Source organism: Schistocerca cancellata, chromosome 5, assembly GCF_023864275.1.
Source record: "Schistocerca cancellata isolate TAMUIC-IGC-003103 chromosome 5, iqSchCanc2.1, whole genome shotgun sequence".
Classification (NCBI taxonomy): Eukaryota; Metazoa; Arthropoda; class Insecta; order Orthoptera; family Acrididae; genus Schistocerca; species Schistocerca cancellata.
The window spans coordinates 588,268,344-588,556,701 of NC_064630.1; the positions used below are offsets into that span (position 1 = coordinate 588,268,344).

Consider the following 288,358-nt stretch of genomic DNA (forward strand, 5'->3'; position numbering starts at 1 on the left):
TCATTTGCAGTTTTATCAGCTGTTTTAGGACCCATCTTCTGCACAGTTTCTGGCATCCCAGTGTTTCTGTGAGCATTTCATTTAAGAGTGTTATGGGGATTGCTGGAAACATCAAAGTACTATCATCCACTGTTAGTTGGCAGTCAAAATGGAAGATCTTCCACTCCTGCGTTTGTCATAAACATTTATTCTACCTCCACTAAACTCCCCATACCATTTAAACACTCATTCTGTTCATAACACCTTCATTGTAAACCATTCTGATCCATGAAAAAAATTCAGTAAGTGTTATTCCTTCTGCAAGTAGGAAGCAGGTCACACCAAATGGCTCATATTAGGCAGGATTTCTTATCAACATCTTTCATGCAACTGGACCATTGAAGTGAGTTTACATACTGCCACATTCGTGCAATGCTTTCTCTAGTTAGAGGATCCCCCTCTACCACACAGTGTCTACAATATTTCCAAACCGGGACAAAAACTTGATATTGTTGCCCCCTCCCCCTTGAGTGTTTGAGACAGGACGTCAAAAATTTAAAAAAAGAATGATTTTTCAAAAATATGTTCATTTTGTAGCACACATCTCTCTCAAGAGTTTAATGATATGTTATTTGGCATTAAGTGTGCCAGTGTCCAGTGCCACACCTCTTCACACGGCATTCTTCTATTGCATGTCACTGTAGTTCACTCTGGAATTCAAATGTGTACTTTTTGTAATGGTAGCCATCAAGCCTATATTCAGGACAGTGGAAATTAAAATGTCCTGTGGTGTCTCTCATGTTCCCACTCAACCAGTTTGACTCCCTTCCCCCCTATTACTTAAAAAACACATGTCTTCAACCCTTACGTCCCAGTATTTTATTCTCTCTAATCTTGCTACAGATTTACATGGTGTGCTATCGTTTCTGTGAATGACTCTGTTACGTCAACAAAGTTCGTCAAAGGTTTTGTTGTATGACAAATCAACATCTCTCTGTCTAATACTGAAAAAGTTTCTAACATGAATAGTACATCTACATCTACATCTACATCTACATTTATACTCTGCAAGCCATCCAGTGGTGTGTAGTGGAGGGCACTTTACGTGCCACTGTCATTACCTCCCTTTCCTGTTCCAGTTGCGTATGGTTCGCGGGAAGAACGACTGCTGGAAAGCCTCCGTGCGCGCTCGAAACTCTCTAATTTTACATTCATGTTCTCCTCGGGAGGTATAAGTAGGGGGAAGCAATATATTCGATACCTCATCCAGAAACGCAGCCTCTTGAAACCTGGACAGCAAGCTACACTGCGATGCAGAGTGCCTCTCTTGCAGAATCTGCCACTTGAGTTTGCTAAACATCTCCGTAACACTATCACACTTACCAGGTAACCCTGTGATGAAATGCGCCACTTTTCTTTGGATCTTCTCTATCTCCTCGTCAACCCGATCTGGTACGAATCCCACACTGATGGGCAATACTCAAGTATAGGTCGAACAAGTGTTTTGTAAGCCACCTCCTTTGTTGATGGACTACATTTTCTAAGGACTCTCGCAATGAATCTCAACCTGGTACCCACTTTACCAACAATTAGTTTTATGTAATCACTCCACTTCAAATCGTTCCGCACGCATATTCCCAGATATTTTACAGAAGTAACTGTTACCAGTGTTTGTTCCGCTATCATATAATCATACAATAAAGGATCCTTCTTTCTATGTATTCGCAATACATTACATTTGTCTATGTTAAGGGTCAGTTGCCACTCCCTGCACCAAGTGCCTATCTGCTGCAGATCTTCCTGCATTTTGCTACAATTTTCTAATGCTGCAACTTCGCTGTATACTGTAGCATCATCCGCGAACAGCCACATGGAACTCCTGACACTATCTACTAGGTCATTTATATATATTGTGAAAAGCAATGGTCCCATAACACTCCCCTGTGGCATGCCAGAGGTTACTTTAACGTCTGTAGACGTCTCTTCATTGATAACAACATGCTGTGTTCTGTTTGCTAAAAACTCTTCAATCCAGCCACACAGCTGGTCTGATATTCTGTAGGCTCTTACTTTGTTTATTAGGTGACAGTGCGGAACTGTATCGAACGCCTTCCAGAAGTCAAGGAAAATAGCATCTACCTGGGAGCCTGTATCTAATATTTTCTGGGTCTCGTGAACAAATAAAGCAAGTTGGGTCTCACATGAGTGCTGTTTCCGGAATCCATGTTGATTCCTACAGAGTAGATTCTGGGTTTCAAGAAACAACATGATATGTGAGCAAAAAACATGTTCTAAAATTCTGCAACAGATCAACGTCAGAGATATAGGTCTATAGTTTTGCACATCTGCTCGATGACCCTTCTTGAAGACTGGGACTAACTGTGCTCTTTTCCAATCATTTGGAACCTTCCATTCCTCTAGAGACTTGCAATACATGGCTATTAGAAGGGGGGCAAGTTCTTTCGCGTACTCTGTGTAGAATCGAATTGGTATCCCGTCAGGTCCAGTAGACTTTCCTCTGTTGAGTGATTCCAGTTGCTTTTCTATTCCTTGGACACTTCTTTCGATGTCAGCCGTATTTTCGTTTGTGCGAGGATTTAGAGAAGGAACTGCAGTGCAGTCTTCCTCTGTGAAACAGCTTTGGAAAAAGGTGTTTAGTATTTCAGCTTTACACACGTCATCCTCTGTTTCAGTGCCATCACCATCTTGGAGTGTCTGGATATGCTATTTCAAGCCACTTACTGATTTAACATAAGACCTGAACTTCCTAGGATTTTCTGTCAAGTCGGTACATAGAATTCACTGAACGCTGCATGCATATCCCTCCTTACGCTAACTTTGACATCGTTTAGCTTCTGTTTGTCTGAGAGGTTTCGGCTCCATTTAAACTTGAGGTAAAGCTCTCTTTGCTTTCGCAGTAGTTTCCTAACTTTGTTGTTGAACCACGGTGGGTTTTTCCTGTCCCTCACAGTTTTACTCGGCACGTAACTGTCTAAAACGCATTTTACGATTGCCTTGAAATTTTTCCATAAACACTCAACATTGTCAGTGTCAGAACAGAAATTTTCATTTTGATCTGTTAGGTAGTCTGAAATCTGCCTTCTATTACTCTTGTTAAACAGATAAACCTTCCTCCCCTTTTTTATATTCCTATTTACTTCCATATTCAGGGATGCTGCAATGGCCTTATGATCACTGATTCCCTGTTCTGCGCTTACAGAGTTGAAAAGTTCGGGTCTGTTTGTTACCAGTAGGTCCAAGATATTATCTCCATGAGTCAGTTCTCTGTTTAATTGCTTGAGGTAATTTTCGGATAGTGCACTCAGCATAATGTCACTCGATGCTCTGTCCCTACCACCCGTCCTAAACATTCGAGTGTCCCAGTATATATCTGGTAAATTGAAATCTCCACCTAAGACTATAACATGCTGAGAAAATTTATGTGAAATGTATTCCAGATTTTCTCTCAGTTGCTCTGCCACTAATGCTGCTGAGTCGGGAGGTCGGTAAAAGGAGCCAATTATTAGCCTAGCTCAGTTGTTGAGTGTAACCTCCACCCATAATAATTCACAGGAACTATCCATTTCTACTTCACTACAGGATAAACTACTACTAACAGCGACAAACACGCCACCACCGGTCGCATGCAATCTATCCTTTCTAAACACTGTCTGTGCCTTTGTAAAAATTTCCGCAGAATTTATCTCTGGCTTCAACCAGCTTTCTGTACCTATAACGATTCAGCTTTGGTGCTTTCTATCAACGCTTGAAGTTCCGGTACTTTATCAATGCAGCTTTGACTGTTAACAATTACAATACCGATTGCTGCTTGGTTCCCGCATGTCCTGACTTTGCGCTACACCCTTTGAGGCTGTTGCCCTTTCTGTACTTGCCCGAGGCCATCTAACCTAAAAAACCGCCCAGTCCATGCCACAAAACCCCTGCTACCCGTGTAGCCACCTGCTGCGTGTAGTGGGCTCCTGACCTATCCAGTGGAACCCAATGGGTATTGTTTCTCGATTTGATTACATCTGATCTGTCACTGTGTGCTAGATAAAATGAAGTAGCTCTTTCTAATATTCAGGCAATTGTAATGCACAAAAAAAAGAGACTGTTTTGGCACAAATGAACATTTCTTCTGTATCTCATTTACATAAATAACAGGACAGGATGTAATTCATGAAGTACCAATATCAAATGTCTGTCAGACCTACTACAAGGAAAAAGTTTTATGTTAGGAGATGGTTCGTACAATGCACTTTCTGCTCTATTCCGAGAATAGAACATAAGCAGCTGCTGACCAGGGACTATACAACTGGCCATTAGCAGTTTAGGATTCTGTCAAAATTTTTTTTGGGTACACTGACCAATAATTTTAACATAAGTTTGCTGCAGAATTCTAGAATACAGTCTTAGTGCAGACATAATAAAGTCACATGAGACCGAAAATCTTCTATCCACACATCAGTATGGTTTTAGAAAGCATCACTTGTGAGAAACTCAGATTCTCCTTCTCATGTGATATCCTGTGAACTATGCCTGAAGGGCAACAGGCAGATTTCATATTCCTAGATTTCTGAAAAGCATTTGACATGGTGCTCCATGGTAGACTGTCAACGAAGGTACAAGCACACAGAGTAGGTTCCCAGATATGCCAGTGGCTCTAAGACTTCTTCAATCATTTGACCCAGTATGTTGTCCTCAACAACAAGTGTTCATCAGAGACAAGAGTGTAATCAGGAATGTCACATAGAAGTGTGATAGGACCACTATTATTCTGTGTGTACATAAATGACCTGAGGGACAGGGTGAGCAGAAATCTGCAATTTTTCCTAATGTTTTTGTCATTTATGGGAAGGTGTTGTCATTTAATGACTGAGTGACTGCAGCAAGGTACAAGATGACTTACCAAAAATCACTAATTGGTGTGATGAATGACAGGTAGTTCTAATTGTATAAAAATGTAAGCTAATGCAGATGAGTAGGAAAAATTATCCTGTTTTGTTTGAAAAGAATATCAGTAGTATACTATTTGACACAGTTAGGTCAGTTAAATATTTAGATACAATGTTGCAAAGTGATATGAAATGGAATGAGCATGCAAGGCTTGCAGTGGGGAAGATGAATGTTGACTTCAGTTTATTGGCAGAGTTTTAGGAAAGTGTGGTGCACCTGTAAAGGAGACCACCTATAGAACAGTAGTGCAAATCATTCTTGAGTACTGCTCCAGTATTTGGGATCCCCACCAGGTTGGATTAAGGAAAGACATCAAAGTGATTCCGAGGTATGATAATAGACTTTTTACTTTACTAGTAGGTTTGAACAACATGCAGATATTATGGGTTGCTTTGGGAACATAAGTGGGAAGCCCTGGAAGGAAGATAATGTCTTTTTTGAGGGACACTATTGAGAAAATTTAGAGAAGTGGGACTTGTAGTTGACTGTAGAACTATCCAACTACCACTAACATATGTTTCACATCAGAAACAGATATTATGGCTTGTGAGGAGGCATACTGACAGTTGTTATTCCTTGCACTATTTGTGAGGGGAACAGGAAGGGAAATGACAAGTAGTGGTACAACATTCTCTCTGCCACGTACTGTAAGGTGGCTTGCAGATTATATATGTAGTAGTAGATGTAGATGTAGATGTACATGTACATATAGGGTTTCAGTACATTGCAAGATTGCTCACTTAGCACTGGTTCTTAAAATTTTGTAAGCAGATTTTCATGGAATAGTTCAAGGCTACCTTCAGGTGCCTACCAGCAGTGGTGATTGTGCAAAATTTTATCAGTCTCCTACAATGTCGTGGCTTATAGCCTTTTGACTTACAAGGATAGTAATCGCAACTAAACTGAAAACATTAATTTTGTGTATACAAATGGAAGTCTTTAACTTTATTTAAATTTTATAACTGATTATTTAATACTGTATGTAATAATTAAATGTGAAAGAAAAAATGTCATATCAACAAGATAGCATTTTTAACCCAAAACAAATAGAAAACAAAAATTTAAATACTCTGACTTTTCAATACATAAGGCCTAGTTTTTTACTGCAGTACCACTAAATCATTTGAGAATGTCCTAGTAGGCTGAAACAAATTATGTAAAAATTAAAATTAATACAACAAAAGTGGAAAATGCCACATTCTTTTAATGATGTGTGCCCAAAACGCTTACAGAGCACCATAAAGAACAGTGAATGGGGGCAATGTTGACATTTCTTGAGGCCTACCAGAAACATGGTGATTCAGTACTGGATCGATTCGTAACTGGTGACGAGACTTGGGTAAAAACATGTCAATTGCAAGACAAAACTACAGTCCATGGAGGTCCCCCCCCCTCCCCCCCGAGAACCAAGAAAATGTTTGCAAATCTTGTCAGCAAGGAAGCTGATGGTGACAGTGCTATGGGATAGGCAAGGTGTGCTTCTTGTTGATTTTCTCGAACATGGAGCAACCATTAATTCTGCCCGGCACTGTCAAACTTTGCACAGCCTTTGAAGAGCAGTTCAAAACAAACACCGAGGATAGCTGACTTGCGAAATTTTGTTTTTGCTTGACAATGCTCAGCCTCACATAGCAAACCACACTAAAGTACTCCTTAATTCATTCAAATGGGAAATTTTCTCTCATCCACCCTACAGCCCCAATCTTGCACCAGGTGATTTCCACTTGTTTCCCAAGATGAAGAACTGGCTTGCAACGCAGCACTTCAATGATGATGCGGAACTCCATGTGGGCATGACTCACTGGCTGAAGTCTCAGGTGGCAGAATTTTATGACAAAAGTCTTTCAAAGCTTGTCCACTGCTATGATAAGTGCCTCAGTGTATTTAGTGACCATGTGGAAAAGTAGTATGACAGTTGTTCTTTCAGATGTGAATAATAAAATGTATTTCTTGCACTTAGTTTTTTTTTAATGCCCCAACATTCCCTACTTTCTGAATAGCCCTTATATTTTAAAAGAAAATATGTTGGTAGCAAATGTAGGCCAACAAACTACTTGTCAGTGCAGCTAACCACAAGAGAAATGACATGATTTGTGTGTGATTTCTGGCTTGCACTTGAAGAAAAATGGCATAACTTTAAGCAATATCTACAGTGAGCTGTAGCACAATAGCACATGATAACTCGTTGTCCCTGCATGTTTCCTTGCATCTCTGTGACAGACTCTTATTCATACAGTATTTCACTACATTTTATTATTCATGTTGTAATTTAGTGTCTGCTGATGAGAAGTATATTTAGTTCATATGGAAACGTTTTATTTGCAGAAATATCCAAAATTTACAGTACCTGCAAACAATGTGCATGTCAGAATTCAGTACTGCTAAAAATTGTTTGTTTTAAGATTAACATAGCTTGTTTGAATGCACTCATGCTCATCTTTCAAGCAAACAGTTAGTTTCCTGGAAAACATGGTATTTCAAAGGGTTTTAGCATTCAAAATTTTTTTTGTTCCTGAATGTTCCAGTCTAAAAATGTAATTCTTTCCAAAATCCTGTCTTACCATCTGTAGCACTGATTTTTATGTTTCCAAAAATGTATATTGTCACTTAATTAATAATCTGTTAGTATGGTAGTTATTCAAATTAGAAAATTTCACTTTTTCAAAATCTATTATTTTTTGTGGTTTTGTTAACATCTGAAATGTAATAGTCCAGTATTTCATCATTTTGTAAGTTTTGTGAAATAAGTACACACCACGTGCACGTATTGGTCTCACTGCAGACTTCTAGTACTCAGCCACACACAACTGATTTCATCAGAGTGTATGGGCCTGAAGATGGTGTTGATGCAATGTTGAAACTAGTAGCCAAATAAATATAAAATCTTAAGTACACCTGAAGGAGTTTCATTTTTAATAAAAATTATACCAGCTGTGTCCCTCCATAATCCAGTCTAAATATGGATGTTCAAAGAAATTGTGTTTAGGTGTACTTTTGTGTACGAGCTGCCTAGAAGGAACTTTCTCATTTACTTTCAGATTTAACATATAAGCCATTCAGTGCCATGTGTAAGTGATCAAAGGTTTTGGCAGCAGTATTTTTTACCCCTGTCAGAGCTAAATACAATTTTTATGAAGAGGAAGGCAGGTATTTTTACCTGTAGTACTGTAGTTATGAATACCATTATTCCTGAATGTTAATGGATTATTTACTACAAATTTCATGAGATAAAATATGTAGTGTGTTGCTCCAATGAAATTACTTACTCATTAAACTGTTGTTTACTACATGGTTGATCAGAGGCAGCACTATACTTTATTCTTATTGCATACTTGTATCCAATGAAATTTTTTTTCCTTAAATATAAGATAGCCCATACCATATCTCAGTCTGACATTAATGAATGAATGTTGGAAAGTATCTCAACTAACTGATTTATTGTTCTTCATGCTTTGCAATAACACAAAGGGAAAAGCTGGTGAACTGAGTTGTTTACGAACATAAAATATGGATTTGCCACTCTCCCCACCCCATCCCAAAGGAAAATTGTGCTGGGTTACCAATAATGTTAACAGATCTGTATTGTAATATAAGAACATTTCTGTAAAGACTTTTAGTATCTCTTTATATTTATTTAGTGTGTACTGTTATGGATCACGAAGAGGCTGTTCAGTAGAACAAGTTTAATCGACAACTGTGTGAATGCATGAACAGTGTGAAGTCAAAGACGTAAATTTATGGACAGTTTCATGCTTGATAGGACAGACACTGGCATAATGTTAAAAATCCCAGTGTCCCTCTTATCAGGTGTGGAACTGTTCTGTCCATCAGCAGTGAAGCATTTTGAAGAAAAAGGGTAAAAAGATTATTGGGGAAAAATGTTATGTTAGCTGAGAATTCATTAAAAATGCAGATTTTTAGTAGTAATATGAAACAACTGTGAGTGGTAAACTGTGATGTGGTGATAGGTAAACTGGGGTGGTGCTGGCAGCTGGGCTGTGGGAATCTCACAGCCTAATCTCATGGTCTGGTTGCCAACACCTCAGTTTACCTGAGAGCCCGCAGCCCACCGAATGTTGGCTGGGGTGAGGAAGCACGCTTCTGATGTTTGAGCTAAGTACAGCTATTGACATGGTACACACATACTGTTTACTTTACATTTTATGCGAGTCTTTTGCCCTTTTGGGAATTCGGTATTAATGTCGTACCATGCCTCTTTACGCAGTTTGTAGTTTTAGTTCTCTCATCTCTCTGTCTGTTTCTTGCCACTGGCACCCATGTTTTATTTCTACTGGATGAAAGTAATATACTATATGGAACTTATCTAAGCATCTTTCATGTCAGCAGAATGTTGCTATTAGGCCCTACAGAGGACTCCCATGTCTTACTCAATGTCATTATCCTTTTAATACTATACAGCCACCACAGCAGCCTATCCATGTGATGGGGTTATTATGTACCCCTATGGCTGAGTCCTCTGACAACACAGGAATCACACTGCTGATACCTGAGTTGCTACCTCGTAGTGTACATTTATACAGTTTAATTTTTATTCTTGTGACAATTTCTAGTTGATTAGAGCAATTTGGCTCAGATGTTTTTCACTCATGGTGTGATTACATGTAATCCTATGTAATTTTTATTTTTATGAAGACTGCCTTAGTGCTGTTGAAACCATGGTCAATTCGACAACAATTTTATGCAACCAAGGTATCTACACATATATTCTGTAATTATATCTAGGACTGTTTACTTGTCATTCTGCAGTATCAGAACTGTTGGCAGTTGCTGCCATGCCATACGAACGCTGCTGTGGGTGCTTGACACCAACGGAGAGAGCCCCTAATGATAGTGGGTGATGTCAGGATGAACACTTTGTGTATGAAATGTATTAACCTTCAAAAAACTGGATTTTCTACTACAGCCATCTCATAAGATGGGAATGGATCCTTTAATACTGCTTCTTACAGGCTGTGCCTCCCTCCTCCCTCCCCATCCCTTTCCCTGACTACCCCATGGAAGGAAGGGAAGGCTTGCCGGAAACCCTTTCCCCGCTATCTGGTCTGCGCTGGGGTTGATGATGACTCCTTTACCACCATGAAGCTGTTATTATTCATAAAAATTATCAAAGATGATTTTGGTTAAGTAGACTTCCTGAGTAAGATGCAGTTGTTGTTGATCAAAACTTCTTCTGCAACCCAGTCTGTGGCCCTTCATGCTTGTGACTATCTTGGGAACAACTTTGAATATGATTCAGGATATAATATTTCATTGGGAACTCTTCCTTCAAACTGATGAGGAATTCTAGACCAGTCTGGAATGACGGGGCAGTCATTTTGTTTGGCATATTCAGAAGGCCATAAGGACTGGCATTTGAGGTGGGTACACACCCAGAGAAGATCAATGTTATGGTTTATCTGTATGATGTGAAGCTATATGTCCTGTCACCCATGAGGTGTTTTGGTGTTTACATTTTGGGCACATGTCTTCCCACTGTATTGTGGACACTCTGTGGGGTGATTGTATATACCCACTCCATGAGTAGAACACCTGTGTTCTGCTGCCCCTGTGCATTACTTGTCCCTCAATCATTTAAACTACACAGAGGCTCATCAGAAGTATGATTGTCTCCACACTGTGTCAATGATATCTAATTTTGCCTCTGTTATGTGCTTTCCTCCATCCCCCTCCTGCTTTCTACAGAAATCTAATTTTACTGATGCTCAGTCACTGACCCTTTGTGGATTTTGTGTTTTATGTCAAAGCCAGATCAGCCCTCTGAGGGCTTCTGATGGTGTTTGCACATTGGTCCATATGGATGTTGTTAGTACAAAGGAACCACATTGGAAATGGTTGCTGTCTGAGTCCAACTGGACTCCACGGTCACGATTTTCAATACCTGTCTCACTCCTGAGAGGTCACCTACACCCACTGCCCTTACTGTCCTCCTTCAGCAGCTTCCCTCTCCCTTCCTCTTCCTCCTTGGGGATTTTAGTACCCATCACCCCTAATGGGGCAGTGCTTTTTCATCCAGTAGGGGTCTCTGCATAGATCAGTTTCTTGTGAGTCACAGCCTGTGCCTTCTTTTTGATGGTTCCCCTACCAATTTTAATACTGCTTATGCCACTCTTTTTGTTGTTGATCTTTTGCACAATTTCCACAATTGCAGCATGGAGAGTAAAAATCATAGAGGGAGACCAAGAGATGAATACACTAAGCAGATCTAGAAGGATGTAGGCTGTAGTATGTAGTGGGAGATGAAGAAGCTTGCACAGTATAGAGTAGCATGGAGAGCTGCATCAAACCAGTCTCAGGACTGAAGACCACAACAACAACAATGGTTAACATGACTATAGTGCCATAGAGGGCTGCCATGCAGCATAAGGGAGCTGAAGGACAGAAAAAGCACTATGTGTCAATGTGTGTGCTGTTACAGTGTACTGTGGTGGAGTTCTTCATTTTGAAGTAGCCTGGGTTGTTCACATGGGGATTGGAAAACTGGAAGGATTACAAAGTGTGTTGAGTGTAGCCCAGGACTTTGGTATTACTCACAATATCATTTGACATATGTGAGGGTTGTTCCAAAGCAAAGGCAATGCTGCTCTAAGGATAGAAGACATTCGATTGCAGTCAACCAAAGAAACAGCTAACTACTACAATGTGCAGCAGCAAAGAAGAACCCCATCAATCATCAGGTACAACAGCAACCACATTTAATAGGACTACAACGCACATAGTGTCATACCCCACAGTGGTAGGGCAACTGCATCAATGTGTCCAGAATGATATTTTCACTCTGCAGTGACGTGTGTGCTGATGTGAAACTTCCTGGCAGATTGAAACTGTGTGCCAGCCCCGAGTTCGAGTCTCAGTCCAGCTCACAGTTTTAATCTGCCAGGAAGTTGCATAGATGTGGTTTATCTGTTTTTTTTCTTTCTTTCTTTTTTTTTCTTTTTAGCACAAAGGCCGGTATGTAGTGTTCTGTTGACACCCATACATTGGTGGCACTGTTTGTAAAGGTGCGAAGAGTGTGGGGACTGGGCCAACAAAGAGTGGGGTCATTTGCTCTTCTCTGATGAGACCAGATTCGACATCACTAGTGATTCTGGGAATACATTCATAAGGTAAGAGTTGTGAATGTAAAGTGCAATAATGCAACTAAGAAGACTGTTGGACATGATTGTTTTTGTGATCCATGTGCTTTGGTGTGGGAAGGCACAGTACTGCATGGACATAGGGGCTCCAAATGTTTGAACACAGTACACTCAATTGTCAACATTATTGTGTCCCTATGAGAATCATTTCAGGGATGCATTCAGTGTCTGACTTCATTTTTATGCATGACAATGCACAACCGCATCGAAAGTGCATGTGTGGGAGGAAATGTGACAAACAGGTGGCCTGCCAGTTCCCAAGATTTAAGACCCATTGAGCATGTATGGGACATGTTGGAGAAATGTACTGCAGCATGTTAACTTGTAGCAATGACCATCTAGCTGTTGTCAGCTCTGCTGGTGGAGGAATGGAACACCCTATCACAAGAACTCTTTACCAGCATTACGGACTGCAAGCAAACTGCCATCTGTTGTTATCACACACACTGTTAAGTACAATATCTCTCCTTTTGTAATCTCCAAGGGATGATCATAAAATGCAGTGTGTAATTATTGTCTTTGAATAAAAGTGTCATTTTTGTTCATCTCATTGTGTATTTGTTTCATTTATGTTCTGCACTTTACTGTAGCAGTTCTTTCTATGTGTGACACAAGTTTCATCAAGCTATGTTAATTGGTAGTTGCTCATAATGCAAAAATTACCTTTATCCTTAAGTTTTGCACTTCGGTGTATTATGCTATATCAAACCAGCAGTAAAGGCCTGTTATCCCCAGCAGTAGATGTTAAAAGTGTGGTGACTTCTTCTTAAAAAATGAATTGAAGATTGGATTTATTTAAAAATTGATCAATGTGTTCAGATCTCAAATGCTAAAATTCAGTAATAATTTTTCCTTACAGTTTATTTCATGTGAGCTACCTCTATATGGGTCCTAACCTAAAATGTCCTGAAAAATTTAAGTTACCAGTATGAGATTCACTACTGGGGTCCTAAAATTCATGTCTGACAGGCTTGAACCCTAAGGTTCCAATACTCCTCATGCTGATAACAACTTAAAATGCTAAATGAAAACTCAAATAGTAAATATCTGTCTCAGATTCATACAGTAATTGACAAATTGCACACAGCACCAAACTGAACACAAAATGAGGATATTTTCATTTCAGTATTCACTAAATTGAAGTATCTATTAATCCTTCAAATAAACTTACAGGCCATATACCTAGTGGTAATAATTTCCCAAGAGTCTGTGAGAAAAATGGTAGTAGTAAGTACAGGAGTCTTAGCCTTCCACAGCTATAAAGACATCAGTCTGGAATGAATACCATACAAAAGCTGACTATATAATTTCATTGTTTTCTTGTTTCTGTGATACCATGGTGGGTTGTGGATTCTATGCCACCCAGACAATTGTTCTTTGAATGTGCTGCAGTTTCTTAGCCACTACAACCCACAAAACATGAAACTGGGGTGTGGCTTGAACATTCGTAAATCTGATCATGAAACTTTTTTCCCAAAATCATTAATAAAACAATTTTTCCCCACATGTTGCCCTTCTTGTGCCCCTCAGCCACAATCTAAAATTAATATGTTCTTCTCTTTATATCTTAAATTATTATTTTAATGGGGAATATGAAAATGCAAGAAACTGAACTGTTACAATGGTCATCTATTAAATGAATAATACAGCATAAATTTGACGGTGTCATTGCGAGAAAGTGCTGACTCTCAACTTAATAAGCATTGATCTAATTATTCTGTCTGTTGTGGGTTAACATTTTCATTCACCTTTCACTCCTTAGGATCCAGCCAAATACTTTAAAATGTATATAAATTAATAACAAAAGTTAGGTCAGTGAGTTATTTCATGAAACACATCTGCCATTGTGTTGACTTAAAGACAAAAATGTAGGCTTCTTTTCCGTATTCTTGCTGTCTGTTGTCTTAAGAAATTATTCTCTGGGCAGTGCAGCTAAAGGAAATAAACAACTTTTCTAAAAAGTGAGCGGTGGGAATATTGTGCAAAGCAAATAATTGTACACCTTGAAGAAGTCATTTCAGTCATCTTGGAATTTCTACACTTACATCCTAAAACATTTACACCTCAATTTTGTTTTTCTGGTAATAAAAAATCAGTTTCAATTCTTAAAATTTCAGGCATGTGGCCACATAATTTCGACTCCTTCTAATAATATTTTGGCTGAGTTCCCTACAAGTCGAGCCATCTTCAGAGTGATCTGAGGTGACTGACGCTCCAGCACTTGCTCTGTCCTTTTGAAGCCACGGACTGCACCACTGAGCATGTGGCCACTGATACACATGGCGCCAGTGACATTGATCGACAGCAAAGAGGTATGACATATTTTTGGAATTAGATCTATGACTGCACATTCAATCCACATGGTGATAATAGTGCATCACTGCATGCTGCACCGTTGCAATGTATTTGTGATTTTATTACAGAAATTGCCAGATTCCGTGATTTGTCCCAACTGAAGCCGCTATCTCTATTAATTACATTGATCACCAACCAAATTTCAATTGCTTCCTTCACTACTTAGTCCCAGAAAGATGAAGTTGATGCTAAAATTCAAATGTTATCATACACCATAGAGTGCCCAGTGTAAATACAGTGCTCTGCCACCACACATTTATTAGGTTGTCAGAGCTGGGTGTAGCTGTGGTGCTATGTGCATCTCTCCTGGGTAGTACATATTTTATGTCTGATGTATGAACAGATGCATTCACAGGGGATCTTGTAAACTCCTGGCTTCTGAAGCACCAAATAATCTTCAGAAGCCTAGGGTGTACAAGATGACCTGTGAATGCTGCCATTCATACATCAGACAGACAACACTTACTGTCCAGGAGAGATGCACAGAGCACCACAAGCACTACTGGCTCTTACAACTTAATACATCTGATGTGGCAGAGCACTGTAGTGATGCTAGGCACTCTATGATGTACAATAATGTTGAAATTTTAGCCTCAACTTCATCTTTCTGGGACTCAGTAGTGAAGGAAGCAATTGAAATTTGGTTGGTGATGAATTTAATTAATAGAGATAGTGGCTTCAGCTTGGAGAATCATGGAATCTGGCAGTTTCTGTAATAAAATCACAAAGACATCACGACGGTGCAGCTCACAGTGATACATCAATATCACCGTGTGGATCGACTGTGCAGCCATATATCTAATTCCAAAAAATATGTCATACCTCTTTGCTGCTAATCAATGTCTCTGGCGTATTGTGTATCTGTGGCCACAAGCACAGTGGTGTGGTCCGTGGGCTTAAAAGGACAGAGTAAGTGCTGGAATGTCAGTCACCTTGGCTCACTCTGAAAATGGCTGGACAGTATTCAGCCAAAATATTAGAAGAAGAAATCAAATTTATGCAGCTGCACACCCGAAGTTTTATGTATCAGTCTTTGTGCCACGAAAATATGAAGATGCATATCAAAATCAGTTTCAGATGAACACTGACTTACACAGCCACAAAGCAAGGCACAAAAATCATTTCATGTTTTGTCTCATTGTCTAAGGTTCAGAGAGGACTTATGGGCTTTGGTGGGAAGATATTCAACATGCTCCGACAAAACATCAAGGAAGAAATTGGGAACCCCTTCCAATTCAAAAGAACATGCCTGATAAGGCACTCTTTCAACAAATTATTTTAACATCTACATTCAGGGATTTAAAAAGTTCTGTTGACTATATGGCGAGAAGCAGTGTTTGTTATAAATCTGCATGACAAATTGCAGTGTGCTGTAAAAATGAGTCAGTGTATGTAGGTACAGGGAGATATTTTCTTTGAAAAATACCATTACAATGAAGTAAGTATTAAGCAATTAATAGCAGATAAACAGCAGCTGTATGGTAAACTGATAAAGCAGCAGCGTTTTTCAGAGTAGAAGCTTCCGTACTAAATTACTCAGACTTAGATGGCATAGTATAATGGAAGTATATTGTTAATGCAATATAAAGCTTAAGTTTTTTGATCTCAAACTCCCTTACAGGCCAAAACTGGAACATTTGCCTTTTGCAGGCAAGAGCTCTACCAACTAAGCTATTCATGCATAACTCACAACTCATCCACATTGCTTTACTGCCATTAATATCTCATCTCCTACCTTCCAAATATAACAGTTCTACTGCACAACTGACTACAGAGTGAAAATTAATTTTTCTTCTATTTGTATGTCTATTTTAATGTACACTTTGATTTGTTCCACATCCATAAAGATTTTTCTCCCTGATCGGGTCTATGGAATGCAATGAAGGAACATATTTAAGTACAGTGCTCAGTGATATCATCTCTGAATAGGCTTTTGAGGGAAGGAGTTTGGTGAAGAACAGTAACAGTAGAGCATACCCTCAGTTATATAGTAGAGGAGGACATCAAGAACATTGCTGAGACTGCTCATAGCACTAGTATGAATTGTGGTGGGGGGAGTGGGAGTGGTGGTATTCTTGTTATTGCAGTACTATAAGCCTGGGATGAAGCATCCTACAGAACATCTTCATACAGAGCTAGAGCGATCAATAAAGATAGTGGGGCATTTATACGATGGTGTGCTTGTTACATCATCATCTCATACACAAAGTGGTTTGCCATTGGCTCTAAGAAGAAGCTATTTTCATGGTTAATTACAAGAAGCATCTAGTCTGATCAATGCATTATTGATCGCACCCCACTGAGTTCCAAGTTCCCTAGGCCTTTGTAGAGTAAATTTATGTTAAAGCCAAAGCTGCAGAGTGAATATAGTTCAAAATGCTGCAGCTTTGACAAAGCTGTTTATCTTATAGAACAGTCACTTAGAATCTATCATGAAAACATTAGAAACTTCATTAATAAAATGGGATGAACTTCTAAAATGCATACAACAAAATGACAGTACAGTTTTAATATCAGTAAATGTATTATGCTTATCAGAACATCACATGGAAATCACTGAAATCAGATGCCATTTGCAGGTTAATACCATACTATTGTAGAACCATTAAGAGGAAGGGGGAATGCCTAAATATACAACAAATTAATTCATGTCACAGGCCCTTCAGGTATACACAGGTTGTGTAGCCCATTGAATGCTCCTCCACAATAACATAAGCTAAGCACACTTTACATGCCACCAGCAGGAAATACCTTAAGTCCCATTCATCAGCAAGAAACAGTTTTAATAAGATTAACAACCTAAATTGGTATAAATTCCTACTCACCACACAGAGGAACTGTTGGGTGTCAGACAGGCACATTTATAAGTAGACTGTGGTGTAATGCATGCAGTGTGGTGTAGTGGTTAGTGTTGCTGGCTGTGGTGCTATGGGTTGCCAGTTCAAACACGACTATCAGCAGTTATTTGTTATTTACAATTTATGGTTTCTAGAAGTTCTTTGAAATATCTTATGTTCGTAATGTTTGTATATTCTGGAATATGCAATGTTTGTATAAATACCAGCATTCTGGAATATTTGGTGTTTGTATAAATAGCTGCACTCACCAACCGGGAGATCAGTTCGGTGCTGGCTGTAAATTGCTGATCGTAATAAATGTACTTTCAGTGCTAGGTATTTAATTGATAAACCTGCTTTTGGATTTGTATTTTAGTGTGGTCTCTACATGACACAGTTTGGTGGTGATGCAGGTATTTTGGAAAGTCTACATCACCATGCCTCCAATTGGGCAATGTGAAAACTGTTGCCTACATGGACAAGAACACTAATACAATCAGTACATTGTTCCCATGGTCTGTATATTCAGCAGACCAATATGTCCCAAGCCAGCCATACAACACATTAGCTGCATGTCAAGGGACTCTTGTTGAGACCCAATGAAATACCTAAGGGATGAAACTTGGTTGCCAAGTACAACAGATTTAATAACATGATGTACTTGTCAACTGTGCACTTGGACAGTAGAACCCAGCAGTGATTCAAGAATAATGTAAAGAAGCCCAAAAGCTGGGATAAGTTCCAGGCCAAACTGAAGTAAACGTTTGGAGGCAACGAGCAGCAAGTCCTCTCAGCAGAAGAACAATAAAAGAAAGATGTCCCAAGCTCCTGAGAAATGACACAGGTATAAATATAGAAAGTTTTGGCTCTGTGCTGTGGTGTTAATTAAATATGACAGAAGCTGAAAAATCTCATACTTGACAAAAGAGGTTGCAGAAATCGTACATCAAGCTCTTCTGGGAAAGGATGTCACAACAACAGATGTTTGTCAGCACATCGAGGAAATGCAACAGAAAACAATCACATGAAACAAGTGTGACTGACATAACCAGCTTCCAAATGTGGTTCCTGTGGCAGTTGTGGAAGACCACCACAACCTAGCCTCTCTTATGGGCCAGGTAGTGAGAGATGAGATATTTTATAATAGCCAGAACTGTTTGGTGAGTAATCAAGATATAGCAGCCATGAATGTTGACCCAGCACATCAGGAGGTAATAAACAAAGTTGAAGAGGAGATATAACAATGTTTAGTACTAGTTTCCACTACCAGCTGAAGACGTCAGGGAGAATGAACTCAGCCAACTCTGACTTATGATGCTGTCATCATATGAGAAACAAACACCTGATCAACATGGCTACAATGAGCTCCAATGCCTAGTATAGTACCACACAGAAGAGCAGATATTTGGAGGACAAAGGACAACATGCCACTGTTTTTTCCACTGTGGACATCCTCCTCCAACTGCAGAGAAAGAAGGTGTGTTTACAATGACTCCTAAACTAGCACAACACATCTGTTCATACCTGTCAGCTGCACAAGATTATAGTTGACCTGTGGGATGAAGCACATCACTGTATCCTAGATAAGGTCTCTCCACAACATGCCTTGGCCAATCCCCATAAGCTTACAGAGCCAGAAACAACTCACATAGCTCCCAACTTCAGGGAAATTGAGTGAGGTGACTGACTATATCCAAGAGGCCACCACACATGCAGTTGTCACTGTTGTCACAATTGTCATGCAACCTACTACTCAACTTATGGGCTTCCGTTTCTGTAATATTGGATGCTTATCATTTTCAGTTAACAAAGATTGTGTTCTGTGACAGGAAACTCAATTGCACTGGAAGTCACAAATGGGAAATACGTCCAGCTGACTGGAACATATATTGCAACAATGACTATTAGTGAGAGAACACAGCTCTTTGAATTTGTTGTTTTAACAGAATGTAGTCATGATGCTATTTTTGGTTGGGACTTACTGCTGGCATCACAGGTAGAAGGTCAGTGCTCCAGGCAGTTGAAGTAGTTCCAAGAAGCAAACTTAACAAAGGATGCCCTAGGTAGTTGTTTACTCTTGAAGGTGTTGTAATTATGCCACCATCAATGAGACAAGTTCCAGTCATCAATCAAAATGTTTCGTTAAACCTTGAAGCTTTTGTAATTGCAAAAAGCTATTAAGGTTAACAAAATAAATCTATGCACTAGTGATCACCATAAACATTATAGGTAGTCAAGGAGAACTTTGGACCACTAATTGTCATGAGTTGCCACAACTCATCCCTAAAGGTATGAGCTTGGGAGACAGCTGAGTCAGTCCAGGGATTCCAGCTTCATGCCATTGGCAAAGAATCATGCTCCACTACCACTACAGACAATGTGGGGGAGGAAGTCATGTCAGACTGACAGTAGGATTTGGTCTGATGTGGGAACTATGTCAGTGAGTGTTAGCCATTCTGTGCAAATGTTTAGATGCATGCAAATCCAGAGTGGAGAAAAGACAGACCAAGTAGCCCATGATAAAACACCACATCTACACTGCAGATCATCCACAAATTAGTGAGCACTCATACAAGGTGTCACTGGATTAACTACAAATAATCTAGGGGGAAGTGAAGAAGATGCTGCAACATGATATCATGGCAGCTACAGAGAGTAGTTGGTTGTCTCCTGTAGTCCTTGTGAAGAATAAGGCCAGTAGATCCTATTTCTGCATTGACTACTGACTACAGAAGAAAATCATGAAGAAAAATGTCAATCCATTACACTAGACTGTTTGAAAAGAGCAAAGTACTTCTCAGCCATGGACATATAGTGGGCTACTGGCAAATCAACATTGCTGATGCTGTCCAGGAATAGATTGCCTTCATAGCTCCTGAGGGACTCTATGAGATCTCTCCTTGTCCTTAAGGAGGCACTAACATTTTCTTCAGTCCTGGCAATGTATGACAAGAGTTCAGAAACAGACCTTCATATTGACACTAGCATTTATTGGATAGGTACAATTCAAGTGCAAATTCAGGAAAGTACCAGAGAAGGAGATAGCTTATGTTTCCTGAGTTCTCTCCAATCCTGAGATGGACTCCTCTACAGCTGTGAAAGAATTGCTGCAGGTGTTTGGACCAGTAAAAGGTTCCAGCTGTATTTATTTGGCAAGTCATTGTGACCGACTACTGTTCCCTGTGCCAGGTAACTAGCCTGAAGGATCCATCAGTCTCACTGTAGAGATGGGCACAAAGACTTCAGGAGTATGATGTCACAGTGGTATACAAAAGCAGATGAAAACACATGGATGCCAACTGCATTTTTATATGTCCTTTGGTGGAATACAGCAGGATGGATGAAATCTTGGTCATCACTGCATTAAACGGCACTGCTGCTGAAGAGAGGGAAAATCCAGCACCACTGAAAACAATAGCAGCCATGAAGATGGAGGAACTGACCAAAGGAAAATTCCAGTTAATTAATAGAGCATTGTACCTCTTGGGGAGGTTCCTGGTGTGAACACAATGAAAGTCGATGGATAACAGTCTGCGCTAACTACCTCACCCAGTATGCTGTCAACCAAGGTGTGCTGATTGCCAAAGCTCCATAAATTACAAGGATCCTTGTAGAACAGATACATTTCTAGCATGCAGCACCCTGTGAGATGATGTCTTATGGGAAAAGTTTTGCAGTTGAGGCTAGTATCATAGGTAACTTCATGTTACGACATCTACGTCCTGTCCACAGATGAATGGTTTCATAGAACACTTTAATAAAATATTGGCTTATATGCACCCATTGTACATTGACATCCAACAGAGAGATTGGCATATAATACTGGCCCTTGTGACATTGGCACACAATGAAGCAAGTTACTGTAGGCTTCAGACATTTCTATCTGTTCCATGGTAATGAGGCCAAAATGACAATGGATACATTGTTCCCATTTCAACTGGATGATACTCAAGATAACCATGTCAAACACCTCATCCCCAGTAATGAAGAAGTGCAGCAACTGGCCCACATATAGGCCTCAGATGCCCAGGAGAAAGACAACCAGTGACCAGTGAGATACAGTGTGAGTGACTTGGTGTGGATTTTTAGGCCTGTGCAGAAAATGGAACTGTTACTTTTTAGACTGTCTTTTGTTCTTTATCTTTTTTTCACTGATGAAGTTAGGATTCTTTTTACCCATTGGTGTTTGAAGAAATTAAATCTGTAACTAAAATCTTACTGAAATATGTATGTCAAAATTTTTGTGACTTCATTTTAATTTTTCGCAAAATGAAATGGACAAAATATACACATCAGAAAAGTAGTACATTAGATGTTAAGAAAACTGCACATCATTTTGTGCAGTATGCATTATTCTTCCCATTCTGTGAGTATTGAGGCAAATGAATGAAGTAATTTGTACTCCCTATTGCAAACTCATTTTTTAGTTTTTCTTATTACAGTTGTTTGTATTTGATTACCTGTCAAGAAAATGGCATAATTTATTGACAGCACTTACGTATACTTAAGACAAGCTTATAGTTCAGCAACTGAAATTATTTCAAGGATAACTTTGACTGTTTAGTTGTTCATGTAAGTTACAATGCATTTCTGATCATTAGTGTTATTGATGTGGTTAGTCAGCTTTGGAACATATTTTCTCAGACTCAATTCATGTGTTGTGAATAGCATGTATCTGAATGCAAAGTGTGTTTGTGTGTTTCTGTGGTTTGACAAATGATTGCTGTTACCATTATATATTTATTCTCTGTAAATGGAAAAATTTTTCACCCAGATGATTTGAACTGTGATTCAGCTGGATGTTTTTATTGTTTGCTAATATTTTTTGTGTTTATTGTTCATGTTTAGTCATATGATTCAGTACACATTCATAAACATATCACCATGAAATTTCTCTGCTAACTGTTGCTTCACTTGGAGAACTTCCTTCAAATTGTAATTTCAGTAATTTATAGTTACATCTCCATGTACATTTCAGCTATAACTACTCTGTTTACAGAAGTTCTTATCAGAAGATATTGTGTAGTTCTGTAATATTGTGTAAGTATGTCAATTATCAACTGAGAATTCCATGTACATGCTTAGCTTTATAGGAAGGTATGAGGCAGTTGTCTCTTTCAATAATAGGCTCACCGGCAGCTGTGCTGTAATGTACATGCAACTACAGTGTCAATGAAATATTGGCATAGTATCTATTAATAATTAAAATAATAACTAAATCAATAATAATATCAGTAGTGGCGATAATGCCCTGTTTTTAGGCGTCTTGTCTGGAGAAATTGCTGGGAATTTTATCTGAAAATTAAACAATTAGATGACCTTTCAAACAAGCTAAGCTTTACCTGCCTGAGAGAATCTTTCTATTGATATTGAAGCATCTGATACAATCCTCATATTTTGTCTAAGTTTCCACATTCAATTACACAATTTGTCGAAGTGATCTCACTTCAAGTGTCTAACGTATGGTTACCAATTGTCATTATTCAGAATGAATCTTTCACTCTTTGCCAGAATGTGTGCTGATTTGGAACTTTCCAGCAGATTAAAACTGAGTCATGCACTGGCTCCTATCGGTATCTGATGAGAGCTATCAGATGCCATGTTACTGCATCACAGTGTGATGGACTTAGCCACCACCCAATAAGAGGCACACAAAGTGGAAGACTGAGTATTTAACACCACACAGTAGAACAGAGAGGGGTCTTGGTCACTGGATCTTGCACTAGAGTTCTTGTTTGGAATACCACTTGGCATGGAAGAGTGCAGAAACACCATACATGCAGTGGATGGGTAGTAACTAAGTATTTAAAGTTGTAACTGAAGTGTGTTACTTTATTCTTTTATTGGTTTTAAAACTGATTTGATAATTTCAACTGCTTAAGCTGTAAATTTATTGGTCAAGATTTGTGTAAATAGCTTTTTATTTAATCCATCTGACAATTGGTTGAGATTGCTTTGCTTATGCTGTATTAAATAAACTTGTATATATTTTTAAAGTTACTGCATCAAATTTCCTTTGTGAAGACCACTGGAAAATAAAAACAATAGTTTACTCTGCTGGAGCACAGTAACTACTGTTCTGCAGCTCCAACCATGGTAAATGTCCTTCACCATGTCATTGGTAGCAAGAGCTTGGTTGCATGATAGGAAATTTAAAAAAAGGAAATTTACCAAACTTAGGAAGTTAGATCAGGTGAGTTTTATTGCTTGGTACTGTTCTTTGTATTGGTAATGTTGCATTATAGGTGATTCTACTGTCAAGCAATGCTACCCTAGAAGTGATTGGCGTTGCCCATTGAAATGAAGAATTTCTCCTCTATGAACTATGAGTAAATGGCCATGTTATGTGAGGGAAACATGATGGAACAATCAAATTGGTTGCAAGGAACTTTGAACTGGCCTGTGCAATTGAGTAAACAGGATGTAATTGAGGTAAGTGTGGCTGCTAACCTGTTCTCCGAATACACCTTCATGGTACTAGCTAATTTTGAGTTTTCACCAGACAACTGCTTTTCCTGTAAAAAAGCATTATCTATTCAATCTCAGTTAGGTCACTTGGCTAATCGTGAGCAAGATTTGTCACAGATGAATATGGGTAGGGAAGAAATTTTGATTCAAGAAAAAATGCAGAGGAGGCTGGTGGAGTTTCAGATCTTGTCCAAAAGCTTGCATTTTCAAGAAGTATTGAAAGATAGCATTAATGTAAATGCAGAGTGCAGGGCTGTGGTGCAAGGTGGTGAAGTGGAAGTGTGGGATAGCTTTAATAAGCCTCTCAACCCAATTGCCAGCATGCTACAGGGAGTAGAAGTTTTCCCAGTTGAGTTGAATATGGAGATGGTACTTTTTTCTGGTTAAATTTAGGTTACAGCATTCCACTGACCACTTTCAGTTTTCACACCTTGTGATACTTCAGGTGATTTATCCTTTGTCCAAGGGCAGATTGAGCATATTTGTTGAGCAAATTATCTGAAAGCAGGTGTAACTGGAGGGACTTTGTAGGTTAATTGTTTATCAAAACTTCTCCAGCAGAGGTAAGGATGAGTTAATGAGTAAGTATTATTTTATAGTTCAAGGGGGGGGAGGGGGTGAAAGTTTTGTTCATTACGTGGAGGACATCTTAGGAGCTAGGCTTGCACTATGTTTAGAAACTTCAGAAAGTGTCACTGTTAATAATATTTTGGAAGGTATGCACCATGAGGACCACTCATGGGTAGTTTTAGCGTTAAAGCCAAAGAATTTTGCAGAACTTGATTGGTTAGCAAACTCTCTGGAAAGTTTTTGCTTTAATATTGGAAAGAGGATGACAATGGAGTACAAATATTTAGTTCAAGTCTAGTGAATCTGGGGGCAGAATGAAACAGACAAGGTTCTTGTCCATGTTAATTGTTTTTTTTTTATGTTATCAGCTGGGGAATATGGCTTGCAATTGTTAATTTTGAAGAAGTAATCTTAAGAGCAGCTGACAGTATCAGAGAAGCAGTGGGCCACTAACAGGTGCTGAGCACTTGTCTTCCATTAATTTACCCAGTCTAACAATCCATTCCCTCAGGCCAGTCACCAATGAGATAAATAATTGAGCACAAAACTAATTTTTTGATATTTCTGTCAATCAACAGGTGTAGAAATGTATGGTACTACAATCCGGGGACCAGAGTTGTAGATAAGATGCACCTATGTTGTTTGTTACAATAAGCAGAAGTCAAAAAATATACTCATCTCCAATTCTCATTGTTGTTGCTGTTGGTCCAGAACCCCATTCTGTAAAAATTTGAGATATGAGCTCTTGGAGGACTAGGCGTTGATGTGTTGAAGAAGAAAAAACACTTTTCTGATAACAGTACTTTGTCATGATGTGTTAATGAAATTAATTCAGTAAAAAATGAGATTTTGTTCAATTATGTAAAAACGAGACTGGTAAACATGTAACTTTTTGAAATAAATACTTTGTAAGTTCAACTTTTCATATGTTTCACCAAGAGCATATACAAAACATTTCTTGAATAACAATGCCTTTAAATATTGCAGAATAAGCACATTTTGCTTAGCTATAATGGAGACAAGTCGCTAAATTGGCTCCCCATCTCTGATGCCCTCTGTAACTTTATACGGAGTCACGGACTCTTTCCAACACTCTTTAAAAATTATGAAGTAAACTAAGATGTTACATTTTGACACTGCAAAGAATTTATTAGATAGCGCTGCAATAAGATTGTGATGACCTTCGTATAGAAAATATTATTCAGAATACAAACATATTTTGTAAAGAATGAATGATTAGGTAATCTTAAATGCAGTTTCTATAACAGATTTTTAATAAATTGTATATGGTAAAGGCACTGGTAGTTGACAGAACACCAATAGTTGACACTTTCAAATAAACTTAAAATAAGAAAATCGCTTTATTCAGAGATAGAGTTTTGACTGTTGTTGTATGGTAGTGCCATCTACAGTGTAATTTGATAACTTTCGTATTTTTCTAGCAGCCATTTTGAAGTGGGTGCTTCTGTTTGTAACAGTGTGTTTGTGTTTCTCTGCTTTCATTGATTTTATTCTCGAAATCGATAAGGAGGTTAATTTTTTGATGTGGCAAAGCAAACATAAGATATTATTAGCTTTTGTGTATAGTTTTTTAGATGGTTCCAGTATTAAACAAAGTAAGAAAATTTGTGAAATATTTGTGAATTTAGGTTACGGTATGGTCAGGGATCAGATGTCAAGTACTGCTGCTAATATGTTCCTTATTTTTAGTAATTGACACATCTGTCAACTACTGAGTCCAATAATTTTTTTAATACCTTTTTCATTCCCTGTATCCTCATAAGCTTAGCTCTGTGGTGTTTGTGTCAAATTTATCGTTGCATGTATAGATCCAGTAGTTCACACCCTACGTCAATCACTAGCTCATACCCTGTCAACTACTGGCATTCAAGTAATGTGAATTTCTGACATTATGTTTTATGTTATTTAGTTCATTATAATGCCACCAGTAAAAGGGAAGATGCTCAGTTATCCAGAGGAACAAATTCAGCTTGCCATTGATGCAGTACTTAATGGAATGCCTGTTTCTACAGCAGCAAAAAGTTTCTCGGTTCCTCGAATTACTTTAATGTACAAAGCCAGAGGGAAGACTCCTAGAAATCGTCGCATGGGTCCTGATACAGTTCTTACCAAAGAAGAGAAGGATTTATTCGTATACTGGATTTGTACTATGGCTAAGGCCAGATTCCCCAAAACAAAACTCGAACTTCTGGACTGTGTGCAGCACCTGATTGAACAACTGAAACGTAAAAATCCCTTTGATTGTAACTGCCCAGGGAAAACTTGGTAAAATGCTTTTCTGAAGCGCCATCCCAATATTGAGATTAGAATGTCATAAAATCTGACATCAAGCAGGGCAGGAGTGAAGCCGGAAGCTATAAGAGACTGGTTTGATGAGATTCATAAATATTTAACAGAGAACAATTTTAGGTCAATTCTTCAAAGTCCTGAAAGAGTTTTTAATTTGAATGAAACTGCTTTCTTTCTGAACCCCAAAGGAAACAAAGTGTTGGCCCTGAAAGGAGAAAAAAGTGTGTACCAGCAAGTGAATAGTGATGAGAAATAATGTCTAACGGTTTTGTTGACTGGAAATGCAAATGGTGATTTAGCACCTCCATTGACAGTGTTTAAATACATCAGAATACCACAGGAACTAGCAGAGAGTGTACCAAAACATTAGGGAATAGGTAAATCTGAAACAGGTTGGATGACAGGTCCATTATTATTTGAATTTATAATGAATGTTTCTCATCCTTACCTTCTAGAAAAGAAAATACCGCTGCCAGTCATTGTGTTTATTGATGGCCATGCGTCACATCTCACCTTACACACTAGTAAGTTTTGTAATGAGCATGGGATAATACTCATAGCTTTGCTTCCAAATTCTACGCATCTTCTTCAACCTATGGATGTTGCCTTCTTTCATTTGTTAAAGGAAAGTGGGAAAAACAAGGTACATCAGTGGAGATCGGAACATTTGGATCAACCAGTGCTTAAGAAGATCCATTTTGCACCCTTACTGGAACAAACTTTGGATGAGTTCATTAAACCGTCTGTCCTGCAGAAGGGATTCAGCAGAGCTGGACTTGTTCAATGGAATCCAGAGGCTGAAGACTACTCAAAAATTCCATCACTGAGTGATGATGTTATACTTACTGCTCACAGAACTGCCACTTCTGAAAAATTAAACTTAAGAGTTGGATTAGAGGTTCTAGAAACATACATTGGGAAAGATAAACTTTCATGTTTTGAGTCTTCAAGTAATGTGTGGGAAGGAAATATAAATGACCAGTCTTTGTTTTTGCTTTGGAAGGAAATTAAAACTGATTGTTATAATTCTATCCTTTCCCAGTCTGTTGATGACACAAACAACTGTGTGGCAAATCAAAATGAAAAAGTGGAGGAAGGAAATGTCCATCGAGATGAAAAACAAAATAATGAAGTAATCACAAATAAAAAACAGGAAGACATGAAAAGCTTGGCAGGCAACAACCAAAATAAAGAAAGAGAGGAGACTAATGTAACAGACCAGTGTGTCACACCCAATAATTCAATGAAAAAATTCAGATTTTCCTCAGTGTGCTTCTGGTGGAAATATTAATAGGAAATCAGGGGTCCAACTAATCTCCTCCCCGTTCAAACATGCATTGTTTTGGCCACAGAATACAGAAAAACAAGGGAAAAGAAGATTAAGAGAAAAACTTCCAAGTGTTGTTACATCCAACCAGTGGCAGGAATATCATCATAAGAAGGAACAACTGGAGCTACAAAGAGAAAGACTAAAATCTGAGAGAGCAGAAGTGCGAAAGCTAAAGAAAGAACAGTCTGAGATTGCTAAGAAACTCAGGAAGCAAACTAAAGCAGAGAATCGTAGAAAGCCAAAAGTGTACAAGAAAAGAACAATTTCAGTGTCCTCAGATTCTGAAGATGAAGAATGGAGTGAGTCAGGCAGCAGTATGGATGACATTAGTATGCTCCCTGATAGTGAATTGCAGACATCTGATGGCAAGGAAGACGACAATTCTGATTAAACAATTATAACAGAAAAAACAGCAAACAAAGAAGAAAATCCGAATAAATTTTATAAAAATAGCGAATTTCTTCTTGGTTCTTTTCCTGGAAAGAAGAGATATTTCAAATATGTTTGTATTGTTCAGCGTGTGTTTGAGGATGGTGAAATAGAAGTAATGGCTCTAAAATCTTGCAACTACAAGAAAAAAGTTTTTTATGTTGATGAAAATGATGTTAGTGTTATTAGTGCATCACAGGTTATTGACAAGCTTCCTTTACCACTCTCAAATATCGCTAATGAACATTTGAAATATGAATTCCAAAACAATATTGATTGTGATGTGTAGCCTGAAGTTATTTATTTAGTGTCAACTACTGAATATTTTTCCTGTCAACTACTGAAACTTTCGGGTCTCACTAGTATCACCTACTGATCACTGCACTTATACTTTCGTTATAATTTTTATTTACCATTTAATGTACCGTAACATAGTGAATTATAATAAATATCGAATCACAAGAGATCAAAGAACCTGAAGATTAATTGTGTTTGTGTCCAACATCCACTTGCACTCATAAATATCAAATTAAAGTAGTTTCGTTTCCTAAGGTGTCAACTACTGGTGTCTTTACCTTATGCCAAATTTAAGTTTAACTACTGATAACCAGAAAAAAAACAACATTGACTTCATTGGATAATTAACATTTTTAGAGATAAAGTGAAAATGTAAAGAAATGGATTTTCAAAATATAGTGGGATTGTTTGCCATTACTATATCTTTGTCGTTTACCAGCCATGGCTGGACAGACTGCGTCACAATTACATGTTTATCAACTAACATTTATACAACACCATATACAAAATTTATATTACAAATAAAAGAAAATATATATGCGGTGCACAAAAACACATAGAACATAGAGAAAATGAAATATAACTAAACAGGAAAGTAAAACTTCATAGCAGCAAATGAAAATACCATAAATCAAAATGTTTACAAAATCATGTAGATCACACACATAAAGTTTCGTTTTGGCAAAATATGTACTTTAAGTAAAACACAAAATTAAATGTGCAGTTAACTGAGAACATAAAAAGAAGATTAAATTTAGGCATAATTATGTATAAAACATAAAAATATTTATTATTTTGTGCATTCACCAGAACCACTGTTGAAAAACTCTTCCAAAGAAAATAGTGGATGTTGCTTCAAGTCCTGAGCAATTTTTTTCCGAAATAATTCCCAGGTAATGTCTGGGTTCAAGTAAAAATTGATTTGAATTGGCCAGTAGAGTTCCTGGTAACCAAGGGCCTGGCTTCAAGAGTTATTTTGTGTTGTGATTTTATAATCAGGAAACAATGTGTTTTCAATTATGCTTGAATTTTGTTTTTCATTTCGGCCAAAGAAGAGTGTAATGCATGGAAGGCATCAGAAAAAATTCAAATTATGTCATCTTAATCCGCATTTTGCTCAGATAAATTTTAAAACAAACGGCTTTTTATCAGCAATGCCTTCAACGTTCTCGTTTGCTTGGTCACTGGGTTTTGTATTTCCTCCGACCCGTACAAACATTGTCATTGGGCCAGTACGCGGGTGTGGCTTACAGATATCGTTTGGTTGGGCCAGTCATCACCGTGCAGCATTTTGCTCATCGTGCGAGTGTCAACGTAAGTGTATATTTTGTTATTCATGTTCCTTAAAACGTCATTTTATGTGCATTACTGACAGTTTATTGTGTTTTTTTTATTATTTACGATAGCTAAGTATCTATGTAATGAGTGAACTAACATTATTTTGTATTTTTGTAGATGGATAGACTAGAAGAAAGAATTTTGGCGTGACTGGAAGAAGATGACCTAGAAGATGTTGCAGTAGAATGTGTTAGAGCTGATAATACCAAAAGTGACCTAGAGAAAGAACACAGCAACCACCATACCGAAACGGAACAATCTTCAGGTGAAGATGAGATGGCAATTTCTTCCATCCAAGAACAAGGCCAGTTATTTTACTTAGACAAAGACAAACAAATGAAGTGGAGTAACAATCCAGGACGTTCCAATGCGGGGACAAGAACACATAATATTGTAATTGGTAGACAAGAGATAAAAGCTGTGGCAAAAGACGTTAAAGATATTGTACACCGTTGTGTAAGTGAAGAAATGCAGACTGACATAGTAACGTATACGAATATTCGTATTAGAAAACTCAAGGCTCGTTTTTGAAGAGAGAGGTATTGTAAAGAGGCTGATATTATAGCAGTGAAAGCGTTTATTGGCATTTTATAGATGCCTGTTATAAAAAAATGCATTTGAAAGTGCAGGAAATATGGTAACAAAGATGGCACAGATCCTGATGTTTTTCGAGCCGTTATGAGCAGTACTAGATTTCTTTTTCTGATGACTACTGTAAGGTTTGATGATATACAAACCCGCTCAGAGAGGTCTAAGTATGACAATCTCGACCAAATTCAAGAAATATTTGATTAGTTTGTCGCAAATTGTCGATCGAATTACCAGGCAGGAGAAAATGTAACAACTGATGAAATGTTAGAATCATTTCGAGGCTGCTGCAAATTACATATGTACACCGCAAATAAACTGGCCAAGTGTGGAATCAAGGTGTATGCTTTATGTGACTCATATTCTTTTCACACATGTAATCTAGAAAATTTACCCAAGCAAGCAACCAACTGGCCCATACAAATTCGATAACACTGCATTTGCTGTCGTGAATCGTTTATCACAAGATATATTATACACTGGTAGAAATATAACGAATGATAATTATTCCACCTCGATTCCATTGGCTGACAAATTGATGAGCAAATGAACAATTTCAGGAAGAATAAAAAAGAAATCCCTCCTTTTTTCCTAGATACTAAAATAAGAACAACACCCCGCAGTCTATGGTTTTCATGAGAACAAGGTTCTGGTTTCCAATATAACAAAGAAAAAAAGAAAAAGTTGTGCCTATGATAAGTACACTCCATGAAAATGATCAGATTGATCCAACAACTGGGGAACATGCAAAACCTGAAATCATCACGTATTATAATCAGACAAAAGGAGGTGTCAACGTAATGGATCGACTGAAAGAAGAATATTCTGTGGCTTGAGTAGTATGTAGGTGGCCACTGAGATTATTTTTTCCGATTTTAAATATTACTCAATATGGTCAATGGTCAAATAATGTATAAAGAGAAAACAAATGTGATTATTACTAGGAGACAGTACTTGAAAACGCTAACATGACCACAAATGGTGCATAGGAGTATAATGAAAAACCTATCTCATCCTCTGCAGCAAGTTATAAAATGATTTACCAATGAAACTGAAGTTTCAGACGCTGAAAAACCCAGTGGTATATGTCAAGTCTGTCCAAGAACGCAAAAATCGAAAGACAGAAAAGTCTTGTATTCATTGTCAGAAATTTTTGTATAATGAACATGCTGTAATATTATGTGATACGTGCTAAACACAGATAGGGGAACCTGGAGTAGAATGAAGTACCAGGGTAGAATGAAGATGCACGTATTTTCGTGTCAAGGAGGTGCTGTCAATGATCGGCAATACGTAGTACTAGTTCAGACAATTACTGCTCAACCTTGGCAGCCATGTTTGTTTGGTTTTCGTAAGCGTTGGATCGCGAAGTTGTTGTGCTAATTTTTGCTCCTGCCTTGTAACTTCTGGCGAATTGGAAGCAAGAAAAGGTATACCTACTTATTTACAATACGACTATTGTCAGTAGATGCTCAAAATATGTCTAATAATTTTTAGTTTCATGCATTTAAATGTTTGTTTTTGTATCTTTGTTCAGTGGACTTACCTACATAACCTAAACCATGTCCCTGGGGTGGAATGGGGAAGTACCCCATTCTGCCCGGCTACATTTTTACAAAGAGATCGCTTTTATTAGGCTCCTAATCTATTTTGATTTCGATTTTAGATGGTTAGAGTAAATAAAAGAAAAACAAATAGGCAGTCTTGGTCTACTGAGGCCATGAAAAGTGCTGTGGAGGCAGTTAATTCTGGCCATTGTGGGTATTTGAAGGCTTCAAACCAATTTGTCGTTTCCCAGACTCCTCTGGAAAGATACGTTTAGGAAAGAACGGAAAACCCTGACTACAAACTGATAAAATGGCTGGAAAGTTTAAAAATGTATTTACAGAAGAACAGGAACTTGAGCTCATGAAGTACTTAAAAAGTATGGAGGCATTGTTCATAGATGTAAAAATGAAATTGCAGGCAAAGATCAGGCCAACGGATTCCTTGAAAGACATCCAACTTTATCTGTACGCAAACCCGAAGCAAGATCTGGTGCAAGAGCCATGGGTTTTAATAAAGTAGCTGTCGATAGTTTTGTTTTCGTTAGTAACAAATAAAATTGACATACACAAACCAATGACTTATCAGATACTTAATTGTGCTGAAACAGGCATTTCGGTTAACCCTAAAAACCAATCAAAGATCATAGCTTCCGAGGGGAAACGTCAAGTAGGATAGTTAACATCTGCAGAAAGGGGTGAAGCTGTAACCTGCCTCTTTTTTTATGTCAGCAAGCGGACTTTACATGCCTCCAAATGCTTATTTTTCCACGAAAGAAGAAGCAGAAAGAATTTGAGTTAGGACTGCCACCAGGAGGTTGGGCTGAAGTCCACAGCGCTGGGTGGATGACCACAGAGTCATTCTTTGTGTGTTTTCGAAAATTTGTGGACTTTTCTAAGCAATCAAAAGATCTCCCAGTCCTTCTTATATTAGATGGCCACTCAACACATACAAAGACCATTGACATTATGGACTATGCGAGAGAGAGTGGCGTTTCGTTACTATGTTTACCACCACATTGCTCTCACAGACTTCAGTTGTTTCTTTTATGAAGCCTTAAAGTCTTCATTATAGTGATGAGCTTCGAAAATGGCTATGAAGCAACAGAGAGAAAGTCGTAACTCTGTTTCAAATTTTAACGCTTTTTGGTTCAGCTTTCATCAAAAGCGCAACAATGAAAACCACTATTAAAGGTTTCGAAGCTACTGGAATATGGTCCACAGACCCATCCATATTCACCAATGCAGATTTCCTCCTGGCAGACATAACTGACTTCGGACTTGATAGGCCGTCAGATAAAGAGGTTATTATATCTGGAGCTGAACATTTGGAATTGCCTTCATCTAGCAAAAAAGACACCGCCAACGGGTTGGATGATCAAACTGGCGAAGTTTCAGCGAATTGTAACAATGAACTGCCACCTAAGAATGACGAAGTTATTAAGGCTAATAGTTCTAGTCCTGGGTACTCTTGGATGACAACTGACAACACAGCCTCCTCATTTCATATTTCACCTGAAATTCTGATGCCCTTGCCAAAAGTTAATGAAAGCACGAAAAGGGCGAAACAGAAGAGGGGGAAGACTGTTGGTTTAACTGATGCGCCCTACAAAAAAGAGTTAGAAGCCATTATTAAGGAAACAGAGGAAAAAGAAGAAAGAGCAAAGATAAAACTATTTGCGAAAGAGAAAAAAATTAAGAATTCAAAAAAGAAAGGAATGGGCCTGAAGATAAATGGAAAAAGGAAGGAGAGCGAATCCAATACTAACGAGAGTGATTATGAGGAAGGTTCTGACTATGAATGTTTATATTGTGGTGAGTTTTATTCAAAATTAGTTGAAGGTTGGGTTGCTTGTTCCATGTGCAAAAAATGGGCACACGATTCGTGTGGAAGATTAGATAGTGATGATGTTGAGTCTCTCCTCGTGTGTGAATTTTGTAAATAGCCTTAAGAAAAGGAGACATGAAAACTTTCGATTGATATTAACATTCAGTTTAAACTAAATAAATACCGAGCAAGTCAATATTTTATGCATTTCCAATAGTTTTATACGTTTCTATAATCACTTGTACTTACCACCTCAATCTTCAGCGTGCATGGGGCAGTATGGGGCAAGTGACATACCTTTATGTTTTTGAGTGAGAAAAATATTGTTCTTTTATTTTACGGCAATGTTCTTGTATTTTTGTGATTAATACATCATTATGTGTTCATATAAAAATTGGTAACTCTTTTAGTTAACACTTTTGTACTTTTAACCAATGTTTTCAACTTTGTACCCAGTTCTACCACAGGTTCCCTTATATGACGAAGATTAAGGCACAAAAGTTAAATTATAAGAAATAAATGACTCCTTTGTTTTTCAATTTTGTTTACAAGTGCCTCAGAAGACTGGCGATTGCAGGGTGTTACAAAAAGGTACGGCCAAACTTTCAGGAAACATTCCTCACACACAAATAAAGAAAAGAAGTTATGTGGACATGTATTCAGAAACGCTTAATTTTCATGTTAGAGCTCATTTTAGTTTCGTCAGTATGTACTGTACATCCTAGATTCACCGCCATGATTTCATACGGGATACTCTACCTGTGCTGCTAGAACATGTGCCTTTACTAGTACAACACAACATGTGGTTCATGTACGATGGAGCTCCTGCACATTTCAGTCAAAGTGTTGATACGCTTCTCAACAACAGATTCGGTGACCGATGGATCGGTAGAGGCGGACCAATTCCATGGCCTCCACGCTCTCCTGACCTCAACCCTTTTGACTTTCATTTATGGGCGCATTTGAAAGCTCTTGTCTACGCAACCCCGGTACCAAATGTAGAGACTCTTCGTGCTCGTATTGTGGACGGCTGTGATACAATACGCCATTCTCCAGGGCTGCATCAGCGCATCAGGGATTCCATGCGACGGAGGGTGGATGCATGTATCCTCGCTAACGGAGGACATTTTGAACATTTCCTGTAACAAAGTGCTTGAAGTCACGCTCGTACGTTCTGCTGCTGTGTGTTTCCATTCCATGATTAATGTAATTTGAAGAGAAGTAATAAAATGAGCTCTAACATGGAAAGCAAGCGTTTCCGGACACATGTCCACATAACATATTATCTTTCTTTTTGTGTGAGGAATGTTTCCTGAAAGTTTGGCCGTACCTTTTTGTAACACCCTGTATAATTGTCCCAAGGTTATTACGAACAATATAGATAAATGCGTTGTTGTTTACTGCAAATAAATGTATTAAATACTAAAATAAGAGTGTTTTATTATAAAAATAACAAAAAGTATACTGATTTACACATTTTAGGTGCATTTCAGACTGCTGGCATGTCGAGTGTGAACAAAATGCTCGACATGTGAGCAATCATTTCTTATGGGGTAAGTCACAAGGAGCTGAGTAAACATTAAATTTGTTGGATCAGTTCCCTGTGTTTTGACTGACTGGTTGGGCATCACTAACAGGGTTGAATATAACATTCAATTAATGGATCATTTGCCAGTACAGCAATTGCCTTACCAGCTGCGTCCACCCAAGATGAAGAACTGGAAGCAGATTATCAACCAGTAGTAGATTTGAATCAGGTTTATTACCAATACATATAAATGAAAGCTCAAAGCAAATAAAAGCCAGAGTACCATTTGGCCATGCAAAGGGCACTGCTGTGCTATCCTGCTTATTAGTTTCCATCTTAGGAGATTTAAAATTTCAATATGTTTTTAATTATTTGGATGATGTGGTCGTTAACAGTAAGACTTTTCAGAGCACCACAATAACTTAGGGCAGGTTTTGGTGTGTCTGTGAGAAGCTGATCCTACTGTAAAGTCTACTAACATTTATCTGGTACCTTCAGAAATTTCTTTCTTGGGTCATTTGGCTTCACCCCAAGGACCTACAATTGATGGAGAGTGAACTAAAGTTAAGCACTGAATTAGAAGTTCTCAGATTTCCAGCCATGTCAAATGATTAAAATTACACGAGCTTTTGGCCAAGCATTCCTTGACCATTATCAAGTGGTATGGGCTGCTGATATGCCCCTTATATACACTAGTTGCCAGCTGTGATGTCACTGGTGCTCGAGGCATCGCCATATATGGCCATATGTTGACTCAGTGTTCGATGTGCCCACTTCAACAGTATGGTGACTGGATTCCATGCCTTGCTGAGCTTCATGCTATCATCTCTATGGTATCACTGGTGATCTTTATTTCAGTGGTCTCTTTAATTATACTGTCCCAGAAGCTGTTAGTTCAAGCCACGATCGAGGATTCATCAAACTTTATTTGGTGACTATTTTGTAAAGCACACTTGGCTAAAGCAGATTTCTCAGGGTAGTATAGGTAACAAAACCTCTTGTGTTCCTTCCTGTATTGTTCCTCAGTGACCTAAGACTGGCCACACTTGCAAGGTGTCTTGTAGACCCCAGGTGTTCTGAAATTGGCTGCATCTTTAACTGATCTCTGTCAATTACTGAGAATGACGTTAGTGTTAAAACCAATCTAGCCAACACACAATATATTTGAGCATTGACTATTAACCTCTGTAGTCTGTCCATTTAGTCGAGGAAGTTAAATGAATGGGCATTCAAACAGTTAGTGATGATTCCTGCCCAAACATTCACTAAATTCCTTTCCTAAGTGACATGCTGTTTAACAGTCGCAGGCATCAAAACAGGATCAAGCTGAGAAATTTGACATTTCTGGGGTACTGGCACTGCTTTAATACTTTTAGGTATAACATTTTTCTTGCCTGTGATGCCTATTTTCATAGCATGTCATTTTGTATCTGGTAGAAATGGCAGGTGATTTCATTTACAACATTCCAAAATAACAAACTGTTGATCTAGTTTTGGTTGAAGGCATTGTTTTTAAATGACGCCAAACCTCCACAAATTTCTGGATTTCCCACAATTCTGTAACTAAGAGGTATAGTGTAGGACAACACACCAGCTTCATGAAAGGGATAGATTGCTACTCACCACACAGATGAGGCAACCAGACAGGCAAATTGAAAAATAACTGCTAGACACAGACATGTGCAACTCTCAAGCACATGTCCACTGTCACGTGTGGCAGTCACAATAGGGGTTTAGCACCTGGAGACAACAGTGGTATGTATGTGCTTTTGTTATGCATGTGTGTTTTCTCTATTTCTGATGAAGGAGTTAGTTTGATAGCTAATAATATCTAGCAATCTTTCATCAATGTGCTTGTGTGCCACTCAGCACCTCTTCCATATGATAAGAAGTGATCTATGCTTTTAATATTGTTATTCCATCCTGGATTTTCCATTTTTTGCCAGTATCAGTTTTGTTGCGTGAAACTGCATTACTGGACAAACTTTGTGCTGGACTGAGACTCAAACTCGGGCCTTTGTCTTTCACAGGCAAGTGCACACAGTTTTAATTCGACAGGAAGTTTCAAAATACTTAACTCGTTAAACAGTCACTTATTAGATGATAGATAAAATGAAGTGCTACTTATTGTTCTTATGGCACACTTTCGTGCAATGAAGATTTTCTTTTTTAAATGTAAGATACCACAGAATACATTTCCATATGACATTAATGAATGGACATAACAAAGTGTGTCAACTTGCTGATGTATCTCTCTTCAAAGCTTGCACTAAGATGAAGGTAAAAGTGGATGAACTGAGTTGTTTAAGAAGGCGTAAAACATGAATCTCTCCCTCCCTGCTATAAAAAATCATTACATGTACCAATAACGTTAATACACTTGTATTTTAAAAGAAGAATAATTCTGTATGTGACAAAGTGAACTTTTAGTATCTGCGTGTATTTACTTTGCATGTATTGTTTCAGTTTCATGAAGTGATCATTCAGTAGAACAAGAATAGTTGACAACTGTATGAAGGATGAACAATGTGAAGCGCAAGATATTGTAAATTTATGGACAGTGCTGTGCTTGATAGGACAGACACTGGTGTAATGTTAAAAATCCTGATGTCCCTCTTATCAGGTGCAGAACTGTACTGTCCATCAGCAGTGAAGCATTTTGAAGGAAAAAAGGTACAAAGATTGTTTGATAAAATGTTGTGTTAGCTGAGAATTCATTAAAATATGCAATTCTTAGTAGTAATGTACTAATATGAAACAATTGTATTGATAAGTTATATGTGAATGCCAGGAAAAGCACAGTTAACCAATTTATGGTGATTCCTTTAGCTGTAGAATATTTCTCCAATCTCTCTCTATTTTCTACCATCGGTACCCCTGTTTTATGCATTTGGAGTTCAGCAATACCACCAAACTACCAGGCCCATGCCAGGCAAGAGATGACAGGGTACTGTCATGAAGCAATATCCTATATGGCACGGCTAAATATCTTTCATGTCAGTGGAAAATTGCTACTATATTGCCCCACTCTATCTCTGGCTCAATTTTAAGGCTGATGTTTCCTTACCACAGCCACAGCCTTGATGCCAGCAGTGTTCTTTATTGTGGCGTGACGGCATTCTGCAGTGGCAGACACTCACACTTAGGCTGTTCAGCCTCGCAACATCCAGTGTGAAGGCAAAGGAAGATCGCTATTCATGAGATATGACCACTGCTCCTGACAGGAGTCAGACAACGATATGCATGAGCAGCAGACCAGTGGTGCTGTGGCACCTTGTCCAAGAAGGGGATTCGGTGCAGAAGACAGCTGGCCTGAGCCAATCTTGAACCCATGGCTGCAGCTGGTGACGCCCTGTCATCCCATGTCCTGGAGCAGATCTTGTGTCAAGGCAGTGTTGCTTGTCTCTGGATGCCTGTGCTTCAAAATCTGCTGGTATTTATATGGCTCTGGTATGCACTTGTTGCACTAGAACCCCACAGACAGTTGTAAGAAAACAGGTATATTCTTTCCATCTGTTATGTTTTTCTTCTCCCCCTATTACTTATTCCCAATATGATCATCATGTATGCAGTACTTAGAGATAATTTGTTATATATTTTTGCTATATACTTCATTCTTTTGGTTATTTAAAATTCATTGTTGTGCCTTGTTTACCAGAAAACTATGGCTAATTCAATTTACCACTAATATAAAACTTCACTATTATTGTTCACATGTAAACATATGCCTAGTTACTAACTTCTTACTATAGTGGATTAAAATGTCATATAAACAGCTATAGCCTTAGGAAGCAAATTATAAAAATGTGGTAGCAATATTTCACTCATTTAGTGTCAGAGTAATAAGCATTCATTGGTTAAAACATTGTTATGGAAAGAGAATCTCTTATTTATGGAAAATAGCCAGAGTAATTTAATAGAAATTATTATTGTATCTAAAAGCCATCATTCAGAAGAATTTTCTTCTACTGTTCATTACTCAGAAATGCAAATCATCAGTTGTATTTGGTAAAAAAAAACTAGTAAACAGCAATAGCTGAATGTAGTTCTAATTATTGAAAACTTATAGTAGAGGCAGGGTGGAAACCATCTTAAGTCAGTCTGCAGTGAGTTTGGACAGAGCAACATCTATTTCCAAAAATACAGGATAATGTACTGCAGGTGATTTAGTAGAGACTGCCAGTTGGAAAATGTGCCACTGTTTAAACAAATTCCATGTCTCACAGTTCGTTCCATGATTCAGTGACTGTGACTTTTGTCAGTGACTGACTGTGATCCAGTAATTAATTTTATGAACTATGTTAATCTTCAATAATGCCTTCAAAAATGCCTTCTGGTAACTGTGATAATAGGTCAGAATTTGAACAGTGCCACTTCCAATAGTTACTTGATATGCACATTGTTTTTATATTTATATGACTGTTGGATTCCAAGGACAGTGAATTAAGAACTTTATTCAGTGACTGTGTTAATTATTTGTATTTTTGTCATATGTGAACTTTTGTGTCACTTTTATGTTAGGTTGAACGTGAACAATCATATTGCACATGAACAATTATATTATTGGCCATCAACCAAGTGTAGTACACATCTAACTATTTACAGTCATAGGAGATCAACCAAGTGTAGTACATGGCTAACCATTTACATTATAATAAATGAGACTTGACCTGGTCACAAACCATAGGCTATTCAACATCAGAGTGCAATCAACCCTTTTGTTGCTACAGACTAGCTCTTTGCATTCCCTGCCACGCATACTTTTGTTATGGCTGTGCTGTTCACCAAATGCTGGTGCCTGTGCTGTGGGACAATGTTCTGGCTGATATGAAATACTTATCATCTGATTTTTGAAAGCTGTTAGGTGAAAAAATTTGGCTTTGCATTTCTTACAGTCTGATACCTGCACTCAATAACCAACTGAATTTATTTTCATTATCCGTTATACTTATTGTGCTGCATAAAATTAAGTAAAACATTCCATGAAATTTTAAGGAGTTCACCGAGGTAAAAACACTTTGCGTGAACTTTACATGTGGTTGATTTTAGCTCATACACTGCATCGAGTGAAATGTAGATAAAATATCAAAATGTTATTTAAAATTAAGAAAAATTGCTCTGAGCACTATGGGACTCAACTGCTGTGGTCATAAGTCCCCTAGAACTTAGAACTACCTAAACCTAACTAACCTAAGGACAGCACACAACACCCAGCCATCACGAGGCAGAGAAAATCCCTGACACCGCCGGGAATCGAACCCGGGAACCCGGGCGTGGGAAGCGAGAACGCTACCGCACGACCACGAGATGCGGGCTAAAATTAAGAGCAGGCTACTTCATTTTGTGCTTGGGTATTGGGTTTTACATCCAAGGGATGGTAGTGAACAATGCGGCCATTCACATTCTTGTGCATTGTCAATTCTGTGGTCATAACAACCATCATATCTCACAAACAATGCGAGATATCGAAACGAGGTTTTCTACAAATGATAGCAAGCAATGAGGCACATAAATTGTGTGATAAATACTCGAAACTTTTTTATTCACTGAGATATGAACGTAACTTGACCGCAGCAGTAAGTGATTGGTGGCTCAAGTTGCGTACAGACATCCATAGTAATGTAGGAAAATCCAAGTGGCCTGCATATACCCGTCCATATCACCTAGGGAATGGCATAGCACGGTTGTATACATGACCACAATAGCAAAAGGGTTAAAGTGTATGAACTGAAAACGTGGTGTAGGCCACATCACTTGAAATAACCTACTTTTGACAAACATTTTTCAACCAGATCTGATGGAGGTGCAGCCACCAGAGGCATATTAGCTTATTTAAATATGGTTATGTTACACAGTCATGAAGCTCATAACAAGAGTCTTGTCCTTGCTTGTGGACACTGTCCTGTCCCCTTCAGCAATTACTCCTGCATGACAAAATTTTCTGCTGAATACAGCTAGCCCATCTTGCAGTCCTTTTGCTTACTTGTTGCTGTGACTCATTTGATGCTACACAATACTTGCTGGCCAGGGGTAGCATGACACAATGCAACACCACATCTCCTTACAAATTATTTCAAGTTCTACTAAAATTAGATAGTGACACTACAGTATAAATCATTTCTTGTATACCTTTGGACTGTGATTCTTGATAACAACACAGTCCTTAGGGTAAATTAAACACGTCATGTTAGGGGGTAAGAAAATGCGCGAATACTGACACATTGTAATTTTTCCTCATCAGGGTGTGAACCAGCGTCGCTAAATGTTAAGATTGCTTTGGAAGGCAAGCAACGAAAAACCACTTCTTAACAATATTTTTGTCCATACAATCAGATTTTTGGTGGACATAATGTAACAGGCAGCGCAGATGCTGTGTTATTTTTTAAAGCTCTATGCCACAGACTTCCCTGTTACCAGCAGCTTCAATTTATAGTCTCCACATTGGGCCGTGGTAAAAATTGCTGTTTTGAAGAGCGTGCCACAGTGCGTAGTGTGAAGCAGTCGCCCTCAGTTTCTGGTGGTGGCGCCGCTGTGGCAGTCGCAGCTTTGGTGGGAAAGGGGAAAAGTTGCCTGTTTACGTGCCATGAGCTCGCCAGTCAGTCAGTCTGGGGTCAGGCTGGGGTCAGTCTGGGTGAGTCTGGAGTCAGTCTGGGGTCAGTCCCTCGTCCCCAGCTTGCTAGTCTGTCTCTCGTCCGAATTTGTGGCGAAGTGAGAGAACTCAACGAGTGGTCGGCCGGTCGGGGGCTTAGTTCCTGCATCCGAGTCTGTGCGTTAGGCCGCCAGTCTGCTCGAGTTGCTCATGCAAGGGTCATTGCCGGTTGGATCGATCGGTTGGTCGGTCGCGCACTGAGACACAAGATGACTTGTCCGCCTTGAGCGTCGGCGCATGTGAGGTCGCCACGTTGAGTCCAGTGGGCTGCGCCGTATTGCGAGGGGTAGTGGGTTCGCGGCCGACACGAGAGCAACAGGAGTCAACTCATGACATCGAGCTGTGATGCCGTGAGACGGGAGATCGGCGCGCCTTCCTGTGTCCGTCGAAGCGGCTGGCAGCATTTTGGGGGTGCTGCGCCAGGTCTTCGGCAGAAATCGCAGTTTATTAGAAGTTAAGTGACTGGTGATATGTTGTTTCATTTGCTTGTTAAATTCTACTTGTTTTCTTGGTGAGGTCACCAGCCACTTTGTTTTGGGGTCGTCCCACCATTCTTCTCCGTTTGCCCACCCATGGGAAGGTGGTTATTTATGAATTGGGTGGTAAATTTTTCCCTTGTGGAATAGGGGTGGGTTAGAGCAACCTGCGGTTCGGGTTGTTCGGTAATCTCCCCATCAATCTGCCGTACGTTAATAGATGGCTCTGTCATGTTTGTCGGATTCGGTGTGTTAACGAATTTATTGCTTGAAGTGTAACGGTCTAATTCCTGAAATATGTTTTTATCTTGCCTATCATCTTGAGAGGCGGTATATGTGTACCGTAGAGCATGTTTGGCCAACCTTGTATAATTTTATGTAAGATTGCATTTCATGGGCTTTTATTGAAATGGTAATTTTAGTATATAAAGTAAGACTGTAAGACTTTTCTTAGAATTTAAAATCAAGTTGCACCTTCGGCGGCAAGTACATCTTTTTAATTTTAGTGTTTTCTACCATTTCCATCTCTCCTACAGGGTGCATAGTTTGTGTGCTTGTGTGAATTGTTAAAACTTTTACTTTAAGGTAATATGGTGGGATTGACGGAGGACATCGAAAGGGTGCAAAAAGGGGCAGTTCGTTTTGTATTATCACGTAATAGGGGAGAGAGTGTGGCAGATACGATACGCGAGTTGGGATGGAAGTCATTAAAGCAAAGACGTTTTTCGTCGCGGCGAGAGCTATTTACGAAATTTCAGTCACCAACTTTCTCTTCCGAATGCGAAAATATTTTGTCGAGCCCAACCTACATAGATAGGAATCATCATCAAAATAAAATAAGAGAAATCAGAGCTCGAACAGAAAGGTTTAGGTGTTCGTTTTTCCCGCGCGCTGTTCGGGAGTGGAATGGTAGAGAGATAGTATGATTGGGGTTCGATGAACCCTCTGCCAAGCACTTAAATGTGAATTGCAGAGTAGTCATGTAGATGCAGATGTAGATGTAGATGGTGTGTTGCAGATTTGCATCTGTGTAGTCAATCAGATGTTGTTGTGAGCTGTCATGAGAACAGCCGTGTCAAAAGGTTCTCAGACCGAAAGCTCATACGCTCAAAAATTTGTTTCTTTCTGCCTCTGAATAAATTGTAACTTGATATGTAGAGCGTGCTTTCTGCTTATAATTTTAAAACTGTTTCTTAAAAAAATAGCTTTTAGGAATAAAATTCCCATTTGTTAAAAGCAATTTCATTTTGATTTCATCAGTTACTCCTTGGGAACTACTTCCACGCTCACATAGTGTGATTAAATGTGTTAATGTTCTTGATGAATCGCTAGTAAATAAAGTAAATTCTTAAGAAAAAGTTTTTAAAGTAAATTCATGGTTCACACATACGTTCGATGCAGCAAGAACTGTTAACTTCTCTTTAGGTTTTGTCGTTGCGCAGGGCATCTTCGAGGTAGAGTTTTAGATGGAAGCATTTTATAATTTAGCCCTATTTCATCACTGTTATACAATTAAATCAGGAGTAAGATTTTCTTCTTGTATAATTTTTGTTAATTTCCACAAAGTTGTGTAACAGAAACCACAGAAAGCTTTTCACCGCGAATTTCAAGCTGCCTTGCACCTGTCCAACCATCCTGATCTTGCAGTAAAATCATCCTCAGCTTCCTTTAAATTATTTCTAAAAAACACAGCTTTTTCTTGCAGAATTGTTCCTGACACAGGATTTACTTTTTAACTTTGTCTGGTAAATCAAACAAACAACACTTCATTCTTTTTTAATACTCAGATTTCTTCATTGAGTTCCGTTAAAATGACGAAATAGAACACCTGTTAGATGAAAACTTCTAAGTTTTGCCTCTGCTTCTACGACAATCTCCAACTGTCACTTCACCGACTCCACAGCAGCAAGGTTTTTTAGTGTTTCTCCTTTGTCTAATCCTTTCAAAGCTTCCAGTTTCACGTTCAATGCACAAGTTTTCTCGTACTCCAACCACACATTGTAATGTGTGAATTAAAACATTAAGAAACACACAGTTCACTGTACATATATTAGAGTGCAAGTGACACAGTGGGAATGTGGCTCAGATCATACCTGACTGACAGAAAGCAGAGGGTATTGCTGAATCATGAAGATGGCTCAAAAGTTTCATCTGGCTGGGGAACAGTTAGTGTAGGCGTGCTGCAATGTTCGGTACTTGGCCCTTTGCTCTTTCTTATTTTTATTAATGACCTTCCTCACTGTTCTAAGGTTACCATCAAATTTACTCTTTTCGCAGATGATATATCCATTGTAATTGAGAAAACACCTGAAAATGATATTGCATCATCTGCCAACTTGGTGTTCCATGACCTGCATAGGTGGTTCACGTGCAACGGCCTAACTTTAAATCTAAAAAAAAAAAAAAAAAACAAAAAAAAAACAGTTCATACATTTACATGGGTCTCACAAAGTTCAGGATGACATAAGTCTAAGCTGTGATGATCAAGATATACATCAAGTTTATTCAACAAAATTTTTAGGCCCCCACATGACAATAAATTAAGTTGGTCTTACCATATCTTGGACTTGAGGAAAAGACTTAGTTCAGCAACTTATGCTCTATGTTTTATAGCAACAACTTTTAATAGTGATGCTGTTAAGGCTGCTTATTTTGGCTATTTCCATTCATTGTTATTCTATGGCTTAATATTCTGGGGTAACCAGCCAATGGCAAATAAAGTATTTGTAACTCAGAAAAGAGCAATTCGAATTATAAGTGGAGTTAACAGGAATCATTCATGCAGAAATCTTTTTAAAACACACAAAATATTAACAATAACCTCACAATATATCTTATCCCTTATGTGCTTTTCAGCTAAGGACCTACACATGTACATAACCAATACTTCTTATCATGACTATGACACAAGAACAAAACATAAGGGAGTACACTACTCAAGCATAAAGGTGTTTAATGCACTCCCATCTGACATAAAAGATCTTACCAGTGAAATGTCAAAATTTAAGAGTAAATTGAAGGAATATCTTCTGGAAAAAGCGTTTTACTCTCTTAATGAAGTCTTTAATGTAACATTGTAACTTAGATGTAATACTTTACTTGAAATATTTGCAATTGCCACTTTGTAACTTAATACATCTTACACCAGTATGGGAATTCGTGTTCAGGCAATTGGCACTATCAAATTCCTGCTAATGTATAGTTTGCAATATGGAAAATTATAATTTATTATTTTATCGTTTTATACCTCTGTTTTATCATAGAAAATGCTTTAAGCCTGTAACTATTAACATACACTCCTGGAAATTGAAATAAGAACACCGTGAATTCATTGTCCCAGGAAGGGGAAACTTTATTGACACATTCCTGGGGTCAGATACATCACATGATCACACTGACAGAACCACAGGCACATAGACACAGGCAACAGAGCATGCACAATGTCGGCACTAGTACAGTGTAATTCCACCTTTCGCAGCAATGCAGGCTGCTATTCTCCCATGGAGACGATCGTAGAGATGCTGGATGTAGTCCTGTGGAACGGCTTGCCATGCCATTTCCACCTGGCGCCTCAGTTGGACCAGCGTTCGTGCTGGACGTGCAGACCGCGTGAGACGACGCTTCATCCAGTCCCAAACATGCTCAATGGGGGACAGATCCGGAGATCTTGCTGGCCAGGGTAGTTGACTTACACCTTCTAGAGCACGTTGGGTGGCACGGGATACATGCGGACGTGCATTATCCTGTTGGAACAGCAAGTTCCCTTGCCGGTCTAGGAATGGTAGAACGATGGGTTCGATGACGGTTTGGATGTACCGTGCACTATTCAGTGTCCCCTCGACGATCACCAGTGGTGTGCGGCCAGTGTAGGAGATCGCTCCCCACACCATGATGCCGGGTGTTGGCCGTGTGTGCCTCGGTCGTATGCAGTCCTGATTGTGGCGCTCACCTGCACGGCGCCAAACACGCATACGACCATCATTGGCACCAAGGCAGAAGCGACTCTCATCGCTGAAGACGACACGTCTCCATTCGTCCCTCCATTCACGCCTGTCGCGACACCACTGGAGGCGGGCTGCACGATGTTGGGGCGTGAGCGGAAGACGGCCTAACGGTGTGCGGGACCGTAGCCCAGCTTCATGGAGACGGTTGCGAATGGTCCTCGCCGATACCCCAGGAGCAACAGTGTCCCTAATTTGCTGGGAAGTGGCGGTGCGGTCCCCTACGGCACTGCGTAGGATCCTACGGTCTTGGCGTGCATCCGTGCGTCGCTGCGGTCCGGTCCCAGGTCGACGGGCACGTGCACCTTCCGCCGACCACTGGCGACAACATCGATGTACTGTGGAGACCTCACGCCCCACGTGTTGAGCAATTCGGCGGTACGTCCACCCGGCCTCCCGCATGCCCACTATACGCCCTCGCTCAAAGTCCGTCAACTGCACATACGGTTCACGTCCACGCTGTCACGGCATGCTACCAGTGTTAAAGACTGCGATGGAGCTCCGTATGCCACGGCAAACTGGCTGACACTGACGGCGGCGGTGCACAAATGCTGCGCAGCTAGCGCCATTCGACGGCCAACACCGCGGTTCCTGGTGTGTCCGCTGTGCCGTGCGTGTGATCATTGCTTGTACAGCCCTCTCGCAGTGTCCGGAGCAAGTACGGTGGGTCTGACACACCGGTGTCAATGTGTTCTTTTTTCCATTTCCAGGAGTGTACTTTGTTTCTTATACACCAATTGCAATTTACTTTTGTTAGCATATACAAGTAGACTACTGTATTAATTTATATTGTGAGTCGTTCCATATCCATGCAATTCTTTTGTATACCAGATCTACGGAACATGAATAAATAAATAAATAAATAAATAAATAAATGGAAGATTAGGGAAGGTAAATCTTCCCTAGTCGATGTACACCATCACTAAAATGATCAGTGAGAGCTTACCATAAACGGAAAAAAAACCCACATCCACTAGTGAAGGTGAACCATAACTGTATTTGGTTAGAGAAAGTGTATAGTAGCATATTATCCACTAGTGAAGGAGTCCCATCGCTGCTCCCGGCTTATTAATGGCACATCCAACAATGCTACCACGCATCAGCATGAATGTAATTGTGATCAGCTCGTTATTGTTATGTTATACAGCAGTGCAGTTATGACTGACAGTAGTGCAGTTATAGGTAACAGTAGAGCAGGTGTGGTTGACAGTAGTGCAGTCACGGTCCACGTCAGTGCAGCTATGGACGAATCAGTGAAGCTCTACGAACATCGTACAGCAGAATGAGGAAATCTCAGCTATAATTCTGTTCATGGAGAGAGAAAAAGTATGAGTCACTTATCAGAAAAAATAATCACTAAAATCTGGACGAAAGAGGGACAGAAACGACTACAAGTTTTTGAAAGTATGAGTCACTTATCAGAAAAAATAATCACTAAAATCTGGACGAAAGAGGGACAGGAACGACTACAAGTTTTTGAAGAGATATGAAGTGCTGGAAGTAATGTAACTAAATGAATACAACCGGTAACGGAAGGAGGTAAGATTAAATACCGTGTTTATGATGAAGAACCGTATGATATTCTGCATGATGCTCATGTAATGACTGGCCACGGTGGACGTGGCTGAATGATGAAATGCTTGAAGTCAAAGTTCTGTAATGTTACATACAGAGATGACCATATTTATCTTAGTTTGTGTGTGTCCTATTTACAAAAGCAAAAAGGTCAGAAAAAAGGAATAGTAGTGAAGCCAATGCTGTTCAAGAAGGTAATTCCAGATGTCACGTTGACCTCATCGACATCCAATTGCAACCAGATGGAGATTACAAATTCTTAATGATTTATCAGGATCACCTCACTAAATTCTTGTTCTCAGGCCACAGAAGCCCAAAACAGCTGAAGAGGTATGTGATAACATTATTGACATTTTTTCATTGTTAGGCGCTCCCTCACTATTACAGTCTGACAATGGCAGAGAGTTCGTTAACAAAATAATGAGCAGCTTAACTGAACTATGGCCCAATTTTATGATTGTCCACGGTAAACCTAGACACAGTCAGAGCCAAGGCAGCGTAGAGCGAGCAAATCAAGACATAGACAATATGCTAACTACATGTATGCAGGAGCACAACATGGTGGAGTGGAGCTGTGCATTAAGATTTGTGCAGCTAATGAAAAATAGCGCTGTACATTTTCGAATTAAAAGATCTCCGTACGATGCGATGTTTGGCTGCCCTCCTAAATATGGTTTGTCTTCAATAAGTTTATCTCCTGAAGCATTGATGAACGTTCACTCTGAGAATTATCTTGGAAATATTATTAATCAAGTGAGTGTTAGCAGTGACATGGACTGAAACGTTGCAGGATAATGGTCACAGTAAATATCTATTGCAAGAGGGTACCATATCAACAGGAATAGAGGTTGAGAACAGAGAGAAAGAAAGTATTCCTAACAATAATGACTACTGCCTGACTGATTTAGACGTGTCAACTCGTGCTACTAAAAAACACAGAACTACAAAAATGAAGCGTGCAAGTGCTTAGAAGAACAAGCCCAAAGCCCAAAGAATGCGGCAGTGTTCAGATCGCTGATTACCAACAGTGGAAAACGGTTGTACTGTGAGAGATCCAGTTCCCGACTTCGACAGAGGAAGAGGAGATGCTAGGTCGATCTTGGGTGTCGTCCTAGAGACAACGGCCGATGGCTTCTATCGAATCGGGAAGAGAGATGGTGTGCTCAGCGAACTATAATATTTTTTGTTTGTTTTTAAATAATTATGGAAGGGGCGGTACGATATGCCACTGCGTCTACAACTACAACATTTTGTTTCAGGTCCCATTTCAGTACTCGCCCTCTAAGAATAATCTCAGGGGAGGAAGTTCCAGCAGAGAAAACTGTTGCCCTGAGGACAGTTGCGACGTCTCAGTCGATGGGAAGCGGCCAGGGATTCTTCAAATGCAACTGTCACCAAAAATGTCAGACTCTGAGATTCTTTTGTAAAAACAAAAATGTGTTGTGCAAATGAAAGTGGGATCATGTACTTCCTTGGTGCAATAAATGAATTTTACATAATATGGCTATGTTTTCAAACTACAGGTGATAAATGCTACTTTCGAAGTACGATTGTTTTGTTATTATAGCCATGGTTCATATTCCTTACCTCTTGGCAGTGAATGAATATTAGTGATAGTGCACTTTCCCTAGACAATGTGTATAGTTTGACAGAACTGAAATCAGAATCCACTTTCACTAAATGGGCTAGTAAAGGTGCGCTGTCACCAGTGATGGTATACTTTCCCTGAAACTTCCACTTCCACTATAACACATACATACAACAATTTAAAATTAATGTGGCACAGTACAGAACAATACAGTGCTGTACAGATGTTACTACACAATCAACAACAGTACATACAATAATGGTCATACAATGTTGTAAAATGTGTACAGTATTGTTACTTAGACGTACTGTATTTTAATGACCACTATTGCTAACTGGGCACAACGATAGGCGTAACGAAATGAATGGTATGCACTGTACAACTGATTGTCAAGAGGTTCGAGTTACTGAATGGTCGACAAAGAAAAGAGCAAGTGCACTCCTCAAAATCTAACGCTACCTGTTCATCTATAATAGGAATGCGTTTTATAGTCTGAGGCCAAAGTTATTTCTGTGCATTATGAACGAAAACCCTAAGTAGGACAGTTTTATCTGTATAGTATATGGAAAACTGAAAGAAAGTTCAAAACGTAACGAATTCGAAAGTGCGTGAAACGTACATGTGGACAATGTACGAAAATGGGTTTTATGAAAAATTTTAATTTTCTTAAGACCAGCTCAAATTACACGGAAACTCGAAATACCAGGACTCTAATTACTGAGGCGCTATTTTAGTTCACTTTTAATTTAGGTGAACGTTCTTTTAGAATTAGAGTGAATGACATCGCATCTCGACCTCAAATGAGCCACTGTCTTGCATACTACTTGTTTTTATATAATTGGCAGCGGAAATATCAGGCAGAAATTTCCACAGAGAATGAAGTCTTGGTAGCGTCGAAAATTGTACACCTGGTTCCTGTCGGTGAAGCAGTGGCACAATTCTTCAGCTGTCTTAAATGAAAGCGAATGAGTCAAAATACTTATTTCAGTTTTTTCTTTACATACGCAGCCATGTGAGTTCCCTAATTCCACCACAACATCTAAATTGACAATTCCACTTTCTTTGGATTTCCGCATCACCTCTTGTAATGTATCCCACATAACCACACATACAATCTCGGGATTTTGAATTTTCTGAGAAGTTTATGCAGAACTATGTTATGAGCATTCTGTCCAGTACTAACGCCCTGGGCTTGCTTTTGTTTGTGTACAACCGAGACCCTTCCCTGCAGTCCTTTACCTTTAGTGATGACCTCCATGATCTTATTATGCTTTTTAATCTCATGTAGTTGTTTCTCAGCGTTTTTTGCATAATTTACTGGTTATGGTAGCAGCTCTCTCAGCTAATGGGCCAATGGCTGATAGCCCAGCAAATGCAGGGATGAGGAACGGAATTATTCTGCCAGATGTCTTTGGTATTGACAGGACCTTGGGCGTTTTAACACGTCATTTTCTTCCTCCTTTCTGCCTCAAGGCACCTTTAGCCAATGTTACTACTGATTAGATGCATTTTTTGAACATCCCGTAGGTTTTTTCTTCTTCTTTAGTGTGCGACGAGCTGCATTCATTATTTGCTTGAATATTCAAGCATCCAATTTAATTTGGCGCCCATTGCCTTACCGACCACAAATGTCACATCGTCCTTTCTTCATTGTATATGTCTGGCCTTATCAGCTAATATTTGATCTGTAATGTGATGATCTTTATTTCTAGCGTAAGCAACGCCGTACTCCTTGCGTATGTCATCTAGGATATTAATTCCCTTATGGGCACGAGCGACGCACGATTTCAGTTTCGTTCCAGATCCACACAAATTGTATCGAAGAATATGAAGTTCGAATGGTATATTCTCAAGAATACTACCTCCACACATGTTGATTGTTTCCTAACACTCAACTCGCTCTAATGCATGGTTTGATGTTTAAGCGTGTCCTATTATACTGTATAACAAGTTGCGAGTGTTCACCTAGCTGTTGTGTTTTGATGAGAAGCAGACGCATTTCACTTAAGCCTTGTTCCCTCGACTTGTGACCCACTCTACGAGGAAGAGACCTGATTCAGAGTTTTGTGTAATATTCCTGTGTAAAAACTCCCTGCAAGTTCTTCGCCATCACTATCCTTTAAGGTGTTTATTCTCGGGTTTGTGTGGTGCACCGTGGAAGCTGTAAATATCTCTGTCGACCTGTTCAGTATGTAGAACTCAAACACGGTTTTGTATTTCGAAAGGCGTAGCAAATCACCTGTGCTGAACTTCTGCTTGCATGGATCCACTATCTTAATGCAGTTGTATACCGTATTTAGAAGTGTGTTATCATGGACGCCAACAGGATTCTTCCTAATTGCTGATGAGTAGTGCGGTTATAGTCGCCAGTGATTTGGGGTAGGATGTTTAGCTGTCAATACTTCCCCTCAAGATTAAATTGCTCCTACATCCAGTGCTTCATCATTCTACTGAACCGGTCAACATTACTAGTTTTCAAATGGAGGATGTTGAGCAATGATTTATGTCATGTCATTCCATTACCGCTTTGAGATGCCTCTTGTAAAATTCGCCTCCATGGTCGATCTGAAGTTTGTTGGGACACTGTTTCATTCCAGGCTGCAGTAATGGTCAAAAACCTCTGAAACATTCTTTCACATCGTTATCTTCTCAGGTAGAGCACAAGTGAATTTGAAATATGTCTCTATGACCATTACAGTGTACTTGAAACCATTATTCGATGAAAAGTTGTCTTGTATAACTACGGAATCAGCCTGCCCTACATCATTCAATCCTTGTACTCTATCATGTCTGCGCGGAAATGTTCTGTGTGCCAGCCTGTTAAGCTAAAGATCAATGATCTCCATAATTACTCGATGATGTGTCTCTCTCACAGCACAGATATGATTGCTATTATTTCGTTCTAGTGACCTGTATTCCCTACAACAGCTGGTGCTGTGAGTAGTTGTAATCGATCTATGATTTCATTTGGTCATCGTAGTATACCAAGTGTCCTGGAAGTCTTTCCCTGATTACAAACATTCATAATGCATAAAATATAACACGCAGACAAATACTTTTTATACTGAATTGCATGTGACATATTGAAGTTATTGTGTACATGGATATTAGAATTATCTTGTTTATTACATGGCCCAGTGATGTAACAACAGTACTGTGCTGCACATGTTTGACCTGTACTTAGCCATATTTGTAATTTTTCCTTTAGGAATGATCAGTTTCCTCAACGATTAAAGTACACCGTAGTAAAGCCACTTTATAAAAAAGGAGAAAGGAATAATGTAGATAATTTTAGACCTATTTCTATGCCATCAGTGTTTGCTAAAGTTATTGAAAAGTCTGTGTATGTAAGGATAATTGATCATTTTATATCACACGATTTGCTATCAAATGAACAGTTCGGCTTTAGAAGTCGTTTAACAACTGAAAATGCTATATTCTCTTTTCTCTGTGGGGTACTGGATGGGTTAAGCAAAAGGTTTCGTACGCTAGGCATATTTTTTGATTTAACTAATGTGATTGTGTTGATCACGAAATATTGCTCCAGAAGTTGGACCATTACGATATAGGTGGATTAGGTCACAACAGACAGCAAAAGGTCATTATTCACAGTGTTAAGAATGGCTGTGATGTGGGGTCTGAGAGGGGTATGACCAAATGGAGGGTGCTCCAGGGGTCACTGTTGGGACCACTCCTGTTCCTTATTTATATACATGATTTGCCCTCTAGTATTACAGGTAACTCTAAAATATTTCTGCTTGCTAGCTTGGCGGTAAATGATGTTGTGTGCAACTTTGGTTCGGCTTCAAATATTGCAGTTTATGACATAAGTTCATGGCTTCTAGAGAATACACTAACGCTAAATCACAGTATGACTCAGTTTTTACAATTTATAACACACAATTCAATAAAACCTGACGTTTTAATTTCATAGAATGGGCATATGTTTAGTGAAACCGAACAATTCAAATTTGTGGGTGTTCAGACAGATAGTAAACTGTCGTGGAAATCCCACGTTCAGGATCTTGTTCAAAGACTTAATGCTGCCAATTTTACTATTCGAACGGTATCTGCAGTGATCGTTCGACACGAAAATTAGTCTACTTTGCTTATTTTCATTCGCTTATGTCGTATGGTATTATATTTTGGGGTAACTCTTCCCATTCTAAAAGGATATTTTATTTTTGGCTCAGAAAGGGGCAGTTCGGGCAATAAATGGTGTAAGTTCACGAACCTCTTGTGACCCCTGTTCACGAGTCTGGGTATTTGGACGTTTGCCTCTGAATATGTATATTTCTTGCTATAATTTCTTGTTAACAATATCAGCTTATTCCCAAGAATAAGCAGCTCTGAACCAGTTAATACTCGGTAGAAATGAAACCTACATTTGAATCGGACTTCTTTAACTCTTGTGCAGAAAGGTGTGCGGTATACTGTTGCATCCATTTTCAATAAGCTACCACAAGAATTAAACAATCTTAGCAGTAATCCAAGCGCTTTCAAATCGAAACTGGCTAGTTTCCTTAAGGGTTACTCCTTCTATTGTGTCGAGGAGTTCCTTGAAAAATTAAGCTGATTCTTGTTGTACTGTTGATTGCGTTTACTTAAACTTATGGCTTGACTTTTTTTGGACTCATAAACATTTTATTTTTATCTGTTATTAGTTTTACGTTGTAATTTCATGTACTGACACGTTCCATGACCTTGGAGATTTGCTTCTCAATTTGGTCCTACGGAACCTGACGTGTAAATAAATAAATAAATAAAGGTCCTACAATAATTCTCTGCTTTCTTGCAGGATAGAAATGTTATCGGCAAATATTATCATCGATATCATTTCACTCACAATTTTAATCCCACATCTGAAACTTTGTCTTATTTTATGCGTTGCTTCTTACAAGGGAACCTCCCCATCGCATCCCCCCTCAGATTTAGTTATACGTTGGCACAGTGGATAGGCCTTCAAAAACTGGACATAGATCAACCGAGAAAACAGGAAGAAGTTGTGTGGAACTATGAAAAAAATAAGCAAAATATACAAACTGAGTAGTCTATGTGCAAGATAGGCAACAACAAGTATAACGTTAGATCTTGTGTGTCGTGGCCCCGTGGTTAGCGTGAGCAGCTGCCGAACGAGAGGTCCTTGGTTCAAGCCTTCCTTTGAGTGAAAAATTTAAATTTTTATTTTCAGACAGTTATTATCTGTCCGTCCGATGCGAGGTAACTGACATCCACAGGAAAACCTAAATCGGGCAAGGTAGAAGAATCTTTTTACCCATTCGCCAAGTGTACAAGTTAGGTGGGCCGACAACATATTCCTGTCATGTGACGCACATGCCGTCACCAGTGTCGTATAGAATTTATCAAATGTGTTAACCTGTGGAGGAATCGGTTGACTTATTACCTTGCGATCAAATGTTTTCGGTTCTCATTGGAGAGGCACTTCCTTTCGTCTACTAATCGCACGGTTTTGCGGTGCGGTCGCAAAACACAGACACTAACCTTATTACAGTGAACAGAGACGTCAATGAACGAACGGACAGATCATAACTTTGCGAAAATAAAGAAAGTAACCAAGGACCTCTCGTTCCGCAGCTGCTCACGCTAACCACGGAACCACGGCGCTCCTCAGATCACACTACCCTTGGTGTTGCATTATCTTGCGCATGGCTACTCAGTTTGTATATTTTGCTTATTTTTTTCATAGTTCCACACAACTTCTTCCTGTTTTCTCGATTGATCTTTGTTCAGTTTTTCAACGCCTATCCACTGCGCCTACTTGTAACTAAATCTGAGGGGGGTGCGATGGGTAGGCTCCCTTGTTAGATGTACAGGTTGAGCAGTAGAGGAGAAATACTGCACCCAGACCTTGCGACGTTTTAATCCCAATCTCCTGGCACCCTCTTGGTTCTTGTACTTTTCACGTATTATGTCTTTCCCTTTCTGTGTATTATTTTTCCGATTTAAAACGTTTTGCATCATTTTACATTTCTATGAACGAGTCCTGATTTTTCTTAAGCCTTTCTCTCACAATAAAGCGCAACGGTGGAACTACCTCTCTTGTGCTTTTACGCAACTAAAGTCAAAATTATCACCAATGTAGAATCTCCGAAGTACGGGAGGGCAAATGACGTTTACGTAGCTAGTCGGTAGAGGCGACCAAATGAAATACTCCAAGCCATAAGAAAATAACACGTATTAGTCCGTGGCAAAGGGCTAATCACGAGTATAAGCCGGCTAATAAAAATATTTAAATGCAGCTTAAGGCGGAAAGTAGTTGCAATTCGTGAGACTCTTTTTAAATTTCAGATTTCACTTGGTTAAAGGCTAAGCATGCCTCATTCCAGAAGAAACAACTATAAAGAAAGGAATAAAGACCTTGGGATGTTTCACAGGAAATGGTAGATGTGTTTGTAGCTTACTCATGATGACTGCACTACAGACAGCGTTATTATTGATGAGGAAATGATGAATGTTGTTAAGACAACCCCAGTGAGGGAACCGTTCCACAAATGTGCAGGAGCAACTCCGGGAGGACAGAAGTATTGTTCCGACTGAGATTTTACGATGCAGATAGCAGGCTTTTTACAGTGCCGGTGGCAGCTGAAACCAAGTATTATTTCGTACTACGTACTTTTCATTAGTAATTACATTTTAGTTACGACTCTTATCGGCATTGTAAAATCTTAAGCTCCACTGTAGAGTGAGGGGCTCTGTGCCGTCAGATATTGCATTGCATATTATTGTACGCTCCATCTACAATTTCATCCGCACTCTGCAGACCACTGTGAAGTGCATGGCAGAGGGTACTTCTCTTTGCACCACGTATTAGCGTCATTCTATTTCAGTTCGCCTATGAAACCTGGGTGGAATGACTTCCTAAATGTCTCCGTGCGCTGTAGTTGGTCTAATCGCTTTCGCGATCCCTACAGGAGAGCTGTGTTCTGTGTGGTGTTGCGTATGACGCAACAGGTTAGCTCCATAGAGAAACGGCACTATACTGATGAGTTGTTATGGATGGGAGAGCAGGCAACCTGTTTGAGGACTATTTGGTTAGTAGAGGAACTGAGCTGTGGCTTACAAAGATGAGAGAAAGAGAAAAGGTGATGAAGTGAAGTCAAAGAAGGGAACTCTCTTAGTTCATAGTGAGAGGCTGTTAAGATAGGGCAGTGACACAGTATGAAGAGTACGTAAGTATCGGTCGAGGGAGATGTGTCGGTACATGCGTCGCAACGTACTAGGACTAAAAATTAAGGAACACCGAGAGAAGTTATAGCGTAGTGGTAGTGACAGCGTCAGTGCGTGGATTATCAGTATGGACGAAGAAGAAAGGGACTTTGATAATCCCGGTAAAAGATCCTGTCAGGAGACTGTAGTGCCAATACCTACGGTTTTATTCTAAAGTTTTAGAGATTGAAACGGAAATTGAATCTGAAGGAGAAAATCATTTCTACTTCTAGACTGCGGCTAGGGTTGTTTGTTCTCAACGCCCCCATACACCTCTTCCTTGACCTACCAACATTTCCCCTTCCTCTAGTCCCACAGCACACAGTTATTGTGTGTCCACTTGCTTTTGTTTTCTTGTATTCCTTCTGTTGCTTGCTATTCCTCAAAATTCCTGACACCGCGGTCTAGGGGTGGCGTCTTTGACAAATAATCAAACTTCGTGGGTCCCCGCTCCGATTCCTGCCAAGGCTTCACTTTGGATTAAAAGTAATCAGCAAACGGCATCTGAAGGCTTGCCACAACGGCCTCATCAAAGAGGGCAGACTAGCGGAAGGAGGCTAAGGGCAACCTGCTGCCCTTGGGGTGGGAATCTGCTCCTAAGAGGCGAAGGAATCAGCGATGATCAATGGTATGAGAGTGTAGAAGGCAATGGAATCCGCTGCATTTAAGATACGTAATGTGCATTCACAGAAAATGTGGTCTGTAAGTGGGAAGTGTCGCTGGCAAAATATTCCAGATTTGTCCCCCACTCGGATCCTCCATGACGAGGCTGAAAAAGGGAGGTCAACATGAGAAAATGATTGAATAACCAACAAAAGGATAACATTCTATGATTCGGAGCATGAAATGTCGCAACTCTACACGTGGAAGGGAAACTGGAGAATCTGAAAAGGTAAATTCTAATGCTCAATCTAGATAGAGTGGGGGGGGGGGGGGGGTAAATGAAGTGAAATGGAAAGAAGGCAAGGGATTTCTGGTCAAACGAGTATAGGGTGACCTAAACAGCGGCCAAAAATTATATAAGGAGAGTAGGTCTCGTCATATGGGAATATAAGTCAAGGAGTGAGTGACTTTCACAATATCGTGATAGCTTTAATCTCATCAGAATTGACAGCAAACCAAAGTCAATAGCCGGACGTTGTTGACGAGCCGTTCTAGGCGCGTCAGTCCGGAACCGCGTGACCGCTACGGTCGCAGTTTCGAAACCTGCCTCGGGCATGGATGTGTGTGATGTCCTTAGGTTAGTTAGGTTTAAGTAGTTCTAAGTCTAGGGAACTGATGACATCAGATGTTAAGTCTCATAGTGCTCAGAGCCATTTGAGCCAACGCCAATAACGATAGTTCGGCCGTGGGGGTACACTGGTACCATGTGTATAATAAAGTTACAGTCACATTATATTCCCTGGTCAGCGTTTCAGTCTAGTATCCGATTTCAGAACCGTGTGATTGAATGCACACTAGGGACCGCTATATGCAGTTTCCAGCATTTTGTACCGGTTTTGTTGCTGAGACATGTGGTTGGGTTTTGTGCAGCACTTCTAAATATTTTTAATTCCACACTTCTTCAAGTTCAGGCAACGGCCTTGCCGCAGTGGATACACCGGTTCCCGTGAGATTACCGAAGTTAAGCGCTGTTGGGCTTGGCCGGCACTTGGATGGGTGACCATCCAGCCGCCATGCCCTGTTGCCATTTTTCGGGCTGCACTCAGCCTCGTGATGCCAATTGAGGAGCTACTCGACCGAATAGTAGCGAATACCATCATAACGGCCAGGAGAGCGGTGTGTTGACCCTATCCGCATCCTGAGATGATTCCGGTAGGCCACTCGTGGCCTGACGACGGAGTGCTTTTACACTTTTAAGTTCTGTGTAATTTATTGAACGTGTTTTTGAGATATTTTTAATTCTTCAGAAATAGAATTTTATAGTAAGTAAAATTCTACACGTTTTTTTAAAATATTTTTATATAAAGTGTGGACGTCATACTTAGTTGGTTGCGCACCATGTTGTACCTTGAAATGGGAGAGGGGCCTCTACCTCGTAATTTGTGATATTTGAAAATAGCTGAGTCTCTTTAATGTCTTAAGAGTTTTAGTTGCCTTGAAAATAGAAATTGTGTTCTTTTTCAGTATATTTTATACGGTGAAGGGAAAACAAACCACAACACCAAAAATAATTGAGGTAGATTAATGAAATTTCAGGAATGTAATTGTCTAGGTAACATATGTAACTGATTAACATTGCAGGATCACATGTTAAAGACAGCGGCCGGCCGTTGTGGCCGCAATGTTCTAGGCGCTTCACCAGGAACCGCGCTGCTGCTACGGTTGCAGGTTCGAATCCTGCCTCGGGCATGGATGTGTGTATGTCCTTAGGTTAGTTAGGTTTAAGTAGTTCTGAAACTAGGGGACTGATGGCCTCAGATGTTAAGTCCTATAGTGCTTAACCATTTAAAGTTAGCGTGATACATGCTATTACAAATGTTAAATGTTGGATCGTTAATAACCGGTGTAGCTTCCAGAAAGTTAAATGCAAGCATGCAGACGTGCATTCATTGTGTTGTACAGGTGGCGGCGCCGGTTTGTGGGATGGAGTTCCATGCTTGTTGCTCTTGGTCGGTCAATACAGGGACGGTTAATGCTGGTTTTGGATGACGCTGGAGTGGTCGTCTCATGATATCCCATACGTGTTCGTTGGGAGACAAATCTGGTGATCGAGCAGGACAAGGCAACATGCCGTCGCTCCGTAAAGCTTGTTGAGTTACAACAGCGGCATGTGGGCGAGCGTTACCCTATTGGGAACAACCTCTCGAATCCTGTTCATGAATGCCAGCACAGCAGATCGAATCACAAGATTGACGTACACATTTGTAGTCAGGGTGCGTGGCATAACCATGCCTGTGCCCCTGCTGTCATACGAAATAGCAGCCCAGTCCGATCCAGGTCTAGATCCTGTCTCCATCACACAGCCAGGTCGGTTGCAGGCACTCAGTTGGCCTCCTTCTGGCCAACACACGGACATCACTGGCACCGAGGCAGAACCAGCGTTCACCAGAAAACACCACTCTGCCCTCCGATGAGCTCTTGCCTGATACCACTGAAGTCGCAAACGGTGGTGGTTTGGGATCGGTGGAATACACGCTACACCGCGTCTGGTACGGAGCTGTCGTTGAAGTAACCGATTTTTAACAGTTCGTTGTGTCACTGTGGTGCCAAATGTTGTTCAAATTGCTGCTGCAGATGCAGTACGATGGGCCAGAGCCATGCGCCGAACGTAATGGTCTTCCAATGCCACGGGACCGTCCGGAGCCTCGTCTTAATTCCGACTGTACACTCACTCGACCAACGCTACCAGAAATCATGTACATTGGCCACATTCCTGCCAAGTCTTTCCGCAATATCGCAGAAGGAACATCCAGCTTCTCGTAGCCATATTACACGACCCAAACTCAGTGAGGTGTTAATAATGGCGTCCTGTATTCTTAAAGGCATTCTTGACTAACATCAACTCACTAAGTGCAGGTAACTAACGATCACGACCGTTACAGCGTGTATTTGAAGCAAACCTGATTTGCAACCTCAAAGCGAAGCTACTAGCGCCACTCTGACGCGACTGTCGCGATATTTTAATAGACACCATCTGTGAAATGTAGAAACATACCTACTACCTTTTGTTTATGTCGCACAACTCCTTCCTAGTGTTGCGATTTTCTTTCCGTCACTGTACATTTGATAATATTGTACTTCTATTTAATTTGCTTTCACTTACGGTTTACTGATGTGTGGCAGAATAATAATATGATAGACAGACAGTTGAATACAGTAATGACAAGATTTTCTCGATTGCAACTCTTAACTTTCTGTAGGATATTTGTCCCTAAGATACATAATCATGCTGTATCTTGAAACATTTTTTCACATAAGGAGAAGCCTATCTTTTCCTTAGTATTTTTTGTATTTTTAGAAAAGACTGCAGGACACAAAAAGTGAATGCTGTAATTTAATAACGGAATACTATAATGTATGAGACTTCATTTACATATCTGGCTAGAAGTGCAAGTCTGAAAACTGTTCCAAGGTACAACATCCCCCCCCTCCCCCCAGCCAACATTACAAACAGAAAATGGATGATCGGGTAATTTAGTGTGTAAAGAGAGACGATAGTGTAGTAACCACGGAGTATTTAAATGTAGTGGTAGGGAAAGAAACTGAAAATGGTGTTATGGGAGAATATGGCTTCGGTAGTTTGCCATTAGAGAGGAAAAAGACCAATAGTATAAAATTGCTGGAATACGGTAATGTATGTCTCTTAGGAATGAAATAAACAAGAAGCGCAGGGAAACTAAAGAGAAATAACTTCAGGAAAAAGGTGAAGAAATCGAGGAGTAAATTATCGTCGGAAGTATTGATTCAGCAGACAGAAAAATCAAGTCAATCTTCTGTGAAACTGAAACCAAACTTGCTTTAAGAGTTTAGGAGGACTTCCTCTCTTAAACGAAGAAGAAATAGCAGTTAAGTGCGAAGAATACATTGAAGATGTCTAAAGGGGGAGGAATTGTCTACTCACGTGATAAAATAATAAATGGGAGAAGATATGGAAGAAGTAGGGGATCAATAATTGCAGTCAGAGTTTGACAGAACTTTGGAAGACTTACAGTCAAATAAGGCGGAAGGAGTAAATAAAATTCATTCCGAATTACTTCAATTGGGGGAAGTGGAAACCAAATGCATACGATACTGAAGATGGTATGTAAAATCTATAAGACTGGAGACATACCATCAGAAATTCGGAAGATTGTTATCCACACAATTTCGGAGATTGGAAGGACAGGTACGTGCGAGAACTATCGCACAATCAGCTTGACAACTCTTGCATCAGAGTTACTGGCAAGAATAATACACAGAAAAATGGAAAAGAAAGTAGAGGATCTGTTAGATCAGTTTGGGTTTCGGAAATGAACAGGCACCAGAGAGGTAGTTCCGGAATTGCGCTTGATGAAAGCAAGACTAAAGAAAAACAGGATCTGTCGACCTAGAAAAAGAGCTCGACGGTGTAAAGTGGTAGAGAACGTTCGAAATTCTGAGATAAAGAGGAGTATGGTATAGGGAAAGACGAGTAAGAATAGACAAGGAACAATAAGAATGGAAGGCCAAGAACGAAGTGATGGGATTAAAAATGGTGTAAGGCACGGATGCAGACTTTGTTCATAACATTACCATCTGTACACTGAATAAGCAGTGATCAAAATAAAAGATAGATTCAGAAGTTGGGGTAAGATTCAGAGTGAAAGAATATCATCGGTAAGGTTTACTGATGTCATTCATATCCTCAGTGAAAGTGAGGGAGTAGTATCACAAGTTCTGAACGGAATTAACGGTCTGCTGAGTGTATAATGTGAATTGAGAGTAAATCGAAGAAGCGCGGAAATTATGAAAAGTAGCATAAATAAGATGAGTGACAAAGTTAACACCAAAATTTGGAACTTCATGTTATACAGAGAGAAGGAATTCTGCAACATTGGAAGCAAAATAAAGCATGACTGACTAGCAAACGCAAAGAGGACTTTTCTGGTCAAAAGAAATCTACTAGTATTAAACATTGGCCTCAATTTGAGGAAGAAATGTTTAAGAATCTACGTTTTGAGCATAGCGTTGTATAGAAATGAATTATGGACTGCGGAAAAAACCGGAAAAGCAGATAATCGAAGCATTTGAGATGTAGTGCTACATAAGGATGCTGAAATGAGGTAGGCTGATAAAATAGGAAATCAGGAGGTCCTCCACAGAATCTTTGAGAAGAGGAACATTTGGAAAACATTAAGTAAAAAGAAGGAAAGGACGACAGGACATATGTTAGGACATCTGCGAGTTACTTTCATAGCACCAGAGGGAGCTGTAGAAGGAAAAAACTATAGGGCAAAACCGATTTTGGAATACATTCAACAAATATTTCAAGACGCTGGGTACAGAGGTTTATTCTGAGATGAAGACATTGGCTCAGGATGGAAGTCGTGGCCGGTTGCATGCAATGATGACTAAAAAAAAAAGTTTTCCCTTAAACCTGCCTTCCCATATAATCCTTCTTTTCCTCTCTGGAATAACATTTAACACTCCTGTTAGTCTCTGTTTCCTGTGTTGTGTTTACCTCTTACACTCTTTGCAACCTACAAATTGCAATGCCATTATTTGTGGCCACTCTTTTCAAGTGATGTGTATGGGTCTGTGGTCCACCTCCTCCACCATATGATTGGCGTCGCTGCGTTCAGAGTGGAAGGACTCAGATGTAATTCTTGGTACCTCCTCGGATTTTTCTGAAGTTGAGAGGTCTGGAAGTGGGTGCACACAGCCTCACGAGGCCAAATGGGGAGTTGTATGAATAAACAAGCGGTGGAGAGAGCGCTGATATGAAACATCCCAGCAGATTAAAAATGTTTGCCAGACTGGGACTCAAGCCTGGAACCTTCGACCTTTGCGGGCAATTCCTCTACTGAGCTACCCGAGCACGACACGACCCGACAGATCGTGAGTCGTGCCCGGATAGCTCAGTTGGTAGAGTACTTGCCCTATAGAGGCAGAAGTCGTGGGTTTGCATCCCAGTCGCACACACTTTTAATGTGTTCTGCCACATGGCAATCGTACATGCGCTATTCTCTACAAAAGGATTACTTGTAAGTTTTTGTTCTTACCATTTCATAGTTACATACCTTCTCCTGAATTAACGCAAACACAATGCAGAAACACTTACGAAAAACAAGCAGTTGCTTCCAACAATTATCGGATGAGTCACTGTTGAGACGAAAGTGACAACAAAGACATCACAGTTCTCCGTTTTCGAGTATGACTTACCAGCAGTGCTGCCAAAATGGGGTCGTGACGCCAGTGACCCCAAAGTTGGATTCACGTTTACACCAGACTTTTCGAAGAGCACATGCGGTCGTGAATGAAAGTGGACGTGTCGCGGCCCACTCCGGGCACTGATAAGGCAGCCTTTATATGCGAAGGTTACGCGCCACAGCGGCAAACGCTACGATGTGTTCCTCAGGACTGCGTCTCCTGCTGTTGGCAGCACTACTGGCTTCTGCTCTGGCAACCGCCACCTACCGGGGGTGAGTCAGTCTCGCAATTATTCCCTCAACTGACATGATGGCATCTCTCATATTATACGGATGTAGGTAGAAACGCCCTTACTATTGTAAACATTTGAGCCGTTTCAGAAAATAGAAATCACATACATCTAAATCTACATGACTTCTCTGCAATTCACACTTACGTGCCTGCCAGAGGGGTAATCAAACATCTGATTATTTATTTACCGTTCCACTCTCGAACACAATGCGGGAGAAACCAACACCTAAATACTTTCATGCGAGCTCCTATTTCTCTTATTTTATTATGATGAGCATTTTTCCGTGTGTAGATGGCTGTCAACAAAATGTTCACACATTCTAAGAAGAATGTCGGTGATTGAAATATCGTAAAATGATCTCGCCACAACGAAACAAGCCGTTGTTTTAATGTTTTCTACCCCAAAACGCGTATCATAACTGTGACATAGTTTCCCATATTTCAGGATAGTACAAACCGAGCTACCCTTCTTTCAACTTTTTCGATATCCTCTGTCAGTCCTATCTGGTAAAGATCCCATACCGTGCAGCAATACGTACTGAAGAAGAGGACCGACAAGTATAGTGTAGGCAGTCCTTTTAGTTGATCTCTTGCGTCTTCTAAGAATCCTGTCAATAAAATTCAGTCTTTGGTTGGCCTTTCCCCATAACATTATCCAAGTGGTAGTTGCAGTCTATGTTCTTTGTAATCAAAATTCCTACATGTCATTCCTTACATCATATATCGTGCAATCGAGGTTTTACTGATTCCTTTTAATACTCACGTGGCTGATCACACATCTTTCATTATTTAGAATCATTTGTTTCTTTTCACACCATACATATATCTTCTCTAAATCATTCTGCAGTTGTCTTTGATCTGATTGCGTTACTAAACTGTAAACGGGAACACCATCTACAAACAATATAAGAAGAATGCACAGATTGCTAAATCGTTTATACAGATTAGAAACAGATCTGTAACACTTCCTTGTGGAATTCCAGATTTTACTTCTGTTTTACTCGATGACTTTCCGTCAGTTACTATGAACTGTGTCCTATTTGACGGAAATCGCGGATCTAGTGGCGCAACTGAGACGATACTCCATAAACACACAGTTTAATTAGAGGCCACTCGTTTGTAACTGTGTCAAAAGCCTTCTGGAAATCTAGAAATATGGAATCAATTGAAAATCTCCTGTCAATAGCACTAATTGCTTCGTTTGAATAATGAGCTAGTACTGTATTGCAAGAATATTTTTTTGAATCTGTGCTGGCTGCGTACAAACAGACTATTTCCTTCGAGACAATTCATAACTTTTCAGGACAGTATTGTTCCCAAGCTCTAATGCAAATCAACGTCAATGATAATGGGTTGTAATTCAATGGATTACTCCTACTTCCATTCTTGTGTATCGTTATGGTGTGTCCAATTTTTCAGTCTTTGTGTAAGAATTTTTCATTGAGCAGTCGGTTCTATATGACTGCTAGGTAAGAAGCTATTGTATCAGCATACTCCCAAAGGAATCCAACTGGCTACATACACTGTGACGCTTTTAGTAATTATTTATCAAAATACTTGAAGAGGTGCTCTATAATATTACAAGGCACTCATGGGGATACTGCTGATATAATTTACAAGATAAAATTACACTTATCGGTGACTAACTTATTCTGTCATTACAATGGAAACCATAAGACACTACAATGAAACATTTCCATGCAGATTAAGATCCTACATTACCTGAAGGATAACATCATAGGTTAATACCTGTAGGATAAAGCATAGAAAACCCATTACCTTGTCATGTTTACTGTGGTTTACTGTGTTACATTCCAGGTGAGTGAAAACCGAGTTAGTACGCCTGATATACTGTAGGAGTGGTAGTCTGAAAGCTGTAAATAGGTAGTGGAATGTGCTTCTGGTTTAGACATACCCATGATGGTTGCTACCTGTAGGGTAGTGATATAGGAGAACAAAGACAAGAAAACAGCATGCTATGTCAAAGCAAAGTCTGGAAACAATTCTGTATGTCCTGCTCCAGCATACCATGAAGCTTATCTACAACCACTATGGCGCACTGTAAACTATAATTACCTTTCCCTATCTGGCAACTGAGATACAGTCACTTCATTTGTCATAATCATGGAAATCACACAGTTGTACTTACTGGCAAATATACACTTGCACATCAGCTTATGAAGTGAACATTTTGCTGACTCACAGAATTCCTCCAGTCTGTGTGCACATATTACGAAATCAATTTACATGACACCTCCACTGCACTACGTTCATGTTTCACTTTATTTTATGTGATAACTACATTCAACAGGTTCATTGGAAATTAGTTGAAGCTGTCACGCTCTTTACTTATTCATACGGAATTCCCTGATAAATTTCCACATATTATTATCTATCCTTAACTTACATCCTATTAAGTACTGCCTTTGAATCCCTAGAGCTCAGATTTTTCTGATTTCCTTATACATTTACCTATGAACACAGTATTAATATTTTAAGGACAGAACTCACACTATAACCTTAATCCCATCACTGTACAAGCTTAATTTATCTAGGAGGTATTTAAGGTTATAAGTGGACATGTTCATATTTTTCAAAACTGAATATCAAATTCAACTATGTCATGCATATTAAATCTTTTTGGAAAAAAAATCTGCTCATCAGTTCATCCCCTTTTAAATTAAAATCGTTAATGACCAGTGAATAAAATTCATTTTCATGTAAATTAAACAACAATCTCATTATAACCTAAGCACATTTGTTGTATAATTTAACATACAAAAATGGTTCACTTACTGTATTTAATTAATTACAGATTCTTCATACTAATTAAACAAATTATTTATAATTTATATATATATATATATATATATCTTAGTGCAACAATAGTCCTATTATTCTATTTGTCCATGCATAAACAAAAAGGTGTAAGCCTAGATCTGGTATCTGCAGAATCGCAAATGGTGTAGTATGCAACATTTGCCATTTTCCATTGACTTTGTTTAATACTGATGACCTTGGATGGTCCAGATTAAGACCTTCTCTCCAGCTCTGAAACTCTGAATCTGAATGCACTTCTTACATACTGTGTCTTCCTCTTAATTGCCCATTCAGTCATGTTCACCAAGGCCTGCCATACCATGTCCTCCCATAGGACATCTTTGCCCTTTGTCTTCAGCAATCTATCAACCCATTCATTTTCCCTTCCTTTCTGAACAATAACTCTGCAGGGGTGAATCAAGTAGTTGTAACTGGTATATTACTCATTATTCCCTCAAAATAGTATATATGTCCTCTCTACACTTTTTAGCTTATATGGCAGTAGGTATCCATCACTCTACAGAGTTCCCAAAACACTCTCAGCTAGACGTCTTTCAGGATATTAATATTTGGTTGATATTGTTTTCAGCTATCATATGTATCTATTTGTAACAAGTGAAATTCAAAGCATTGTATGATAAGATTGCTTGTAGTTTCCTGACACTCAGAACAGAATCAGTGACCAATTTCTTGACAATGGATAGATTAGTATCTATTTTGATGGGATAGATTTTAAGATACTTCGTAAAACAGTCCAAAAAATTCTGCAATATATCTACATTCACCTCAGAGCAGTGACCCACTAACATCTACTGACACTACAGCGAGTGGTCTGTTGGGTAGGATGGAATGCAGTAATCGTTTGTCATCTCTATTGTTTGAAATAGCCCTTTGATGCAACAAACAGGTTTTAGTCAAGTACTGAGTTGTACTCCTCAAGCTAGGGAACTAACAGTATATTGATAATTTATCTGGGCATTTTAGCACACCAATGCATCTCCATGTACAGTAGGTGTACCATATTAATTTTACTTTGAAGGATGATGAAGTACAAACACACCAACAGTAATGTTTCTCACTCAAGCTATGGAATGGGACACTCATCTATTTTTACAAACTGACGTTATTGCTATTAGATTGTTGCAATTTATGACATTTCTGGGCTCACTGAAGTAGTATATTTATGAGAATTCTGGACCAAAGACCATATTTTTTAAAAGTTTCACAATTTAAATATAAATTTTTAGTTCTCCACACAATTAAAAATTTATCTATTTCCAAAAACGAATTTTTAATTTAAAAATGTAAAAGAAGTATTATATTTTTTCTTTATAAATTTAACAAAAAATGATATGTGGGATGAATTTAAATCTTAAAGAAAATAAACATATTTTATTAAATATAATCATTTGAGAAATAAAGAATATATAGAAGTTATTGATTATTTAAAAGTACTTTATTCTGAAGAATGTTAGATATGGTCTTTTTATGATTATGAGGAAGCAGATGTAAATATTTGGGAAGAAATTAAAAAATGGAAATCTCTATTTTATAGAACTGAAAAAGAAATAGGTAATTATTATTATGAAAATACGGATATTTTGGAAGTAATTCAAAAATCAAATGTCCTTTCATATATATTACTGCAAGGAATACAGCACATTGTTTTTATTATGAAACAGATACAGATGACAGTTATGAATTTCATAAATTACCAAAAGAATTAAAATACTATATTTGTAATTATATATTATTTTTAAATAGTTTTCAAGCAATAATCAAAATATAAAATTATTCTTTAAAAACTAAAGTTGTCAGTTTTTATTTTCTCTTTCTGTCTGGAAATATTAAAAACGAAATGTAAACATGAAGTTTCTAGAACTTTTTCTATTTTTTATCCATTTTTGTAACTAAAAGTTTTCAGGTAACATTCTTTTTTATGAATCATAACTTAAAATATCTCTTCCATACATATTTATATATGTAATTGTATCATTGGGAAGGTTTTCATTATAATGCAAATAATTTCATTGTGGTTTTTTGTGTACTTAAAATATTCATTCTTCTAGATGTATCTATTACAAAGACAGAATAATTTTGAATGAAATTAAATGGATTTAGATTTATACCATTATTACATTATGATATTCTTTTAAAATTTCTAAAAGTATCATCAGCTCTTGACAAGTTATTTGATAAATCAAGATTCCATAATTCTTTAGAAAAAACTGCATTTCTCCAATTTTTTTACATAAATATTTTTCAATTTAAATTGTTCAAATAAACAAGAATAATTAAACTGTTTATTTCTTTCCATTAGTTTGGAAAACAATGAAAATACAGTACAGCATATCAAACACCACCAAATTATAATAGTTAGTAATATATAGTTCAAAGTATCTTTCTCCATTTAATCCAGCAATTCAATTGATTGTAGTTCAAACAAAGAATTTGGAATTTCCGGATTTTTCAGTCATCCTTGTTCTAGTGCAAGCGAATATTCAGGCTCATATTTAACAACAGGAATACTAATTTCCATAGTTCAATTTTATCTTTTTTTTTGAAGTGACTATTATCATTAGTAGTCCATTGAAGAATAGAATATTTTAAATGTTTTCTTGAACTCCATTTGAAAGTTACTGTTACATCACCTCTTCAAATTATGTATTTGAAATCCTTAAAAATCCCCAAATAATTCTAATGGATAAAGTACTTCATTATGTTCAATTTAAATTTTATTATTGTTACAAATATGTCCTTCCATAGTTAATTCATTTGATATATATGAAGTTAATCAATTAAGATTTGATGACGAAATACATGGATATTCTATTCTAGATAAAAAATTGTTTCCTATTTTCATTGTAATAACATCAAACAATTTTAACACATAATTATCAATTAGTTTAATATTCGATTTGACATTGTATGTTGCAAAATCAGTTCCACCTGTGTGAATAACAACAAATGTCATATAAAGTTACTAACAACTAGTATGAATCCACCCATCACCAATATCAATACTAATCTCCTTTTCTTTGTTAGGAGGATTTACATTAATTTATATTTTCATAGTAATAAGAGATTAGTAAAATTGATAACTCTCGACTTTTTTTCATAACATATTAAGGAAAATATTTATTAATTCATTTTTAAAACTACCATTAAACTAACTGCCATTGAAGTCTATTATATTATCATTTTTATCAGTGATAGTAATTATTAAATTTTGAATTGTATCAAAATTTCAGTATTTATAGGATAATTTGCTTCGTGAATTATTGGTCCTTCAGACTCAACATTTGGTTTAAGTGAAGAAATAATATTAGTTTCTCTATAGAAGTGATCATTATCTTTAACACACATTCCATCAGCTAGATTAAAATTTACATTTATTATCGAAAATGCAATACATATACGACCATTATTAGTTATTGCTTTTTCTTTAACTACAATAATTTGATTATTAAATACTAAGATGCACCAATAGAATCTTCTTTATCGATAAATAATTTAATATCACTTTCAATAACAACTTTATTTAAAATTTTAGCATCTTTAATCTCTGTACAAGGTGTTCTTGACTGAATAAATTTTTCTACATTTTTCGAACTATATTGACCAATAGGAATTTCTATCAGTTCTCCGTTAGTATATAATTTATTATCTTTTGGTGTAATACTTGTAGATTAAAAAGCTGAATAAAAACCAACTAGTGAAAGATTTTTATAATTTTCTTTTATTGGAACAGTTAATATTTTTTCAGAACATATGAATTATCCCTCAACTGCAATGATCTACTCATTTATGTTAATAAAAGTTGTTTACAACAATGACAGATTGGGAACCAAAAAAGATAACTGTAGAAAAAACTTAAATAATGAAAACAGTAAACTTTTACTAAACTCTATTTGATGTTCAGTAATAGGTACAGTGGTTGTGGAAAAAAACACTAATGATTGGATAATTATATTTTAGCATGTGTATGATGAAACTGGAATAAAATTAATCACTTGTATGTTTTTTTTTTTAAGTTTAGATCAACCAAAATATCAGAAATTTATAAAAGATAATAAAAAAATTGAAGATAAAATAAATGAAAAAATTCATCTTTTACAGAAAATAATGATGAAATTATTCTCTTACATGAACGACAAAATAATTCAGTTGTAGTTTTTGATGACTTCTTTCTTAAAAATCAAGATATAGTTTGAAAATATCTTACTAGACGTAGACATAAATGAACAGGCTGTTTTTGCTTAGCTCAAACTTACTCAGACATTCCAGAACAATTAGTTAGAGATAATCTAGATATTTTAAATGTTTTCAGATAAGATGACACACTTAAAATCATATTTATCATGAATTTGTTGGAATTAATTTAACACTTTAAAGAGATGTGTAGTAAATGTTAGCATAAATATGAACTGAGTTTTATTACAATAGATATGACAAGAAAAATTAATAATGGTGAATAGAGAGAAAGGGCTAAGAATTTTATAACATTAAACATAACTGTTAAACTTAAATGTTGACTATAAAAATGTTGAATATAGAAATGTTAAACTTAAAAATGTTGAACATAAGAATGGTGAACACAAAACTTTGAACATTAATCATAGAACAAAAACAATGACTGTAAAATAAAAATGGTTATTGTATTTTTATCCCTAATAAACGTCTTCAGAATATGATCCAGAGGTGGTTACAGAATCTAGAGGAAATAGAAAGATAAAAGAAGCATTACAAGAAGAGATTAAAAAATGAAAAAACAATGAAGACCAGAATATGAAGAATTGAAAAAAGATAGATCGAACAGTTATTGATGCAATTGAACAAATGATAACAGGAATCAAAGGATTAGCCAATAATATGTTAAAAACAATTGAAGAAAATACAGAAGTTGAAAAACAAATGGAGTCTTATAATCAACATTATTTAGAAGAATTTAATGGTTTTCCAACAATTAAACACTGTTGGTGATAAAAGAGATTTTATATGAAGTGAATCAGAAGTGAGTAATTTATTGAATAAATATGAAGAAGTTGAATATAGAAACAATTTAAAAAATTAAAATGTTAAAAAAGAAATATAATTGAAGGAATGTTGGAGTTTATGTCATAGTGAAGATACAATTTTCTGATTTAAGGTCTGTTGGTCAAGTTAAATATATTAATAATTTACCAGTTACATTCAATTATGATAAAATAACTATTGGTAATAAGGAATATGAAGCTACAGATTGGTTAATGAATGGTTTAAAGGTAAAGCATGTTGCTCTGGATGATTTAGGTAACCAATTTAATTATACTGATTTAAAAAGCTGTGCTATATTGTATTCAACTGACATGCTGTATATTCAGATAATAATCCAAATAAAGTTAAATCAAGGAAAGAAAATAAATATAAACACTTGATAAAAACAGTTCTTGAAGATTATTTCCACAGTTTTTCAGTTAGAAATCTCAATGATAAACTGTTGGTGAAGGTTCAGTAATAAAGTAGACAGAATAACCAGTTGAACTTATCTGGATGGGTGATTTTTGCCAATTAGTTAATACAATAGGAGTAATTGAATGTGAAGAATTAGCTGAAAATAAAAATTATCATAATGAAAACGTTTGTAAAACTCAAATGTTAACAAATAAATTGGTGATTTTATCATTAATGTCACAAAATAAATTCATTATTAAATTAGTTTTTTTGAATAATATACAAATAGATTTTGGAAAAGGGAAAATATGGAAAAGGATTAATTAATACATTAATTAATTAATTACTTCTGAATTTCATATTCCTGGCTATAATTATTGAGGTCCCGAGATAAAATTAGAAGAAAGATTACTAGAATTAATCCATTGGGTGGAGGTTGTACAGAACATGAGGTTTCTTATAGAGATAATAAAGTATTACAAAAAAGACATGGAGCTGATAAAAAACTGCAGTTATCTACAAAATAAAGAATTTATGTATCTGGTGCTTCATTTGGTGAAAAATTAGCTAAATATTTTGCTGCAGTTCTGAAGATGGTCATTATAGACCAAAACTGGTAATCTGTTGACGAAGCGTTTGTGACCATAGATAAAAAGTAAAGGAAATTTACTATATATATGGGTCACTATTTTATTCACGACAGTGTCAAGCTTGTGAACTTCAATATTCAATACACTATTAGATTAACATTCGTAAATTTATGTGCGTACTTTACCTGCTACTGCTATAGTGTATAGAGATATGTAAGACAATACTGGTTCCGGATTGCCCCTCCTCTGCTCACACAAATACTTCTTGTTTACTTCTGATCCTCTTGATCCATGTTTCTCGGCGTGGACGAAATGAAGAACAGAATATGAATGAACGAATAAACTTTGCTTTCTTGATAACTTTCTATAACATTTGTTTAATGTACAGTTGGAATATCCATTTTTTTAACAATATTAACTCAGCAGACTCATCATACATCCACCTGCTACCACTTATAGAGACAAACAGGTGGAGATAAGTCAATTGAAGAGCGCACCTCTACTTGTTTTCTTGTTTTGCTTGTATGTGAATATTATCTATGGTACAAAATTATTTTTATTATTATGATTATTTTATATATATATATATATATATATACATACATATACATATACATATACGTATGTATGTATGTATGTATGTATGTCTTATATCTTGTATGTATAAAAAGCAAATAGCAAGAGGAAAAAAATAATATGATTCCTTACAATTGCCCCCCACTGTGCACTGTAGTTATATGGAGGTGCACAGTGTCTAAGTTTATTTCTCTTTTTACCGGTTGATAACTCTGGCCAGTATGGGCATAGCCTTTATTTTTCAGTCATTGTAGTTATACTATATGGTTGTCAATTTATACAGGCATATCAGTTCCCTTAACACATACATACATAAGTTTCCTTCACGACAAAGTGCTTGCTGTAACTGCATAGGCCGATTATTGTCAGTCAGTATCTGCCCAGTGTTTAGCCTATGAAACATGAGCACGCAGCTTGAGGTCCGTTACCATCGAAACATGCTTTCACATGTTTAGTACAAAGTCAGAGTGCAGGTGTCATTCATTCACGAAGCCTTCACGGCACATATTTGTGAAGATCGTGTTCTGCAGCGTTATGCTTTGTGTAATCTTCGATGCGGTGACAAATGGTTTCCATATCTGCGGAACAAGGAATGTGTTTCACCTCGTCGCTCGCACTTATTCAGTGGGGACACCAGCCTTACATCTGACATCCGCTGACAAGGTAAGTTTCTTGCCACTTCTACAACGTTGTTGAGCATAGAAAATTCATGTTTTTATGACATTGTTGCGCATAAAAAATTCATGTTACACAATGTATTGTCATTTTTAGTTCATCACGTGCACACCCACACATCTCACACACACACTTGAAACTTTGCAGGCAGGTTTTGTATGTTTTTTCGCTTTGTTTATACATACCGTTGCATTACACAAAATTTCTGTAGTGTCCTTTCCACATAGTATACACATAACAAAAAATAAAAATAAAAATACAACTGCAGAAATAATCTTATTATATTAATTTGCTGACATGCCTTTATCGTTGCTTATATACATTATAGTCTGACTGTCGTTTTGTTTTAGTACATTTTATTAAATTATGTTTTCATTACGTTGTTCCATTATAATTGTATGAGTACACTCTTTACTCTCATTTGGTTTTACAGTCTTTACATAACAATTCATACAATAACTGTTTCTTTATTCTTTTCTTTATGGCATAAATTGACATACATTTCATTTTAATTTACAGTGACTTCTTGTCAGAGCTTATAGATCAATTTCAAAGAATTAAAGAAGTAAACAACGGTAGCTACAACAGATTCTACACACTGCTCAAATAACTCTGTATTCCTCACATCTCTACCATTGTCCAGGATGGATCTACACACTACAGGGCTTAGGAAATTTCACAGAGAGGCATTTATGTGCTCAGTTACTTGTTACTAGACTTAATTGTTATCCCAACAACAAAATAGTTTTTTGTTATAAACACAATGTAAACCAGATAATACCAATAGTATCGAATACTTATTCAGTGTTTAAAGTGCACTTCAATATTTACTTGTTTAAAGGATATGTATTTCATATGCTGAGGTATACAGAGTTGCATCATCAATACTATATGTTGTGTACAATGAGTGTAAAATAGTGTTTGTATAACTAACAAATGTGCAAAAAAATTTTCAATGTAAATCAGGTGTTTGACTCTTTCATGATAAGTCGACGCTCACAGTAGTTAGGTTTCGATCCCTTGATTATTTGCTACTGCTCCACCTTAGTTCAGCATCATGATATGTAACATACTGCAGTTGTATTCTTCTACATATATTTTGAAACTAACACGTTCATACATATCATAAACTTATAACTATATTTACTTCCAGTGCAGTCCTTTCTTATGTTTATATGGTACCTAACACTAGACAAGCATTTACCTTTCTTCACTTTAGGATGTATCGATGCATCGTTTCCTCGAAGAAAAAACTTAATACTAACTTAAAACTAAATCTTCATAGATAATTGTACAGTGGCTCGATGCTCACCAATACCTCATTCAAATATTCAACCATGCATTGATTTACTTTAGTATATAGTTGTGCTATTAAAACTCATTGAATGGCATGTGTACGTCTCTACTTACTTTATAGATCTGAAAGATAAAATGTATTATAGGCATGATATGATCTGTTATTCAGTTTGCCACTCATATTGTACTCGCTTGTTTACCTGTAGCAAAGCGTTTTCTGGACCCTCAATTATATTAGTGGGTGTACATGCAATACTTAAATTTGTAAATATATAATGTACATAGTAGTGTAACTTCAGTAAATACTTCATAGTTTAGGATCCCTTTCCGTGTATATAATCCCTTAGCTTATCTTTGTTTGTGTATATTGTGCAGATAGTCATAGTTGTAGTATAGACTCTCCCTTAATTTCCTGTGTCCTGTTTTATGCAATAGGCTTTAAAAATGCTAGTGGAGGCTGTGGCTCATAGGGTACTCCCAACACTTTCAGCTGTGTCTATCTGGCGCTTACTCGCTTGCTGTTTGTTGACTAGCTTTATCCACAATGTGCATGCAGTGCGTCGCTCTGTTACCACTAACGTTGCGGCGAGTTGTGTAGTGTATTGCACACTACTGTTCAATTCACAAGTTCGTTTATTCATTTACAACTGGGCTACGTGCAAGGCGAGGCGTTTTGTTTAAAGTATCATGGTGTCTAGAAACAAAAAGTAAAGTTCTTTCTTGTTACATCCACTCACCTTATCATTTACATATTTTATATATAAGAAAAAAACACAAAAAATTTCTTTATCAACTAACAACATAAATTCTGGAATGTGATTTTCCAGCATCCTATATCCAATATTGTTATATATATATATATATATATATATATATATATATATATATATACAACTTAGAGGGTATACCTACCTTGATTGTATCTGATAAAGCAAGTCTTGATCAAGCTTGTGCCCCCATTCCCTTCTAAGGTCACAGAACAGGGGCCTACCATGACCGGTTCAAGATTCGCGGCGTTGCAGTGGCATCGGTCTCTGGGTTAGGGGTAACTTCCACTATGTGGACTGTTGGTGTTTGATTATGCCAATTAGTACCCTGAGGGGCTCTTGACTGAAATTCTCTTTGACTCTGCACGTTATTCGGCATATGTATGTTACATTGCTGCCCGAATTGGACTGTCTGTGGGTTATTCGGTTGTCTGGTATTGTTTTGCCTTTGCCAAGGGATCGGTTGATTAATGCTGATAGCTTGCGTCTACACATGTTTTACAGGCTGGCCATACACTACTCGCCCATTGTTATTGTTTTTGCTAAATTTTTGCCAATTTCTTTTATATCGCCCTTTGAATTCATTGCTTTCTCCATTGCCGTTGCGACTACCGTTTCCATTACCACAGATCTGTGTGGGGTAAGGTTGCCATCCGTGTTGTACTACGAATCCGTTGTTTACTTGTTGGCCCGTAAATCACTGTGTCGATATCGGCATATTACCAGGGCTGGGCTGTACTCGTACTGGTCCCTCTTTGTACATCAAATCTATTGAGTCGAGTACAGATAGAAAGTATTCAGTGTCGTGTTCTGGGATGGTAATGAGTTTTTCCCTAATGTGGGCAGGAAGACGGATCTTTGAAATTGTCAGCATGCCTACGTCCAGTATCTGGTTTTATTCAATTATTTTTCGAAATAGCCCCTTAAGCTTCCAAAGTTGCTATTGAACGGTGCTGGGTTGAATACTTCAAGCCTGAGCCTCTCTTGTACGGCCTCAGACCAATACTTATCCAGAAATAATCTCTCAAACTGTTCATAATAGCGGCAACGTTCGGCCATGTCCGTAGCCCATAGCAAAACGTCACCCTGTGCGTATCTAACAACAAATATAATTTTCTGGGCTTCAGTCCAGGTGCGAGGTAAAACATTTTGAAATGCTCTGATAAAGACCACAGAGTTTGTTCTTTTTCCTACAGAAGTAAATATCGGGAATTGTCGATGCCTTTCTCTTTTAGTGCTTCTACAGAATCTACATCTGACACTACCTTTTCAGCAAGGGTGCTACACGTATCCAGCAACCTGGCTTCAGCTTCATCAGTTATTTCCTTTACATCTGCACATGTCTTTCCTGTTTTTGGCAAATTCTGCCTCTAAACTTAACTGATATAATTTCAGACTCAACTTGTGTATTTCTGAAAGTAGGTTTTTGCATTGTCTTGCAGCTTGCTGACTGCGTTCCTCACATTTTTTACCGACGCGTCCACTTCGGACTGAATTTGAGAATATGCTTCTAAAGTTTTGTAAGTCACCTGCAAGTTGTTCCTGTTTATAGCCTACGAATGTTACTTTTTCCGTTAATGTATTTACATTGCGGGACATGTCGGTAATTATTTCTTGTTTTAGTTGTTTACCGAGCTCTGTGAACTTACCGGATAATTCGTCAGATAATTCAGTGCGTATAGTTTTGTTCACCTCACTGAACTGTTGACTAATACTATTCTTGAAATCGTTAAATGCCTGAGTTTGCTGTGCAAATTGTTGTGTTATTAGTTGCATGAGCTGTGTCAAAGTGTGTGTCTGACTAGTATTTACATTGCTTCTGTGAACTGTGTCCTGTTCTTGCGTTCGCGACGTCGTGAGCAAGTAATCAAAGGAATTTTCGCTGTCGCGCGGTTTCACTACTTGAAGAAATGTTTTCCGGTGACACCTGAGAAATTGTCTCATCGAGCGTCATAAAAGTGACATCATGATTAGTTATATTACCAGTGTCATCATTTTTTAATAGTTGGTCGCTAACCTGATTGTTTTGGTAGCCATCGGCCAGCTCACGAGTTGACGCGTTATTTTCAACTGTTGCCAAGCTCTGATTTCCGACATCTTGGCATATTGCATTTTGTAATGAGTTTTCAACAATGGGCATTCCCTTTGATTCCATTGTGAACAATGTTTGACAAAATTATGAAAAAAAAGATTTTCAAAAACGAAATTTTGTTTGTATTGGCACTTTTTAATTAAAGCCGTTTTATATGCATGTTCATTAATGCATAGTCTTACAGAATTAAAATGAAGTATGTTGCTCTTTAATGTTGACTTAACACAAATTTTCGTCTTTCCTATAGAAATGCACTTTCCGTTAAGGATATTAATTGGAAGAGAAAGAGATTATTTACTGTGAGAGAGATGGTGCCAAGCGTGGCCATATAAGTATACAGCATAGCAGCTTTACTGCTGAAATGAGCATACCCGGAGCGTCTCTTTTGTAAGCATAATTTAATTTCAATTTGCTCCTTCAAGTTCTTATTAGTCCCAGTCTCATGGACATGTAACAAATGCAACAAAGGCCTCATTAGCTTCTTGTAACTATAAAGTGGACCATTTATCTCAAAAAAAATTTTATCTCATCAATTGAAAGGTCTGTTCATATTACACTCGGAGCCGTCCTTTGAACGGTCGCCATTGAATAGTGTCTAAGAGAATAGGGGGGAGGGAAACGTGTATAAAATATAATATACAATGGAAACTGATTAAAAATTGCTGCTTAAATAATTAAAAAGAAATTTTGAAAGAATAATTGAAAGAAATTGGAAAGTACTCATATCGTGAGTGAACTTTAGGTTTAGGCATTAATATCAACAGACCTGTAATATTCAGTACATTATTAGAGTAACATTCGTAAATTTACATGCATGTTTCTTCTGTTACCGCTATTGTGCATAGACAATACTGGTTCCGGATCGCCCCTCCTCTGCTCATGGAAATTTTTCTTGTTTGCTTCGATCCTCCTGATGCAGGATTCTCGGCACAAGCGAAAGGAAGAACAGAATATGAATGAACGAATAAACTTTGCTTTCCTAATAACTTTCTATAACACTTCTTTAATGTACGGTTGGAATTCATATTTTCTTAACAATATTAACTGGCGGAACGCGTCATACGTCCACCCGCTACCACTTATGGAGACAAACAGGCGAAGATAAGTCAATTGAAAAGCGCATCACTACTTGTTTTGTTTGTATGCCAATATTATCTATGGTACAAAATTATTATTATTTTACATGTATATCATTTATGTATAAAAACAAAAGAACGAGAGGGAAAAAATAATATGATTCTTTACACCATCTATTGCATTGTACCCTCTCTCCCCAAAACTGTGACCGAGTACAGTTTTTTACTCAACTGTACATATTGTGTATTGTGCTGTACCCCCCTCCCCCCCCCCCCCCCCAACAAATGCGTTCAAGCCCAGTGCTGCGCTATACATTCTTGCTAATGTGTTGGCTCTACCACATAAGTAAGTGGAATATAGCATCATATTTGTAAAATGGGACTTGCAATAGTGTACAAAACAAGAATGTCCCTTTGAATTACAGCCTGTTGTTGCCGAAAATAAATTGAATATGTTTTTTTCCGACATGTGAACAAATGACGTGAAAGGCTCTATTCTGTAATGTTGTTTCATGTGTCTGAAATGTTTGTAATACCCACGTGCATGACAATTTATTTACAGACACTGTTTTGAACGCCAGGGACTTCAGAATTAAAATTTCGCTTTCTCTTTACTCTGATGAAAGTTTAGAAATAATGAGGACTTTCTGCAGTAATCGATAGTTTTTGCAAAAAAATAGTGGAAGATTTTCCATTTTACACAGTGTAGGTTTGTATAGGAGATGTGAGATAAGTTGATACATCTGTCAGATGTACCGCTATTGAGTAATGGCATTTGCAATTTGGTCATCTGTAATTGGCTGCAGTGCTGTAGTTTTCTTTCACGTCGTTGGATGTCACAAATAATGGGAGGTGGGGGGATAGAGAGAGAGAGAGAGAGAGAGAGAGAGAGAGAGAGAGATGCGAACTGTACCCTGCAATTGAACGTGAAAAACTATACAGATTTTGCTCATAAAACTAAAGGAAAATAGTCTACACCTATTTTGATGGAAACAAGACATTTATTATCATCACGATTGTGTGGTTTTTTAAATAGATGCTCAATTCAATTATATGAGGTGTGTTGATGTTAAATACAATTGTTGCAATGAAGTGTTTTCCCTCAGAATGGCAGGCGCTTGCGAGTTGGTATGCTGGAGGTGTGGGTGCATGTTCCATAGGAAGTCGCAGAAAGTGAAGTTGTGGTCGGGGTAGCCATCATTTATCTCGCTTTGTTCCATGGCCCAAGGGTATCACAGCCCGTTGTGTATGTCGGCATCGTTAGCACTGACCGACCCCCTGGACCACCCAGCCAAATGCACTGCTGGGAATGCATTGGACTGAAGACTCTTCTCCCAGACATGGATGGAGGCTACATTCAGCATAGGTGGTAGCAGCTGCCTGTTCCCCAAGCTGTGGATGTTTGAAAAAGTGATCTGGAGAGTTCTCCGAAATTTTGTTGTTTTTCTGAGGGGGGGGGGGGGGGCAATCTTTCCAAGCAATACGTTTAATACAATGCAGGAAGCGTCCATCTGCGACTGATTTCCGAAAACCGGAGATAGTATATCACTACCAACAGACAGATCGGCTTTTAGACCATCAGCGACAAGATAGAACACGTCTGTATACCTATCTACGGTGAGGAGACGGAGGGATGAGGGCTTGAAGTGGAGAGGTAAGATTGGCTCTTAGTTGGTTAGTTTGTGACTGCACATTGAGGACAACGTATGTGCAACCACTGAACCTCTCTCCTGATGCCATCTTTTGGGACGCTGATTTTTCTCAATCCCAGTTCATGTGTTGCATTATACTCGTAATTTGTGAGTGCTGGTTTTTTCACAACAATTTCGATGTGTAATTGAACAGTCAAACAATTTACATGTGTTGTGGTAGCGTGTATTGGCAATCCTGAATTTCGATCACCTTGGCTGCAGGGAGATTGTCGCACAATGCAACAGGAGGCGTCTGTAGCGAACTCTGACATCAAACAGAGATAGATATTCCTCAGCTGTATGCTTACAAATAAAACACTTATTAATCTCCTCTCTGTCCAACACCAGAATCTGATCAGTTGAACACAATTCCTGCCAAATATAAAGATACTACCTTACACTCCAGACTTTTTTCCTGCCAGCTTGTAGGGGAAGCGATCATCCCATGTGGACTCTGAGCATGTCTGCCACTAGTTTCGAGTGGTATTGTGAATTTTTTTCCAACAAGATAACACCAGTTGTATAAGATTGTCAGTTTTTGAGCTGTATTGGGATTTAGGCACTCATTGTGTAGAGCTAAGGCATATATGTATTAGGACCGATATTCATGATTAATTACGAAGTTAGGACCGATCTTTACTTCAGATTCCACCCCAAAATAAGTAAAGTACACTAACGTAACCTTCCTCTCCTGCATCTGGACTGTTTCCCTGTGCTGGAGTGTGCACTGGAGCTTTCTGTCCAGAAGGTCTGGGGTTCGAGTCCCCGGATGGTCACTGCCATTTTGTATTTCCCGCCAATTCCAGTGGGTTCAAAAATGGTTCAAATGGCTCTGAGCACTATGGGACTCAACTGCTGTGGTCATAAGTCCCCTAGAACTTAGAACTACTTAAACCTAACTAACCTAAGGACAGCACACAACACCCAGCCATCACGAGGCAGAGAAAATCCCTGACCCCGCCAGGAATCGAACCCGGAAACCCGGGCGTGGGAAGCGAGAATGCTACCGCACGACCACGAGAGGCGGGCAATTCTAGTGGGGGCAGGTGGGGTGGGAAGTCAGCACGGTCTTGGGTCATAGAAATTCCCATTTTGAAATTGCACCATTTTTCTGAATTTCCCTCCAAAATTCGAAATTCTGTCCAAAATTCGAAATTTCCGCCAATTGGGTAGTTGGGGAGGGGGAGGGTAGGTGTGATGAGTGGGAAGGGGCAGGGAATCATTTGCTGGCTGGGGATACAGATGACATCATAGGGGGGTTGGGGTGGGAGGTGTGGGGTGATTAATTGATCAATTTAATTAAGTTGCTCAATTTGATGTCAAAAGTGTCCTCAGAGTCCTGTCATCATGTTATTGCTGCTCTGACTCTGTAGACCTCTGTTCTGTCTCTTTGACTACATCCAGTACATCCATTGTTTCAATTTGGTGTATCTAATCTTCTTCTGTCTGCATCTAATCTTCTTCTTTGCAATTAATTGTACCTTCGTCTTTCAGGAATTCGGCTCCTTTGATCTGGAACAACTATTTTCCCACATAGAAAGCGATACATCCCTCCATCTCCCAGATAGTCTCCTTGCCCAAAATAAATTCTGATATCTGTCCTTCAACAAATAAAAAGACATATCTTCAGCTGTATTTTCCAGCGTTAGATTTAACTGCCCCTGATTTCTAACATTCCTTCATTTCATGCCTACCGCCCCAACTATCTTGCACTTATGTAGGGGGAAAGTTGATACATGAGCTGTGTGCGATATTCGTTCGAGAAGATGACTTGATGTAACAACCACCTAAACTCCAATATCCAAAACATTAGTGACTTGAATACCTTCAATTGTTGTAGAAATTTCAGACAAAGGTACTAATGGGTGCTGCAGGTCACATTAATCAAAATCTTGCTAGACTCCTTTTTCCTTCAGTGTATTTTATTTTATTTACATATTCGTCAAAACCCCTACTCTCTTCTGCAGTCGGTCCTCCGAGGTGTGATGCGACCGGATTTAATTTGACGAATGTATATCACCATATCGGTTAATCTCATCTGTCATATCTATGATTACAGGTGGCAGCGACTGTAAATTATTATGTTTGCAGTCGGAGTTTCCGTCTGTGCCTGTACTTGTCACTGTGCATTATTGTTGTCAACCCATGTCTGGTTATCCTGGCATGTCGAATAACCAGGATGCAATCTATGGTCACTTACACTTGTTCTATTCCCGTTTTATCAGCAATTATTTTCAATGTCAAACCTGTATCTGCTAAACCCATTTCCATTTGATATGTTGTTGTTACAGCTATGTGGTAATGCTTGGTTCGGATGGTTGTCGTATCCTACCACATGATTTGCATGACCATTGTTTGCGTTGTTACCGTTGGTACATGCATGACTTGGTCCACGATTTGATCCCAGATCTGCTTGTAAAAGGTCTGTGGAATTGAGAACTGACATGAACTCTTCTAACGTCTCTTCTGACACACGCATTAATTTTTCTCATGATGTCCATAGGCAACTCTGCCTTTAAAATTCTCAAAATATTGTTCATTTCTGACAATTTACAACTGTTGTAAAGCAACAGTCTTTTATTAATTTCATGAGAAATATAAACTGTGGAAATCCTGTTAGAAGAGTCACTAACGAGATAAAACACCTAAGAACATAAATCTTCTGAGTAATGTCTTTCAGTTGCATCTTGGGCAGGCACACGTATGTATATCTTAATCTAAGATTATTAAACCTGTCTACACTCAACCCAATCAGAATACTTCCACTCCTGGCCTTCTTGGCGGCATCTGGTATCAGCTCAGTTACGATGATGCAGTGGCTTGTCTAGAAGTCTCTGAAATTATTTATTATGCCACATGGAATCATCCATTTGTGATGATAAATATTTCAATGGACTATGGATGATCGTCCAATAAAATAGTGCTTTATATAGAAATGAAATATGAAGAAAAAAATGATCTGCAAATTAGAACTGGACCGTGTTCTGGTACCGCACGCTGCAGAATTTGAATCCGCGCCAGACATCATGGATGTTAAAGACCCCTAGAGGTCTCTGCACCATCGCGCCGTAAGGTATGGCGACGCGCGCCTACTGGCCCGCTTTTAGCGTGAGGGCGCCACAGTGGAACACGTGGTTCCAGCGGCCAATAGCGGTGCCCCCGATAGAGTACTTAAGCGCCTGCCTCTCGCTCGGCCAGCCCCCCCCCCCCCTTTTCCGTTTTTTTCCTTCCTCCCTCCTTGTTCTTCCCCCTCCTCCAGGTCCCCCCCCCCCCCCCCATCTGCCTTTGGCTCGGGAGTGTCATCTTTGTGCCACCACTTTCGTGCAGTGTTCTACATTGAGTGTTCTACAGTGAGTGTTTTACAGTGAGTGTTTTACAGTGAGTGTTTTACAGTGAGTGTTCCTTGTTGTGTTTCTTGGGAAGTGTTGCGAACGGCCATCATACCGTCGCTGGGTGTGCCTTTTATCTCTTGCGAACAGAAACCAGACTGTCGCCGTTTTTTTTAATTGTGTATGTACTATGTTACTTGTCAGATTCCTGTGTCTTTTATTAACGTTGCCAACGCCTTTTGCTTTCTGTTTTAACTTTCCGCATTTTTCCGCCATTTTACACTTGACGTCACCGTTTTATCGCCCGTTTTTCTTGTTTCTTTTCTTCTTACGTTTTTTAAAATAAAAGTCTGTAGGCTGTAGAGCAGCGTACTAAGCTGCTGTCAGCCCGCCCCCTTCGGGGGGAATTGAAAATCAATAAAGAAAAAAAAAAAAAGAAGCTCAGCCAGCCAGTCTTATATTGCGTACGTCCGTGGTGGACACATCGCCTCGCGTTAGATAGCTTACTTACTTTCTTGTTCTGTGTACGAGTGGATGTGTCTTAGGTTTCCTTGTGACTCCGTTGTTTGATCTTGTTGTTCGATCTGTCCTTCGTTGGTCGTGTCCATCCTCTCCTCTTGTGTTGTTCGCCAGCCTCTCCGTGGGTCCCGCTGCACTTTCCGTCAATTCAACCCAGCGTTACCTAATAGCATCCAGAAACCATCAATTCACACTATTTGCTACCTATGCGCTCATAGAAAGCAAACCGCGAGTAGTACACGTCCAGCGCGACGCTCGGGGGCCACAGTAGAGTTGCGACACCTGAGGATGGGCTTGTGAGAGCCCGAAACCGGTCGTGATAGTAAAAGAAATTTACAACTGAAGAGGTATTTTCAACCTCTAGTATAATGATCAGTTGCGGATGTTCGTCCAACAGGATTGTTTGCAGCTTCTTACCATAGATTGAGTGGTATTTCTTATGACATCAGCGCCTATCGAAGCACATGCTCTGTCGCATATGTTCAGGTGTGGTTGGAACATATTTACAAAGAATGTCATTTACGAAATCCCCACAATAAAAAAAATCCAGAAGCGTCAAGTCTGGTGAACGAGCCGGCCACGGCACATCTCCTCTGCGTTCAATCCAACGATTTGAGAATTGTCTCTGCAACTCATTTATAGCCATCATCGAAAAATTTACTCTGTTTATACCACATTCTGTTCGTGGTTCTTAAAGGTATTTCTTCCACTAACAGACCTAGTGTTTCTTGCAGGAATAGAGTGTATTTCCTACCATTAAGATTTCCTTTGATGAAATAGGGGCCTATAAATCTGTCCTCCAGAATCCCATACTATACATTCACCGACCACGGGTTTTGGTGTGCAACTTGCCGCAGCCAACATGGGTTTCAACTTGCCCAATAATGTATGTTACGCAAATTAGCATGGTTCGTTAATATAGCCTCGTCAGTAAATAAAATAAAATTGGTAAATATGTCATCCCTCTGAAGTGGACGTGGAGGAGATGTGTCTTGGCTGGGTCGTTCGCCAGACTTGACGACACTGGATTTTTTCTTGTGGGGATTCGCAAAAGAAATTGTTCATAAAGACGTTTCAACTACGCTTCAATATATGCGAGAGAGAATTGTCAGAGCATGTGTTTCGATAAGTACCGATGTGATGTTATACCACTCAATCCATGATAAGAAGATTGCAGCACTGCATTGATACCAGGGGTCATCACTTCGAACAACTTCTGTAGGCTAAATGGACGTTCATGCCACCTTTGTGACCTTCGTTGACCTTCAAAGACCTTACTGTTACACATCATTGGATTCGTCCCGATAGCCGCTATCAGAAAATAAGTACCAAGCTATAGCGTCCCATTTATAAAAAACAAAGTGACCTTCATATCTCTGAAGCGACTCCGCCTAGCAACAAAAAACCAACGTTATATTATGGCCCCCGTTGTTCCATGCAACTTTTGTCCCATAAACTTTTCAGCTCCATCATACTTTCAGAGTTATTCTACGTGACAATAGTCAGTGACTCACCCTATAAATTGGGACAGTGCATATACACTTATGAATGAATTTTGGCAAGATCTAAAAAATATACTTTGAGATGCAGCGTAAAGATTAAAGATAAACGTTTTACGAGGGTTATTTGGAAAGTAAGTTCCGATCAGTAGCGAAATGGAAACTTCAGTAAAAATCAAAGATGTTTTATTCGGAGCCGTTTGCTACACCTTCCAGTTACTTAGTCGCTGCTCCTACTTAGACATTTGTCGTAGCGTTGTACCAACACCCTCATCACAGAAGGCAACCGTCTGTACTTTCCGCCACTTTTCTACACCGGTCTGCAGTTCGTTGTCTGGGCCAAAATATTGTCTTCATAGCCAGCGGCTCGTGTGAGCAGAGATGAACATCAGAGGGAATCACAGTCGGGCTGTATGTTGGGTAAAGAAACACTTCCCATCGAAAACGCTGCAGAGGCTTACTCATCCCCCCCTGCAGTGTGACTAGGGCCTCCCGTCGGGTAGACTGTTCGACGGGTGCAAGTCTTTCGATTTGACGCCGCTTGGGCGACTTGCTCGTCGATGGAGATGAAATGATGATGATCAGGACAACACCACACCCAGTTCCTGAGAGGAGAAAATCTCCGACCCAACCGGGAATCGAACCCGGGCCCTTAGGATTGACATTCCGTAGCGCTGACCACTCAGCTACCGGGGGCGGACCCCCATGCACTGTGCAGACGAGAATTGTCATGAAGAAGGAAGTACGTGACAGTTACGTTATGTGAGGTTGCATGAAATCAGGTGAAACCTTACAGCAGGCACCCATGCTTGGAGGGAGACATTATTGTTCTAGGCATCATTATGCGCTCACTGTGTGCTCAGAACTGAAAAGAGCAACGTGAGGCGATCGACAGGCTTATTAGAGACACTGCTCAACACATCTGTGCAAGCTTCAGTGGATTTTCATTGTCGTTTCCACTTTGCGACCTAGCACACCTTACTTTTCCGAATGGCCCCCGTACATGATAGGATTGTAGTTGAAATTTAAAAAGTAGTCACGTCTAAAGCAGGACCCACAATGAAAGGAATTTCTAGTCAAAGGCGATACCAGTGATCCACAGAAATCTAGTTGCTATGGTGAGTCAGTCTTCCCTCCTTGCAGTGGTCAGTCGTTATTTTGCACTTACTGGCCGCTGAAAGTTAATGGTCATATAACAAGCCCTTGTCTTTAATTCAATGATGAGATAGTCCAACACATTTGTACTCATCCTCATATATATTGCAGGGAATTGGTCTGGTGATCTTCGTAGTTTGATGATATAAATTAAGAAATTCTCCACGAAGATCCCTCCCTTTGTAAATTTTACGCAAAGCGCTCATTTATCGCCTTAATTTCCTAAGTAAAGCTATCTTTTTTGCCTTTCTCCCGAGCTACAACATTCCACGATTTCTGGACACCGTTTTATAGGAACAGCTGTTCGGCTCGATCTTGTAGCTAAAACGTGCAGCTCGCACACTGGACCGCAGATCATGCTGGCTGAGGCTGTTGCTCGTATCTGGAATGTAGCGATTCCAGATGTCACGCACTGTAGGTCGCTTCTGTCGCTCGCATACAGCCACATGCTACAACTACACGTGTCTAGCCATTTGCTTGACAGTTATTGTGTGTGAGTTTATGGTGGTATCATGTCCTGTTGTGTTCTTGTTCACGACATTAGTGCAGCATACTGTTTAAGTTTGGAGGACAAACGCTGCTGCCCAGAACATGTCTGTTTCCGTCAAGAGGTCTGCTTTCATTGCATCCGTTCTCTGACGGGAGGAATAACCACACTGATAAGTGAAAACATTATTATCGCTGCCCACGGTGGCGCTGGGTGCCGCCTGGTGTCACTGCGGGCATGTGATGCTGTAGTAAAAGTATGTAAGCGGAGCAGAGACGGACAAGGGATTGCCCTAACTAGAATATGGACTACAAATGTGAAAATCCATTGAGATAAGCTAGTTTGACAAAGGGCAAATTATTATTTCGCAGAGCCTGTGAAAGAGTACCTGGGAAATGGCGAAGCTGGTCGAATGTTCACGTGCTACTGTCGTGAACGTCTACGGAAAGAGGCAGAAGGATAGTGAAATTACCACTAGACGCTAAATGGTTGGACGCCCATGACTCTTCACAGAACGTGGAGTTTGGAGGTTAATCTACTCCGTAAACTAGTACATATTGATATCTGTGGCATCTCTGCTGAAAGAGCACAATGCTGGTACACGCACAAGTGTTTCGGAGCGCAACACTCATCATACGTTATGGAACATTGAGACTACCCCTACGTGTTTACATTTTGACCCAACGACGTCGCCAATTACGACTGCAGTTGGCATGGTACCATCGAGATTCGACCGTCGATCAATGAAACGTCGGCTCTTCGGGTGAATCACATATTTGCTTCACAAAACACCGTCATCGAGGTGAATGGCGGCTCGAAACGAGCAACGCGCCACTCACGGAGGCTAGTGCGAGCAGAGTTATGCTATGGAAGACATTCTGATGTTCCTGCATGAGCCTGTGGTAGTAATCGAAAATACGCTGACAGCTGCAAACCACGTGCATCCCTTCATATTTGATATCATCTTTCAGCAGTGTAACTGTCCGACTCCCCGAGACAGAACCGTGTGACAGTGGTTTGAGGAACGTTGCAGTGAATTCACGTTAATGCCTCGGCGACCAAACTCGCCTGAGGCAAATCCTGGAGCACCCATCTGGGTCGCTATCCGACGTCATCTCTGAGTGCACTAATCAACGGTCCGTTATTTACGCGAATTACACGACCTGTGCGTAGACACCTAATGCCGAATATCTCCACAAACCTACCAATAAACTGTCAGATCCAGTATTCGCAGAACCAATGATGCATTTCTTTCCAAAGATGGACAGTTAGCCATAATGTTTTGGCTCAAGGGTGTATGTCACATTAGTGTGCAATATAGTGGCTAATTTCAATCGTTCTTAGACTTTGTAAACTGTGGGAGAAATGGACGGAAGACTTAGATTTTTTGGAAAGCTTATCTGAAAATTACATGCACTGTTAAGGTAAAAAAGGCATAGAGGAGACTAGTACGATCAATTCTAGAGAGCATGGCAACGGATATGGAACGAAATTAGAGACCCTCTGATAGGAACATAACGATTACCTGCCCTACAACTTTCGCAGATCGACGGTCACGGCTTTCGAATGAGAATACGCTGAGTGTTTCGTTTGGTAAGTAGTACAGGAGCACGAGTGACTGCCCGGAGTGATGTTCGCAAGTGTTATGCGTTAATGGGGAGGACGTCCCTGTCAGAATCGCGGCGGCATCGCAGCTAAGCATTGTTGGATGTTACGTCTGCTAAGGTCACCTACAGCTGTTCAAATAAATAAAAAGAAACTTCCTACCCTACTATACACATGACTAAACAACTTCGGCTGTGATGCAGAGCTTTGTGGCGCTCGGCTTGTATGGTGAAGTGACCTTGCCACACGGCTCGGCATGCGGTGTTTCTGTAGCTAAGTAAACGTTCCTGTTCTGTTCTATCCTACAAAATAGTGACCGATGGTCTTAGTCCTTATGCCTCCCCCTAGTACAGTCAGTGTCTAACACCTTTGTGTCGTTCCACTTTGCGTAAAAACGTACCAAGTAACGATCTTTAGCGATAGTAAAACGAGTGTAACAACATGTACAACATAAACATTGATTGTTTGGAATTCAGCTTGCTCTTTTCGTCCACGAGACCAAAAAGGGGTTAGGTGCAGTGTCGCTAACTTCTGGTTAGTGCTCAGTACAGTTTAGAGATGTCACCATATGAGCAATATGGTCCATATGTCACGTGGAGTTTATGACTGAATTGAAATGTTCCTGGCTATTAATATGTTGTTCTTAAGGGGAGACGGAAGGCGATTTTTATTCCTATTCTGCCATTGCTATTTTACCCTTTGATTAGGTGCGCTTTTCAAAAGAACTATAAGTGATAAAACAATGAAACTTTTACTGCATATATACAGGGTGTTACAAAAAGGTACGGCCAAACTTTCAGGAAACATTCCTCACACACAAATAAAGAAAATATGTTATGTGGACATGTTTCCGGAAACGCTTAATTTCCATGTTAGAGCTCATTTTAATTTCGTCGTCCACCTACGCTCAATGGAGCACGTTATCATGATTTCATACGGGATACTCTACCTGTACTGCTTGAACATGTGCCTTTACAAGTACGACACAACATGTGGTTCATGTACGATGGTGCTCCTGCACATTTCAGTCGAAGTGTTCGTACGCTTCTCAACAACAGATTCGGTGACCGATGGATTGGTAGAGGCGGACCAATTCCATGGCCTCCACGCTCTCCTGACCTCAACCCTCTTGACTTTCATTTATGGGGGCATTTGAAAGCTCTTGTCTACGCAACCCCGGTACCAAATGTAGAGACTCTTCGTGCTCGTATTATGGACGTCTGTGATACAATACGCCATTCTCCGGGGCTGCATCAGCGCATCAGGGATTCCATGCGACGGAGGGTGGATGCATATATCCTAGCTAACGGAGGACATTTTGAACATTTCCTGTAACAAAGTGTTTGAAGTCCCGCTGGTACGTTCTGTTGCTGTGTGTTTCCATTCCATGATTAATGTGATTTGAAGAGAAGTAATAAAATGAGCTGTAACATGGAAAGTAAGCGTTTCCCGACACATGTCTACATAACATATTTTCTTTCTTTGTGTGTGAGGAATGTTTCCTGAAAGTTTGGCCGTACCTTTTTGTAACACCCTGTATATATAACATATATGCCTCAATTTACAAGTAAAATGAACATAATACCTCTTGTGGGTTTGAAGAAAAAAATTTTAGTCTTTTACTAGTAAAATTTATCTTTTTTGGCCATTTATCATTATAAAACTGTTTCTGATTGTTTGGTGGTTCTCAATTTACTTGTAATAACTTGTTACCATCTGCAGTACAAATTGACCAAATTTAATGTTTCTAACCCCATTAGTTTATCAAATAATGGTACCTGAAATTAAAAAAAAGTAGTTTTGAGAAATATCCATTTAAAGTTTAATATTGCGATCCTAAATTACTTACCACTAATATTTTCCTGCACCATACTGAGCGTCATCTCACTCATACTAATTTTCTTTTCTTCTCTTTGTCCCTCTTCTTTTCTGTCTTGCTTCTTTTGTGCGTTTTAAATAAGTGATATCTGCTTTCCGGATTCTCTCTTTATCTATTTGCACCAAGGATTTTGCAGTATTGCCACTAGATTTTATGCCCAATAATTCCAAAGCATCCAATTTTCTAAATACACCATCATTGAAGCATAAAATAGCATAATAAACACCAAATTTGAGGGTTGTAAGCAGAACAAATACAGTTTTCGGTAACCGGTTGCAAATGACAGAATTCACACATTCATTTAAATTTTGGGTTTTCCCATGAAGACATATCTTCAAGAAGGTACTTTTACAAAGGTCTCTAAATATGGGTTTAATTTCATTCATTACTGATGCAGGTGAAGAATGTTTGTGGTCATATCTGGCACTTCTCCTGTACTTGCACCAAGTGTCAGGATCATTCGGGCAAAGATCGTGCACTGGATTTTCATTTGTGGAAAGCTTATGGAAAAAGATAGCCCATACAGCTTTTTTCTTTTTTTCTACATTCCCTACATTTCTTCTTATGCCAAGCCATAATAATTCTGTAATCTATTTCAAAATTTGTCAGACGACCTTCACCATCTATCTTCTTGCCATCTTCCAATACTATTCTTGACTTTTCTTTCAATAATTTTCTCAGCCTCTACGCCATTCTCTCCTGGACATGCCCAATGCACTCTAATTTATAAATTGTGACATTAAGGCCATAGAGTTGTTCTGCGAATACCCAGTCATAAGCCTCGCTGTCACCGTCCCCAGATTGCACAGAGCGTCAGGTAAACCATCATATCTCACGAAAAAACTCTCGTATTTATATAAAACAAAAATTGTTTCACGCAGGAAAGATCAGGCATTTCAAATATTCTAAAATCTAAAAACCTCCAGCACGGTGTAGCAAGGCATCAGTGCTGTAGTGCTTAAATGAAGACCAAGTGTATACCTCGAGCACGGGGTCCCGGGTTCGATTCCCGGCGGGGTCAGGGATTTTCACCTGCCTCGAGATGACTGGGTGTTTGTGTTGTCCTCATCATTTCATCATCATCCAGGAAAGTGGCGAAATTGGACTGAGCAAAGATTGGATAATTGTACGGGCGCTGATAACCACGCAGTTGAGCGCCCCACAAACCAAACATCATCATCAAGTGTATACCGGTGCTATTCCTTTCTACACACGACAGCGACGTGTGTGTAGAAACCACACAGGCTGCGTCAATGAGTTACACAGTTTTGAAGTTAGGAAAACTGCTGTGTGGTACTGCTCTATAACAATCAGTGCTTCTCATCATTTTAAACTTAAAATGAATAGGTTTTGTCTCGTCATTTTTAAACTTAGAACTCGTAAATTTTGTAAATATTTCCATCATTTTAAACTTAGGAGACGTGAGGTCTTGGGTTTGACATTTAAGGTACCTGATACGTGAGTTAAATTGTTTAACTATGATGTGAGAGTGGTGGGGGAGGGAACTGTTTAAACTTTCATATCAGAGAGGTATGTGCACTTAGGATAGGTTAGTTAGGGACAACCATACAGTTTTAAAGTCAGCTCCAAGATAAATTGTTGAACTCTGACGTCAGAAGGGAAGTTGTTTAAACCTAGAGGAATAAGTAGGCTTACGGTGCTGTATGACATATCTGCCAGGCAAACTGAAATTCAGTGCTACAGTTGTTTAAATGAAACTTCCTGGCAGATTAAAACTGTGTACCCGACCGAGACTCGAACTCGGGACTTTTGCCTTTCGCAGGCAAGTGCTATACCATCTTTTTTTTTTTATCTCATTTTGTTCGCTTTGGTTCGTTGCTTCTGCTCGGGGCGGACGTCGTAAGACATCCGTTGAAGTTCGTTTGTTGATCGATTAACTCAGTATTTTTATTACAGAGGGCAGCTAACCCTCTGACCGAACACGCTGAGCTACCGTGCCGGCAATTTTTTTTTTGTCTCGAGGGAAGACTTGAACCAAGGACCTCTCGATCCGCAGTTGCTCACGCTAACCACGGGACCACGTCGCTCCTCATAAATTAAACTTTTCACTCGAGGGAAGACTTGAACCAAGGACCTGTCGTTCCGCACATGCTCACGCTGCCCACGGGACCACAGCGCTCCTTCTGAGCTACCGAAGTACGACTCACGCCTGGTCCTCACAGCTTTACTTCTGCCAGTATCTCGTCTCCTACCTTCCAAACTTTACAGAAGCTCTCCTGCGAAGCTAGAGCACTTGCCCGCGAAAGGCAAAGGTCCCGAGTTCGAGTCTCGGTAGGGCACACAGTTTTAATCTGCCAGGAGGTTTCATATCAGCGCACACTCCGCTGCAGAGTGAAAATCTCATTCTGGAAACTGTTTAAATGATGACACCAGAGGGAAATTGTTTACCTTATGATAGGCAATATGGCTCTTAGAACAAGTGACCTGACTGCTTTAAATAGCCCTACATGTCTCCACAGGGCTAAATGCTTTCCAGCACGCAACTTACTTCTCTTTGCCTTAACGTATTGGATTCTGACGTCATAGAACTGCACCAACATTCCATCTTAACCATTTTGGATTGTAACATCATAGTAAGAATGCAGCGGTATAGCAGGTCCATAATCTCTAATTCTGACGTCATAGAACTGCACTAGCCATACATGCTCGACACGCTGGCTCACCATCCTGCATTTTGATGTCATAACACTAATGAACCAGTGTTGTAGATCAGTCATCAAGTGATCTATTTCCACCTGCAAGACAGTATACCATCTTGGATTTCTGAATTTCCCACCAATTTATATGAGGGTTGGAACTTTAATAGTGGTAACTATTTATTTACAGCTCGTACAAAACAGATACTTGTTCCGGAGTTTTTGGAACACAACCTACGACCAGCTTAGAGACAGAAGTGATGACACTTCATGCAGGACCTGACCATCATTTTGCCGGACAATGCTCAAGCACGTACTGTGCAAGCTGTTACTGATTTGTTTGACTGATGAGACTGCTAAGTGCTATACCACCTACTGCACTCCCCTGACTTAAGCCCTCGTGAGTTCAACTCGATTTCTAAACTGAAGGAAACACTTCACGGCATTCGCTTCAGAACTGCTACAAATTCATCGGGCAATAGACCGCGCCGCTCGAACTGTCAACACAACTGGCACTGCTAAGAGTATCCTACAACTTCCACATCGCTGGCAACGGGTTATACACAATGCTGGTGACTACTTTGAAGGCCAATAAAACTTGGAAACACGTATCTATTTTGTACAAGCTGTAAATAAATAGTTACCACTGTTAAAGTTCTAACCCTCGTAGTTAGGCCAACAGCCATACTTCCACAGAGATGTCATAGGAATGGAGGAAAAGCCAGGCTATTTTTGACTTTGTCATCATTTTATATACACAGAGCAATTGTCAGAAGTGTGGAGGTGGTGGGAGAAATCCGGTGACTCGTCAGTGACATCGTCTATGACATCACTGTTAACCTACTTTGGCCCACGTTCACCTACTTGTCACCTGACTACCAAATCCAAAAGAGACATTTCAACCCAATCTTGCCTAAGGCGTCTTTTTGTCGCATGTAGCGTCAAGAGGAAAGTATGGAGGACGTGGTGTTATAGTACGGAATGTTTTACTTAAGAAAACGCTAAATTTGGCCAAATATGAAAACGTTTTACAGCAATGTGTTCTGCGTACAGTAGAGGAATGGTTCAGAGAAGATGGTCATCTGTATGAGCATGAAAATGCACCGTATCATAAAGCAGTGTCACTGAGGAAGTCGTTTATGGACAATAACATTCCTTAAATAGACTGCTTGCCCAGAGTCCCAACTGGAACCCAATGGCACAGCTTTGGGATGAGTTACAACGGAGACTTCGTTCCACTGACCCCAGCATACAACATCACTATCTTCCTTCTCTGGTTTCGACCCTTGACGAAAACTGAGCTACCTCTCCTCCACAGACATACAGACACCTTACTAAAAGGGTGCCCAGCAAAATCGTCATAAGAGCGAAAAAAAGAGAAGGATAGACACACTCTATTTTAAGATACACTAACAGATGTCCAGGTACAGACGAGCAGGTAAAGTATGATCTTACCTTGGCCATCTTAAAGCAGTGTATATACGCTACTACGAATTAAAATTGCTACACCACGAAGATGACGTGCTACAGACGCGAAATTTAACAGACAGGAAGAAGATGCTGTGATATGCAAATGATTAGGTTTCAGAGCATTCACACAAGGTTGGCACTGGTGGCGACACCTACAACATACTGACATGAGGATAGTTTCCAACCGATTTCTCATACACAAACAGCAGTTGACCGGCGTTGCCTGGTGAAACGTTGTTGTGATGCCTCGTGTAAGGAGGAGAAATGCGTACCATCACGTTTCTGACTTTGAAAAAGGTCGGATTGTAGCCTATCGCGATTGCGGTTTATCGTATCGCGACATTCCTGCTCGCGTTGGTCGAGATCCAATGACTGTTAGCAGAATATGGAATCGGTGGGTTCAGGAGGGTAATACGGAATGCCGTGCTGGATCCCAACGGCCTCATATCACTAGCAGTCGAGACGACAGGCATCTTATCCGCATGGCTGTAACGGATCGTGCAGCCACGTCTCGATCCCTGAGTCAACAGATGGGGACGTTTGCAAGACAACAACCATCTGCACGAACAATTCGACGACGTTTGCAGGAGCATGGACTATCAGCTCGGAGACCATGGCTGCGGTTACCCTTGACACTGCATCACAGACAGAAGCGCCTGCGATGGTGTACTCAACGACGAACCTGGGTGCACGAATGGCAAAACGTCATTTTTTCGACTGAATCCAGGTTCTGTTTATAGCAGCATGATGGTCGCATCTGTGTTTGGCGACATCGTGGTGAACGCGCATTGGAAGAGTGTATTCGTCATCTCCATACTAGCGTATCACCCGGCATGATGGTATCGGGTGCTATTGGTTATACGTCTCGTTCACCTCTTGTTTGCATTGACGGCAGTTTGAACAGTGGACGTTACATTTAAGATGTTTAAGACCCGTGCCTCTACCCTTCATTCGATCCCTGCGAAGCCCTACATTTCAGCAGGATAATGCACGACCGCATGTTGCAGGTCCTGTACGGGCCTTTCTGGATACAGAAAATGTTCGACTGCTGGCCTGGCCAGCACATTCTCCAGATCTCTCACCAATTGAAAACGTCTGGTCAATGGTGGCCGAGCAACTGACTCGTCACAATACGCCAGTCACTACTCTTGATGAACTGTGGTGTCGTGTTGAAGGTGCATGGGCAGCTGTACCTGTACACGCCATCCAAGCTCTGTTTGACTCAATGCCCAGGCGTATCAACACCGTTATTACTGCCAGAGCTGGTTGTTCTGGGTACTGATTTCTCAGGATCTATTATCCAAATTGCGTGAAAATGTAATCACATGTCAGTTCTAGTATAATATATTTGTCCAATGAATACTCGTTTATCATCTGCATTTCTTCTTGGTGCACCAATTTTAATGGCCAGTAGTGTATTTAAACAGAGATTTGGAAGAAGGTAATGAGGCAGTTGTTGTCTTTCTGTGACAGACACAAAGTTTACCGGCTGGTGCCCACAGAGCAGCAGCTGAAAATAATGTCGCAGCTGAGGAACAACCCGTCCCTCGACTTCTGGTCGGGAGCGCTCCGTGCTGGCCACCCTGTGGACGTCAGGGTGCCACCCAGAATGCACGGCAACATCCAAGCCTACCTCAACCGCCAAGGAGTGCTGCATCACGTGGTTATTAATGACCTCCAACAGTAAGTTTTTCAGTCACACTGAATGCTACAGTTACCTTTGATTTCAGAACTGGGAAATGATACACTGTGAGTAGTATACGAATTTTGCTATTGGGGCAACAGAGTAACTGTTGATAACTGAAGTAGAGCAGATTAAAAATGCAGGATAGCTACAGAAAGAAAAGCATTTGTGAGAAAGAGAAGTCTGTTAACATTGAATATAAATTTATTCGTTAGGAAGTATTTTCTGAAAATATTTGTCTGGAATTTAGCCTTGTACAGAAGTAAAACGTGGATGATAAAACATTGAAGTAAAAGTGAACAGAAGCTCTTGAAATGTGATGCTATAGAAGAATGCTTAATATGTGTAGGTCGACTTGAAATGGTTAAGATGTGGGGATCCGGGAGTGGTAAGGGACTGAGCCCACACTCAGCAGAAAATTTTTTTCACTTTATTTGGTTTCAACAATTTACGCAAGCCACACGTCGTTAACCAGAACACGCTGGATTGTCAAGCTAAGCACTCGTAAGGTAATTATTGAATTGTTTAAAAGCGACAGCAAATAAATTAGATACTATCAAATAAAGGCGCCAATAAGAAAGGTAGAAATATAAACATTAAAAAAGTTATGATTGAAAGAAGGGATCGGTTGATAGGACACTTTCCAAGGCGTGAAGGAGTCATCAGTTTGGTAATAGAGGGAAGTGTCAAGGGTAAAAATGCTACATAGGGATCAAGGGATGAATACAGTAATCAGGTTCAAGGGTCTGTTGGTTACAGTAATTATGCAGCGAGGATTGGTTAGTTGGTTGGTTTGGGGAAGGGGACCAAACAGCGAGGTCATCGGTCCCATAGGATTAGAGAAGGAAATCGGTTTTGCCCTTTCAAAGGAACCATCCCAGCATTTCTTGGAGTGATTTAGGGAAACCACGGAAAAACTAAATCAGGATGGCCGGACACGGGTTTGAACCGTCCTGCTCACGAATGCGAGTCCAGTGTGCTAACCACACTGCCACCTCGATCGATGTGCAGAGAGGAAGATAGACTAGTGAATACAGCTAAATCAAACCAGTCTTCGGACTGAGGGCCACAACAGCAACACAGAGCATACACATTCACGGAAATTGTTGTTTAAAATGCGTTGTTGTTGTGGTCTGAGTAAGACGACTGGTTTGATGCAGCTCTCCATCCTACTCTATTCTGTGCAAGCCTATTCATCTCCGAATAAATATGCAACTTAAATGTTTCTGAATCTGCTTACTGTATTCATCTCTTGGTCTCCCTCTACGAATTTTATCTATTTTACTCCCCAGACTTTCCTCCAGTAACAAATTGTGATCTACTGATGTCCCAGAAAGCGTCCTATCAATCGATCGCTTCTTCTTGTCAGGTTGTGCCTCAAATTTCTTTTCTCCAGTTATATTCAGAACCCAACTAATCTTCAGCATTCTTCTGTAACATCACATTTCAAAACCTTCTATTCTCTTCTGTCTAAACTGTTTAGTGTCCAATGATTCACACCCGTACATGGCTACGGTCCACAAAATACTTTCAGTAAAGACTTTCTGAGACTAAAATCAATATCCGATGTTAACAAATTTCTCTTCTTCAGGAACGCTTTCCTTGCCATCGCCAGTTATTTTTCTTCCAAAATAGCATAACTGTTTTACTACTTTGCGAGTCTCGTTTCCTAATCTAATCCCGTTAGCATCACCTGATTTAATTCAACTACGTTCCATTGTCCTTGCTTTGCTTTTCTTGATTTTCATGTTATATCCCCGTTTCAAGACACTGTCCATTCCATTCAACTGCTCTTACAAGTCCTTTGCTGTCTCTGACAGAATCACAGTGTCTAATTTACTTTAATTTGGAATTGAATCCTGGTTGGTTCCAGTTGGAGTTTATTATTTTTTCAGTGTGGAAGCTAGCATTCTAATTCATTCATATTCTATGAAGCAGCCATCTTTAATTTTACGTGTCACTTAATGGAAATGGTTTTCTTTAGGAAAAATTTAGCGTTGAGTAAAACTTTGAAGTTAAACAGCAAAGTAATTAGGTCAGAAAGAATTGAATCACAAAGCACCAATGTATTCAATTAAAACTTCCATTTTCTGTGTGTGAATTGTCACTTATGTCAGCAGTGTTGACATTATTGTTTTCAGTTCTTTTAGATCACGCAGCACAATGGTTTGAAAGAAATGTTTCAAGTAGTTACAAAAGTGACTTGGATTCAGGAGCATGAAACCGATTAGATTGAGTTTAACACCGTCTTTAACAATTATCAACATGTAATTTACCAACCATCACGTAAAAGAAACTGCACTAAGCTCCCTTGCAGTTCTGGTCAATAAGAAAATTAATTGGAGAGTCTTGCCTTATCATTTTGCGTGCGTCGCTAGATGTCCGACGGCCAAAGCAAAACTGGACGGCTACTTCAGGTCTCTGATGCATTAATTACTCGTCGACCAATATGATGCCACTTAGAGCCATTGCTGCTTCGGCAGCCATAGCTCCAAACTTTACTGCGTCACAAGTGTCGAAATTCTTGCATCCGCTGTTTACAGGTATTGAAGACGATTTGATGTCGAGTAAAGTAACACTACACTATTTTATAGTTGTTAAAACGATATTTTTCCCACAAAGTAAATTTTTACGTCACCAGCCACAGAAAAGCGACTGCTGAGTTCGGAACGTCGCTACCCCCTCGCCCCTTGCTACTGCACATGACATCACTTCTCGCCCCAGCTGCGCAGCCAATTACGACTCGCGACTCCCATTATTATGACTTTTAGATTGAAGTAGTTTTTTATTAACCCTTGGAGTAGTGCATTAAACTAAATTAACAAAATTAATTATTACAACTCTTTCTACCTATTAACTAACACATATTCAAAAACTTGTAACTTACCTGAGCTACAAAGGTATCTGCTCTCTATTTACTTACAGCTATGTATCGAAATTTATCAATCAACCACAAAATACCAACAACGTTTATGAAAACAATTTAATATTATTATTTTTTGTTGTGAACTGCAGCAGTTCTGTTACATCCTCGACTATTATAACCGCCGTTTGGTTTCTGTACAAGTCGTAAATAGCCTTTCACTCCCTCTATTTTACCCCTGCTACCTTAAAAATGTCAAAAAGTGAATTCCAGCCAACACTGTCAAAGGCTTTCTCTAAAACGTAGGTTTCCCTAAACGTAGGTTTGCCTTTCCTTAACCTAAGAGTGCCAAAAGATCAGTATTTCCCAGCGTGTTCCTTCTTTTCTCCGCAATACAATATATCTTCCCCAGTGTCGGCTTCTATAAGTTTTCCCATTCATCTGTAAAGAATTCGTGTTATTATTTTGCACCCATGATTAACTAACCAGATAGTCGGTAATTTTCACACCCACTTTCTTTGGAATTGGAATTATCATATTCTTCTTCAAGTCTGAGGGTATTTCGCCTGTATCATACATCTTGCTCCCCAGATGAAAGAGTTTTGTCATGGGTGGCTATACCAAGGCTATCAGTAGTTCTAACGGAATGTCATCTAGTTCCGGGGCCTTGTTTCGGTTAAGGCAAATCTGTGCTCTGTCAATGATTTTCTAAAAATGTCGTTGTTGTGCGTAATGTGCTGAACGATGTTGTATGCAATTCATTTTCGGGTGTCTAGAACATCAATGAATGTAGCCAGCGAGGTCATGCATCAAATGAAATAATCTGAATCCATGACAGTGTCTGTATAAAGAAAGTGTCTACAATAAAAAAAGTGTATACAAAAGAATGTAAATAATTTGCAATGTTAAAATGTAGCCACTCGTAGCGACAATAGTTCAATAGTTAATTTGCTAATACTACAAGTATTTATTGAAATAATTTATGAACAATTTTGGATTATGAAATTAAAGCAGCAAGCTACTCCAAGAAGTGGTATTAACTCTGAATATGATTTGTATCCATACCACGAAACATTAGTACAGATAAAATACTGTACTTTGCTTTTTATTTTTTTTAAATCCGACAAGAACTGCTATTGTCCATCAATGCAGGTCTCTCACAACTAATTCCTGAGTTAATATTGTGAAGGGAACTGCATGCAAGGAAACTTTGAAGCTCGTAAAAAACATCGTTGAAAGTGGTGCATAAAGCTGCACGCCTGCAGTTCATTCAGGCTTCCAAGAACGTGAACCAGGAAGTTTATTCACCAATCTATGTGACCAAATGTTGCCCTTTCTTCTACAAATCTTCTGTGTTAACTTCTGTCTTTCGAGACGATGACGGCCGTGTTCACACGACTGCACATATACGTTCGTTGTTTGATGAATTGTTAGGGATCCCATCACATCTCGATCAACCCGTTAAATTATTGGGTATTGAGCCCATGGAAATTGTCTTGGACTATTTTGAACAGTGGGTGACAACTGTAGAAACTTGTATTCTCTTCCTAGCCGGACTGAGGCCATTGTGGAGGTGGGAGTCGGTGGTAATCGTAAAGTGCGTATTCTGCGATGAGTGAATTCTTGCCCCGCGTTCTTATGAGAAGTGTGTTCAGTGTCTCCCAAGTCTCAACACACACACTCATTACGGACTAAATTACAGCAGCCGTGCAACCATGCGCAACGTATCTGCAGCGACGTACAGAGTGAAGTGACCCGATAGGAAAAAATATTTGGAACACGCTCGCCCTGTCATGTGACACTTCTGTCAGAGACAGTGCGCTCGGCCCCACTTGAACAGACTATTTCCAGAGAGTCAAAGAGATTTATGTACACTGACAACACCAATAGTCATAGAAAGTAGATCATTGGATGAGATCGAACTATAGTTTACTAAAGCACTTGAGTGCCTGCACCAATACTACTGCTGTCCAAAAAATCAAATTCCGGTCTGCACTAACATCTTCGAAACCGGCAGTCCTCAATAAGCTGATGACCTGATGTCGAGTTACGATACTGGACCACTATGCCAATCCCACTTACTTGAGATTTACCGTAGCTCCAGTCGAGATGTTCCATAAAGATTTTCACAGCACCATATCGAAGACCAATGTTAGAAAGCTTTGGATGTTAACTAGCACAACTTGTGAAGCCAAACCATTGGATTTGTAAACAACGGCATAAACAATGTCCAAGAATCGTAGCCCAGTGTGGTATAAAATAGCACATTCCAAGAAATTTGACTATGCTCTAAATAAAAGCCACAGATTTATTATAATGTTTAAATAAAAAAGTAGACGAAACAGAGAATAGAATATCTTCAATAAAAACAAATACTACAGAGATATTCACAAATGCAGCTAGTATTCAGAAAGAGGTCAGTGATTTTACTAACACAGGCACGATATCTTTACTGAAAGAGTTGAAAGAAATTAGATTCAAAATTGAAAAATATTGTTACTGTACAGTAAATCACAGTGAAAAAAAATACAAGTGAAGACCACTATTTAAAAGTTTGTACTTTACATAATTTTTCGGCAAAAGGGAAACTCAATCCTAAAGCTTTTGTGAAACAGTTTCAAGGGCTATTGCAAGAAAAATGGGACGACAGGAAGAAAATAGGATGTGTTACAGGAAGGAGATGCTCTGTCATGGGGAACAAGAGCTGGGGAATCATGTCAGACGTATGACGAATTTATTAAAAAATTCTTAGACTAGTACTGGGCTAACAGTGCTGAATGCAGTGTTAGAAATACCACCTTCCAGGGGGCAAATTTCTTAGACCTTGGGTGTGATAGCTATAAAGATTATTTTCAAAGTTTCTACGAGAAGAATTTGTATTTAGATAACCCACTTAGTCATGAAGACCTTATTGGTGTAGTATTGGTCAAACTACAAGTGAATATTCAGGAAAAATTTGTAGGGATATTTAAAAAGAAAACAGAAGATATTTTACAAGTTTTAGTCTAGCTGGATGCAATTTGAAAGTAGGAAATAACCAGTAATGGCTGGAGAGGAGTAATTTGGAGATTGAGAGAAAGTGGTGATTGGAGGGAACAAAATAGAAACCACAATGAGCAAAAGGAACATAACAGAAATCAGAATGGGAGAGGAGACGACAGGCATGGCAGTGGGATCAACAAACGTGGTAGAGGAGGCTGGGCTGGAACCAAAAGGTAATAATAATCACAATAACAGGCGATGTCAAGAACAAAATGAGAGACGTAATGATGACAGGACTGGAAGAAACTACAAAATGGGAGACCAAGAAAGGGAAGACTAGAAAGGAGTTTGTGTGAAGTTCAAACACAACCTCAGGTAAGTGATGTACCATCGACTATGAAGAGGTTGAAAGGGAAAGTCCTGGGGATATTACAGAAGTTCTTTTCGAAGATAATGAAAAGACATGAAATAGACAATAAAGAGGAATGCCAACCGGTTGTAGATGTGGAAATCGATGGAATTAAAGTAATTAATGTTGTTAATACAGGTAGCGAGTTATGTGCTGTAGCAGATCAAATAAGCTCTGACCAAATAGCTATGACAAAATTAGAGATAAAATGAGGTACCAGTATTGCCATTAAAGGTGTGCAGTAGGCGCAAAAAGTCAGAAAATAAAGAATCAACCGTTATAGTTGTAAATATTCAAGGAATTTTATTGGTGGTTGGTGCTATGGTGTTCCCAAATTTGGTATTGGACTGATAATTGAGACAGATTTGTTGCTGGACCACACAGCAGTTATGGATTTAGGAAAGGGTAGTACGACCTCAACGGTAAACGGTACTCAGAGAGAAATTGACTTTGGTAACATAGTTAGTCCCTGTGTAGGTTCTTTAAATGGCCTATACAAATAAATAAATAATCGCGCCATCTGTGCTGACAGAAAATTGAAAATTGAATATAAAAAATAGCATTTATATATGTACCTCTTTCTTTTTTTAACCGATCTCGGTGTCTGCCAGCCTTCTGAGTTGGTGTGAAAAAGACACATGTAAGTGAGTCTCATTATTTTGTTAAGTAATAGTTATAATATGCAGAAGTAACAAGTTTTCATTCTACTACTGAGTTACTTCTTGATTTCATTCTCCCGATGCGACAAGAGCTTGCATTTTTAAATGACCACATTCGGAGACAAAAGTTATTTACGATGAGAGAACAGGCGCCGCAGCCACGTAGGCATTGTTGTACATCACTGGCGAGAAAAGGTAAATTACCAGGCTGCTCACCAAAACTACGAGATTAACATTTATCTATACCTACACGCATTTCTGGGCAGACAAGTTGTGATGCGGCTTACTGGCAATTACTGAATATCTCTCTCTCCAAACCAATATATCCCAAAGGGAAAGTGCAGGATAAGTACTACCTAAAAATAATGCGTGGATGTGTTCAGTGGCAAGTAGATAGAGAGGAATGTTTTCTACAGGGAAAAGAAAATCAGAATCAGAGTGAAGTTGGTTCAGGGACAGTAAATGAAATAAAGGGAAAAGTAAAGAATATTGATGTTATTGATAGAGATGGGAAAAGAGACCTAGATAATGTGTTGTTAAAATGAAAAGAAGTATTTTCTGATAGACCAGTGTTAATGATGGGAGTATCTTATAAATTTAAGGTCAAGCCACATCAACCCTTTAAGGTGAGAGCACATGTAATATATGTGTAAAAAAACTAGGCCATTGATAGAGAAATACAGAGGACGTTGTCTTTACAGATTAGAGAGAGATTAACCAATCATTACTGTAGCCCCCTAGTTTCAGTTACCAAAAAAGATGGCTCAGTTTAAGTCGCATTGGACGCTAGGATAACCCAATAAGATAACGGAATCTAAGATCTAAGAATTTTAGAGGAAATGTTGCAGAATAGCTAGTAAGTTATCTAGTCTGAACTTGGTCATGGACAGAACAATGTCAGAAGGAACTTGATAATATTGAGCGGGCTCTCTGTAAAGATGGAATACTGTTTCACCAAGGCTAGACAAGGAGTTTTGTGTACCTGCTAACAGTTTCGGTTTTGGAATTGGAGCACATCAATTCCAAGTAATTCAGACTGAGAATGGTGCAGAACAGAGATCAATTAATGTTGCTAGGAGAATGTTAACAAAGTCTGAACATAACTATACAGTTACTGAAACAGGGGCATTAGCAGTTGTGTAGGGCTTGAAAAAGTTCCAATGCTATTTGATGGGGAAACATATACAAACCACAAGTCACTGTCTTTTATTAAGAATTGCAGGCTGACACATGGTAGACTCACCAGATGTGCCATTGCTCTTCAGGAATTCCAGTTTGATATACATTACGTCCTGGCAAGGAAAGTGTGGCGGCAGAAACATTGTCACAATTGGCATTAGGAATGGAACAAAGGGAGCAGAGTGAATCAGATCACAGAGAAATACGTTTCTTTTACATGACAGAGGTAAAGCACGAAAGAGAGTGATGCAAAATCTTGAGAAACATCAAAAAGGAACAAGAAAAAGATCTGATTTTGGCTATGATAGAGCAAACGTGAGAAGACAACCAGAAGCCCAAAATTAGGGAACACGTTTTGGTGGAAAAAGGGACTGCAGAACTAATTTGGTGTGGGATGACTGGAAGTTATATTCACCTGAACATATCATAGAGGAGTTCGTAATATATGCTTAAAATTACGGTATATTGATAATTTTTACTTGTGGACCGTCTGACAGCAACTAAATATAACACGATTTTAGTGCCGTACGCGTTTCGCCTTTATTTTCTGCAAGGCATCTTCAGTGGCCTGGAATATGTACATATTTTTGCTATTTAATTTACATTTTGGTCACTGCACCTATAGGTTATACACAGTTCTGGTGGTTGCTATTTCCTATTAAGTAGTAATGTTTTAAACTGTACTTACAGGTTTACTGGACGATTTCCTACATATTACGCTCCTGTTGCATATTTGGTGTTGTTCTTCTTCTTATGAATGCCAATTTGCGATTTTTTCCCCACATTCCACAGCACTATGAACTGAACACTTGTTTCGATGCATTTATGTTGCCGACTGTCAAATGTTTCTGACAAAGATCGAATTTATTGCCACATTTCGAGTGTAAGTATTGAAGCATCTGTGATCTGTTCGTGTATGCGTAAGTGTGTGTGTGTGTGTGTGTGTGTGTGTGTGTTTGTGTGATATAATTTTTTTGTGCTGTGTGTGTGTGTGTGTATGTTTTGGTGTGGTATATATATTATTTTTTATTTTGGGCTGCATTTGTATGTGTGTGTTTTGGTGTGATATAATTTTTTTGTGGGCTGTGTGTGTGTGTGTGTCCAGAAGGTGAAGGGGATAAGGGTTTGTTTGTTTTATCTTATCATTTCCTTTATTAAGTGTAGTAGGGAGCCAGTGCTGATGTGTGTTTGTTCATTTATCACATGTTTTGTTTTCAGCTATGGATTTCTGAATGTGGACGTTTTCTTGTGTTTGTATAAGATGTTTGTCATGATTGCTTATTCTCATTATTTTCATTACTTTTTCCTTGTTTGTAGGATGGTGGTTATGACGTTTTAAATGTTCTGCAAATGTGGAATGGTTTGTTTCGTACTTCCAACATATGATATGTTCTTTGTATCGTGTTTTAAAATTCCTGCATATCATGCCTGTGTGTACTGCATCACAACTTTGACATTCAAGTTTATATATTCCTTATTGTTGGAATTTGTCCCTCTTGGTAGCTGGTTGGCTTAGGCAAATCCTTCAATCACACACACACAAGCGCAGCCCACAAAACACACACACACACACACAGACCACAAAAAAATTATATCACACCAAGACATGCACACACACACAAATGTGGTGCTGTGGAATGTGAAAAAAAAACCGCAAATTGGCATTAATAAGAAGAAGAACAACACCAAATATGCAACAGGAGCGTAATGTGTAGGAAATCGTATACGAAACTGCAAGTACAAAAAAATGGTTCAAATGGCTCTGAGCACTATGGGACTTAACACCTGAGGTCACGAGTCCCCGAGAACTTAGCACTACTTAAACCTAACTAACCTAAGGACATCACACACATCCATGCCCGAGGAAGGATTCGAACCTGCGACCGTAGCGGTCGCGCCGTTCCAGACTGACGCGTCTAGAACCGCTCGGCCACACCGGCCAGCCCTGCAAGTACAGTTCGAAACATTACTACTTAATAGGAAATACCAACCAGCAAAACTGTTTATAACCTATGGGTACAGTGACCAAAATGTAAATTAAATAGCGAACATATGTACATATTCCAGGCCACTGATGATGCCTTGCAGAAAATAAAGGCGAAATGCATATGGCACTAAAATTATGTTTTATTCAGTTGCTGTCACACGGCCCATAAGTAAAAGTTATCAGTATACCGTAATATTACACGCAACTGAGGAAGACAGGACTACAAGAGTTGAAGTGTGCGTAAAAGTTGAAAGAAACTTGCATTTTAACAATATGGTAAAGAGGGCTAGGAAAATATTAGAAAGATGTGAAAAGTGCCAGAAAACGAAAAACCAACAACCAGCAGTAAAGGACAAATGTTTTGCATTATACCAAAAGAGGTGCAAAATTGTCGAATATCAGACCTGAAGCCAATGGGCTTGCTGCAGTGGTGTCACCAGTTCCCGTCAGATCACCGGAATTAAGCGCTGTCGGTCTTGGCCAGCACCTGACTGTGTCACTGTCCTGCTCTGTGGAGCGCTGTTGGCAAGCAGGGCACTCTCAGCCCTTGTGAGGCCGGTTGAGGAGCTTCTTGATCGAGAAGTAGCGGCTCCGGACACAAAAACTGACAACGGCCGGGAGAGCGATGTGCTGACCACATGCCACTCTGATCCATATCCAATGACGCCTGTCGGCAGTTGATGACACGGCGGTCGGTCGGTCCCGTTGGGTCTTCCGAGGCCTGTTCGTATGGAGTTTAGTTTTCCTTTTCAGGCTGTTCTTTTCAGAACGAATTTTAATTCTGAAACTAATTGTCAAGCATTAAAAAATTCATAATAAGATGACTTCTAAAAAGATCTTAGAACTGTGTTGGTTGTAAAATTCTTTACCATATTCTGAAAGACTCGATCTCAAGAACACTGCACATATTGATGACATACTAAACGGTACAGAATCTAAGGTAGAATTCGGGGAGAGATTTTGGAAGATTTGACAAGATGATGGACTCTCTCCATTACTTTCAAACTACGTCTCAGAAAAAGTGATCAAAAAGTTCCGAAAACTAAAATCGGATCTTAAATTTGACCAACCAAATCAGGAAGAACCAACATTACGGTAGACTACGTAGCTTTTGCAGACGACCTAGTGACTCTATGTTAGAACAATAAAACAGCTAAAAAAATCTTTAAAGAAACAGTAGAAACTGTAGGTCTCCAAATGTCATTTAAGAAAACAAAATTCTAAAAACTAAGTAAGGGAAAATCGTGAGACTTTTCTCAGTTCAAATATACAGGGTGTTACAAAAAGGTACGGCCAAACTTTCAGGAAACATTCCTCACACACAAAGAAAGAAAATACGTTATGTGGACATGTGCCCGGAAACGCTTACTTTCCATGTCAGAGCTAATTTGATTACTTCTCTTCAAATCACATTAATCATGGAATGGAAACACACAGCAACAGAACGTACCAGCGTGTCTTAAAACACTTTGTTACAGGAAATGTTCAATATGTCCTCCGTTAGCGAGGATACATGCATCCACCCTCCGTCGTATGGAATCCCTGATCCGCTGATGCAGCCCTGGAGAATGGCGTATTGTATCACAGCCGTCCACAATACGAGCACGAAAAGTCTCTACATTTGGTACCGGGGTTGCGTAGAAAAGAGAATACAAATGCCCCCATAAATGAAAGTCAAGAGGGTTGAGGTCAGGAGAGCGTGGAGGCCATGGAATTGGTTCGCCTCTACCAATCCATCGGTCACGGAAGCTGTTGTTGAGAAGTGTACGAGCACTTCGACTGAAATTTGCAGGAGCTCCATCGCGCATGAAGCACATGTTGTGTCGTACTTGTAAAGGCACATGTTCTATCAGCACAGGTAGAGTATCCCGTATGAAATCATGATAACGTACTCCATTGAGCGTAGGTGCAAGAACATGGGGCCCAATCAAGACATCACCAACAATGCCTGCCCAAACGTTCACAGAAATTCTGTGTTGATGACGTGATTGCACAATTGGGTGCGGATTCTCGTCAGCCCACACATGTTGATTGTGAAAATTTACAATTTGATCACGTTGGAGTACATACTGACGAAACTAAAATGAGCTCTAACATGGAAATTAAGCATTTCCGGACACATGTCCACATAACATCTTTTCTTTATTTGTGTGTGAGGAAGAGGAATGTTTCCTGAATGTTTGGCCGTACCTTTTTGTAAAACCCTGTATAGGTGAAAGCATACAGGAGATTGACCTGTAAAAGATTGATTACCAAATTCTTTGCCACATAATGGAAACAGCCTTCAGACTTACAAAATACATCTCTAACAAAGATGTATTTCAAAATTTACAAAATTCACCCACTACAACATAGTCATCAAATGAGAGTATGGGACCAAAAGACTCATTTTAAGCATAAAGAGAAACACTGAAGAAATCCAAAAGAGATAACGAAAAGTAAACTGGAAAATTTTAGCTCCGAAGTAGGAATATACAGTATAAGAGCAAATAGATAAAGTGAGAAGTGTAGTTACGTATATTAAGACACGGAAAAACGCATCTTAAAATTCTATTGACATATTAAAAGAATGTATCCAACCACATTACCTATAAAGGCTATGAAAGTCTACAAAAGAAGCAGTAATGCTTAATGGATACAATGAAATGGATGGATGCAGTAAAATAAGTTCTGAAGTAAGCAGGAAAAACATACAATACGAGACAGACAGATTTTTAGGCAAAAAATTCACGCCCGGTAAATTGGCCTGGCATAAAAGCCTAAGGAGGCCGGAATAGGTTTGTCTGACGAGCGGAAAAGAGCCCATTCTGAGAAAACGAGAGTAATATGAGCACAAAGGAAAGCTAAAACAAAAATATGATGTCTTTTGTTGTAATTTTCGTGTGTTAATAATATTTGTATTAAGATAAAGATGCATTATATTATAAACAGAATCGTTTATATGCTGTGCAAATAATATCCATGCCGATTTCCAGGGTCTTGGAGAAGGAGCAAAATCAGACGCAGGTGAAACCCATAAACAGCAAGGACGAGACTCACATTTCATTCACCAAGTACCAACGCTACGATGATGTGAGTATCGCCAAAGTTAAGAATACGTTGGATGGACCCCTACGACAGCCAAACGATGAAACTACAAAATGTATTATAGTAACGAACAAACTGGGAATAAGTACCTAAGCACAACTGGGGAAACCCTTTGATATTTCTTTTGTAATTGGTGGAATAGTTTTTTTGGAACTGCTATGGGATCGTAGGTGCCTTTTACCGAAACTACATTGTTTCTGGTTTTGTAAGGATGAATCACAAATAAATATTACGAGATTTCACAGAGCGAGGAGTTTGAGATGATTATTTTCAGCATCGTTGTAGTATGGCTAACACCTCAGCATAGTTACAATGGTTTCTAATCTTCAGTTCATCGTCACAGCAAGGCACCGATTCCTGTGTGGAGATATTTCCACGTAGTTTACGTTGCCACGTCATGTTAGAGAGTAAAACAGGTTTATGTGTACGTGACATTGATAATGACACTGAATATACTGAAACTGGTTGTCAGTCCAATAACTCCCATTAGAAGCGCCATAATAGCTGATGTGGGATCGTGGTTGAATGTGGTGGTTATTATCATACAGAAACATTATGTCTACTGTGGGAAGATAGGATAATTTTCAACAATTCCACTTCGAGACTATAATCAATAATCAGTAATTTCTGGTGCATTTTTTTGATACTAAGGATGATTGCTTCTTCTCAAGTGTCATAGAATACTCACCTCATAAAGATGGGTCTTCATTCCAGTATCATGTTGTTGCGTGAGGTGCGTCAGACATAACAGCAATGCCGCCGGCCGAAGTGGCCGTGCGGTTAAAGGCGCTGCAGTCTGGAACCGCAAGACCGCTACGGTCGCAGGTTCGAATCCTGCCTCGGGCATGGATGTTTGTGATGTCCTTAGGTTAGTTAGGTTTAACTAGTTCTAAGTTCTAGGGGACTAATGACCTCAGCAGTTGAGTCCCATAGTGCTCAGAGCCATTTGAACCATAACAGCAATGCCAGTCATTCTTTGCCTATTTGGAAGCTGGGATGAATTACTCGCTGAATTTCTTCTTGAACGGTAATGCGCGTGTTTCCCATGAGATGTCGAGATCGTTACGAACCAAGCGAAATTGCCAGGATCGTCCTCACACACACGTGGTGTATGCCATTCGTTGTCAGTTACGATGCACGTACCTGGTCGACCCAGTCGCCGCTCGCTATTCATACTGGTTCAGTCTCTATCCAAATCTACCAAGTGAGGTAGCACAGTGTTTAGCACACGGGGGTCACATTTTGGAGGACGACAGTTCAAATCCCCGTTCGGCCAGCCTGAATTAGGTTTTCCGTGATTTCTTTAAATCACTTAACCAAAATACTGGGATGGTTCCTTTGAAAGGACACTACCGAGTCCCTTCCTCACTCTCCCTTGATTGTAGCTTGTGCTGCGTCAGTAATCACCTCGATGTCGACGGGACGTTAAACTTAATCTTCCTTATTTCTACCCGAAATCTGTGCATTAGACCCGAGCCTCTCCCTCTATCCTGAATTTTAACTACACTCTCTAGCATTCTGACATCAATAGAGAGGTGCTCCTTAGACGCATCTAACTGAACACATTTCATATTCCTACTTCGGAGTGTATAACTGTGACTCAGCGACATTCCGACGTATAGAACGTTACTCCGATTCGATATGGAAGAGTGTAACACGCATGTAAAAGTCAGTTCCGTGTCTCTAAGTTTTTATCCGTCGATGTAACAATAGCTGGAAAAGAATAAAGTCAGATACAATGAAATCTGATCTTCATTTAGAGTATTAGTTTGATTTAAACTTTTATCGTGTCTACTGCAACTCCTTAACCCGAAGTACTTCACGTATGACCGCTCGCTAAATATACTGATTCAAATCCTGGCGAAGAATTGGACATAAATTATTTCTCTTTACTGTAATATAACAGATATGCAGAGTACTCGAATGAAAATATTATAATACTAACAGTAATAAAAAGGTTTTTATCATAGTTAGCGATTTGACGCGTATTGTCACAGTGCATTCCATACATACATATGCATCCATGTTGAGTCTGCAAGTTTTCTAATGTCACCTACCAATGATTTATTAGGTTGCTGCTTCGGACCTTTTGTATTCATACCAACAATGCTCCAAACTGCATCTCATCAGCTTTACTCCTAGGTGCAAAGAGTGGTACCCTTCCATCACTCTTGCAAAATCCCAGGCGATAATTGTAGGAAAAATCACGCTACAGACCTTTGAATGACAATACACAACTTTCTAATCCACTCAACTGAAACATTAAAACATCATGGACTAAAACCCCATTAAAAACTTCATCTACTAACCATCAAAAAGAAAGCCCACAGTAAAACAAAACTACTCGTAGAAACCAGCTGGGCGCGGAGATTAAATCACACAACCATCACCTTCACTTACAAGACCATCTGCTTCATCCTTACATGTTCCAATGTATTTAGTGAAGAAGAGTAGGGAAAAATGAAATGATCGTATGGCATTGCCGACCGGGAGGCCCATCCGGGGAAGTTGGGCCGCCGAGTGTGAGTTTTATTACAGTCAACCCCACATTGGGCAACTCGCGTGCCGGTGATGAGGATGAAATGATGATGAGAACAACACAACACGCAGTCCACGAGCGGAGAAAATCTCCAACCAGGCTGCGAATCGAACTCGGGCCCGCTGCAAGGTAGGCAAGCACGTAACCACTCAGCTAAGCAGACGGACAAGACTAGGGAATCTCCCCACAACCTGCTCTGTATCAATGTTCTAGGCTAAATATTGATCCTCTATTCGGCGAGTCATAGTGCGAGCACGTGACACTGTTGATGGTAATCCGCCCGTCCAGTGTGAGACGCTTATCGTGTCTGACCTCTTAGTACTACTTGAAAGGGATAGTCTAACAACCTTGTGGTGCTCTGTGTGATGGCAGCATGTTTCACCATCTTCCTATCATTGAGTAAATAGTCATCCATAATCTCACAACAATACACTATAGAAGCACTCATCACAGGTTGCTGTACGCTACAGATATGCACTTTATAAGTCGTATCAGGTCATAGGGAGGCAACGGCACAGCATCTGTACTTTGCCATCTGTACTCCACAGGAGACACCAGTATGAGATTCCCCGGATGTCCCTAAGGCGACTACGTATGAAATGCGTAACATTCTCACTTCGGTTTTACAGATTCGGAAGTACTTGTCGCAGTTGGAATCAAGCTATCCAAGTACAGTGACTGTGCAGAGCATCGGAAACACATCCGAGGGACGCCCTATGGATATCATCCAGATATCCTCTGGAGGCGGTGGCACCAGGCCGGTCATCCTGATCGACGCGGGCATCCACGCCAGGGAATGGATCGCACCAGCTGCCGCCCTGTACGTCATCAACCAGCTGGTCGAGAACGCAACGGCGAGTTCGCTCACAGACAGCGTCGACTGGCACATCATCCCCGTGCTCAACCCTGATGGTTATGAGTACTCTCTCACAAAGGTAATGAATACTTGGATATCTCAGAATCTACCGTAAGACTGTTACTAATCTAGATACTACATTCCTATTGGAGTGGCTCTATTTGATTATTTACTTGTTGAGCTACTCATCTTGTCAACGTCAAGGCCATTATAAGCTGTCTTCCATCTGAGCAGACACTTATCATAAAATGATCAGATAAATGTTTTTACTACCTTAATTTTTTTGTGTGAAACCTCTTTCTCGGTACCCTTTTGACCACAGGAATCATTGACGTACAGTTCCCTTTGTAATGGAGGAAAAGTAAACTAGCATCCACGTACAACACAGCTCCATCGCGGTAATGGAACACATAACACGCTCTACTACTGTACTATATGCAAAATTAGTGTTACTCCTTTTACAGGATTGATGGATAATAATGGTGTTTCTGAAGGATCAAAGGTATCGGACTTCGTCTCCTGACAAAACATTGTATTAAAAAGACAGACCGAACCAATAAACAGAAATGATTAATCGTGATGGTGTTTCTGAAGGATCATAGGTATCGGACTTCGTTTCCCGACAAAACATTGTATTAAAAAGAGAGAGCGAACCAATAAACAGAACTGATTAATCGTGATGGTGTTTCTCAAGGATCAAAGGTATCGGACTTCGTTTCCACTTCAGTGCCACATGGGAAACAGTGGACCTAGGGATGTTTAGGATTGTGGAAATCTCGCGTGCAGACGTATGACACAAGTGACACCCAATCACCTGACCACGTTCGAAGTCCGTGAGTTCCGCGGAGCTCCCCATCTGTTCTCTCACGATATCTAATGACTAATGAGGACGCTGATATGCAGTACCTGGCAGTAGGTGGCAGCACACTGCACCTAATATGAAAAACGTATGTTTTTGGGGGTGTCCGGATACTTTTGATCACATAGTGTATTTAGGATAAGGATCAGGAACCTATCACTGGTGACATGTCTTGGGATTACGATTTTTTCTAGATACACATGCGTTAAGATTCACACATATGCCAGGTGTAGAAGTATGAAACCGAAATTTTCCTATACGTGGTGCTATCCGTCAGTGTAGGGCCTTGAGACCGCGTCAGCAGCGCCATCTGCTTCCTGTAACGACTGACGAGGAATGCCAACATACAGTAACCCGTACATCGGTATCTGTCTCAAACCCTTAAACATGTCAAGTTTTGTGCCTACGAACTAAGATTTCCGGACAGCGTTGGTTTTCTGCTATCATTTGAAGAAAACTACTGCCGAATCGCATCGAATTCTTTCGGCGAACATAATTATGGGAAACATAGTGTTTTGAGTGGTTCCAAAAATTCAGAAGTGGAGATTTTGACGTGAGAAACGACTAGCGCCGGAGAGCACCGAAAAAGTTCGAAGACAACGAATTGCAGGCCTTATTGGATGAAGATGGTAATCAAACTCAATAGGAACTTTCGAAACAATTGAATGTGAAACAGAAAGCCGTTTCTCTTCGGTTGAAGGATATGGGAAAAGTGGAGAAAATGGGAAAATGCGTTCCGCATGAACTGAATGAAAGACAGAAAACAAATCGCAAGAAAACTTATGAAATTCTGTTCACCAGATACAAAATAAACTCGTTTTTCCATCGAATAGTGACAGCTGATGAAAAAAATACTATATTGTGAGAATGCTAAGCGTTGTAAATCATAGGTGAATCCAGGCAAACCATCAACACCCATTGCAAGACGAAATCGCTTTGGAAAGAAGACAATGCTCTGTGTTTAGTGGGATGAGAAGGGTGTCATTTACTATGAGCTGCTGAAACCTAGTGAAACAGTTAACACTGATCGCTACCAACAGCAAATGATCGATTTAAATCGAGCATTACTTGTAAAACGACCGGAATATGGATAAAGGCAACACGAAGTCATATTGCTCCATGATAATGCCCCATCACACACAGTAAAAGGGGTCAGCGAAACGATCGAGGCGTTCGAATCTCTCCGTCCGATTATCATCTATTTGCATCACTGGGACACGCTGTCGCTGAACAACACTTCAGTTCGTATGAAAATGTACGAAAATGGCTCGCTCACTGGTTCGCTTCAAAAGAAGAATAGTTGTTTTGGCGTGGCATCATAGCCTGCCGGAGAGATGGGGGAAATGTGTAAATAGCACTGGATATTATTTTGAGCCACGCGGAGTGACCGCGCGTTAAGAGGCACCATGTCACTAATCGTGCGGCCCCTGGTTCGAGCCCTCCCTCGGGCGTGGGTGTGAGTGTTGTCCTTAGCCTTAAGTTAGCTTAAGTAGTGTGTAAGTCTAGGGACCGATGACCTCAGCAGTTTGGTTCCTTAGGAATTCACACACATTTGAACATTTTTGATTATTTTGAATAAAATATTGTTTATCAGTTTCAAACAGCAGACATGTAATTATTGCAACCAAATTCCGGTTTCATACTTCTACACCTGCTATTGATCAGCAGAAAAGTGATGCTGTAAGAGCACAAAAAAAGCGAATATATTCATCTTGAGAAGATACTGACAGAAAAGTGGAGAGCCAGCTGCCTCAATCCTCATACCGACTTCCTCATCAAAAATTTTGACGTGCGAACGTATATGCGCTGTTTTAACGCAGAACATTCTAAATCCATTTAACCAGCCACTCTTTGCAGTTAAGTCTTCACACTTAGCATCTCACTCTCATTGCTGCTATCTATGTAAAATGGTTCAAATGGCTCTGAGCACTATGGGACTTACCTGCTGTGGTCATCAGTCCCCTAGCACTTAGAACTACTTAAACCTAGCTAACCTAAGGACGTCACACACATCCATGCCCGAGGCAGGATTCGAACCTGCGACCGTAGCGGTCACGCGGTTCCAGACTGTAGCGCCTAGAACCGCACGGCCACTTCGGCCGGCTGTCTCTGTAAGTCTCTCTCACATTGTCACATTTCTCTCCAATTGATTTATTGTATATGCCACTGTCACTTTCTTCTCTTTCACATACACTATCTCCTTTTGTCTTACTTTCCCACGGCTACTGTCTGCACTATACCAAGGCAGCTCAAAAGTGTTGGAGTCCAACTTATTGTTTCCCTATATCCACCTGTTTAAAATTTCGGCCCTAAATGGACCTTCCCCTATACATACGTGTTAACTTCACCGGTCTGGAGTCCAGCATCTCAAGCATACGTATGGTCGCCAGTCAGCTCTCTTTTTATTTCTACCGGCTCCTCTCTCTTTTGCTTCCACTACTTCTATCTCCATCCACCCGTCTTTCTCTTTTACTGCCGCTGTCTCTCACTGACCATCAATATCTCCTCTCTCTTTGGCTCTGCCTGTTATTGTCTTCATCAATCTCTCTTTCTCTTTCACTGGCAATTTCTCTCTCCCTCCATCACTGTCTCCTCCCTCTTTCTCTCTCACTGACATTGTCCCCACTCTCATCCACTGTCGCTGCTGGTCTGCTACTCTCTTTCAGCATAAAAAAAAACACGAATACGTCCAGATGACAAAATTTTTGATGAAGGAGGGAGAATGAGGGCTGAGGCAGCTGATTTCCCACTTCTCCGTCCGTGACTCTTAAAGAGGAAGATATTCGCCCTTTTTATGCTACGACAGGAGTATTTTTCCGCTGATTTACCTTCTCTTCCCTGCTACAGCAGGACGTGCTGCTTATATAAAAGGAATTCTATAGGTCGGTAATGTTTCGACAGTTTATTTATATACTTCGACAAATTATGTAATATGACACATACAAAAACAAGTATGTGCTAATAATATAAGCTTAACACAAAATCGATTGCTTTAAATTTTTCTCGATATTTCTCACATCAGCCGCAATCCATCACAATCGCCCAGCTTATGCTTTGTGTCTTAAAAGGGTCAAAATGATATTAGAAATATTTTACTGAATTTTCAGTATTTTCAGATTTACATAATTTTCTGCAGTCATTTTAAGTTCTTTTCTGGCACGTTAACGCCATTTTTAGCCCATTTCTTCCCTGCAGTAACAGTTTGGACGTATCTGTATAGACGTGAAGTACCCCATTGTACTATTGCTGTAAAAACATAGGAAGTCGCGCCACGAAGATCGATAGCTCGAGCCATGCTCTTGGATTCCCCAGATTTCTCTCCTGTGAACGCTGACCACTAGGGGCGCTCATGTCATGCACTCAGCTCTCCTGGTTTATCTGCAGACTGAGGAAGTGGTCAGTCTGCACTAAACTAAGTTCCTATGGGGCCAAACTGCTGGGGTCATCGGTTCAAATGGCTCTGAGCACTATGAGACTTAACATCTGAGATCATCAGTCCCCTAGAACTTAGAACTACTTAAACGTAACTAACCTAAGGACAACACACATATCCATGCCCGAGGCAGGATTCGAACCTGCGACCGTAGCGTGGGGTCATCGGTCTCTAGGCTTACAGCCTACTTAACCTAACAGCCTACTTAACCTAACTTAAACTAACTTACGCTAAGGACAACACATATACCCATGTCCGAGGGAGGACTCGAACCTCCGACAGGGGGGTGCGGGGAGAGGGAGAGGGTGGCAGGGGGGAGGGGGCGAGGTAGGGTCCGCGCGAACCGTGGCAAGGCGCCCAAGACCGGACAGTTACCTCGCGCGGCTTACACCAGGCAATGTGTCCCTGAAGAGTGCAATACGCCTTTAGCAGCCAAGGTAGAAGTATCCCGGCTGGGACAGGAGACGCGCGTCGCTGTTGGAGCACGGCCTGTAGCATCAACGCTCCCCGGTATACATCAAATCAACACCGCCCGTCAGCTGAAGAGCGGACAGGAGTTCGTATGTGGAGGAGCGAACCATCGGCCGTGAGAGGATGTTCTCAACACTCATTCGAGTCTGCTACCAGCGGAAAGGCCCCTGCGGAAAGGCCATTCCGGGTGAGCGCGTTTTTGTTCAGATTTAAAATCGCAGTCACCCAGCTGCATTGTGTGAACTGGAATGAGACCAACACTTCCAGGAATCTCGTTTGGCGGGCGTGTTGTATTGTGTTTAGCCGCAGCTCTAAGTGCTGTTCCGTTAGATCTATGGCAGTCTGAAATGTTCAGGAATTCAGTGGCTATATCGGCGCTGCAGCGCAATCTCTAGTGGTGTACATTTGCTAAAGAGTTTCATTCTTGTTCTCTGTATTTAAGAAGTTTTTAATGTTCAGAAATTCAAAGTCTTGATCTGCAGTACATCTGTCTCTCGTGGTGTACATTTACTACTGGCTTTCAGCCTAGCTCTCTCTAGTCATTATTGTGTGCTACATGTTTACTGCACTTTCTCATGTAGTTTTCTCATGCTAACCACACGTTGATTATTTCGGAGTAAGTTGCCTGCATTAAGAAACTTCTGAATTTTTAACCTCATCTCGAGTTTTTTTGCGTTACCTTACTAAATCGGTGCCAGCCTACCATTTGAATACGATTATATGATCTTGTTTTGGAAGCGGTTTATATCTTATTCTTTGTTGAAATATCTTTCGATTGGTGGGCGACTCATCTGTTTTTCTGAATTGCTTGGTCTCTGAACGGTAAGTTGTTTGCTGTATATGTACGTTTTGTATGTGTGTTAAGATATTTTGCACATGTGTTTTAGAAGTCCCATGCTTGCATTATTCAGCTGATACGTGTGGCGTTGCGTTCAAACTAGTGGGTGACGCCGGGGCTTGAGTCGTGTCCCCGTATGTGTTTCTGGGGAGTGAATCGGTTGTAACTCACTAAACCACTTGATTTGTTTATAGTAATGTTATGAGTCTTATATTGTTTATTAATATTTTTGCTGCACCTTGGGGCTTAATAAACTGATTCTCTCACGAGTGGTACTTATTTTCCCATTTCCCAGTCCTTCTCTCTCTAAGCAACTGCTAACAGCTTGTCACGTATGATGATGGTAGCAGAGCGCAGCTACCGTGTCTGTAGGGTTTGACATATTCCATTTGTTGACAAGTAAGGGACAAAACTTGTTGCGTATTTTTCTGGAATTTCCTGATGTTTTAACTGACAGTTTGGGAGACACGAATAAGACAGAATATCGGTTTCCCCTTTCTGATCAGATCTCTGTACAGCAGTCCCCTTGTAGATTATCTCTTCCCAAGATGAAGACTTGCATCAACTTGTCGAGAATATGTTGCACGATATTCTTGGTTGCCAAGGGGAATGGTTCAGGCTATAGGGGATGGTTGTTGACTACTAAGATTCAAACCATAGGGTCATTTTGGAGTCATTACCTCTGCCTAATTTACGTAGGTGTTTTACTAGTGCGCAGAGCCAAGGTATTTTACCATCCTGACTTAACTCGAGCATATTATCAGATCCTGCTTGCAGAAGACTCGAAGACATGACAGCTCTTTCGACTGACTGTAATTAGTACAACTTTAATAGTGTGCTATGCGGTTTATCAAAAGGAGCTACTGTTTTATCCAAATTGATGGGTTCTGTTTTCGGTTAGAGCAATCTAAATGACGTGGTCATCTATAGTAGGTCGTTGACTGAGCATCCTGAACACCTGCACCAAGTCTTGATGAGGAATGAGAGGCCATGCTTACCGTCGAGCTCTCTAAGGCCACTTTGGCTTGCCAGGAAATTTCTTCGTTAAGTCACTCAGTTTCAGCATGTGGCATTAATATTGATCACTCATGCACCTGCGTCATTCACAGGCTTCAACCAACCAAGACCAAGAAGGATATAACCCACTTTGCTCGTATGTGTTATTCTTTTAGGAAATTTGCCCCCAAGTGTGTAGAAATCGCTGCTGTCTTAAATCTGTTGTGCAAGAAGGATGAACCATTTAAATGGACCGACAGTCAACAAGGTGCTTTCGACGCCTTGAAGACAACATTGAGTAATACCCTTGTCTTAGCAGTCCTAGACTTCGCGCGCCCATTGATTGTCCAAACTTACACTTTCATCTCAGGTGTTGCACCTGTACTGCTGCAGCAGCAGGACGTGATCGTCGCTTGGTGACATTGAGGTTCCTGTCCGCATAAGAGGCAGGGTATTCAATCTGCGAATTCGAGATCCTCGTTGCGATTTTTGCGTCTAAGAAATTTAAATTCTATTTGGAACATCAGGAGTTTACGCTCGAAACAGATAGGTTCGTTGTTAGGTCTTAGTGCATCCCCATGAGACCAGTCAGATCGTCTGCTGAATGATACATATCTCATAATTCTGCTATTCCATCAGGCACATTAGAAGACGTGGTCGCCGATGCCACAGATGGATGTTTGAAGTGGAAAGAGAAAAACCCACTCACTCTGAAGATTTTGGGGAAACATGTGGTATATTTGCGTTGTTAACTAAATTACCTTCCCTCTTTGGCAACTTACGAGAGAAAGAGCAAGAGTTCGTCATAAGTCCAACTAAGCGGAGGGTGACAGCAGAAGAGTTGCAAAAGAAATTGTTTTGTTATCGTACACAGTGGGACGGGAGGTTAAAATGCGTCTTCCCCTAGAGATGTTTCTGGTAGTGTTCATGTACTACAGCATCCTACAGAAGGGGAAACCTGGGAGTCTATAAAACCATCCACAAGATCAAAGAGGCTATTACGAGGCCATCCTTACATAAGGATGTTTGGAGGTTGATGGACAAGTGCGAGGCTTGCAAAATCGCTAAACCTGGTCCTGACAGTCGTAGGGGAGTTCCCCGGTCGACCCATTCCCAACGTCCCACGCACCGGCTATTCATTGACTATGTTGGACTACTGCCTCGCACCCTCGCGTCCACACGTATATTTTTGTGGCTGTGGACGCCTTCTCGCGTTTTGTTTGGTTAATGCCTAGCACTAGATTACCTGCAAGATTCAGCACTCGGAATTCGACAAAACTTTTTTCTGTATGTGGACCTGCCAAGACACTAATTAGTGAGAACACCTGGGCGTTTCTGTCAACGGAGTTTCGAAAATTCTGTCTCCAAAGAGGCGTAATTCCTACCACCACTACACCATACTCACCTCAGCCGTCCTTCGCTGAAAGAGCTAACCGTAATTTAAAGGCCACGTTGAATATCTTCCATGCCAACGCTCAGACCAAACGGGATCGCTCCTTGCCAGGGTTGAACGTAGCATTCAACACTGCTAATCACGAAACGCATAGCACAACTCCAGCTACACTAATGTTTTCTAATTCTTTAAATTCACCACCTTCTAATCTCTGCTTGGTCAGTGATCTGTTGCCAAAAACGATTACTCTTAAAGCCATTCAGGACAAATGGAGGAGGGCCAAGTTAAATATAGAGCGCGTCCAACAGAGAGAAACGGCGTGGTATAACTGAGGCACGCGCCCTGGGAATTTTAAAGCTAGAGACGTCATGTTCATTAAGTATTTCAGGGATCATGCTCAGTCTGATAAAAAGGTGGCTGGGAAGCTATTGTCCCGCTTTGTAGGGCTGTGCCGAGTGCTAAAGGTGCTGACCCCTGTCTGTATGCTGGTTGAGAATACATCAAATACACGGAATCACAGAGTGCATCTGAGTCAAACCAAGGCTGGGGATTCTACGTAGAAAATGGTGCAAATGACTCTGAGCACTATGGGACTTAACATCTGAGGTCATCAGTCCTCTATAACTTGGAACTACTTAAACCTAACTAATCTAAGGACATCACACACACCCATGCCCGAGGCAGGATTCGAACCTGCGACCGTAGCAGACGCGCGTTTCCGGGCTGAAGCGCCGAGAACCGATCGGCCACCGCGGCCGGCGATTGTATGTAGAAGTAATCACAGTTGCTATTTGTAAAACGAACCCCGGCTGTTCGGATTACGGAGAGAAGGCAGAACTGTGCTGCGAAAATGGATAACGCGTACCATATACTTGAATTCCTCAGATTTTAATCCTATGAGTGTCGGCAGGTAAGGGGCGCGTATGCCTTGCGCCGAGCTCTCTTTGCGTATCTGAAAACTGAGGAAGCGGTCAGTCCGGACTCTGGCGTGTTTGCTTAAAGAGTGCAATATTCGTTTAGCAGCGGAGCTAGTAACTTTTCCAGCTAGGACAATGGACACCCAACCTGAGTTGGTGCGGGAGCACAGCTGATGACATCGGAGCCGCAGAGTACATTGGATCAACAGTGCCCATCATTCGAGAAGCAGACTGGAGGTCTTGTGGAGAGCAGCTCAGAGAGGAGGGAACCGCTGGTCATGTGAGGACGGTCATATCTATGTGAATCTCCTACCACCGGGAAGGCCCCTCCGAAAAGGCTATTGTTGTTGTTGTTGCTGTTGTGGTCTTCAGTCCTGAGACTGGTTTGATGCAGGTCTACATGCTACTCTATCCTGTGCAAGCTGCTTCATCTCCCAGTACCTACTGCAGCCTACATCCTTCTGAATCTGCTTAGTGTATTTATCTCTTGGTCTCCCTCTACGATTTTTACCCTCCACGCTGCCCACAATTGCTAAATTTGTGATCCTTTGATGCCTCAGAACATGTCCTACCAACCGATCCCTTGTTCTTGTCAAGTAGTGCCACAAATTCCTCTTCTCCTCAATTCTATTCAATACCTCCTCATTAGTTATGTGATATACCCATCTAATCTTCAGCATTATTCTGTAGCACCACATTTCAAAAGCTTCTATTCTCTTCTTGTCCAAACTATTAATCGCTCATGTTTCACTTTCCTACATGGCTACGCTCCATACAAATACTTTCAGAAACGAGTTCCTGACACTAATATGTGTACTCGATGTTAACTAATTTCTCTTCTTCTGAAATGCTTTCCTTGCCATTGCCAGTCTACATTTTATATCCTTACTACGTCGATCATTTTGCTCCCCAAATAGCAAAACTCCTTTACTACTTCAAGTGTCTCATATGCTAATCTAATTCCCTCCGCACCACGCAACTTAATTCAACTATATTCCTTATCCTAGTTTTTCTTCTGTTGATGTTCACCTTATACGCTCCTTTCAAGACACTTTCTATTCCGTTCAACTGCTCTTCCAAGTCCTTTTCTGTCTCTGACAGAATTACAATGTCATCGGCGAACCTTAAAGTTTTTATTTCTTCTCCATTGATTTTAATACCTACTCCGAATTTTTCTTTTGTTTCCTTTACTGCTTGCTCAATATACAGATTGAATAACATCGGGGAGAGGCTACAACCCTGTCTCACTCCCTTCCCAACCACTGCTTCCCTTTCATGTCCCTCGACTCTTATAACTGCCATCTGGTTTCTGTAAAAATTGGAAATAGCCTTTCGCTCCCTGTATTTTACCCCTGCCACCTTCAGAATTTGAAAAAGAGTATTCCAGTCAACATTGTCAAAAGCTTTCTCTGAGTCTACAAATGCTAGAAACGTAGGTTTGCCTTTTCTTAATCTGGCTTCTAAGATAAGTCGTAGGGTCAGTATTGCCTCACGGGTTCCAACATTTCTACGGAATCCAAACTGATCTTCCCCGAGGTCGGCTTCTACCAGTTTTTCCATTCGTCTGTAAGGAATTCGCGTTAGTATTTTGCAGCCGTGACTTATTAAACTGATAGTTCGGTAATTTTCACATCTGTCAACACCTGCTTTCTTTGGGATTGGAATTATTATTTTCTTCTTGAAGTCTGAGGGTATTTCGCCTGTCTCGTATATTTTGCTCACCAGATGGTAGAGTTTTGTCAGGACTGGCTCTCCCAAGGCTGTCAGTAGTTCTAATGGAATGTTGTCTACTCCCAGGGCCTTGTTTCGACTCAGGTCTTTCTGTGCTCTGTCAAACTCTTCACGCAGTATCGTATCTCCCATTTCCTCTTCATCTACATCCTCTTCCATTTCCATAATATTGCCCTCAAGTACATCACCCTTGTATAGACCCTCTATATACTCCTTCCACCTTTCTGCTTTCCCTTCTTCGCTTAGAACTGGGTTTCCATCTGAGCTCTTGATATTCATACAAGTGGTTCTCTTTTCTCCAAAGATCTTTTTAATTTTCCTGTAGGCAGTATCTATCTTACCCCTAGTGAGATAAGCCTCTACATCCTTACATTTGACCTCTAGCCATCCCTGCTTAGCCAGACGTTTGTATTCCCTACTTCATTTACTGCATTTTTATATTTCTTCCTTTCATCAATTAAATTCAATATTTCTTCTGTTACCCAAGGATTTCTACTAGCCCTCGTCTTTTTCCCTACTTGATCCTCTGTTGCCTTCACTACTTCATCCCTCAAACCTACCCATTCTTCTTCTACTGTATTAATTTCCTCCATTCTTGTCAATTTTTCCGTTATGGTCTCCTTGAAACTCAGTACAACCTCTGGTTTAGTGAGTTTATCCAGGTCCCACCTTTTTGCAGTTTCTTCAGTTTTAATCTACAGTTCATAACCAATAGATTGTGCTCAGAGTCCACATCCGCCCATGGAAATGTCTTACAATTTAAAACCTGATTCCTAAATGTGTCTGGGTGGCTGAGCGGTTCTAGGCGCTACAGTCTGGAACCGCACGACCGCTACGGTCGCAGGTTCGAATCCCACCTCGGCAATGGATGTTTGTGATGTCCTTAGGTTAGTTAGGTTGAAGTATTTCTAAGTTCTAGGGGACTGATGACCTCAGAAGTTAAGTCCCATAGTGCTCAGAGCCATTCGAACCTAAATCTCTGTCTTACAATTACATAATCTATCTGAAACCTGTCAGTATCTCCAGGCTTCTACCATGCATACAACCTTCATTTATGATTCTTGAACCAAGTGTTAGCTATGATTAAGTATGATTAACTTATGCTCTGTGCAAAATTCTAACAGGCGGCTTTCTCTTTCATTTCTTCCCCCCCAATCCATATTCACCTACTACGTTTCCTTCTCTTCCTTTTCCTACTACCGAATTCCAGTCACCGATGACTATTAAATGTTCGTCTCCCTTCACTATCTGAATAATCTCTTTTATCTCATTATACATTTCTTCAATTTCTTCGTCATCTGCAGAGCTATTTGGCATATAAACTTGTACTACTGTAGTAGGCGTGGGCCTCGTGTCTATCTTGACCACAATAAGGCGTTCACTATGCTGTTTGTAGTAGCTTACTGGCACTCCTATTTTTTTATTCATTATTAACGTACTCCTGCTTTACCCCTGTTTGATTTTGTATTTATAAACCTGTATTCACCTGACCAAAAGTCTTGTTCCTCCTGCCACCGAACTTCGCTAATTCCCACTATATCTAATTTATCCATTTCCCTTTTTAAATTTTCTAACCCACCTGCCCGATTAAGGGATCTGACATTCCACCCTCCGATCCGTAGAACGCCAGTTTTCTTTCTCCTGATAACGACGTCCTCTTGAGTGGCCCCCTCTCGTAGATCCGAATGGTGGACTATGTTACCTCCGGAATATTTTATTCAAGAGGACGCCATTGTCATTTAACCATACAGTAAAGCTGCACGCCTCGGGAAAAATTACGGCTGTAGTTTCCCCTTGCTTTCAGCCGTTCGCAGTACCAGCACAGCAAGGCCGTTTCGGTTAGTGTTACTAGGCCAGATCAGCCAATCATCCAGACTGTTGCCCCTGCAACTACTGAAAAGGCTGCTGCCCCTCTTCAGGAACCACACGTTTGTCTGGCCTCTCAACAGATACCCCTCCGTTGTGGTTGCACCTACGGTACGGCTATCTGTATCGCTGAGGCACGCAAGCCTCCCCACCAACGGCAAGGTCTATGGTTGATGGGGGGGGGGGGGGGGGCGAAAATGGTATACCGAACAGATTTAAAATCGCGGTTGTTCGGCTGCATTGTGTCACATGGAATGTAACGAGCACTCCAGGCATCTAGTTTGGCGGGGATGTTGTCTTCTGTTTAGCTGCGACTCTAGGTGCTGTTCGGTTACCCCTGTGGTAATTTGAAATGTTCAGAAATTCAATGTCTTTATCAGCGGTACGTCTGAGTCTCTTGTGGTGTACATTTACTGCGGTGTTTCAACCTTATTGTTTGTATTTAATAAGTTTTGGGTGGGTTATTTAAATCATTATTGTGTGCCAAATGTTAACTGGACTTTCTCATATAGTTTTTTCTGCGAAGTACATCTTGCTTATCGCTAAGTAAATTGATGCATAGAGAAATTTCTGTATGTTTTACTCCCACTCGCATTTTACTGAACTCCTCTGTTGCATTCATTGAACTGTGGCGGGGAGGGGCTTACGTTGCTAACTCGGCGGCAGACTACCATTTAAATACGATTATATGATCTTGTTTTGGAAGGAATTTTCATCTTACCTGATGTTGTTATTTTAAACCTTGAGGTACATTTTCACTGGTGGGCAACTCATCCATCTTTCTGAATTGTTTAATCTCTAAACAGCCAGAGTTGTCCGGTGTATTTGCATTTGTTGTATGTGTATGAAGATATTTTGCCTATGTGTTTTAGAAGGCTTAGTGCTTGCGTTACACAAACAGTGTGCGTGGTGTTGCGTCCAGGCTAGTGGGTCCACGCTGGGGTTTGGGTCCTGTGTTCTGACGCGTTGCTGGGGAGTGGGCTGACTGTAATTCACCGAGCCACCTGATTTGCCTATTGTATTGTTGTAATTCCTGAATTTTTTATTAATGTGTTGCAGCACCCTGTGGTTTAATAATTTTCTTTCAGGAATGGTGCCCAATTTCCCATTTCCTAGTTCTTCCACTCCCCAAGCAACTACTGTCAACTGGCCAGGTATCACATGGACTAGTGGCCACAAAACACTTGCGATGTCCAAGAACCTTTACCATGTGTTCACAAGGTTAGTTAAAGCTACATTTACTCCTCAGACTGCATGTTTTACATGCATAAGCACAGTAAGATTGTACCTTGAATCTCGGATAACGATATCGAAAGAAGTTTCGAAGTTTCCCAAGAAAATAGTCTTAAGAACAGAAGGTAAAACGATCTACCATAAGCAGAATTTATAGAAGAGACCTCCCAGCATTTGATACTTTTCGTACCCAAAAATTATGGTTTTTTGGGATTTTCTCAGGAACGCCGCTCCCCCCTCCCCGCCCTCCCATATACAAATGACGCTTATATAAACCGCCTAAGGTTCAACTTAGACCGCACCTAATACAAATGAACCAACTGATCTGCACAATTTGCCAGGGCTCGAGAAAGTGCGTGATGCTTAAATTTTGATCTTGTACAGTAGGATGGCCGTAGTAGGACACAGCGCTTATGAAATAACCTTCAAATAACCTTTGGGATCATGTTACTACTGAGGCAATTGCGCTTGTCATATTTCGCTGACACCAGCATCAGTACTTCTTTATCTCCAAGGGAATTCATGACATCTTGCAACACGCCAATGTCAAGGAGGGAATGGGAAGGGGGGGGGGGGCTCCTGTCCCACATCGCATGCATGTCATATTTCGCTGACATCAGCATCTGCATACAGCGACTAGCATCCCTACCCCACATGATATACACTCCTGGAAATTGAAATAAGAACACCGTGAATTCATTGTCCCAGGAAGGGGAAACATTATTGACACATTCCTGGGGTCAGATACATCACATGATCACACTGACAGAACCACAGGCACATAGACACAGGCAACAGAGCATGCACAATGTCGGCACTAGTACAGTGTATATCCACCTTTCACAGCAATGCAGGTTGCTATTCTCCCATGGAGACGATCGTAGAGATGCTGGATGTAGTCCTGTGGAACGGCTTGCCATGCCATTTCCACCTGGCGCCTCAGTTGGACCAGCGTTCGTGCTGGACGTGCAGACCGCGTGAGACGACGCTTCATCCAGTCCCAAACATGCTCAATGGGGGACAGATCAGGAGATCTTGCTGGCCAGGGTAGTTGACTTACACCTTCTAGAGCACGTTGGGTGGCACGGGATACATGCGGATGTGCATTGTCCTGTTGGAACAGCAAGTTCCCTTGCCGGTCTAGGAATGGTAGAACGATGGGTTCGATGACGGTTTGGATGTACCGTGCACTATTCAGTGTCCCCTCGACGATCACCAGTGGTGTACGGCCAGTGTAGGAGATCGCTCCCCACACCATGATGCCGGGTGTTGGCCCTGTGTGCCTCGGTCGTATGCAGTCCTGATTGTGGCGCTCACCTGCACGGCGCCAAACACGCATACGACCATCATTGGCACCAAGGCAGAAGCGACTCTCATCGCTGAAGATGACACGTCTCCATTCGTCCCTCCATTCACGCCTGTCGCGACACCACTGGAGGCGGGCTGCACGATGTTGGGGCGTGAGCGGAAGACTGCCTAACGGTGTGCGGGACCGTAGCCCAGCTTCATGGAGACGGTTGCGAATGGTCCTCGCCGATACCCCAGGAGCAACAGTGTCCCTAATTTGCTGGGAAGTGGCGGTGCGGTCCCCTACGGCACTGCGTAGGATCCTACGGTCTTGGCGTGCATCCGTGCGTCGCTGCGGTCCGGTCCCAGGTCGACGGGCACGTGCACCTTCCGCCGACCACTGGCGACAACATCGATGTACTGTGGAGACCTCCCGCCCCACGTGTTGAGCAATTCGGCGGTACGTCCACCCGGCCTCCCGCATGCCCACTATACGCCCTCGCTCAAAGTCCGTCAACTGCACATACGGTTCACGTCCACGCTGTCGCGGCATGCTACCAGTGTTATAGACTGCGATGGAGCTCCGTATGCCACGGCAAACTGGCTGACACTGACGGCGGCGGTGCACAAATGCTGCGCAGCTAGCGCCATTCGACGGCCAACACCGCGGTTCCTGGTGTGTCCGCTGTGCCGTGCGTGTGATCATTGCTTGTACAGCCCTCTCGCAGTGTCCGGAGCAAGTATGGTGGGTCTGACACACCGGTGTCAATGTGTTCTTTTTTCCATTTGCAGGAGTGTATGTTCCAGCAACTTGCATGAAGCATCCCTCGCTTCGCTCCTGGTGCGCTAGAGCTTCTGCATCCGTGACGTCACTATACTATAACTAATATATGCCCGCCCGTTTAGCCGGGCGTTCAAATGCATGGCTTCCCGGAGTGGGAAGGAGCGCCTGGTTGGTTCAAATGGCTCTGAGCCCTGTGGGACTTAACATCTGTGGTCATCAGTCCCCTAGAACTTAGAACTACTTAAACCTAACCTAAGGACATCACACACATCCATGCCCGAGGCAGGATTCGAACCTGCGACCGTAGCGGTCACGCGGTTCCAGACTGAGGCGCCTAGAACCGTACGGCCACACGGACTGGCGAGAGCCTGGTCCTCGGCACGAATCCGCCCGGCGGACTTGTGTCGAGGTCCGGTGAGCCGGCCAGTCTGTGGATGGTTTTTAGGCGGTTTTCCATCTGCCTTGGCAAATGCGGGCTGGTTCACCTTATTCCGCGTCAGCTACACTGTGTTGGCGATTGCTGCGCAAACAAGTTCTCCACGTACGCGTACACCACCATTACTCTACCACGCAAACATAGGGGTTACACTCGTCTGGTGTGAGTGAGACGTTGCCTTGTGCGGGGGGCGGAGGGGTGGGGGGGCGAACCCCACAATAACAAATGGGTTCGGTGTGGGGTGGCGGAGGGGTGATGTGGACTGCGGTAGTCGTCATAGGGTTGTGCACCATTGCGGCTAAGGCGGGGACGGAGCCTCTCCGTTGTTTCTAGGTCCCTGGTTAACATACAATACAATAACTAATATGTATGAACTGTTACGTATGCTGGAATTGTTTAAAATGCCTGTCCACGAAATAGGCGTGTAAGTGTTGTTCTACCTGTAACTTTCATTAGGTTTTATTAGTTGTTAAAGCGGTAGCAGATTGTACGTTTTTTTTAAATATCCAGGCACAGCATCCTCACACTGCATTTGATTCTTGAAAATGACAACGATTGATGAAGGCATCGACTGTAGGTGTCAAAAAACGTCCGCCATTCTTACATTACGCTGCTAAACATTCAATTTCCTACATTAAATTAATTAATTTTTTGGCTCTGGCACGACGCGATGGCAGTGCTGACGATGAAGATATTGAATTAGCTTGCTGTTGTTGCTGTGCGGTTCTAGAAATTGTAATGGGAATATTGTTGGCAATTATGTAAGCATTGCCAAATGAGCGCGTACCTGTGCACGCAGTAATTGACGTGTCCCCTCTGGTTCTGAGGCGCTTAGCAGTCTAGCCGCCTAAATGTTCCAACTATATTAGCAGTGGTACAATATATGGTACAACATATGAGCATTGGTACAATGGGATGTACCCTCTGTTATGCTCTTGGGAGGAGGGGGGGGGGGGTTGCAGAGTGTAGACACAGATGTAAATATGAACTTAGACATACATAAGGTAATAATAATGGTAGTAGAGGTCTCGAAAATGTATTTACAGCGATCGGTAAACAGTTCACTCACTTCTGAGAGAAATGTCAAAGGATGAGGAAGTCAAGACGTACATCAACTCTTCCTGTTGCGAGGTAGAGTAAGCATTAACGCCAATGGTGATGAATAGGGGAGGGGGGGGGGAAGCAAATAGGCTTAACTAATAAGGAGTGTCTTCCTTGCAGGTGAGGTGAAGTTGTTCCAGCAGTAGCAATCACTGACATGAACATAATGCTGTTCAGTGAAACCTATTGTTCGAACACTAGACGGTGTAAGCGTGTCATTGGTGGTACAGGCAGTTCTACCCGGTGGTAGTATTTGAAAACCCTCGATTTAGTGGCCGTAAAGCAATATTATCCATGGATAATTTTCATCGACTACACGATGTGTCAAAGCAGATTTCGGCCTTGTTTCATGGAAACGTTTACTCTGCCTCGATGATAATGGATGGACGTACAATCTCTGTAGGACACTTCCCTGGTACAATTAAGATATTTAACAACAGAGAATGCACACATCTACAGGAGTAGACTTTTGAGAGTTTAGTGAATGCCACCTATGCAATACACCATGAGGTAGACAGTCGACAAAGTGGCAGTCATATGTCTGTCGATTCTTTGAGACATTGTGGAGTAATCTACTAGAGCTACCTCGCCAAATTCTACGCCTATCATAAGAAACTATAACTCAACTCTACGATGCATGCTGGGCACCAATGGATGTGGAAGAGTGTGATTCAACAATACCAGGTGTAGTTTGTTTATATAACTAGCTGTATTTAAGAGTTTATAAAACCCTCTGCATTCCAATATCAATGAACCGTTACCATCATGACAGAAAGAAGAAAACAACCTCACCACAAGGATGTTTTAGTGAGCGACAAGCGACTGCTCCTCCAGTGATGAAGCTAGAAACCGGAAAAACCAGGCGAATCGATCATTAACTCCCAGTATTACACATGCATTGGTTACTGGACCCTCAGGCTGTGGGAAAACTAATATTGTCAACACTATTAACACATCCTGAGAGAGTCCGCTTAAAGCAACAACTCTGTTTCAGCCAAAATATCAACCATTGCAAGAGATTTTTCGTAGCATTAAGGGAGCAACATACCAGCAGTGATTTTTCACCACCTGAAAAAGTAAAGCCCAACAACTTTTTACCCTCTGCAACTCCCTCTAGTACAATGGAAGGTATTCCGTGATGTCTTAACAGATGTCCTATCATCCTAGCTCTTCTCCTTATCAGTGTTTTCCACATATTTCTTTCCTCTCCTATTCTGCAGAGAACATCTTCATTCATTTCCTTATCAGTCCACCTAATTTTCAACATTCTTCTGTAGCACCACATCTCGAATGCTTCGATTCTCTTCTGTTTCGGTTTTACAACCTTCATGTCTCACTACCATGCAATGCTGTGATCCAAATGTACATTCTCAGAAACTTCTTTCTCAAATTAAGACATATGTATGATGCTAGTAGGCTTCTCCTGGGCAGAAATGCCCTTTTTGCCAGTGCTAGTCGGCTTTTTATGTCCTCCTTGTTCCTTCCATCATCGGTTATTTTACTGCCTAGGTAGCAGAATTCCTTAATTTCATCTACTTCCTGACTATCGATTCTGATGTTAAGTTTCTCGCTGTTCTCATTTCTGCTAATTCTCATACTTTCGTCTTTCTTCGATTTACTTTCAATCCATATTCTGTACTCATTAGACTGTTCATTCCATTCAGTAGATCCTGTAATTAATCTTCTTTTTCACTGAGTACAGCAATGTCTTCAGCGAATAATATCACTGATACCCTTTCACCTTGAATTATAATTCCAGTCATGAATCTTTCTTTTATTTCCCTCATTGTTTCTTCTATGTGTAGATTGAACAGGGGGGCGAAAGGCTACATCCCTATCTTACACCCTTTTTAACCCGAGCACTTCGTTCTTCGTCGTCCATGCTTATTATTCCCTCTTGGTTCTTGTACATGTACTACTTGTATATTACCCGGCTCTCTCTATAGCTTACCTCTAATTTCTTCAGAATTTCGAACATCTTGCAACATTTGACATTGTAGAGCGCTTTTTCCATATCGACAGATCCTATGAATGTGCCTTCATTTTTCTGTCGTCTTGCTTCTATTATCAACCGCTACGTCAGAACTGCCTCTCTCGTGCCTTTACGTTTCCTAAAGCCAGACTGATGGTCATCTAACAGATCATCAGTTTTGTTTTCAATTCCTCTGTATATTCTTGACAGCAGCTTGGATGCATGAGCTGTTAAGCTGATTGTGCGATAATTCTCGGACTAGTCGGCTCTTGCAGTCTTGGGAATTGTGTGGATGATGTTTTTCCGAAAGTCTGGTGGTACATCATCAATCACATACATTTTACACACCTGCGTGAGTAATCATTTTGCTCCCACTTTCCCCAATGATTTTAGAAATTCCGATGGAATGTTATCTATCGCTTCTGCTTTATTCGAAGTCTTCCAAAGCTCTTTTAAATTCTAATTCTAATGCTGGATCACCTATCTCTTTCGACTCCTGTTACCTGGTCTGTCACGTAATGAGACACTTCATCCCCTCGTAGATGCCTTTAGTGTACTCTTGCAAACTATCCGCATTCTCCTCTGCATTGAACCGTGGAAATACCATTGCAGTCTTAATGCTGCTGCTCTTGCTTTTAATTTTACCGAATGTTTGTTTTGACTTTTCTATATGCTAACTCAGTCCTTCCGACAGCCATTTCTTATTCGATCTCTTCCCGTTTTTTGTGTAGCCATTTCGCCTTAGCGTTTCTGTACTTACTGTTTATTTCTTTTATTAGTGAGTTGTATTTCTCTATTCCTGGATTTTCCGGAATATTTTAGTACGTCCTTCTTTCGTCGACAGCTGTCATTCATGGTACCTTCGAAGTTACCTTCTTGTATTTAAGTTTTTCTTTCCAACTTCTGTGATTTCCTTTTTAGAGATTTCCATTGCTCTTCAACTGAACTGCGTACTGAGCTTCTCAGTATCACATTATCTATAGCCTCAGAGAACTTCAAGCGTAGCTCTTCATTTCTTAGTATTTCCGTACTCCACTTCTTTGCCCACTTTTTACTCCGGACTAATCTCTTAAACTTCATCCCACTCTTCTCAGATATTAAATTGTCATCTGAGTCTACATCTGCCCCTGGGTTGGCCATACAGTGCAATATCTGATTTAGGAACCTCCGCGTGAGCATGACGTAATCCTACTGAAATCTTCCTGTACCTCCCGGCCTTTTTCAAGAATACCTCCTTCTATTGTGAGCCTTGAACAGAGTATTCGCTATTGTCATGTGAAATTTATTGGAAAACTCAATTACTCTTTCTCATCTCTCATTCCTATTACTAAGTCCATATTCTCCCGTAACCCTTTCTTCAACTTCTTCCGCGATAACTGCATTCCAATCCACCATGGCTATTAGATTTTCATCTCCGTTTACGTACTGAATTACTCATTCCGTATCCTCAAACACTTTCCCCATCTCCTTACCTTTGGCCTGCTACGCCGGTATGTATACCTGAACTACCTTTGTCAGTGTTGTTTTGCTGTCGATTCTGATAAGCGCCACCCTATCACTGATCTGTTCACAGTAATTCATTCTCTGCCCTACCTCCCGATTCATAGCGAATCCTGTTCCCTTCATACCTTTCTCTGCTGCTATTGACATTACCATATACTCATCTGATCAGAAATCCTTGTCGTCTTTCCATTGCATTTCACTGATCCCCACTATGCCTAGACTGAGTCTTAGCATTTCGCTTTTCACATTTTCTAGCTTCTCTATCACATTCAGGCTTCTGACATTCCACGCCCAAATTCGTAGAACGTTATCCTTTCGTTGGTTATTCAGTCTTTTTCTGGTGGTCACCTCTCCCTTGGCAGTGCCCTCCCAGAGATCCGAATGGTGGCTAGTATGGAATCTTTTACAAATGGAGGGATTATCATAATACTTTTTCAGCTACAGACCACTTGTCCTGTGAATACACGTTATGTGACTTTAATGCAGTGGCTTCCATTGCCTTCTGCATCCTCATGCCGTTGATCAATGTTGATTCTTCCGATCTTTAGGGTCAGTTTCCCATCCCAAGGGCTAGAGACTGCTCTGAACCTCTATCTGCCCCTCCGTCCCCTTAGACATGGCCGTTAGCAGAATGAGGGTGACTTCTCATGCCGGAAGTCTTCGGCTACTAATTCTGATTATTATTCAGGATTTAAGCGCTGGCGGGGTTCGAAACCGCAAATGAGTATGTTTTATTGACCAAAGATGTTACCACAAGACCACGGATTCACAATCTTGAAAGCTGGTATTGTCCAGTGGTTGAAATGGCCGAACAAAAACTGGATGTGGAAGGAACTTAATTTTCAAGGGACATCCTACCACATATCATTGACGAGTGTAAACGCACGGCTCACCAAACAATTAAGAATGGACATATTGATGTCCGTGATAATGGACTTTAAATACAGTATACAACAGTATTAAGGTGGTGGATCCATGCAAGCAGAAGTTCAACGCAGGTGATTTAGTAGTACTTAGAACTACAAAACTGGCTTATCGAGATATCAAAGATGAAAAGAAAGCGATAGTAAAGAAATTTCAGACAGCTTTTACACAGAGGAATCACAGAAAAGCTGCGAACCGAACGCGTCCCACGTAGAACGGATCTTAAGACGTCGAGGGAACAAGGCAATGGTGAAATGACACAAAGTACAACAGTTGGGAGAACGCTCGCAACTTTGTGTATAATAGGACACAAAGACCACAGACCAGGCAGTAACGTGACATGAGTGCTAGGAAACGCATCAACAGAGATGAAGGCGGTATTCTCGAGAATCTACCACTCAACCTTTATTTCCCTGGATACAGTTTTTGTGGACATGGAACGTAATTGAAACAGTGCCTAGCCCTTGGTGGTAAGGGAATTAATATCCTAGACAACGCATGCAAGAAGCACGACATTGCTTATGCTACAAATCAAGATCGTGGCGTTGCAGATGAAACATCAGCTGCTAAGGCTAGGCAGATACATCGAAGGAAGGACACTGGCATAGGATAACGAATTGCTGCATCCTTGTTCGATACGGCAATATGTGCAAAACTGAAATTGGGTGCTGGGATAACCTTCAAGAAAATAATGACTGCAGCTGGACACACACTAAAGAAGAAGGAAAAACCTATGGGATGTTAAAAAAAAGCATCAAATAAGCGGTGACAGCGGCGAAAGGTTCCTTGAGGCAGAGCGGAGGAAGGAAAAGACATATTAAAACGCCCAAGATCCTGCCAATATCAAAGACACCTGGCGGAATAGTTCCGCTTCTAATCCCTGCCTTCGCTGAGCTATCAGCCTTTGGTCCGTTAGCAGGACACCTGTTGCAATAACTCAAACAGTAACGAATGCACGAAACGTTGCGAAGCAATTACAAGAAGCTAAAAGGCATATTTTTGTCATGGAGGCCTTCGATATCAGTAAAGGCGTATATCTAACCATATAGGAAAAGGCTTGGATTGCACATATACAGAAAGGAAGCCCATAGCGATACTACCAGCCAGATCGCTTACAAACATAGATCTGTTAAAACTCATCAGAAAACTGAAGTCCCAAAATTTCGCGGCGTGTTTATGCGGGTGTATTGCTTGAGGCAATGAGGAAATCCAAAGAATGTGGAATTGTCAATCTAGATGTTGTGTGAGGATATGGATCTCACGCAAAATACTATCTAATATTTTGACTCATTCGGCGATTTAAGACCGCACAAAGAACTGCTTTGTTACTTCACCAACAGGAACCAGGTGTTATATAATTTTCGTAACTACCAAGACCTCAATTCATACCTCTGTAGACATTTCTGCCTCAAGCTCCTCCTGAGAATTGCATAAAGACAGACAGTATGCACGCCACTGGGCCATTTGAGGTCTTGTTGCGCTATCATTCACTTTAACTGTAAAACAAGGTTCGTTTAAATTAAAAGCAAACTAGTTCCCTCCAGCAGATCTTAGCGGGGGCAAGTGTAGTATAGCATTGATCGGTCTGGAAACATACAACAGTATTGATAATGTCACTGAGCTAAACAATAAACTGCGTCTAGGGAACGGGGCTCCTACGACACTTACTATTTAAATGCGTATATAAAACGATTCGTAAAAGTATTTGAGGGAGATACAAACTTTAATACGTTCAAAACGGAAATACAAACAACAGAAGAGACAGGACAAGGTTTCTCAAGCGTACTAGTGCTAGTGCACAATACTGAAAAAATTTAAAGAGTCAAATCAGCCAGTGGACATACTGCCATTCAGAACGATTCATGCCTCAATGACAGATTACCGCATGCTATATACGCATTATTCCCTATAGTGGGTACTGTTTATAAATGTACAGAGGTTCCTAGTAATCCAATATATCTTGCTGTGACTATTCAGACATTAGACCACCTCGAACTGTATATCGTAGATCAGAACGAAAGTTAAATTATAGTATGTCTTCATCTAAAGCAAAATTGTGGATATTAAGTACATTCAGCATACATAGCCATCAAAAGACAACTTTTCACCGGAAACAAAACTGGAAAATACGCGAGGATTATGCGTATCTTAAGTCAATTGGAGTGAAATCTCACGATGACATCACAGGATGTAGTAACTCCAGTTCAAAATGACAAGAATATCATTAGCCACGATTATTACGCCCACAAAACGTTTGCCTCAGCAATGTTTAATAATAACGATAAGGTACCACTTATTATACAGTAAGATGAACTCACACTTTCAAGCAAGAGCTTTCTATATTTGGATGGGGTATTTACACCTAATATGGCCGCTGTATTATCAGTAATATGGTGTTTTACACCTATTACATTCACCTTTCTATTTAAAGAAATGATATAAGAACTTAATAGAGTTGAAATATACAGTACCAGAAACTTTGGGATCACATGTACAGTTAAGACATACATCTCTGCATCAATATCGGACCTGAATGCAGGATGCTCCATAGACGAATCGATAGGTAATTTCTTTAGTGTGTGAATTTCACTTAAAATGTTAGTGGGCTCCTTTGAAGACAGCAATCGTATGCAGGAGCGGATTCTAGTTCAAAGCACTACAGATAAGAACTCGAACATTCCATGACACGGGAAAGAACAGTATAAAACGGTGCTGGATAAATTGATATGGAAGCTACCATACCTATTGCTGTCAGACGGAGAGAATCTGAAACTCCTACGTATTCTGAATTCCGGAGTACAACTGCCCTTACCTTAACTTTCTGTTCGTGGGAGTTGCTTGTGTATCCGACGCTTCCACAGTCGTCTTGCCAGGCATGGACTGTTAAGAGCTCTGGCTAGCTAGAAACACCTGTTTCTTATTATGGCGCTGCAAACAGGCAGGAAGGGAATTTTGAAAATGATTCAAGCAGATTTTACAACTGTAAACTGAGCAGTGCTAGAGTTTACCTAGCTCCCAATTTTTCCATTCAATAATTTACAGCAACAGATAATTTACTGGAGCTGAAGCGCATAAAGACTATGTACAAAAGATTTTATATCCATATTTCAAGAGCGATGATGGTTTCAGGTGCACACTTAGCCTGCAGTAGTTTAAGGAATTATTACCCATAGTGGTGATAGGATGATCAAAGCAACACGAGCGGTGAAGACTGGAAGAGTGGACATACCTACTGAATTCGAATCATCCCTACAGGCACTGCAGCATATGTATTAATACTGCATAATCATTTCACAAACTACTCACCACTAACAGGAATTCTTTGACTTGTAGTATAAAATATGTAGAGGCGTTACACAAGATATAACACATTATGCAAAAATATCTCAAAGAGCAAAGAATGTTGCAGACACCAAAGGGTTCTACGATGAATGCGGACAATTTGTGTTCACGGATGTGGCGTTCCTTGCATTCTCCAACATCGTGCAAGTAGTAAAGTGGTATTCCATAATAAATTGTTGATTCACTCAAACGGTTTAACTTAGTGCAGCGTGTTAAAACTCGAAAAATAGCGGCGTTATTGACACGATTTTACAATGCAAATTGCTGGTACAATGAAGGGATGGTCTATGAAGATATGATGTCGTCACTCTGAGCGTATGATCATAGTAATACCGTAGTTTGCGTCAAAGGCTGTGACAATATTTCCTTGCCTCATGAAATTTGTAAATGTGCATCTATGCAAGATCTGGAAACAGAAGGATATCCTGCCCTCAAGCAGTTGAAGAAGAGATACGGACAACATGGATTTATGAACGCTTCGTAAAATATACAACTATCATTTATTTGGCTTATTAATAATCAAATTCCTTCTTTTTTAAGAAGTCTTTGTATTTATTTATTCACTCCCTACTTTCTTTTCTGCCTCTTCACTTACAGGTTTTAGGTGCTTAGTGAGTATTTAACTTACGCTTTCAGCTGAACTCCTACAAAATGGCTGTAGCTCGTAAGCATAGAAATGCTGTGAGTACACATGAGGATTTTTTAGGCTAGGCTGTAGTTTGAGGTGCGTTAATGAACACTTGCCAGTCGATTCACAGCAAGGGAAGCCAAACGGCGTTCAGAATAAAAATACTTCAACTGTCACAGTTTTGCCAGTAAACTGTCGAGGTATCTTAATAAAGTTTCCGAATTTACTGTCCTCCTGGAAAGTTTTCGCACTCAAATTATTACTGGGATCGAGAGCTGGCTGAAACTCGAAGTGTAAAACTGTGAGATATTTAGCGAGTCGTGGTACGTAAATCGAAAAGATAAATTATAGGCCATAGGAGGGGGACTGTTCACTGCAGAAGACAAAAATATTGTCTCAGAGGTCGAAGTTGAGTGTGACAGTGAAGTCGTCTGGTCTAGGTGAAACTAAGATAATTGTTGGATGTTTTTACCGGCCACCCGATTCCGGTGTGACAGTTCTAGAGTCATTCAAAGAAAGTCTACAGTCAATAACGTGTAAATACCCGGATCATGCAGTACTAGTTGGAGGCGACTTTAACCTGCCGAGTGTAGACTGGGATGTCTATGGTTGACGAACGTCAACGCTGCACTAGATTTACGTGAATGCAGACTTCTGGCACTCTCGGTACATGTGTATCTTTACCCAGGAGCACGTGCCACCTATATATAAATAATCAGCTCTGAATGACTCCTTCTCATTCTGATCAGCCATGAAGCGTTCTGCTCAAGCTGATGACCAAGTGCTGGTAAGAGCACTCGTTTGTTGGATGCTGACAACGTGTTTCCAATCTCAACGTCGCCACTTTTCGATGATGAGATAATGGTGTTTCTCAAGAATGATTTACGTGAAGGCGAACGTAAGATTTTTTGTTTTGTGTGTGTAATTTGTTCTTTTTGTTTTCTTGTTTGCATGTGATATCTATGTGTTCCTTTGTTTTTGCTACAGGTGAACAGAGCGATATTGATGTATCACAGCAAGCGCCTATTATACCCTCTTGCACTCAGAGCTCATGGAGTTTTGGTCCAATCATTGGTGACTGATTAAATGCCATTCACAGTAAACTAACGCTATTTTCCTCTCAGGGCACATGGGTTTCGAAGTTCTGCATGAGTTACCACAAGTAACAACACAATTTTACTGTAGTCAGAGCTCATAGTGGTCGGCGCCAGCCACTGAGAGGCACATGCGTGAGTCGTAGTATTACTATTTTTCTGTCAATAATAATAATTTTTATGGTTTCTGCGTATAATGCTTTTTTTCATTTTTTTGGTGAACTTGGCATTGATATTGCAAGGAAAACAGAAACAAAACATAGAATATACTACATCTAATATTACGATTAATAATGAGGGAGATGAGTGGCTCAAAGCACTTTTCATCTGTGAACCTCTACATATCAGAAATTATTATTATTGGATGTAAATGTCTATTGCTTCTGTCTATGTGTGATATTAATGAATTCTGCTATTTCCTCAATTGCAGAGGGCTTATTGGTGGCTTCCAGAAGTGCTGGACCATTCATTGACGAGTGTGTAGACACTTATGTCACCTCAGCGTAGCGGAGGCAGGGCAGTGCTGTCGATGTCTGCATCACCTCGTCTAGGACCATCAGGCTACTGCCCCCAGCCTAGCGGTAGCAAGGCGATGGCATTACCAGCTGCATCACATCAGCTGGGGCCATCAGGATACGCCCATAGTCTAGCAGTAGCAGGGCGGTGCCGTAGATGTCTGCGTCGAGGGTGGTACCATCAGTGTCTGCATCACGTTAACTGAGGTGACAGGCTAACACCCCCTGTCTGGTGGTAGCAGGGCGGTACTGTCAGTATCACCACTGTCAACCTGTCCACAGCCTAGCAGCCGCACCATTACAGCTCGTCTTGTTTATCAACACCATGTAAATCACGCAGTCACATTAGACAACTCTGTTGTTCCTTGTCCTCTCAGAGATAGGATCTTACAATCTCCCATTGATAACGTCGATGCTGGATTTCGAGATCCAGCTACCTTCCTTCACGCCTGCCAAGCAGTGTTGGGAAGGGAGCCTCCTGAAATCATCTATGCCCAGCTACCGCTGCCATCAGGTGCAAGGTAGTTTTGTATTGAGAGCTGTTGCATCGCCACAAATACGGCGGCAATGATACTGCAGAGACTAGTATGATCAAACTGGGGGAAGGATGGTGTTATGTTGCGGGGCGTGATAAGTGCAGAGTGGTACGGAACTTTCACCGAAAGCATCATATTGAAGCGTTTTCCCTATATGATGGGAAGAGGCTCTGATCAGGCGCTCAGCTGCATACTCCACCTTGTCGTGTAGTCACATATTTTTGATCCAGTTGCTGGTGTTTCCAGTTCCATCCGTCTTACGGAGAGTATTGTTCTAAATAGGGATTCATTAATGTCCAGAATACCAAGAAGAGGGATAAATATTGCTTCGCATGGTCACTTCTGTCTTGTAAAAGGAAGTACTCACTAAAATGCAGCAACTCTGAAACATACAAGACATCTAACATCTGCAGGCATTATAAGTTCGAAGGCATCTCATTCCCACCACATCTAAGACCTGCCAAAATTAGAGAAGCAGAATCCTAATTACTTGCTTTAGTTTCCGAGCGGGAAGGCGTGCGGGTCCCCAGCTCGAATCCGCCCGGCGGATTTGTGTCGAGATCCGTTGTGCCAGCCAGCATGAGGATGGTTTTTAAGACGGTTTTCCGTCTGCCTTGGCGAATGCGGGCTGATTCCGCCTCAGTTACACTATGTCGGCTATTGCTGCACAAATACTTTCTCATCGTACACGTGCACCACAATTACCCTACCATGCTAATATTGGGGTTACACTCGTCTGGTGTGAGAGGTTCCCTGTGGCGTCCACTGGGGGCCGAATCGCATAATAAACCTAGGTTCGGTGTGGGATTGCTGGTAGGATGGGTGGACTGATATGGCCTATTGTGGGGTTGTGAACCATTGAGGACTACGGCGGGACGAAGCGTCTCTGTCGTTTCTAGGCCCCCAGTTCAATACACAATACACAAGTCAGAAGAATAAAGTAGTTGGAACCTTCTACTTTTACCAAGTAGCAGGTCCGCATCCTAAACATATAGATTTTATGCTCTTCTCCAAAGGTGAGAAGCAACATTATGCCTGCATCAAAAACATGCCCCACCTACTTACCACCCAAATGTCGTTTACTGCAGAAATCTCAATTGTTTTAAGAAGTGTGGGCATTTATAAAGACTTCTGATTCATTGCAATAGCTAGGTACTGGTACATGTGGAAATGTCCACTGATGATAAAAAGTTCTTAAAGTTTAAGAATGCTCACCACCAGGAACGATGATCTTTTGTTGTATACACTGACTTTGAGCCTTTACTAGTTCCTTTGGCGCACTGTAAAGGTGAACCGAATCTCTCACACCACTTTCACAGAACGACACGTACCGTATGTGGCAGCACATAAGGTTTTATGCTCACCACATATTTGACTCCTATGTCGAGGACAATCCTGCACGATGGTTCCTCTTTGAGCTCGAAAAATGTGCATGGGATGTTAATGGCCTGTATAGCAGGCATCTTCCAAAGACTAACTCGCAGGAGAATGATACCTTATACAAACAGGTAGTTAAAGGTCATATTCGTGAAACTTCCTGGCAGATTAAAGCTATATACCGGACCGAGACTCGAACTCGGGACCTTTGCCTTTCGCGGGCAAGTGCTCTACCAACTGAGCTACCCAAGCACGACTCACGCCCCGTCCTCACAGCTTTAATTCCGCCAGTACCTCGTCTCCTTCCCTTCCAAACTTCGCAGAAGCTCTCCTGCGAACCTTGCAGAACTAGCACTCCTGGAAGAAAGGATATTGCGGAGACACATTCTGCAAAGTTTGGAAGGTAGGAGACGAGGTACTGGCGGAATTAAAGCTGTGAAGACGGGGCGTGAGTCGTGCTTGGGTAGCTCAGTTGGTAGAGCACTTGCCGCGAAAGGCAAAGGTCCCGGGTTCGAGTCTCGGTCCGGCACATAGTTTTAATCTGCCAGGAAATTTCATATCAGCACACTCCGCTGTAGAGCGAAAATTTCATTCTAGTCATATTTGTGATCTGCCTTTCGGCAGAAAAGCAGAAATCCCATGTAGAGACACTGTCATCTAATGGAGAAGTTTCATGGTGCAGCTCACAACACTCGCAACTTGAAGTGCAAACTGCCACTACATATACCTGTCTTATTTCATAATCTGAGTTGGCATGATGCTCACTTTCTTGTTGAGCACTTGGATGCTTTCAGATTGTAGAATGAAAAGGTCAGTATCATACTCGAAAATGTTGAAAAATACATTTCATTTTTCAAACGAATAACACCTAGAATATCGTGCCACTTTCTGGACGCGCTATAATTTATGCAGGCGCCTTTCCAGAATCTTGCTGAGATGATGCATCGATAGTACACGCGCTTTCATGGGACGCAATGTTATAAAAGATACATTCGAACCTCAAAATATTGAACACTGTTGATATGTTGTTTTTTTCGTATGCAGGATTCATGGGGGACTTTGCCAGTGAGTCCACAGATATGTCAAGGAGAAAAAACGGCGACTGAGTGGGAAGGAGTTCAAGCTGTCTGGCGATTTTTGTTAAATACTTTAATTTGATGTAAACAATCTCTATGAACAGGCCACGCAACAAACTCTGCCACTTGGAAGGTCCGATGGCTGTCCAATGATGAAATCTTCAAATTGAAGGTTAAGATCCAGAATGCGGCTGCTGATGCTGGTAAGGAATAAGTTCTGGAGGCAGACCTAGAATATCCCACCAATCTGCGTGACTAGCACATTGACCTGCCATTGTGTCCAGAGTGCCTAGTCCTGCGATATGGTTCCATCCCCTAGTTGTTGATAACGCTGGTGAAGAAGCTGAGATACATTCTACAGTACAGGAACCTCGAGCAATGTTTCAGGTTTGGGTTGCGACTTCTTAGAATCACTCAGAGCACCTCCTTTGCCAACATCCCTAATTGAAGGAGTATATTGGTTTGAACACCGCAGGGGGCTCTTGTGCCATGTGATTTTAAAAACATTTTTATAAATTAATGAATAAATTAATGAAACCATGGGGAATGTTTGAAACCTTTACGATATTTATATATTACAATTGGGATGAGCTAGAGATTACATCACTAGGCCAAATTTTAAGTGGTCCACAATCTTCAGCGAAGGATTAGTCACTGTGGAAATGGTTAAGGTTTCAGTGGAGTTCACGAGACCTGTTATGTCAGTATATGTGTTCTTGATCTCTCCAAATGCCACATGCACTGATTCCATTAAATCTGCAAACCCAAGCTTTGCTGATGTCAAGTTACTTAATTTGGATACGACAGTTTCATATAGTGTTTTAATGGCTGTGGTTCATATGAAGTAATTAGGGGCAGTCCAAGTGAATTTGACATGTCTGGATTTGAAGCCGATTATCCTTATGGCATATCACCTCAGAACAAGAATGTTATCGGTCTGATGAAAGACGAGGCAAATGTCTCACAGGCTGTGGAGTTTACAGGGCTGAGGTCGAATATGTATGCATACCGTGTAGATGCAAATACCACCCAGAAACAGGTTAAGCATGTGGATCGTGTGACATCATAGGCACTCATGATCGAAGTCTATGAGAAGCGCCTGTTTTCTGATGATCAATCTCCTCACATGTCGCAGCAAGTAGCCTTTAGGCCATGGGGCTCTTCAACTGAATGATGGCCTGTCATGCCATGGAAACAAATGATTCATCTGTGCAAATGGGATTGGAATCCTCCCTTTCAAATGCTATTCATTTGAGTGATATTGTGTGTGTGTGTGTGTGTGTGTGTGTGCATGTGTGTATATTATTATGAGTATTATGTGCATCATGTACACAACTGCACATTGTGTGTGTTTGTAAAAAGAACAAAAATTGTATACATTTTGTGTTTTTGTATGTGTGTGGTTCTTCACCTGCTGCCGCTAATCCCTGTACTCTGTAAATATTGTAAATAAAAAAAAATCATTGTCCTTTTCCCTTAGTATAATGTGTCTCTGCTGCTGTAAATAGTGTTTAGTAGATCAGTTGTTGTTGTCATGTAAACAAAAATTGTAAACAAAAGTACTCTGCAATTATACAATTTATTTTTTGAAAAAGGAAATGCATTGTATGTGATAATAAACAAATAGTTATTTTCCATATCGGTGTTATTATTTTCGTCTGATCCTTTCACCATTAAAGTTATTGTAGGGCAGAAGTAAATAATAACAACTTTATAAATAGAACATGTTTTTTTTTGTTTTATACACAATCATCCAGCTTTACAGAAGGATTCAAATAATATTTTTTCATATGCTTTGAATTCAGCCTGTATGAAACTCAAACCTAAGGTGCAATTACATACACAAGCATTCCTTCAATAAATTCTTTCTCCACTGATTCTATTGTTACAGCCTCAACACTTACACTCTTTGCTACAGTGGGAATGCAAACATTGATACATTGTTCACTTGATCAATATTTACACTATTAATGCTCAAATACTCAACAAATTCATAGAAAGCTCCTCTCACACACTGATGCCAGTGTCAGAATCTGTCTGTGACAATTGATAATGCACAATACAGGTCTTTCATTTTAACAACGCTTGGATGTTTTAGATATATTTTCATGCCCTGTGAGGTTAATTGCAGCATTGCTTCGCTATACGTATCTGCTATAAACACTTTATAACTAAACATGTGAATGCCCCAAAGTACTTGCGGCTTACTACCTTGAAAACTCAATATTATGAATGAGTTCATGGACATAATAAAATGCAGTTAATCTGCTGACTAGAGACCACAAGAAATTTACAGGTACCTTAAATATATAATTTGCAGTAAAATGTTAAGTAGGTTACAAATTCACATCACTGAGACCTGCAATTCTGCACAGTGTGTTACATGTAAAATCCCAGAACTAAAACAAGGAAAATGAAGCGTCAATATCTTAAGTAATTTTACCACAGTACCATCAGTGAGCCCAGGAGTAAATAACAGATCAGGTGCACCCAGGAGAACAACCGCCAAGTTTCTTATTGGCAATACAAGAACACACCAAGCTTTTCATCAATTTCATCACAAATAAATACGTAAATCTGAAAGAAATCACTCACATACAAGCTTAACTATGTTATATTATGCGTAGTCGCAGCCAACATAGGTGACCTCAGTCTTTCAAAATACAATCAAAAGCCAGTCCTCAGCCACCATGGCAATACAGAAGTAGCAGGAGGTAATTACAATGCTCTGATCCAGATTTTGGTACTGTAATAACATCGTTTCCAGAAGATGGGTTTCATTCTCCGCAAATATGGCATTAATGGACAAACAGAAGGCCCCCAAATCAGTTCTTTCCGTCGGCCAACGTGCAACCAAACTACGGCACGACCACCAGGATTATCACCACTTTTAGTGCTGCCAGGGCCCACAGCCCACAGGGGACTTACCTTCAGCTTCTGTATTACTCTTCTAAGATTCTCTGCGCATGAACCATTCAAGTTACAGAATTGTTTATTACATGTGACAGAGAAAAGCAATATGTTTGGTAACATTATTCAATAAAATAAATACAGGATGTTTATAAATGAATATTGGGGTTTTAATGCTTTTAATATGTATTATATTAAACTTACAGTTATAAATGATATGTCAAATGAAGAAGTAACTCAAACAGTTTTACCAAGAACCTTGTAAATGTTCATTGTGAGCACCATTTGTCACATGGCACACATCAAGTCTATAGCCGAGTTATTCCCAAACGTTGATAAGTGTGTCTTTAGTGATTGTAGCAACAGCTGCTTCTATCCGGTTTCTTAATTCAAGGAGGTCTGCTGGTAGCGGAGGCATGTACACACGATCCTTGATGAAGGCCCAAAGGAAAAAAAATCGCATGGCGTTATGTTGGGTGAACGTGGTGGCCATGCAAAGCAAGCCCTGTCATTGGGCCCCTTGCGGCCTACCCAGCGCTTGGGTACAGTGAAGTTCAACCAATCGCATACTTCGCTATGCCAGTGAGGTGCCGCACCATCTTGCTGGAAAATGAAGTTCTCTGGCTCATCTTCGTCCAACTGAGGGAAGAGCCATTGCTCTAGTGTATCAACGTAAGAAGTGCCAGTTACAGTAGGTTCACCAAAAAAGAAAGGCCCATAAACTTTCCGCCGGGATACATCACAAAAAACAGTCACTTTAAGGGAATCTCGTTGCATTTGTACCACCTCGTGAGGATCTCTTTGCATTTGTATCGCCTCATGAGGATTTTCTGAGCCGCAGATGCGCACATTGTGAGTGATGATGATGTTTGGTTTGTGGGGCGCTCAACTGCGTGGTTATCAGCGCCCGTACAATTACTCAGTCTTTGCTCAGTCCAATTTCGCCACTTTCCAGGATGATGATGAAATGATGAGGACAACACAAACACCCAGTCATCTCGAGGCAACACACACGCACACGCACATTGTGAGTGTTAACCACTAAGGTGAAAGGTCGATTCACCACTGAAGACAACATGATCCAAAAAATCTTCATCGTCTTGAAACATTTCGTTTGAGAAGCTGGCACGTAATCCATGGTCTGCCGGCCGTAGAGGCTGTAATAACTGTAAACGGCAACGACGTAATTGTATGCATTTGCTTAAAACTTTCCAAACAGTCGACACGGGAACTTGTAATTCAGGACTAGCCTTCCCGACTGATTTCTTTGGACTACGAGTGAACGACTCTTTCACTCGCTCAACAGTCTCTTCACTGACTCTTGGTCGTCCTGTGCGCTTCCCTTTACAAAGGCAGCCAGTATCTTCAAATTGATGATACCATCTACGAGTGTTATTATCTCTTGGAGAATCGCAACCGAACTTCAGCCGGAACGCACGTTACACAGTAACTACAGATTTGGTCTTTGCAGACTGCAAAATACAAAACGCTTTCTGTTCACTAGACACCATCTCCGCTACTACCGCTGTCTAGCGGATTGCGGCGGAAACACTGCGTGCTGTTCATGCGCATTGGTACCAAACACAACTGTTTAAGTTGCTCTTTCATTTGACATGTCATTTATAACTGTAAGTTTAACGTAACAAATATTATAAAGCCTTAAAACCACGATATTCATTTACAAACACTCTGTATATTGCTATCAAAAACATAAATCACCAAGAGACATAAATATTTACACACGGAGCTCAAACGTCTTAGTGTAGTAGTGTCAGAGATATAAAATAATGATGTTACAATAAAGCACGCTGCGCTATGTGTCCCACTGCGAACAGGACAATGAGTTTTGTTGAATCTATCAATAAGCCTCGAAGGTTCATTTCAAGCATTAGGACAAGAAGGTTTGCCAGCACACGAAGTTGCCCACCGAATTAGCAAACATCTCAGCGACGTCATTTGAACTTTCAGTCTCTAACGCAAGACACAGAGCAATGAAAACTTCCTTGTCGTCCTCGCCAGCGGTCAACAGTACCAACTGATGAACTTTACGTACAACTTATGGCTCCTAGGTACCCTGAAATAGGAAACAACACAGCAGCGCTCTGTGTTTCTTTAATTCATCTGAAATGGTGAAACGGCTGTGGCGAACCAGTTATCTTTCCACATATCCGACCGTCCCATAAGCGATGGAGGTAAGCAAGGGAACACTGGCTAATGATGGTGGTTTTTCTTCTACGAAAAGTGGAGGATTTCGCTAACGCCTAATGATGCGCGAGCACAAAGTGTCTCCATCACGAACATTTTTCTAACTTAAGGGAGTGGTATTAGGAATCGGCTGATGTGAACCGAACTGAACATGCTGAGGACCAATGAATCTTGTAGTGCAACGTTGGGAACCCTCAACGTACATCGTATTACGCCAGTAGAGCAACCATTGAGCAGAAAATGTCTCTACCTCCTTATGGACCGTAGGCCAAGTAGGATCCGAGAGTGTTATAAACTATGGGTCGCGGTAGCAGTGTACTGATTATTACACAGCAGCATATCTCGATTTCGCTGACATGCCAGTATGGGTAGTTCCGAACACACTGATGTTGTTGAGATTATTTCACAGTAAACTTACTTTCTATTGTAATAAGGCTTATTCTTTTATTACCGACTTACGATGAATGTACGCCCATACATATATGGAATTATGCAGCTTGTGCAAAACTCACTTTGAGTAGTTTATATTACATCACCACCATTATGACACACGTGTCATAATACGTAAGTTATTTCAACAAGATGTGAAACTGCACTATCACCTTATACACTAAACCTCTATAGATCTCTGTTTAGTATAGCCACTATAGGCCGATTAAAATTGCTTGATAGTTGACACTCCACACGTTGGAGATGGTTTCTTCCAATGAGACAGCTCAACGTCACGGTCGATCCGTTCGCCGTTGCCAAACCGCCACAACAGTTGGTCAGTTGACTTCCAATTCCTTGCCTGTCATTCTTTTTTGACGTGCATGGGTCCAGAATCATGGGTCTGATGGGTTTGGCACCTTTATTTCGTATTTCATCACACATGATAACCACACCAAAAACAAAAACATACACACACAAACACAATGACATTGATGAAATACACACATTTCATGCACAGCACTAATCAACACTACTTGCAACTTTCGCACAAGACGCGATTCAGCGTCTCATATACATTTATCATAATCACAGAGATGGGCGTACATTAGATAAGCTCCTCACGATATTCCGTGAACTGAATTTTTGAAGTCTGCAATTCATAGTTGCGACTGGAGCACCACAGTCATAAATATAAGTACTAAACACAATTTTACAGTGTACTGCAGTGGATAGTACATAAAACTTCCACATAGGAGGTCGTAGGTTCGAATCCCGTCAGATTCTGCGAAGTTATTTTTTATTTCTAAATATAATCAAAAGAGTTTAATTATTATTTTTATTCTATTAACTGATTCAAGTCTAATTTTCTATTTCTAATTCTTTACGTGTCATTGTCATCATCGTATTGTCTTTATTTACTCGTGTAGCCAGTATGACAGTTTCAGGTAACCAATGATAGCGAGAAATTGCAATTTGTTTTTAGCACTGAAACTGACTTTTTTCTATCTTGAGTTTGCTCGTAGAGGTTAATTTTAATCGCCGTGAACAAAGCGATGGAGATTTTAGTTCTGCTGCAGACTCTTGACCGTCGGTTTCTCGGATACATCGCACATCACGTGGTTGTGGTTAGCTTAGGAGCTAATTGTGAGTTTAATTTCTGGGCTACAAAACATGTCGCCAGCCGCAGTTCAGTCATTGGCCACTTAAAATCAGCTGTCGACAGAGCATTCGCATTTCGTACATACGTCATGGCGGCCGCCTTCAACATTGCTCTGCGTTGCACATTAACAGCGTTTGTTAAGTTACCCGCCGTGTGTGTGTCGCCTATAACCGAGCGGTAGCTGGCAGTCAATAAGACAATACTGTAGCGGTAAGTGACAGATGTGAGCTACCAAGTAATTTTAATTGGATTATACACTGAAGCGCGAAAGAAACAAGTATAGGCATGCGTATTCAAATACAAAGATATATAAACAGGCAGAATAAGGCGCTATGGTCAGCAACGCCTATATAAAACAACAAGAGTCTGGCACATGTCGATTACTGCTACTACATGGCAGGTTATCAAGATTTAATTGAGTTTGAACATGGTGATATACTCGGCGCACGAGCGATGGCACGCAGCATCTCCGAGGTAGCAATGAAGTGGGGATTTTCGCGTACGACCATTTCACGAATGTACCGTGAACATCAGGAACGCCGTAAAACATCAAATCTCCGACATCGCAGCGGCTAGAAAAAGACTGTTGATAACTGGAAACGTGTTGCCTGGTAGCACGAGTCTCATTTCAAATTGTATCGAGCGGATGGACGCGTACGGGTGTGGAGAGAACCTCATGAATCCTTGGACTCTTCATGTCAACAGGGGACTGTTCAAGTTGGCGTAGGCTCTGTAATGATGTGGAGCATGTGCAGCTGGAGCGATATGGGAACACTGATATGTCTAGATACGACTCTGACAGGTGACACGTAAGTAAGCATCCTGTCTGCATCGATTCACGTCCATTCCAGCGGACTTGGGCAATTCCAGCAGGACAATGCGTCACCCCACAAGTCCAGAATTGCTACAGAGTGGCTCCAGGAACAGTGTCTGAGTTTAAACACTTCCGTTCGCCACCAGATTCCCTAGACATGAACATTCTTGAGAATGTCTGGGATGCCTTGCAACGTGCTTTTCAGAAGAGATCTCCACCGCTCGTACTCTTACGGATTTATGGACAGCCATGCATGATTCATGGCGTCAATTCCCTCCAGCACTTCTTCAGACATTAGTCGAGTCCATGTCACGTCGTGCACCGCCACTTATGCGTGCTCGTGAAGGCCCCACACAATATGAGGCAGGTGTACCAGCTTCTTTGGCTCTTCAGTGAAATTCGTGAAAGGTGGCAGGCGATGTACACAACTACTGACTAATCTGCTCACCCAAGCGTGCAAAAGTAAAGGTAACCTTTCTTGAATGTGGAATTTTCTTCCATCCTTTCTGCGTAATCTTCTCGCTGATAAAGTCCCTAGTAGCATTTACTGTAGCGAATTGGAAATGTTTTGAGCTGCAAAGAGTCCGTACGGCTACGACTGGATGAGTGGGTTAAAAATATACTTTAAATAATGTTATCTGGGATGCCGTCATGGAGTGTTTATTTATTAACACTGCAAAATAATTCACAATCACTCAGTTCGGTACACTTAATTTTATAGAACACTGAAAATCATGAATACCATATAGAGATCGGTCCTGGAGTACATCCGAATGCCGACTGATCTGCTTGGCACACAACAAGAATCACTAGCAGACTTCGTACTACATCGGAAAGATTCGTTCTTTGTCGGTGCCATATTAGCCATCGTTTGCTTCTTATTAGTTTTAGCTTAATGTTAGTGTAACAACGGTAAGGAAGCTATAATGCCCCTGGCATTTATTATGTCAAAAGTGGGTTCTACTAATTAATATTTTATATGAAAAAACCAGTAGTTTTGCGCCTAATAGTCTGTAGGTCTCCGGTGTTCGTGACTGCGAGGTTAGATTCGCCCTGACGCCCAGCTGTATTCTGCCCATAGAGATACTTTGAGCAGCATCTGGAGTTACCAGCCGCTCTGCCCGCTTTTTATGTGCTTCATTGCTCTTCGCTGTAGCGTTTGCATCACTGCTCAGCACTGCAATGTATTCATCTTGACTGCAGTGTTGAAATACAATATTAAAACTAGTAAGTAAATTGTGACTGGAGCAAGTGGATTCTCACAAAACGGAACTTGAGGAGTCTCCTTTCTTACTGCGATTCTCTATGCCATGAATGGAAAAAAAACACTAGACGGATAAAACTAACCATAAATGCCTGTGTGGGTTACGTCTGCGACTGACACTTATTAGATCGTGTCAGTACCTCGTGTGTTCAGTTGGGGTAGTGGTTGCAAGCGGACAAATTGCCTGACTACCACAGCCTATAGCGTCTTCACCTGCTTACCAAAGTGAACCCTCCTAAGTGCTTTCCATGACAGATCAGGTACCTATAATCTCATTCATAGAGGCATTGTAAGATCTCACTTACTGCTACTCCCGCTGTACCCGCCCATAAAACAAAAAACCTGATCATTGCACCACCACTGTTCCCTATATCCCTGAAAGAAAATAACCTGCACTCTACGCACAATTCATACCAGATTACATTTAAGGAAAGGATGAAGCCTTTTCTTATGCCATCCATGTTATTTTTCCCTATCAAGCATTGAAGAAAATGCCCACTGCTTCCTCCAGCTTCTTTCTTTTGCCATTTTTCAATCACAGCAAATGACGTTTTATTTTTTTCTCTCTCTCACTCTCCCATGTTTTCTTTCACGTCCATTACTACCACAGCTCACACCTTAATCCAACTCTTCACAAATAAATACTGGGTGTTCCTGTACAGATGATCAGTATTCAGGGTCATGACACGAAGGATCATTAGAGGCAAAAAGTTGTAGCAAACATTAACTATAAAATGCGTACCTTAAGAACTGTGAGCACTTCTTCCTCTTCCACACTGTGAAACAAAAGCACTTCTATCGCAAGCTCTTTGCTTTCCATATTTTGAGAGGAGGCAGTATGGAACAAAATAAGAAAAAATTGTCAAGTAAACGTGTGCTCTACAATGCATACCTTAAGAGCTACGAGCATTTGATCAGTAGAAGAGATCTGTTTCACAATATCGAAGACGAACAAGTGCTATTTTGTTACCGTTGATTTTTTGACTATTTCTGTCATAACGAATTCTAAGTAGTTGAGTCAATACAAAATGCTTATAACAAATTCTAAATAGTGCAGTCCATAAATAATGCCACGTGGAGTCCATACAAAATGCAATGTGGACTCCATACAAAATGCAACAATCTCTATAGAGGAATCCCTGCTTGGTTCCTTGAGTTGACTACACAACAAAGACGATTAACAGTCTCGCTTGAATTGCATGTTCTGATTATAGCGTAAATTTCTTATACAGTGTTAGTCTCAAGTACATAACGATTTCAAAAGTTACACTTTCGCACTTAGAACTTTTCATGTCTTTCACGTGTAGTTGATAGGTTTGTGCTCAGTTGCAGCTAACGTCATGTACAAAACGTGCATATGCATATGCCATATCTGAAATTTGTCGAATTTGCTGTAGCTTTCATGTACCTTTCACGCATCCTTTATGGTTTTAAATTTTGAAAACAACAGTGTTTTTTGATACTGATACTGTTGTATATGATGCTGCGAATATTATGAGTTTCTGATCAAACGTTATGGACAACACGTACAAAATTTTTTTCTAAATTTATTTTCGCTTCATTTGTAAACTGTTACATAAGAGAATCATGTAGTTTATAGTTTGCTTCATCGATCAACGCTATTATTGTGAAGAGGAAAGGTAAATCACGAAGTGCTTTTTCATCAAATACGAAACTTCTGTCTCAGAATATGCAGTTTGCTTTTTCCCTCGCCAAACAGACCTACATACCATTACTGACATGTACTTAATGTATTTCACAGGACCTCATGTGGAGGAAGACAAAATCAAGAAAATCCAGTTCGTGCATGGGAGTGGATGCCAACAGGAACTTCGGTTTCCACTGGAACGGTGAGGAAGCAGTTACATTGTGGATACGGAATGTTGGCTGTGTTGTCTTAGATTCATACATGTAGAATATTGAGTCCACGGAGAACAGCTACAAAGTTTGATACCCTTGATAATGACATCCTGCTTAGTTTTGCTGTTTGTTCCTAGGTTCCAGTAGAGATGTGGGCAAGTAACTTTACGTGTGTCGTGTGTTGTTGCTCTCTACAAATGAGTCAATAACATACTACGTGGTGTTTTTGATGGTTATGGAACTGACGCACTAGCCTAAAGTGCTAATTGGCGCTACGATTTTCTCAGACCATTTCCTAAGACCGGTCACAGCTCATTAAGTTTTTTCAATTTTTTTACGTTTCCTCAGATGCGACCCGTGGGAGAGGCTGCAACATTTACCGAGTGTAGGTATGGTGCCAGGGCTCGCTAAAATCTTTAAAGACTGCATTTGTTTGTCTTTTCTCAATTAGCTACCAAGTAACACCAAACGACAAATCTAAGATCATAGACAGGATGATTCAGCTGCCCCTAACGGTGTCGTTTTATGCAACCTGCAATGTTATATCTGGCCTTCAAAAACCACACGCGAAATTTTCGTATTCTCTAGCTCGCTACGCGAAAACTATGAGCCCTCATAAAAAATGAACAGCTCCTTTTTGCAGGAAATTAATGTAGTTAAATTTTGTAGCAGGAAACGTTTTCGCTGGAGACCATTGTTTTCGAAGTACTCAAGAAAAACGTACAAAAATGACCTTTAAGCTCACCTCCACCCCCACACTCATCCCTCACTAATCACGATTTCTGATATGTAGTTTATTGCAGTCACTCATACCACTGTACAAAAATCTCCGATTACACGAACTCATACCTTATTTCGGCTCTATTGACCGGGCTATTACGCTACAAGCTATTCGTTAACATTATTGATTTTCACGTGTCCGTGAGGACAATGAAAGAAAAACGACCTCACGATTTTGTGAATTTTGACAGTATGAAATAAATAACTACATCATTATATTCATCAGGCCTTCTGATTAGAAAACCCACTGTGTTTGCAAGGCATAAGTTTCGATCGAATGGGAAATGTAAACTTAACCCTTACAAGTACAGCCGTTTCCTAGACAGAAAGCGTGGCGAATACAACGATGTAACTGTTTATTTTATGCTGTCAAAGTTCACGAAATTGTTGGGTAAAATATACAAAAAAGTAAATTTTTAAATTTGTAATTGCTCGACTAGGGAGGTGGCCTGTAGACCAAAAAACGAATGTCAAATGTGGGAATTAATTCGTCCAATTGGAAATTTTTGTACAGTGGTATGAACAAAATACTAGAAATCCTGATCGTAGGGGGTTGAATGTGGGATTTCATTTCGAGGTGACTTTTGTACGTTTTTCTTGAATAACTTGAAAACTATGCTCTCTAGCGAAAACATACCCCAGTAAAAAGTTTAACTTCTTTAAATTTGCACTAAAAAGTTCCTGTTCACTTTTTTGTTGATCTGTTCGCACGTAGCGAGCAAGAAAACATGAAAATATTGCCCGTGGTTTTTGGAAGGCCAGATATAACATTGCGTGTTAGAGAAAACGAAATTGTTAGGGGCACCTGCATCACACAGCATATAGATAATCTGTTTAGCTGTCGATGTCAGGTTCCCTGAAAAACAGTGCAACAAACTGGACTAAAAGTGCATATTTTATTGACAAGCAAGCATAAGTTCGAAAAACAGAAAATACTGCATATTAGATTCTTACAATGCTTAATATTTTTCGTATATTCAACTCTCACCCTGAACAAGGCGAGGTGATGCACTGGTTAGCACATTGGACTCGCATTCGGGAGAAAGACGGTTCAAACACGCGTATGGCCATCTTGATTTTGGTACACCGGGATTTCCCTAAATCTCTTCCGGCAAATACCGATAGTTTATGGAAAAAAGGAAAGCCGCCAAACAAATGTTTGGTTGTGAAAATAAGATAAAATAACTTCTCAAATCGCACGGCAGTTCGGCGATTTTTTTGTTAAATATTTCAGAAGTCGCTGTTCCGCGTGTGCAACGGAGATTAAATGCTTAGATTTACGACCGATTTCCTTACCCATTCTTCCCTAATCTGAGCTTGTGCTCGGCTTCTAACCACCTCGTTGACGACTGGACGTAAAACACTAACCTCCTCCTCCTCTTCCTCTGACCACGAGTCGTTCAACATTTTCGTGCACGTTCTATTCGAGTCAGCGTGTCGAAACACGGATATCCCAGCGAAGCCACAGCTACTGTCATGTAATTCACTCACAGAAGCTAACCGGAAGCAGCCATGTTGTTTCAAGCTGCCGGCCACGGTGGTCTAGTGGTTCTAGGCGCGCAGTCCGGAACCGCGGGACTGCTACGGTAGCAGGTTCGAATCCTGCCTCGGGCGTGGATGTGTGTGATGTCCTTACGTTAGTTAGGTTTAATTAGTTCTAAGTTCTAGGCGACTGATGACCTCAGAAGTTAAGTCGCATAGTGCTCAGAGCCATTTGAACCATTTTTTTTGTTTCAAGCGTTTATGAAGCGCAAATACAGTATTTATATGAAATGTATTCACAGCTGCGAATGTCAATAACCATCAGCCGCATAATGAACTGGCGACAATGAAAATTTGTGCCGGCTGGGACTCGAACCCAGATATCGCACTAATCGCCAGTGGTCGCCTTACCAGACCTAAACTCTGTGTCGTCAACCCTCTGTCTACAATCTAATGATAAGGTGACCTCTCGTTTCCCGGCACAAATTTTCATTTCCGTCTTTTAGTTATGCAGCTGATGCTTGTCCATAATCGCAACTGCGAATACATTTTATGTGTTACATAATCGCTTTAATCGCCGCTGTGCCTTCTCTTTCGGACTACACGAACTATTCCGAGCATTGAATCGTAATTCGGAATAACACGGGCTCTGCGGTATCGTATCGCACATGTTGTATTCGGCGATTTTTGTATTTATACTCCCGTATTATAAAAACATGCAATTTTAAGCGAGACCCAGCGTTAAAAGTATTTCTAAAAGCTTTGTCGTGCTAAAGTGTCGATAAATATGATACCATTCGCTAAACGTGTTACCCATTCATACTGTGCTGTTCTCAGACTCATTGCATGATGCACTTAATCACAAGGAAATAAAACTCTCAACATCTCAGGCAAAATAGACTCAAAAAATGAAACTTGCTATTACGCATTTCATCTCGCAAAAGCCGTCAGCAAGAAAGGGAAAATGAAATGAAATAATCGTATGGCTTTACTGGCCAGGATATCGCATCAGGGACTGATGGTAGTTCGACTGCCGGGTGTAGGTCTTTCTGTTTGACGCCACTTCTGTGACTTGTGTGTCGATGAAGACGAAATGGAACGAAAAAGATAACACTAACACCAAATCCAGACTGAAGAAAATCTGCGACCCCTGCCGCGAATCGAACCTTGGACACTAGGCTCTAGAGACAGCGATGCTAATCAGTTTTGTAATATGGCCTCCATCCTTTCATACTGCTACAATAGACCACCAGCTACGAAGAGAAAGTAGTGACATTCTTATCAGCTGAAGGTAACGACACATGTTTCGCTCCCTTGTTTCCTCTGATCATTAGTGAAACTCTAAGTAGACAATGCCAGAAACGAAGAGGTATCTTTAACACTATAAAAAATTCATATTAAACTTCGATTAATGGCGTATCTGAGATTAAGAGAGATATGCAAAGACAGTCATTAGAAGGTAAGGGTTCAACCACTCTGCTGGGTCTGTAATATACACTCCTGGAAATGGAAAAAAGAACACATTGACACCGGTGTGTCAGACCCACCATACTTGCTCCGGACACTGCGAGAGGGCTGTACAAGCAATGATCACACGCACGGCACAGCGGACACACCAGGAACCGCGGTGTTGGCCGTCGAATGGCGCTAGCTGCGCAGCATTTGTGCACCGCCGCTGTCAGTGTCAGCCAGTTTGCCGTGGCATACGGAGCTCCATCGCAGTCTTTAACACTGGTAGCATGCCGCGACAGCGTGGACGTGAACCGTATGTGCAGTTGACGGACTTTGAGCGAGGGCGTATAGTGGGCATGCGGGAGACCGGGTGGACGTACCGCCGAATTGCTCAACACGTGGGGCGTGAGGTCTCCACAGTACATCGATGTTGTCGCCAGTGGTCGGCGGAAGGTGCACGTGCCCGTCGACCTGGGACCGGACCGCAGCGACGCACGGATGCACGCCAAGACCGTAGGATCCTACGCAGTGCCGTAGGGGACCGCACCGCCACTTCCCAGCAAATTAGGGACACTGTTGCTCCTGGGGTATCGGCGAGGACTATTCGCAACCGTCTCCATGAAGCTGGGCTACGGTCCCGCACACCGTTAGGCCGTCTTCCGCTCACGCCCCAACATCGTGCAGCCCGCCTCCAGTGGTGTCGCGACAGGCGTGAATGGAGGGACGAATGGAGACGTGACGTCTTCAGCGATGAGAGTCGCTTCTGCCTTGGTGCCAATGATGGTCGTATGCGTGTTTGGCGCCGTGCAGGTGAGCGCCACAATCAGGACTGCATACGACCGAGGCACACAGGGCCAACACCCGGCATCATGGTGTGGGGAGCGATCTCCTACACTGGCCGTACACCACTGGTGATCGTCGAGGGGACACTGAATAGTGCACGGTACATCCAAACCGTCATCGAACCCATCGTTCTACCATTCCTAGACCGGCAAGGGAACTTGCTGTTCCAACAGGACAATGCACGTCCGCATGTATCCCGTGCCACCCAACGTGCTCTAGAAGGTGTAAGTCAACTACCCTGGCCAGCAAGATCTCCGGATCTGTCCCCCATTGAGCATGTTTGGGACTGGATGAAGCGTCGTCTCACGCGGTCTGCACGTCCAGCACGAACGCTGGTCCAACTGAGGCGCCAGGTGGAAATGGCATCGCAAGCCGTTCCACAGGACTACATCCAGCATCTCTACGATCGTCTCCATGGGAGAACAGCAGCCCGCATTGTTGCGAAAGGTGGATATACACTGTACTAGTGCCGACATTGTGCATGCTCTGTTGCCTGTGTCTATGTGCCTGTGGTTCTGTCAGTGTGATCATGTGATGTATCTGACCCCAGGAATGTGTCAATAAAGTTTCCCCTTCCTGGGACAATGAATTCACGGTGTTCTTATTTCAATTTCCAGGAGTGTATTACTGAAAAATTATATCAGAATGCAACTGGGGACAGTTTAGCCTCGGGGCCTTTAACTACGAGCCACGCCTTCCCGCAACTCTCCAAACTATGGGCTGGAACGTCTTGTAGCGATCGAGGCCTGCCTTCATAGGTACTGGTTCACGCGCAACAGAGGAGGCAGCGCTCGTAACAGCCTGCAGTACACTGAGGAGACAAGTCATGGGATAGCGACATGCACATATACGGATGGCGGTAGTATACTGAGCACAGCGTTTAAAAAGGCACTCCATTGGCGGAGCTGTTGTTGTACTCAGGTAATTCACATGAAAAGTTGTCCGATGTGATGACGGCCGCACGACGGGAATTAACAGACTTGGAATGCGAGTAATATATGGGCACACTGAGCACACTAGGTGGGAATTTCGTGAACAAATTTTTGACGAATTATTTTACTACGAGACTGAATGTAGTCGAAATAATGAAAAAAATATAGTCAGTTTGAGAATTCTAAACGAAGGTAACTATGGTTAAATTTGAAATGGAGATAATTCATTCGAAGTACACAACGAGTTCGTACAATGGATCTCAAATCATGTAATATAATCTAAGTCTTGCATTTGACATGGCGCAAGTGACAATAAAAATATTTGTAGAAGTATTATTTTCAATATGAAATTCCTTGAAACTGTACTCAATTTGAACTACTTGTTCAGTAATAAAATTTCATACCAATATTATCTAATCAGTCATCCAAAAGTATTTCATAAAATTTTTGTAATGTTTAACTCATATTCTGACGTTGTCAAAATTTTCCATGTAATGAATTCCGATATATCTTTGCAAACAGGTCGTTTACCAGGATTTACTTTCATTTTGTCAAGATCTATTTCTACTTTTTCTTGAAATATTTTTTATATGTAACATCATTATCAAAACAATGAGGACTGGTTTTCAATTTTATTCTGATAATATCTTTCACAAAACTTCTAAGCAACATCTTACTTCCTTCCTCAAAGTTCCACACTTTGTAGATATCTAAAATTTTATATCCTTTTTCTGTAGCTTTTCTTGACTTCATCAGCTGTCTGAGTTCCAATGAGACTTGTTTTTCCAACATTATGATTTCACTGTTCTATTTATTCTTCAACACATTTCACACACAATGGAAAAAAGTTTTTCATTTTTATTAATCTTTATTAGTGTTGGTAAAACTGGATGGTACAAACAGGTGCAAATACTTTACATTTTATAAAACTGTACCATTCACTGTTATAGTAATCTGGTTTACATATTTTTATTGGATGACACATAGGATAAATGCAACATATCTTCATCTACATGGATACCCCGCTGAAGTGCCTGGCAGAAGGTTCATTTCTTCACCTTCACAATAATTCTCTATTATTCCAATCTTGTACAGTACGTGGAAAAAACGAACACCTATAGTTTTCGGTGCAAGCTCTTATTTTCATTTTATTATGATAATCGTTTCTCCCTGTGTAGGTTGGCATCAACAAAATATTTTCGCGTTTGGAGGAGGAAGTTGGTGATTGAAATTTCGTGAGAAGAATCCACCATAACGAAAAATGCCATTGTTTTAATGATGTTCATCCCAAATTCAGTATCATTTCAGTGGCACTCTCTCCCCTGTTTGTCGATAATACAAATGGTGCTGCCGTTCTTTGAACTTTCTCGATGTACTCTGTCAATTCTATCTGGTAGTGATCTCACATCATGCAACAGCATTCTAAAAGAGGATGGACAAGTGTAGTGTAGGTAGTCTCTTCTGTAGATCTGTTACATATTCTAAGTATCCTGCCAATAAAACGTAGTCTATCGTTAGCCATCCACACAATATTTTCTGTTTGTTACCCCTCCCCTCCCATTTAAGTTGTTCATAATTGTAATTCCTAGGTATTTAGCTGAATTTCAGGTCTTTAGATTTGACTGATTTGTTGTGCAGCCGAAGTTTAACAGACTAATTTTAGCGCTCTTGTGAACGATCTCGCACGTTTGTTATTTTGGGTCAATTGCCAATTTTTGCATCATACAGCCATCTTTTCATAATCATTACGCAATTTGTTTTGATATTCTGATGACTTTATTAGTCGATAAACGACAGCATCATCTGCAAACAACGTAAGACGGCTGCTCAAATTGTCTAATAACTGAGACAATATTCCATAAGCTCTCAAATTCACTACAAGCTGCTTGTGTGTCACAGCGTCAAAAGCCTTCTGGAAATCTAGAAATACGGAATAAATTTGAAATCCCTTTTCGTTAGCACTCAGAACTTCAAAAAAAAAAAAAAAAAAAAAAACATGTGAGTAAAGAGCTAGGTGTGTTTAACAAGAACCATGTTCTCTAAATCCGTGTTGACTGTGTGTCAGTAGACCGTTTTTTTTTTCGAGGTAATTGATCACGTTCAAACACAATATACGTTCCAAAATCCTGCTGGATATCGACGTTAACGATATGGGCCTGTGATTTAGTGGATTACTCCTACTACATTCCCTGAATATTGGTGTGACCTGTGCAACTTTCCAGTCTTTGGGTACGAATATTTCAGCGAGTGAATGCTTGTACATGATTGTTACGTATGGAGCTATTGCGTTAGCATACTCTGAAAGGAACCTAACTGGTATGTAGTCTGCACTGGAAGACTAGTTTATATTAAATGGTTTACGTTGCTTCACTCCTCTGAGAATATCTGCTTATATGTTACTCGTGTTGCTGGCTGTTCCTGATACGAATTCTAGAATATTTATTTCATCTTCTTTGGAGAAGTAATTTCAGAAAGCTGTGTTTAGTAACTTTGACAGCAGTGTCGTCGATAGTATTTTCACTGACATTGTGCAGAGAAGCCATCGATTGTGTCTCGTCACCTGCATAATTCATGTATGACCAGAACCTCTTTGGGTTTTCTGCCGGGTTTCGAGACTAAGTTTCGTTGTGGAAACTAATACAAGCATGTCCATTTGAAGTACGCACTAAATTTCTAGCTTCTGTAAAAGATCGCCCATGTTGGAGATTTTGCGTCCATTTAAATTTGGCACATTTTTCCCTTGTTTCTGTAACAGTGTTCTGACACATTTTATATACCAAGGAAGATCAGCTCCTTCATATGTTAATTTATTTGTTATACATGTCGATATATTTTATTTTTGTGTTTACTTCATATGCTTTGGCCCTTAACTTAATGTATTTGTATGACCACCAAAAAAAGCATGTGTTGGATTTAATTGTTCAACAATTTCTGGTAACCATTTAAGTTTCTTACGTTTTTTTATACACAGGTGATGTAATCCTATCACATTCCTACATCTCAACTAAATTATATCCGGCATTTCGTATTTCTTCACTTCATGTTAATGTCTTTTGATATAAATCATCCATTGTTTCTTTATTTTTGCTATTAATCATTCCACTTTTAAAGCATTTTTATGACCATACCAGGAACAACCATGGTATTATGAACAGTATTTGTTTCTTTCTCAAATACATGTACTTTTGTTCCAACTATTTCTACTTTTCCTTCATTAAGAGTGTTTAATTTTTTTATTGCGGAAACTGTTTAACCAATCTATAGTTTTTTTCACTGTTTCTTCTTTTTGATCTTTATCCAGTACCGCAACTGTATTTTCTCACAAATATGTTGATCTGTAAATGGATATACAAACACCAGCGGTTGTTGAATAACAGAATGGCTCAATATTAGCTATCTCCAAAAATTGTTTTCTTAGATCTTTACAACTTCTTTTTAACACATCTACAACAGAATAACTGTATTCAACAATTTCCTTCTTCATACTGAATACATAATTTTCTTTAACTCTTTCACTATGCCACTTGAGAAATTCGTCTCTCACAATAATATTTGATATCAGGAACTGGATGTACGTAATTTTCATTTTCATGTAGGTTGAACAAACATGGAAAATATATTTTTCTTAATTCTTTCAAATCAAACGTTTTTCGAAAATAGCTAAGTGTAACATGTAAGAAATATATAGTACCTTTCATTCTTAGACCAAACTCTTCAACCTGTAATAACATGAATTTAGTTCCAGAGTAGATAGTATATAGCTTTACTGTATTTTTAACACAGTACTTCAGAATGAATTGAGAATCATAACCTTGAGCATAATGTGCAATGAATACATAATATTTTTATATCAGGCAATGACACAATTTTTTGATTTTCTTAAATTTGTTAACCGTAGTGCAAAAGATGTGAACAATTATAAGATTTGGAATATGTGTTCCTGTTTCTTGTTGAACTTTATAATGAAAATATATGTATTTTTCAGTAAATGTACAATTAATTTTCCTTGGTTTTTCATTGCAACATGTAATTTTTAACTTTAATTATATTATAATATTTGGAAAACTCAAAAACATAAAATATTTAAATTTGTAAATAAAATAACAATTTTTACTACTACCTGGACAACCTTTGCCATGATATTCTTTAATTTTTCTTTCACAAATTCCACCTTTTTGTAATCTGTATTGCATGTAACATTAATGATTTTCAATTGCCACTTCTTTTTTACAGGTTTTGTATACTTCAAAGTTTTTCCAGTCTTCCAGTCTCAAACAAATCCCCTAAGCTCTTCACATTTACAAACTGTATCACAAACCTCTTGAAGATTGTTGAAAAATCTTCGTTATAACATATCTATTATGTTTTCACAATAAATTTTATTTTCTGCAGCTTTGTGTTCAGATTCTATATATAATATACATATATTTTCTTCTATTTTAGATTTATGATTATCCTTGTTGTTAAATGGTTGGTTACATTTAATACAGAAATATTACATTTCTAGAAATGCTTTCATACTGTTAATTACTTGAAAATGGTTGTGATTTTTTATATAGATAAAACTTCATTGCTTTATCAGGGCCAAGATAAATAACAAAGTTGAAATTTCCAGGACGTATAACATTTATTAGAATATCCAATAACTTTTCAACTTTTTAAACATCATCCTCTAATACCACAATATTTAACTATAGTTTTGAGTTCTGATACTCTCAAATCACCATGATTTCTTGTAGGAATAGGTAAATTATGGGAAGTAATTAAAGCAATTAATCCATCTTTCCTTAATTGCCTGTAATTAGTAGATCATTTCTTCTGGAAATATTATACAATTGAGTAACATTAAACAGCTCCATATTCTGTTCTATTTTTAAGGGGAAAACATTAGATTATGAGAAATGAGTACCTGTTGAGAAATTAGAAACATTTGACTTTTAAATCCATGTTTGTTTACAATATTTCTTAAGACAAGCCTTACATCTACTAGAAAGAAGAAACAATCGCAATCTTTAACTTCTTGACAATTTATACATTTCTTGGCAGAGTTATCACACTCATCATCACCATTTTTCAATAGTTCAGAATGCTCATCATTGGAAACACTTATTGAATGTTTCTTCTAAATCTTGGATAAAATGTATTTTTCACATACAGAAAGAACATATTTGTAAGTATAATTTTATTATTTTATAACTTTCCTTAGTAACATGCTTATGCTTATACTCTGTATATTTGTTTGAGTAAAAGTTACAATTGATTTCTCTACTTCACATTTCCTACACTTCTTGACTTCCATTTATAAAAACAATTTTCCATTAACTTAATAAAATTTGTTTCCTATAAATAGACATGGCGTCAATCACAGATCTTGTTAACAATAAGCAGATGTATAATGATAAACAAGTTTCTATAATTGTTGACAAACATATTAATCCTTGATTTGATGGAAATCAGAAAGCTAATATTTTAGGATATGAATGTCCTATGAAAGCATTTAAGGGTATTGTCAAATGAAAAAATTGTAAAAAAATATGTAATGTTCAGTCGTCCTGAAATTGAGCAATTTAAAAATATTGACCCACATATAACACTTTTTAATGAACCTGCTTTATATTCTTTAATTATGAAATCTAAAAAGCCTTTTAGAGAAAGTTTCCAGGACTGGATTTATGAATATATATATATATATATATATATATATATATATATATATATATATATATATATATATATATATATGTATATGTATTTATAATGAATCTTATATAAATTTAATCATAAAGAGTACTTGGAAATTCGGTTTTCTTTTTCTAAAGCCACAGACAAAGTTGCCTATCTTAAGACTGGGCACAGTCTGGAGACGCCTTCAGCTGTTAACAGATACAAAATTAATTATATCACCAATTGAAACCTCCTGGCAGATTAAAACTGTGTGCCCGACCGAGACTCGAACTCGGGACCTTTGCCTTTCGCGGGCAAGTGCTCTACCATCTGAGCCACCGAAGCACTACTCACGCCTGGTACTCACAGCTTTACTTCTGCCAGTATCTCGTCTCCTACCTTCCAAAGGATTTATTTGTCAACATCTTTCATTTTCCAATTTTTAAATTATGATAATTTTTTCCAGGTACTTCTTCTTTATGGACTGTAGTACATCCGTTGATTAAATCTATAACATCATTCATTGAAACATATTCAGCTGGTTTTTCCGAATATTTTTAAATTAATCCTTCAACAAATTATTACTATTTCTTCCTTCTGAAGAACTAGGAAAATATTCTTCAACAACTAGTTTCATTAAATAATTATGTTTATTTCCTTTACTTGATTTAACCCTAGATGGATTATTTTCATCATATACTACTTTTGAATCGAATAAAATTCTGGCATAACTCGTAAATGAATAGAATAAAATATTTATCCAAAATCAGCTATAGTAATTTACTTTTTAGTTGAAAGATTCATTAATCCATTTTTTCCTTCACATTCATTTTTACCAGTTATTAATATATCAGCAGTATGGTTCATAAATTCTAACATTTGATCACTTATACTTATTTGTTTTAAATCTTTTTCTTTTAAATTTTTCTATCCATTATTTCTTCTTCATATTATTTCAATAAATGTTGTATTTCTGATTGAAACAATATATCATCACATTGTGAAGTTTCATATTGCTTAGTTGATGGGATATTGTTAAAATCTTCGAAATAATATTGATGATAAGGAACCATCTGTATTTAGGCTTCTCTGTTGTTTGTGTCATTTACCAGATTTTCATCCAATGCTTCGATTTCTTGTTTAACATATGTGACTGCTTCGATAACCGATTGATATTCTTTCTTTAAATTTTTCATATAGTTTTCATAAGTTTTTTGCCATTTTCAATTATTATTTTAATTGATCTGATAGTTTTCTATTTGATCTAACTTTTTTTAACAACCTATAGATCACATTTTATAGACATTTATTAGAAGTAAAAACCACATGTTAAATTTAATGTTTATCTTCATCATTTATATTCAATGTTTTCAGTCATCATTTGTGTTTATTGTTTACATTCATCATTTTATTTGAAATTCACATTCGCTGTTTACATTCAATGATCATTTTCAAGATTTAAGAAATTCTTAATCTTTAATGTGTATTTGACATTACTAATTTTTCTTGTTTTGTCTATTAAAATAAAATAAAATTCATCCTTATTCAATGTTAACTTCACATTTCTTCAAAATCATCGAATTTTAAATCACCTCCAACACATTTGTGATAAACACAATCTAAGTTTGTGTCATCTAGTCTGAAAATATTTGAAATATTATGATCATCTCTAACTGTTCCCACATTTTTGAATATGTTTGAGTTATATAACAACAATCCATCTGTAGTAAAATTGTCTGTAACTCCATCCTGATTTTGCAGAGTGGCTGTTCGATTCTAGGCACTACAGACTGGAACCGCATGAGCACTTAAGTCGCAGGTTCGAATCCTGCCCTGGTCGTTTATGTGTGTGATGTCCTTAGGGTAGTTCTCAGTTCTAGGGGACTGATGACCTCAGAAGTTAAGTCCCATAGTGCTCAGAGCCATTTGCATCATTTTTGAACATCCTGATTTTCAAGAATGAAATCATCAAATATGATAAATGAGTTATCTTCACAATCGTCTAATGGAATAATTTTTTCACTATTTTCAATAATGAAGCAGAAAGGTGGAAGGAGTATGTAGAGGGGCTGTACAAGGTTGATGTTCTTGATCACAATATTATGGAAATGGAAGAGGATGAAGATGAAATGGGAGGTATGATACTGCATGAAGAGTTTGACAGAGCACTGAAAGACCTAAGTCGAAACAAGGCCCCAGGGGTCGTCAGCATTCCATTAGAACTACTGATAGCTTTCAGAGAGCCAGCCATGACAAAACTCTTCCATCTGGTGAGCAAGATGTATGAGACAGGAGAAATGCACTCAGACTTCAAGAAGAAGATAATAATTACAATCCACAAGAAAGCAGGTGTTGAAGATGTGAAAATTACCGAATTATCAGTTTAATAAGTCACGGCTGCAAAATACTAACACAAATTCTTTAACAGACGAATGGAAAAACTGGTAGAAGCGGACCTCAGGGAAGATCAGTTTGGATTCCGTGGAAATGTTGGAACACGTGAGGCCATAATGACCATATGACTTATCTTAGAAAATAGATTAAGGAAAGGCAAACCTACGTTTCTAGACGTAGAGAAAGTTTTTGACAATCTTGACTGGAATACTCTCTTTCAAATTCTGGTGGTGACAGTGGTAAAATACAGGGAGCAAAAGGCTATTTACATTTTGTACAGAAACCAGATGGCAGTTATAAGAGTCGAAGGCCATGAAAGGGAACCATTGGTTGGGAAGGGAGTCAGACACGGCTGGAGCCTTCCCCTGATGTTATTCAATCTGTATATTAAGCAAGTAGTAAAGGAAACAAAAGAAAAATGTGGAGTAGGAATTAAAATCCATGGAGAAGAAATAAAAACTTTGAGGTTCGCTGATAACATTGTAATTCTGTCAGAGAAAGCAAAGGACCTGAAAGAGCAGCAGAACGGAATGGACAGTGTGTTGAAAGGAGGATATAAGATGAACATCAACAAAAGCAACACGAGGATAATGGAATGTAGTCGAATTAAAACGGGTGATGCAGAGGGAATTAGATTAGGAAATGAGACACTTAAAGTAGTAAATGAGTATTGCTATTTGGGGAGTAAAATAACTGATGATGGTCGAAGTAAAGGTGATATAAAATGTGTACTGCCAATGGCAAGGAAAGCGTTTCTGAATAAGAGAAATTAGTTAACATCGAGTATAGATTTAAGTGTCAGGAAGACTTCTCTGAAAATATTTGTCCGGAGTGTAGTGGAAGTGAAACATGGATGATAAATAGTTTGGACAGAGAATAGAAGCTTTCAGAATGTGGTGCTACAGAATTATGCTGAAGATTATATGGGTTGATCACATAACTAATGAGGAAGTACTGAATATAATTGGGGAGAAGAGGATTTTGTGGCCCAACTTGACTAGAAGAAGGGAAGGGTTATTAGGACACATTGTGAGGCATCGAGGGATCATCAGTTTAGTACTGGAGCGAAGCAAAGAGGGTAAAAAGGTAAAGGGAGACCAAGCCATGAATACACTAAACAGATGGAGAAGGATTTAGGTTGCAGTAGAGATGAAGAAGCTTGTGCAGGATACAGTAGCTTGGAGAACTGTATTAAACCAGTCTCTGGACTAAAGACCGGAACAAAACATAGAAGATAGTACTGCATTAATTTTAGGTTTTAATCATCAATTTATTGAACCCAATCAACAAACAGATGGTAATGATTTATCGAAAATAATACTATTCGAATTAATTAATATGAATTTTTATATGGCTGTTGGAATGTTTGTTAAAAAGCTAGTAGTTTTCATCAAGAAACTATTATTATTTCTTCGTTCGAACCAAATGCTGAATTCTAAGGACCAATAATGTAAGAACCAAATTTTCCTGTAAAATTCCAATTTTTGATAATATTCAGAATTTAGAAATACCTATAACTGATAGAAATGATGATCTGATTGATGTTAATGGATCAGTTATAACAGTTACTTTAAATATGTCTTAATAAATTTTTTCCTTTACGGACAAATAAGATTCAACGTTACCATTTTTACTCTTCCCCATAAATTAAAAAACAAAAAATATAAATATTCCAAACAAGGCTCGAAAATTAATATTAATATTTGAGATGGATGGATTCGTCCTAATCATTCACAACTTAATATGAATTTCAGTATTATTGGAACTGATGGAACGATTATCCAACTTACATAATAAAATCCGATATAAAAATTAATTATTTTGTATAACTGTTTGACATTATCACCATTAAATAAAGGAAGCAATATTCTGTGTAGAATACAACATCCATTTATTTCTTCATTGGTTCTTATTCAATGTACTTCAATTCTATCAAACGAATTAACAATGGAAGGCGTAATTTTAATAATGGAACAATAGAAAAAAGTAAAGAAAATGAAGTACTTTATCCATTAGAAACAGTCAGCAGATTTTATAAAAGATTTTAAAGAAGTAATATGTAAAGAAACAGTAATTTTCACTTGTATTTCTGGTTCTGGACATTCTATTCATAGATGGAGTGATTATAATCAGGCTGGAGTTGAAAATGTGACCACAGTTTCAAAGGAAGAAAAAAATTGTGTAGAATGAATGGAAATCTGTGTTCCAGCCATTAAATATGAACCAGAATATTCATTTGAACTAGAACAAGGAAGACAGAAAAATCCAAAAATTACAATTTCTTTCTTTGATCCACAAACCATACAGATTTCCAGATTAAGTATAAAAAGAAATTTTGAACTAGAAATCACTAATTATTATGATTTTAAGAATTTGATATGGCTTACTATATTTTCGTTGTTTTCCAAATTAACCGAAAAAATTATCAGTGTACTGATTCTACTATATTCCATCACGATAAATTACAAAATATCTATCGAAAGAATGGAAGCAATGAAGTTTTTCCTCAAGAATTATGGAATCTTGATCCACCTAATAAATTATTAAAACCTTACAAAGCACTATGTGAATTTAAAAGAGTAAGACAATAAAATAATGACATTAATGTAAGTCTCTTGAATTTTTAAAATATTATCCTATCCATAAAATAAATATGACTAGAGCAGGGAATGTTTTCACTACTCAAAAAGCAATGATGAAACCATGTCCCACTTTTAATGAAAACATACTGAATAATACACTTACATATGTAATAATGTATGATAAAAAGTATTTAACTTACGATTCACTACACAGAATATTAAATGAAAATTTTTAAGCTGGAAAATTTAATTTTTAAAAAAATTTGAATATTTATAAAACATTTTAGTGTCTGAAAATCTAATTTTTTTGTATATGAATACAGCAAAGAAATGGATACAAACGACAGCATTTGAAATCTATTAAGTGAACTTAATAGTTATAGTAATAGTTACAAGGAAGTGTTTACTAAATTAACAGAATTAAGAAAAGTAAATCTTAGAATGTTTCAAAAGCCGAAATTTTGGCACCTGTATATGGGCAAAAGGCTTTATTACTTTCACATGATAAATTTTAAATAACTCTTAAATCTTTTTACAATAAAATCTTTACAAAAAAAACGAATTGAAATTAGAGAAAGCTGTTGGATTAAATTTTATAAACGATGCATGCAGTCATGTTTCGATTCATGAGAGTCAGCAACTGACGAAAAAAAAATGGGGCCCCCGGGGTCCCAAGGTCGCAATGGCGGGGTCACTGTCCCGCCGAGATAATTTGTCCTTTTAGGACAATTATCTGAGCAAGCACCCACGCCAGCAAAAGGTTGCCCGACACGTGCTGTTTGATAACGTAATGTATATAAAAGGTGGTAATAATTTATTTAGTGTAGTCAGCACAATGTCTTGGGTAAATCAGTATTTAAGCACGGGCAACCATGGCTCTATACTATACAACAGAGGTGTTTTATATCCGGGACCTGAGGAAGACATTGAAATGGCAGAAAGAATTCCATTAACAAATGTTAATCGTTCTCGTAGCAGTAATGATATTCGAACAGTGCCAAGAGAGGATGCTGCTACTCGTATACGGTATGGAGATAATCCAGCATTCGACGATTTAGATACGAGTGGCGAAACAGTTGAATTTCAACGGGTGCCAGAATCAAGGCCAGAAGAAAGTAATATTGGAGTGAATCGGTTCAGATTATTGAATTTGAATGAATTTTGAAATTTTTGATATTTTTAAATTTTAACTGAATGTATTTATTTTATTAGTTATTAAATTTTAACTGAGAAATTCTATTAGATTTTTAATTTGTTTGTTATATGATGTTTTTATTTGTTAGTATAGATAAATAGTGGTTCATGGTGTAGGTTCCTGTTGTTATGTCCTAGTTCATGAACCACAGGCAACGTATGAGTGGCCAAGTAAGTGGTCCTGACAGTCAGGATACCAGTTACTTTGGAATGAGGCTGGGCATCTCGGACATATTCTGAGTCATGGTCACCTTTGGGCTCAGACGGCAAAGATTACCAAATCCACCAGTTAGTCCCTCAACCGTTAGGGTAAAACCCAATGGGACCCAGGGCAAGTAAGGCTAGCAACCTGCTTCCCTGGTACTTTAAATATGATACTGGTAACAATCAGAGCAAAATACCTTGGACCTTTGGAGGTGACGGAGCCCCACCTCCAATTCACAAACTAGGGACTCCTAAGGTACGACTCGGCAAACGAATGGTAATGAGATGGAGAGCTATTAATATCAATGGGGGCTACTCTGGGAAGAAGGTAGAGTTGGCAGAGGATGCAAGTAAAATGGGGTTGGACGTTTAAGCTGTTAGTGACATGCGGGTAAGGGGTGACAAAGAAGAGGAAGTGGGAGAATACAAGGTTTACCTGTCAGGAGTCAAAGCAGGAATAGCACAATGGGGTGTAGGGCTTTACATCAGGAAAGAAATGGAATCCAGCGTAGTTGCAGTAAGATACGTAAACGAACGACTGATGTGGATAGATTTGACAGTGTCTAACAAGCAAATTAGGATTGTGTCAATATATGCGCATTGTGAAGGGACAGATCAAGATAAGATGGATAGCTTTTATGACGCACTCAGTGACATAGTTGTTAGAGTAAAGGACAAGGACAGTGTTCTGCTCATAGGTGATTTTAATGCCAGGATTGGAAATCGAACAGAAGGGTATGAAAAGGTTATGGGTAAATTTGGAGAGGATATGGAGGCCAACAGGAACGGGAAGCAACTCTTGGATTTCTGTGCCAGTATGGGCTTAGTAATCACAAACTCATTTTTTAAACATAAGAACATTTACCGGTATACTTGGGAAGGCAGGGGAACCAGATCTGTCATTGACTATATAATAACAGATCAGGAATTCAGGAAGGCTGTGAGGGACACACGTGTATTCAGGGGATTCTTTGATGACACTGATCACAATTTAATCTGCAGTGAAATTGGTATTGTGAGACCGGAAGTGTAGCAGGTCAGGTCCATATGTAGGAGGATAAGAGTGGAGAAACTTCAGGATAAGGAAATCAGGCACAAGTATATAACAGTGATCTCAGAAAGGTACCAGTTAGTTGAATGTAGTCAATTACAGTCATTGGAAAAGGAATGGACAAGGTACAGGGATACAGTACTAGAAGTGGCTAAAGAATGTCGTGGAACAGTAGTGTGTAAAGGTAGGATGAAGCAAACAGCTTGGTGGAATGACACAGTCAAGGCAGCCTGTAAAAGGAAAAAGATGGCGTATCAAAAATGGTTACATACTAGAACTCAGGTAGACAGAGAAAGGTATGTTGAAGAAAGAAACAAAGCCAAACAGATAATTGCAGCATCCAAGAAGAAATCTTGGGAAGACTTTGGAAACAGGTTGGAGACTGGGTCAAGCTGCTGGAAAACCATTCTGGAGTGTAATTAGCAGTCTTCGAAAGAGAGGTAAGAAGGAAATGACAAGTATTATGGACAGGTCAGGAATACTGCTGGTGAATCCTATTGATGCCTTGGGATGGAGGGAATATTTTGAAGAGTTGCTCAATGTAGGTGAAAATACGATGAGTAATGTTTCAGATTTCGATGTGCAATGGGATAGGAATGATGATGGAAATAAGATCACATTTCAGGAAGTGGAGAAAATGGTCAATATATTGCAGTGCAATAAAGCGGCTGGGGTGGATGAAATTAAGTCGGAACTCATCAAATACAGTGGAATGTCAGGTCTTAAATGGCTACACAGGATAATTGAAATGGCGTGGGAGTCAGGACAGGTTCCATCAGATTGGACGAAAGCAGTAATCACACCAATCATTAAACATGGAAACAGAAAAGGTTGTAACAACTACAGAGGTATCTCTTTAATCAGCGTTGTGGGTAAAATCTTCGCAGGTATTGTTGAAAGGAAAGTGCGAGTATTAGTTGAGGACAAATTGGAAGTAAATCAGTGTGGGTTTAGGCCTCTTAGAGGTTGTCAGGACCAGATCTTTAGCTTACGGCAAATAATGGAGAAGTGTTATGAGTGGAACAGGGAATGGTATCTATGCTTTATAGATCTAGAAAAGGCATATGACCGGGTTCCTAGAAGGAAGTTATGGTCTGTTCTACGAGATTATGGAATAGGAGGCAAACTTTTGCAAGCAATTAAAGGTCTTTACATAAATAGTCAGGCAGCAGTTAGATTTGACGGTAAATTGAGTTCATGGTTCAGAGTAGTTTCAGGGGTAAGACAAGGCTGCAACCTGTCTCCACTGTTGTTCATATTATTTATGGATCATATGTTGAAAACAATAAACTGGCTGGGTGAGATTAAGATATGTGAACACAAAATAAGCAGTATCGCATATGCAGATGACTTAGTTGTGATGGCAGATTCGATTGGAAGTTTGCAAAGTAATATTTCAGAGCTAGATCAGAAATGTAAGGACTATGGTATGAAGATTAACATCTCCAAAACGAAAGTAATGGCAGTGGGAAAGAGATATAAACGGATTGAGTGCCAAATAGGAGGAACAAAGTTAGAACAGGTGGACGGTTTCAAGTACTTAGGATACATATTCTCACAGGATGGCAACATAGTGAAAGAACTGGAAGCGAGGTGTAGCAAAGCTAATGCAGTGAGCGCTCAGCTACGATCTACTCTCTTCTGCAAGAAGGAAGTCAGTACCAAGACTAAGTTATCTCTGCACCGTTCAATCTTTCGACCAACGTTGTTGTAAGGGAGCGAAAGCTGGGTGGATTCTGGTTACCTTATCAATAAGGTTGAGGTTACGGATATGAAAGTAGCTAGGATGATTGCAGGTACTAGTAGATGGGAACAATGGCAGGAGGGTGTCCACAATGAGGAAATCAAAGAAAAACTGGGAATGAACTCTATAGATGTAGCAGTCAGGGCGAACAGGCTTATATGGTGGGGTCATGTTACACGCATGGGAGAAGCAAGGTTACCCAAGAGACTCATGGGTTCAGCAGTAGAGGGTAGGAGGAGTAGGGGCAGACCAAGGAGAAGGTACCTGGATTCGGTTAAGAATGATTTTGAAGTAATAGGCTTAACATCGGAAGAGGCATCAATGTTAGCACTGAATAGGGGATCATGGAGGAATTTTATAGGGGGACTATGCTCCAGACTGAACGCTGAAAGGCATAATCAGTCTTAAATGATGATGATGATAAATTTTTTAAATGGGGGTTGCAGTAAAACTAAAATCTTGGTTTTATATCAGGAAACCTTAAAAATTAATTCAACTGCATTCAGTGTACTAGTAAAATAATCATACAAAAGTTCACGAAATTACCACCTACTATGCTTAACATGCCCATATACTGCTAATGCGGAATGGTAGTTGGAGCTAGGCGCATAGTATATTCTATTTCGGAAATCGCTAGTTATTTCAACGTTCCGAGATCCACAGTGTGAAATGTGTGCCGAGCATACCAAATTTCAGGCATCACCTCTCCCAACCCAAAACACAGCGGCTGATGGGCACCACTTAACGGCCGGGTGGAGCGGCGTCTCCGTGGAGTTGTCAGTGCTAACAGAGAATCAGCACAGCGTGAACTTAATGCAGAAATCGGTGTGGGACGTACGACAATTGTATCCGTTAGGACAGTGTAGCGAAATTTGCCATTAATGGGCTATGGCAGCAAACGTCCGACACGAGTGTCTTTTCTGACAGCATGACATCGCCTGCAGCACCTCTCCTGGGATCGTGAATATATCGGTTGGACCCTGGACGACTGGAAAACTGTGGCCTCGTCAGATGAGTTCCGATTTCAGTTGGTAAGAGCTGATGATAGGGTGTGAATGTTGCCCAGACCCCACGAAGCCAGGGATCCCAGTTTTTAACAAGGCACTGTGGAAGCTGGCGGTAGCTTCATAATAGTGTGGGCTGTGTTTACATGGAGTGGACAGGGTCCTCTGGTCCGACTGAAGTGATCATTCACTGGACTTCACGTTCCCAAGGAGTGGTGGAATTTGTATGGATGACAATGTGCCGTGACACCGGGTCACAATTGTTCTTGACTTTTCAAGTAACAGTTTGGACAATTCGAGCGATTAATTTAGCCACCCAGATCGCCCGACATGATTCCCACCGACCATTATGGGATATAATGCAATTTCGTGCACACTTTAGCAATTATGGACGGCTTTGAAGGTACCATAGCTGAGTATTTCTGCAGTAGTCTTTGAACGACTTGTTGAGTCTATGCCACATTGAGTTGCTGCACAAAGCCGTGCAACGTGAGGTCTGACACGTTATTAAGAGGTGACTTTTGTCACCTCAGTATGTATCAAGCAACGTTATACAGGCTCTATCATAATCGGTAGTGAGAACTGACTGTCCTGGGATTTTAGCATGGGTCTGCAAAGTGAGCCGTTTGCGAGATAATAATTACAGACGTATGGTTACTGGCTGACACTGACTCAAGGAAACATTGTCCTACCTGGTACACATGAAACTGACATTTACGAACTTCGATCAAGTCGTAGTCTAATTTGGTTCATATTTAATTCATAGCTTACTTAAATGTCACGTTAGATGTTACAATTTACTTTGCACTCTCATCTCTAAAAGGTGCTCTATGTGTCGTCCTCGCATTCGAATGCAATTCGCCCTCGTCTCTGCAAGCTCAGATCATCTACAAATCCTTGACAAGACTGTTTAGTTCGCTGCTCCAGTTCACAACCTCATCAATCGTGGTGCTGTAGACTTCATTTTAGAGTCAGAAACTTCCAGAGGATTCACATGTTGCGACATGGTTAGCGGATTAAAGCAGTGATCCACGAAGCGTAGAATGAATTTCCTTTATTTCCGCCGATGATTACAAAACATTTGGTCCTTAGACTACCGTTTTCAGTCATCGATAATCAGATCTGCAGCGAAACATGGGAAATGGAATGCAACCAGTGAACAGATTACGTCTTAGAACAATTAAATATGCCCCGAAAAATTATTACATTTACACATAAATGGAGAAGTTCACACGAGAAATTTGACTGCGACGGTGTATACAGTATCGCGTGTAATAATTGTGATAAGTATTATATAGGCCAAACCAGCCGCTCTTTTAATGCTACGGTTTAAAGAGCAATTACAACCAAGTAACAAAATTGCCTTTGGGTTACACTTAGCAGAGACTGGCCATATTATAGGAGTACTTTAAAAAAAGTACACGTCTTCTTCACAGAGCAAAATAAGGCTATGCTGTCGATTTATTGGAAGAGCTTAAAATTTATAAAGCCAAAAGGCAGTAGCCAACAGAATGACTTTGCTTCATTTAACAATGTTTCACATTAATGATTGAGCGCCCTCTTATGAACACCGAAGAGCCAAAGAAACTGGTACGCATGCCTAATCTCGCTTAGGGCTCCCGCGAGCACGCAGAAGTACCCCAACACCAAGTGGCAAGTACTTGACTAAACTCTGAAGTAGTGCTGGAGAGAATTGACACCATGACTTCTGCAGGGATGTTCATAAATCCGTAAGAGTTCGAGGGGGTATAGATCTCTTCTAAACAGCACGTTGCAAGGCATCCCAGACATGCTCAATAATGTTCATGTCCGGGGAGTTTGGTGGCCAGCGGAAGTATTTAAACTCAGAAGAGTGTTCCTGGAGCCACTCTGTAGCAACTCTACAAGTGTTGGTCGTCGCAATGTCCTGCTGGTATTGCCCAAGTCCTTCGGAATGCATAGTGGACATGAATGCATGCAGGTGATCAGACAGGATGCTTACGTACGTACCACCTGTTAGAGCCTTCACTGCACACGCCCCACACCATTACAGAGCCTCCAGCAGCTTGAACAGTCCCCTACTAGCACGCATGGTCCATGGATTCATGAGGTTGTCTCCATAGACGTCCATCCGCTAGATACTATTTGAGACGACACTAGTCCGGCCAGGCGACATGTTTCTAGTCATCAACAGTCCGACGTCGGTGTTGACGGGCACAGGCGAGACGTAAAGTTTTGTGTCGTGGAAAGCGGTACACGAGTGGGCCTTCGGTTCCGAAAGCTCATAGTGATGATGTTTCGTTGAATGGTTTGCGCGCTGATACTTGATGGCCCAGCATTGAAATCTGCAACAGTTTGTGGAATGATTGCACTTCTATCACGTTGAACGATTCTCTTCAGTCGTCATTGGTCCTGTTCTTGCAGGACCTTTTTCCGGCCGTAGCGATGGCGGACGTTTGATATTTTACCGGATTCCTGATTTCACGCTACACTCGTGAGATGGTCGTACGGGAAAATCCCACTTCATCGCTATCTCGGAGAGGCAGTGTCCAATCGCTCGTGCGCCGACTATAACACGATGTTCAAACTCACTTAAATCCTGATAACCTGCCATTGTAGCAGCAGTAACCTATATAACAACTGCGCCAAACACTTGTCTTAAACAGGGGTTGGCGACCGCAGCGCCGTATTCTGCCTGTTTAAATATCTCTGAATTTGAACACGCATGCTATACCAGCTTCTTTGCGCTTCAGTGTATATCTTGCCTGTCGTTACAAGGTATAGAGTGCATCACATATTTCTTCCATTTTCGTACGTTTTTCGTTTTACTCTCGCGTTTTATTCTGCCTTCTCCGTTCATGTAAAAAACATTCCAATAACGAGATAATCGTATTAAGTGACTGTTCAAAATGGCTCTGAGCACTATGGGACTTAACTTCTAAGGTCATCAGTCCCCTATAACTTAGAACTACTTAAACCTAACTAACCTAATGACATCACACACATCCATGCCCGAGGCAGGATTCGAACCTGCGACCGTAGCGGCCGCGCGGTTCCAGACTGTAGCGCCTTTAACCGCTTCGCCACCACAGCCGGCATTAAGTGACTGTTACAATTTTTATTATACTTTTCTTGGAACGGGGTGTCGCATGGTATGTTGTACGTGAGCCATGTCGCCTATTTTGCTTTCTGGCGGCTATGCCAACAGATGTCACTGATTACTTACTTTAGTCTTTTATTTTCGTTCTTGTTTTACTTCTTTGCTTAGTTATTCTATCAACTTTATGTTATTTAATTAGCACCATAATCTTGTTCTTGTGTATGTTCTTATTTTTATCTAACATGACCACAAGAGCGTGGCAAAATAATACGTTATCACTTAACCATTTCCTTTTAACAATTTTAAAATTCCTGTAACTTTATACATGTTTTCAGTTATTATACTTTATCATTGTAATAATTTATACGTCTGGCAAGCCCACTATAGATTTCTAATACTCCACTCCTTAATTATTGCAAACTGTACAATTTTTATAACTGACGAATTTGTGTAGATTTACAGTGGCGACATCTAACAAGCTTATGGCAAAAACATGTCGTGGCTACTGTACTGGAATTTGTTATGACCGGTAGCGACAGAGAGTAAAACTCTGCCGGGACTGTGGCCTAATCAATTTACATCAAATTTTAAATATATGCGACGATGCTATGCTGATTTCGTGACGATGCTACTATGGCTCTATTATTTTAGGGCAAGTTATAAAACATGCCTCCTCATATTTTAAGGGACACAGCACCTCCAGCTTCTCGCAGCACAATAAATAACTTTCCAGCCACTTTACCATCCAGATTAACAGTCATCTTAAAAGTAGTATACGAATGCGTGAAGTCAATGATGTTAGTTGATCTTGTTAGAATGCCGTTGGTAACTCTAATTTCCAGGGTTCCTTTCATATACATTTTCTCTTCATATCCCGACTTGTCGGAATTGAAAACAAATTCCTTACTGAACGACAGGATAAGTGTTCCTCTCATATACATTTTCTCTTCATATCACGACTTGTCGGAATTGAAAACAAATTCCTTACTGAACGACGGGATAAGTGTATTTTTCTCATCTACAAATTTTAGGGGCGATTCCGTAGTTTGCTTAGCATTGTCAAGTTAACACTTCGTTTGAAATATCTTTATCTTACATCTTCCAGTTCTGTAGAACTGTTTGACGTTATGCAACCAACCCCTGCCTCCCTTGAAATCACTGCAAACTATGTCGCGCTCAGTTTGATATACATAACGTAGCAGGTCTCTATCATGCACATCGTGTAAATTGTATCGAGCTCCCTTGAAACGCACATACATCAGTTTTTGTAACAAGTGCGCCTTGTCCTACCCTGAACATCCGTAGCTTTCCTCAGGTAGTACTCGGTCATGTTGCTGCGGACTTCTTCTAAATCTCCATCAGTAAACACTTCCGGGCTAAGTTGCCGTGGTTGATCTGTAGAACTTCTTCTCCCTGACGTTTCGTTCTCGACTACGGAGTACATCTTCCGAGGTGAGCCAACGACTGGCTGCTAACAGTTTTTTTTTCCTTTATTGTAATTTTAATCACCTATACAGGCGGGCTGGCAGCAGCACATTACGCTGCTCTTCAGCCTTAAGTGGAACAATAACATGACAGAGAGGTGATACAGACAATACAAAAAACGGCGGGCAAAAAATGGAGATACAAAAAAAAAACAATAAACATGAAGCCGTTCACGTTGGACGATAAAAACACTAACACTTGTGGACACGGCGCACAAAACACGGAGAACGGCGATGGCACATGTGAACAGTGGAGTCGTAACTGCACGAAACACAAAACGAAGCACACACACGAGATACTGATGTCGATGATCTCCGGGCTGCTAGGAGCTGGGGCCGCCGCTTATATGGATATCGTAGGGGGCATCACCGCACGTCACGTGGCGTCGATGTGCAGCTATCTCTGGCTATCGTCTGTTCTCTCGATGGCAGGCAATCGATTGTCACGTGATTGATGCAACGTCGACCGCCGTATCTTATCCAATTTTAATCCTTCTTCTTTACGATTAAAATTGTATTGATGTTTGTGGATTTCAATTGCCTCTCTATACATACGTTTATAATAATGCGACGTCCTCGCTAGCACGCTTCTTTCACCAAATTTTATTTCGTGATCTCCATCCTTAAAAACATGTTCCGCTACTGCCGATTTGTCGATATGTCCCAATCGACAGTTTCTTTTGTGCTCCGTCAACCATGTTGTGATGCTTCTTTTTGTAGTTCCTATGTAAACCCTGCCACAACTACACGGAATTTTATATACCCCTGGGGTGGCTAGGGGGTGACGAGCATCTTTTGTTGATCTTAGGCATTCACTAATTTTCTTAGTAGGTCTAAAAATGGTCTCTACCTGAAACTTGGCTACTACTTTCCCAATGCGATCCGTGATATTACGGATGAACGGAAGAAATACATTTCCAGCTGATGGTTGTTGCTGTCTCCTATTTTTAGGCATTTTTCTATTTGGGTGAAGTGCTCGGTTAATGTCGTTTTTCGTATAACCATTTTTTTCGCAAAGGCCATTCGTAAAAGATTTAGTTCTTCTTGTAAGTAGCCTGGTTCACAAATATTATTGGCCCTATCCACTAGTGTTTTTATGACCCCCCTCTTTTGCCTAGGGTGGTGGTTTGAGTTCTTATGGAGGTAGCGATGAGTATGTGTACCTTTCCTGCAGACCTTATGGCCTAAGGTCCCATCCGCCCTTTTGATAACTGATACATCCAAGAAGTTAAGTTGTCCATTCTTCTCCTTCTCCATAGTAAATTTAATCTTTGGGTTGATGCTATTTAAGTGTACCAGGAAATCATTCAAGTCTTCTTCCTCATGATTCCATATTACAAAGGTATCATCCACATACCGACACCACTTCGAGGGGCTTTTTTGGCCGACTGCAGTGCTTGATGTTCAAAATATTACATGAATAAATTCGCAATTGCGGGACTTAGGGGGCTTCCCATGGCTACCCCATCGATCTGTTCATAAAATTCACCATTGTACTGAAAATAGGTCGAGGATAGACAGTGTTGGAACAAGGCTACTATATCAGTAGGGAACATATCGGCTATATTGGAGAGAGCTTCATCAACTGGAACCATCGTGAACAAAGACACTATATCAAAACTGACAAGGATGTCATTAGGACCGACAGTAATTTCCCTCAATTTGTCAATGAAATGTAGAGAGTTTTTAATATGACTCTCAGTTTTGTCTATGTAAGGTTGTAACAAAAAGGCAAGGTGTCTGGCCATAAGGTCTACAGGAAAGGAACACATACTCATCGCTACATCCATAAGAACTCAAACCACCACCCTAGGCAAAAGAGGGGGGTCATAAAAACACTAGTGGATAGGGCCAATAATATTTGTGAACCAGGCTACTTACAAGAAGAACTAAATCATTTACGAATGGCCTTTGCGAAAAAAATGGTTATACGAAAAACGATATTAACCGAGCACTTCACCCAAATAGAAAAATGCCTAAAAATAGGAGACAGCAACAACCATCAGCTGGAAATGTATTTCTTCCGTTCATCCGTAATATCACGGATCGAATTGAGAAAGTAGTAGCCAAGTTTCAGGTAGAGACCATTTTTAGACCTACTAAGAAAATTAGTGAATGCCTAAGATCAACAAAAGATGCTCGTCACCCCCTAGCCACCCCAGGGGTATATAAAATTCCGTGTAGTTGTGGCAGGGTTTACATAGGAACTACAAAAAGAAGCATCACAACATGGTTGACGGAGCACAAAAGAAACTGTCGATTGGGACATATCGACAAATCGGTAGTAGTGGAACATGTTTTTAAGGATGGAGATCACGAAATAAAATTTGGTGAAAGAAGCGTGCTAGCGAGGACGTCGCATTATTATACACGTATGTATAGAGAGGCAATTGAAATCCACAAACATCAATACAATTTTAATCGTAAAGAAGAAGGATTAAAATTGGATAAGATATGGCGGTCGACGTTGCATCAATCACGTGAAAATCGATTGCCTGCAATCGAGAGAACAGACGACAGCCAGAGATAGCTGCACGTCGACGCCACGTGACGTGCGGTGACGCCCCCTACGATATCCATATAAGCGGCGGCCCCAGCTCCTAGCAGCCAGTCGTTGGCTCACCTCGGAAGATGTTCTCCGTAGTTGAGAACGAAACGTCAGGGAGAAGAAGTTCTACAGATCGACCACGGCAACTTAGCCCGGAAGTGTTTACTGATGAAGACGCCGGCCGTGAAAGCCTACATGGAATGATTCTTCTAAATCTGTTCAAAACTGTTTTTTTCTATGCTGCGGACGAACTTCTATGTACATGTGGAAGCATGCAGCAGAATGCGAAACAGTCATTCGTGGAGCTTATCACGAAAATGTCCAGAACCCTCTCCTTGGACATCGATTGTCCTTTACTACGTTTCACGGGAGACGGGATTTGTGGCTTGCTATCCGACAAGGATGATGAACTACATCGCTCGAACCTGTTTCATTATCATTTTCACGTATTGTCATCATTGTACTCCTCGTGTACATTGTCCGCACAGTCGAGCCTATACGAGACCACGCATTCCAGTGACTCATCTCTCAGAAACGCTAATGTTTCATCTGTCATTTCCTTATCACTCTGCAAAATTCCTTCGGTTGTTTTATGACGAAATGTCAACTATGGCAACTGTCGTTGCAGTTATAATGCAATGTTTGTTTTGCATATTGTTACCGTTACTCTGCCTTGTATCAGCACTACTCGCACTGTAGCACTGTTGGGAGTTACTCGTCGAATAAGCAGTTCAACTACGCTCCGTAGCCTCATGCTGTGCTCACCATTGGGTACCTCCAGTCCCGCCCCCTGTTGCCATTAGCAACCAATATTTTGGTTGCATGTGCGACGTCGATAGCCGTAAACATCATTGGCCTTTTGCGACTTCGCACTCAAAGGGTTCCCTGTCAGAACCTTGTCCATGAGGTACTCTCTACAACCCAGAGAAGTCTGTAATAGGAATTATGAAACAGCGTATAGCTGACTTTTCTAGAACAGTATCTAGGAAACTTTAATGAGCGAAAAACCTTTCCAACGAATAGAAAATTACAAAGCTCAAAATAATGTTTTGCACCACACCCATCACCAGTTATACTTCTTTCTTTTTAACATCGAAAGCCTGTTCTTCAATACCCTTTTTACTGCGCGAAATGACTGCGTAATGAAGGTGAAAAATCAGCTTGCACTCTTACTCCAGTTCAGTTGAGTGCATTGTCCCCAGTCGTGAACAGCGCAATGTGATTTGTGTATACTTTTCAGTAAATCAGCATCCATCGAAAGGTTTCGAGTTCAGACCGCGATCACTGTCACCTCTGGAAAGAAGACGCGCAATCAGCCGAATTGGTGTACATTGCAATGACGGTGTACGAACGTTCAGCCACTATCGTGAAACACAAGACACAAACGATCTCTTCGTGGATCCCAATGGGCAGCAACCCCAGATGATGACCATAACTACAAATTATGGCTCTTAGGTGCCCCGAGTAGAATGAAGGCTGCAAGCTGCCTTTTTGGAGGCAACTGGGAGTGATGTGTCGACCAGAATGGTAGCCAACCTTCTCCACACGATCACTCTGAACCTCTAGCCGACTATCATGAACAACAGTACTGTTCATGCCCCCTCTTCCCCAGCACCGCTGACAAGGGAACCTGGAACTGAGCCTGCATCAGTGGCTTTGGGTTTCCTTCACCAGTCAATGTAGGACTTGTCTGGCGCCTGATAATCGTCTTAGAAGCGTGTGAAGGACTCATGGTGCAGACTCATGTGTTCTGCAATGACGGTGGTCATGTTTTGGGCGGACACCTCACATCATTGTCGAGGATAATTTGAGTGTTTTGAGCTTTCGACACCGGATACTCCAACCCCGTGAACACTTCCTTTCAGGCAGCGTGAGTCAACCAAATGGAATGGCCTGTGCCGGCCGCGGTGGTCTAGCGGTTCTCGGAGCTCAGTCTGAAACCGCGCGACTGCTACTGTCGCAGGTTCGAATCCTGCCTCGGGCATGGATGTGTGTGATGTCCTTAGATTGGTTAGGTTTAAGTAGTTCTAAGTTCTAGGGGACTGATGACCACAGATGTTAAGTCCTATAGTGCTCAGAGCCATTTGAACCATTTTTTTTGAATGGCCTGCTTTACCTGTTGACATGAATCCGATGAACATTGCATATTACCAGTTTCTGCTTCTCTTAAACCTAAAACTAGAGACTTCCGCTGTTGCAAAAATTTTTAAGCAGTTTATGTTGTTGGACCCCAATTCTTGAGACGTTGAGGAGACGCATGGTGCTCTGTCTGAATCGAAAGTATACAGACCACTAGACAAGGGGTCCGCCAGTATGAAAGGAGGTGAGAGGAACTATTGTTGGAACAGTAGCAGTAGCAGTAGAATGGGTTGGCCAGGACAGGCCAGAGACTTCGAACGTGGGCTGCTCATTGGACGTCATCTTCATAACAAGTCAATCATGGATATGTCAACTCTTCTAATGCTCTCCATCTCGTCGCTTAGTGATGTAACTGTGAGGTGAAAACACGAAAGAGCTACCACAACAAACAAATGTCAGGCAGACCTCAAGAACAGACGGGCAGTAATCGTCGAGTATTGTGAAGGGTGGCTATAATACGTCGCATGACATAAGCGTTCCATAGTGCTAAAAGGGGGCCAGCTAGTACAAAGTGCGTACAGAATAGGGTAGAATGGTCGACCAGCTCTTCAGATCACACATTTCTTTAGTCGGTGCTAAGCGACGCCTAAGGTGACATAAAAAGCGACTACACTGAGCAGTGGATGACTGTTGGGAACTACTGACCTGGCCCCTTATTGCACTTAAGAAGGGCTGAATTCGGATGGAAGTGAACCCACTGTACAGCGTTGTGCACTGCGTACGGCGGAGAAACAGTTCGGAAACGATGACTGTATCCGCATGATGCAGCATCCTGTCATAAAGCATCATCTGTGTACCAATGGTTTGTGGAGATTAACATTCCCGAAATAGACTGAACTCCCCAGAGAAACCTAAACCAGATCGACCACCTTTGGGATGAGCTACAACGTGGAGTTAGCACTGGCGTCCAACATCAATAGCTTCTCTGGTTTCGGCTCTTCAGGATCAATAGGCTGCCATTCTCAAGAGACTTTGAGGTAAGTAATTGAAAGTGCCTCCAGCAGAGATCATGACAAGGCGAAAGATGGACACGTCCCTTATTAATGTCCACTATTAGATGTCCGGTTAGGTTTGATCTGAGAGTGTATTTGATCGACGCCCAACTTGGGGAGCAGAAATAGTATGTTATGAAATGTGAATGCTTTTCCGGCTACATAAAAAACTTAACTCCTTCTGAACAGGCCATGAAGACCCAACGGTACCGACCGGCTGCCATGTCATCCTCAGCCCACAGGCGTCACTGGATGCGGATATGGAGGGGCATGTGGTCAGCGCATCGCTCTCCAGTCCGTATGCCAGTTTACGACACTGGAGCCGCTACTTCTCAATCAAGTAGTTCCTCAGTTTGCATCACAAGGGCTGAGTGCACCCTGCTTGTAACAGCGGGAATCGGTGTTAACACTGCGGCAAGGCAGTTGGCAGCTTCGGCAACACAGCTGTTACGAACTATCTTTCACCACCGGGACGTTTAATAATTTGCCACTGTAGTACTAGTACACTGATTGACGTCAGCAGTTACAAACGTAGCTTGCAGCTATCCCTCACCGGGTGTTGCATTCCTTTCTTTCAGAGATTGGCGCCAGCAGTTCCCCCTGCTCTGAGCTCTATGCTGGCCCTCATGCCTTCTCAGAGCCTGAGACGCAAGCTCTCCGAGACTACGTCCTGAAGAACTCCAAACGCATCAAGCTCTACCTAACGTTCCATAGCTTCGGACCCGTAAGTAACTAACATAGTTTTATTCATCATTAGTCTATGAAGCTCTTTTATTGGTCGTGTTAGGACATAAAAAATTACTGGATGTAAGATGTGTCTCCTATGCGAAACACTGTTCCTTCATACTGACCGAAATGTGTTTCAGCACTTTTGTATCATCCTCAGTGTTTATTTTTTGTTTTTTTTTTTCATTTAAATGTCTAAAATTTCAGAATATTTCAAATGATAGTTAATCTACGAGAATGAAACGCAATACAGATTTGTTTGTTGTTATCATTCCCCTAATTTTACATGATAGTGTTACGCAGGGTCCTCTGTACCTTCTATTATATTGGTGGCTTGTCATGTTAATGTGAATTTCACTGGTGACTTAACTCATCACTTTATATCCAAACGTAACTGAATTGTGTTAAGATATTTCGTAAGGGTATTTGCGATTGCTTACATTTAGTTCTCGCAAATCTTTTTTCATCCACATTCTGTTGAAATGTTGTGGAGCATACAAAAGCACTGAAGATATTTTCCATATTTTCGTTTGGAAATAACACTAATCAACCTTCACCAAAGTACAGTATAAAAGTTGTTGTTGTGTGTCTAGTCTCAGTTGGCGTTCACAGTTCGTCAAGAAAGCCTGGCGCCAAAATTTGAATTTTGTTTGCCTTGCCCCCCTCCCCCCTTTCTTTCTTAGCGTGTTTGTATGTGTGTGTGTGTATGTATGTGTGTGTGTGTGTGTGTGTGTGTGTGTGTGTGTGTGTGTGTGTGTGTGAATATGTTGGTTTTTGTTTTTGTGTTTAGCTGTTTGTGTCGTCTTTACCTTTAATGTGTTAAATTATGTGCGTTTGCATGTTGTAATGTACTCATTTATAATGTGTTTTGCTTCTGCTAATGCCTTCTGTATGTGGATATTTTCTTGTATTGTAAGTTTATGTTATAGGCTGCGGCCGGATTTTAGTATTTTTAAATGTTTCCATTTTACCTGGGAGACAGATTTAGGCTATCAGGTGGACAGCAAATGTGCTATGGGAACTGTTACTTTTTACAACTCTGTAATGTCCTGAAAATCTTGTTCTACAATCCCTGCATGTTTGTCCTATACATATAGACTCATAAGTTCATATAGTATCCTTGCTCTGTTGAATTTATATGTGTGCTTTTTTTGTGTTTTGGACATTTTCTGTGTTGTTTTGTATGTCATGTGCCGTATTTAGGGTCTCTGTTTTCTCCTTGATGTTGCCTTTTCTGTGAACCATTTTATTATTGTAGGTGAGTAAGGGTGTGATTTAATTCTCCGTTACGTCGTGGATGTTGTTATTGTCTGTAAGTTGTGTTCGCTGTGTTGTTGTGCAAGGTCTTGTGTGTCTGTGGCCTGTTCATTAATTTTCCATTTATATATTCGTTGGTTTAGTTTGTCAATCATATGGGTATCATAACCACTTTTTGTTGGTATTTGTTTCACTGTATTTACGTCTTGAGTGTAGTTCAGTTTGGTTATGGGTGTTCTGTTCAATCTGTGGGTGAGAATTTGAAACCTGCTTCTCACTTGTTTGATTGTGAATGGTGGAGCTCATGGTTGTCGTATACCTAAATATTGGGAAATCGTGAATGTTGTTTATTCTTTGTATGGTGAGAGCTAGAAAATATAGTGTGTTTTTTGTTTTTGTTTCTAATATACATTGAATTTCTCGGTGTAAATTGTTTACATTTTGTGTTTTTACAGTCCTGAGAATGGCTGCTATTTCATCAGTGTGCGCGTATAGTTGGTTGCCTAGTTATTTTTCTGATGTAGATTGTTTAATTTACTAAAATGCAAGAATATTTTGTTTGTGCAGGTTCGACAGGGGATTTAGGAGGAGTGTTTTGGATTTTCGACGTCATTCTTTTTATCTAGACTTTTTTGACTGTATTTTTAATATTTTTCAATGTTTGTTGAATTGCTCTGTGGTACCTTGCTGCTGGGTCAGTGAACAGTTTGGTAACGTTGTCCTTCAGAAAATCTAGTGTTTTATCTATGTATTTCCTTTAATTCATGATCAGCATTATATTGCTTTTGTCTGACATTGTTGGAATGGACTTTGTTAGAATGGCATTATATAGTTTTAGTTTTTGTTTTTGCATCTTGAATGTGATATCTTCAGATGCTCTGTGTTGTAGATGATGTGGATTTGTGTATTCTGATAATCCGTATTTCTCTGCAGCTACTAATTCTCTTGTTAAGAAACAGACCAAATTTTGTAAATCTCACAGCAAAAAGTTTGACAACAGTAATTGTAAACCGGTAATCATGAGCACCACCACTCACAATCAATAAAACCTCCCCAAGGCACATAAATGAGTAAGATTCAAATTCATACTTCACATATTAAACACAACATCGATAATCAGACTGAACTAACCACAAGAGCTGAGCACAATGAAACAAATAACAACAGAAAGTGGTTCTGATACCCACTTGATTAACGAACTAAACCAAGAAATATGTAAAAGGAAAAGGAATGAACAGGCTATATGCACACAGGACCTTGCACAACAATACAGAAGAATATAACTCCAAAGACAACGACAACATGCACAACATAACAGAGCAACAAGACGCACATGAAGTGGCACATACTCACCTACAATACCAAAATTGTTCACAGCATAGCCAACATAAAACAAAAAAACAATAGGGAAATATGATACAGGACAGACAACATGACATGGAAAAAGCTCAGAATACCGAAAACACTCACATAAATTCAACAAATACATGCAACACTTGCCAGTCAGTATACAGTATAAACGTGCAGGAACTTTAAAACAAGGCATTCAGGACACTAAAGAGCCCTAAAAAGTAACAGCTTCCGTAGAAAATTAGCTCGACGCGTAATAGCTCACAACCGTCACTCAACGAAACTGGGAACATTTAAAAATACTAAAATTCATCCTCGGTCCATACCATAAACTTACAATACAGGATAACTTCTACCTATAGAAGGCATTAGCAAAAGAAACAGATTATGAACGTCTACACTACAATATGTAAAGGCACACTGCTTAACATATTAAAGGAACTCTACAGAAAAGACCACACAAACACACACAGCCACAGACGTACACAAACACACACACACACACACACACACACACACACACAGTGAAAGAAAAAAAGAGAGAGAATAGGAGGAACAGTGACCTAGACACACAACAACAACATTGGTACTGTATTTTGGCGAAGTTTGATGGGTGTTATTTACAAACGAAGATCTGCAAAACATGTGTTACCTTTACGTGTGCTTTACAACAACATGAAAGAATGCAGATGAAAGATATGCGAGAGCTAAATGTAAGTAATCGCAAATACAGTCGCGAAATAAATTAGCACGTCTAACTTACCTCTAGATATAAAGTGATGAGTTAACTTGCCGTCGAAATTCACATATCATAATTTACTTGCAGGTCACAAGCTACCAGCACCCGATAATGTACTGAGGGCCTTCACAACGCTATCATGTAAAATTAAGGGAATGCCAACAACAAACAAAAATTGTTTTAGGTTTCATTTTCGTACATTAATTATCACTTGAAACACGTTACAATTTTACAGGTTTAAATAAAAAGAAACACCAAAGATTATACGAAGTTGATGAGACCCTACATATCTCAGCAACTTCGTGTAAACCTTGGTGTTTCTTTTTATTTAAATCTGCAAAATTTTAACATGTTTCAAGTGATAAAAAAATTAGTGTTTTGCGTAAAAGATGCATGTAATACCGGCCGGCCGGTGTGGCCGAGCGGTTCTAGGCGCTTCAGTCTGGAACCGTGTGACCGCTACGGTCGCAGATTCGAATCCTGCCTCGGGCATGGATGTGTGTGATGTCTTTAGGTTAGTTAGGTATAAGTAGTTCTAAGTTCTAGGGGACCGATGACCTCAGATGTTAAGTCCCAGAGTGCTCAGAGCCATTTGAACCATTTTGTAACTTCCCAACCCTTAACTGTGTGCTGCCCCCATGCCCCTCCTATTCACATCCTCCAGACACTCCAGACAGTCAGGCTTATGATTTTTCGTATACACGAAAAATTTGTCACATATACTATTGGGTCATTTGAGGATAGGTTTTCGAGCCTTGAAGTTATTTGCCTTCTCTTCTTCTTTGAAGAGATGTTACGGCGTCCAGTTTGCTCTATTTAAACTTCATACATCTCCGAGGTATTACAGATACCGGTAACACAGACAGATAACCGGCCGGAGTGGTCGAGCGGTTCTAGGCGCTACAGTCGCAGGTTCGAATCCTGCCTCGGGCATGGATGTGTGTGGTGTCCTTAGGTTAGTTAGGTTTAAGTAGTTCTAAGTTGTAGGGGACTGATGACCTCAAAAGTTAAGTCCCATAGTGCTCAGAGCCATTTGAACCATTTGAACAGACAGATAGATCAGGTGAAATAAGGAACTAGTAAACGAAGTTGACTTCTTACTACAAGAATTTCACATTATGAGTGAGCCAGACGTCCTCTGTCTATTATAGAGAGGAAAATACAGACGGTACAAGTTCGATGAAACATCCTATAGGAGCTTTTACAAACATAAGAAAATTAATGTTCTTCTTTTCTCGCTAGTTCCACAATCTTGATTGCTGCGGGCATACCACGTTTTAATCTTTGCCTTAAATTACTTCGGCGAATGAATGGATAAAAATAGACAGAAAAAAACATATACCCATATTGGTAAACCAGCACAAGTTTCAATAGGACTGCCCCTCCCCCCCTTGCCCCTACTCTATACTGGCGGTGTCCACAATTACTGGACGACAGTACACAGTAGCAGTACCATTTCTGGATGTAGCATAACGTACTAAAATTTATTTTCTGTTAAGCTGATGTTGTATATTTGGCCTGGCCGTGATTTAAAATACATTTATTGATGGCCAATCTTATTTTAATGTATAACCTAGACGTGACATCTCTCTCTTATTTTACAGTTTTATTTACGTATTCTCAACATTTAATTTTCCAAGTCCATGCCGTGACGTAGGGTATGTTGAAAATGAGAGTAAACAGTTTGTTTCCACAGTTTTTAGACAACGACGAATTTCATGTCGCCAAAATTCCCAAGAGATGCTCTATAGTATAGTGTGTATAGGCGAGAGCGTGACTGAGAGTTTCCGATGATGCAACGGAAACGCCCGAAATCTCCACCTTTGATACTGGAACCACTCGTGCGTCACGTGCTTCAGTCTTCAAGGCCAGCCCGAACATTCGGCAGCACATCGAGATCTCATCAAATTTCGGTTAAGTAAGTCCATAAACGTTTTCATCTGATGTGTGCCTTGTAGCAAAGCCCAGTGTCCCTCGCCGCTAAAAACGAATCGAAAGAATTTGACTAATTGTAAGCAACCGCGCCTCCACTCACTATAACGCACGTAAATGTAACCTTTTTACAGTTCCTCTTGGTGTCTGTTTTGTCAGTACGTATGTGGTTTCACATAACATATACAAAATAAGCAATGCAGTTCAACATAATTTGATTTACCCCAAGCATACATAAACCTATAGCTACTTTTTGTTGACACGTCGGGTACACATGTGGTACAATTTATAGATATTCATACTTAGATCCATTATAATATTTGTAACTCGTGCAGAAAATAACATTTATATATCACAGTACGTCCTTTAAGATTTAATTTTCGCCCTTAGGACGCATATAACATCTTATGACACTTTAGATACACAATGTTTGACATTTTCTCTGGCCACTCAAAGGCAGCTTGTCTCTTACAGATTTGTCATGAGGAGGTAACTCTTTTAATATTTGAGTTCATGAAAAAGTATCAACTTACATAAAATAACAATTAAAACTGTTTTTTTTCAAATTCAGGATTGAAAGGACTATATACATTATACAGTTTGATGATATGCATAAACCAATGTCCTCGCATTTCGTCTGACTCATACGTCTGTGAATCCAAATTGCTAACGAAACAGAAGAAATCTTCATTACGCGTTAACCAACACAATAAAACATAGCTACTCTTAGCACCGCCTCTCTCAAGTCTACTAGGAATGAGTCTACTGATATAGAAGGAATGGTGACACGGAATGAAAATCAGCATTTTTCCTAACTGTTGCTGAAATCTATCGTCTACCCATCACACAATGAGTGTTCTTTGTATCTTTGTGAAACGACTTAGTGTTTGCTGAGCTAATTGCCGAATTCTGACAGTACAGTTTCTTATAAGATACCAGTATTACTTGCCTGAAAGTCACTGTACTGAGAGTAATTCAGTGTACCTGACATATATCCACATCTTCAGGATCCCACTCTTGTGTACATAATATGCTGAAATACGTCACTACGTAGTTTGTGCCGAGAAAACATTGGAGAAGAACGTTCCGATAAGTCGTGATCCCGTGTAAATGCATCACGACTGCTCATATTTGGCGCTCACATCAGTAGCTTGCACTTTTTAATATGCAGTCTGACTAGTGTGGTCCCTTTTTGCGTTAATAGTACCAGACCTAAGCTCCATTTAATAACATTCCACGTACTGTAATCTCTTCATATAAACACGTGCATTCGCACTGTCATTCGTACACATATTTCTATACGTATAATTACTCAACTGCGATATTGCGGGTGTGGCCCATTTTCTTTGGTACCAGCTACCTAAATTCTCCTTCTTGCCTTTACCAGGGCGTGTCCTTGCCTCGTTACCTGAAAAAGAAACTTAACAATAAGTTATAAACTAAGAATGTAGTCGCTCCATGGCTAACTAACGTATCATTTTTCTCTGCACACATATGTTTTCTTTTTACGTTAAGCACCTGTATGTGTAAATTAATCAACTCATCTTTAATTATAAAAACCAATCCCTTTTTTATAAGGGCAGAAATATTCTGAGCATGTCCGCCGTTTCGACTTACCTTTCTTACTCCTTCCATATTTATACTACGATTACACCTGCAGCAATTAAGTGTTGTTGTAGACGGGCTCAACCTCACTATCTCTCATAGTTTGTTCAGAATGTGACCATAGCTCTGCAATTACCCTTTCTTTCATCGGATACAGATACTTTCGTTATAGTGTTTTATTCGTTGTACAACTACAGTTTAAATTTGTATATACTGTAAATACTATTTTAGTGTGTAGATAGGTTTCTGTAGTTATTCTTTCTTCCTCCGTAAATTTTGTCTTATTTTAAACCTCCTTACTATATTAGTTTTATTCTTATAGTGTAGACTCATTGATTGTAATAGCAATTAACTTATATAAAACCTCCAGCACATAGCTTATTAGTGGCTAGATGTCCAGTTTGCTTTGCATCCGGTATGCTAAACAGTGTGCTGGACTGAACGGTTTCTGTGCGTGCGCTGAGGTTGCTGACCTATGTGTTAGTTCCTACTACGCCTGCGTGTCCTCTCCCTCTTGTAATGCTACTTAACGTGTTTACATGTCAAATGCGTTATCGCACTGTATTTGGGGATTTCGGAAATGTACGTATGAATCGGCGCCATTGCGATCGTGTTTGATTTTCAGGCTTCATATAGCGTTTCGACATTAAACAGAATTTTAAATTATTGTCACTTACGTTGCTTCCATTTAAAAACATATAACTAAATAAAATGAACATTTTCTCTTAAAACTAAGCAAACAGTTATTACATCCATATTTTACTGAAGTATTTCATTTGTTCATCTACAGTACTTCAAGTGAGGTTTGGGCTTTGTCCAATCCTTTTAGTGTACAAATTCTCTTAGATCCTTGAGTAGATTAAGTCCTTTGTCCTTTCCACTATTAGGGTAGGCTAATTTGTACGCACCCAGATTTGGGATTTTAGTAATTACAAATGGCCCAGTGTACAAAAGCTGCCATTTACTATTGAACTTCCTGTATTTCGTATATTTAGGGTGCGTTCATAGTAATACATGTTGTCCTACTTGAAATTGTACAGTGCGTCCTAATCTTTTGTCATATGACTTTTTCCTGTATTCAGCCTTTTCCTCCAAATTAATCAAAGCCTGGTGTACTGTTTCTTCAAGTGACATCTCTCCCCTGGGTACCTATTCGTCGACTTCTCCCCTTTTAAACATCAGTCAGTAGATATAAAACCAGTTGAAGTGTGTGGTAAGTTCTCAGTGATTTGTTGAAATGGGGAGACAAAGTCAACCCATTTTGTGTGCTTCTGGGGTGTATGGCTACGTATAGTCCTGATAAATTATTTGAATACCTTTTCTGTTGGGCTTGCCTGGGTTGGCAATCTGGTTACTAATATTTGTTTTATCTTATTTGTGTTAGTAAATCCCTACCGTCTATTGCCTATCAAGTACCATGCATTGTCTGTTAACAATATCTGTGGCTTCCCTACTCTCAGGAATAATCTTCTGGAATCATCTTAATAATAGAACCTGCAGTCACAAACCACACTGCATACATCTTAACACATTTTGTGAAAACATCATACAAGGCAATAAAATATTTGACACCTACCTTCCCTTGTGGATAGGGTCAGGCAGTATGCAAGGACACCACTTCCGATTTACCTGGAGAACTCTTCTCCACAAGTTAGGAAAATAGCAGTATATATTTATCTTTCTGGTGAATTAGGTAGCCTCATAGAGACCCCATAAGTTGTGAGTGTACAAAATGAAATCATCAACGTAACTTTTCAATAAACAGTCACACCACTCTTCTTGATCTGATGTATGCCGATGAAACAGGACTCCGTTGTACAGAGTGTAGAATTTCTTCAAATTCTCTTCGTTATTTTCAGGCACTTTAAAAATTATCTTTCTCCATTTCAGGTCTCCCTCTAGCAACTGCTCCAAACTCTTACACATCTGTACATAATATTCTTGTTGCGTCTTATCCTGCATAAGCAGAACCCGGGTTTCAAAAATCTGTTCTGTGAATTCTAGGAATTCATCGGGACCTTGAAGTAACTTTGAGAAGGCGTCTGCGGTTATGTTTAGTGTACCTTCATGTATACGATTTCAAAACTGAAAACCTGCGCCACCTGGTTAGACTCTGATGTAATAATTTGCACGTTAACGGAAGTGCTCGATGGTCACTGTTGACTTTGGTGTGCTTGCCCCACAAGTAGTACTCAGATTTCTTAAATGCCAGAATAACCCCAAGAGCTTCGAGCTCTGTCATTGAATTTGACCGCTCAGATTCAGAAAGTGTTCGACTAACAAAACTGATTGTCTTAGGTGTCAGTTCTCCATCACCTTCAGCAATCTAAGATAAACATACTCCTGGTCCCCGTGAAGATGCATCGGTATTCAAGCAAAAATCCTGTGGCATATCAGTTGGTGAAGTATGTCTGTACGTAGTAAGGCTTGACATTGATTGGACCATATCCACAGACTGTTTTTCCTCAAAATATTCAGCAGTGCATCGCTATTCAAAAACTGATGTGGAATGAATTTTCTAAAAAATTTAACAAAACCCAAATATGTCTGTATTTTATTCTGTGGTGGTGGCAAATATTTGATCACATCAAGTTTTTCCCGGATCAGGTAGTACACCCTTTGGCGATATAATAAGACCGAGGAATTTTTTTTCCAAACTCCGACTTCGTTAAATTAGCTGTGACCCCATATTCTGCAGATCGCTATGATACCTGTTCCAAAAGCCTCACACGTTCTTCCCATGTGGGTGTAGCTACTAACAGGTCATCAACATAGAAAGTGATGCTACTGAGACTTTATGATCCCAAAACATTGTCCAGTGTGAAAATGAAAACACCCGCGCTCATGTTCAAGTTGAACAGCAAAATAAAAAATTCTTAGCTCCCGCCCCCAACACAAAGACTGTGTACTTCCTGCTATCTTCATGTAATGATATTCGCGAATACGACGCTTTTAAATCAGTTATAGTGATGTATTTAACATTGCGAAATTTCGGTAACTGTTCTCCAAGGTTTTTAGGGTGTGTCCTCACAGGTACAATGATTTTGTTTATACTTTGGGTGTCAAGCACAAGCCTGACACTTCCATTAGGTTTAGCAATAGCTAAAATAAGGCTACAATATGGGGAATAGGAGGTTTCTATGATATTCCAATTTTTCATACTTTCAATTTCTTTCTTCATAGCTTCTCTTTTTGCCCAAGGAGTTGGATATGAAGAAAAGCAGAATGTCTCATGTGGGTAAACGTCCATTTTATGCTCGTAACTCTATATTACCCTGGGGCACCTTCTAAGTACTAGTGCATATCAAAGCATTACTTCTTGTAACTCTTCTTTCTGATTATCTGACAAACAAGCACATTCCCTCGCCTTGGTTTGGACAGTCTCTGGATTAATATCTTCTTCAGACAGCTGCTCACAGTTTCGTGCGTCAAGAAACGGTACGTTTGGGCATGACAATTGTACTCTGATATCAGTATTCAGTTTGAGTGTATTTTCAATTGTCATGGTTTTAAGTAAACTTACTGATAACCTCTGTTCATTGATTGTAAAGATACATTTTCCTCGCCCTATATCAGTCTGTACTTGTCAGAAATTAGTCATACCAATAGGGCAGTTTTCCACTACCGGAAAAATGCACTTTAGGTAAAAATTGCTGATGGTAATGGGTATTTATGCCTAAAGTTTAATTACTTTTGACTTGCTCCCCACTGCGATCAGAATAAAACAATTCTGCACAGGAAAAGTTGTCGTATAACATCGTCTTCCCAGCTCATTAAACAGACCTTTTGATATCACATTTGTCGATGCACCCACGTCAGCTACCACAGGTAGGTATATCCGGACATTAATTACAGCTTGCACTGCCCCCTCATTGTCCTTGTTTAATTTGTTTACTTCTTCCCGACACAGTTGTCCTTTCGTATCTACCCCTTAATCATATCTGGAAATTAATTTAAAATAAATTGCACTCCTCCACCCTTTTTATTGGTCTGCGAATGGGGGCTTATCGCGAACTGTTCGAGTTTTCCTGGTTGAATGGAGGTTACGCTCTTCATTGTGAGTAACTTCAACTATGTTGTCGGTTTGACCTCGCCAGTTCGTATCCTGTATTGCCCTGGAATTAAATTATAATTAACCTTGACCCCCACTGGATACATAATTGTTATTCCGTTGATTGTAACTACCGGGTGGAGGACTGACGGATGGTATATTTGCGGTCGGTTTCTGTCAATTGCTGTGTTAGTCATTACCACTTGGTGGGGGTGTGTTGTGAACTTGTTGGCCATAGCCACTCTGTTCGGCGTAAGCCGGTCTACTGTATTTCTGTCTATGATTTTCTTTGAAACCTCGTTCCGCTTTTGGTTTTCCACGCTACCATAATTATGTCGTGTATTATTGTTGTTGCACGGGGCATAAGGGTGTCAAGTGTGTTCGTTATTGACACCGTTTCCATTCTGCTGTTGACTATTTTGCGGAGGATCACACTTTGTATTAATGTTCTGTGGTTGCGACGCCCCTCTTCATATGTCAGGACAGTCGAGTCGAATACGGATAAGAAATACTCTAATAATTTTCGGGTGTCGTGATCAGCTTTTCCTTGATATGGGCGGGCAGGCGACTTTTCAGTAGTTTCAATACGTACACGTAGGAAACTGGGTTTGCCCAATACCTGATTTTGTTTAAGTATTTTTCAAATTACTTCCTCAGTCCCCCATGTTTACTACTGGGTGGTGGTGGGTTGAAAACCTCTCGACATAGCCTCTCTTGGCCGTCTGTGGACCAATATTTGTCCAAGAAAGCTCGTTCAAATAACTCATAGGTATGACATCTCTCAGCCATAACTATTGCCCACAACGAACCGGATATTCTGTGCTTCTGTCCAGTTGTGCGGTAACACGCTTTGAAAAGCTCTGATAAACGCTATGAATTTCGTTTTCTTATCCTCTGTTGAAATATTCGGCAATTGCCTATGACGTAGCAGACCCTCGCCCTTCACTAACAAAACAGACATGCAGTGTTGTCTGCTTCCACCGTGGCATTTTTCGTATGCACATGATTGTACTCTGGATATGTTTGCGCAACTGTTATTATCATTGGCAACATCTGTTCCGTTGCCCTTAAGCCTAGCACAGTCGGTAGCAATCAATTCGTTTTCTCTTTCCCTTACTATCTCTTTAACTGTTTCGACTTCGGCTTTGTGCTCTTGTATGACTTTCTGTGCGAGGTCCGTTCCCTTATCAGGCATTTCAAGCTTCTTCTCTGTCCTTTAAATTCTTTACCTCCTTTCCGACTTTTTTATTTATGAACTTAGCACCTAAATATAAAATACTCAATTTTCATAGTTTATAATTTTTTGCAAATTCTCGAGAGAGCCTTTCGCATGTAAATGTGCACGTCATTCACGATCTTTAGCTTACCTGCCATTTCTTCTTATATCTCGTCTATAGATGACACTTTCTGATTTAGGTTGTTTATCTCCTGAGACAAATCAGTGAATAAGTTCACCTGTAATTTCTCTCCCTAAATCTGCAAGTTTACATGTTAAATCGTTAGAAAGGTCATTAAGTAGCTTTTGTCTTAAATTACCTGACCTCTGTGATACGTCATTCATAAAACCATGAAATGTTTGCTTTCGTTCATTTTTAAAATCACGAAATTTTACATCAAGTTCTTCGGTTCGTTGTGTAGAAAAATTATCAAATAAATGTTTCATTAGGTCAATGAGGCACGCCGGCCGGAGTGGCCGTGCGGTTCTAGGCGCTACAGTCTGTAGTCGAGCTACCGCTGCGGTCGCAGGTTCGAATCCTGCCTCGGGCATGGATGCGTGTGATGTCCTTAGGTTGGTTAGGTTTAATTAGTTCTAAGTTCTAGGCGACTGATGACCTCAGAAGTTAAGTCGCATAGTGCTCAGAGCCATTTGAACCATCAATGAGGCATTTATACACGTCCTGCGTTGAATAGATTGATGACGCATTACCGTCTTGTGTACTTACCGTGTCTTATTCCGCCACATTTGAAAGTGACGTGGAGAAATCGAAATTTACTGATTCCGCAAGAGCTCGTCTTCCACTGGCTTCACGCGAGAAAATGCTCGTCGGTGAGATTTGTGAAGTAGCCTCGTCTACAGCGAGCACGGTAGCGTCATGAGGTAAGACGTTCTTGTCATCAGCATAAACTAAATTTGTGTAATATCGTCAATATGATCGACGTTTTCTGTGTCATATTATTTGTCGTAGCACCACTTACGGCGAAATTTTGCATCTCTTCACTGCTTTCATTAGTCGATACAGCATTTTTAGCTGGTTCCATTCTATAAATCTTTTTTTGAAGATAAAATTATAAAATAAAATTGAATTAAAATTCAAATTAATGCTAACGCAAATCTCTATTTCTTTTAAAAAATGTTTCGGGTTTATGACTGGATAAGGTAAGGTGCTGATACAACTTTTGATCGTGGCGTTACCAAGCGCAGTCGAGTGAACAATAAGTTGGAGTTCTTTCCTACCTTATAGACGATCTCCTTAAATGTTGTCGGTACAATTCCTCCGATTAACCATTTGTAATTTATGCATGCCATGTAATGTTTGTCCTTGCTTTTCTCTTGACAATGTTATTCCAGTCATAATAAAAACGAATTAAAGCAACAGAATGTTACACAACATGTTTTACCCAATCATGAAACAAAGTAAATAAAAAAACCAATTAGTGCAATAGAATGTTACACAACATGTTTTATATCATTTAATTATTGCACCTGTCTAATCTTTCTCGCACCGTCCAGGGAACGGTGGTCAGTTCTACTGATTAATTAACAAGTTTAAGAATAATAATTACGATGGAAATTTGTTGGCACCGAACCAGAGGTGCAACATTAGTGAGTTTGCTCCGGAGCGTGTGTCTCAGCTAATTAACGCACAGTGACGCACACTCCGGTCAGGCTTATGGTTTTGTTTCACATACACGAAAAATCTGATTATTAGACGATAGTTTTTCGAGCGTTGAAGTTATTTACCTCCTCAATTTCTTTGAAGATTATGTCCGGCGGCCAGCTTGCTCCGATTAAATTACTTACTTCTTCGAAGTATTGCAGATACCGGTAACGAAGACAGATAGATCTGTTGAAATAAGGAACTAGTAAATGAAGTTTACTTTTTACTAGAGGAATTAATGTATTTCACGTTGTTAGTGAACCAAACAGAAATCTACGTCCTCTCTCTATCATGGACAGGAATAGACTGACAGTACAAGATGGATGAAAAATCTCATAGGAGCTTTTACAAACATAAGAAAATTTATGTTCTTCATCTTTTCTTGCTAGCTCCACAGGCTTCATTGCAGCGGGCATGCCGAGGTTTAATCTATGCCGTAAAGTACTTCGGTGAATTAACGGATAAAAAGAGACAGTAAAAACAAAATATATAATCGTATAGGTAAACCAGCATAATTTTCAATAGAACTGCCTCCCTACTGTAAATTGGCGTAGTCCATGATTGTGGGGTGACAGTACATAGCAGCGGTGTCCTTTCTACTTACAATCAGAACATATTACAATTTGTTTTCAGCTATAACTTATATTGTACCTTTGGCCTGACCGGGGTTTATAATACATTTATTGATTGACAAACTTATTTTAACGTATACCCTAGACGTGCCAGCTCCCTATAGTTTCATTTACATATGAAAGTTTAAATAGTGACCTCTTTGCTGACCCATCTGACTGACTATACAAAGCCTGTTGAAACTGGAAATAATTTTGCTTTAAGCATGTTTCAGATGCCATTCCTATACCTTCTGCCTCCCCTGGATTTGTTCTGGTTTTGTGTAATCATCTAGTCAAAATTTACATTGCCTCAGCAACAGCAATGTTAGAAAACAGGTTATTAACATCAAATGAGTCTAGCTTTGCAGTAGGTGGCACAGGAACATCTTCTGGTTTTTTCAGTAACGCAAGTGAATTAGATATTCCAAATTTGTTAGAAAGCTAAAATCGAATAGTTACCTCAACTGAAACAAGCCCCAACAACCACTAAAAGTCAACAGTTTGCAGAACGTGTCATTAACGTATCAAATCTAAAATTGTCTTCTAAAGATTCCAGGTGTTAAATAAGTGAATTAAATAGGCACCGAAACCCAGTATTTCCGAAAAATAGCTAGACATACTGAAAATGGACCTTTGTCACGCGATGTGTTTACGAAACATCTGGTAGCTCACGAACTAAAAATTGTAGATACAGATATGTTCAGTCGTCGTAGGAAATTTTGTAAATGTCTGGATTACAAAAAAAAAATCCTTCATTTTCCAATATCTGATTTTTGTTTCACATTATTTTTTGTGCGAAATGCTGGTTTTATTTTCGTATTCTTTAATAAGTTGTTCGATTTGGTTCAAATGGCTCTGAGCACTATGGGACTTAACTACTGAGGTCATCAGTCCCCTAGAACTTAGAACTACTTAAACCTAACTAACCTAAGGACATCACACACAGCCATGCCCGAGGCAGGATTCGAACCTGCGACCATAGCGGTCACGCGGTTCCAAACTGACGCGCTTAGAACCGCACGGCCACACCGGCCGGCGTTGTTCGATTTGTTCGATATGTGCCCTACATACGTTGTTGGTATGTAGGTTGGTCTAAATTTACTTTTGTCCTCTCTTTTCAGTGTTACCTATTTACATTATCTGTTACAGGCTCTATGTATCTCTATATACGTATAAAAGGCGGTGTCCCGACTGAATGACTCAGTCACTCTCCGACTCATCATTGCCCAGCGCAAACCACTAAGGATAGATACTTGAAATTTGCAGACAGTGTTGATCTTATAACGTAGGCGACGTTTACGAAGGGATTTTTCGGTATTTCATCCCTAAGGGGATGAAATGGGGGATGAAAGGTTGCTTGAAAAATATCGCTATTAAGGCAATTTTGAAGCTAGACCTACGAAAATTGGTATTTGGTTACTTGGTCGAAAATAAAGAAGCAAGTGTACCAGTATTTTTGAAAATTTAACCACTATGGGGGTGAAACAGTGGGAAAAAGGCTTTTTTGGAAATAAATCGTTATTGAAGAACTATTAAAATACATCTGTCAAAATTGGTATTTGACTTCTCGGTTAGAAGTGAAGAAATGTGTGTTTCGCTGTTTTTGGAAATTCATTCCTTAAGGGGGTCAAATAAGGAATGAGATTTTTTATGACACTATTTCATTACGCAAGGATTTTTGAAGCTAAATCCATAAACATCTGAATTTGGCGTCTCAGTTATAAATAAAAAAGAAGTGTTTCACTGTTTTTGGAAATTCAACTCCTGTGCGACGGAAATAGAAGATTAAAGTTCTTACGGAAATATTTCATTATGCAAGCATTTTTGAAGCTGCATGTATCAACATTGGTATTTGGCTGTTCTTTTAGAAATAAAAATACACTTTTCAGTGTTTTTGGAAGTTGAAGCACTAAGGGGAAGAAATACTGGGTGAAATGTTGTATAGAAATATGTCATTGTGAAAGCATTTTTAAAGCTAAATCTTTGAAAATTGGTATTTTGCCTGTTGGCTGGAAATGAAAAAATACTTATTTTACTGTTATTGAAAATTCAACCCTATGGTGGTGAAATATGGCAAGACTGATTCACTAACTCATCATAGCCCTGCCCAAACAGCTAAAATTTTTTTGAAGCTAAGCTTGGTGTTTCACTTCTCGGTTAGATATAGAGAAATATGTGTTAGAGGATTACAGTTTCTAAGGAAATATTACCACAGTAACGAAAAAGACATGATTTTTTAAAAAATCTTAACTCCAGACGTAGACCAAAATCGCTTTTTGGCCAGAAGTATATTCGTAAAAGACTATGTTTCTGTCACCTTCATTTGAGTGAAAAGTTTAAGTGTTGCAATTTGCGAACAATATAAAAATTCAATTAAAGGAGAAAAAAAACAAAAAAAAAAAAAAAGTGCGGACCATACAGTCTACACGAGCGGAGCAGCGAGCGATGAGCTAGTCGTTCATATAATTTGAGCACATTTCCTTGCGTTGTACATTGTACCAATTGAAAGAAAAAGTAACTGAAAGAAGCTACGGGCTGATAGTACATATGCTGAAGCATCAGGGAGTCGCCATTTTGGTAATGAAATGAAGTGTGGGGGTAAAAATTGTAGACGGAGATAAATGTCTGGCTACACTAAGCAGGTTCAAATGAGTGTAGATTGCAGCAGTTACACAATGATGAAGCTCCTTGCACATGATAGGCTACCGTGGAAAGCTGCATCAAACCGGTCTTCAGACTATGGAAGACCATAAAATGAACGTGTGCAGTATAACTAATATTATAGGTATGTCAACTGAATGAGTGCACTGCGATCATCGTGAAGAACTGTACATGATTAAGGTGGGTGTCTGTTAGGTATCGCTATACATCTACATCTACATCTATACTCCGCGAGCCACCTTACGGTGTGTGGCGGAGGGTACTTATTGTACCACTATCTGATCCCCCCTTCCCTGTTCCATTCACGAATTGTGCGTGGGAAGAACGACTGCTTGTAAGTCTCCGTATTTGCTCTAATTTCTCGGATCTTTTCGTTGTGATCATTACGCGAGATATATGTGGGCGGTAGTAATATGTTGCCCATCTCTTCCCGGAATGTGCTCTCTCGTAATTTCGATAATAAACCTCTCCGTATTGCGTAACGCCTTTCTTGAAGTGTCCGCCACTGGAGCTTGTTCAGCATCTCCGTAACGCTCTCGCGCTGACTAAATGTCCCCATGACGAATCGCGCTGCTTTTCGCTGGATCATGTCTATCTCTTCTATTAATCCAACCTGGTAAGGGTCCCATACTGATGAGCAATACTCAAGAATCGGACGAACAAGCGTTTTGTAAGCTACTTCTTTCGTCGATGAGTCACATTTTCTTAGAATTCTTCCTATGAATCTCAACCTGGCGCCTGCTTTTCCCACTATTTGTTTTATGTGATCATTCCACTTCAGATCGCTCCGGATAGTAACTCCTAAGTATTTTACGGTCGTTACCGCTTCCAATGATTTACCACCTATGGCATAATCGTACTGGAATGGATTTCTGCCCCTATGTATGCGCATTATATTACATTTATCTACGTTTAGGGAAAGCTGCCAGCTGTCGCACCATGCATTAATCCTCTGCAGGTCTTCCTGGAGTACGTACGAGTCTTCTGATGTTGCTACTTTCTTGTAGACAACCGTGTCATCTGCAAATAGCCTCACGGAGCTACCGATGTTGTCAACTAAGTCATTTATGTATATTGTAAACAATAAAGGTCCTATCACGCTTCCTTGCGGTACTCCCGAAATTACCTCTACATCTGCAGATTTTGAACCGTTAAGAATGACATGTTGAGTTCTTTCTTCTAGGAAATTCTGAATCCAATCACAAACCTGGTCCGATATTCCGTAAGCTCGTATTTTTTTCATTAAACGTAAGTGCGGAACCGTATCAAATGCCTTCCTGAAGTCCAGGAATACGGCATCAATCTGCTCGCCAGTGTCTACGGCACTGTGAATTTCTTGGGCAAATAGGGCGAGCTGAGTTTCACATGATCTCTGTTTGCGGAATCCATGTTGGTTATGATGAAGGAGATTTGTATTATCTAAGAACGTCATAATACGAGAACACAAAACATGTTCCATTATTCTACAACAGATTGACGTAAGCGAAATAGGCCTATAATTATTCGCATCTGATTTATGACCCTTCTTGAAAATGGGAACGACCTGCGCTTTCTTCCAGTACCATAACGATAGCTATTACAGGATACCAATCAAAATTTACTGTTTCCGAATCTTCTCGAAAAACTAAGGGGATATGTACTTTTACTCTTGAAGTTTGGTTTTTATTACTGCCAATATCTTTTCGGAGAAACAGATTTTAGATTGCAACTGATTAGTCTTGACTTTACGTTTTTAGATGTGATTCTTGGCAACGTATGGTGAATACAAATATGTTGCTGAAGAATTTTTCCTTTCTGAACTGTATCATGTTATGTTACCTCTTTGAAATCAGTCTAGATGAATAATACGCCTTTCTCTCTTTCCAGCACATACTCTATCCGTGGGGATACACTAGCGAATTGCCTGGCGACTGGAAAACCCTGGTAAAGTCTCTTTTTGTACTCAACGCTCTCATTGAATCCTGTTTGTAATAGTATAGCTCAATGGCACAAATCTCCTCAACTTCTAACTGAAAGCCGCTATCTGCCATCACAGGACGCCTTGGCAAGCAAAGCAAATGAAGCCCAGATTGCTGCTGGAGGTCCTAAGTACGGGGTCGGCAGCTCTACAAACGTCTTGTGTAAGTAATGATCTAGTTTTTAGTAGATCTCATTAAACAGAAGTTACGAGTGAGGGAATGTTCTATTTCACTTTTCATTTAGCTGTTTGTAGTACCAAAATTTAGCCATCGGGTTCGTGTTAATCATTTTCCTCCCTGTCCCACTTATTTTTAGCTTTCGACTCTGAATCTTCGGAAGTACACTCATATGATTGAGAGACTCATTTTCTTGACTGTAAAATATAAAAACGGCATAAGTCTCTATTTTGCATGGCTATATAATTATACTCATTTCATGACTACTTTCAGTTTTTCTTCCTGCGTGTATCGAGCGTTGGTAAGGAATTCGCGGAAACATTATGACCAAACTTCATAGAAGAAATAAGCAGTGTATTTAAGTTTTCGTGGTTTACTACACATACTGTACTACTATTAACACTACTAGATAATTGCCGATGAGCATAACGTCCACATTCTGAACAATTACATCGAATGGTTTGGTCGCTCAAATCACCAGACATGAATCGCATCGAACATTTATGCGACATAATCGAGAAGTCAGTTCATGCACAAAATCCTGCACTGGCAATGCTTCCGTAGTTATCGACAGATATAGAGGAAGCCTGGCTCAGTATTTCAGTAAGGGACTTCCAACGACTTTTTGAGTCTACGCCACGTCGACACGCTGCATTGCGCCGGGCAACAAGAGGTCCGATACGATATTACGAAGCATCCCATGACTTCTGGGCTGCAGAACGCACGATGTTGCACAATGATGCAACAAAATTTCATCAGGTATGTTAGTATACACACTAAGGTGACAAAAGTCATGGGATGTCTTCTAATATCGTTTCGGACCTCCTCCTAACGGGAGTAGTGCAGCAACTCGACGTGGAATGGACTCAACAACTGGCTGGAAGTCCCATACAGGAATACTGAGCCACGCTGCCTCTATATCCGTATATAACTGCGAACGTGTAGGACTTTGTGACGCAGAATGAACTCTCAGTTACACCCCGTAAATATTCGATGTGATTCATATCGAGCGGTCTAGGTGGCCAAACCAGTCACTCGAATTGTCCAGAATGTTCTTCAAACCAGTTGTGAACAGTTGTGGCCCAGTGACATCCACAGTCATCCATAAAAATTCCATCTTTGTTTGGCAATATGAAGTCCACTAATGGCTGTGAGTGTCTCCAGCTGTTGCTGCTTCTGGATCAAAGGGTCCCGGGTTCGATTCCCGGCCGGGTTGGGGATTTTCTCTGCCGGTGGACTGAGTGTTTGTGTTGTCGTTTCCTGTGAGACCAGTATTAGATTCCGATGCACCACTGCAGGTTTACTGTATCCCTTGGACCTTCAAATTGACGATGAAACACAGAAATTGCATCGGGATTGAATACAAAAGGCACAATGCCGACTTAAGTACAAGGGGGGTGACTCTTCTTAGAGTCTGTGCTTTGAGCCTTTCCTGTGAGACCAGTATTAGATCATGATCATCATCATCATCATTCGAGAGAGCGACTAGATCGGACTGTGTAAAAAAATGGACTGAAAAAATTGAGAGTTTGTATGGGCGCTGATGACCGCGCAGTTGAGCGCCCCACAAACGAAACATAATCATCATCGTCGTCTCCAAATGGCCGAACATAACCATTTCTAGTCGATGATCAGTTTAATTGGACCAGCGGACCCAGTCCATTCCGTGTGAAAACAGAATTATGGACCCACCACTAGTTTGCAGAGTGCCTTGTTGGCAACTTGGGTCCATGGCTTCGTGGGATCTGCGCCTCACCAGAAATCTACCATCAGCTCTTACCAACTGAAATCGGGACTCATCAGACCAATCTATGGTTTACCACTCGTCTAGGATTCAACCAATACGGTCGCTGACCCAGCAAAGACGCTGTGGGCGATGTTGTGCTGTTAGCAGAGGGACTCGCGTTGGTCGTCTGCCGCCGCAGTCCATTAACGTCAAATTTCGCCGCACGTCTCTCATTGATTTACGCGGTTATTTAACGCAGTGTTGCTTGTCTGTGAGCAGTGAAAACTCTACACAAACACCGCTGCTCTCGGTCGTTTAGCTAAGGCCGACGGCCACTGCGTTGTCAGTGTGAGAGGTAATGCTAGAAATTTAGCATTCTCGGGGCTCTCGCGAAACTGTGGATCTTCAAATATTGAACTGTCTAAGGATTTCAGGAATGGAATGTTCCTTGCGTCTAGCTCCAACTACTGTTCTGCCTTCAGTATATTAATTCCCGGTGTACAGCCGTAATCACGGCAAAACCTTTTCACATGAATCGCCTGAATAACAAATGACAGCGCCAATGTACTGCTCTTTTATACCTTATCTTCGCTATACTACTGCAAACTGTATATGCGCATATCTCTATCCTATGACTTTGTCACCTCAGTGTAGTGCTACTGGAGCAAAGCAACTTTAACTAAACACGTCAAAAAAAGTTTTGCATCAGCTAGGTTCCGAGAGTTCCAGAACCTTTACAGAAAATTGGAATAGACATCAACAGAAACATCATTTCAGCCCTTTTTATTGCTCATGAAAACTGCACATTGTCTCTTGTGCCACAGCGAGACCTTCAGAGACCTCTAAGCAAACAGTCTATAAAACCATCGAGAACATTGAATTCTCAACGTCTGCTGCAGACAAGAAGAAGAACGCTGTGAAGAACATTGCTTCAACTGCACTTCTCGACGGACCTGCTGTTTTCTGTGGCTGTAGACTTAACTTCAGCATTGATTTGAACGATTCTTTTTCCGGATTGACGGCCTGTGTGGCCGAGAGGTTCTAGGCGCTACAGTCTGGAACCGCGCGACCGCTACGGTCGCAGTTCGAATCCTGCCTCGGGCATGGATGTGTGTGATGTCCTTAGGTTAGCTAGGTTTAAGTAGTTCTAAATTCTAGGGGACTGATGACCTCAGAAGTTAAGTCCCATAGTGCTCAGAGCCATTTGAACCATTTTTTGAAGGTCCGGATTGCTGTACAACCAGGTAGCTCTAATACCCAGTAATACGTCCTCTTGCCTTGATGCATGCCTGTATTCGTCGTGGCATACTATCCACAAGTTCATCAAGGCACTCTTGGTCCAGATTGTCCCATTCCTCAATGGTGAATCGGCGTAGATCCCTCAGAGTGGTTGTTGGGTCACGTCATACATAAACAGCCCTTTTCAATCTATCCCAGGCATGTTCGACAGGTTCATGTCTGGAGAACATGCCGGTCACTCTAGTCTAGTGATGTCGTCATCCTGAAGGATGTCATTCACAAGATGTGCACGATGGGGGAGCGAATTGTCATCTATGAAGAATGCCTCGCCAATATGCTGCCGATGTGGTTGCACCATTGGTCACAGAATGGCATTCACGTATCGTACAATCGTTACGGCGCCTTCCATGACCACCAGCGGCGTATGTCGGCCCCACATAGTGCCACCCCAAAACATCAGGGAACCTCCACCTTGCTTCACTCGCTGGACAATGTGTCTAAGGCGTTCAGCCTGATCGGGTTACCTCCAAACACATCTCCGACAATTGTCTGGTTGAAAGGATATGCGACACTCATCGGTGAAGAAAACATGATGCCAATCCTGAACGGCCCATTCGGCATGTAGTTGGGTCCATCTGTACCGCGCTGCATGGTGTCGTTGTTGCAAAGATGGACCTCGCCATGGACGTTGAGAGCGGTGTTGCGCATCATGCACCCCATTTCGCACAGGTCGAGTCGTAACACGACATCCTGTGGCTGCACGAAAAGCGTTATTCGACATGGTGGCGTTTCTGTCAGGGGTCCTCCGAGCCATAATCCATAGGTAGCGGTCATCCACTGCAGTTGTAGTCCTTGGGCGGCCTGAGCGAGGCATGTCATCGACAGTTCCAGTCTCTCTTTATCTCTTCTATATCCGAACAACATCGCTTTGGTTCACTCTGAGACGCCTGGACACTTCGCTTGTTGAGAACCCTTCCTGGCACAAAGTAACAATGCGGACGCGATCGAAACGCGGTATTGACCGTCAAGGTATGGTTGAACTACAGACGACACAAGCCGTGTACCTCCTTCCTAGTGGAATGACTGGAGCGGATTGGCTGTCGGACCCCATGCGTTTTATAACCGCTGCCCATGCATGGTTGTTTACATGTTTGGGTGGGTTTAATGACATCTCTGAACAGTCAAAGGGACTGTGTCTGGGGTACAATATTCACAGTCGACGTCTCTCTTCAGGAGTTTTGGGAACCGTGTGATGCAAAACTTTTTTTAATGTGTGTAGCATTGTATCTTCGTTCCTGACCCCATAGTTCCTCAACACAGCGTAAATAAAATTCGTTTTATGGCTATGTGTCAGGAACAGAGAAGAAAGGAGCTGATGTTCTTTTTTTTCTTCTTCCAGTCCTTATTCCGGGACCGGAATAGTAACAGGTGGCCGTATGCCCTACCTCCAGGTAGGCCACTGGCCGTCCTAACCATATCAGCTTTACCGCCAGCAGAAAATAATGTGTACCCCGATTGCCTGCTTCTAGCGTTATCCACGTGAAAGTGTCAGACGTTTTCGAAATATTTGCAAATCATGTAATTGAGGTGAGACGGGGGTACCAGCCCGATATTCACCTAGTCCTAAAAACCACATCCAGGGTGGCAGGCATACCATCTATCGTCTTAAATGCGCCGAGAGGGAGTCAGAACAACACTGACGGTGATTAATGTGCTGTCATGAGATGGAGAGATGAGTCTGAGCAGCTGCAGCGAGTACATCGCTGATGTTTCAAGCTCGAGTGTTGAGACTGAAAGAGAGTTGAGAAGGCGTGCTCGTGTCGCTAGCGATGTCGTAATTGCACAGTTATCGTAAGTGTCACTCTTACAACACTAGCTAAATTTGTCGTTTTTCCGCGCTTGCAACTCGGGCGATGGAAGACGAGCTGGACGAGAGAAAATCGGCTCACTGAAAAGGCCGTCAGTAGTGGTTCACAGCGAGCTTGCTGATTGATCCCATAAGAGAGAAGATGATTGTATGCTTCTGTCTCCTCTGTACATCCAGTGCAGAGACACAGAGTGGACAGAATTCTGTGACGAGATGGTCGAGCGCTGCGGGCTCGAATTAGGTGTCGAGTCCATTGACTCGAACGCCAAAATCCAGTTACAGGCAACGGGTGTGTCTGACTCCATGTCAAGGACTCTCTCCCCCGAGACCTGGACTGTGAACCCCAGTGCTTCAACTGGCGAGGGGAGGACCAAGTGGTTAAGTAATGCTGCAACACCGCGAGGCACGTGAAGTTCGCAGGTGAACATGACGGCTGCACCTGCAGAAGAGACAAAGAAGAAACTCCGATGTGTACCTGCTGTGTTTGGTCCCATGTTGCCAACTGGTCAGGTTGCCAGGTTGCCAGGCCACAGCTAGATGTCAGGATGATGGCCAAAGCCGCAAAGTGGCAATGGCGAAGGGGAGATGAAGCCAGCTAGCTGATTCAAACCTGGAGAGGAAAACCAGCTGCAGTTCCACTGCCCACGAAGGGCTAAACCAAGTGGAAGCAGGGACTGGCCGCAAGTGGAAAGTCGGAAAACACAGCCTGCGCCAGAAAAGACGCAAATGAGGAACGATGACACGTACACCACAGAATGTGTTGCCACTGATTAGGCAACTGTGGCCTTATAAGCCTTCCAGGCGGCAGAGAGGGGGGCTGAATTCAGAGCCATGCCCCTCCACCTCTGCCTCCTTCACAGAGCATAAGGAGGGGCAGGTCATCACTGACCATGAGACACCCGCCATCATCTTCACCACTGAACAAACTGGACCAAAGAAGAAGACTCCGGACGCCACAGTCGCCCTACCTTGGGTTGCTAAGACAACGTCCAAAACCCAGCCGAGGCAGTGTGGTGAGATGGACGAGATTTGAGACAGCATACTTTCGCATATGGGATAGTCATTTGATGTGTCGTGTCACAGGGTGTCTAAGCTACGCCATCAGGTCTCCCCCAACACTCGGCCACCTGCTTAGAAGATAGGTGGGCACACATTGTGAAACAGCACATGTAGGCGACATGGAAGGAGAAGCTTCAACCAACCTCAGTTTCCTGTTGTGTCCAGTCACTGTTGTGGCAGGGAGGTCATCACAGAAGTGTATGACACATCTGCATCGATTGAGACTGACATCTTCATGAAAACATGAGAAATGACACTGGCATCTAGCGGCTGCATGGTACCCGTTACTAACATTATCCTACCCTTGCATAATCTATCACAAATGGTGAATAGGTACGCGAACATCCCTTACTACCTGTGCTGATTGTCGCAGAGGCTTCTTTTCCCACGACACTCATGCTGGAACCTTTCGCCCCTCTGCCCTTAACCCGTCATTTACTCAAATGTTTCTGTCTACTATCTCCCAAAGTCCCCGAATTATTGGGTAAATTTACTCAGACACATACCTTGGTACTCCTTGATTGAAATATTAACTCTTTGCAGAGATGGCAGCAGAACGTTTTGTGATAGTCAACATGCTAGTGCTGGCATGGAGGGGTGCACTCTTGAAAAAAACAAACGTGCTTTAAGTACAGAATCAGTAACAGCAGAATGACTCGGTCAGGAGACCTCACTGACTTCGAATGTGGGCTCAGCATTAGATGTCACTTGAGTAAAAAACTCATCGGAGACCTTCCAACCCTTCCAAAGCTTCCTGACCGTTGGCGATGTGATTGTGAAGTGGAAACGCGTAAGAACGTACACAGATAAACCAAGACCAGATAACTCTCATATATTAATTGATAGGACCATCAAGCACAGCGAAGGGTGGTTGTAAAAAAAAACGTACGAAATCAGCCTAAGGTATCACTCGCCAGTTCCAAAGTACTACCAAGAGTCCTGTTAGCAGAGTTTAAAAGCCACACATCTCTGCAGTCAGCACTAAGCGACGCTTCAGGAGGCCTAGTGAGGGATGGCACTGGATCAGTGGATGATTGGAAACGAGCGCTTTGGAGTGATGTATTACGCTATTCCATCTAGCAATCCGATGGAAGAGCTTGGGTTTGGCGAATGTCTGGAGAACGGTACCTTCCATCATTTGTGTTACCAACAGTTACGTAAAGACGAGACGGTGTTACAGTGTGAGGGTTATTACTGGTGGTAAGGATGCGATCCCCTCGTTGAGTTTAAGAAAGGACATGAATATATTTTACAGCATTGTGAACAGTAGAGGAACACTTCGGAGACGATCATAGTTTGCAGCAGTATGACGTTACACCCTGTCATAAAGCATCATCTGTGAGGCAATGGTTTGCGCACAGCAACATTCCTGAAATAGTCTGCCCTGCGCATAGTCCCAACCTGCACGTAATGAATCACCTGTGGGATGATTTAGAATGTCGACTTCGCTCTAGACCTCAGCGTCTAACATCAATACCTTTTCTCGTTTCGGCTCTTGAAAAACAATAAGCTACCATTCCTCCACAGACATTCAGAAACCTCATTGAAAGTGTCCCCAGCAGAGTAAAAGTCGTGATAAAGACGAAGTCTGAAGTCACCCCACATTGAAGTTCAATAATACTATCTGGATACTTTTTGCCGGATAGTGTATTTGGAGAACATCAACCGGCCAATTACACGTCTATTGGCAAACCAAATGTAAATTAATCTTCTAGTGAACATTCTTCATCATGTTCGACGTGCTGTGTTCTATTACTTCAAAATTCATCCAGCAGTCGCATGTCTGAGAAGAGATTTAACTAGATCGTATTTTGATTGTTACTAGATGATGTGGTACAGTATCGAACGCATGACGCCTTTCGGAATTATATGAACACGAAATCTCCATTCTCAACTGAATCTACCGTTTGTAAGATACCATGTTTGAATAAAGCAAACTGTGTTTCATACGATTACTTTCTCCTGAATCCATGCTGACTTTTGACAAAATCTGCTTTTACTTGACTGGTGGTATTTGACCTCAGAATATACTCTAGGACCCTTCGACACATTCAGCGTGTGTGGTATGTAATTTCGTGGTTCCGGTCCTTTAGCGTTTTGTGAACAGAGTACCCTACTCTCTTTTCAAGTCAAGTGGGGCTACCCGATAAATATGAACTCGACAAATATGAGCTCTTAAAGGGAATAATCCCTAGCGTATTCATCGCAAAATCTATTATGAACTCCGTTAAGGCGTACAGCCTTGATTGCTTTAAGTAGTTGTAATTGTTTCCGATATCTTCAATGCTTGTTTCGAAATCTCTCATTTGCGAATAGGTGCTGCGGTCAATCACTGGTGTGGTAGCATCCCAACTCGCCAATAAATTTTTAAATTCAAAATTTAATCTTTGTGTTTCTGCTTTTTGTCTGTTGCCTTCAATTTGAACGCCAAACAAAAAGAAGGATAAGATCCATTCACTGACTTTACATAAGATCAGAAGTTTCTAGAATTTCCCAATTAATCTTTCGCCTTATATGACTGTGGAAATTATTGTAGGTTTCGTACAAACACGAACTGTCAAAGTCTCTTGGATCAGTTTTCCTGCATTCTCCTTTTGTACAAAGTGTGCAGTAGTTTGTAGGCTCTGAACTAAACGTTCTCAATTGGTCGTTGAAGTACGTTATTACTGACTTTCACTTCTTACAAACAGAAATACATTTACAGCTTTCTATACGACGTTTCTGGCTTCATAGTTCTTGAAATAACACCATATTCACAACTGCTCCCTCCTTTGTGACCCTCTTGAAAAGACTGTACCTGTTTTGCAGTCAGGAGGTCTAAAATATTTCTTTCTCTTTCGAACTGTCGAACAAGTCACTCGAGGCAGTTGTCTGAAGTTTCTAGTATGTAAGCCTAAAAAGTTCTAGAAAATTCACATGTCTTCCATCCTTTCTGTTCGTCGAAATTTCGACTTGACTGTCGCGGAGACTGTTACTAATCAGCCTAGCGATCCCAGAATTTAGGTATTACTCATATCTGCTCAAACGGAATCTCGTTGCCCTTTGGCTATTGACACCTCATAATGTCAGATCTGACTGAAAATTCTCGAGGAGCTGTGGAAATCTCACCTTAGGTAACACCCTTAAAATATAGTGGGTGTCTCATCCTCATAATTTCTTTTTCCACGTAATAAATTACATACTTACCAAGTGCATGTGAGGTTCCTCTAGCTTTTACATAGTTACACTTAGTTTTATATGTCATCCCCTATCGTACGCTTCTCCCAACACTGGCGGTGTTGTGATGATTTTACCTCTGCAATTTATTGTTGTATAACACAGTCGTCCCATCTTCGCCGCGAACACTTCTCATTGACGCACTTCTCTGTACAAGTTTCGTGCTCTGACCGTCTTCGAAGGACTGCATATGCTCAAAATACAACACTTCTTTTATATATGTGAAGCCATGAGCACTGCATCTCCTCGTATGCAGTATATTTCCTCCATTGTTTAGTTCAGAGGGTAATATGACTGGAAAAAAATTCTTAAGCCTTTCCAGAGTTATGTTTAGTTTTATGTGTCACCCCCTTCGAACCCACATCACAATCTCGAGGTCCATTAGGGGTGTGGCTGCGTCACACAAATTCTTTGGTTGAAATATCTCTAGGAGTTTCTTATCACTCGTTCACTTCACCCCTTCACTCTCACGTTCCGACCCCTAAGTGTGCTACAGCTGTTTCGGCCGGCTAATATTTTAATCCTGGTAGTAGCTAATACTATAATAAAATCACGTGTACCCAGTTTGGCAAAATATTTCCAAGGGTTCCAGAGTACTGTTGGAACTGACATACATATGTTACCAACATTATACTGCACCTTCTGCAGAAGCAGAAATCAGATATTTGTATCCAAGAGGAGCTCCAAAACTATACAGGATTATTCTTAAGTACCTCCAGGCTTTCAGAAAACGACTGTGCGAAAGTTACAAGACATATAGGAAACAGAGAGACATCAGTGGATAGAGCACCTCTCCAAGTTTCTAACTCACATGAAAGGTGCTCAGTATTTGCACAGTTTGTGACGTGACAAACGTCGATACGAGCGTGTTATTCATTCAATTCACTGATATGAACTGCCTGGGAAAGCGCATCAGCAGTCCGCTTTGCAAATCTGTTCATTGGTTTGTCTGTCTGCAGGTGTGAACTAATTCAATGCGACGATACGGAGAAGATGATACGCTGGTGTGCACAACGTAAGAGAGAAAGTAACTTTCGCTTGTTGTGTCACTGACAAGTGACACAGCTCGATGAAACTTGGACAATATTTAGAAAGAACTTCTACAGTTTAGAACTGAGTGTGACTGAAATATGCAAAGAGGAACAGCAATGACACTTTTGTTCGAAGACAATGAGTATACTAAAGTCACTGTGATTCTGGTTATTACAAAAGGCAGGACATGGTTCTTAATTGGGTGTGTAACTACCATGGTCGGCAGTGCATGCTTTGCAACGTGCTCCCAACCTGTCCACAAGGATGGTAACGAGTTCTTGTGGTAGGGCATTCAACTCCTCCACCAGCCCGATTGAGAACTGCTGTGCGGTCAATACGTCTCCCAACAACATCCCACACGTGTCCTATGGGATTTAGGAACGGCGAATGGGCAGGCCGGTCCATACATCGAATGTCCCCTCGTTCCAAGATCTGGTCCACCTGCGCTGTTAAATGCCATCGCGCATTGCCATCCATAAAAGTGAAGTCAGGGTCGAATGCAACCCTCGAAAGATGTACATATGGAAGGTGTAAGGCGTCGCAATAACGCTGACCGGTGAGTACACCTTGTTCAAATATTGGAAGATCAGTATGTGCTGCAACATTATGCCTTCCCACGCTGTAACACCTGTAACACTAAAACCACTATGTTCGACAATATTCCTGGGTGCATTGCGTTTTCCCATCTCCCACATCCCAATTCACTGCTGTCAGTGAATCTGTCCTCATGCGACAAAAGCGCGCGACCCACATTCCTTTGGTCTAGTCCCTATGTTCTTGGCACCATCACAAAATTTACCTCCGACGTGCGGGTGTCAACGCAAGACAACGTACTGGTCGATGGGCAGTCGCCGTGCCACTGTGGACGTGATTTCCTGCATTTCAGTTAAATATGGTTGCAACTGTACCAGCTGTTTGACGTGTCTCCCTTCTCGTGTGCTGCACATTGTAGCAGTCATCTGCTGCTGTAGTTGACCTCCTCTCCAACGGGCAGCAGTGTTGGTTGTTCAGAATGCTCCCCATGCATACATGACAATGCTGTGGCTAATACAAAACTCCTGGCCTACGTTCGATATTCTTCGTCCTTCTTCCAGTTTCCCGATGGTTCTTCCTTTTGGGAAGTCATCCAAATATCGTCTCCAGGCCATGTTTTAATGAAGAACACCACCACAGTTGACCATAGCTTTTCGCTGTCTTTTCCCATTTCTTCAGCTGCCTCTTGTTATGGCGCCAGCACCATTTGGCATTACAGTCACGCTGATCTCACGTCACGTGACGTCCAGATTTGGTTAAAATGGTTAAAATGACTCTAAGCACTATGGGTCTTATCATCTGAGGTCATCAGTCCCCTAGACTTAGAACTACTTAAACCTAACTAACCTAAGGACATCACACACATCCATGCCCGAGGCAGGATTCGGACCTGCGACCGTAGCAGAAACGCGGTTCCGGACTGAAGCGTCTAGAACCGCTCGGCCACAGCAGCCGGCTCCAGCTTTCTGTACACGACTGGGAGACCTCTGCCAGATTGTTCCCGCACTTTTATTCATTTCCCTAATGTTATTAACTATGTCATATTAAGTCGTCTATCTCGTCCGTAAGGTTTGTAGAGTGGCTATGTCTACCTATCAAATACGTCTGCTCCTCGTGCAACTAATCGCCAGTGTTTATTACGGATAGAATCTTGAAGCTATGCTATGTCCATTTTTCTGTATGTCTTGTAATTTTCGTGCTGACTCTACACAGGTACTTGTGAAAAACCTTGTGTATTATAGAATTCTGAAAAGAAAACAGAATAAAAATACATGAAGAATCAATTTTCAACTGACACTTACTTTGACTTTAATCATTCATATTTTCCTAAAAATTATAAAAAAAATTTGTACGCGCAACAAATTTCTTCCAGACAGTTGCAAGAAAACGTTCGACAAAATTAAATTTATTATATCTATTATTCGCTTATCAGATGCATGAGTCACCAGGTCGCGATACTCTGTTATATGCAGTAAGAAAAATTTCTTCATTGGGTTTGTAAATGCAGATTGTTCCATATTTCATAACTCCGAACCTCGTGCTCTTTCTACAGACGCTGCGGCCGGCGGCAGTGATGACTGGATCAAGAGCGTTGGCGGAGTAGCCCTCTCCTACACCATCGAATTTCCCGGTGGAGGTAGCATGGGTTTCTTCCCTCCAGCATCAGACATCCTGAAAATAGTGACGCCATTCTTCGAAGCCGTGCGCGTCTATGGGAAATATGTTGCTGATAACTATGGATAAAACTAAATACCAGTAACTGATCATTTGCACATGATACACGTATTGCTGGAATAAACAGAGAATACTTTATAAGTTTTCTGCTTATTAGTGCACAGATGAATAATAAACCTATTTTAAACTTCATTCACACTCTTGAAATGTAATATACTTTTCCAGCAATGCTTCATAAGTAACAGGATTAGAAATACTCGTTTCTAAGAAAAAATGCGACGTTCGAGTATTAACGTAAACTGTGTTTACTTTAATGTTTTCATTGAGTGAACAGGTTATGTTTACATACATTATGAAATAGAATCGATTATTAAGATCCAGTTCTCATGGAGTGTAGTATTGTACAAATTATGAGAGTACTTTCCTCATTTTCTTAAAATAAAAATTAAAAAAAAAGATATTAGATCCTCCAACGGCATCAGCCTCGGTAACTGTGCGGTCAGAATGGCGGATTGCTGACTGAAGAGGCCCGCCATCGATTGCTGGCCAGGTCGGTGATTTTCACCACTCAGGGAGTTGGGTGTTACGTCGTCCTGAAGTTCGTATAATCATAAATGACATTCCTCTACTGAGATGGCTGTATGGGCACATCCCGAAAGCCAGTAATTTTTTTAAAAAAATACTACTATGGCCATGCTGAACAGTGTAGTAGGATACATTTTCGTGTCTGACCTGTTCCTAGAGATAATCACAAATGGACTAAGATTAATAGAACTTCATTGAATTATTCCATTCTTCATGATTTTCTCGACTATTTTCGAAGGAGAACTTTATTTCCTTGCCCAAAGTTGGTCCGTATTTCATTTGTTATTAAATATCTCTATACCTCATGCTGTTTCTACAGGCGCTGCGGCCGCTTTCTTGTTTTATTTTGTTTATTTATTTCAAATAGAAATTCAATACCTGAAGTTCACTAAAAATGTAGATGCGGAACTTGTGTTTCCAGAACAATACTTTATAAACTACAGACTCAACAACACAATTTTCCTAAAGCAACAAACGAAAATTTTGCAAAGTTGCGTTTATTTTGCCACAAAACAGTATAAACAAGTGAAAATAAAGTTCAAAAAATGTAAAGAACAACTGCAGCTACAACATGCATAACGGCAGACAATGTTCTTCTTTTTTTCCAACTTAACGGATTTGTGTACACATTCTGACAGTTGGTTAATCTGGTTAGTATGGCGTGTGGACACCTCTCGCAGCAATAGAGACCTGACAACGATGGCGTATGCTGTGAATGTAGTCGTCAGTCTCATGTTGAGGCAATAACGCCTACTCCTCTTGCAGAGCTGCTCGCAAGTCTTGGAGACTGGTTGGTAGATGCTGACACGATGCAGTCCATCTCTCTAGTGCAGCCCAGAAATGCTCCACGGGATTCAAATCGGGACAGCGAGCAAATTACACCATGTGTGCAATAAATATGTGTGAATTCCTAAGGGACCAAACTACTGAGGTCATCGGTCCCTAGACTTACCCACTACTTACACTAACTTATGATGAGAACAACACACACACACCCATGCCCGAGGGAGGATTCGAACCTCCGGCGGGAGTGGTCGTGCAGTCCGTAACATGGCATTTCAAACCACGCGGCCAGCGTGCAGTATCTTCTGTTTACAAGAAAAGATCAATCACTCATACTCTTTGAAGTGGAACATTATCGTCCATCAGTTCGAAGTCTGGGCCCACAGCACCTCGCAAAAACCGCACACGTGTTCCCAAGAATTCGTCACGATATCTAGCAGCAGTTAAACCTTGCCGATTCACCCATTCAATTTGATGAAGAGGTGTCAGAGTAATCAACATGATTCCTGCTCACACAATTAGTCATGCTCCTGGATATCGCTCTCCTTCCACAATGTTTGGGTCCAGAGATCAAGTTCCCTCCAGCCGTGAATCCGCTGAAAATCACTCTCCAAACCAAATCGGGACTCCTCGTGAAAACGACATTGGCCTACTCTTCGAAAGTCCAGGTGGCACATTGACGACTCCATTCTAGACGTTGGACCCTGTGGAGACGTCTCAGAGTTACACATACAGCAGGTCTCTGACAATAAAGGCTACTCTACCGAAGCCTTCTGTACATCGTTTGCTTCTATGCAACACGTCCAGTGAATTCTGCGAGGTCATATGCCAGTTTCTGTGCAGAATTAAGGTGGTACCATAGTTTCCTTAGTGCCAAACAACGGTCCTCTCTTTCTGATGTCACACGAGGTCGGCCCTGCCCTGGTCTTCGGGACACAGTCTTTATAAACTGTCGCCACATCCGAGAAACAACAGAATGATTCACATTAAGCCATCGGGCCACTTCAGTATACGACAGTTCGGCTTCCATTCTTCGTACGGTCCTCCGCCGCAGGAAATCTGGTAGGCGTCTTCTCTGCGCCATACTGCACCGTCGTTGACTGTGTACACATCGACTATTTGTGTGGGACTACCCGGCAAACACTATCGCGTTTGATAACTGTCCTGACGTCATCGTTGGAGTGGTTGTCCGTTTACCGGAATGCCATCTTCCGTGCAGAACACGGTTTTACGGACATCTGTTGATAGCTTGTGTAATTATATCGTGAGTTAGTCACACGACAGGGAAATAACGGATTGTTGCTTTAATTTTGGACACCAGTGTATATATAAAAAAATAAAACCGAGGTATAGCTGTAAAACTTCTGTTTTTAAAAAATCCATTTTGGCAGAGGTATCATGTTTACAGAAAGATTATTTCAGTGATAAATATTCTCTTTGAAGAAAGTAGCTGACCTGAAGCTCCCTATCAGTTATTGTCATAAATTAAAGTGTTCTGACAAGTCAAGTGTCCAATTATACCTCGTATCTTTGTTGTAATTTCGTTCTTCAACTTAAAAAAATAGTTAATGGATATATAGCCACTTCCCTATCACCCTTCTTCTTCCTTCTGCCTTCATGTAAGGACACATTTCTTTATTACTGATAATTTTACAAATAATAATTATAGCATTTAAATTCATGTTCAGTTCCATTTCATAGTAATCCAATGAAAGTCCTATCACTGATGATGTGTTTAGCGTTTGTGTCTGTTTGAATTGTTTAATAATATTGGAAAGCGATTGGTTGGTGACCCGCCGATTGTCCACCATCAGTGCATCGTTCTACATATACACATTTGTATTTTTCATAAGTCGAACCTTGAAATCTAAATTTCTTGTCATGAAGCCCGCTTACTACTTTTTCTTCGGGTAATGCACCTTATTTTGTTGCATAACGCCACATATTATCACGGTTTTCATCACCAAACTTTTCTGCTTTCCAACAACGAAACTATAGCTGCATATAAAGAAAACACGTAAGGCAGGAGTTTTATTTTGGCCATGAGGGAGGCTTGAGTTGAATCAAAAATGGACTCCTGACGATATATTTTTCTCTATAATGCTCCTGCTGTGGTCAGTGCGATGCTTTCCACTTCCAAACAACTAGCTTTCAGACGAACTAAGTACAAGCATTAGCAACACATTTCCTATCTCTCTATATCTCTTAAATGATGCATTACATTGGCAACATGGTGAAATGACTTTATATTAATTTCATGTACGCGATATGTAAAGCATTTTTCTTGTGTCGTTGCTGTAACCTTCTCTTATTTGTTTCATGAATAATACATCTGGTAAAGGCCAAGAAAGAACAAAGTGAAAAATAAAAAAACATTATCGCAAATAAACAAAAAGAAAATTTCATCAGATGAAAAGTTATAAAACCTTTAAAATTACTGAAAATTGGCTGTCTACACTACGCTGTAAATAAAAGATAAGGATTGCATTGGATGTTTTCGTTTCCCTGAGTGCAGAGTGATTTTATACTTGATTTGTACTCATTCAAAAACGAGAACTGCTTGGTAAATTAAATTTTAGGAGATATTACAATAGTAGTTAACTTTGACAACAGTGAGTACCATATTTGTACAAAATAACTCACTTCATGTCGCAAACATGCATAATAGTGCAGAAATGTTATTTTTCTTTAACCCAGTAATTTCATATTCTAAAAAATTCTTTGCATGCTGAAATTAATTTGGATCGAGTGATTTCAGTCATTTTACATATTCTTCTAAGGATAGGGAAATTGTTTAACATGAAACGCAGAGCCCTTCATGAAACAGGATTTAGTGCCAATGAGAACGAAATCGCTGATGTGGCAAGAGATGGCATAAATGCTTCGGCCTGGGAAACTGAATCGCGTGCTGAAAGTGAAGTGATTAACTCTATGGTTAGTCCCGCCACTAACGAAATACGGGATCACAATACCGTAATGCTACGCAACTTAGTAGCTACGACGCGGGAAATTTGAAATAAATTGTCATCTCAAAGTGAACAATTCTGTACTCAGACGTCAGCTACGTTCAATGAAATGTCAGCTAAAAGTGATGAATTTCATAATGAAATATCTACCATGTTTCATGGTACTACTTATACTACCTCTTAGATAACAGGCTTAGCTATCATTACATCAAATTTAACATTAAAACAAAATGAGACGTTAACCGGTCAAATTGCCATAACTAGCAAAATCACTGCATTGAAAGATGCGTAGAAGAGCCTACCAAATACAATGAAACAATTGTCTGATGATCAATTACCTGTCAAAGAGTCTGTACGCAGGCTAGATTCAAAGCTAGAAAATTTCCATGCAGAGTATGAGGCTACAGTTAAACTTCAGCTTGACACAAAAGAGAGAGTTTGAGAAAGATTACACCAAGTGGATTTCAAATGGTGAAAGCCATATTTATGGAGGACTGAATTAAGAATTGCCGCATTTTATTCAAAGGCAGTTCGTGAGGTATTTTCTCAAGGAGAAGCTTCAACAGTAACCAAATGGCAACAATGCTAGACAAGGACTCGCTGAAATGATGAGAAAACATTGTGTCACAAATCAGTATCATCCATCAGGAACTAATATCGGTTTCATGGAGAGGAACTAATTAGACTATCTCTGTTGTCAGAGTAGAAGACGAGCACATAAGTCCTGCAGTAAATGAGAGAAGATATGACAATGATTCAAATAATGCATGCATTTCACCCAGCACTGCATTCTATGGGATGAAGGCAGCAGCCCTATTTTCATCTGTCCTAATCAATGCAAGTCTATTGAAACACAGACAATTTCAAGTGTTCATACCAGATCAAAATAGCAATCATCCAGTTGTTTTCGTCCAGTCATCTGAAGGTGTACTACTGAGGTCCTGAATCGATCAACAAAGAATTCACTTCATCGCAAGTTTCATGTAGGTAGAAGCCACCCTTTGGGCCACTGAGACTGCAGAGAATTCCAAGATTATGCGCAGTTTGCGCGAGTGTTTTCAGCTAAGGACTAGTGTCAGTGTGTTTAGGAAAGACTCCAAAAGGAGATCTTTAACAAAGACTCCTTTAATAGTAGACAGGGTAAACAAGATACTTGGACGAGCCAAAGCTAATCGAGACATTCTTAGGACATTAAAGTATAAACTGCCACTTTCTCTTAGGGACAAATTGGTCGAAGGATGTGAGAATGACACTGTACACTTTACATCTGTGCTGGACTCACCTGACCTCACACAAGAGATGCTAAATTGATTAATCATTATAATAACTAATCATAACAATAACAATGACAGTACAGTACAATCCTCTTCACTTTGTGCCCATTGGTACAACCCCATCAGAACAAGAGAGAATCGCTTAAATTACGTCATGTAATGCACAACATTTAGACTGTGGTCCAGTGAACTCAATAAACTGAATGACAATTGCTGTCACCCAGGGTATTATGGCAGTAGTAACAGGCGGTGGCTGAACTATAATGACAACTACAACAACAACGATACGTGGAATTCCCAGAGGGAAGATCACAAGCAGCCACCTATGCAAAGTAACGATATCGGGCATGGTGTTCCAATATGAAATCGAGTTGTTGAAGATGATCAGTGCACACAGAATCCGACATCACTGAAGTTTTGGAAGAGCCACGACCTGCTAAAATGGGGTCAACAAAGTCCACCCACATTGGACCCTCAAATGTTGGCTCTGTGGGCAACGAAGATAATACAGTAAACTTATTGCTTTAAAATGATAATGAGGGCATCTGACGAGAAATAAATTCTGATCGTTTCAAATGCTGTAGTGGGAAAGATATCAATCATGATCGTAACAGACACAGGCGCTATGGTGAGCATTATATCATCCAGTTTTTGTTCAATAATATTCATGAGGTCACAAAAGTACTCATCTACCGTGTATAAAACTGGAAAATCACCAGAGCTATTGGTGTTCAATCATGTAACGTCAAGATGCAAACTCAGGTGGAAGTTAAAATAGGAAATGGAGTAACGAAATGCCCATTCCCGATTGCTAATAGATTGGTAGTAGAATGCATACTAGGCATTGATTTCCTACAACAAAATGATGCAATTGTTGACGTCACTTTATAGAAATGTTTTTAAACATCGATAGCCTGAATGTTGTAGGGTATTTAATAAAAACAAAATCAGAGCACGGTAAATACTTCCAGGGCTAAGTGTAAGATTACTTAAGACAAGGACAGCATAGGCCAGAAACAAACTAACACCGTAATCACGTGTGAAATATTGAAACAGTAAGATCATGGAGTCTAATGACTAACTACAACAAAAAGAATGAAAATAATTACTATTAAAGTACGTGCATGTGTCTGGAAGCAAGCCCAGTATTATCAACACATACCAGTATCAATGCAACCACAATGGAGGGGTATCTGTTGAGATGTATGACAAACGTTTGGTTCCTGAAGAGGGGCAATAGCCTTTTCAGTAGTTGCAGGGGCAACAGTCTGGATGATTGACTGATCTGGCCCTGTAACACTAACCAAAACGGCCTTGCTGTTGTGGTACTGCGAACGGCTGAAAGCAAGGGGAAACTACAGCCGTAATTTTTCCCGAGGGATGCAGCTTTACTGTATGATTAAATCATGACGGCGTCCTCTTGGGTAAAATATTCCGGAGGTAAAATAGTCCCCCATTCGGATCTCCGGGCGGGGACTACTCAAGAGGATGTCGTTATCAGGAGAAACAAAACTGGCATTCTACGGATCGGAGCGTGGAATGTCAGATCCCTTAATCGGGCAGGTAGGTTAGAAAATTTAAAAAGGGAAATGGATAGATTAAAGTTAGATGTAGTGGGAATTAGTGAAGTTCAGTGGCAGGAGGAACAAGACTTCTGGTCAGGTGAATACAGGGTTATAAATACAAAATCAAATAGGGGTAATGCAGGAGTAGGTTTAATAATGAATAAAAAATAGGAGTGCGGGTAAGCTACTACAAACAGCATAGTGAACGCATTATTGTGGCCAAGATAGACACGAAGCCCACGCCTACTACAGTAGTAGAAGTTTATATGCCAACTAGCTCTGCAGATGTTGAAGAAATTGATGAGATGTATGATGAGATAAAAGAAATTATTCAGATAGTGAAGGGAGACGAAAATTTAATAGTCATGGGTGACTGGAATAGACAGTAGGAATAGGAAGAGAAGGAAACTTAGTAGGTGAATATGGATTGAGGCTAAGAAATGAAAGAGAAAGCCGCCTGGTAGAATTTTGCACAGAATATAACTTAACCATAGCTAAAACTTGGTTCAATAATCATGAAAGAAGGTTGTGTACATGGAAGAACCCTGGAGATACTAAAAGATTTCAGATAGATTGTATAATGGTAAGACAGAGACTTAGGAATCAGATTTTAAATTATAAGACATCTCCAGGGGCAGATGTGGACTCTGACCACAATCTATTGGTTATGAACTGTAGATTAAAACTGAAGAAACTGCAAAAAGGTGGAAATTTAAGGAGATGGGACCTGGATAAACTGAAAGAACCACAGTTTGTACAGAGTTTCAGGGAGAGCATAAGGGAACAATTGGGAGGAATGGGGGAAAGAAATACAGTAGAAGAAGAATGGGTAGCTTTGAGGAATGAAATAGTAAAGGCAGCAGAGGATCAAGTCGGTAAAAAGACGAGGGCTAGTAGAAATCCTTGGGTAACAGAAGAGATATTGAATTTAATTGATGAAAGGAGAAAATACAAAAATGCAGTAAGTGAAGCAGGTAAAAAGGAATACAAACGTCTCAAAAATGAGATCGATGGGAAGTGCAAAATGGCTAAGCAGGGATGGCTAGAGGACAAATGTAAGGATGTAGAGGCATATCTTACTAGGGGTAAGATAGATACTGCCTACAGGAAAATTAAAGAGACCTTTGGACAAAAGCGAACCACTTGCATGTATATCAAGAGCTCAGATGGAAACCCAGTGCTAAACAAAGAAGGGAAAGCAGAAAGGTGGAAGGAGTATATAGAGGGTCTATACAAGGGCGAAGTACTTGAGGACAATATTATGGAAATGGAAGAGGATGTAGATGAAGATGAAATGAGGCAATACTGACCCTACGACTTATCTTAGAAGAAAGATTAAGGAAAGACAAACCTACGTTTCTAGCATTTGTAGACTTGGAGAAAGCTTTTGACAATGTTGACTGGAATACTCTCTTTCAAATTCTGAAGGTGGCAGGGGTAAAATACAGGGAGCGAAAGGCTATTTACAATTTGTACAGAAATCAGATGGCAGTTATAAGAGTCGAGGGGCATGAAAGGGAAGCAGTGGTTGGGAAGGGAGTGAGACAGAGTTGTAGCCTATCCCCGATGCTATTCAATCTGTATATTGAGCATGCAGTAAAGGAAACAAAATAAAAGTTCGGAGTAGGTATTAAAATCCATGGAGAAGAAATAAAACTTTGAGGTTCGCCGATGACACTGTAATTCTGTCAGAGACAGCAAAGGACTTGGAAGAGCAGTTGAAAGGAATGGACAGTGTCTTGAAAGGAGGGTATAAGATGAAAAACAACAAAAGCAAAACGAGGATAATGGAATGTAGTCGAATTAAGTCGGGTGATGCTGAGGGATTTAGATTAGGAAATGAGACAAAGTAGTAAAGGAGTTTTGCTAGTTGGGGAGCAAAATAACTGATGATGGTCGAAGTAGAGAGGATATAAAATGTAGACTGGCAATGCCAAGGAAAGCGTTTCTGAAGAAGAGAAATTTGTTAACATCAAGTATAGATTTAAGTGTCAGGAAGTCATTTCTGAAAGTATTTGTATGGAGTGTAGCCATGTACGGAAGTGAAACATGGACGATAAATAATTCAGACAAGAAGAGAATAGAAGCTTTCGAAATGTGGTGCTACAGAAGAATGCTGAAGATTAGATGGGTAGATCACATAATTAATGATGAGGTATTGGATAGAATTGAGGAGAAGAGGAATTTGTGGCACAACTTGACTAGAAGAAGGGATCGGTTGGTATGGCATGTTCCGAGGCATCAAGGGATCACCCATTTAGTACTGGAGAGCAGCGTGGAGGGTAAAAATCGTAGAGGCAGACCAAGAGATGAATACACTAAGCAGATTCAGAAGGATGTAGGGTGCAGTAGGTACTGGGAGATAACGAAGCTTTGCACAGGGTAGAGTAGCATGGAGAGCTGCATCAAACGAGTCTCTGGACTGAAGACCACAACAACAACAACCAGTATCAAACGAAAGTTTGCCCCACGAAATCTGTCATCACACGTACACCACCCCATGGATCAAGCAGGTAGCGGTAAGTAGTCAAGTAAGCCAAAAAAGTAGATTGCACTGTATGCTGCAAAGTCTACTGCAGCAGGTCCAATTCTCAAAATAATAGTAACAAGCAATATACGAAAAGTTGGCAAGCCTTCCACCTTGCCATTGGGTAAGGCTGCAAACTTCACCTATCCAATATGGAAAACATTTCTACATGAATATGACATTAAAGATACTATTATAACACTATCATCCTGAAGGAAATCACATTGAACTTTTCTTTCGACAAGTTAACGGATTCATTAGGACCTATGCACACAGCAATCAGGCCAAGTGGATAAAATAACTGGAGTTTTTTGAACAGGAAGTGATCAATCTGCCACTGTAAAACACACGTTCACTCCAGCTGAACTCATAAGTAGTAAGAAAGAGAAGAATGATTGGATAAATGCTTTTCCATGGCTACACAGAAAAGATAATGCTTTTCCATGGCTACACAGAAAAGATACTTCCTGGTAAGTGAAGGTAAGAGAAGTTTTACTCTCACTCATCGAGTGGGCATGCCTGAGAAAATTGTTCTACCGAGAAATCGAATCCACAGTCATAGGATAAAGTGGTCCTGGTGTACTTTTGATAACAAATTGATATGCTAATTAATTAAATTGATCAATTAGACGACAGCACCCTTCCCCCTCCCCTTAACCTATTGTTCTGCTAAGTGGTTTATGACTCCGTGGGAATAGCTGTTTTTATGACCCTATAAGGATAATCCATCCTTCTGAGAAACCCCACACACCATTCCCTGCCCCTTCTCCTCCCCCACACCACCGGGAAAAGGGACACTTGTTCAGTTCTGAGCCACTTTTCCCCCTCCTGGGAAATCCTCCAGCCCTCTGGTTCCCTCCCCCAATTCACCCCTCCATTCCCCAATATGGAAATTGGCGGGAAAAAGACTCAGTCCATACTGGAGAGGAAGGATCTCATGACATGAAATTCATATCATTGTCAATAATATATTGCTGCATATTCTTTATTTAAACAGTTTGTGGGAGACAGGATTCCCCACTCCAGTAGAGCTCACATATGCACCCACATCCCATGACATAATATTTGTAAGCACTGAGGAATCGAATGAAGAGTTATGTATTGGCCACTGTTCTGAGTTGGCCACATGTATGTCTGTCGTTCAGGTACCAGGTGCTACACCTGCCATCATGGAGGTCGGACCTCCACTGAAGCTCTAGTTACTCATGCCACCGCCAGGTGGCAACAGCTTTCCAATTGGCTTTCACCAGTAAATTAAACAGTCTGTGTTTAACTGTCGGACAGGAAGAATCTCACTATGGAGCACACATGTGATGATGATAAAAAGAGAGAGACACTGTGGTATAGTGTGCACTTTGGTGGATATTTTTGCTCAGTTCACAACTATGCCACTGCTGCGTCTCAGTACCTCGCCTCCTCCTGAGCAGCTACTGTCATAATGTGTTCAGTTGCTGAGTTGTTGGTGTTGGACATACAGGTGTTAAATATGTGTATTACCTGTAAACATGCAGCTAGGACAGCATCTATTACCTCCTACATAAGAAATGAATAAGTGTGTGGTGAATACTTTTCAGAAAATAGTGGCGATACAGTGGGATGGGCTGCAGATGCAATTCACAGCTTATAGAGACTAGTGGCTATGGCGGAGTGGTCCATGTTTTTGGAATGGCCTGTCAGTCCACAGTGCACGTGACAACTTCGCCCTGTTCGAGTACCCCAAACAGAACGAAACAGAGCTGTCCAATTTGTAGTATGGGTGTCGACTGAGCTAGTTCACAATATCAGCACCGTGGGTTTTATTCCCCACCCACCCACCACTTCTCTTGGGACCCAATATCAATGCAGCATACCTGAAATTTCGTGGGAACCAATAGGAATGTGGAAACGCTACACCTGGTCATGTGATTGTCACGTCAGGCGATATACGATGGCTATTGTCTCAGTCAGTCAGTTAGTGGAAGAATTATGAAATGTCAACAGCAGCAGTAGCCAAGAAGAACTGTGGATAGCAGCAGAATAGGAGAAAGTGGAAGAGTAAGCACTTATTACATATCTTTGCTTCTATAATCGCACGTACTGGTCCTTCCTCTTCTTTGTCAAGTTCCATTTCTTTGTTCAGGTCATTGTGTTTATCTATGGATGGTTATTACTTCTTCTTGTTTGTTCAGAGGCCTCTGATGCGTTCAGGCTGGCAGCACTCTACAACGTGATCAGACCTGCAGCGACCTCTGGCGTGTCTAGGCCAGCAGCAGCTACTGTTGGCTCGTCGGGATCTGCAGTGGCCTCTGACACGTCAGGAATAGCAGCTGCGTGGGATCCACTAGCGCACATGACCAGCATGATGGAGAAGGACAAAGAGTTGCTATTATCCATACCGCCCATTGATTTGTGTGCTAGGGGCCATACACCACACAGTGCAGGCCAGTACTGGTATCCAACGTATGATTGGTCCCAGAACATTCTGGTGTTACTGCAAGGGCAGAGTGTTGATGCGGTGTATAGGAAGTGGCCGATTCCTCCCATTGCTCTACTGCTTTCACCTCGACTTATGATTTAACAGGTAATGGTTCAAAACGCTTAAATGTTGGTATAGAAGCACCAGTGGACAGTGGAATATTGTAGTAGAGATTTAAAATGCATTGAGGAGTGTTATAGTGCCATTTACATAGTTGGAATGGGATGAACTGTGTTGTGCAGACCCTACGTCCTTCAACAAGTGTCAGCATGCAAACCATTCAACGAAACATCATCGATAGGGGGTTTCGGAGCCGAAGAACCACTCGTCTACCCTCGATGACTGGACGACACAAAGCTTTATGCCTCACCTGCGCCCATCAACACTGGCATTGGACTGTTCATGACTGGAAACACGTTGCCTGGTCGGACAAATATTGTTTCAAATTGTATGGAGAGGACGGACATGTACAGGTATGGAGACAACCTAATGAATCCATCGACCCTGCTTGTCAGCGGGGGACTGTTCAAGCTGGTGGAGGCTCTGTAATAGTGTGAAGCGTGTGCAGCTGGAGTGATATGGGACTCCCGGTATGTCTAGATACAACTCTGACAGGTGAGACATATGTAAGCATCGCATTCCGACGGACTTGGGCAGTTCTAGCAGGATAATGCGACACCACTCACTTCCAGAATTTCTACAGAGGGCTCTAGGAACACTCCTCTGAGTTTAAACATTTCCGCTGGCCACCAAACATTGTTGACCATATCTGGGATGCCTTGCAACGTGCTGTTCATAAGAGATCTCAACCGCCCCTCTTACGGATTTATGGAGAGCCTTGGAGGATTCATGGAATCAGTTCCCTCCAGCAGTGTTTCAGACATTAGTCGAGTCCATGCCATGTCATGCTGTGGCAATTCTGCGTGCTCGTGGGGCCCTACACCATATTAGGCAGGTGTACCATTTTCTTTGGTTCTTCAGCGTAACGACATTTTCATGGCACATGTAGGAATCGACATGCTATTCAATGATTTAGTAAAGATATGTGTAGATTGCTGGGAATATCATACAGCACAGGTTTTTCGTTATTGATAAATCAAGAAACCTAAATGACGTTACATATGGACGAAACATCCAGAAGTTTCTTTATCTACAGTTATGAAAAAATGAATAAGTTAGAGTACATCGCACCATGTGCGAGGTGCACGTTTGTCAGGCATTCAGGCCAAGAGGATAGGTGTGCATGGAGAGAGAAAGTGTCTGTACATAAATGGAAAATTTCAGTCCTTCGAACTGAAAGTTAAGGAGCCAGAGACATATACCCAGACCCTACTGAGACTCATCAAAAAATTGGATGCTAGCCATAACGTCATCGCTGCACGGAAGGCCTTTCTCACAAAGTTGCGGCTGTTAAGGTTAGGACATTTGGACCGAGATCAGACACTGAAAGAAACCTGTAAACCAGTTCTTGAATCTCTCAATGAACTCTCAGTGAAATTACACAACGACGATGATGATGCTATTGCCAGTTTCATTAACCATCATAGCGATGCTAGGATAGACAAAAAATTCGGTCAGTGATGAGAAACCATATATTATGGACACGGAAAAAACAATATAGACAGGCGATAGGGAATTTCAAAGACACCAGGTCTACTGAATCTCATTTTCCTAAAACAGTAAAGTTTTCACCCAAAGATCGAGAGTTACATGGCATAACACTACAATTGCCCAGTGTACACAGGAAAGCAGCAATCCAACGCAATGCGAAATACAAAGACATTAGAAAAACATTATTATTAGGTTGTCGGTATGGCAGTGACTATGGTATTTATATTCAGCTTACAAGAATCAACAAACGGCAACCTTTGTATATATACTGAGACGACTCCCATGAGCTAATGGCTCGACTACCACTGCTCATAGCATCAGCTGCTGTGAGTAATACCACTCATTCGAATTAGGTTGTTTTAATAATTTCAGGCCTTAGAGAGAGGTATAATTGAATAAGTATGGAGACTGTAGTTTGAGATCTGCAGAAATCAAGACGCAAAAGTGAACTTTGCAGACGCATTATGATTAAAGGTTTGGATGACTTATGACAGGCTAATCTTATAGATATGAGCGAGTATTCACAAGTGAATAATGGTATGAATTATATTTTAATGATCATTGATAGATACTCTAAATTTGCGTGGACATTACCTGTTAAAACAAAAACAGGCAGAAACGTCGCAGAGATATTTGAGTGTTTGTCGCAGACAGAAACAAATCGATGCCCAGACAATCTGCAAACCGATCACTGTGGAGAGTTTTATAATGGGTGTTTCAAGACTGTGGTACAGTGGTATGGAATACATCACTATTCAACATTCACCTATCTAAAGGGGAGTCTCGTGGAACGTCTGAACAGAACAATAAAAGGTCAAGTGTGGATGCGTTTTAAGCATCGTGGCTGTTACAAAAGGGCAAATACCCTCTTAACAATAATTTCACAGTGTAATCGAACCAAGTATAGCAGAATAAGAATGAAATCAATCGCTGTTCATGATAACGGACTCACGAAAACGGTATACTATCACACTAAAATGCAGGATCCACGTAAATAGAAATTTAATATGAGTGATTTGGTACATATCTCGAAACACAAGACAGTATTCGAGAGGTCATACTACCCAAACTGGTCGAGTGAGGTATTCACAGTTTCCAACGTGCAGAGAACAAACCCCTGAGCTTATATCTTAAAGAATAGCAGTTGTACTGAAATTTCAGGTTGCTTTTACAAGGAGGAAATGCAGAAGAGCTCAGACCCACATGTGTTACTCATAGAGCACGTCATAAGACGTCGAAGGAACAGAGCATTAGTTAAATAGATTGGTCTTCCTGCAACACAAAACAGTTGGAATGACGCTGATGATTTGCTATGTAGTGTGATGCACAGAGTACAACCAACACAGCAGCATAACATGCACGATAGGAGACGCATTATAGTAGGTGGTGGAGTCTTGTATATTCTGGGATATAATTACTGCGGATCTTGTACAAAGCTTAAATACGTTTATCTCATAGTGATAAGGGGATTAACCTGCTCGACACTGCGTGTATGGAACACAGCATTACATACACACAGCATAAAGATCTTCCAGGTAGTCACGCTGCAGATTGAATTTTAGCTGATAAAACCAAGGCAATACGTCTGAGAAAGGATATTGATACAGGGCCGCGCAATGCAACGTTTTTAGCTGATAAAACCATGCATGGCAAAATTAAGTTGGTCTTGGGTGTGAATTTCAAGTGAGTTATGAACATCGTACGTCGCGCTCTGAAGAAGAAGAGAACGATGAATAAGAAACAAAAAAAGGCAGAGGAGGGTTGTTTTTAAAAACTGTATCTTGACAACGATGAATGGAGCTAAAAGCGCTCTGAAGCATAAAGGACCGGTTAAAGCACTCCGGTTTCCGCTGATGTCCAAGACACAGGTGGAATTATCCTCTTTTTCATTCCTGCCCTTGCAGGTATCTCAGCGACGAGTTCACTAGTAGTTGGCACTGCGGTTATTGCCAGAACAATCAAGAACGCACAGAGCTCTCAGGAGCAGCTAGAGGAGGCAAGGAGCAGCTAGAGGAGGCAAAGAGACATAACCACATGATGGAAGCAGTGGCCATACAAGAAAGGACTAGGTCTCTTCATAAAAAAAAGGCCCCTTTGCTATCCTAGGTCACAGACTGCTTACAAATATAGATCTGATCAAGTTTGTTAGGAAAGTATTCAGTATTCTAAGATTTGGTGATCCGTTTATGCTGGATACATTGCCAAAGACTACGTGGAAATCCAGAGAAGGTGGCATATGTTAAGAAAAATACAAATAACGTCTACTATTGTGACTCATTTGGAGACCAGCAGCCACCAAAAGAATACGCATACCTATCTCAGTAACTGGTATAGGCGTGCGTATTCAAATACAGAGATATGTAAACAGTCAGATATGACGCTGCCGTCGGCACTGCCTATATACGAGTAAGTTAACAAGTGTCTGGCGCAATTGTTAGATTGGTTCTGGTGCTACAATGGCAGGGTGTGAAGAGTTAAGTGAGTTTGAACCTGGTGTTATTGTCGGCGCACGAACGATGGGACGCAGCATCTCCGAGGTAGCGATGAAGTGGGGATTTTCCCGTACTATCATTTCAGGAATGTACCGTGAATATTAGAAATCCGGTCTTTAACTTCCTTATACAGTGTGGAGAACACTAAATAGGCTGAGGGCTGGTGTACCCAGATGCGAAAATAATCTGTGCAAGTGGGGACTGCAGACTAACGATGACGACGTTCTTTGCGGATGCGGAGAGGTACAAGACGAGGCACATCTGCTCATGTGCCGATTACTGCCAGAGACCTGCAGTTTTAGTGACCTGCTACAAGCCAACGACAAAGCCGTAGCGGTGGCTAACTATTGGAAAAATAAAATTTGATCTGGACACGGAAAAGTAAAGTAATTAGAAAACCGGTAAACCATCAAATCTCCAACATCGCTGTGGCCGGAAAAAGATCCTGTAAGAACGGAACCAACGGCGACTCAAGAGAATCTTTCAGAAAGAATCGTCACAGAAGTGCAACCCTTCCGCAAATTGCTGGAGATTTCGATTCTGGGCCATCAAGAAGTGTCAGCGCGAGAACCATTCAACGAAACATCATCGATATGGGCTTTCGGAGGCAAAGGCTGGTCGGACGAGTCTCGTTTCAAATTGTATCGAGCGGACGTACGTGTAAGGGTATGGAGACAACCTCATGAATCCATGGACTCTGCATGTCAGCAGGGGACAGTTCAAGCTAGTGGAGGCTCTGTAATGGTGTGGGGCGTGTGCAGTTGGAATGATATGGGACCTCTGATACGTCTAGATGCGACTCTGACAGGTGACACGTACGCAGGCATCCTATCTGATCACCTGTATTCATGTCCACTGTGCATTCTGATAGACATTCCAGCAGGTTTCCACCAGGTTTCGCGAGGGTGCGTTTCTGGATGAGGTATCAATTATATTGCTTCCCCCTACTTATACCTTCCGAGGAGATCACGAATGTAAAATTAGAGAGATTCGAGCGCGCACGGAGGCTTTCAGACAGTCGTTCTTCCCGCGAAACATACGCGACTGGAACAGGAAAGGGAGGTAATGACAGTGGCACGTAAAGTGCCCTCCGCCACACACCGTTGGGTGGTTTGCGGAGTATAAATGTAGATGTAGATGTAGGACAATGCGATACCCCACACGTCCAGACGTGCTACAGAGTGGCTCCAAGAACATTCTTTTTCTTCTTCTGAGTTAAACCACTTCCGCTCGCCACCAAACTACCGAGACATGAACATTATTAAGTATATCTTGCAACGTGCTGTTCAGAAGAGATCTCCACCTCTCATACTCTTACGGATTTATGGGCAGCCCTGGGAGATTCATGGTACCAATTCCCTCCAGCACTACTTAACATTAGTCAGGTCGATGCCACGTCGTGTTGCCGCTCTTCAGCAAGCTCGCGGGGGCCCTACACGAAATTAGGCAGGTGTACCAGTTTCTTTGGCTCTTCAGTGTACGAGGGTTGGAGCTTAAATAGTGGCAATCATTTATTCACAACCTATACAAAATAGTTTCATGTTTGCACCTGCTACTGTCCTTTACAGTAGTCACCATCGTTGTGTAGAACTCGTTACCAGCGATGTGGAAGGCGTAGTATACCGTTAGCAGAGCCTGTTCTGTTGATGGTGCGAATGGAGCGGTCTACTGCCTGTCGAATATCTGTAAAAGTTCTGAAGCGAATGCCACGAAGTGGTTCCTTCATCTTCGGAATCAAGTCAAAGTCACAGGGACTTAAGTCCCGGGAGTAAGGTGGATGGTGCAGTACTTCCCAGTCCCATCGACCGAACAGAGCAGCCACACCTTGCGCTGTATGCACCCGCGCATTGTCGTGCAAAATGGTGGGTGGGTTGCGCAGAAAGTGTCGTCACTTCTTTCGCAAAGATGGTCGCAGGTGATGTTCCAAAAACGAACACTAATACTGTGCACTGACGGTCTGCCATGGAGAAACGTAATGCGTTAGGAAAACATCGTCACAGTCATACACGAGAATCACCATAACATTCACCACAATGGGGCTCTGGAGCATCACCGGCTTTCATTGTTCGACTGCTGCCGCTTCAAAATATTGTGGCTTAACGTGTAAAAGTCTCTAAAAAATTCACTTAACCTATGACAAGTCTTTCTGCTTTGACCAACCAAAATAACAATGAATTTGTGAATTTCTGGTAAGATCTTATGGGGCCATACTGCTGAGGTCGTTGGTCCTTAAGCTTACACACTACTTAATCTAACTTAACCTAACTTACGCTAATGACAACACACATACCTATGCTCGAGGGGGGACTCAATCCTCCGACGGGGTGGAGCCGACCGAACCGTGACAGAACAGCGAGACACAAAATAACACAAAATTATTATACGTAAATATTATACACCCTGCACCATATAAAGTAGTTTAATATTAGTGAAATGAGTTTTGGGAAATTGACAATGGAATCGGTGCATGTGGAGTGCAGATAGGTCTAACGTGCACTTCCCCACATAGACTGGATTCGTGAACTTTACTGCAATCATCGCCATCTACACAGCAACAAAGTATTCATTGAATATTGTGACCCGCTTAAAATTTGGTCTGTCGGTGCATTTTCTTACGCCTCAATAACCACCCCACCAAAACAACATCTCCATTCTTTTACCTAAAATTATTCATTAATTTAAAAAATCTTTCTCAAAATCACAAGTCGCTGAAGCCCCAATATTCTCCTTCAGCCAGGGGACTGCTTGAAGGAGATAGCCCAGGTGATTCCAACCAGCCTCATGCCAAATCTGAGACACTGCTGGAAATTACGGCAGTGAATAACGTATCTGTGCTTATCCCCAGCGGTGTCATCAATAATCCTCCTTCCTTCCTTTTAATCTCTGTACGACAACTTAAGGCAAGTGTCATACGAAGGTTAATTTGTCGTCACACTTGCCAGTTATCGGATACTCTGACATTGACCATAGTAGTAAATCGAAGGAACGTCATTCATCAACGCCTCTCTGTCTTCCTGAACGTGGTCATCAATTTATCCTAAAATGACCGCACTTGAAACGATACAGCTTGACGTAGTCCATAGCACTCACGCAATACAGGACACAGGTGTTTGGAACTGTCTCCACTACATTCCCCCTTTTAATAAACACAAACAGAAAACAATATCACAAATTGTAGGCTTTGCTCGGTTTAAGACTCAATTTTCGAAAGCATAAACGACACTCCTAATGGCGTCAAAAGTGAGAAATATAAAAGTTCTCATGGTACGAGCTATAATACAAACTTGAACAAACTAAGACTATACTTAAACATGCTGATAGCGAGATGCCATACAAAATCCCACTCAGATTGCTGAAATATAGCATTATATCATACGCAACGTTACATAACATTATATTTGTTAATTCGAGCACAGAAAAGTCGTCCGCTAGAGATCATAGGCTCTATGTCCGATGTGTCGCGATGACTTGGGTGGACACTGGTCCCTATCAAGCAGTCGCTCGCTGATGGTACTGAAATTGGTGTTACCATGACAGACACCCCCCCCCCCTTCCAGAAACATGTCTCTACAAGATTTTTCTATTACGGCTGGTTAAAAAATGAGGGAAAATGTCTCTGACCTTGTGGCAGACTGGTGCTATTAGCATACAGACGAAACAAAGCTTAAAAAAGAGAGGAAAAGGATGGGTTTGACATTACGGCTTTGCGTTCGCACTGCATGACACATAGGTTATTCACAACATCAGCTCAAGTGGAAGTCAACACTTCTCGTACCGTGTGCTGCATACCCCATTATGACAAAAAAAGTGATGCTAACACATGTGTAATTTGGTGGTTGGTTGGACTGAGGCCAACTTGTAATGGGTAAAGTGTGGGTTCCATTCCAGCTGAGGGTACCGATTTTTAACGGCTATAAACATGCCATCTCCACCTTGAGTAATGCCGAGTAAAGAACAAAGGACTGTAACGTGGTTCCAAATCAATATTAAATGTGTGCATTCGCTACTGACTGGAAAAAGATTTGGTTGAGATTTAGTTGTCAGAAGCCGAAGTCGCTGCTTGCAGAAAGTCTGTCTCTAGTAACCTTTCTTACACATATTATTTTGGTTCACGAACTATCGTCATGTAAGGTCATATGACCTTCATTTCTTATTTCAGGCGACCTTGAGATTTTGTAAACATTGACATTGGTCTGGGATTCGAGCTCCGATTCCAATTTTTCTTTACATTTCAACCTTTGGAGAATAAACTGTCCCATCACTTCGTTGTTTCGTCACGGTGCCAAACTCCTCCAGGTCTTTGTGAACGGCACGATCCTACCAACTAGTGAAAGAGAATTTTATTGTTGACACATCTTCGTTCAAAGATGGTTCAAATGGCTCTGAGCACTATGGGACTTAACATCTGAGGTCATCAGTCCCCTAGAACTTAGAACTACTTAAACCCAGCTAACCTAAGGACATCACACACATCCATGCCCGAGGCAGGATTCAAACCTGCGACCGTAGTGGTCGCGCGGTTCCAGACTGTAGCGCCTAGAACCGCTCGGCCACCACGGCCGGCACACATCTTCGTCTGGAGTCAAAAACAACGATATGTGTGGGTTTGGAGTTCCAGGCAGTACAGAATTATTCGTTGTGTTACGTCTAGCCGAACATATGCTCATCTCACTACCGATCAAGATAAAATTTTCTACCATTTGTAGCTATAAAACAATAGCGAAAATTGCCGGGTTCGAATCCCTGACTCACAAAAGCATTTGTATCGTCGTTTCAAGTTCCAACATCATGCTATTCTTGAACATATTTAATATTGAAGTCTGACTGCACTTAGTTAACAATTCATATGGATACTGGATTCTACTCCCCGTACATGACCACAAATATACTTCATCCCGTTTCACATCTGTGCATTGCACTTAATTACACACTTTTCGTGGTGATTTTTCAGGGGTAAAATAAGCTTCATGGGGTTCCCGGTGCAGTGCTAAACGTATCTCATTTATTTCCATGTTCGGACATTCAGTCTTGTAAACTGATACTGGTAAACACTTTGATATTTTACGTCTGTTTATGCCTAGACGAGTCTCAATCAGACTTGCAAGATTTGTTTGTTAACAGTGAGTTCAAATTCGGATCATGAGCAACAACTCGTCATGTCATTTAATGAGACTTCTGAAGTATCACTTATTCTGATGAAGTTAAATTTACAAGCGTTAAGGAATGTTTTTTCTAATATTTGTTGAATGACGGTATTGGTTTACATCTGGACTGACTGCTACATACAGCAGTGTTCTCTAATAGTCTCTTGTGGTACCCACTGTGTGTAGTCAAACTACTGTACGGAAGAGGAGTTAGAGAACCTGCGAGGCAGCTGTGCTATGTTGGTTGCATACAGTCAGATGCGGGCTACACATTGGAATTCAGTGGTGGCCGACTTCTTGTGCTGACGAATGTACCAAGCGCTGGTATAAACGAATACTGATAGTTCTTTATTATGAGATTTTATTTCTTTTCCTATCCACAGAGAAAGCTAATTATTTGTAGTATCATAAAATTAAAAGTGACAGTAAATATCATTCAAAAACTGCACCTCCTCTGAACTGAGACGATGATGATAAATAACCGTTTGAATGACACAATAAAACATAATAAACCGGTCAACCCCCTTCCCGAGAGCTGAACCCAGTCAATGAGCAATTCTGAAGCGTTTACATGGAGTTAGCTATTGACAGGTAACACTGGTCATCAAATTTTTGTTGCAAAGAGTGTGAATGGCTTTCTTTGCTAAGTCATGGGTACTGAGTGCGAGAATAATTTTTTGCTTGTCCTTTGATACTATACAATCTTCGAATTCCTCGATACACTGCAATATTTTTTATTTTTTGTGAAGTAACACGAATATTCTGCGGATTTTATCGTTGAAAAATAACAGAAATATCTATAAGTAATTATCATACCTGACCCTCAGATTAGAAATATGTCTACAGAAAATGAAATTGGTTTGGCAGCACTGCTGGAGGGTTATACCTGACCACGTACAACCATGTTGGGTTTTTTGGCACTTACATCACGGCAATGTCAGTTCTGATAGTTGCTGTTTCGTGTTCGTGAGAGGTTATGGTTTGTCGTTTGTTCTAATCCAGAAAAAAGAATTGTCTCTTACCTGTCAAAAACAGCGTAAATTGTTTTCGTTACTTATTTTGAGAGTTAATTAGGAAACAGCAAAAAACAGGAACTTACAAGTAATCTTCTTGTAAAGAGGCGTGGGTGTAAGATTGGCGAGCAGGACAAGAATTGGGCCCCACATTCGATGTTGGTCATTTACTGCATCATTGTTAGGCTAGATAAAAGGTCACATCACATGCCCTTTGCAGTTCCCAATATTTAGAGGGAACCGATAGACCACACAAAGGACTGTTATTTTTGTCTGACAGTAAGAGATAGAATCGCCTAGACAACAAGGAAAACTGTGCAATATTGTAAATTACCATCTGCTTTAAGGGCTGTACGTAACAGTGAAGAACTGCCGATATCAAAGGTTCCTGGGAATGTGACAGTGAGTGAATATGAATACAATGACGAATACGCGGACTGCAGCGAAGGCGATGTACTGTCGACACATCATTTCAAGTCTATTGTGAATCACATGTGCCATACTTCTTGTCTCAGAGCGTCTCAACGATCTTATCCGCGATTTAAATTGCTGAAAGCAACAGCTTCGCGATTAAAATGATAAAATCTACGATACGAAATAGAGTTTATCGTGACTTCCAAGCTGTTTTTCACAAAGTTTTCAGTGTTCATTCCGAAGATGCCTTGATGTATTTTGTAATGATATCGAGTCCGTTATATCTATATGGCCATGATTTCAGTGTAAATGAGTGGTGCTTGTTCGTAGGTTCCAGCAAAGCAGATCTAAAGAAGTGCTTCTGCACAATGGGAACATCTTTCCTTCTGTTCAAATTACTCATTCAGGAAACTTTAAAGTGCTACTCACACTTATTTGGATAGAGAAATGTAAATGGTGTATATATGGAGACATTACGGTAATTGTAACTATTCTCTTCATGCAGTTCTCGTACATAAAGCACTGTTGTTCTCTACAGAAGCGCGACAGCAGATATAGAACCACTGTTATAGGAAAAATGGCATCTTCGGAATGAACACTGAAAACTTTGTGAAAACCAAGGAAAAAACTTCACGTGAGTTAATATACTAGCGAGAGAAGTTTTGAAGGATCAGCGAAGCAAATTAAAAAGAAGGAATATTTGTAAGACCGCATATTAGGGAATTATAGTGATGAAAATTTTCTTGATTTGTTGTGTGGTGTTCAAAGAATGACATAGGTGTCTTTCACTACAGTCTGCAGGTCCTTTATAATCTACTGTAGGGCAGTGCACTGACAACTGAGGTCGCATCACCTTATGGGATGTAATGTGTTATTTAAACAACATATTTTGAATGAGAATTCCGGTTTCTTCCTGGGCAACCTGGGCGCCATTGGTGACGAACATTCTAAACAGTTCCACCAGGACATTTCTCAAATGCAAATACATATCAACGCTAATAGGGTACCCCAATGTAGGCCGACTATCGCTGTTGTCAGACAAAGTGTTGTAGAAAATGGGAAACGAAATATTTTTAGGTATGGTTATTTAATTTCTTACATTTTACGTTCATCATTTTTTGATTGTTTTGTGTACTAACAGCATTTTTGCAGTTTGTATTTGGACGACTTGTGAGAAAGTGTCATTTAATACATAGGCTGCCACAAACATTTACAGAAACCATTATTATGTAAAAACTTAGGCCTGTACAGAATTCAGAAATTAGACCTGGATCTGGGGGTGAATTATGTTCTCGAGACAATGTATATTTTTCTAGCAACAAAAACAGACTTTTTTCTTGACCGTGTAATCCACATAAGAAAGAAAAGAACTCAAATCTTTCACAGTAAAAGGAAAGAGAAAATGGCTGACTTCGGAAGCACATGCCAGATAAGAAAAAAGTGTTCTGGTATGTAAAGTACTTAAAAATTGATACATGGAACCTGAGACTATTAAATGTTGATGAAACTGAAGTAGAAGATATGATGTATAAGAAATACATTAATCTTCTATTAGCATCAGAAACAAAGAAGAAATTGAAAAGAAAAATGCACACCAACCACACAACGTTGTGCCATAGAATACTAGAACTAAATCCAGGGTACTCATATCTATAGATAAAAATTGCAAGACTAGAATAAAAAATTGTGTCTTTTCCAGTGGGAGAATCATACACTTAATATTAAAAGTTTGCAATTGCTATCTAACAGTGTTAGTGATTTCTGGAGAGGAGTGAAAATAGTAAATAATTCTACATGCAGTTACAAAAAGTAAATCTGTTATTATATGCAGTGTATAATGCAGAGCGTATGTGTGAATGTGTGTATGTCTGGGATCTCCTTCTTGATTTGCTTCAAGCAAATTTGGCACTGAAATAGCAGGCCTCACGAGAGTCAGTCCTGTGAGGTTTCTAGCCCACTAACATCAATAGGCGCAGAAATGAAACGAAATGATCATGTGGTATTGCTGGCCAGGAGGCCCCATCTGATGAAGTTTGGCCACTGACTGCAAGTCTTATTTTAGGTGATGCCACACTGGGCGACTTGAGTATCAGTGACGATGAGATGATGATGAGGACAACACCAGTACGCAGACGGAGAAAATCTTCAACCCGACTGGGAATAAAACTCAGGCCCACTGCATGGTAGGTAGCACATTACCAGTCAGCTAATCAGGTGGACTATAGGAGCAGAGATATGTCTTTTATCCAGCCCCTGGTATATAGGTTGCTCCTGCACAACAGGCATCTTGTGTGGGACAAATCAACCTACTTTTCAGAGCAGCTTACATGTCAGCAGAAAGCACTGGGCCCTGAGATGTAGGCTGCCCTGCATGAGAGATGTGTAGTGTTGGAGTAGTATCATCCTAATTTATAGACCTTCTTTGCTTCGTAGCCTGTATGTCAAGGGCAAGTATATAATTCTCATGCCTATTGTATAGCTTACCCTGTATGACAGGCATGTTGTGAGAGTATGGTACTATCAGCTTGCTTTAATGAACTATATTGAAGGGACTACATGTGCTCATAAGCGAGGCTGGGAATAGGTTGAGATAGATAGAGAAGGGGATGGACAGAGCAGGAAGACGACCAATGGACAGAGAGATGGAAGGAGAGGGAGATACATGAGGCAGGTGGAAGGTGTAGAGGGATAGTAGATAGAAGGGAAAGGAAGGGGGGGAGGTAGAGATGGAAAGACAGAGGAGGATGTGGCCAGAGGGAAGGGTGGAAGAAGATATAGGCAGGGAGGGTAGATGAAAAAACCCACAAAGAGAGAGGGGGAGGAAATGCAGAGAGTGGGGAGGAGGAGTTCGGAGCTCGACAGAGGTGGAAGAATGACGTCGACAGACAGAGGGGGAAAAGGAGTGGACACTTAGAGAGGGAGGAGGAAGAAGTGTATTCAATATATGTGTCGACCGAATACATGGGCGAAGCCATGGGGCAAAGGCTCATATAATATATAAAGACGTCTGAGGAGACTGAAATGCTATTGTGATGAATTTTCTGACAACAGAGATAGTTACTAATTGCGTAGACAGTAACGCTCATTCAAATGTTATACAACTATGAAAATTTACTTGGTTTAAAAAACCTGAAGGACGCTGATATCTTCTTTCAGAAACGACGTATTCACATTCTGCGTGGTCTATCCACGAAGATGAGTCGTTTATTGACTACTAAATAAAAAAAAGTGCTGAGGATCCCTTCCAAAAGGAGGCTGAACCTATGCTGTAGGATATAGCAGGCAACAATGTCATACAAAACTTTCCTTTTTTCAGTCCATAAACGATAAACTGAGGCCGTTAAAGAGGAAAATGTAAGTAAATAGAGGGTGTGATGTACCCCTAATCGTTATCTCTCAGCAGCCAAAATTAGATTGTGAACAAAAAGAAGGAAAATAAAACAATCCAGGACGAAGTCTTTAAAATACATCTAATGTAGAATGAGAACTTCAAACAGTTCTGACAGGAAATATTGGCGGAATATCTGCTAGGTGAACGAGAGAATGATACTTTGTGGACGAAAAGCGGAAAGTCTGTAAATGTATTATTTAAAGTCGCTGCAGAACAATGATGATGAAAAGAGGCAAACGTATATTTAGAATAAAAATGCAGCCAAAGCAACAATGACAAAGGTGCTTCAGCTATCATCTTATATTGTAACTAAATAACAGGTAGACTATTAGGAAAACGAAAAACTGCACAGATAACTTTCAGAACCTTTTCTTAAAGAATTTGCTTTATTTACTAGCGATTCATCAAGGACATTAACACATTTAATCACACTATGTGAGCGTGGAAGTAATTGCCAGTGGGTAACTCATGGAAAACAAATTTTTTTAACAAATGAAATTTTATTGCCAAAAGCCATTTCTTTAAAAAAAAACAGATTTGAAAATTATAACCAGAAAGCACCCTGTAAATATCAATTTATTCAGACGCAAAAATACCTATATATATATGTATTACTTTTGATAGTATGAGCCTTCGGGCTGACAACCTAGCCGCTCCCTTTTAACACGGCCATAGTCACGACCGCTCACAACAACCTCTGAAAGACTGCACTGGTGCAAATCTGCAACACACCAGATTACTTTAAAAAAATTTTAACAGCACACAAACACACAAACTATGAAACCCGTAGGAGGGATGGAAATTGTACCAAACACTCACATTAAAATTATTTGCCACCGAAAGTGCACTTGTTTTTAAAAGAGCTCTTACGGTGTAAGGGTGGCAACTTTATATACTAAAATGGCCATTTAAATAAAAACCGATGAAATGCAGTCTTACATAAAATGTACAAACATGCTCTACATTACACATATACTCTACATTACACACATACTCTACATTACACATATGCTCTCAAGATGATAGGCAAGATAAAAACATATTTCACGAATTCGGCCTTTACACCTTAAGCAATAAATTCGTTAACACTGAATCCGACAAACATGACAGAGCCAGCTATTAACGTGTGGCAGACTGACAGACAGACAGACACTAACTGCCTAACAAATGCGGACGAGAGACAGACGAGCAAGCTCGGGACGAGAGACTGACCAAGATAACAAGAAGAATTTAACAAGTAAATGAAACAACACATCACGAATCACTTAACTTCTAATAAACTGTGATGTCTGGCGAAGACCTGGCGCAGCACCCCAAAACGCTCTCCCGAACCGTCTGCTGCCAGCCGCTTCAACGGACGCAGGAAGGCGCGCCGATCTCCCGTCTCACGGCGTCGCAGTTCGCCCAGGCCACACCGATGTCGTGGGTTGACTCCTGTTGCTTTCGTGTCGGCCGCGAAGTCACTGCCCCTCGCAATAGGGCGCGGGTCACTGGACTGTCGTGGCGACCCCACACGCGACCTCACACGCGCCGACGCTCAAGACGGACAAGTCATCCTGTGTCCCAGTGCGCGACCAACCAACCGATAGATCCAACCGCCAATTTTTTTTTTGTGGCTTTTGGGCGCACAACTTCAATGGTCATTAGCGCCCAGACTACGTTAGGAATGCACCGCGACGCACAAGTTTAAAACAGCAACTAAAAGGGAAAACACGATAAAAGACACACTGACAGGCATAGGATTAAAAAAAAAAACAGCATAATCAAATGTCCTTAGAGAGGTTGGTCAAGTTGATAAAACGAAGAACGCGAGCAGCTGCTCGTGGGTCATCCGCTAAAATGGCATCTAGACTACATGGCAGGCCAAGATCAAGACGCAGTGTGTTAAAATCCGGACAGGACGTTAAAATGTGGCGGACCGTCACCAATTGCCCACATGGGCAGAACGGCGCCGGCGCAGCCGTCAGCATATGGCGATGGCTGAACCGGCAGTGTCCAATTCGTAACCAAGCCAAAACGATCTCCTCCCGCGGAGAAGGGCGGGAGGAGGACGTCCAAGCCGCGGGAAGAGGTTTCAAGGCCCGAAGCTTGTTGTCAGTAAGTGCAGCCCAATCGGCATGCCACAGCGATAAAATGCGCCGACAAATGACCCTACTACAATCTGACGAAGGGACACAACAAGAAGCTGTCCGAGGCTGGAGGACCGCAGCCTTGGCTGCGGCATCTGCAGCTTCGTTCCCAGGAATACCGACATGGCCAGGAACCCACATAAAGCTAACCGGAGAACCGACGTCCACCAGCTGCTGAAGAGAGCGTTGGATCCGGTGCACGAAAGGGTGAACCGGATACGGATCACTGAGGCTCTGGATGTCGCTCAGAGAATCGGAGCAGATGACATAAGCAGAATGTCGGTGGCGGCAGATGTAAAGAACAGCCTGGTAGAGGGCAAAGAACTCAGCTGTGAAGACCGAACAATGGCCATGGAGCCGGTATTTGAAACTTTGTGCCCCGACAATAAAAGAACACCCGACCCCGTCATTGGTCTTAGAGCCATCTGTATAAATGAAGGTCATATTAATGAACTTCGAACGACGTTCGTCAAAACGGGAGTGGTAGACCGAACCTTGGGAGCGAGGTGAGGTCAAGGTGAACGCGAACCTGAGCCTGGAGCCTAGGTGGCGTGTGGCTCTCGCCCACTCGAAAGGTTGCAGGGAGTGAAAAATTAAGGTGTTGAAGGAGGCGACGAAAGCGAACTCCAGGGGGTAGCAGGGCAGAGACATACAACCCGTATTGACGGTCGAGAGAGTCGTCAAAAAAGGCGATAAGACGGGTGGTCGGGCATTGACGGTAGCCGACAGGCATACCGACAAAGCAGTATATCGCGCCGGTAGGTGAGTGGCAATTCACCAGCGTCAGCATGAAGACTCTCGACGGGACTAGTATAAAACGCTCCGATCGCAAGACGTAAACCCCGATGTTGTATGGAGTTGAGGCGGCGTAAGACTGATGGCCGTGCAGAGGAGTATACGAAGCTCCAATAATCCAGCTTGGAGCGGACGATCGACCGATATAGACGAAGTAGGACGGTTCGATCCGCTCCCCACGACAGACCACTGAACACACGGAGGACATTTAGAGAACGGGTACAACGGGCAGCCAAATATGACACATGTGGAGACCAGCTAAGTTTCCTGTCAAATGTAAGACCTAAAAATTTTGTTGTCTCCACGAATAGGAGAGCAACGGGACCGAGTCGTAAGGACGGTGGGAGAAACTCTTTGTAGCGCCAGAAGATAATACAGACCGTCTTCTCGGCAGAAAAACGGAAGCCATTGGCGACACTCCAGGAGTAAAGACGGTCAAGAGAACGCTGAAGACAGCGCTCCAGGAAACATGTACGCTGCGCGCTGCAATAGATGGTAAAATCGTCCACGAAAAGGGAGCCTGATACATCAGCTGGGAGGCAATCCGTTATTGGATTGATCGCTATGGCGAAGAGAGCGACGCTCAAAACTGAGCCCTGTGGCACCCCATTCTCCTGGCGAAAGCTGTCTGACAGGATAGAACCCACACGTACCCTGAACTGTCGATCCATTAAAAAGAAACGAATAAAAAGAGGGAGGCGACCGCGAAGGCCCCATGTATGCATGGTGCGGAGAATGCCCGCCCTCCAACAGGTGTCGTAAGCCTTCTCCAAATCAAAGAACGCAGCTACGGTCGGGCGCTTCCGCAAGAAGTTATTCATAATGAAGGTCGACAAGGTAACCAGATGGTCAACAGCAGAGCGGCGCCTACGAAATCCACATTGTACATTGGTAAGTAGGCGTCGAGACTCGAGCAGCCAAACCAAACGAGAGTTAACCATTCGCTCCATCACTTTACAGACACAGTTGGTAAGCGAGATGGGTCGATAACTGGAAGGCAAGTGCTTGTCCTTCCCCGGCTTAGGAATCGGGACAACAATAGACTCGCGCCAGCATGCGGGAACATGTCCCTCAATCCAGATGCGATTGTAAGTACGAAGAAGGAAACCTTTACCCGCAGGAGAAAGGTTCTTCAGCATCTGAATATGAATAGAATCAGGCCCTGGAGCGGAGGACCGTGACCGGGCAAGTGCGTTTTCGAGTTCCCGCATGGTGAATGGGGCATTATAACTTTCACGATTCGAGGAGCGGAAGTTAGGTGGCCTAGCCTCCTCTGCCTGTTTACGGGGGAGGAAGGCAGGGTGGTAATGAGCGGAGCTCGAAACCTCTGCGAAAATGCAGCCGAAGGCATTGGAGACATCCTCAGGGGCCACAAGGACGTCATTCGCGACCGTCAAGCCAGAAACTGGTGAGTGGGCCTTAGTGCCAGATAGCCGGCGCAGGCTACCCCAGACAACAGAAGGAGTAAAACTGTTGAAGGTGCTTTTGAAAGCAGCCCAGCTGGCTTTCTTGCTTTCTTTAATAATACGACGACACTGTGCACGTAATCGTGTATAATTGATACAATTCGCCACTGTAGGGTGGCGTTTAAAGGTGCATAAAGCACGTCGACGAGCACGTAAAGCGTCTCTACATGCTGCGGTCCACCAGGGGACCGGTACGCGACGTGGAGAAGAAGTAGGGTGAGGGATGGAATATTCAGCAGCAGTGAGAATGACTTCCGTGAGATGTGCGACCTGACGATCGCAGCTTGTGAAGGTTTGATCCTGAAAGGTCGCCCTGGAAGAGAAGAGCCCCCAGTCTGCTTTGGAGATGTTGCAACTAGATGAGCACGGAGAGGGGGTATGCTGCAGGAGATGGATAACACACGGGAAGTGGTCGCTCGAATATGTATCAGAAAGTGCATACCACTCAAACCGTCGTGCAAGTTGGGTAGTACATATAGAGAGGTCTAAATGGGAATAGGTGAGATATGTGTCTGAAAGAAAAGTAGGGGCGCCAGTATTGAGGCAAACAAGATTGAGCTGGTTGAAAAGGTCTGCTAACAGGGAGCGCCTCGGGCAGGATGCTGGAGAGCCCCAAAGGGGATGGTGGGCATTGAAGTCTCCAGTGAACAAAAATGGTGCAGGTAGCTGAGCAATAATTTGCATCATGTCTGCCCTGGTAACGGCAGACGACGGTGGAGTGTAAACGGTACAAATGTAAAATGTAAAATTGGGGAGAGTAATTTGGATGGCAACTGCCTGCAGGCCGGTGTGCAATGTGATGGGATCGTAGTAAATATCATCCCGGACCAGCAACATAACCCCTCCATGAGCCGGAATACCTACCACAGGGGGTAGGTCAAAACGCACAGAGGCGTAGTGTGCCAAGGCAATTTGATCGCATGGGCGTAGCTTCGTTTCCTGGAGGGCTACGACGAGCGGATGGTGCAAGCGGAGCAGCAACTTCAAGTCCTCTCGATTGGAGCGAATGCTGCGAATATTCCAGTGAATAAGTGCCATCGTAAGAAGAAAAGGAAGATGAAAGAAGGGATCACCTCGAAGGCCGCTGAGGGCCTGGCTTCGAGCGGGCACTGCCGCCGCTATCAGTAGGCGGACAGTCATCGTCGATTGGTTCTATAGGTTCATCGGCCATCTTGGTAAGATGGCCGGGGGAGGGAGCTTCCTCCGCTGGTGAACGGCCAGATGTTCGGCTACCAGCGGTGCAGCCAGGCGAAACGGATGACGGCCTGGGGCGGCAACTGCTGGGTGGCGCAGGAGAAGAAATGCGCCGTGGCGAAGAAGAACTGTGCTTCCTATGAGCCTTCTTGGAAGGTCGTTTGGTGGAAGTACTGGTCGATGGCTGGGAGGTCGAGGTACGCAGGAAGTCTGCACGGGACGGTTCCTTCTTGAAGGCTCGTGCATCTGACTTCTGGGTCTTCGTCTTAGCAGAAGTTGATGGAGGGGCTTGTGTCAGTGGGGTGATGGGAGGAAGAGGAGACGTCGACCGCGCGATCTTAGCACTGGCTGAACGGACGACCGTGGTGCTGAAGGTCAGATCGCATATCTGGGTTGCCACCTCCCCAGTAGTCCGAGGAGAGGCAAGGACAGTACTGTATTTACCCGCTGGGAGCAGCGTGGGCTTCCTACTAGCAAATAGCTTGCGAGCAGCCGAGGTGGACACTTTCTCTTTGACCCGAATTTCTTGGATACATCGTTCTTCCTTATAGATGGGACAGTCGCGGGAGGACGCTGCATGGTCACCCTGACAGTTCACACAACGAGTAGACGGAGGTGGACAGTCACCCTCATGGGCATCCCTACCACAAGTGACACATTTAGCCACATTGGAACAAGACTGGCGAGTGTGATTAAAACGCTGACACTGGTAGCAGCGCGTAGGTGTCGGGACATAGGGGCGAACAGAAATAACCTCGTAGCCCGCTTTGATGCGCGATGGCAGCTGAACACTATCAAAGGTCAAGAAAAGTGTCCGGGTCGGTACAAGGTCATTGTTGACCTTTTTCATGACCCTATGGACAGCCGTCACGCCTTGCTCAGCGAGGAAAGACTGAATCTCCTCGTCAGTCAATCCGTCGAGAGATCTAGTATAGACCACACCACGAGACGAATTCAAAGTTCGGTGAGCCTCCACCCGGACAGGGAACGTGTACAGGAGTGTGGCTCGAAGCAGTTTCTGTGCCTGAAAGGCGCTCTCAGTTTCTAGTAGCAAGGTACCATTACGCAACCTTGTACAAGACTTAACAGTACCGGCTATGGCATCTACGCCCTTCTGGATAACGAAAGGGTTGACAGAGGAAAAATCCTTTCCGTCCTCAGATCGAGAAACGACGAGGAACTGTGGGGCAGGCGGTAGTACTTTTGTCACTGGTGGCTGGTCATGTTTCCGTTTGTGGGCAGATGTCGAGAGAGAAGAAGAGAAATCCATTGCGGAGGAACCCCCATGATTGCCAGCGTCTCCGGTGGCGCGCTCCTTCCTTATGGGGACCCTCTCAGAGGGCACTCTCGCCTTAGGTGAATGTTTACACCTCGGGTCACACCTCCCGAGAAACAGACGGAGGGACCAATCGGCATGGTCAGAAGGTATCAGCTCAGGCAATCACTGCTCCCTGGGCCTGGCCTTTACCAGGGGGTACGTGCGTGCTTTACTTGTCTACCCAGGGCGGGGAATTACGCTTTACCCCGTCACCGGCGACGCGTGCGAACGCGTGGGTCGGCCTTCAGGCGCGCACAGGGAGGAAGGAAGAAGAGGAAAAGGAAGAGAGGACAGACGGTCTCAAACGCCGAGGCGGAGACCAGAGAAGGCAAGGAGAAGAAGGCAAGGAGAAGAAGGCAATTAGAAGAAGGCAAGGAGAAGAAGGCAAGGGAAAGAGTAAGGAAGACAGTGAGATGGAGAAGAACAAAGAAAGGAACCAACCAAAGGAAGGAAGAAACGAGAAGTGAAAAACCAAAAAGACCACAATTACAGGTCGTGGAACCGTCCGTCTCCGGACGCAGGCGCTAACTACCCCCTCGAGGGGGATGGACTCCTTTTAGTCGCCTCTTACGACAGGCAGGAATACCGCGGGCCTATTCTAACCCCCGAAGCCGCAGGGGGGCCAACCGCCAATGACCGTTGCCCTCAACAACTCTAGCAGACTGGCACTCCGGACAACAGAGAGACACTGACTGTCCCAGACTGACAGACTGACCAACTGACCAGACTCGCCAAGACTGCACCGACTCAGACTGACCAACTGCCGAGCTCATAGCGTCCCTAAAATGCACCTGAACAGGCAACCTTTCCCCCTTCCCACCAGAGGGAGACACCAAAGCTGCGATTTCCATAGCGGCGCCACCGCCAGAAACGGAAGGCGACTGCTTTACATTACGCTCTGCGCTCTTCAAAACAGAAAATTTTACCATGGCTCACTTTCGTGTTTAGTAAATGCAGCAGGGAAGAACGAAGAATTACAGAGGGATTAGTTTCCTCGATACATGCACAAACTTTGTGCTAGAATAGCAAATAAAAGATTGTAGCTGAAGTACTCATGCGAGGGGACCGAAATGGACTCAGGACAGAGAGCTCCATTATTAATATTAGTTTCATTCTACAACAAATTCTAGAGACATGCAGTTATACACCTTATTGCAGACTGTGTTAGGAAACGATCTTCCCTAACCAACTGACAAACGTGTTGAAAAGTCCCTATGACAATGAAGGAAATAGTAACAAATCCAGGAAAACAGAATACAACAGAAATAATCGCAAATAAAGGAGTTAGACAATGCTAATCTACGGCGTCAACACATTTCTTCATGTTCACAAGTGACACAATCAACGGCTGGAAACAAAATTGTGGTTTTCCTACGTATAAAATTAATCTAAGATAAAAAAAAGTAAATGAAGACTGTGTTGTAACAGTTCAATAAACTGAAGCTAAACTATAATATTCAGCTCATCACCTCAATCACGTCTGTGAAAGACCTACCATTAACGTACTCACTGGTAAAACTAAGGTAATGGCACAGTGACAAAGGCCGGCCGATGTGGCCGAGCGGTTCTAGGCGCTTCTGCCCGGAACCGTGCGACCGCTACGGTCGCAGTTTCGAATCCTGCCTCGGGCATGGGTGTGTGTGATGTCCTTAGGTTAGTTAGGTTTAAGTAGTTCTAAGTTCTAGGGGACTGATGACCACAGATGTTAAGTCCCATAGTGCTCAGAGCCATTTGAACCATTTTTTGGACTGGGACACTGTTTGGTAAAGAGGAAATGCGAGGAATGGGACATTCTGCAGCAGTAGGGATAACGTTTGAAGATATTCCACCTGGCCATCACAACTGAGGAAATCTTGTTCTTCCAAGGTCGCCAGGGAGGAATAAAGTCGCCAGTCAGACTTCATAAGCTGCCATTTGGGAGAGCACACAGGTGGGTAGTAGTCAGAAAACGGATAGCACATGGGAAATGGTCGCTCGAGTTGGTGTTCAGAAAGTGTGGACCACTTGAGACGATGGGCAAGCCGCGCAGTGCGGAAGGATAGGTCCAAATGGGAATAGGTGTGCGAGGAGTCAGAAAGAAATGTGGGTGCTCCAGTGTTAAGGCAACAGAGGTTGAGTTTATTAAGAAGATCAGCCAAGATCGCATCTCTCTGACAGGTTCTGGGAGAACACCAAGGGGGAACTGTTGACCAGCAGTGGTTCTGATCAGCACACACAGCGGCGGACTCTTACGTGAAACCACTTCTGGAAGGTTTTTTTCTATTAAGGTCAGCTTAGAAAAGGAAGCAAATTGTCTTTTTGTTTCCATATTAAAGTCACCGAGTAGTAGACATGGGGGAGGTAGCTGCCCAAGAAGCTGAAGGTAGACTGCCCTGGTGACATCGAATGATGGAGGGACAAAAATGGAACAGAGGAAAAAAGTCAGGTGAGGAAGGGAAAGGCGAACTGCAACAGCTTGAAGATGGGTAGTCAGGGAAATGGGTTGACAGTGAACATCATCCCACATGAGCAGCATGACCATGAGATGGAATGGGGAGGTCAAAACGAAACAGGAAGGAATGTGAAAGCTCAAAGCGGTCGAGTGCATGCAATTTTTTCCCTTAAGGTGGAGTACAAGGGGACGCTGCAGTGCTAAAAGTAGCCGTAAATCCTCTTTGTGGAACCGAATCCTGCGAATGTTCCATTGGAGGAGAGTCATGATGAGTAAGAGTGTCAGCCTGCAAAGACTCGCCTCTAAAGCGCACAGAAGCAGGAGGATCATGCTCCATGAGTTCCACAGAAGCATAGGCTTGCTTGTGCTGTCGGTCTGTGGCGTCCAACGCAGAAAAACGGTTGGTGGTGCGCACTGGCAACATGGAGGCCGCTGGCTATAAGGTATCACGTGGCAACACCGTCGAAGGGGATCCTAGAGTCGGCGAAGGAGAAGACAATTTGCCTTTGTTGGACTTCTTCCAGCCTTTCCGGTTAGCAGAGAAAGACTCAAGTGTTGTTTGGCTGAAGAGACATAGGAAGTAACCTTTTGTCCTTCCCGGCCTACCGATTTTGTAGCTGGTAGCTTCGCCCCTTGAGGCGAGAGTTTGATGGCTTGTTGCACAGCTGGATGGGGGGGATGGCGATGCTACCTGGACACTGGGTGATTTCACAACCTCAGAGCTGAATTTGAGGTTGCATGTCTGCGTAGCCATGTCCTTTATGGAGCAAGGGGTAAGAGAAACGAACTAAAAGTGCCAGACGGAGAGCGCAGGGTTTGCGACTAGCCAATAACTTGCAAGCGACTGGGTAAGGCACTTTTTCCTTTACCCGGATCTCCTGGATAGCCCACTCATCAAGATACATGGGAGAAACCAGAGAAGAGGCGGCACTGCCGCCATTGCAGTTGATACAGCAGTTAGAAGGAGGTGGACAATCGGCCTCATTTGCATCCCTACCACAGGTTACACATTTGTTTGGGTGTTGACAAGATGTACTAATGGTTGAAACGATTACACTGGTGGTAGCGCATCAGGTTCGGAATGTACGGTCAAACTGTGATAATTTCATAGCCTGCTTTGATCCTGGACGGAGGAACCACTATTATCAGAGGTGAGAAAAAGAGTGCGGGAGAGCACTAAGGAGGAATCTACCTCTTTCAACATCTGATGGACAGCAATACCACCCTGATCAGAGAGGCGCAATTGGATTTAGGCCTCGGTCAGTCCGCCGAGCAGCCTAGTGTAAATAACACCACGGGAAGACCTCAGAGTTGTATTGGCCTCAACACAAACAGGATAGCTATGGAGAAGTGAGGCGGGAAGCAATTGTTGTGCTTGAGAATCACAAGTAGTTTCGATAAGCAAAGTGCCATTCCGTAAACGAGAGCAGGTTTATGTTTGGAAACAAAGACGTATTTTGACATATAAATCAATTACGCTGATGGAAACAAAAAGACAATTTGCTTCCTTTTCTAACCTGACCTTAATAGAAAAAAAACCTCCCAGAAGTGGTTTCACGTAAGAGTCCGCCGCTGTGTGTGCTGATCAGAACCACTGCTGGTCAACAGTTCCCTCTCGATGCAGCAGACTATGGTCACCAGTCAACAACTTCCTGACACTAGCCAGCATCCGTCGAGGTGATCTCAACACTTCTGTGCGGACTGAGAGGCAGGAAATTATGTATTACTGTGGTTTGAGTTTCTGTGCTAGATATCTTCTACAAACCGAGTGAACTCTGAGCCGTAATAACCGTTTGTGACGTTTGGCAATGGAGCGTATGACAAGAGGAATATACAGGCTATTACAAATGATTGAAGCGATTTCATAAATTCACTGTAGCTCCATTCATTGACATATGGTCACGACACACTACAGATACGTAGAAAAACTCATAAAGTTTTGTTCGGCTGAAGCCGCACTTCAGGTTTCTGCCGCCAGAGCGATCGATAGCGCAGTGAGACAAAATGCTACAGGAGCCGAGAAAGCGTATGTCGTGCTTGAAATGCACTCACCTCAGTCAGTCATAACAGTGCTACGACACTTCAGGACGAAGTTCAACAAAGATCCACCAACTGCTAACTCCATTCGGCGATGGTATGCGCAGTTTAAAGCTTCTGGATGCCTCTGTAAGGGGAAATCAACGGGTCGGCCTGCAGTGAGCGAAGAAACGGTTGAACGTGTGCGGGCAAGTTTCACGCGTGGCCTGCGGAAGTCGACGAATAAAGCAAGCGGGGAGTTAAACGTACCACAGCCGACGGTTTGGAAAATCTTACGGAAAAGGCTAAAGCAGAAGCCTTACCGTTTACAATTGCTACAAGCCCTGACACCCGATGACAAAGTCAAACGCTTTGAATTTTCGGCGCGGTTGTAACAGCTCATGGAAGAGGATGCGTTCAGTGCGAAACTTGTTTTCAGTGATGAAGCAACATTTTCTTTATGGTGAAGTGAACAGACACAATGTGCGAATCTGGGCGGTAGAGAATCCTCACGCATTCGTGCAGCACATTCGCAATTCACCAAAAGTTAACATGTTTTGTGCAATCTCACGGTTTAAAGTTTAGGCCCCTTTTTCTTCTGCGAAAAAAAACGTTACAGCACACGTGTATCTGGCCATGCTGGAAAATAGGCTCATGCCACAACTGGAGACCGACAGCGCCGACTTCATCTTTCAACAGGATGGTGCTCCACCGCACTTCCATCACGATGTTCGGCATTTCTTAAACAGGAGATTGGAAAACCGATGGATCGGTCGTGGTGGAGATCATGATCAGCAATTCATGTCATGGCCTCCACACTCTCCCGACTTAACCACATGCGATTTCTTTCTGTGGGGCTATGTGGAAGATTCAGTGTTTAAACCTCCTCTACCAAGAAACGTGCCAGAATTGCGAGCTCGCATCAACGATGCTTTCGTACTCATTCATGGGGACATGCTGCGCCGAGTGTGGGAGGAATTTGATTATCGGCTTGATGTCTGCCGAATCACTAAAGGGGCACATATCGAACATTTTTGAATGCCTAAAAAAAGCTTTTTGAATTTTTGTATGTGTGTGCAAAGCATTGTGAAAATATCTCTAATAAAGTTATTGTAGAGCTGTGAAATCGCTTCAATCATTTGTAATAACCCTGTAGATTGTGTAATCTACCACTCCAACCAAATTATTCCTGAAAAAAGAAAAGGGATCATCCCTACTTTCGGGGCGGTTTTGTTTGACGTATTGTCACTCAGGTTGCTGTAAGTATGTTTATTAATTGCCTTTTCTCTTGAAGTTTTAAGAATTTTCTTGTATATGCGCATTTTATGGTTAAGAAGGATATTGATTAACCGTTAGAAAACCGTGCGCCACATAAAAAAGTCTGATATTTGTAACATTTTGTTTGCTTTCCCTATTGGTAAGAGATGAGGTGGAGGGATTTAGGAGGGGGAAATAGCTCGTGATGGCTGTGCTATCTGAAGGAGAATCCTATAGATGTGAATTATTAACCAATCCAATGGATAAGCTTCAAAAGTTAAGAAAAAGGGAAGTATGAATATTTAACGTCTCATTGACAATTAGGTCTTTGGAGATTTGGCAGGGGGAATGGGGAAGTAAACTAGCCGTGTCTTTAGAGAGGAACTATATCAGCATTTTCCTTAAATTGTTAGTGGAATCATGTGATCATAAATCGGAATGACCAGATAATGACTTGAATCATCAAAGTCCACAAATAAGGTCGTAGATGTACCGTGTGCTCTCATTCAAATCAGCCAGTAGCCATATATGTACTTTTCTTGAATTTTAACAGCTGTCTCGTCGAGCTCATATATCGAACTGGTGAGAAGACATGATGCCTTTGTTATAACCACATTAAAACAAACTACTGGTTGGGACATTACAAAAATATCTTAACGACTTGCGTGAGTCCACAACAGCAACGAAATGCATCTCCTGGCGTAAAGAAAGTGTTTTGTACAACGAAGTTCAAAAATGGTTCAAATGGCTCTGAGCACTATGGGACTTAACTTCTGAGGTCATCAGTCCCCTAGAACTTAGAACTACTTAAACCTAACTAACCTAAGAACATCACACACATCCATGCCCGGGGCAGGATTCGAACCTGCGACCGTAGCGGTCGCGCAGTTCCAGACTGTAGCGCCTAGAATTTCTCGGCCACCCTGGCCGGTGTACAACAAAGTGCTTCAAAATATATGACTAGTGCTGTCATCATATATGAATAGAAAATGATATGGATCAGTACAGAAAGTGTTGCTACGGCATGATAATGCCTACAAACACTCTGCTACTCTTCTTATCTGGTACAAACCGAGCGAGGTGGCGCAGTGGTTAACACACTGGACTCGCATTCGGGAGGACGACGGTTCAATCCCGTCTCCGGCCATCCTGATTTAGGTTTTCCGTGATTTCCCTAAATCGCTTCAGGCAAATGCCGGGATGGTTCCTTTGAAAGGGCACGGCCGATTTCCTTCCCCATCCTTCTCTCACCCGAGCTTGCGCTCCGTCTCTAATGACCTCGTTGTCGACGGGACGTTAAACACTAATCTCCTCCTCCTCCTCTTATCTGGTACACTCAAGGTTTACCAGATAATAACGCCTATCGGACAACTGCACATTACTCCAGATTAACAGCTTTCTATGCGTGTGAAAGTGAAAACCCATCCGATCGTTATCAGATTGATTTGGATATGGGAGACTAATTGCTAACAATTAATTTGACTCTTTTTTTGAGCGAACTAACAGAAAACTTTACCAAGCATTTAATGTTCTAATTCAAATAACTAACAACTGATCATGATAAGTTCATGACAAAAGTAGTTTTGAGTAAAACAAGGTTTGTTTTGGGATATCGTGGAATATTCACGGTTGAGCCCCAATAGTTACATGAAGTTCCGTGGGTGAGGGCGCTGTCGCTGAGTTTCATAGGCGCTTGCGGAATGACTACAGAGAGCCGGAAATGAACAATAGGACGATGAGACCATAAGTGAGGCGTTTGTCATCATCACAATAAGTTCGCGCACACAGCTGTCCGATCTCCCACGTGCCACCAGCCGTGACTCCTGCAGTGCTGAAACGCAGGGACACTCTTATTCGAAGTGATCGACATATCACAAACATCACTACACAACTGGATGTCTCGTTGGTAGTGCTGCTACATTCGTCCACCAGTTGGGGTGCTCAAAGGTGTGTGCCACTTGGGTTCCTCGCCACCTAACAGAAAAGCATAAAGAGCAAGAGGGGCCATCTGTGCGTAATGTCTTCCACGATACAAGGTTGATCGTGACAATTATTTGTCGAACAACGTCACAGGCGATGAAACAAGGGGTTAATCACTTCGAACCGGAAACAAAACGGCAAACAATTGAGTGGCACTATCCCTTCTCTGCTCCGAAGAAAAGCCGCACCTTCAGAAAGTCAAGTCCTGGTGACTGTCTTCTGGGCCTCTGAAGGGGTTATTCTGTTTGATGTCCTCCCTCACGATGCAACGATGAACTCTGAAAGGTACTGTGCTATCCTCAGGAAAATGAAGAAACGACTTCAGCGTGTTTGTCGCCACAAAAACGCAAACGAACTTCTCCTTCTCCATGACAGCGCAAGGCCCCAAAGAAGTCTGCATCCCCAAGAGGAGATCACAAAAATTCATTGAACTGTTGTTCCTTATCCACCCTACAGCCAGGATCTCGCACCTTCCGTCTTCCATCCGTCTGGCTCGATGAAGCATGCACTCCGCAGGAAGCAGATCGTGGATGTTGGGGAGGTTATTGGTCCAGCAAGATGCTCGCTCCGTCGTCGACCAGTAGAGGGTAATATGGGGGCATACAGTGTCTCACAGTACTTTGACGAAAGGACGTTGTACTGAACGGAGATTAAGTTGAAAGACAGTTTTGTAGGAGGTACTGGAATCCTGAATAAAACCAACATGTATTCAGAAAAAATGAGTAGCATTACGTGTAAAATGCCGTTCGTATAATCAATGCTTCGACGCTCTAGAACCTCACACACTACACAGGCACCAAATCTTAATTGATCGATAAATTGTTTAGCTATCTCTTATTCTGTCATCTGAATGTAAATTCCTGTAGGTGCTTAATCCCTTTGGTTAGAAGTTGCAGAAAGGCTAACACTAATAGAAACGTTAATGGTAGATAAATGTCGTGTGACGGGCCTCCCGTCTGGTAGACCGTTCACCGGCTGCAAGTCTTTCGATTTGACTCGGCGACTTGTGCGTCGATGGGGATGAAATGATGATGATTAGGACAACACAATACTAGGTCCCTGAGCGGAGAAAATCTCCGACCCAGACGGAAATCGAACCCGGGCCCTTAGGATTGACATTGTGCCACGCTGACCACTCAGCTTCCGGGGGCGGACGGTAGATAAATAAATTCCTAGGATGACTCGTGAAATGCTGAATTTAATTTACGAAAGGAGAAAAGATAACAATGCGTCAAATAAAGCAGATAAAGGCGTCTGGAGTAGATGACGTTCCCTCAAACGTATTGAGATCAGACGCCAAGAAGAACGTAGTAATTCCAACTCCTAAGGCGGCAGTTGCTGGCAGGTGATTATATTACCGAATTATCGGCCTAATAAGTGGTGGCTGCAAAACACTGACATGAATTACTTTTAGTAGTACGGAAATAGAAGCCGAACTCAGGGAAGATCAATTTGGATTCCAGAGAAATGCGGATCAGGCAACACTGAACCTAAATTAAAAGATAGGTTGAAGAAAGGCAAACTTATATTTTCAATGTGTTGGGTAAAATCGTGGGAAACTTCCTAATATCGTGTTAGACTTCCTTTCGTCCAGCGTAGAGCAGCATTTCAACGTGGCACGGACTCAAAAAGTTGTTGGAAGACCCCTGAAGAAATATGGAGCCATGATGCCTCTACAGCGGTTAATAAGTACGAAATTGTTGCGGCAAAGAATGTTATGTACGAAATTACCTCTCGAATATGTCCCGTGAATATTCGATGGGATTCATGTCGGGCGATCTGGATGCTTATATCATTGCTCGAATTGCCCAGAATGTTCTTTAAATCAATCGCGAACAATTTTGGCATGGTACCATGTTTGGGAATATGAAGTCCATGAATGACTGCAGATGAACTCCACCTAGACGAAAATAACCGGATTTCCTGCCAATAGGCGATTCAGTTGGACCGAAGAACATAGGTTATTCCATCTAAACACAGCACACACCGTTGTGGAGCCACCACCAACTTCCACAGTGCCTTGTTGACAACTTGGTTCCGTGGCTTCGTGGGTCTGCCCCACACTCGAGCCGAACCGTCAGCTCTTAATAACTGAAGTCGGGACTTATCTGATTAGGCCACGGTTTTCCAGTGTTCTAGAGAACTACTGATATGGTCGCAAGCCCAGGAGGGTTTCTACAAGCAACGTCGTGTTGCTGGCAAAGGCACTCGCGTCGATCGTCTGCTGCCACGGCCCATTAACGCCAAATATCGCCGCACTCTAGTAGTGGATACGTTCGCCGTACGTCCCACGTTCGCTTCTGCGGTTATCAGTCGCTTGTCTGTTAGCACTGACAACTTTACGCAAACGCTGCTTCTCTCTGTCGTTAAGTGATGCTCGTAGGCCACTGAGTTGTTCGCGGTGAGAAGCAATTCCTGAAATTTGGTATTCTCAGCACACTCTTGACACGGTGGACCTCGGAATATTAAATTCCCTAACGATTTCCGAACTGTAAAGTCCCATGATTCCAGCTCTAAGTACCATTCCGCGTTCAATGTCTGTTAATTCTAGTCGAGTGGTCGTCATCACGACGGAAACCTTCTCATATGAGCTGCAATTTGCATGAAAATGCTGTAAGACGACGCGGCCATCTTGGTGAACTTTTAACAACTTTACTTAGATCTTGCCCAGAATTTTATTTTTCATCAACCTTACGCGCTTCGTCTTTCCGTCGTTTTCAGTGGCTACAAAAATACAACATAAAACTGTTATCAGACAGTTTGAAAATATGATACATTCCACCAATGGTAAGAGACGTGTTAGAACGAATAGAATGTGGTTCCCTAGATTACCATTGCTATGTCAGTCATATAAAAACATTAGATACATTGAATCACGTCAACATTTCTCAAGCACGAACCAAGAGCAAACTCTTACCAAGCGAAAATTTTGGAAGCCAAGTGGACTATACCGCCACACGGCGCTGGGTGCGTAGTTCACGCTTCAGCTTGTTTCTGTTTACAATCGCAATCTTCATCGTTACATCGTATAAAATAATTTCATCAGTCAAATATGGGACTTACAATGTTTCACAAAAGATATTACTTTACCAAACAATGTGTTACAGTTTTTTTCTAATACAGTGGAAGAGCGCGCTGATTGGCGCTGGGGCTTCCAAAATTTTCACTTGGTAGCAGTTTGCACTTGTCTTGTGGTCGAGAATGTTGACGTGATACAATGTATCTAACGTTTTTACATGACTGACATAGCAATGGTAACCTAGGAAGCCACCTTCTAGTCGCTGTAGTATGTCTATTATCAACGGTGAAATGTATCATATTTTCATATCTTCTTATTCCAGTTTTATGTCGTATTTTTGTAGCCTTTGAAAATGACGGAAGGTCGAAACGCGTAAGATTGGTGAAAAATGAAAATGTGATCGATACATAAGTAAAGTTATTAAAACTACTTCCCATATGAATTTCCTGAGTGCAAATAATAGCTCCGCCAATGCACTGCTATTTTATACCTTGTGTAAGCGATACTATCGCCATCTGTCTACGTGCATATCGCTATGTTATGACTTTTGTTACCTCACTTTGTATCCTTTTTCGATTCTGAGAAAACATTCGACAATAGCGACTGGAAGACACACTGAAATTCTGAAGGTAACTGGGATAAAATACAGGGAGTGAAAAGTTAGTAACACATTGTGTAGAAATCAGATTTTTTTTCTTTATTGTTATTTTGAAACCTGTAGCACAGGCAGGCCGGCAGCAGCATACGACGCCGCTCTTTGGCTGCAGAGAAACACAGATATACAAATGAAGACATTTAGAGAAAAAACATGGTGGACATATAAACGGAGACAAACACTTTTTAAAATACAAGGTGCCGTTCACGGGCGTAGAGTCCAAGATAAAATTGTTCTGACACTTGGACACAGACAGAAACGAGAAGTGTCACACGTGAACGTAGGTGCACAAAACGAATAACACTGAACCACTTAAGCACAAAACGACGGCACACACAGAACACGAAGCGTTGATCTCCAGCGCGCGAATGTTCACTAACAGTGTACGAGTCTGGGGACCTGCCAAGAGAGGAGGAGTGGGGGAGGGAGGGAGAGGGGAGAGCAGATGCCATGGGCAGGGGAGACAGGGGGAAGGGTGGAAGGGGGAGGGGCAGCCAGCGGGAAAAGGGGTGGAGGGAGGGGACAGGGGGTAAGGAAAAGGAAGGGAGGGAGGGTGCCTAAAGGAAAGGACACAGGAAGTGGGGGGGAGGATCAAAGTTGATAGGAGGGTTAGATGGAGGGGAGGAGGACATCATCAGGGAGGGGGAGCTGGCGGAAGCCACCTTGGGAGAGGGTAAGGAGGGTGGAGAGATGGAGACCAGGTGGGACGTGGGAATACAGGCGCGGCAGCAGTCGGGGGTGGGAGAGGAAGGGTGAGACAAGAGGATGAGGAGGATCGAGTTTGCGGGAGGTGTACAGGATCCATATCCTTTCAAGGAAAAGGAGGAGTTGGGGGAAGGGGATGAGATCATACAGGATCCACGTGGGGGAGGGGAGAAGGATGCGATAGGCGAGGCGGAGAGCATGGCGTTCAAGGATTTGGAGGGATTTATAAAAGGTAGGGGGGGCGAAGATCCAGGCCGAATGGGCGTAACAAAGGATAGGATGGATGAGGGATTTATAGGTGTGGAGGATGGTGGAGGAATCCAGACCCCATGTACGGTCGGAAAGGAGCTTGAGGAGACGGAGTCGGGAGCATACCTTGGCTTGGATTGTCCGGAGATGGGGAGTCCAGGAGAGGCGACGGTTGAGGGTGACGCCAAGGTACTTATGGGTGGGAGTGAGGGCGAGAGGACGGCCATAGATGGTGAGATAGAAATCAAGGAGGCGGACGGAAGGGGTGGTTTTGCCTACAATGATCGCCTGGGTTTTGGAGGGATTGACCTTGAGCAACCACTGGTTGCACCAAGCGGTGAATCGGTCAAGATGGGACTGGAGAAGGTGTTGGGAGCGCTGCAGGGTGGGGGCAATGGCAAGGAAGGCGGTGTCATCGGCAAACTGGAGAAGGTGGACAGGGGGTGACGACGGCGGCATGTCCGCCGTGTACAAAAGGTGCAGAAAGGGGGAGAGGACGGAAAATTGGGGCACACCAGCGGAGGGGAAAAAGGTGTAGGAATCCATGTTATGGATGGTGACGTAGGAAGGACGATGGGAGAGAAAGGAACCGATCAGACGGACGTAGTTAATGGGAAGGGCGAAGGTTTGGAGCTTGAAGAGGAGACTGGAATGCCATACATGGTCATAAGCACATTCGAGGTCCAGGGAGAGGAAGATTGTGGAGCGACGGGAATTAAGCTGTTCGGAAAGGAGATGAGTGAGGTGAAGGAGAAGGTCGTCGGAAGAGAAGGACAGTCGAAACCCACACTGGGTAACGCGAAGGACGTGGTGCTGGCGGAGATGCTGGTGGATGCGGCGGGTGAGGATAGATTCCAGGACCTTGCTGAAGACCGAGGTAAGGCTGATGGGACGGTAGGAGGAGACAGCGGACGGCGGTTTGACAGGTTTAAGGAACATCAGGATACGGGAGGTTTTCCACAGGTCAGGGTAGTAACCGGTGGACAGGACTACATTGTAGAGCCTGGCCAGAGTGGAGAAGAAAGAGACAGGAGCTTCACGAAGGTGACGGTAGGTGACACGATCGTGACCAGGAGCGGTGTTGCGTTTTGTGCAGAGTGTAGCAATGAGATCCTGTGTATTGATAGGGGCATTGAGTTCTGTGTGTGCAATGTTGTCCAAGTACTGGAAACCAGGTGCGAGGGGAGGGATAGAGCTGTCAGTTCGATCATGGACATACGGGAAGAGGGAGTAATCGAACTGGGGATCATCGGGGATGGAAAACATATCGGAGAGGTAGGAGGCAAAGTGATTGGCCTTACTAAGGGTGTCAGAGAAGGGGTAATCGTCATGGAGAAGAGGATAGTAGGGGGAGGGTTTAGTTCCGGCAAGGTGACAGAAGGCTGACCAGAACTTGGACGAGTTGAGAGGTAGGGTAGCATTTAAACGGGTGCATGCCTGGAGTTGCCGGTGGCATCATAGTGTGTCCGGGTCATGCATGCGGAGGAAGGCATGGTAGAGACGGCGGGATTCACGGAGGAGGAGGACGGCCTGTGGGTGTAAGGTAGGATGGTGGGGGTGGATTGCGACAGTAGGGACGTGGGCCTCCACGGCCTCAGACAAGGTCTGCTGGAGAAAGGAGGCGGCATGGGTTTCATCATCAAGGTGGTGGTAGGTGAAGGGGTGGCTATCGACCTGGGTGGAGAGGGTATCCCGGTAGGCATTCCAGTTGGCACGGGAATAGTCATGGACGTACTTGGGGGAGGGTCAGTACGAGGGTCGGGGCGGGGGCGACGACCGTCTGAAATGGTTGGAAGGACAGGGAGATGGTCGCTACCAACAGGCTCCAGGACATCCACCGTTATGCAGCCAAGGAGGTTGGGGGAGGAAAGGATAACATCGGGAGTGGAGTTGGATTTGGGACGGGTGTGCAGGGGGATGGGGATGAGGTCACCTTGAAGGGAGGAGAGGAACCGATGCCACCGCCGTAACTGGGCGGCGCAACGACTATGGATGTTGAGGTCGGCGGCGATCACGTAGGAGGAGAAGGTACAGTCAATGTGGGAGAGGAAGTCGAAGGGAATAGGGGCATTAGGGCGGACATAGATGGTGGCTCAGGTAACGGTAAGGCTGGGGAAGAAGAGACTAAGGATCAGGTGTTCGGTGGGGTCAGGAATGAGAGGTTGGAGCCGAACGGGCATCTGGCGGTGGTGACCAATGGCTACACCACCACGCGTTATCGGGAGGGGATTGTCGGAGCAGTGGAGGAGATAAGGCGAAGTGTGGATGGTGTGGTGGAGTTGGAGAAAGGTTTCATTGAGGAGGAAGGCATCCACGCGTTGGATGGTAAGGGTGTGCAGGAAGAGGTTCTTGTTGGCGGGAAGAGAGCAGATATTGTTGAAAAGGATATGGTGCTGTCGTGCCATGTCAGGGATTTAGACAAGGGTGTCAAGATGGGAGAAGGTGAAATGGGCCTGGATGTTGGAGTAGGTGGCGTACATTTTGAGTTGGAAAATGGAACAGGCGGCGAGGGATATCTGTTGGAGAGTGTGGGGGCGCTGAAAAGGATAAACATTCTGAAGGACGATGGTGAGGAATCGATGTACTCAGCGGTAGGGGGTGGACGAAGGGAATTGCCGGGAGGGGTGGGGGCGTCCTGAGGACGGACAGGGACGGTGAGTTCAGGAGTGGTTGGAGGGGGTCGAGCTTTACACTTTTGGGAGTAGGTGGGATGGGGGAGATTGCAGGTATTGCAGGAGGGAGGGGATTGAAGGTTTGGGCACTGCCGGAGGAAGTGCGCCTGCCTACAATGCGGGCAGGTGGGGGCCTCGTGGCACTCGGCTGTTGGGTGGGCGTTATAGCGCAGACACCTCTGGCAGCGCAGGGATTGAGGAGGGGAACGGGAGGGGTCGACCTCGTAGCGCTGGTTGAAGAGGAGGGTACCCTCCTTCAGGAGACGGTCAATGGGGGGGGGGGTGTCCTTGGAGAAAACCTGCATAAGGTGGGTGGGGCTGGCCGAGTTGAAAATGCGGCGGACCGCCCGCGCCTCCAATTTGGGATGCGCCTTGAGCTCTGCCAACATCTCCTCCTCCGTGATTGTCGGACTAAGCCGAGTGATCATGGTGGTGAGGGTCGGCGGGCGATGCGGGGGTTGGGGTTGGTGGGTAGGGGACGGAGAAGGAGCAGGGGTGAGGGAGGCGTTAGGGCCAAAACGGGTGATGGGGAGGCGGGAGAGGATGTCAGTATGGAGGGTTGGTCTGGGGGGAGGAGATGAGAATGGAATCCCATCTGGGAGTGAGGAGAGAGATGGGGGCACCAGGGAAGTGTTGGCGGAGGAGGAGGGAGAGATTTCGGGCCTCGAGAAGGGAAGGATCAGGACGGGAGAGGAGGTATTTGTATAAAGAGGGGGGAGGAGGAGGAGGAGGAGGAGGAGGAGGAGGAGGAGGAGGCAGAGGGAGCAGGGCCAGGCGGGGAGACATCCATGGCATTCTGGGGGGGGGGGAAGGAGGACGGGGCGGGGCCTTTTTGGGAGCGGAGGAGGTGGTGGTGCCACAAGGGCGTTTAACGGCGGCAGAAGGGTGGGTGGTGATATGAGGAACGGGAGCTATAGGGAGGTGACGGGAAGGGGCAGGTCCCGGCGTGGACGCAGCAGTCGGCGCCGGAGTTGGTGACGGTGAAGGCGACGGCGATGGTGACAGCGACGGTGGTCGCGGTGACGGTGACAGCAAGGCGATGGGGAGAGTTGGCCATGGGCAGTGGCCCGAGGGGCCATCACCCTAGCTGGAGCGGCAGTGACAGGCCAGGAGAGTGTGGGGAAAGGATCAGAGGGAGAGGAGCGGGAGGAAGAAGCTGGAGAGGGAGCGACAAAGAGTGAGGGCGAAGGGAGAGTGAGAAGAGGCGGGATGGAAAGAGGGGGGTGTGACTGGGCACACCATGTTATGGTGGTGGTGGCGGCGGAGGGGGAAAGTATAAACGATGGCTGTGGTGGGAGTGGTGGTAGTGGTGGTGGGGGCTGACATGACGACAGGGAGAAACTAAAACGCACAGGACGAAAAAGAAAGGACAAAAACTGGGGACGGAGGAAGACGAAGACGGAGGAAGACGAAGACGGAGGAAGACCAGAGTCCCGCGCTGACGGTGACGGCGACGGCGACGGCGGATGGCAGGAACGCCGCAGCTGCTGCTGCTGCCGCGGACGGGGCCGGGGCTGCTGCTGCTGCTGCTGCTGCTGCTGGGCTGGCTGGACCGCCGCTGCCGCTGTTGCAGGAGGACTGGCTGGCTGCTGCCGGCTGGACCGCTGCTGCTGGCCGGGACCGGGACCGCTGCTGCTGCTGCTGCTGCTGCTGCTGCTCGGCTGGACCGCTGCTGCTCGGCTGGCTGGCTGGCACCTGAAAAACCTAGCACTTCGATTAGTGCTGGAATGGCACAATCGAAGGGCGGCAACCTTGCGGAGTACCGCCGGAGATGTAGAAATCAGACGGTAGTCGAAATATATAAAGTTCAGCAGTAGTTGAGAAGGAAGTGAGAAAATCTTCTGATGTATTCCCGATTTTAATTTGTCTGTGCGTCGAACAAGTAGTAAACGGTGTGAAATAGAGCTAATGAAAGAAAATTTAAGTAAAGAGAAACAAAGGTTGCCGATGATATCGTAATTCTGTCAGTAACGGCAAAAGACGTGGAAAAGCAGCTGAACGGAATGGGCAGAGTCAGGAGAGGAGGTTATAAGCTGCACATTAGCAAAAGTGGACGAAGTGTAATGCAGAACGTACGTAGTCGAATTAAACCAAGCGGTGCTGAGGGAATTAGATTAGAAAAAGATGAAGTAAAGGCCGTAGATGAGTTTCACAAGTTGGTTAGCAAAATATGAGTAAGATAATACAAAATGTAGATTCGCTGTAACATGTAAGGCATCCGTGAAAAAGAGAGCTTTCTTAACATCTAATAAAAATTTAAATATTAGGAAGTCTTTTCTGAACGTATTTGTCCGAAGTGCAGATGTATACAGATGTGAAACGAGGAGAAAAAACGGGACAGGCAAGAAGAAAAAAGAAGCTTTTGAAATGTAGTGGTACAGAACGCTGCTGAAAATACACTACTGGCCATTAAAATGGCTACACCAGGAAGATGACTTGCTACAGACGCGAAATTTAACCGACATGTAGAAGATGCTGTGATATGCAAATGATTAGCTTTTCAGAGCATTCACACAAGGTTGGCGCTGGTGCCGACACCTACAACGTGCTGACATGAGGAAAGTTTCCAACCGATTTCTCATACACAAACAGCAGTTGACCGGCGTTGCCTGGTGAAACGTTGTTGTGATGCCTCGTGTAAGCAGGAGAAATGCGTACCATCACGTTTCCGACTTTGATAAAGGTCGGATTGTAGCCTATCGCGATTGCGATTTATCGTATCGTTACATTGCTGCTCGCGTTGGTCGAGATCCAATGACTGTTAGCAGAATACGAAATCGGTGGGTTCAGGAGGGTAATACGGAACGCCGTGCTGGATCCCAACGGCCTCGTATCACTAGCAGTCGAGATGACCGGCATCTTATACGCATGGCTGTAACGGATCGTGCAGCCACGTCTCGATCCCTGAGTCAACATATGGGGACGTTTGAAAGACAACAACCATCTGCACGAACAGTTCGACGACGTTTGCAGAGGCATGGACTATCACCTCGGAGACCGTGGCTGCGGTTACCCCTGACGCTGCATCACAGATAGGAGCGCCTGCGATGGTGTACTCAACGACGAAACTGGGTGCACGAATGGTAAAACGTCACTTTTTCGGATGAATCCAGGTTCTGTTTACAGCATCATGATGGTTGCATCCGTGTTTGGCGACATCGCGGTGAACGCACATTGGGAGCGTGTATTCTTCATCGTCATACTGACGTATCACCCGGCGTTATGGTATGGGGTGCCACTGGTTACACGTCTCGGTCACCTCTTGTTCGCATTGACGGCACTTTGAGCAGTGGACGTTACATTTCAGATGTGTTACGACCCGTGGCTCTAACCTTCCTTCGGTCGCTGCGAAACCCTACGTTTCAGCAGGATAGTGCACGACCGTATGTTGCAGGTCCTGTACGGGCCTTTCTGGGTACAGAAAATGTTCGAATGATGCCCTGGGCAGCACATTATCCAGATCTCTCACCACTTGAAAACGTGTGGTCAATGGTGGCCGAGCAACTGGCTCATCACAATACGCCAGTCACTACTCTTGATAAAGTGTGGTTTCGTGTTGAAGCTGCATGGGCAGCTGTACCTGTACACGGCATCCAAGCTCTGTTTGACTCAATGCCCAGGGGTATCAAGGCCGTTATTACGGCCAGAGGTGGTTGTTCTGGGTACTGATTTCTCAGGATCTATGCTCCCAAATTGCGTGAAAATGTAATGAGATGTCATTTCTAGTATAATATATTTGTCCACTCAATACCCGTTTATCATGTGCATTTCTTCTTGGTATAGAAATTTTAATGGCCAGTAGTGTATTATCATCTGCCAGCAACTGTCGCCTTAGCAGTTGAAATTACTACGTTCTTCTTGACGTCTTATCTCAATACGTTCGAGGTAATGTCATCTACTCGAGGTGCCTTTATTTTGATTTACGTGGTTCAGCGCTATGTCAAATTTTTTGACCGCAATATCGTATGTTCCATCTCATCATAATTTACTGCGTCTTCCCTTTCTATAATATTGTCTTATCAATTTGACGCATCCTTTCTACCGTTCGGTTTTCCCTTCTTTGCGTAGTACTGGCTAGTCACGTCAGATCTTGGTATTCACGCAGCTACTTCTCTTTACCCCAAACGCCTCTTTAATTTTCTAGAATGCGGCGTATTGTGTTGGCAGAAGAGCCAACACCGTGTTGCTAGAGGAGGCCGAAATGCACGCTTTTAAGCTCACGCAGGCTGGCGTGAGGTCTGAAAAATGACAATGTAATTAATATAGCCAATAAGGTGCGTTGCTGCTGGAATACTTAACTTTAATCCATAATTGGTGTACATCGCTCTTGACTGTACAGGTTATACAATCTCAATATTAACTGGTAATGGCGCCTTGATAGGTCGTATCAAATGACGTAGCTGAAGGCTATGCTAACTATCGTCTCGGCAAATGAGAGCGTAGTTGTCAGTGTAGCATCGCTAGCAAAGTCGTCTGTACAACTGGGGCGAGTGCTATGAAGTGTCTCTAGACCTGCCGTGTGGCGGCGCTCGATCTGCAATCACTGACAGTGGCGACACGCGGGTCCGTCGTATACTAGCGGACCGCGGCCGATTTAAAGGCTACCACCTAGCAAGTGTGGTGTCTGGCGGTGACACCACACGGTGTACTTTCAAGGCCTTATGTTTTCCTTAACATATATCATTTTTAGACGACGTATTACTTTTTTTCTGTTTTATTTGATGCATTTTTATCTTATCTTCCGTAAATTAAATTCAGTATCTCATGTGTTATCCGAGGAATTCGTTTAGCTACCACCAACGCATCTATCAGTGTTAGCCTTTCCGCAACGTCTAACCAAAGGGATTTAGTACCTACAGGAATTTACATTCAGATGACAGAATAAGACATAGCTAAACAATTTACCAATCAACTAAGATGTGGCGCCTGTGTGGTACGTGAGGGTCTAGGGCTTCGAAGCAATGAATATACGAGGGGCGTTGAGTAAGTAATGCAACATATTTTTATTGAATGCAGATTGGTTTTATTCAGAATTCCAGTACACCATACTATTCCCATCTCCCTTTTTACAAACCCTATTTTTCAACATAATCACCGTTCAATGCGACGGCCTTACGTCAGCGTACTGGGAGGACCCGTATGCATGCATTGTACCCTCTACTGGTCGAATACGGAACGAGCATCTTGCTGGACCAATAACCTCACCAACATCCACGGTCTGCTTCCTACGGAGTGCATTGTTCATTAAGCTAGACAGGTGGAAGACGGAAGGTGCGAGTTGCTGATTCTAGGATGAATAAGGACCAACAGTTCAATGAATTTTTGTGAGCTTCTTTCGGGTGGTCAGCCTTGTTTGGGGAATTGCGTTGTCATTGAAAGATTACCGTCAAACCTGCTTGCCTAGGGACGGCAGATAAAAGTTGATGTCGTCAAGCCCTAAATGAAAATTGCGCAACGGATAACTGGGGAGGGGAGCTTGAGAGTGCTACCTAGAAAGCGTGCCCTTTCTGTATGATACTAGGCAAGGGGCTGGAGGGCTCACATGCTGATGTGTGGGTCCCTGCATTCTATAGCTTTTATTTTAAATGAATTCCTTTAACTTGACTTCTTTGTGATTTTTAAGGTATGTTAAAGATTAATGACAATTGATTACCTATTTATTTTAAACATTATCACTCGACTTTACAGCGATTGCAGCAATTGTTCCATCTTACAGATATTACAATTTTACAACTTATAGCTCCGGTATATTATATACTAATCTGCACGCACATTTCTACGGGCAAGACGGAATTTCGTTGGCCAAATATATACCACCAAAGTCTCCCAATATTTTACATAGGACATCCACTATGTGAGGAGGATGACGGGCAAACTGGGTACCAGATACATTAACACAGGGGGTCAAATTTCCGAAAATTACACGAGCACATTCATTTTCTTACACAATCCGAAGCTGGAAATAAAAGAATTAGTACAATACCTCTCTTCCATGCGTGAACATTGAGACAGACGCACTGAGGGTACGTATGCTCACTTACCCGTCTTCTGTAACACTCAGAATATGGCGAGCACCCGGAGGTCTTCCTGGGCCCCGGTTGAGGGGATGGTTGAACCACTTGGCCGTGACCAACCTCTCCACCCCAAATCTGGTGACACTGGAACGTCTCAGACTTTGACCTGCCTGTGCTGTGTCTCTGATCCCCTACCCAGGAGTGAGGTTAGCACTACTATACTACAGAACTACTTCCAAACTAAGATTTGGCCACGCTTTACGGAAAGGCGTGAGGAGGATTAGGAAAGTTCATGTGCAGATTCACATTCACGTACAAAAAATGCATAATAAATACGTATTATGAAGCCCGTGGTCTAGGGTAGCGTCTTTGATTCATAATCAAAACGTTTTCGGTCCCGGATTCGATCTCCGCCACTGCCTAAATTTTAATAAATAATCAGCATTGGCGGCCGAAGCCTTCCGGCATAAGAAGTCAGCCTCATTCTGCCAACGGCCTTGTCAAAGAGGGCGGAGGAGCGGACAGAGGTTCAGGGCACTCTCTTGTCCTAGGGGTGGGAAATTGCCCCTAAAGGCGGAAGAATCAGCAATGATCAACGGCATGAGGATGCAGAAGGCAATGGAAACCACTGCATTAAAGAGACGAAACGTGTATCCACAGGACATGTGGCCCGTAATTGAAGAAGTGTCGTGATGATCTCTCCATTGGCAAAAGATTCCGGAATAGTCCCCCATTCGGATCTCCGGGAGGGGACTGCCAAGGGGGAGGTTACCATGAGAAAAAGATTGAATAATCAACGAAAGGATAACGTTCTACGAGTCGGGGCGCGGTATGTCAGAAGCTTGAACGTGGTAGGGAAACTAGAAAATCTGAAAAGGGAAATGCAAAGGCTCAATCTAGATATAGTAGGGGTCAGTGAAGTGAAGTGGAAGGAAGACAAGGATTTCTGGTCAGATGAGTACCAGGTAATATCAACAGCAGCAGAAAATGGTATAACAGGCGTAGGATTCGTTATGAATAGGAAGGTAGGGCAGAGGGTGTGTTACTGTGAACAGTTCAGTGGCCGGGTTGTTCTAATCAGAATCGACAGCAGACCAACACCGACAACGATAGTTCAGGTAAACATGCCGACGTCGCAAGCTGAACAGATAGAGAAAGTGTATGAGGATATTGAAAGGGTAATGCAGTATGTAAAGGGGGACGAAAATCTAATAGTCATGGGCGACTCGAATGCAGTTGTAGGGGAAGGAGTAGAAGAAAAGGTTACAGGAGAATATGGGCTTGGGACAAGGAATGAAAGAGGAGAAAGACTAATTGAGTTCTGTAACAAGTTTCAGCTAGTAATAGCGAATACCCTGTTCAAGAATCACAAGAGGAGGAGGTATACTTGGAAAAGGCCGGGAGATACGGGAAGATTTCAATTAGATTACATCATGGTCAGACAGAGATTCCGAAATCAGATACTGGATTGTAAGGCGTACCCAGGGGCAGATATAGACTCAGATCTCAATATAGTAGTGATGAAGAGTAGGCTGAAGTTCAAGGCATTAGTCAGGAAGAATCAATACGCAAAGAAGTGGGATACGGAAGTACTAAGGAATGACGAGATACGTTTGAAGTTCTCTATCGCTATAGATACAGCAATAAGGGATAGTGCAGTAGACAGTACAGTTGAAGAGGAATGGACATCTCTAAAAAGGGCCATCACAGAAGTTGGGAAGGAAAACATAGGTACAAAGAAGGTAGCTGCGAAGAAACCATGGGTAACAGAAGAAATACTTCAGTTGATTGATGAAAGGAGGAAGTACAAGCATGTTCCGGGAAAATCAGGAATACAGAAATACAAGTCGCTGAGGAATGAAATAAATAGGAAGTGCAGGGAAGCTAAGACGAAATGGCTGCAGGAAAAATGTGAAGATATCGAAAAAGATATGATTGTCGGAAGGACAGATTCAGCATACAGGAAAGTCAAAACAACCTTTGGTGACATTAAAAGCAACGGTGGTAACATTAAGAGTGCAACGGGAATTCCACTGTTAAATGCAGAGGAGAGAGCAGATAGGTGGAAAGAATACATTGAAAGCCTCTATGAGGGTGAAGATTTGTCTGATGTGATGGAAGAAGAAACAGGAGTCGATTTAGAAGACATAGGGGATCCAGTATTAGAATCTGAATTTCAAAGAGCTTTGGAGGACTTCAAAATGGTTCAAATCGCTCTGAGCACTATGGGACTTAACGTCTGAGGTCATCAGTCCCCTGGAACTTAGAACTACTTAAGCCTAACTAACCTAAGGACAGCACACAACACCCAGTCATCACGAGGCAGAGAAAATCCCCGACCCCGCCGGGAATCGAACCCGGGAACCCGGGCATGGGAAGCAAGAACGCTACCGTACGACCATGAGCTGCGGACCTTTGGAGGACTTACGGTCAAATAAGGCAGAAGGGATAGATAACATTCCATCAGAATTTCTAAAATCATTGGGGGAAGTGGCAACAAAACGACTATTCACGTTGGTGTGTAGAATATATAAGTCTGGCGTATACCATCTGACTTTCGGAAAAGCATCATCCACACAATTCCGAAGACGGCAAGAGCTGACAAGTGCGAGAATTATCGCACAGTCAGCTTAACAGCTCATGCATCGAAGCTGATTACAAGAAAATTATACAGAAGAATGGAAAAGAAAATTGAGAATGCGCTAGGCGACGATCAGTTTGGCTTTAGGAAAAGTAAAGGGACGAGAGAGGCAATTCTGACGTTACGGCTAATAGTGGAAGCAAGGCTAAAGAAAAATCAAGACACTTTCATAGGATTTGTCGACCAGCAAAAAGCGTTCGACAATATAAAATGGTGCAAGCTGTTCGAGATTCTGAAAAATGTAGGGGTAAGCTATAGGGAGAGACAGGTCATATACAACATGTACAACAACCAAGAGGGAATAATAAGAGTGGACGATCAAGAACGAAGTGCTCGTATTAAGAAGGGTGTAAGACAAGGCTGTAGCCTTTCGCCCCTACTCTTCAATCTGTACATCGAGGAAGCAATGATGGAAATAAAAGAAAGGTTCAGGAGTGGAATTAAAATACAATGTGAAAGGATATCAATGATACGATTCGCTGATGACATTGCTATCCTGAGTGAAAGTGAAGAAGAATTAAATGATCTGCTGAACGGAATGAACAGTCTAATGAGTACACAGTATGGTTTGAGAGTAAATCGGAGTAAGACGAAGGTAATGAGAAGTAGTAGAAATGAGAACAGCGAGAAACTTAACATCAGGATTGATGATCACGAAGTCAATGAAGTTAAGGAATTCTGCTACCTAGGCAGTAAAATAACCAATGACGGACGGAGCAAGGAGGACATCAAAAGCAGGCTCGCTATGGCAAAAAAGGCATTTCTGGCCAAGAGAAGTCTACTAATATCAAATACCAGCCTTAATTTGAGGAAGAAATTTCTGAGGATGTACGTCTGGAGTACCGCATTGTATGGTAGTGAAACATGGACTGTGGGAAAACCGGAACAGAAGAGAATCGAGGCATTTGAGATGTGGTGCTATAGACGAATGTTGAAAATTAGATGGACTGATAAGGTAAGGAATGAGGAGGTTCTGTGCGGAATCGGAGAGGAAAGGAATATGTGGAAAACACTGATAAGGAGAAGGACAGGATGATAGGTCATCTGCTAAGACATGAGGGAATGACTTCCATGGTACTAGAGGGAGCTGTAGAGGACAAAAACTGTAGAGGAAGACAGAGATTGGAATACGTCAAGCAAATAATTGAGGACGTAGGTTGCAAGTGCTACTTTGAGATGAAGAGGTTAGCACAGGAAAGGAATTCGTGGCGGGCCGCATCAAACCAGTCAGTAGACTGATGACCAAAAAAAAATTATGAAGCCTGACATTTCTTTCCAACCGTCCATATGGGTTCTGTTGCACCCGTGGCCGGCCGCGTCGTGCAATGAAATTGGCGGCGGTTTCCTGGTGCGAGCGAGCAGCGAAACCTGCTGCTTACAGAGCGGAAATACTGTACCGTTTCATCATGGAGAAGGAGAAGTTACATTTTTGTGGGAACTAACACTCTGAAGTCGTTCCTTCACTTTCCTGAGGATATCACAGTACATCAAAGATTGTTGCACCCTGTGGGAGGACATCTAAGAGAATAATCCCTTCAGAGGCCCGTAAGACAGTCGCCATGACTTGACTTTCTGAGGGTGCGGCTTTTCTTCGGCGCAGAGGAGGGGTAGTGCCACTCAATTTTTGCCGTTTTGTTTCCGGTTCGAAGTGATTTACCCCTTGTTTCATCGCCTGTGACGGTGTTCGACAAAAAGTTGTCATTATCAAAGTTGTATCGAACAAGCAATTCCTCACAGATGGTCCTTCGTGCTCTATATGCTCTCGTGTTAGGTGGCGATCAACCCAGTGGCCACACAGCTTTGAGTACCGCAACTGGTGGCGAATTTGGCAGCACGACCAACAAGACAGCCAGTCGCTCAACTGGGTGTTTGTTCGTGATCCGTCGATCACTTCAAATGAGAGAGTCCGTGCATTCCGACTCTGCAAGAGTTACAGCTGTAAGCGGCCAGGTGACACGCGTGAGGTCGGACAGGTATGTGCGACCTCGTGGCGATGGTGACAGAAGCTTCGCCCAGCGTCTCACCGCCCTATTGCTCACTGCCAGATCTCTGTAGACACTCCGCAAGTGCCTATGATTATCTGCGGTGTTCTGGTTTACCACCAAAAGAAACTCAATGACAGTGCCGCCACCTTTCGGACAGGCTGAAGCTGGAATATCCCACAGCAAATTCCGTATTTTTTTCAACCAAAAGTGGCCGAGAAAAAATGAGCTGTATTACTTATTATTATATTAGAGTAAATTTATCATTGCCGAACTATGTGTTATAATGACACAGTGATGTGATGCTGATAAACTGTCTGGTGAATGAGGTTTTTCATTTTACTGTATGCATAACACACAAATTCCAAAATAGCTACAACTACTGGGAAGTAGGGTTGCCCAAATAATGCCTCACGATTTTAATTTCTGGTAGTCATATGGTTCATGTGGCTCTGAGCACTATGGGACCTAACGTCTGAGATCATCAGTCCCCTAGAACTTAGAACCACTTAAACCTAACTAACCTAAGGACATCACACACATCCATGCTCGAGGCAGCATTTGTACCTGCGACCGTAGCGGTCGAGCGGTTCCAGACTGAAGCGCGTAGAACCGCTCGGTCACACCGGCCGGCAATTTCTGGTATTCAGGTAAAAGTCTGTGAATCTGAAAAGTATTCGAGACTACACGTTAACTCCTATCATTAGTTACAGAAATATGAATAACACTCGTTCTCCTATTCGCCCATTCAACTCGGCAGCTGCTGGCTCCTTGTTTTTGAAATGCAAAACAAGTGACGCTCCAGAAACAGGTCAAATGTGGGAAAACTATTCTCTCCACCGCTAGCTTGCGATGTGGCAACATTCCAGAAAATATTTGACAACACTGTTACTGCCAGTTTACCTCCTGGAGTGTTTGAGAACTATCGTACTATATTTTCTTGACTTTTTCTGGTGGTTTCAATTACATATTCTAAATAATTCTCACTTACTAAATGATGTACAGTTAGATGATTTATGTACTGATGTCCTGGAAATACGTTCCGAGTACAAACTACCTCGTATTTTACGTTCCGAATTATCCAAATTAACTATAATTGGATAAAAAAGAGGGAGCGGTTTCTGGTAGAGTTGTCTGCTACCTCAGTTTCGCCTTTCAAAGGTAAGACTGCGTTAGCTGTCGGTCCCAGTTGAACACAAGATTTTTAATTCACTTGTGAAAGCAATACACTCAGGCGGATCGACAATCAGTAGGAAATCTTCCGAAAACAGCTCTGCCACACTTTCTGTCACTACCTTGATTCAGCACCCACTAGATCTAAAAGTGAGAACCTTACAGTGTTGCGAACTTGTTAATGCCTGTTTTTACTGCCTCTGCTGAGATAATTCTTAGTTTCTTATGTATACACATTCATATTGTATTAATTGTGGCACTGAATAATTAGTTGATTGGATTTCTTTATGTGTCTGCCCCTGCTGCCACATTTTCATATTTTCGTGATAGTTTGGTGACGCTGCTATAGGATGGTTGTGGACTGCATGTAGACACAGACCATTTGGAGACCAAAGTGCGCAATATATTTCAAATTCCGAACGATATGGGCACGCTCGTGTTATAGTTGCCTTGTTTTATTCAAAAATGCTTTTGTCATAAAGTTCTCATGATGAATTATTATTTATTTGTGTTAGAACAGCGAATAATCGGTAACGTTTTTCCGACAGTTTATTAAACAAAACAATTAAATTAATTGTTAGCAATATAGTCTTCCATATCTAAATCAGTCTGATGAGGATCGGATGGGTTTTCCCCTTCACGTGTACAGGAAGCTATTAATCCGAAGTACTCTGGACATTGACACGGATTATGTTGATAGTGGTACTACAAGCATCGTTATCTGGTAAACATGCGAGCGTGCAAGATAAGAAGAACTGCAGAGTCCTGGTGGGCATTATCATGCAGTAGCATCACTTTTTGTAGTCTCCTTTATCTTATGCTTTTCATATATGTTGACCGCATTGATCTCACCTCTGGAAGTACTACGTAGTACACAACACTTTCATTATGTCAGGAGATGCATATCTTTACTGTTGTGGTCTCACGCAAGTCGTTAAAATATTCTTCTTAGCTCTAATCCAATAGTTCGTTTTAATGTAGTTAAAACAAAGGTACCATGTCTTGTCATCAGTAAAGACGTCCTATATGTAAGCTCGACGAGACAGCTGTTAAAAGTCAAAAGAAATACCTATGTGGCTATTCACTGATTTGAATGAGAGTGCACGCTCTACTTACAACCTTGTTTGTGCACTCTGGTAATTCATATCACTATCTGGTCATCCTGATTTACGGTTACCATGATTTCCCAAATAGCTTAAGGAAAATGATGGAATGTTTCCCGTGAAAAGACACAGCCAGTTTACTTCCCCATTCCCCTGCCCCATTTCCAGTGACCTAATTGTCAATGAGACACTAAATATTTCTACTTTCCATTTTTCTTTAACTTTTGAAACTCTTCGGTTTAATATGATTAATAAATCACGTCAAAACAATTCCTCTTGACACAGCACAACTTTCACGAGCTCATCCAACGCCCAATGCCCTCCACCGCATCACTTACCAGTATAGAAGCAAACAAACTGTTAAAAATGTTAGACATCTCTTCATTCTGCGCTCGGTTTTCTAACTGTTAAACAACACCGTTTTTAACCAACAAATTCGCAAGATACAATTAAATTCTTAGAACCTCAAGAAAAGAGAAATTTAATAAATATACTTACGGCAACCTGCGTGACAATACGCCATACAAAACCGACACGAACGTGTGCATCAATCTTTTTGTTTTTACTTTTGAGGAATGATTTTGTTGCAGTGATCGATTACACAATCTATATTCCTCATGTCATGCGCTCCATTATCAATGGTCGCAGTGCCGTTGTTATGGCACAGAGTTCACTCGGTTTGTAGAAGATACTTAGCCCGGGAACTCAAATCACACTAATAAATAATCTCATGTTTGTCAGTCCACTGCAGGTCACAGGCCCAAGGAGGCGAAGTGTCGATGTCATCTGGACGGGTTGTGGCTAGTGTCAGGAAGTTGTTGGCTGGTGACCATAGTCAGCCACATTGAGAGGGAGCTCTTGAACAGCAGTCCTTCTGATCAGTAAAGACAGTCGCAAATTCTTATGTGGAACTGTTTCTGGAATGTATTTTTTATATTAATGTTATGTTAGGAAAGGAAGTAAATTATCTACTTGTTTCCATCAGCGTTGTACATTTAGACGTTAACATAAGTCTTTGTTTCTCGACATAATTTTTGTGATTTCGAGGGGTCTGAAGCACTGATTCGTTTGCATTATTAAAATGTTTCGTGATGGATTCTCATCTGAATTAAAAATTTTAATACGTAACAAAGACGCCCACTACTTCTGCCAAAGCCGAGTGAAGAACGCCGGTTTCGACTGTCTTTCGAAATCCTGATTCAACATGATGTCTCCCGTTACTAACTGGACAGATATCTACTTACATTACATCATGGCATAGGAGGATATCCCAGCTAACGACGACTTCTACACTCGAAAGTTAGTTTTTGTAACATTACTGAAAGGTAAGAGATGTATTAAATAATTACTTATTTGCTAACAGTTGGTTTCCTGAAATTCTACGTTTCTTTTCTTAGGATCCAGATTCTTTCAAGATTACACAACAATACCGTGAATGGCCACAATAGTTTCCTAGTAGGCTGTTTCAAATGGCTCTGAGCACTATGGGACTTAACTTATGAGGTCATCAGTCCCCTAGAACTTAGAACTATTTAAACCTAACTAACCTAAGGACATCACACACATCCATGCCCGAGGCAGAATACGAACCTGCAACCGTAGCGGTCGCGCGGTTCCAGACTGTAGCGCCTAGAGCCGCTCGGCCACCCCGGCCGGCATGAAAGAGTTATTGCCGCCCTAGCGCCATATAAAGTCGTTGGATGAGAAATTTGACGGAAAAGGTCCGAAGTTTAGTTGGCTTTTATGGCCTCTACTGACTCGCAACACAGGGTTTAAAGCAGAATCCCTTTGTGCTTTCTTATACCCGCTAAAAAGATTTTAATTGCCCAATCGTTGTAAATTGGTATTTTTTTCTCTTTTTTGGAAACCAGGCATGATATATGAGGATATTTATTCTGTCTGATCTTCCGTCACTGTCCGGGAGCTAGGTATGCGAAAGTAAATTTCTAATGGATTAATAGTTAATGTTAAATGACGAAACAGAGAATTTCGTACTTTGATTTAAATGTTGCTGAGCACAGTAGACGTTAACTTCCAACATGTACTCAGTACGTTCTAATATGATTCAGGTTAATACTTTGCAGGATGCTACTCCAGGCGGGTGTAAAATAAATGTGCGCAACGGAAAAATAATAAACGCTAAAATGAAAATTTGGTCCTGTCTGACTACCTCCTGAAGCAGATCGTAGGATCTCTTAATTCTGTAAATTACAATCTAAACGTATATGAATGATGAAGGCAACTAATCCTACTGAATGATAAACGTTGTTCCTGCTTATACATTTATTGTAGATTAAAAAAAACATTTATATTACAAAGTTAACATTTCCTAAGTAAAATTACTGAGCAATTGCCGAACTCTGCCCCTTATTTTGACTGCGCAGTCTAATACCAATAGCGCGGAATGACTGACATCATCTACGTACCAAACACTAGAAGACACTACTTTCAAAGATGATCTTTGGTGGTGCGGATTCTCAGTGGAAATGAACTAACGTTATCACAGCTGTTTAGCTTTTATAGCACTAATAAGCCGCATCAATTTGGGATATCACCGTATGTACTGCGTCCAGTGCGTCGAAGTGGTGGTTCTCGTACTCGTCTTCGACGATGGAAGAACTCCAGCCACAAATAAACTCTTTCAAACACTAGGACAACAGAAGGCGGTCCTCTGACTAATATACTACTAATACTGTCTTCCCCTCTCTGTGTTCTACAGACGAGAAACGCGAACTCCAAACCACAAGGACGGGGTTCAGACAACGTCTCAACGTAAGTATAGGCAGAGCAAGTGCTCTAAATTACTGAACGCTACGTACTCAACGAAGAATTGCAACCCGGAGGTGAAGTTCGCAACAGTACAGTTCGTAACTGTTCTAACTATAAACTCTACTGAGAGCAAAGACAGCAAGTCCGTCTGTACCAACAAAAGCTGATACCGAGCGACCGTCACACACGGGCGCTCACAACGGAAGACCACGCACGTTTCTCCACCGCTCGCCTCCCAGCATGGCTCGGCTCCCCAACCTCGCAATTACAAAAACGAATCATATTCCCGAAACCATGGAATATTCTCCCTCTCTACAGATTCTTCCGAACGCCGACCAAACATATTTTAGTCTTTCGTCGTCCAGTGCGGAAATTTTGCGTGGAAAAACCTATATTCGTACAATGGTACGCTTCTGAGTAAAAATCCTTGGAAATAACCCAGCCTGTGTGGTTCCTTAGGTGACGCTTCCTCGTACCTCTCAGCTGCGTCTAAGATTTTCGTAGTTGCCGAAGTATAATACTTGCCATCCGGCTACATAACCGGCCGGTCGCGACTCTATTGAGCCCCAGCACTCAGGTGTCCCAACGTCTGTCTTGCTACTTCCTGTGTTTAAGCAGGACCAACACACCTGTGTGGGCCTTCCACCGAGGGCCTGAGTTTCGTCTGCCGTTTCATTTCCACTGTCATTCCTACATCTACTAGTATGATAATAAAGACACTCCGTCACCTTTCATGCAATAAGCTTTAACAATTATTTACAAGACGTACGTGATGATGTCAGTCTCCTTTATATATTCATATACACGATGTACAACCTATTACATGATACCTAATTTTGTATGTAGGTCATGGCAAAGTACGTGGATGGGTGCTTGTAAAGTGCGAAATTATAGCCACCTTATGGCACAGTAACATTTCATTAAACAATGATTACATAAAATGGCTGGTAAATGCATAAATTGAAGCTTTCCGAGAAAGCTTCTCCATTATTTGATTAGTAAACCAGAACTAACATACGACAACGTCTGCATCTCCGCAAACAGGACGATAATTGAAAATCCAGAGTTTGAAAACGCAGATCGCTGTCTAGCAGAAATCGAAGGAAATAAGGTACTTAAAATATGTCGTAGGGAAAATGTACTTTCTGCGTTGGAGGTGTTGAAATGGAACTGAGATGTTACAGTGGCACCAGCGTAGGGATAAATTATACTGATAGTGTCATTCCGACTTACATTAAAATAAATGTTTCAGAAATTAACAGAAATCGTATTGTTTTACAAAGGTAGCGGAGAGCTAAGATGAAGTGACAAGAAGTTTTGGAGTTTAAACGCACTTTACACCGATTAACAGAATTTTTCCTCTGCACGATGTACCGTTCATGGTTTTTAAGTTTTTCGAACAACAATAATCATTCTTCAGTCTCTTTAATCGCAGATTATAAAGTTTCGAATAATATTTTGCACATGTATGCAGAAATTACAGTAACTCTTACACACATACCTACGCTGAAGACAGCACTATGGCTTTCCCACAATTTTTTCCTTGAAGTACATTAAATAATCAGTTTTTCAGTGCTTCTTGAATGATCGTTGTTTAACACCAGTTAAACTGTTGTGCGATATGAGCCTTTGAATACATTTGGACACAGTTACAACATCGGTACAGCAAAGGGTATGTAAGCTGCAAACGTTTCGGAATGACGTTACATAAGAATACATAAACGTAATACACACATAAATATGCATTTGGTCTAGTGTGCACGCTATTTTGGAAATACATTCATTTATAACTTCTTTCATTTTTGTGATTAGAAGTTTTCCTCACTACATTATCAGTCTTTGTTTCCTTATTTATAGTAGGTTCACAATGTTTGTTCTTGGTTCCTTGACAATGACAGGTAGTTGAATGCTGAATTAACTTTGTGTGGAAGCCACGATCTTCTTTGCCATGGCATTAGTCTAGTAGATGTGGGGAAACCGTCTCAACAAACACAGAACAGAGCAGTATCCAGCATCGTAGTATCATCAGGGTAGTTGACAGAGCGGTATCCAGCATCGTAGTATCATCAGGGTAGTTGTTGGCACAGCTTGACATCGGGCAGGCAGGACAGCTCGACAGCAGAAACATGGACTGCTGGTAGGTCTTGTCAAAAGGGAAAGGGGGGGTCAATTATACAGGATGTGACTTACTATGTCATATATGCAACAGATCGTGCCAGATATCAACATAATTTCATCATAATCAATTAAGTGGTTTTAATAAGTCCTACTGAACTCATTGTCATTGTCCTGCGGTAGAGAACATTGGCACAAGATCTTCGTACATCCATAGTTCTGGTCCATGTACAAGAGCAACGGTGACCCAGCCATTACCGTATTCATTTGTATCCTTGTTAGCGAGAGTAAAGTTCAAAACTCCACCGCAAAACACCGATGGCCCATGCAAGATGACTTGGGCGCCTTCGTAATTATTGGTAGTAATAGAAATGTTTTCTATTGCTCTAAAAACTGTAAGACGCGAACGCCTAATCCTCATTTACGTAATAACATAAATTGGTACAAGAGGTGGTAACACAGATAAAGAATGTTCACTATAAAAACACGACTAGCGTAAAAGCATCCTCTTCATACCTCTAAAACTACAAGTTTAATTCAGAGATCGTATAATCCTTATGTAAATATATTTGTTTTGATGTTATCTACCTACAGTATTAATTTGATCGAAAAGCTTCAGAACACCCTGTGGGTCACTGTTTGTCAGTAGAAAGACTTACTCTACTTATTATGATACATATTTACAAGTTGTGCCCAGGCAACTACAGCTTACGTATCGGCAGTGCTATTGGTTCTACCATGTTCGCCATTTGTCATATCTCTATAAAAAGTTCTATGTTGTCCAATCGTCGTAAATCGGTAACAAGTAGTTTTTTTTCATTTCTGACACCATATACGAGTTATGAAAATAAATATGTTGACTCTGATCTTTCATTTCTGTTCAGCATCTATATAAATTTCTAAAGGGTTAGTAGTAATTGGTAAAGGAGGAAAGGAAGAATTTCGTACCTTGTTCTTTAATTATATTTGAGCACTGCTGATGTTAACCTCCAATGTGCACTCAGTTCTTTCTAATATGTTTGTGGTTAGTACTTACCATGCCGCAGTAATATACGAAGGCTGTTCAATAAAGAATGATCATAAATTTTTTTTACAACATACCTTTACTCATCCTCATAATTTTGATGGTCCTTCTCAAAGTAGTCTCCCATGAATGCGATGCACTTGTCCCACCGTTTCTGCCAGTCTTCAAAAACATGTTGGAAACAATTTTTGAGAGGTCCTTCAAAATCTCCTCCGCAGCCTTCACCACTGCTTCTGTTGATTGATAACGCCTTCATGTTAGGGAACAGGAAAAAGTCACATGGGGCTAAATCCGGACTATAGTGAGGGTGAGGGATGCACTTCACGTTGATTTTTGAAAGATATTAACAACAACATTGGCAATGTGCGGCTTCGCGTTATCGTGGTGTAGCATCCAGCCTGCTTCGAGGAAATTTGGTCTTTTACGGCTGATATGGATTTGCAATGTTTTCAGGACATATCTGTGGTACTGTCCAGTCACTGATGTGTGTGCAGGTACAACATGCTGATAAACCATTCCATGAACACCAAAGAATGAGATGACCATAACTTTTCCTGCAGAAGCAACCACTTTCGCTTTTTTGGGAGTTGTTGATGAAGGAGATTTCCACACTGAACTTTGCTGTGTGCTCTCAAGATCAAAATGATGTAGCGGAGTTTTATCAGCAGTGATTACATTTGAAAGAAACTCCGGATCTTCCTCTAACATCAACATTAACTGCATGCAGACCTGCGCTCGAATGTCGGTTTGTTCTGGAATCAACAGTCTTGGAAACCATCGCACACAAACAAGTGTCATGTGTAATTTTCCTGTCACCAATGTGTGGGTGACACTCTATGAAATGTTCAGTATTTCAGAAAGTGATATTAACCTAATTCGTCGATACTCCCTCATAATGACAGCAGCAGTGTTGATGTTTTCTCCCGTAAGAGCAGTAACTGGAGCACCGGGTCTACCTTCCTTTGAAATTGATTGTCTCTCCTCTTTAAACATTTTAAACCGCCTTCGAGCTGTGACGTAAGGAAGAACAGACTCTCCATAGGCCTCCTGTAACATAGTATAGACATCAACTGAAGATTTATTGGGACGAAAGCAGAATTTCAAAGCCGCATATTGTTCCTCGCGTGCTATTTCCGTTGCAGCGGTAGGCGATACTGAACATGTCTGACCTTGCCTGCCTCTCACAGGCAAGAACCAGAAGCCTTACAATGAAACTACTACCGCGTGTTTGTTACACATTAAACTAACAGAATATCATAAGATTAAATTTTAGCGCGAGAAATTATAACCACAAAAATTATGATCATTCTTTATTGAATAGCCCTAGTATCATTAAACTATGGTTTCATAAAATAGCGGCTAAAATCATAGCTCTGAGCTTCCCGAAAAAGAAGCTCGCATATTTGAGTAATGAACCAGAACTAAAATCTGGTATTACCTGCGTCGTTGCAGAGTGGACAACAGTTGAAAATACAGAAAGTAAAAAGGCAAATAGCTGTGTTGCTAAAAATCGCAAACGACAATGTACTTAAAATACATCGTAAGGAAAATTTACCTTCTATGTTGGAGATGTTAAAATGAAACATAGATGAGGGTTGTTAGTACTGGTCCAACTAATAAGACTCTTTCGTTTTAGCTATAAATTTGACAGTCATGAGCCGGCCGCGGTGGTCTAGCGGTTCTAGGCGCGCAGTCCGGAACCGCGCGACTGCTGCGGTCGCAGGTTCGAATCCTGCCTCGGGCATGGATGTGTGTGATGTCCTTAGGTTAGTTAGGTTTCAGTAGTTCTAAGTTCTAGGGGACTGATGACCACAGTAGTTAAGTCCCATAGTGCTCAGAGCCACCTGGACAGTCATGAACAACAGGATAAACTTACCAGGATATTAATTTAGCTTCGGGAGCTACTTGCAGACGTAATCTTGTACCCATATAGGCATAAAATAACGGTGTCAGTATCTTTATAATTTCTGATTTCACGACCTAAGTAACTGAAGGAGGTGACCTTTCCGTGTTTTTGTTCTTAAAGTGTTTTGGACTACATTGGCGCTCTTATCACCTTAGTCTTACCAGTGAATACTTTTATGATATATCTTTGACAGACTTGATTGATATGATGAGCTGAATATTATAGTTTATCTTCAGTTTCTTGAGTTATTATGAGATGTTTTCATCTTTTTTTTTTTTTTTTTTTTTTGAGGTTTTAGATTGGATTAGTTTTATAGGTAGGAAAACCAGGATTTTGTTTCCAGCTGTTGATTGTGTCATTTATGAAAGTGTTGAAATGTGTTGGGACATAGACACTTGTGATTATTTCTATTGTTTTCCGTTTCCTTAAATATGTTACTATTTCTAGCATTGTCATAGGTACACTTGACAGAAAAAAAGTAGGTCACTGCCGAACACAACCAACATAACGTAGCTGTATTGCAGGTCCTCTAAACATGAAAACCCCGTGGGGTACAGTCGTTTGGCTACACACAATAGGTAGCGCAAGAGACTACTAGAGACCAAAGGTCTTTATGGCAGTCAGTCCAAGCGTCAACTAATTTCGTCATACAAACCATATTAGAATACACGTTCTTAGCGATGAGACGCACTATAACA

At 41.3% G+C, this 288,358-nt stretch overlaps 1 protein-coding gene across 1 annotated transcript; it reads left to right on the forward strand.

Annotated features, from left to right (window-relative positions):
* The first annotated feature begins 33,330 nt into the window (after nucleotides 1-33,330).
* LOC126188703 (carboxypeptidase B-like) lies at nucleotides 33,331-218,896 on the forward strand. The gene is made up of 9 exons (XM_049930310.1): nucleotides 33,331-33,970; nucleotides 97,268-97,448; nucleotides 110,504-110,600; nucleotides 113,784-114,089; nucleotides 154,869-154,956; nucleotides 187,113-187,258; nucleotides 206,212-206,268; nucleotides 206,381-206,465; nucleotides 218,706-218,896. The coding sequence occupies exons 1-9, from the start codon at nucleotides 33,331-33,333 to the stop codon at nucleotides 218,894-218,896; spliced, it is 1,791 nt and encodes a 596-aa protein (XP_049786267.1).
* The last annotated feature ends 69,462 nt before the right edge of the window (nucleotides 218,897-288,358 follow it).

Excerpts from the sequence above, each read along its gene's own strand:
- LOC126188703 (XM_049930310.1), top strand. The coding sequence starts at position 33,331 with ATGAAAACCACTATTAAAGGTTTCGAAGCTACTGGAATATGGTCCACA. Across the intron at positions 33,971-97,267 it reads CTATGAATGTTTATATTGTG|AGCAGCAGCTGAAAATAATG; the intron begins GTGAGTTTTATT and ends TGGTGCCCACAG. Across the intron at positions 154,957-187,112 it reads CTTCGGTTTCCACTGGAACG|AGATTGGCGCCAGCAGTTCC; the intron begins GTGAGGAAGCAG and ends CCTTTCTTTCAG.